Here is a 288,358-nt window from a genome sequence, read left to right as displayed (position 1 = left end):
TGTATATTTACTTTCTATGTGAGCGGGTTCAGGATACCGCTATGTCCATAACTCACTCGGTTCGAACCATCTAGTTCCTTATAGTAGAACATGCTGCTACTTTTCGAAAGAAGATGTATATGGCCAGTTTGTGCAGGAATACATTACGCGCGTCAGACGGACATGACATAAGGGCCCCAGTAACCCCTCCATTTAACTCTTGCTGTTATATTGCTTATTTAGAGCAGCCACGAGATCAGATGGGAGGTACTTGATGACTCCATGAGTTAGAATTGGTTTAATCACGGCCGTCTACATCCACTAGGCTATATTTGGGTTAAGGTCCCTAGGCCTAATACGAGGGCTGCTTCATCGATGCACTCTTGTCGCGATAATCTAGCGATAATCTACGTTGAAAGTTGTGAAAAATGTTCGCACGAAAATGTTCACGAGTTAATTCCATTTTTTGGCCGAGATGAATTTTTTAATTCCCTGTAAATAAAACAATTCGCGATTAAATGACAAAACGTTCTGAGTGATGTTATGCTAAAAAATGTCAAACTTTCCAATGGAAATGTCAGATTGCACCTGGCAGCACTTAGCGTTGCCTAGGCCAGAAATATATATAGCAGCCCTCGTAAAAGGAAATGTATTATTTGTGAATCAACTTGAAGGTTTCATTTAACAAAATTAAAATGAAAAACCCGAAACAATCGTCCGGAGTTGCTGGCGAGTCGCTATCGACGCTACCAATTTCTCTGCTATTGGCCAAAGTCGGGCGCTTTTGTGCGATTCAGGCCGTCCAATTGTTGTTGCTGTCAATCTCACCAAACACGTTGCCAAAGCTTACTGATCTTCAATCCTTGTTTGACCACCGGCTTATCGCGATTTGGCCTCGACCGCTGTCGTTTTGGATTTGTTCGAATTTAAATGATTCAGCACCGATTCGCAGATGGAAATTCTGTCCATCAGGTTTTTTGCGTTAACTCGTGTGGTATCCATACATCGAACTTCTTTTTAATAAGTGGAACCTATCGTGGTTGAATCAAGGTACAGTGATCCCCGCTTAAATGACACCCACCCCCCTTTAAGTGCCTTTCCCACTTAAATGACTGTTATATTTAAGCCACAAATACCAAATTGTTTGCAATTTTTCTCTTTTGAGAGCCTTTTAACATTTTTGACATTGAATGCGCTGAGTATTGTCAAAAGGAAACCATATATGTACACAGTTTTGTAATAGTTTTCCATATTCATTGTTATTAATAAGTAGTTTTGTTATTAGTAATAAATAAATGTGACTTTCATTCTAAAAGAAAAAATATTAGAGCGAAGTACCTCGAGGCCCTTAAGCGGGATTCATTTAAGTGCCTTTCCCGCTTAAGAGTCTCAAAATTTGTGTATGTTAAGAAGGTTCACTTAAGCGGGGATTACTGTGTAATCGAAAGGCTGCATTTGAGAGACCATTCTAATCCCTTGACTGCATCGGATTCTACGTGAGTTTTGCTAAAACCTTTCAATTTGTCGACTTGAGTTGGTTAGTTTTTGCTTCAGGTTTATTTCCAGCTATCGGTTAAGTAAGTATGCATTTTTACAAATCCTCATCAAAGTCATAACTTGAGACAAAGTCATTTATCTGACAGAAATGTCTATACGTAATATAATAAAAATTAGCAACGGCTGGAAAACATACCGATATTGCTGTGAGTAGAAGCACATTATCAACATTTTATGCCCACTGATTGATATTTTGTGTCCGAAGTGGATTAAGCTTCAAATGTCCGATGTGGATTCCAGAAAAGCAAAACTTCACTTTGTGGAAAAATTTAGAATACCAGTAGTGAGAGCATGCATTGCTGGAACTCATGCAGATCTGGTAAAACCCTTTGTGAACGAACATTTTCGTTTTACAGAAAAGCGTTTTCCAGCATAAATGCGATACACTAAACTAAACTTCTGCTTAAGTTTCGGAAACACGTAGGGTGTTTGCCGCTCTTGGGGTAACAAAGGCCTCTCTGCTTGTCTGTGTACGTTCTTTCTCCGATTCACTATCTTTCTGCTCCAAAACTTCGAGAATCTCGAATGCTCTCAACGGCCGCGAAAATTCCAGAAATCCTGGCAACACATTATTTCCTTCCATACCTCCCATATAATATTATACAATTTTGAGTTCCATCTGATTTGTTCACTTTACAATATATAAATATAGCACAAATGAAGAATTGAAAGTCAAAAAACGGACCATATCAAGGCCCCATATGCAAGTTGAGATCTTACATATTGACCGTTGTATAAAGTATAAACTTAATCCAAAGTTTGAGTATTGTAATCTATACATATAAAAATTTCATGTTACGTTGTTTGTCCACGGTTGGCGCCTAAACTACACACGTCTGCATTTTGGTCCAACTTAAAATAGTTTATATTGGAAATTTTAGTCACAATGTCCATCCGTCTGTCCATTCGGTCAAGCGATAGTTTGAATTGAAATCTAGATATCGTTACGTATCGTTCGTACATGTTACAGTTAGCAATATGAGATGGTATAGTATATAGGCAAAACCGGACAAATGCAAAAAATAAACAAGTAAGGAAGGGCTAAGTTCGGGTGTAACCGAACATTTTATACTCTCGAAATTTACTTATTTAACTTTATTTATATTATATAATACACAATTTGACCCACATATTCGTCATATATGTATATTGTATAAAGTCCATTGAAAGTTGGAAACCATAATATTAGGTTAGAAGCACCGAGGTCCTCGTGTTCGATATATGGGGTCTTAAAAACCTATGGTCCGATTTCGGGGATTTTTAGAATGGGGCTGCCACACTATTAACATAGTATTTGTGCAAAGTTCTGCACCGATTTCTTCACTAGTACTAACTTTATATATTGTAAAGTAAACGATTCAGATCGTCTTCAAAGTTCTGGTATATAGGAAGTAGGCGTGGTTGTGAAGAGATTTGGCCTATTTTCACAACATATCATTGGGATGTGAGGAAACTATTACAAACCAAGTTTCATTGAAATCGGTCGAGTAATTCCTGAGATATGGTTTTTGACCCACAAGTGGGCGAAGCCACGCCCATTTTCCATTTTGTAAAAAATCTGAGTTCAGCTTTCATCTGCCATTTCTTATGTGAAATTTAGTGTTTCTGCCGTTTGTCGTTAGTGAGTTAACCCAGTTTTAGTAATTTTCAATCTAACTTTTGTATGGGAGGTGGGCGTGGTTATGATCCGATTTCTTTCATTTTTGGACTGTATTAGGAAGTGGCTAAAAAAATGACTGCAGAAAGTTTGGTTTCTATAGCTCTATTGGTTTGCGAGATATGTACAAAAAACTTATTAGGGGGCGGAGCCACGCCCACTTCCCCCAAAAAATTACATCCAAATATGCCCCTTCATAGTGCGATCCTTCATACCAAATTTTATTTCCAAGCTATATTTATGGCTTAGTTATGGCACTTTATGTGTTTTCGGTTTTCGCCATTTTGTGGGCGTGCCAGTGGTCCGATTTTCATTTTCATTTTCGAAAGCAACCTTTCTATGGTGCCAAGAAATAAGTGTGCCAAGTTTCATCAAGATATCTTAATTTTTACTCAAGTTACAGCTTGCACAGACGGACGGACGGACGGACAGACAGACATTCGGATTTGAACTCCACTCTTCACCCTGATCACTTTGGTATATATAACCCTATATCTAACTCGTTTAGTTTTGGGTGTTACAAACAACCGTTATGTGAACAAAATTATAATACTCTCTTTAGCAACATTTGTTGGAGAGTATAAAAAAAGTTAAAACAAGTAAGGAAAGGCTAAGTTCGGGTGCAACCGAACATTTTATACTCTCTCAATTTATTTAGAGATTTACCTATATTTTCGGTGAAAAATTACCCATAGGCACTGAGTTCTTCATGTTTGATATCAGGGGCCTTGAAAAGTCATGATCCGATTTTGACAATTTTTCCACAAGTGATGTCACAGCTCAAATACAGTATTTGCGTAAAGTTTTATTTCGCTATCTTTATCGGTTCCTTATGTATACATTATAAAGTGAACGAATCAGAAGGATTCAAAATTGAGTTATATGGGAAGTTGGCGTAGTTGTGAACCGATTTCATCCATTTTCCACATGTGTCATCAGGGTGCCAAGAAAATATTATATACCGAATTTCATTCGAATCTGTCGAGTAGTTCCTGAGATATGGTTTTTGACCCATAAGTGGGCGACGCCACGCCCATTTTCCATTTTGTAAAAAAATCTGAGTTCAGCTTCCTTCTGCCATTTCTTATGTAAAATTTGGTATTTCTGACGTTTCTCGTTAGTGACTTAACGCACTTTTAGTCATTTTCAACCTAACCTTTGTATGGGAGGTAGGCGTGGTTATTATCCGATTTCTTTCATTTTTGGACTGTATAAGGAAACGGCTAAAAGAAACGACTGCAGAAAGTTTGGTTCATATAGCTTTAATGGTTTGCAAGATATATACAAAAAACCTATTTGGGGGCGGGGTCACGCCCACTTTTCCAAAAAAATTACATTCAAATGTGCCCCTCCCTAATGCGATCCTATGTTCCAAATTTTATTTTCATAACTTTATTTATGGCTTAGGTATAGCTCTTTATGTGTTTTTGATTATCGCCATTTTGTGGGCGTGACAGTGGTCCGATTCCGAACTTTTCGAACCTAACCTTCTTATGGTGCCAAGGAATACGTGTTCCAAGTTTCATTAAGATATCTCAAGTTTTACTCAAGTTACAGCTTGCACGGACGGACAGACGGACGGACAGACAGACATCCGGATTTGAACTTTACTCGTCACCCTGATCACTTTGGTATATATAACCCTATATCTAACTCGTTTAGTTTTAGGACTTACAAACAACCGTTATGTGGACAAAACTATAATACTCTCTTTAGCAACTTTTGTTGCGAGAGTATAAAAATTAAGACTTTTGCAACAGATTCACAAGACTGAAGGACATTAGGTCACAGCTCAACATCCGTCTCTCCTGTCGGTCATTTGGTCAAGCGATAATTTGATCTGGATATCCTAATATAACTAAGCTCAAACTTAAACCTTATACTATGAGAAGGTTGATATTATTGATGGCCAAAATCGCACTTATGCAACTACTAAAAAATATTATTTAACAAAAAGGAATGCAATAAAGCTACAATTTAAGTTATAAAAATCGGAACACATGAACTAGGTACGGAAAAAACCTAAGAGAGAGTTTTAGTATACTTATCGTAAACCACTAAAGCTGACGGAAAAAATGGAAAGTAGTTAAATAATTTCAATTTATCGAACATACATTATCCACAGCAATGCGTGGCCCGGCCACTAGTACTTTAATAAAGATAGTTATAATCAATGCGGCGCTCATTGTCGATATTTGGGTGTTTGAAATGATAAGTTCTATGCTTTGAAGGCACTAACTATGTAAAGTTGTATACATGCGTGTCATGTAATTTTTGATCAGTATTATTTGGAATTTCCTCTTAGAAAGACTTACGCCTGAAAAACGATTACAAATGGTCCATTCGCTTCGTTCTAAGAAGATCGACGTTTTCGAGCCAAATTCTCTTAAGCGACGAGGCCCATTTCTGGCTCGATGGGTATGTAAACAAGCCAAATGCCGCATTTGGGGCGAAGAGCAGCCTGAAGAGATTCAACAGCGCACTTATTTTATGTATAAGGCTATACATACTGCTTGATGCATCGGAGTTTCCAGTTAATATGTTTTAAAATTTCGGCGGAGTTAAAATCTAAAATCATGGGGAATATAACCTTTAACAACTTTTCTGTTCTTTGTGAAACGAAAAAATCCTTTTTATATCCTTTTTCCGATCTAAAATATGTAGAATGAAATCTCCGCGAATTTCAAATGCATCATAAAATAAATAATATATTAAATTGAAATTAAAAGCGTCAGGCAGTATTAATAGAACCAATGGATTGCTGAAACAGCGAAATGGAATGTGAAACGCACAATAGACTGTTGGTAGGACTTCAACCGGCAGCCCCACTACGAACTTTGGCAAGTAAATCGTTAATGACAATGTCGGCGGCACCAGCGGCAATTGCGCAGATAGGACGGAATCACGCGCAGACGACTGGGTCGGGGCGCAAATTAACCCTTGCTGTCACAACCGTTATGAATACATGTATACAAGCGCTTATGTAGACAGCCACGCACATAGACTACCACAAGAGAGCCGGTCGGTGCAATATGTTGCAATTGCATTCACCCATACTCGCGCATGCATATATATATATATTATAGATGGAAATGCAATCGCCAAATGCAACTCTCTGCCAAATGGAAACCGCTCCGCTGTCAGCACAACGGACGTCGGAGCAGCTGGATCTGCTGCGACTGCGGCAGAGGCTTCGGAGTCGCCATGCACATTGATAGCCATTGCAGTGCTGCCCAAAAGTAAACTGCACTTGTAACGCGCTGTCTGGCTGGCAACTGCGACAACTTGCCGTCACATTTGCAGGGTAGTTATTGCAGACGAATCAGACCCACTCACAGGTGACCCCATGTTTGCCTCCCGGCACTGCACACATGTGCATTGTCGCGTCTATGTGCTAAGCCAGTGGATGCAACGCAACACGTCTGCTATTGCAATTGCAACGCCAGCGGATGACTGCAGTGTTTACTGTCTCTCAAACGATGTGCATGTTCGGCAGGCTTCGCCTCGCCGTTTTGCATATTCGGATATGTTGCAGAAACACGATGTAATGCAACGAGTTGCTTCAGCCGGTGCATCAGAAATTGAGCAATTCAATGCTGGACGATTAAGACAACAACAAAGACACAACGAACTGAAATTTATGCCGACGTACATAAAGGGTGATCCATTTTGAGGCTCCCTACTTTATTAAAGAAAAAACACAGAAAACTCAAATTTAATTTCTCTTTGAAATGTTAGCCCGGCTAGGGCTCAGATGGTCCATCCGGTGAGTCCAATTTTGGATGACTCGTTCGAGCATTTCGACTGCTAATGGCGCATGACAAGCGTGTTGATTTGCTCCAAGGCTTGAATCAAAATGCGATTGTCCGCATAGACTTTACATATGCCCACAGGAAAAATTATAACGGTGTGATATCATACAAACTTGGTGGCCAATCGACCGGCTCAAAATTTGAAATTATCTGCTCACTGAAGTGTTCTCTCAACAAATCCATTGATTGAAGCGATGTGTGGGAAGCGGAACCGTCTTTTTGAAACCAAATGTCACCGAGATCACTTCTATTTCAGGAATCAAATAGTCGATTGTTCTACCGGCATCATTTTTAAAGAAATATGAACCGATGATTCCACCAGCCCACAACCACACCAACCCGTTGTTTTTTACTGGATGAAATGGCAACTCTTGAATCTCTTCGGGTTACTCTTCGTCCAAAATGTGCCAATTTTGCTTGTTTACATACCCATTGAGCCAGAAATTGGCCTCATCGCTAAACCGAATTTCATCGAAAACGTCGAATCTACTTGCAGCTCATAGAGAGAAACGACGTCACTTGAAAAAGTCGACCGGCTTCAGTTCTTGCACATATTGTATTTGTTACGCTTTCAATTTAAGTTTTCGACGTAAAATGCGCCAAGCCGTTCCATACGTCAGTCCAAGTTGCTGCGAACGACACTCTCAGCTACTGCTGCTGCGTGTGGACGTGGTCTATTCGGTCGAATATTATTCAATAAAAATGCTGGCCTTCAAACTGGGTGATGATGTTGCGAATAGTAGCTCAGCGGGCGAAACACATTCTTTACACAACACGAATTTCACGTTGTTCAGACGTAAGTCTCTCCATGAAGAAATGCCAAACGACCCTGAACAAAAATAACATGACAGGTTGACACAACTCACGTATGATCTGTCAAAGAAAGGACCAACCTTTAAAAATGTTCATATATGTAGAAATGTGTGGCTGAGCTGAAACATTTCATAAAATTGCAGACAGCGTGCAATATACGTATATATATATTTCAGACTTGCTAATCTCTAATTCCACTGTGTCTAAGCGCAGAAATTCAAATTGAGATACGGAAAGTACAAATCAAAAGGCATAAATAACTGAGAAGTCTTACGAAAGGCGAGACCGGAGATAGCGCAGCAAATTTCCAATAATCTTTCAAAACCCCTTTTGATATTTCGAATCAAATTGAGGAGTCTTACAGTCTTTTTTAATTTTTGACTTATTTTCGTTTAAGCAGTGCGTAAATTACCAAACCCGAATCACATTCTAGGGTACTGTATCACCTAGGCTAAGTCTGGCTTAAGAATTAAAACTTATTCTCTAGGGATATACATGACATATATAGATATAACCAACTTGCTAGCCACAAGTTGTATTTGCATTGGCTTTCGCTCAATGGTTGTTTCAATGGACCAGGGAGCTCAAATGTGATCTCCAAACGTCATTGCATCAATAATGTTTACAGAGTCAATGGGTCCGTCACGACGACTTGGACGACGAGCTGGAATGAAGCTGGTGCATAAGAGCACCAGATATGCACAGAACTGATGCACAGTATTGAAGCAAAGGCCCACTGCTATACAAACGCAGACTCCAAGCCATATACGACTGGCAGTGCAGTGCCAATACGGATGCCGGCGTCGCGACGCTGTTACGACAACTGCAGCTTTGGAGATATTGCTAATGCTGCTGCGGCGACGCTTTTCTGTAGCAAATGCCTTGCCGTTTGCGTTATTAACACCGCATTGGCGGTGAATTAGTTGCAGCGGCAGTGACGTGCGCACACGCTGTTGCCGATGCCGCCACCGCTGTCACCGTCGTCGCCATAACGCTGTCGCAGCTAGCGCTAATGCGATGTCGGCGTCACTGGCCAAGTTGGCTGTTTCGGACCGTTGGCAACCTTTTTGTTTATCACATGAAAATTTTTTAACTCATAATAAGCCAATTGCTGGGTTCTTCAACACACACAACATCATTTTTTCCGGCAACCGATTTTTCCTAATTATTTAACTTCAACCATACAACAACAATAAAAATTATTAAAAATAAAAGAAATGTATACTATAACTAAATGTAATAACATAAATAATACAAAATAAAAAATATTTATAAAATGGTTAATAATCTAATGTAACAATGCAATTAAGAATAACAACAAGCAGCAGCGACAAATATGGCAGCAACAACAATAGCAACAGCAAACTTATACCAACAACAACAACATAAACCAAAAATATCAAATCTGACCGAAAACACAAATTTTCCAAAACAAAAAAATAATAAATAAAAGCAAGAAAAACCATGCAACAATAGAACAGAGAAATAATGAAACCAACACTGGTGCATACAATAATGTCAATAAAAAACCCGTAATAACAAAACCACATAAAAGACAACAACAGTGTAATAACAAAAAAGCAGGCGAGGCCGAAATATACAAAATTTATAAAATTTTCTAAATGTACGCGGTAACAAACTATGAAAAGAACTCCAACACACAAAGGCGTGTACACTGTGGCAAAAACGAAAAAAGAAATGGCACGTCCTCTTAAGACGCTTAGACGCTTTACTTACAACAATTGCAACTCCTTGCATACCCAAACACCACACACGCATTTTTAATGTTCAAGCTGAAAGCTAAGTGCGCGCCAACTGCATTGCGCCCAAGTTCAGCACATGCAACTCGAAGCAAGAAAAACTTGCACCTCAGCAACCAGTGACGCTGTCGAAATAGCGAAAAAAGCGCATATAAAATTAAAAAATTAAAAAAAAAATAAAAATAGTGCCTTGTAATTTGAAAATAGTGCTTCAGTTATTATTTATTTACCCTTAAAAACCCCCTGCCACAGTGTACATAGTAGCGTAGTGTGTTTAGTTCAATACTATGGAAATGTGCAAAAAATCTTGAAAGAAAACAGAAAAAAATTAAACACAAAGAAACAACCCATAGGAAGCCATGAAGCATCAAACACTTATTTACGTCTATTTTTTGTGTAATTTATTAGCGCAACATGATTAATAAATGAAAAGACGGTTGTGTTACTCGCAAACTTTACGGAATTTCGGCAATCATTTTTCTCCAATAAAAATGCATTTCATACAAAAATTAATATTTTTTAATGATCACACATTTTTTTAAATTTCGCTCAAATGTTAGTACTTATTGAAATGCTGCATTTTACCACGCATCACCCCATTCGTCGGCTACTATAACACTGTACAACACTCGGCTGTGTATTGGACCAAACAAATTTTTTCCGAGAGATTGAGTCATAAGTAAAAAAAGTGTATTCTCCGATTTTCGAAGTTAGCCTCTAAAGTCGAAATATTTAGATTTGAAGTACGAAAAAAAGACTTAAAAAATTATTATAAATTACGGGATATAGCTAGTATAGTGTAATATATACACAGTATATATAAAGTGATTCGTTGTGCTTACCAAATACCATGCGACCTCAAAAAAGCCTCAGACCGATCCAGCCGAATTCACTAAACTGCTGCAGCATAGTGAAATTTTACCATAATGGTGATTTTTCAACTTGTCGTTCCTGGGAGTGTCAGTACTGGAACTATGTTGATTTCTATAAGAGGTCTCAGTCAAGTATCAATATCTAAAATTCTATGCATATTGTCGCTGGAAATACAGCTTGTACGCGAAACTCAAACAGATTTTTCTGACATGAGAAACGTTTTCTATCATTACAAAAACAAGAGTCATATATATATAGACGGCAAGATGCAGTACGTAAACATGTCGATCACCTTCCATAGCACGTTTACACCTCTCTCCTATCATGATATTACTTTTAGAAAGAATATATGTATATGAAATATGTGAACTCACTTAAGGGGATATACCTGTAGAACGGTTTTAATTAATCAATTTTAATGAAATATTTTTCAAGGTGATAAAAATATTTCTGCATTTCTTGATTCAGACACTTTTTTGTTACAGTACAGTAGCTAATAATCCGGAACAAGTAAAACCATCGGCATTCCGAATAATCGATTTCAAAGAAAATCTAACGATATCTGGAACAAGTAAAACCAACGGTATTCCGAATAGTCGAAAATCCGGATTCAAAAACTACGTCTTGAGTTAGGACTTGACAAAAATATATACAAGAGAAAAAAGTTTTACTTTTTTTTAATGATATATTAAAGGGAAGAAACCCCTATAAAATAAAAATATACATAACTCCATTTCAAAATTAAATTTTTTAATATTCCAAAAGGTTTGTTTGGGATGTCCAGCGATCCCGGAAATAAAAAATGCACATTTTTGAATTACGTTGGAGAAACACACAGTTATGAGAAAAACGCCTTCAAAGTTTCCAGCTGCCAACTCAGCGCTTCGAACAGCGCCTTCTTCTAGCTGCTGCTGTTTTAAAACCGATTACGATTTTTGAAAATTACCTTACTACCGTATGCTACATAGATATGCTAAGAAAGCATTTTATGATAAAAATCGATGTTTTGAGCCCATCATACGTATTACATATTTGGTTTAGTACCAAAAAACATTGAAACGTCGTCATCTTTGACGGACGATTAAGAGAGGCTCATTTGTTTTAAAAATTGAACTTGGTGTGTGGAAAAATGTCCGCTCTAGGAAGGAATCTTCCTAATAGAGGTGCCCGTTAGTAGAAGTTTCTCTGTGTAATATTCGTTTGTATTCTTTACTTTTTAAACAACTTATCTTCAATTGCACTGAGCTGAACTATGCCTTCATTGTTTTTTTTATATTATACAATAATCGTACAAAACTAACTGTGTTTTTGCTTTATGGCTTCCGTACACCGAGAAATTAAATTAGTTCCAGTAAAATCTAACAGTGGTGCGTTTTTCTTCTCTTGCAGGTCATCATAATTTAAACTAAATGCAATAGACCATCTAAAGTTTTAACAAAATTTTGCATAACCAGACAATAGAATAACTGTACATTCCAACCACTCTTAAGTTGCAGAACACAATAGAATGGACAAAAATAATTTTAGTTTCAAACAAAAGAGAGTAACGTGAAAATATATAAGAATTTACGAAAAAATATTTCGTACGCCGAAGACGTGAAGCGACGAAACAGCAAAAGTGTGAAAAGTGAAAAGAAACCGTGCAAAATTTGGCCTTAAAGAAACAAATTTTATGTTGAAACTGTATGAAACATACGTAGATTTAAATCAAACGAAAAACTTAGCTTGTAACAAATTAAAGAATTTCCAAATATAGAAAAATTACATATTTTAAGAAGACTACGCGCGAGCAGCACTAAATTTAAACACGAAATAATTCAAATCAAAAATTTCGCAGCGATTTAGAATAACGACAAAAACAAAAACAAGAAATCGAAACAAATAAATAAAAAACTTTGGTAACGAAAAGTACAAAAACAAAAAATAAATATTTCGCAACACACATACCGATTTGTGCAATTGACAGACAAAAACAAACAAAAAACAAAAAATCACATGCACTTCTAGGCAATAAAATTTTGGTACATTGGTGTACAGAGAGAAAACTGAGAATCTACCAAAAGAAGTGTGACAAACTCTATTTAGTAATTTTTTTTTTTAATATTTTGACGCATAATAGTAATGGCGTACAGTGCCGCAAAAACTTCGGCAGTTTAGGCGAATGTGACTTTGGTTTACGAGTTTTACGAATTCAAATCATTATGGCTGACAGTACTATAACATTTAACAAAAAATAATAATAATTCAAATAACCAAATAATAATACCGGACAAATGAGAGACTTTGAAAAGTCGTTGTTAAAAATTGCGGCGACTACACATGCAAAACCAACACGCTAGTGATGTGCAATCAGTCCACCAAAACATTTCATAACAGTGCACAACAAACACTTGTTTGGCAACAGTTTAAGATTTAATAAATGCAAACTGAAATAATGCCAATTCGAGCGTCATCATAAATACGACGACAAATTGCAATAAAAACGTAAGTTTTACGCAACAGTGTTGGCAGACGAGAAGATTTATCTACAAAATTATAAACGTATTTCAAAACAAGTAAGGAAGGGCTAAGTTCGGGTGTAACCGAACATTTTATACTCTCGCAATTTATTTATTTAACTTTATTTATATTATATAACTAGCTGTTACCCTGTGCGCTTCGCTACACCTAAATCGATTAAAACTCTTAAGGGTTTTTACTTTGTGTTTTATTTATTGTTGTAAAACTGTTACTTATTTATAAAACATTTATAAAACATATTGGTATACAACATTTTTGGTTTTTCCACCTGGCGCGTAAATGAATAAGCACCTTGGTGTTCCCACTCTCGAGCATGCGACGAACAATTGGCCGTGGGAGAAGCACGGTTCTTCCAAATTGACTCCGCACACTTGAAACGTTTGCCCTTGCGCTTTGTTGATGGTCATCGCAAAGGCAAGACGTACTGGGAACTGCAAGCTCTTAAATTCAAACGGCATGTCCGTTGGAATCATGGGAATGCGTGGTAAGAGTACAACTTCACCTGCTGCCTTGCCATTTAGTATTGTTGCTTCAATCAAATTTGGCCACAATTTTTTGACTGAAAGTATTGTGCCATTACACAAAGTCGGTGGCTTCAGATTTCGTAGAAGTATAATGGGTGAACCGACTTTCAGGACCAAACTATGCGGTGGCAGACCGGGGGTATCCAAAGAATTCAAGAATTCAGTTGGATAATTGACTATTTCATCTTGATTCAAAACGCTATCAGTCGATGTATATGTTTTAGCTTCTCCTGGCAGTTTTTCTTGAATGGCAAAATTGATTTCGTTGACGTGTACATTTTTCGGTGCCAATATTGCGTTCACTTAAATAGTGTTGAACAATATTCGGAAATACACTTCCAATCAATTCTTCTTTCGATTGTAAAAGTGTACAAAAGTTGTTCGGCAATGTGTTCAAACCGGTATCATCGATTGGTATTTTGCCTTCGCCAATGTCCAACAACTGCTTCGAAAACGCCGCTGCGGATCGATCGTTTTGTAATTGGACTCGCCTGTTGATGGTAAGAGTCAGCCTTTGAACATGTCTCCACAAAACTGACGATTTTAAACATGCGCTTATTTCGTCGGCAGGAGTTGATCGAGGAATGACTGGCAAAGTTTGTCGAAAATCGCCAGATAATAAGACTAATGCTCCGCCAAAAAGTTGTTGCTTTTGACGTAAATCTTGCATTGTTCTATTGAAAGCTTCTAATGACTTTTTGTTAGCCATTGGGCACTCATCCCATAGAACTATTCCAGCTCCTCGCAAAACTTTTGCCATTGCTGAATTCCTCGATATGCTGAATTGCTGAATGCAGCGATGCCTGACGAAACAATTGCCAGCGTAATTTTCTGCTGTGACCGTATAGTAGCAAGAAACAAGGAGATCAGAAACGTTTTCCCTGTACCACCGGGCGCATCCAGAAAGTAGAATCCACCGACGTTATTGTCAACCGCTCGTATAATCTTATCATAAGCATTTTTCTGCTGAATATTCAATTTGGTAATGTTAGCTTGTATGAAAGCACACAATTCATTGCAATCGTATTGTTGTTCACGCTGAAGCTCATGGTCAAGCATATCAATCGCTGAACGATTGGGCGCAGTTATGCCAAGTTGCGCTAATGCCTTATTCGCAATTGTAAGGCACAGATCTTCAACCAATATCAAAGCATCTGCGTCCGATGCTCGATTACGCGCCAAAATTAATAAGTCCTCGGTCATGCAGTCTTTGTACTTATTCCACAGTTCTTGCGGATTTGACTTTTGGAAGGCATGTAGATATTATTATGGCGGTGTCCCAATGCATATCATCTTCTAACAAATGCAATCGCTGACATGCTTCACGATACGTCGCACACAACTGACCGTAAACAGTTTTCAAATCATCAAATGATCTTGGTCCGCGGACGTTGACTAATAGCAGACGCAAATAGAAACATTCGGCGTTGTTCGGATGGATGGTTTAAATTCGTCCTATGGCATCGGTTTTACGGACCTTTGGCTAACCGTCAACACGCTCCCCTTGCTTTCGTCGTTGAAATGTATTCGATGATGCATTCCAAGTGAAATATTGTGGTATTTCGAAATATAGTAATGTTCTTGCAAATTCATTTTTTTTTTTTACAAAACGTGCAATGATACACATATTAAATTTCTTATGTGCACCCTCCACACAGACCCCAATCACCCCTGAAAATTTCATTGAAATCGGGTAAACCGTCTAGGAGGAGTATGCGAACAGGAAGTTTTGCCACTTAATTTTATATATATAGATACACAATTTTACCACATATTCGTCATATATATTGTATAAAGTCCATTGAAAGTTGGAAACCATAATATTAGGTTAGAAGCACCGAGGTCCTCATGTTCAATATATATGGGGCCTTACAAACCTATGGTCCGATTTCGGCGATTTTTAGAATGGGGCTGCCACACTATTAACATAGTATTTGTGCAAAGTTCTGCACCGATATCTTCACTAGTGCTTACCTTATATGTATATTGTAAAGTTAACGATTCAGATCGTCTTAAAAGTTCTGGTATATAGAAAGTAGGCGTGGTTGTAAAGCGATTTGGCTTATTTTCACAACATATCATTGGGATGTAAGGAAAATATTACAAACCAAGTTTCATTGAAATCGGTTGAGTAGTTCCAGAGATATGATTTTTGACCCATAAGTGGGCGACGCAACGCCCATTTTCCATTTTGTAAAAAAATCTGAGTGCAGCTTGCATCTGCCATTTCTTATGTGAAATTTAGTGTTTCTGGCGTTTTTCATTAGCGAGTTAATCCGATTTCTTCCATTTTTGGATTGTATTAAGAAGTGGCTAAAAAAACGACTGCAGAAAGTTTGCTTTATATAGCTTTATTGGTTTGCGAGATATTTGCAAAAAAAACCTATTTGAGGGCGGGGCCAGGCCCACTTCTCCAAAAATTACATCCAAATATGCCCCTTCATAGTGCGATCCTTCATACCAAATTTTATTTCCATAGCTTTATTTTTGGCTTAGTTGTGGCACTTTATGTGTTTTCGGTTTTCGCCATTTTGCCAACATTTGAAATACAAAATCCTTATAAAATAAATGCCAAAGAATATGCTTTCGAATGATTTCAAATTTAATTGGGAATGTTTATCATTTTCCTGTATTTCCTGTATTTTTTCCTTTACAAAAGCGGGGATCCTCGAAATGGGTAACCCTTTATAATATTTTTTGTAATAATTTAGTTAGTAGTTAGTATTTAAATATAATTTTGAGCGTACATATCAGCTGTTGGATGAGCACAGTTCATTTGAAATTTATTACAGTATATTTTAATTTTATTACTATTTTTATACTCTCGCAACAAAGTTGCTAAAGAGAGTATTATAGTTTTGTTCACATAACAGTTGTTTGTAACACTCTAAACTAAACGAGTTAGATATAGAGTTATATATACCAAAGTGATCAGGGTGAAGAGTGGAGTTCAAATCCGAATGTCTGTCTGTACGTCCGTCCGTCCGTCTGTGCAAGCTGTAACTTGAGTAAAAATTAAGATATATTTTTGAAACTTGGCACTCTTACCCCCCCACACTGACACTCTTCGCCCCCAAATAGGTTTTTTGTACATATCTCTCAAACCAATAGCGCTATATAAACCAAACTTTCTGCAGTCGTTTTTTTTTTAGCCACTACCTAATACAGTCCAAAAATGAAAGAAATCGGATAATAACCACGCCCACCTCCCATACAAAGGTTAGGTTGAAAATTACTAAAAGTGGATGACTCACTAACGAAAAACGTCAGAAACACAAAATTTCAAATAAGAAATAGCAGATGGAAGCTGCACTCAGATTTTTTACAAAATGGAAAATGGGCGTGACGTCGCCCAGTTATGGGTCAAAAAACATATCTCAGGAACTACTCAACCGATTTCAATGAAACTTGGTTTGTAATAGTTTACTTACATCCCAATGATATGTTGTGAAAATAGGCCAAATTGCTTCACAACCACGCCTACTTCCAATATACCAGAATTTTGAGGACGATCTGAATCGTTTACTTTACAATATATAAAGTAAGCCCTAGTGGAGATAACGATGCAGAATTTTGCACAAATACTACGTTAATAGTGTGGCAGCCCCATTCTAAAAATCGCCGAAATCGGACCATAGGTTTTCAAGGCCCTATATATCAAACATGAGTACCTCGGTGCTTCTAACCATATATTATGGTTTCCAACTTTCAATGGACTTTATACAATATATATGACGAATATGAGGGTCAAATTGTGTGTTGTGTTAATAAAATTTAATAAATAAATTGCGAGAGCATAAAATGTTCGGTTACACCCGAAGTTAGCCCTTCCTTACTTGTTAATATTAATTTTCAGTTTTCAATTACATTATGAGGTCAAGTATTTAGACCTCCACTAAATATAATATTATGTTCTGTAAATTTTATATAAACTTAAAATAGTAAAAAATATATCCTCCTTTCGTAATTATAACCGTTTGGAGGTGGTTCGGCATTGAGTCACTAAGGTTTGGGGCTTTAGGAAAATTTCATTACTTCCATCACTTTGTGTCCACTCTATTCGTTTACTCTTTTGTGCTGGTCAGATCATCGAGTATATTTCGCTTTATTAGCGCCCACACATTTTCAATAATATTTAAATCGGGACACTGTGGCGGCCAATATAATGTTTCCCCGCCAAAAATGTGTTAATCCTGGCCTTATGGCAAGCGGGCGTTGTGCTGTTGAAGAATAAATACTTCTCCGCTCAATCTATCGCCGTAGGGAAACGACAAATCGTGGAATCATAAAAATCAACCTTCTTGATAAGAAATTGACCACCACTATACCTCACTTTGTGACACAGAGGCCCATTTTTTAAGATAATTTTCGTTTCATCTTTCAAAAATTATTTTTTTGGTGATGAATGGAACTTCAAGCTCTCTCAACGGTCCATAGGACATTGAGTTAAAATGTGTACATCCTACATTTTTTGGGGTAATAAAAAGTATTGGTCTTGCAATATACGTGTTTACATCTGCTATGGTTCTCTCACTTATGGGGATGGCTGCAGTCTTATTCCACTCCAAAGCTACAGCTTTTGGTGTTTTAAGTGAGCCGTGTTTGAATTTGCATCAGCCTTTGTCTTTCGTTTTTTGCCTGTCCCCCGTAAATTTGTTAGTTCATTTATTTATTTTATATTTGTTGATCTGATAATAAATAGTTTGACGTTACAACCATCTAACACCGTCGGGTTAAGAAAGCTTAATAGTGTTTTAGGAATGTTGGACACTGTCGCTTTGGCGATACAGAGCATTCATTACCTGACGTCATTTCCTCGCGATCGCCGGGCGATCAAGGAGTAAGTGCTCAGGTGTCTCCGCTCCATTAACACAGCACCGGCACTGATCCGGCTAGTACATTCCTAGTTTGGGCAGAAGGCAGCTTAGTCTGCAGTGGACAGTGCCTTAGTTTGTTTCTAGGAAGCGCTATCAGTTGTTTAAATCTTTTCTGGTTACATCCCCCGTGAAACGGTTTGTAAACGTCTTCTAAACACATGCCGACCAACTGCAATGAAAGGCTCCGGCCTGAATTACTACAAGGATTTTCCATCCGATGACTCCAATTGTCGATGACGTGTTCGAGTATTTCGACTGGTAACTGGCGCATGACAGGCGTGTTGATTTGCTCCAAGTCCTGAATCGTAGCCAGATTGTCCGCATATACTTTACATATCCCCACAGGAAAAAGTCTAACGGTTTGGTAACACACACCGAAGTGTGCTCTCAATAAATCCATTGATTGATGCGACGTGTGGGAAGTGGCGCCATCTTGTTGTGAAACCAAATGTCGCCGAGATCACGAACCTCGATTTCAGGCATCAAATACTCGGTTATAGTGGCTCTTAAAGGCCTTCGTCGCAAATGCTGCAATTTTGCTTGTTTACATACCCATTGAGCAAGAAACGAGCCTCATCGCTGAACAGAAATTGGCTCGAAAACGTCGGATCAGAACGTCATTTTCACAATAAAGTTGAACAATTTGTAAACGTTGTTCAGGCGTAGGTCTTTCCATCAATGCCAAACAATACTGACCAAAAAAATTACAGCTTGATACTACTCACGTGCGGTCTGTCAAAAAAATGGCATTGGAAAAAAGTACCTCTACTTGGGTCATCCTATATATATATATATATATATGTATGTTTATCAATTTTTATTTTTTTGCCAGCTCATTACCCATCACCTATAATTACATATATATGTTATTTTATTTGGTTACTCATTACTTATTTTGTTATACACTTTTTGGTGATTTAATATGTTATGTATTTTATTATCAATTCCAAGTTCAGTTAAACTTCCCTAACTTGAATCGCCACAAATCACAAAAGAAAAAAGTTATGGCAGGTAATTTGTATGAAATTTGCTTTCTATTTGTCAATTCAAGAGTTCGTGTTATGGAGAATTTCGGGTCATAGAAGTTCGAGTTATGAAAGTTCAACTGTACCTAAACATACTTTCTTATTGCGAAATGAACTTATACCAAATCAAATTTGTATATTTTTCAGACCAACATACAATATAACTGGATCCAATAAATTTCTCAATAAATTAAAACCGATAACACACCGTCAGACGAATAATAAAAAAGCAGAAATAAATGCAATACTAACATAAGTCACATTTAAAGAATAAAACCAACATTGCAACCAATATAGCATTTATCTACCAAAGGTATTCGTTAACTCCGATTAGTGTATTATCGTTTCCTTCATAAGTCAAACCTTATAAATAGTAAGCATAAAACTTTTTTCACACTGTAAATAGTTATTTTTATAACAGATAAATCTAGCATATGAACTGCATTATAGCATTAAACTTACACTGACACAATTTCGGTTTGAACGCTAGTAGCTAGACCGCAAAAAATCCAAAAGAAAAAAATTCATAAATTCGGCGAATTGCAAGTGCATACCGTTAACGGACGATTTACAAGCGATACTAAAATTAGTGCCACAACCGGAATCTGTGAAATTTTCAAAATACCGCGTAATGTAATTGAGGACGAACACACTGACACCGGCACATACAGTTTTAAATACCATTTACCATACAGCTAGCATTTGCTAAAATTATTAAAACAGAAAATAACCAAAACACACAGCACACCATTACAACTACCAAACAACCAGCAAACATAGTTACAGGAAACAGCAAACAACACACCAAATCTACCAACCAACCAAGCAACCACTTAAGAATACACATTACCACGCAACAATTGTAACAATATTTATACTGATTTAACTAGAGTTTAATAGTTTAAAAATATAAAATTACACTAAGATTAAATGACATGTCAAAGTAATACAACAGATACATAATTGAAAGCGTAAAGTAATATATATAAACAAAAAGTAAATATATATATAACAATGAAAAGAAATACACAAGAAGGTCACATAAATGTAAAATAGCAGAGGATCCACACAAACGCAAACAAAAACGAAAAACTTAAGCGGCAAACTCGCCCAGCACCAACACACGCACACTTCAACGTTGCACAGAGGGCACCGAAAATCTCCAGAGAACAAGAAAAACAAAACTGTAGCATAGCATTAAGGATAGGCATATAAAACGAAACAATACGTACTACTCACATTTAATATAATATGAAATACTATAAGGCATAAAAAACAATGCAATAAAAATATAAAAAATAAAAATAAAAATAAATTTACTCACTGTGGAGCTGAGGAGCTGAGCACAGAATTGAACCAAATCGCAGCAACAACAGCAAAATATGTAAGAAGAAGACTGACACAATAACTAATTAACTCGAGAACACACAACAATTAAAACCTATAAGAATTATAAAAACAAAAACAAAAAAAAACATAAGAATTAAAACAGCAGAATAATAAGAATACGCTATAAATGCGCTCGTGTAGTGATATTTTTGTGTGATGTATGACATTCAAAGCACAGTTGAAGAAACATACGTAAATATAGAGAGACACAATGCGTTAATTGTGTAAAGATATATGAAAACAGCACAATAAGGGGAACGCATAAAAGAGAATATTAAGTAAAACCAAAGAAGAAAACAACAAATAATAACACAACAATTAAAAAAACTTACAAAAAAAAAAACAAAAATAAAGAAAATAAGAATTAACACACAGCAAATATATGCCACAGTTCCCTAATTTAAAAATAAAGCAAAAAATATTCCGAAATACCAAAAGTGAATTGTATGCTGAACGTAAAAAGCAAAGTAATAAGTAAATTGCAAGTAATAATCAAAGACAAGCAAGCATACTAAAAAGAGGAAATAAGCAGCAAAGTGCAACTAAATTACAGTTAAAACATTTTGTATTCCCAAATTGAAGACGAGGCTTCAACATTGAACTTGAAATTAATACGCGAATGGGAAACGTGGTGCCTTAGCTTCGCCTTTATTTAATGACACACAAAAAAACTCACATAGAAACACAGGAAGCGTGCAAAATTCAGAACAATTTAGGGGAAGCAGTCAGTTATTAAGCAAACGAATAACTAAAGTATTAAAGAAATAAAGCATTAAAGCAACAAAATAGTCTCAACGCCAGCATGAACAGAAACATAAACAGAAATAGCAACTGTGAAGACAATTACAATTACTTGCTCAACAAATCCAATGTAAGACAAAAATAACAACAAGTAACAAGCAATTTTTGCAATAAATAAGTGTACACATACAAACCAGGTATAAGTAATACCCTACTAGTAGATAAGCAGTGCAGACATTATGTTAAATTTAAGTACAAAAAATAAAAGTAAAAACGAAATACAGTTATAAAGCGACTCATACATTAGCATTAACGCGCAAGCAGCCGGCTCTTAACAAAACCACTTGGATAAAGGTAAATATAACAAATAATATTATTTCCATATAATTATTATTTATTAATTATTTCATTATTTAGCGAGTCATTCCTTGTGACCGCCTGATTTTCATATTTAAATGGTATTTTGTGATTTTTTATTTAAAAATCCCGAAAATTCAGCCGTTGGTAAGTTGAGTCTGAGGTCTTAAAAAATAAAAGCGCTTGCCGTAGACAGCATAACTAATTATTGGATCAGCCAAAATAAAAAATATATATATTTCCTTAGTAAATGATTAAATCTAGGTAATGAACGCTGGAAAAAGGAAAATATTAAAATTTGTATTTTTGAGAGAATTTTTAGCAAAAAAATCCCAAAACTTCAATTCGAGTTTTTATATCATCAGCATTCAGCTTATATTTTCTAACTTCAGCTAGCCCTCATACCGTATGCGAGCTTAGCTATTCATGGTCCGTGCAAACGGATTTATTAAGATATCTTGGAGCAACTTGGTAATTAACCCTCTCATGGTATATATTAGCTTTAATTCAAATATGAAGAGATACAAATTTCAAAGTCCTTTGTATCCTGGTTTATTAGTTACAGGGTGTTGCCTATAGGCAACAATTAAATTGTTATAAATAAATTAAACACTTTTCTCATGACTAATCTTTTTTAAATAACTCTCTTATCTATATTTATTTATATAGTTCTCTTTGTTTTAAAATAAAACAATTATTTTTATGTTTTTGAACACTTGTTGTATAACCACTTTGTATAACTTTTTTCGCGAAACCGATTTTGACAATTCCACTCTGCGGAGAACGCATACTGAATGAATACGTGCACAGCTCATAACAGAAAATACAACTGCAAGCTTGTGAGTACAATGTTGTCTATAGGCATGAAAGGGTTAAGATAAGTCATAACTTGATCCACGTATTCGACTTAAAGTCTACGAGAAATCATTGTTCATATATGTACAGTATGTGGAGACCGTTGTAATTCGTGGTCCCGCTTTCACACATTTTCGCGACCAACTATATTATATCACATACAGATAATTCTGTTAAGTTAACTTACGTATTGATATTTTTATTATATATGATATTAAATACATATACCGTATTGGATCACGCGGAAGTTTTGAAAGCTGCTCTGGCGATTTCATTAGATATCTCAGAGTTTGGTCGTTGTTTTTGGTAAAATGTCAGACATAAGTACTAAGATCACCATATACATATATCTGAGAGCTGTGTTATGGTTACAACGATTTTTAGTCGAACGACAGCGACATAACAACAGCTAAGTACTTAGTACTGCTTACCGATCCAAACAGGGTTAGATCGTCGAAAAAGCAGCCCTTGGCCGGATAAAAGTCGGCTCAATTCCGGTAGTGTAGAACCCGCTGCATTGGAATTTTAACTCAATGTGGATCTTATTGCCGTTCACTACTTTGTTCCATTGCTTTGAATTTGACTTTTATAGCTTAATTTTTGAATTAGTTGCAGCACTCTGATTTCACGCAGCTAAAACACCACCATCCACTGGATGACAAACATATAATATGTACTAAGTTTCATCATCATTTTATAATTTTGGCTTAAGTCAATATTCACTAATACAGTTCAAAAAATTCTGATACTGATTTGATACATTTATTTGTTTTTTATTTTAATTCAATTTTGTTAGAAATTATTCCTACTTTTAGAATTAATTAGTATAGCAAAATTAATGTTCTTTTAGCAAAATTAATGATCTTCGTCAATCGTAGAATCTCTACCAAGGTCTAAGCTCAATTATGAATGTATGATGTGATAACCGACATATATTTTCACAAGTTTAATTAATATCTGGTATTAACTATTTCTATGCTAACATACCAATCATGTAATTGGCTTTCAATTGCACTAATTTTTACCAAACATTTTCAGACATAAAACTATGTAAATTATAAGACAAGACTCTACAGCTAAAGAACGGATTAAGGCACTTTCAACGGATATAGGCAATCATACAACTCCAAGACGCATAAGCACAACTTTACAAAACTGTCCTAAGTCAAGTTATAGCAAGCAGCATTACCTACATATGAAACATGTACCGACTATACCGATGGCATGGTAGATATAACGATTTGCAACAATGTCAACTGCAATTTTTCTTTTTTAAAACAAACTATTCTTTTTTTGTAAATAATAATATTAGTTGCATGAATTTTGGGGAGACTGTATAGTGGTCAATTACACTCGGCTGGGTATTGGAGCAAACTTAGTTTTTCTGGGTATGAGTCATAAGTAAAGAACGTGTATTGACCGATTTTCGAAGTTAATCTTCAAAATCGAATTACAGTTGAACTTCCCTAACTCGGATCAACATAATCGACAAAAAAACTTCGAATTTAAGAAACTTCGAGATATGGCAGATATTTTGTGTGAAATTTGACTTTTATTGCCAATTCAAGAGTTCGATTTATGGAGCCCCTCGAGTTATAGCAGTTCGAGTTATGGAAGTTCAACTGTATTTGTCATCTAAGTTCGAAAATAGGATTATTAAAAGCATTAATGACAGTATATAGTTACTAAAAAATCAAAAATATACATATAAACTACTTTTTCCTGGTGTAGAACAATTATCGATCAAGCTTAGCTTATGTTAGAAGTGGTCAGAGACGGATGTTCTTGTTAGATCTTCTTCTAAGCTTCGCATTTTAGTTGTAGTATTAATTTTCCCTGTTAATTGCTCTAAATATTTGAACAAATATACTACTAAGAAGTGTTGATTTTTTTTAATTTATTTGATTTATTGAGTTGGATTATTGTTTAATTTGTTATTTAATTTTCTGAATTTCTATTATTTATTTCTTCAACATTCAGCCATAGCCATGCATAGTTTACGGCGCTACATTTCTTTCATGCGTGAAACTTTGCGTATTTCAAATAATTTTTTGTTCAATATAATAATTTTTTTTGTATATTTCAATTATAGAAGAATTGCAGAAAATAAGTAGTCCTACTCACTTCCTCGAATGCAGAGAGAGGACCGGGTGGTGGTGGTTACAGAAGAATTAATGTTATTAAGGGCGAAATCACATGCTATACTAGTGCATTTTATGGTATATTAAATATTATATTAATAAAATCATCTTGATAGAGTTCAAATATAGTTATTACCCGGGCCTCAATTCACCCAAAATAGTTATGAAGCACATCGTCTAGTTTCCACACTATTTGAGTTTACATTGCATATAACTGAATATATGACAATTTATTTTTATTCTAAGAATTTGAACACATATTATGGTGAATTTGAAGAGTATTTAATAATTTTCATTCATTTTTTATGGATGAACAGAAATGAGAAATCAAACAGATTTCGTTAAAAAAATATATGGATAATCTTGCATTTAATCGTAGAAATACGCTAAACTTTGTAAAACTTTGAGTCTCAAATCGATTCAGCCACATCCAAGAAATCTTGGCCAACGACTTTCATAACACATTTTTGCCATCTACCGGTCTACTACTTTCAAATGAGCAGAAGCGCGTAACTTCAAAAATGATCGTCGCATCGAATTGTAATTTTCAGTGTTTTTACTTGAATACATTTACATTACGAAAAAGAAATAAAAACGAAATCGATTTTTTTAAATGCTAACTAAATGTAACCGCTTACGCTGTAGTAATGAACTTAAGTAGCTTATAAACCCATAGCAGTAGTCTAAATATTATTGCAACCCAAACACAACCGTATAAATAGTTCCTTACCAATGCTAGCCCAAACATGACAACTGTATATGTTGAGTCCGCCACTAATTAGTTGAGGGAAATTTTCTCTTATAAACTGAACTTATGTTGTGCTGGTCTCTTGCTTGTAATGCCAACTTGAGGAATCAAGGCAAACACCATAAAGGCCTTAAAACTGTAGCATAAAGACACTGATAATGAGCGCTGCTAGTAACTGTTTACCCAACGCAACGCGGGCAACTGTTGTATACGGATTTATATGTATAAGCGGCCTTAATTAATATCAGCCGTTCTATGGTGACTATTATTTATGCTCTCATTTATGTTGCAAAGGCGCCAAGAGTGTGCCTAAACCGCGCTTTCCATTTGAACAAACGCACATAAGTACAAACAATTCAATTGCAGTGCAGGCATTTAAGAGAGTATCCAGTGTATTCGAAGACACCAGTATTCAATGGTGGGAAGAGCGTATGTTATTTGTGGGGCATGCGTGGGTACACTGTGCCTTCAGCGAAGACGACGACGACGCTGTAAGGGAATGCCTCGGCAACGGTCTTTGGAGACGACGACGACGACGACAACAGCGTGCTCAATTGAGAAGCTGTGTAACAACAATTCCATGGGCGCTGACTGCAAGACGTTTTTGGTGAGAATTCACGTCAGACAGTAAGGAAGTGCTGTGACGATGAAGCAAAAGTCGATAGTGCTTACGACGCCGACTGCTGTTAGGTAGACATTTCGTAAATTAGCGGGTGGGTGGGTGATGACTGTTGTACATACATACATATATTGCCAAGAAAGCTTTAGCGAGCGCTACTTACGTGTGGTGTATTTTGCTATGCTTCACGTGTGTTTGTTGCGTTTTTGGTGTATTTCGCCTGCTATATATGGTGAATGGTGGCTGGTATTGGCACACTGGCTGACGCTGTAGCGCTAGCACTGGACGTCTTGGGTAGGCGATAGGCAACGTCTTAAGGATATTTTGCGTTCTAAGACGCGCAAAATTAGAAGAAAATGTGGATATGAAAAAGAATATTTATAGTTGTGTAAGCGCAGCAACTAAATTAGTTTGTCGGCAACACTCGGGCCACCAGCAGTAGCGCGAATAGAAACACGGTAGTCGGTCAATTAGGTAACGCAATAAAGGACATAAAACGCGTGTCACACGATACATTTTTTTATAATAACCGTTAAACGTCTCGCAAGTTCAAATGCAAATACAGCTATAAAGATTTTGCATTGACCATAACAGCTTCGTTAGCTTCGTGTTAAGTGGGGTCTTTGGGGGTGGCATATACATTTTTATATCGGCACATTGGTCACTCAGTGCGTTAAAACACTAATGAAAACCAAACAGAATTTTACAAATACAACAACAGTAATGACATAAAAAGAGAAACAACAATAATAAATCGTGTCATCCCCAAACCCAACGCACTGCCCGCTTGACCGATGCTATATGTTGGTCGTTAACCGATGGGATATGCCAAAAATAAAAATAAAAGCACAACAAATAATATAAACAACAAAAATACTTTGCAACAAAAACAAATGCATACTTTAACAATGCATGCTTTCGTAAAACTGAGTGGTGATGGTGTGGTCACTTCGATTGGTCAACGGGCCCACACTGTACAACCGTTTACTTAACACATTAAGTCCGAATAGCTACCAAGTACATACATGCATACATAGTCCTTACACCTATTGCTGTGTGTTTGGCGCAAAACATGAGTGCATTTGAGAATGACATACTTATACAGTAACATCTATTGTTTTAGTTATCAGTTATACTTTCAAGACTTTTACGAAATCGAGTTGAATGAAGCTTAGCACTTAAAGTATAATAGGTAACTGTATTATGAGTTAGTACGTATAGCATGTGTATGGGCACTTTATTTTTTAATATATTTTCTTATTTATTTAATTGGTTCATGAAATTTAGTTATCTTTGATTCATAAAAAAAAAATATTTCGTTAACAAATGGATATTAAACTAGTTAATAGACGTAGGGAAAAAGAAAATATTAAAATTTGTATTTTTGAGAGAATTCTAACGAAAAAACTAATTTTTTTGCTCAAATTTTCGCCATATATTGGCAAGAAAAAATTAGTTGTCGTTAAAATAAAAAAAATCCTTATTTCAGTAAGTAAATAATGTTATTCCAAAGATTAGTGCAAAATTTGAACAAAATCGCTTCAAAATTTTTGAGAAATAGTGTGCACCGACTTGAAACATACAGTTTTGAGATAAACGTTCTTAAAGTTTTAAATTGGAACTGATGTGGCATGGTATGTGGCGCTTCTAATGCGTCGATCTCTTAGAATTTTACGCGGATTGATTTTATACTTTTATATAATATTTTAAACATGTTCAAACTATTTTGAAACTCACCTAACCTCTTAAGTTAACATGCCAAAAAGTGTATTTGCATTTTTTCAATTTCTTTTGAAATATGCTTTCAACAGCTTCTTTGTAAATTATTTGCTTGAAAACTTTGTATAATCAAAGTATTTATTTTGAAGAGCATAAATTGGTTAAGTGAGTTAGTTCACTATTATCTTTCTTTTATTTATTTTATTTTTCCATTGTTTGAGATGCTTATCGGTATTATCATTAACGTATTCGATTAGCTTAAGCAGGTATTAAACAATTGGAATATACAAAATAACTGTGCCCAATTGTTTATAAGTAGCTATAATAGTTGAGAACTAGACGGTAAAAAAACCGTACTAGTATATATATTTTCACACAGTTCTTAGTAGGAATATGGGGTACCCGTACCAGAAGCGTGTGAAGTAAAACGAAACTATTTGAATTTAGCAAAATCTAAATTTCCAAATTCGTGCTAATTTCAATAATTTTTTATATAAAAAATTAAAAATTCTGCTAAAACTGACTTAGGTTAGGTTAAGTGGTTGTCTGTCGACGCACCTAGGCCTTTGGGAGGCCCATTGTGACACCAACAGCACTAAAATTCGAGAAAAAGCTGCATTCGCGTTAAGAGCACAACTCCTAGAAGCATCAACTGCAGTGAAAATTAAAAAATCGTGTTTAATCAAGACTTTAAACTAAAACATGCACAATGGAAAATATTTAAAGAATATGAAAATAAAATGTGCGAAGCGGTTCTTGCGAAATATAAAAATAAATCAATTAAAAAATAAATATAAATAAAAATACAATTGAACTTCGATAACTCGAACTGCTACAACTCGAAGCACATCATAAATCGAACTCTTGAATTGGCAATAAAGGTCAAATTTCATACAAATTACCTGCCATAACTCGAAGTAGCTCTAACTCGTAGTTTTTTTGTGGATTATGGTGATTCGAGTTAGGGAAGTTCAACTGTACATAAATCCAAATTTTCGCGATTTTTTTTTATAAATAGTTATAGTTAAAAGCAAAATCCTTCATACAAGTCATTGTAAATGCGAATCTCGAAGAACTGTCTAAAATTTGAACAAGATTGTTTAAATAGTGCTCGAATAATCTTGAAAGCGGATACGCTTTGTGTATTTTATCTTAATGTGTGGTAGATGTGTTGATACATGATGGGATCAAAAATTTAAATAATAATAGCGGTCCCAACAGATTCCGCATGATATTTCAAGCTATTATGATAACAAACTAATTGGAATGTAGTTGGATTGAAGATTTGTTATATCTTTAGTAGCTACAACAAATTTTAAAACATTTCCCAAACAAATTTCAACGAAATCTTTTTATAATCCTTTAAGTGATTGATATAATTTTGTTATATTTGTTAGCCACAAAAAATATAATTTTAAAATTAATCGAAGACAGTATTTAAATTAGATAGTATGGTGACTACCATCATGATCGAAACCAACTGAAACACACACAAAAAATTTCATACAAATCGCTCCAGCCGTTTTGAAGGAGTTCAGTGACATAAACACTTCTGTACCTGTTTTTAATACAGATTTTTTAAATATAATTATTTTTAAATGTTATATATAAAATTATATCTATGTGTTAGTATGTATAGTGAATAATGTATTTTTGTTTAAAAGCCATCAGTGGTGATATTTATGTGATTAAATTATTTTATTTATTTTATGTCATTTATTTCAAGGAGGCCCTGTGTTTCAGCTTTTGCGAATATATATTATATATATATATATATATTATATAATTTATTTACATAATTCTACAGTTTATTTTTGTTTCATCCATATAAATGTAAGGACTTAATTAATTTAAAAATCAAATATCACGCCAGTTTCCCCAAATTTCCTAATTTTCTCAAATTATGCTTTCAATTTTCGCCAAAAACTTCAAAAGAAACGTATTTCTATTTGCTTGTCGTTCTTAAAAGTACTCTAGCTGAAATAAACAGTTGCACAACAGAAACAATGCAAATTCGTTAAAAATACCGTTAAATGGAAACAAACAGCAAATACCAATATGAATCGACCCACAAATATGGTGTATTAAACATAACCGGCGTAAATTGTATAGTTCATGTTCCAGCAACAACTCACATAGTGTAACCCACATAAAGACAAATGCTAGCCAGCAAAAAAGACAACAACTAACGATTATTAAATCAATTAGTTGCACATAAAACCGTATACAGCTAGAACCAAAAAACCAAAGTACCGTTATAACAAAGCGCAAAAATTGTGTGCCGAAATAAAACCGAACAAAACCCCCGAAAGTGTCAGATTTAACGAAAAATTCAAAGCCATAGCAAAAATCTTTTCAAATCACCAGTGTTTCTTTCCATTGTTCCATTGCTCAACATCTCCAACTGAGACGACTGCGTTCGCTTTTTGTACACGCTACAAGTGTATGCAACACGTTGACAGCCACACTGGGTCAAATAGCACAACAACAACTGCATGGCACGCACACACATAGTGTTGATCTGTGGCTGCTGCAGCAATTGAAGCCAGCAATAGAAAGCAACTTCGACTATCGTGCTACTGCAGACCACATAGCCGCCGAGGAACAAGTGTCGGCGGTGGCGGCGACGTTAGGCGCAACAACAGCACCGGTATTGGCAATAGCAAAAGATCAATTTAAAGCAACAAATACAAGTATAGACGCGCAACATCAGCATACACTTAATACGACAAAGACGGACGCGGACACGTTTAACGTGGCCACGTTTAGTGATAGCGCCGACACAGCGCCAGCAGCAGCGGCTACAGTAGATATAGCGGAGTCCAGCATATACTATAGCGGCTACAGCCGTGTACTGGGCAGCAGCTTTGATAAAATCGCAAGCGAAACGTCGCTAGCAGTGGCGGACGACAGCACCATTTCGCAGCTGCAGATACCGACACCGAGAATTCCAACGCTTGGGGAGGTCTTACTACCCAATGCACTCAATATACCGCCGGTTGCATCCACTTTGGCCGCTGCTCTGCATGCGCAAATGACATCGGCCGTACAACAGCAACAAAATCATCATCAACAACAACAGCAACAACACGACAAACAGCAACATCACCATCCGCACCAACTACATACCAACCACTCGCAACAACAACAAAACCACGCGCATCACACGCACCAGCACCAAGAAGCGTTCACGCAACATCACCAGCAACATCAACAAGAAACCGAACAACAACAACAACAGCAACTACTGCATCAGCAACGCTCGCAGCTATTCAAAATGGATGCAGAGTTCTGGCAACAAGCGCGCGGTCCATTCGGTCTGCATGCCGCCGCCGCACTTGCTACCAATCAACTGCATCACCATCATCATCATCATCACCAACAACAACAACCACAACATGCGCAACAACAACATCAGCAACAACAATCGCACACAGCACAGCAGCAACATATCCAGCCGTCGGCGCAAACACATCATACGCAGCAATCAACGCATTTGAGTAATGTGCCGCCAACAGCTGCAACGCATCAGGAGCAACAACACGAACAGCCGACTACAACGCTACCGGTGTTGCCAGTGTCACACGAACAACATCCGCAAAGCCATCACTTACTGTTCAATGCAGCTGCCGCTGCCGCTGCAGCCGTCCACCTAAGCGGCGTTGTTAAATCAAACGAATTGCAGAACGTGGCCAATAGCATGAATGTGGGCGGTGTTGCCACCAATAGTCCCACCACACAAGACGGCACAGCTGTAGGCAGCAATAACGCCAGCGGCAGCGGCAATGCGGCCGGCAACAAAGAACGGCTTAACATAAGCGTTAAACAAGAAATGAAAACGGTGGCGTCTGCTGCAAGTAATCAACACCAACAACAGCAACAGTCCAAATATCAACCGAATGTACACAACGCCATCGACGCGTTGCACCAACAACTACAGCAACAACTGCAACAGCAACAGCACGATTTAAGTACCAGCACTGTTGGCGGCGATGAAACCGATGGCTACAGCAATCAGCTGAAAGCACAACAAGTGAGCGGTCTTAGCAGCGCCAGTAGTGGTGCACATCAACAACAAACACGAGCCCACAATAGCACACATGCACACCAACAGCAGCACCAGCAACAGGAACAAGAACAGCAGCAGCAGCACCAACAACTGTCTACGCATGCGCAGCAGCCCAAGCAACACCAGCTTCATCAGTCGAATGGACAACAGCATGAGCCAGCAGGGGCAGGGTCGAGCAGTCCGTCGCTTATGCACAGCGGTGGCGGCGGCACCACGCTTGTACCGCTGCATTCGCCACAGCAATCGCTGACACCATCCGGCGGTAGCTCAACACCCGACATCAAGTACAACAGCGACAAGCTGGTCAATGAAATCCAGGTATGTACCCAGTTAGTATTAGTCTATATGTATATAATGCTTATACAATTGAAGTTGTCTAAGGGTGACAACTAGTTAGTTTCAAGCAAATAGTTAACGGTAATTGATGTTGGAAAAAGAATTTTAAGAAGGATAGACAATATTACGTCAGCGCTCAGTTCAACCATTTATAATTTATTTTCAAACACATTTTTTTACAACTCAAGCTCCAATATATATGTATTCACAGTAGTTTTCCGAAATAACGAATATTCGTTTTAACGAAAACCGCTTATAACGAACAAGCAAATTTGTTACATTGAGTACCTTAAATAACGAACATCGGGGATTTGTAAGTACTCGGTTTAACGAACAACATGAAGAAGACATATGAAGAAAGATAAAAAAGTAGAATAACATCGAACCAGAATTAAAAATAAAACCTGGAAAAATTCAAAAGAAATGTGCAAATTGAAAAAATTTTGAATTTTGTAAAAAAGCTAAAAACTATTGATCAGCACCAAATAGATGTTTAAGTGTCAGAATTGGTCCATTTTGGAAGAATTTAGCTTATTTGAAATGTTTTGTTATGGTTTTTCATTTTTTAACAAATAATTAATAAAGCAATTTATTAAACTGCAATTTACGGATATTTAACTGACAACAGGCCTGACAATTAATGTGTTCGTTATTTCGGAAAACTTCTGTATTTTCAAGCGTTTAAAAATACTGGTTTTAGTTGGACATTTAAAAAAACCCACTTTACCACCCTGTTATCAGTTAACAGTTTCGTCTGCTGCAAGAGTACGCAAAGATCTACAGTTAAGAGCTGCTGTTGGCTACATTTGTACATTAGCAGCATTAAGAGCCACGCCAACTGTTAGACAGTGGAACGTAAACAAACGAAACAACACATCATGGGGAAAGTAATAGCATCCACTGTAAAAAATTATGTTAATTAAGAGAGATAACAACAAGACGACTTGCGAATCGTCTATGCTTAAACTCACAGACACAGCTGCTTAATTGCAATTATGATAGATGCCTACTCTCCAGTGGAAATTGTCAAAAATTAATTAAAAATTATCAAAAAAAAATTAAAAAGAAGAAATGTTTGCCGTGTGATAAATGCAATAAAATAAGAATTTTCGGTCAGTAACAAAACATTTATGCAAACATCTGTAAAATTATTAAAACCTGTATATTTAATTTAAAAAATGCTTTTTGGATTAGTGACATATAATTAAAGGGAAGGTTAAACGCATAAATTAATAAAAAATTATAAAATAAATAAAAAGAGAAAATTATAAATTAAAAAATATATTATAAAAAACAGAGTTATTAATAACAAAAATTTATAAAAAGAAACTATAAAAACAAAAAAGTATTAATGAAAATAAATTAATAAAACAAATTTATAATAAAATATTAATAAAAATAAAAAAAAGCAACTATGTATGAACATTTGAACCTCCATAACTCCAAGTTCTGCATAACTCGAACACTTTAAATTAAATTACAATTTTTTTTGTGGTTATGATGATTCGAGTTAGGGAAGTTCAACTGGATGACTTATATAACATACATGATTTCCATTAGTTATACAAAAACCCCTTGTTTACGACTTTATACCATTTTTTTAAATAACTAATTTAGCCCAAGTACGATAGTTGTTTTTGAAGACTACGATACATATCACATGTTAGCGTGTTATAATCAAAATAATAATATAACCAAAAGCTGGTTCCGTTGAACTTGGGAAATGTTTGAAACTCTCATTTCAGTATTTCTTACAATATCTTAAGGGGTTAGGTGGGCTTCAGCGGTTGAAAACGAGTTTTATTTAATTTTTTTTGTAATTTGTAAACAAACACATATTTCATTTTAACAATTCAGCATATAAAAGTTACATATTTTAACGGAGTATTGTGAAAATTTGATTTAGAAATATCGAAAACTCAGCCGTTGGCACCTTATCTCCCATAATATCTCGAAAAATAAAAGCGCTTGCCGTAGACAGTATAACTCATTATTGCTTCAACTGAAATCAAAAACAAAAAATATTTCGTTCATAAATTGTTAAAACTGGTTCATGATCGTTGAAAAAAGATATTAAAATTTGTATTTTTGTGAAATTTTCACCATATTTTGGATGGGAAAAAATAGTTGCAATAAAAATTAAATAAAAGTCACTCGATCATTAACTAGCTAATGTTTTTACAAAGATGGTTGCAAGATTTGAACAAAATCGCTTTAAAACTTTTCTAAATTCACCGACTTAAAAAATTTAGTTTCATATTCTATTGACGGGTGACAGTTCCAAAGTGCCTATCTCTTAGAATTTTACTCGGTATGAATTTTGACACACATTTTTTTCCAAACTTTGAAATTTTGAAACCCACCCATAACCCATCATCTTAAAGCCACCTCCGAAGGTGCTACTATTGAGGAAAATAAGTGCATTCTGTTGGATTGATAGAAGGTTAGCGCTTTGCTATGCACGCTTTCTAAAAATGCCACTCTATATACTTGTTGACTGGTACCCTTGATTGCTTTCAATTTTGTGCGCCGAACTTTTCCGACATGCATACAATTGTTATATATACACATATAGCGTGTATGAATGCTACAGTTAATTTTGGTCGTTTAAGCGCATTTCTAGCGTATACGGCACATACACGGAGGCACGCTTTCGTTTCAAAAATGTACGAAATCCGCCCTGAATTGCGTTAGGTTAGTGTTTAAGCATGTTTGGATACAAACATGTCGGGACGACAACTGAATATTACGGATTTACAAACATATGTTTATAATAAATATGCTTAACTATGAATGCACGCTGTTTTAGAAAAAAAACATTTTTTTTTTTTCGATTAGTGTCAGAAAATTAATAAACAATTAAAAAAATGAATAAATAAAAATAGAATAATATAAAATAAAATATAAATTAATAAAAAATATTGATAAAATTTAACAAAAAATATAAAAAAATTAACAACAAATTAATTAAAAACTAAAAAAAAATTATAAAAAAAAGTATTAAAGAATAATAAAAATAATCAAAAATATTAACAACGAATTAACAAAAAATTAAAAAATAACAATAAAAAGTTAATAAATAATAATAAAAATATCAATAAAAATTATATTATCAACAAATTCATTAAAAAAAAAATAATAAGAAATTAAAAAGTAATAAAAAAAGATCCGAGTGTTTAAAATACCACATTTTTGTATATTTTTCAACAGTTTTGACGCCATAATACTATTTGTTAACACGGTAATAAATAGTATATCTGACTATATTGAAAGGACTCAACTATTTTAGTATAATCGACAAAGCAAGCACAAGCTAATGTTTTATACTTTTACATCAACAACAATAAAAATATGGCAATCAAATAAAAAATACTTAGAATTCGAAATTATTGTTGGCCGTCGGCTCAAACAAGCGCAAGGCATTGATTGCGTCGGTTAGCCAATTCAAAGTTTGAATGCCAAAATGCTTATTGAGCTTTAAGATAATACTAATTATTTAATAATATATAGTCTTGCCAGTCTTGAAGAAATTGTAGCATATATACATATAATGCTCACGCTCACCAACCAGTTGGACACAGTTTAAGTCATGCAGCGACTGTCCAAAGTTTAAGCCTTGCTCGCTCAGCGTAGTTAAAAACCGGTGAGTTCCTAAAATCGAATATTTAACTGATTGTCAAGCAGACAACTTAGGAACGTTGATATGCCGGTGACTTTGAGACCCTATGTTCCATCCAGGAACTATACATATATGTATATATATATATATATATATATATGGTGACTTATAAATTCTATAACTATATGCTTCCTTCCGACTTTGGGTGAGCGGTCGAAATTGAAAACTTGTACACTGTCATACAATGCTCAAATTGATACATAATTCTACACGATGGACTAGGTATCAACACAGTTTTTCTAATGCAGTTACGCGTAATTACTGCAAAGAAGTAATACAAGCCGCCGTACGTAGGTGCTATGTGTCGTCTATCGACTTTTAGTTCGTTTAGTGTCCGTTAGTTGAAGCTGAAGCTGAAAAAGGGCAAAGAAAACCCACCACAAAGCAATATGTTCCAACAGCGTACAAGTAAGCGGGATAACTAAACAACAGCAAGGGTGGGGGGTGATATAGTCAAATGTATATAATGTGGAAAATATAAAAGCAAATGTTAAAAACTCAAAGAGGGGAACGCCGAGCAGAAAACACCAACAAAAAAAAAACGAAAAAATCGCACACATAAAAAACGTAGAGCGAAGAAAAAGGAAAGCCTTAGTGCCGTATATGTCAATTGTTGTAACAGTAGTTGAAGTTGTAATGGTTGCGGTGGAAGTAATAGTGATGATGGTGGTGGTTTCGGCGTTGTTGAGAAGTTTAGGCAAAGCGCTCAAAGAAAAGGCATATAGCCACACACATACATACAACGTTATATGCAAAGTATATAGCTGAGTATATAACATAAAAAACAGAACTCCCTGTTAAAAGTACAAGAACGCAGTTACATATTTATAAGTATACAGAGACACAGAGGCACACACACACACTCACAGTTGCACACAAGTGCAAGTAACCGGTTTGTGGATAAAAATTGGAACTCACGGACACCGGCGCGCAGCGTTTGTCTTAGATACAACGAACACAAACGAAAATCGTCGGAGAAAAATGCTCAGCAGCGTAATGCACGTGACACACGGACAAAGTGTCTTCTTCTACTAGCATATTTGTGTGTTTGCGTTAGTAGTGGAGGAGTAGTGAGGAGTGGTTTGGCGTGTTGGCGTTAAGGCAACGCAGGCGTGCGGTGCAGCTTAGACTTCCCCTTTTATGGTTCGTCGTTTTTACGTGACTCCTTGAGCGCCTTGCCAGCGCTGCGCCGCACGCTCGCTCGGCTTGCTTCGTAGTATTTAGCAGTGTTTTTGAGAAATTTCCACTTTTTATGTACACGCACACACACACACTTGCATACGGATTAGCTGTGTTGTTGTTGCGCTGCGTAGAATTTATGCCATTAGAAGTAGGAAAAGGCAAAGGCAAAGGCAAAGACAAAGAAAACGAAAAGGAAAAAGCGGCGCATATCTTAGCATCAACGCAGCGACGGCGTCGACATTAGCAACGACGACGTTGGCGGCAGCAGCAAGACTATCGACATTCATATTAAGGCTGCCAACACTGAAGGGGTAACACGCACGCTTACTTCCCGCCATAAGCCGTAGTTTGGCCGCGTTGTGCCGCATGGTGGTGCATTTCTTGTTGTTTGAGCGTTCGCAAACCGACGACGGGCCGTCGAGCGTTTGCTGCTGCTGCTAATCGCCTAATAAAAATACAAATACCGGGAAAAAAGCACACAAGAAAAGCAGCAGTTAGCGCTTTGAGATGAGTACGAAAAAAGTGTGCGCGGAAACTGTTGCGGAAAGGGCGCTGTTAACGGCGCTAGCTGTAAAGCGTTGCAAAAGAGCGGCCAGCTGCGGCGGCTTGTGGGCTTGGGCCAACGGAGAGCGTAATAACTGCTATGTGTCATATTTTTCAACGTCTTGGCGTAGTATACGGCGTAGTATACGGCGTAGACGTAAACGGTAAGCAGCTGAGCGAGCATAAAATTTTTTTCCCGTAATAGTTGAAGGCGCGCTTATTGTGAAGACAAAGGTAGTTGTGGTGGTGGTGGTGTTAGCTGCAGCGTTGGCGTGTCTTTCGCTGTTTGTGGCGTTTGGCAGCAGTTGCTAAATAACCTTGTCCCGTATCAAGTCACTACAGTTTAGTTGAGTGCGACGCGCCACCAACACATTATACCCCCTACCCGGTAGAGTAGCGACCGCCGCCGCCAACGCCGCCAATACCAACATAAGTGTCGCCGCGGTCACCGCCACCAAGTTGTTGGCCGTCCAGTAGCGGAATACTTACAAAGCGTCCGTCCAAGTAATGTGCATGTAAATGAAAATTTTCATCAAAAAAAGGGAAAAAACAAAACGAAATTGCTTTATCGCATCTTTGCGCTGCGCCTTCTTGAGCGTTTTCTTTTTAGTCGCGCAGCGATTTCTTGGCCAAAACCAACGCCAAGGCCTTATTAGTGTCCGTGCATCTTCAGCCGCAAGTAAAACACAATTTACTTTCTTAGTTAATTTTCAAATTCGTGCCAACCATGCAACTTAAAGGACACGCGCGCGTTAACACACACACATATGCATATAAAGTGATAAATACAATAGAAAATAGCAGTTAAAAATTATTAAGAAGTACATGAAACCGAACAAAAAACTCGCTGAGCAATCACTCTAAGTGTGCAATGCAAATAAAAATATTAAAAAATGCATAAAAAAATATAAAATAAAATCACATTAAATTTAAATACTAATAATCAAAACAAAACCAAAAACAAGTTGAATTGCAATCAAATAATGTAAACAAATTGCTAATAAAATAAGGAAAAAGTATTCAATATAAAATATTGGAAGTAAAAAGTAATATCAATATTATTCACTTATAACACTACCAATGCTAGTTTTCAGTGAAATTTCGGCGTTATGCAAAAAATTTATGAAATAAAATTTGGTTGCTGCGAAAAAACGCTAAAAGAGCAGCGATACAAATAGTGTACAACGATAAAGTTAAAGTGCCTAAAACAAAAAAAAAAATTTAAGGCACGAAATTGTAAAAAATAAGAAATATAGCAATTGGAATAGCAAATACTTGTCGCAAAAAGGCGAAATAAAACAAGCAAGAATGCGAAAAATACGAAATTTCACTGATACTTACTGATTTCACTGTTGATGTGCTAAAATAAAGCAAGGATACTTGAAAACTTTGCTTCTGCATAAAGCCAAACTAGTTTTAGTTATTTACATAGTTTTTAAGCACGCTTCTGCTGCTGTATATTAAATATAATTTGCCACAGCAGCTGGAAGCAAATATAATATATTACATACTCAAACAACATAGATTTCAAAATTCTTAAAAAGTCATAATTTCAATTTTCGAATTCTCTTTTCAAACTGCTGTGCACCGTTTAATGACTTAATTACAGGATTAAACCAGTTGAACAACTTTTAAGCTACTATTACTGCTGCTCACGTGCGAAATACAGTAGAACTTTCATAACTCGAAGTTCTCCATAACTCGAACTCTTGAATTGGCAAATAGAAGTCAAATTTCATACAAATTGTCTACCATTTTTTTAATAAATTATGGTGCTTCGAGTTAGGGAAATTCAACTGAATGTGCAGCTTTTAAATATTGAAATGCCATAGACGCAGCATACTTTTAGGTGCGCATAAAACTTTTGGTGTTTAGGCTTGTCAACCCATGTGACGGCCTGTTTTTTAGTGATTTTTTAGAATTTTTTTCTACGACTAGTAAATAGTTAGCGCTTTAAGTTTATTAACATTTATTAACATATATAATATTTCGACAGTGTAAGTAGAAGTTGTAAGCTAAAAATCTTGTGTAGAACATGAGTTACACCATCGTCTCTAATAAATAGACACGCACTTCCTTCACGATGCCGGCTGATTGGCTTAACGGAAACAAAAAATGCGTCGTATTGAACAGTAAACTTAAAAAAAATTACAATTCCATGAAAAAATCGAATTGTAATTTTAGGAAATTTTGTTTGATAAAAGCGCATTCCATGCGTTTACCTGTGCTAAGTGTACGCTACGAATTTCAAGTTATTCGTTCAAACCGTTTTTGAGTTACATTGGAGGAAAGTTTGAAAAACACAGTTTTGAAAGAGACGTTAAGAATGTTACAGTATTGTAGACATGTTAAGCGAGCAATTTATGATAAAAAATATTTAATTTTTTAAACCCACCGCTTGTATTGGCTTTCTTAAGCGTTTTTTTTTTTTTTTTGTTTTTACCACGATCTCAGGTTTTTTTAATTTCTAATTAAGATTTGCTGTGTCTAATAAGGAATTATGTTAGCGGCTTAAAAAAAAACATTTATTATTTTAAAGTCAATTCAAATAACTCATACACATATATAAACACATAGTAGTGAATAAAAAGTGAGCAAGCCCGAGCACACGCTCCCAAAAATATATTAGCAGCATTAAGGTGTTAGATGGGTTTCAAAATATAAAAAAATGTGTCATATTAAATAGTAAAATATGTTTAAAATATTAACAAAAATGTGAAATCGATCGGAGTAAAATTCTAAGAGATATACGCTTTAAAAGTATCAATACTTGCGCTTAAAAAGTTATCATTGGTAACGTTATTAAGCGATTTTGTTCAAATTTTGCATACAACTTTCAAAGAACATTATCTAGTTAATGAACGCGTGATTTTTTATATTTTTATTACAACTAATTTTTTTGTGCCGATATATATATATACACTTGTTTTTAACCTCTGATACCCACCAAACCCCCCAACATTAAAGTGAAAAAGCAAAAATTAAAAAACTTGTTTCTTAATACTTCTTATGCTTTCCCACAAGTAGATACAATATAATACATATGTAGTATGTATGTATGAGGCAAAGTGGTAGAAAAAACGCAGTCAAAACAATGCAAATGCCGGTTGCTCGCTTCTTATATGTGCTTCGAACAAGCGAACATGTATGACCAGGCATTTTTGGTATGATGCACACCCGAACATGGTTGCTATACGCATTTAGGCAACCCAGCAATCTGCACACACACACACAGCTAGTGGCGCAGCAGCGGTTTTTATTTAACTACAGTACAGTTAAATGTTATAATATTAGTAAACCAATTGGTTACTTGTATTACGTAATGATTAGTACAATTTTATAATCGAATAATTGTGTAAAAATCAATTTTTCAACTAAAAAAAATTTATATATTTAATTTGCGATTAGCTTTGATCCTTACTAAAATTATATTTATTAATTTACTCGATTTCAGAATAAAGCAAAATACTAGTTTAATATTGCTAAAATTTATTACAAGCAGCAAAATAATGAAATTGTCAAAATAATTATCAAAAATATAGTTTTAGCGGTTAATCAATACAATATGAAAAAAATAAAAACTACAAAAATTATGAAGTTTCCAAAATAAATATCAGAAATTTAATTTTAGCGATAATCAATTAATAATCACTACTTGCACAATTAAAAACAATTTTGAAAATTACGATAAAGTTATACAGTTGAATTTCAATAACTCGAACTCTTGAATTGGCAAATATAAGTCAAATTTCATACAAATTACCTGCCATAACTCGGAATTCACTCGAACTCGAGGTTTTTTTGTGTTGAGGAAGTTCAACTGCACTTGATTTTTTTGCATTAATTTTGTATTATTTATGGCATTTAACAGCAAAAATATGATATTTTATTTATTATAAAGCGGTAATTCCACATCAAGTAAGCTTAAAAATATAATTTTTGGTAATCAATATAACTCGTCTTCAGTGTTCGTAACTAGCCACCAAAGCTAAAGACGCAGTCAATATAAGTCTTCTATTCGCCGCAGTAGCCACTCAAAATTTCATTCCCACTTGCATTACATTTTTTCATATAAAAGTGCTTAACGAAAATAGTACTTGGTTGCGTTACTAGTGACACAGTTACAATTGTACAATTGTCACTTGTGAGACTAGTGGGATGTGCGCTCACAACACCAAAGTACTCTGCGCTACAGTTGAAGTGTGTTTGTATGTGTGTGCATGTAAATGATTGCATGCACTCCTCCGCCGGATGTCGGACATTTAAAGGGTGGCGGCCTGCTATACGCGTATAACCACCCCTTGAGCGGAACACTACTCACAAACATATGCTAAAATATATATGTATGTATATATATATGTATCGGCTATAACCGCGTAAGCGGTGTCTACGCCAGTCAAGAAGAAGAAGATATATAGAATTTGAAGAATTTCACTGGACATTTACATGGTAAAGCAAAGATGTCGTGTATTCAAGACCTATCCATATGCCACTTTACAAAGATTAAATAACTCACGCAAATTATGAATGCATTAGCGCTTAGCCGTTGTATTAAACAAAGGCAATTTTTTTGCTGCTTCCAATGGCAGATGCCGGTCACACCGCTCCGTCTCTACTGTGCGTTACATACAATTCACATACGAAAGCGTCCGCTGTTTATTTTATTTATATGCATATCTTTATATGTATGTATATTTCCTCTGTGTGTCTCACTGAACTTCTCTAAATCGGCTGCAGAGGTTTTAATTAAATTGATTGGTTTAAGCGATTGTAACTAGTTAGGAGACCTAAAAAATTAGGGATTTCAAACATTATAGGAATAAACAGGAGTGAAAACTTCTAAATTTAATCTGCTAAGAATTTTTACACATATTATGGTAACTTTTTATGACAAATGGCGGTTTCTAAAAAAGTTGGCCTCAAATTGCGTATAAAAAAATTGTATCGGTAATAAAAAGGCTTCGCTAACTAGTTGTAACCACTTAAATGAGTAGCTCATAAATTGTCCGGTATGTCTAGTGGTCAAAAATCAGGCAAATTCGTGTAGGTAACGTCAGCCGACAGTACGCTATGGAGTTTAACCGGAATTTATTAAAACTATCGCACATAACAAAATGGTCTAAAAAAAATTCAATTCAAACGAAATTCATACGCATTGAGTATATTAGTTCTTTTTTTAAATTTTTTAAAGTAAAAAACCAATTATAAATTAGAAATACGTATAGTTACATAAAAAACGTGGTGATTAATGCGAAAGCGTGAACGCAATGTATTTATTTTCGAATTACAAAGTAAAATTACTAAATTTTCAATATTTCAGTGTTATCACAATAAAGCATAAACAAATTAAACTTAAACTACGTAGTGTAAAATGGCAATTGAACAATCCAGTCAAAAACATTAAAGTTTCATAAAATAAAAGAAATAAACTAAACCATATTATATTTGAATAACCAACCGTTAACCGGCGCTCTATATAAAACATACAAAGCAAAAGTTTTTCAACAAATCTAAGCAAAAGCACGACATCGCACGAAATCTGTAAAGAGAGTACAGTACTTTCGTACCTAAAGTCGGTAACGACAAAAAACGCAAAAAATTAAGTCTAAGAAAAATGACTCTTGAGTGTGAAGAGGAACATGATGTAATTTTTTTTTCACGATAATTATTACATTTTCCAACACAACCATAATAATTTGCTTTATGTTTCAAACTCTTACGTTTTATATATTTATTATTATGCTTTTAATAGTCTACTTTTTTTTCAATATTTGTTTATTTATTGAATCTGCTCTTTGGAGCCTAACAATAAGTTATAAAATCTTAATTCTAATTAAAACTAGACAAGCTCAACCAAGTGATTGAGTTGTTTTGGTGAAACGTTGCTCATCAGTGTGCTGGCATATCTTTTCTTTTTAGACGCGATTGATTGCAAGAATGTGCTAAAGCGTTAGCCAATGGGTTTGGATGATCTCGGAGTTTGGATAAATATTTGTGTCTGCTGTTCTCTACTTCTTTCTTTACCATGAGAATACCAAGATCTTTATGGATATTTTCATTACGCATGTACCATGGTGGGCACGTGATTGTTCTAAGCATTTTTGATTGAAACCTCTGAATTATATCGATATTGGTTGCACAGGTCGTACCCCACAGTTGAATGTCATACATCCAAATCGGCTTTATGACCGCATTGTATAAAAGCACTTTGTTGTCTAAGCTAAGTTTAGAGTTTTTATTTAAAAGCCAATTTAAATTTGCAGCTCTTATCTTCATGCACGTTATTTTACTAGATATATGTTTTCTCCACGTAAGCCTTCTGTCTAGGTGAATACCAAGATAGGTAACTTCATTCGCTTGAGGCACTAGAATATTGTTCATTTTTACTGCCGGGCACATTTTTGGTCTTAGGGAAAATGTAACATGCTTGCACTTTTGTTCATTTACTTTTATACGCCAGTTTGCTAGCCATTCTTCGACAAAAATCAAATGATCTTCTAATACTCTTGATGCTATAATTGGGCATTTGTTTCGGCTCACTAAAGCTGTGCCATCCGCAAAAGTTGATGTCAAAACATTACTAGCTGTTGGAAGGTCTGCTGTATATATTATGTATAGAGTTGGCCCTAAGACACTGCCCTGCGGTACACCAGCTCTTATTGGTTGTTCTTCAGATATGAAGTCTCCTACTTTAACAGTATATTTTCTATTTTTTAAATAAGACTGCAAGGTTTTATGCATTTCGAGTGGTAAGCTTTTTTTAATCTTATATAAAAGCCCGTCATGCCACACTTTATCGAACGCCTGAGCCACATCTAGAAATATAGCCGAACAGTACTCTCTATACTCCAACGCCCTTCTGATTTCGTTAGTAATTCTATTTACTTGTTCTACAGTGCCATGTTTTGCACGAAAACCGAATTGGTGCGTTGGTATTACATTATTTTCATGGAGGAAAGGAGACATCTTTGTAACACTTTTCAAATATATTAGAAAGACAGGGTAGAAGACTGATTGGTCTGTATGAAGACGGCTGTGTCAATTCTTTACCTGGTTTCTCTATCATGATTGTCTGCGACTTTTTCCATGAAATTGGGTAGTACCCGAAACTGAAAATAGCGTTAAAGAGCAAGGAGAGCACTGTTAAAGCAATATTTGGTAACTCAATTAGCATTTTTGGAGTAATTTTATCGTGTCCGGCCGACTTTTTTGGATTCACCTCTTTTATGATTTTAATAATTTCAGAAGATGACGCTTGAATAGACCCAAGCGACTCGTTAGCGCTATTGGAGATGATTGGCAGCTTAAAGCTGTTCTTTGGGCAATTAGGTTGAAATACCTTTTCTAGGTGATTTGCAATTTGCCTTATCCTCGTCACTTCGGGCCCAGTTTCCACCCAAGCCTCTTATAGGCAAGTTGGAGTCGACTGGAGGCTTCATTGACTTTTGGGCTTTCCAAAGAGAATTTCCTTTGCTTGAATTTGAACACAGTTTCTTTATATAATTGTGAGTGTGTTATTCTTCCTCACGTTTAAGCGCTGTTTTTAGTTTTCGTACAACATATTTTAGTTGCAGCTGAGTAGAAGGGGAGCGATTTAACTGCCATTCACGTCTAGCTCGCCTTTTTTCATTTACAAGCTTTTCTTTTTCATTCTTAGTGATTTTTCTGCGGATAATCGGTTTATTGCTTATCTTTGTTGTTGCTATGACAGCTGCATTTGATATTACATCATTAAATTCTCTTATACCTTCATCAATATCTTTTTCTGTATCTATTTTTAAATCAATATTAATGTGGCTACTCACATATTTTTTATATTTTAACCAGTTCGTTTTGTGAGATGTTAGACCCACTTTTGGCTCAACGAATATAATAGTCTACTGAATATGTAAGAAAGTACAAAAATTTAATATTTAATTTTGAGGTATCACTATACACAGTTCAAGCCCCTAAGTAACGACAGGTGAAGTACTTTATATAGAATAAACCAGTTCACTTGATTAGAGGCACTTTTTTTGGATTTTTTTGGAAGAAAATGTCTTATTTGGTTAGTGCCTCGAATCAAGTGACCTGAACTGTTTATGTTATACATATATACAATATAACTGCAATATATAAAACTAAATATAAAAATGTCTGTTAAATAGCTGGCAGAACAACGAATTTCATTAAATATAGTCTATGGAAGCTGAGGTAATTCCAAGATCAGGTTGACATTTTCGTTGAAAACTTTGCCACAAGCGCTGAGCTCTCCATGTTCGATATCCTTCTGCTCCAAAAGACTATAGTGCGATTTTTAAACGTGCGTAATTTAATGCGTAATACAAATCCCAAGTCTGAGATATGGCTTTTGAGCCAAAAGTCTAAAAATAATTAATTCAACATTCCAGTTAAAACGAATAATTATATACATATACAGTTAAACTTGCATAACTCGATCTTATATATAATAACTCAAAGTTCTCCATAACTCGAACTCATGAATTGACAAAAGAAGTCAAATTTCATACAAATTACTTTCCATAACTCGAAGTCTCTCTAACTATACTGTTTTTGTGGATTAATTTTGAGGAAAGTTCAAGTGTAAGTAAAAACTTAGTGGCCACCACGACGAATATTCTATTGGTATTCTACAGTTAGAGAGCATAAAACTTTCCATTAACGATATAAAAATGCCTGGTTTTATACCGATTACCATATCTCATCAAGCCTAGCCTAATTTTTCGAACCACTAACTTAGGTTAGAATAGAACATAGGGCTGATCCTGCGATAGGGCCACAAAAGATCCCACTTACACAGCATAAGTCGACAGTGCTTGCAGTGATACCATAGATCCTCCAGAGTCAACAAAGCGCTTTGAGCCTTTCTCAAAATTGTTGAAACGTCTAATATGAATGTAGGTCTTTGGCCCAGTACAACTGGTTCGCCGTAATACGAGCCCACCGAGATGTTTCAGTCTCTGTCTGACAAAAGCTGGACGGTGAATGTGAAAATGTCTAGACGTTTCAAACACGCCTTCTGCCTTTGGATACTGTCCAGTAAGGCTGCGTGCATGTCGGAGCTGCGATAAGCGATAAGAGCGTCGATAAGAGCAGCGACAAGAGCATAGCGTCGAGTTATAGTTTTGTGTGGTGTGCATAACGGAGCTGCGATAAGAGCGTAAATTGCATTTGCAATTTAAGTTTTGTATAGTGAACAGCTAAAAAAATTAGTGATTCTGAAGAAGAAAATATTTTGTTGTTGACATCTACTGCTGCATATTATCATATGCATAATACTGAGGGGACAAAACGCTCGTTTTCGGCGCATCCTATAAATCAAGAAAGGCCAAATTTGGGAGAATTTCATCATCTTTATTGTAGCTTGAGACAGGATCCAAAAAAGTTTTTCGAATACATGAAAATGACAAGCGATACATTCGATTACATTCTGTCTCAAATTTCGGATCGACTGCAGCAAGGCTGGCGAAATATAGTAATAATATAGTAATATAGAAATATAGTAATAAACCAAACAGTCGCAGGGCGACAGAATCAAACTGCTGAATATATTCGCAATGTATTCAAACTATACTTTTGTCATAATCCAATTTAATGAGTTTTTAAAATAAATGGCACAATAACACAAACTTAATCGTTTTAATAAGCATACGAGTATGCGACAAACGAAAAGAAACGGTACATTTTTGTTGTTCTGCTGCTCATAAGCATCAACAAATTACTATTGAAAAAAAAACAATAGAAAAAACAACACAAATGCACTGTAAGCTTAAATTCATATTAAAGTAACAATTTTACAATAAAACACATGAAAACATATTACTGCACTTACTTTTTGTATTAAAATGTGTGGATATTTCTAACCACAATTTATCCAAAACGAACCTGTTGTGGTGGTTTGGATCTTTTTGATCACAGATTGCTGGTTTCAAAAATACTGCACTTATTAAGTCTTCCGTGTCCATCATCGATAAGAGCGAAAAATTACTGACCTAAAATTTCTACGCTCTTATCGATGATAGCCAGCAAAGAGTGAGTTCGCGCGCTGCTCCGACATGCACACTTGTATTAAATTACATGTATCAATTTTCTACGCTTCGCTCTTATCGACGCTCTTATCGCTTATCGCAGCTCCGACATGCACGCAGCCTAAGGTCGCCTATCATTGCGGCGAACTGAATCTTACTAAGCGCAAATGGTTTGGTAGAAAGCCTGCGACCGCCTCTAGACCAGCAGGAGGTCTACGTCTTCGGGGCCCAATGAATCCAGTTCAAAACCTCCTACTTCAGTGACAGGAAACAATTAAGAAAGTTATGAACGTACATATGTATAACCCGTTTAGCATGAAGTAACGTTGAACCAAATAGTAACGAAATCGGTCTTTGTTGTTAGTTCCTCTTATATAACTTTTCGTTTGTGTTCTGTTTAATTTGTCGTATTTATTTGTTGTGTGAAGTTCATATTATTTATATGTAGAACGCGCAACACGTTTTTAACAATCAATTTACCAATCAATGCAAACTATACTAACAGTGCCATTTTTGCTTTTCATATATCTCGCTGCTGGAAACTGATGAACAACTGTGCCACACAAATCACATGCACTCATCAACTGCAATCAACAATCGGAAATATTTTGAACACCACTACACCCAAAAAGCTACAGTTATCCCGCTCGAACAGTGCAGCCGCCATCAGTGAACGTACTTTAGAAGAATGTTGGTCGACCCTGCAACGTGTGAGTTGGCATCTCTTCCGTTGTGTATAGTACTCTTCCACGTTAAAGACACGCACTCACATTGACACAAACACATGTACATATATCTACATATCATACAAGCACCTCCATGTATTTATTCAACAAACTCACACATAATTTCATTTCGTTTCATTTAGAAAAGTCAAATGACAAACAACAACAACAATACTAACATTCTTAAAGCAAATCACACCTTTCACATATTAGTAACAACCGGTGTTAATGAGATATCTCCTTTTAAAAAATCTATAATATAATATTTTCATTATAATATAATTTATAGTGCTTAAACAGTTTTAAATTTTAACAAAACAAAGTTACTGGAAAGTGTGTCGTTAATGCTTGGAAGGTTACATGCACACAAACTCAGGAAATTATTTACATATGTACATACTTGTTCATAAGTATATAAAGTAGATATATATACAGTTGAACTTCCATAACTCGAACGCTTGAGTTGACAAAAGAAGTAAAATTTCATACAAATTACCTGCCCTAACCCGTTTAGAATCTCTCAACTCAACTCGATTTTTTTTTTTGTGGATCATGATGATTTGAGTTAGGGAAGTTCAGCTGTATATGACAATTACTGTTAACTCTTAACCACTAAGCCAGGCTTTTTAAAGCTATTGTATCCTAAGTATATGTTATGCCGGTTATATCTACTGTATGCAATATATTGCAGATTTTATACATAAAGGGTGATTTTTTAAGAGCTTGATAACTTTTTAAAAAAAAAAAACGCATAAAATTTCTCATCGGTTCTTTATTTGAAACGTTAGATTGGTTCATGACATTTACTTTTTGAAGATAATTTCATTTAAATGTTGACCGCGGCTGCGTCTTAGGTGGTCCATTCGGAAAGTCCAATTTTGGGCAACTTTTTCGAGCATTTCGGCCGGAATAGCCCGAATTTCTTCGGAAATGTTGTCTTCCAAAGCTGGAATAGTTGCTGGCTTATTTCTGTAGACTTTAGACTTGACGTAGCCCCACAAAAAATAGTCTAAAGGCGTTAAATCGCATGATCTTGGTGGCCAACTTACGGGTCCATTTCTTGAGATGAATTGTTCTCCGAAGTTTTCCCTCAAAATGGCCATAGAATCGCGAGCTGTGTGGCATGTAGCGCCATCTTGTTGAAACCACATGTCAACCAAGTTCAGTTCTTCCATTTTTGGCAACAAAAAGTTTGTTAGCATCGAACGATAGCGATCGCCATTCACCGTAACGTTGCGTCCAACAGCATCTTTGAAAAAATACGGTCCAATGATTCCACCAGCGTACAAACCACACCAAACAGTGCATTTTTCGGGATGCATGGGCAGTTCTTGAACGGCTTCTGGTTGCTCTTCACCCCAAATGCGGCAATTTTGCTTATTTACGTAGCCATTCAACCAGAAATGAGCCTCATCGCTGAACAAAATTTGTCGATAAAAAAGCGGATTTTCTGCCAACTTTTCTAGGGCCCATTCACTGAAAATTCGACGTTGTGGCAGATCGTTCGGCTTCAGTTCTTGCACGAGCTGTATTTTATACGGTTTTACACCAAGATCTTTGCGTAAAATCTTCCATGTGGTCGAATAACACAAACCCAATTGCTGCGAACGGCGACGAATCGACATTTCACGGTCTTCAGCCACACTCTCAGAAACAGACGCAATATTCTCTTCTGTACGCACTGTACGCATTCGTGTGGTTGGTTTAATGTCCAATAAAGTAAACTGAGTGCGAAACTTGGTCACAATCGCATTAATTGTTTGCTCACTTGGTCGATTATGTAGACCATAAATCGGACGTAAAGCGCGAAACACATTTCGAACCGAACACTGATTTTGGTAATAAAATTCAATGATTTGCAAGCGTTGCTCGTTAGTAAGTCTATTCATGATGAAATGTCAAAGCATACTGAGCATCTTTCTCTTTGACACCATGTCTGAAATCCCACGTGATCTGTCAAATACTAATGCATGAAAATCCTAACCTCAAAAAAATCACCCGTTACATATGTTCATTTATGAGGGCTTATACTTGAATTGTTACGATAACTTAAGGCTCATGTGACGGCCTGTTTTTTATTAATTTTTTAGTGAATTTTTAGAATTTCTTTTCTACGACCAGTAAATCGTTAGCGCGCTGAGTTTATTAAAATAGCGTTGTTTTGAACTGTAAACTTAAATGCATGTCATCGACTATTACCGAATGAATATACCAAGAAATGGACTTTCATAGACATTAAAAAAAATCGAATTGTATGTGTTTTTTTTGTTTTTTTGCTATAAAAAAATCCAATCGAAATTTTCGGATTTTTGATTGATAATTGATTGTTTGAAATACACGGTTTTGAGAAAAACGCCTTCAAAGTTTCCAGCTGCCAACTCAGAGCTTCGAACAACGCCTCCTTCTAACTGCTGTAACTTTAAAACGACTTCGAATTTTAAAAAATCATGCTAGAAGCGCAATTTATGATAAAAGAAATAATGTTCTTGGGATAACCCCCTTAAAAACGTCTTTTTTACGATTTTCGTTTATGTATAATTTATAAAAATTCATCCCAAACCTCATTTTTAGTATTATTAGTTATTCGTTGTCCATGTACATACACTGAGCGTCAACAGGTTAAGCATGCTTGGTTGATGCGAAATATTATGCCAAAATATGCTGAGAAAGTACACAATACGATTCTTTATAATAGTTTGAAATTTTTGAAAATTTGATCAACAGAATAGCGCACCCTACGTTAACTTAATTTTTTCCGTTAATTTCATAATAAAAGACAAACTTAACATTTTTAACTTAAATTAGTAATGGGTGGTGCCACCTTTATTGACAAGAACTTCATAAATATTTATTAGGGAGAGCACCATATAACGGGTGATTTTTTTGAGGTTAGGATTTTCATGCATTAGTATTTGACAGATCACGTGGGATTTCAGACATGGTGTCAAAGAGAAAGATGCTCAGTATGCTTTGACATTTCATCATGAATAGACTTACTAACGAGCAACGCTTGCAAATCATTGAATTTTATTACCAAAATCAGTGTTCGGTTCGAAATGTGAAATCCGCTTTTTTATCGACAAATTTTGTTCAGCGATGAGGCTCATTTCTGGTTGAATGGCTACGTAAATAAGCAAAATTGCCGCATTTGGGGTGAAGAGCAACCAGAAGCCGTTCAAGAACTGCCCATGCATCCCGAAAAATGCACTGTTTGGTGTGGTTTGTACGCTGGTGGAATCATTGGACCGTATTTTTTCAAAGATGCTGTTGGACGCAACGTTACGGTGAATGGCGATCGCTAACATCGCAAATCATTGAATTTTATTACCAAAATCAGTGTTCGGTTCGAAATGTGTTTCGCGCTTTACGTCCGATTTATGGTCTACATAATCGACCAAGTGAGCAAACAATTAATGCGATTGTGACCAAGTTTCGCACTCAGTTTACTTTATTGGACATTAAACCAACCACACGAATGCGTACAGTGCGTACAGAAGAGAATATTGCGTCTGTTTCTGAGAGTGTGGCTGAAGACCGTGAAATGTCGATTCGTCGCCGTTCGCAGCAATTGGGTTTGTGTTATTCGACCACATGGAAGATTTTACGCAAAGATCTTGGTGTAAAACCGTATAAAATACAGCTCGTGCAAGAACTGAAGCCGAACGATCTGCCACAACGTCGAATTTTCAGTGAATGGGCCCTAGAAAAGTTGGCAGAAAATCCGCTTTTTTATCGACAAATTTTGTTCAGCGATGAGGCTCATTTCTGGTTGAATGGCTACGTAAATAAGCAAAATTGCCGCATTTGGGGTGAAGAGCAACCAGAAGCCGTTCAAGAACTGCCCATGCATCCCGAAAAATGCACTGTTTGGTGTGGTTTGTACGCTGGTGGAATCATTGGACCGTATTTTTTCAAAGATGCTGTTGGACGCAACGTTACGGTGAATGGCGATCGCTATCGTTCGATGCTAACAAACTTTTTGTTGCCAAAAATGGAAGAACTGAACTTGGTTGACATGTGGTTTCAACAAGATGGCGCTACATGCCACACAGCTCGCGATTCTATGGCCATTTTGAGGGAAAACTTCGGAGAACAATTCATCTCAAGAAATGGACCCGTAAGTTGGCCACCAAGATCATGCGATTTAACGCCTTTAGACTATTTTTTGTGGGGCTACGTCAAGTCTAAAGTCTACAGAAATAAGCCAGCAACTATTCCAGCTTTGGAAGACAACATTTCCGAAGAAATTCGGGCTATTCCGGCCGAAATGCTCGAAAAAGTTGCCCAAAATTGGACTTTCCGAATGGACCACCTAAGACGCAGCCGCGGTCAACATTTAAATGAAATTATCTTCAAAAAGTAAATGTCATGAACCAATCTAACGTTTCAAATAAAGAACCGATGAGATTTTGCAAATTTTATGCGTTTTTTTTTTAAAAAAAGTTATCAAGCTCTTAAAAAATCACCCTTTAGTTATTTTCAATAAAATCTAGTATAATGGTTGACCAAATGAGTCTTATGTCGTCGATGAGTACCGTTTTGCTGGTATATTGCTTACCACGCACTAACAGCTTTCTCATCAACCATCTCACAGACGTTATCTATAATATTTAGATAAACTTTGGGCATTATCGTGCTCTAAATACCATTCTAGATTGTGAATATAATAAAATAATAATAATTAAAAATTAGGCGTATACGAAAGGCGAGGTCGTTAATCTGATGACGCGGAGTGTACATGCTGCTTTGGGCTGTCTACTATAGTATAAATTGTAACCAGGTTTTCTCAAGATTATTCAAAGAGCATGTTATATATATTTTTGGCGTCGGAACCGCTTTTAGCGATTATAGCCGAATCCACCAGAGCGCGCCGCTCATTCCTCCTTTTTGCTTTTTGGCGCCAACTGGAAACACCAAGTGAAGCCAGGTCACTTTGCACTTGGTCTTTCCACCGGAGTGGAGGTCGTCCTCTTCCGCGGCTTCCTCCAGCGGGTACTGCATCGAATACTTTCAGAGCTGGGGTGTTTTCTTCCATCTCTACAACATGACCTAGCCAGCGTAGCCGCTGTCTTTTTATTCGCTGAACTATGTCAATGTCGTCGTATAAATCGTACAGCTCATCGTTCCATCGTCTGCGGTATTCGCCGTTGCCAATGTTTATATATATATATATTTGGCGTAGGAACCGCTTTAAGCGATTATAGCCGAATCCACCAGAGCGCGCCACTCATTCCTCCTTTTTGCTTTTTGGCGCCAACTGGAAACACCAAGTGAAGCCAGGTCACTTTGCACTTTGTCTTTCCACCGGAGTGGAGGTCGTCCTCTTCCGCGGCTTCCTCCAGCGGGTACTGCATCGAATACTTTCAGAGCTGGAGTGTTTTCTTCCATCCGTACAAAATGACCTAGCCAGCGTAGCCGTTGTCTTTTTATTCGCTGAACTATGTCAATGTCGTCGTATAAATCGTACAGCTCATCGTTCCATCGTCTGCGATATTCGCCGTTGCCAATGTTTAGAGGACCATAAATCTTGCGCAAAACCTTTCTCTCGAAAACCCCAAGAGTCGTCTCATCGGATGTTGTCATCGTCCACGCTTCAGCGCCATACATCAGGACGGGAATAATGAGCGACTTATAGAGTTTGATTTTGGTTCGTCGAGAGAGGACTTTACTTTTCAATTGCCTACTCAGTCCAAAGTAGAACCTGTTGGCAAGAGTGATTCTGCGTTGGATTTCAAGGCTGACATTGTTGGTGTTGTTAATGCTGGTTCCCAGATAAACGAAATTATCTACAACTTCAAAGTTATGACTGTCAACAGTGACGTGGGAGCCAAGACGCGAGTGCGCTGACTGTTTGTTTGATGACAGGAGATATTTCGTCTTGTCCTCATTCACCACCAGACCCATACGCTTCGCTTCTTTATCTAGTCTGGAAAACGCAGAACAAACGGCGCGGTTGTTGCTTCCGATGATATCAATATCATCGGCATACGCCAGGAGCTGTACACTCTTGTAGAAGATTGTACCCTCTCTATTTAGTTCTGCAGCTCGTATTATTTTTTCCAGCAATAGATTGAAGAAATCGCACGATAGTGAGTCACCCTGTCTGAAGCCTCGTTTGGTATCGAACGGCTCGGTGAGGTCCTTCCCGATCCTGACGGAGCTTTTGGTGTTGCTCAACGTCAGCTTACATAGCCGTATTAGTTTTGCAGGGATACCAAATTCAGACATCGCGGCATAAAGGCAGCTCCTTTTCGTGCTATCGAAGGCAGCTTTAAAATCGATAAAAAGATGGTGAGTATCGATTCTTCTCTCTCGGGTCTTTTCCAAGATTTGGCGCATGGTGAATATCTGGTCCATTGTAGGTTTTCCAGGTCTAAAGCCACACTGATAAGGTCCAATCAGTTCGTTGACGGTGGGCTTTAGTCTTTCACACAATACGCTCGACAAAACCTTATATGCGATATTGAGGAGACTTATACCACGGTAGTTGGCGCAGATTGTGGGGTCTCCCTTCTTATGGATTGGGCAGAGCACACTAAGATTCCAATCGTCAGGCATGCTTTCTTCCGACCATATTCTACAAAGAAGCTGATGAATGCACCTTATCAGTTCTTCGCCGCCGTATTTGAATAGCTCGGCCGGTAATCCATCGGCCCCCGGCGCTTTGTTGTAATGGAACATCTATTCCATCGTCATCGATTGGGGAATCGGGTTTGCCATCTCCTGGTGTTGTACTTTCACTGCCATTGAGCAGGTCGGAGAAGTGTTCCCTCCATAATCCCAGTGTGCTCTGGACATCCATTACCAGATTACCTCCTCGGTCCCTACATGATAATGCTCCGGTCTTGAAACCTTCTGTAAATCGCCTCATCCTTTCATAAAATTTTCGAGCATTACCCATGTCGGCCAGCTTTTCAAGCTTTTCATACTCACGCATTTCGGCCTCTTTCTTTTTACTTCTGCAAATGCGTCTCGCTTCCCTCTTCAGTTCTCGATATCTGTCCACCCCAAACGTGTTGTGGTCTTTCGCAACGTTGCGAGGTAGGCAGTCTGTTTTCTCTCCACTGCGGAACGAGAACTCTCATCGTACCAACTGGTTTTTTGGCGTTGCCGGAGACCAATTGTTTCGGCTGCAGCGGTATGCAATGAGTTTGAGATGTCGTTCCACAGCTCCCTTATATCGAGATGCTGATGAGTGCTCTCAGAGAGCAGGAGTGCAAGTCGAGCAGAAAATCGCTCGGCTGTCGGTTGTGATTGCAGCTTTTCGACGTCGAACCTTCCTTGTGTTTGTTGACGGGCGTTCTTTGCTGCACAGAGGCGAGTGCGTATCTTTGCTGCTACTAGATAATGGTCCGAGTCAATGTTTGGTCTTCGGAGCGTACGCACGTCTAAAACACTGGAGACATGTCTTCCGTCTATCACAACGTGATCGATTTGATTGCGCGTGTTTCGATCAGGGGACAGCCACGTTGCTTGATGAATTTTTTTATGCTGGAATCTGGTACTACAGACAACCATATTTCGGGCCCCAGCGAAGTCGATCAGCCTCAGGCCGTTTGGCGATGTTTCGTCATGGAGGCTGAATTTTCCGACTGTTGTGCGAAAGACACCTTCTTTACCCACCCTGGCGTTAAAATCGCCAAGCACGATTTTGACATCGTGGCGGGGGCAGCGCTCATAGGTGCATTCTAGGCGCTCATAGAAAGCGTCTTTGGTCACATGGTCCTTCTCTTCCGTTGGGGCGTGGGCGCAAATCTGCGATATGTTGAAGAACCTCGCTTTGATGCGGATTGTGGCAAGACGTTCATCCACCGGGGTGAATGCCAGGACTCGGCGACGTAGTCTCTCTCCCACCACAAATCCAACACCAAATTTGCGCTCCTTTATATGGCCGCTGTAGTAGATGTCACAAGGACCCACCTTCTTCCGTCCTTGTCCCGTCCAGCGCACTTCTTGGACGGCGGTGATGTCAGCCTTTAGTTGTATGAGGACATCAACCAGCTGGGCAGAGGCACCTTCCCAATTAAGGGTCCGGACATTCCAGGTGCATGCCCTTAAATCTTTATCCTTAAAACGTTTGCAGGGGTCGTCACCAAAAGGGCGGTGTCTCATCCGAGGCTCTGTGTTTGTTTTCATTGGGGAGATTTTTTTATGTGGTGGGTCCCAAGCCCTACGCACAACCGCAGAAGCGGTTCTCACATTAGCTCGCCTCCAAACGGATGTCTGTTAGCTACCCAGGGGATACTTGGTCTAAAACCGGAAGTCGTGAGCTGCTTGAATCATATGCAAAAGAATCGTTCCTGGCCACTCCCAAGTGAATGACAATCAGAAACTTTCCTCACTTGCATGAACTTCTACATATGACCCCATCCCCCAAAGAGCATGTTAACAGCGTTAAATACTCAGGAAACATTTTAAGTATATGGTAATGAGGATGCCATCTAGAGGTCCTAACTGAACTAAAGCAGACAGTGCGTAATGTTTTGGTTAGTCTACGATTCGCGCTTAGGTATTGCAAAATCTATGTATATATGTATATATGTAAAAATGTTATAAAATCGTACACATTTAACATTAGTAAAATATAGTTGTTTTATACAGTGCCTTTTCAGTTTACCTTACTTGTAAAACTAATTCAAATTTTAATAAAAAAACATTTGTTTAATTTTGTTGTTTTACTTTATTTTTGATTTTGGTAAGTTGAAGTTGAATTTTGATTTAGTACTATACTATTATTTTACTTTTCCACATTTTGATGACATTATATAGATATTATTAAATATACATTTTTTGCACACCATGATTTGAGAGAATAATATGAAGCGACATGTGATAAAGCATACAGCAAGAAGAGTAGTCTATTTGCCGTTAATTAGCAACAAAAGTTTCCTGGTTGGGACACCGTCTTATCGCAAAGGGTGCAGCTACCTATACACTCGCGAAAAAATCCAATCAGATACGCACTAAAACTTACCCCTGAAAAGAAACGGGGAGAAAAATCCATAAAAAACTGCAACTACTGTAGTTAGCTGACGGACAGTCGCCTTACGGGGCACCGCTATATGCTGGTTGATTGGTCGGCCGCCAGTGCAGGGACGGCAATCAGCACAACGTGCGCTGGCTGTATTTGCAACCCTCCAGCATAGTTTTTTTTTTTGCTTTAACGACTCGCTCTATCTCATTGTTTTTTCAATGCAGCAATTTTAAAATTTTTGTTGTTGTTACTATTTTTACTACCACTTTCATATTTATACGCTCGCTTTTTTTTTATGAACTGAATACACCCAACAGCATGGGTTTTGTTCATATACTGGTAAAAATGGCTCGCCTGCAAAATGCTGGCACGGCATCAACTATACAGTCATACGATTGCTTGCTTGCAAAAAAATAAACTAAAAGTATGTACAATAGTTTGAAAACGTCGTCCACCAGTAGTGGGACACTTAACCACCAAGCTGTGCTGCAGGCGAACGCTTTTTCTATTACAACTTCAACGTGTACTAAATGAATTTACTTGTAATAGCGTTTATATAGACGAGAATAGGTAGTATTTTAATACATACGGTCGGACTTATAGACGGTGTTGGTAGTTTTAAATATACATATATATGTATATCTACTCGAGTATATGAAACGCGCATCTTCTTACAGAAAATAGAAGACATATTAATACATATTTTTGGAATGCAATGGAATGGAATAGAGAAACCTTTCCTAACGGATATCTCCCTAGATGGTATATTTTTCCATACACCAAGTTTAAATTCTAGGACAAATGACCGTCTCTTAGACGGACACAAAACGCTCGACGGTGAGTGTCCATCCAAGCGAGGTTTCACAAAACCTTAATTTCATTTATTGCATTGCTTTACTTCATTCAATGGTTCCCATAATGGACTTTATGCTGAGTACACTGTTTTGGCACGAAGTTTCAACTCCAGCTTCAATTACTTTCCTCCTTGTGGACTCAGCATTAATTTTGAGCATGCTGGGCACATTTTAAAACGAAGAAAGTTCTCTCACGATATATGTATAGTGTTTATTATATTTTTCCACAATTAGGTTAGGTAGTGTAGTAAAATTAGTTGAAAGTCGACAAAGCTGCCTGAGACTATCACAAATCTGCAGGGATTTTTCACTTCTTTAACCGCTATTTCGAGTGTTTGTTCCACTAGAAAATGATAAACGATTACTCCTCGTCCTCCTCCAGGCAGGTACTACAGCTAGCAACCGGTGAGATTTTTATCCTTACAGTGTAGATCCCGTTGGGACAATTGTCAGTGAGCACGCCTACCAATAAGAAGAAGTTAACTTTACTGTGGCCGCAGAGCTCGGTAGACCTCCTGCGTTTTACCTGAAGCCAGTAGGATCTGGCGACTGCGCAATTGCTAGTGGCTAACCAGCGCTTGCCCAGCACAGCTGAGGTCCATCTTTCCAATAGTAAACCACAATAGCACAACGAAGCTTCTACATGTTGTCATGCTGCTAATAATGAGGCTGACGTTCCTCAACTTGCAAGCTCATCAGCCTTACAATCCTTTACGAAACCGAGACCGAGAACCAGACCAGTCTAAACGAACAGTTTCACGATACCACTGCTAGTGAAAATAAGCATTAACCATTATTGTGTAATAGTAGTAAATTTCTTTCTAAAAGATTCATAGGCCACATATGTAGATGCTTTGAGATAGCAAGATACCAGCTCAAGGAGATGTTTTCTGATAGAAGTATGCATTAGCAGACCCGGCCTAATTTGTATCTGTGTCTGCTCTCCTGTAACGAAATTCTAAATTGTCCCATTGACATCGACGACATCTTTGTTTTTTGCGACCAATATTGGTCGTTCACTCAGCCAATTATGGACATTATATTGTTGTTTTATGTCCGGAAAGAGACAGAAATCTGTTTGAAATGTTATTAATCCATCGAGGTGTCGACTGTGACCTTACCAATTCCAATATCTAGCAACTGCTTCTACAATCGCAGTTTGATCTTGTTGCAAAAACACTTGTGTGTATAAATAAGCAATTTTTGATGCGCCGTACTTCCCAAATTATCAACTTGCATATCTGGAGAATCTTCGCTATAGCGCTATTTTTGGCGATTTTGCAAACTGGTGTTTCGTTGATTTACAATTTAGGAGTAATATCAATGCCGAATGTACAGTTTGTGTGCCTACTAACAAGTTGCCCCTATTCCCGTTATGCTTTGATGGTGAAAATGAGTGAAATCGGTTCAGGAATTACCACGGTCCTCATATACAATATATGATGATTTTCGTTATTATATTCTTCTTTATGAATATATGGGCTAGTATTGTGTGTTCTCTTAATAAAATTACATCAATGAATTAAATTTGTTCGGTTGCACCCAAACATAGCCTTTCCTTATTTGTTACAAATTGTTTTGGGCTGTCGACACAACCTTAAACAATTGAACAATGACAAAAATATTTTAACAAAGCAACAATGACTACCTTCAAAATATTATTATTTTTTGTTTTCTATTTTTTTTTTTTTTTTTTAATTTTGTTGTCAACTCATGTAAAGTTCTGTTATTCCAATCTTCCGCGCAATTTTTCTATATCTACTTACTTTCTAAACCTTTAGCCAGATCGGTGTGGCAGTTCTCGACTTTTTGCGATACTAACGAACAGCAATTCGTTTTTATATCTATAGAATACAAATCGTATGTATGGGAGATTAGAAAAATTTAAATTTTTCTCTCCGTAAGAACCATCCTCAATCCCCCTGGATTACACACAAAAAATAATTAGTGAAATCGGTCCAGCCGTTTAGGAGGAGTTCATTGACTAACACATGTACAGAAGATTTATCTATATAAAGATTAAATGTATATATTTCAATCTTTCTGAGAGATTTTCTTAATATTGTTTTCTGTAAGAACCTTGTACAGAATATTAGAAAACATACCTCAACTTAATATTGTTTTCCGTAAGAACCTTGTACAGAATATTAGAAAACTACAAAAAAAAATCAGCCAAATCGGTCAAGCCGTTTTCATGCTATGTCGTGACAACGGAAAACAGGTTTCATTTATATACATATATATAATTTTGCTAGGATATCTCGCTTATTAACAGATATTAGGTATGTATGGTCTTCGATATCTAGGGCATGTTATAGTCCGATTTCGGTGATTTAAAACGCAATATTCGTGCCAAACGGGTGTTACAAACAACCGTTATGTGCGAGCGTATAAAAACAAGCTAAAGTCAGCAAACTCAAAGAAAAAAAACAAGTAAGAAAGTGCTAAATTCTATTGGAACCGCATATTTCGGACTCACGCAATATGCAATGCAAAAGGTCGGCGATAAATGTATTTCATTTCAACGAAAGTATTTTACCATTTGCAACATGTTGCGAGCATATAAAAATGTTGTAATGTCAGAAAACTAGTGTACATACATATGTATATGAAATGAATACGAAAAAGAATTTTAATTTTTTAAATTTACTTATTTTTATTTAAACTTTTATGTTGCTACAATGAACAGTTTTTAATTCAAATACGCTCAAAACGTTTATATTCTAAGCTACAGCTGGTTTTAAACGACTAATTGAAAATTAAGTGCGCTAAAACTATTTTAATACAAAACTATTGGCAATACAAATAAATTACGTTCTACTTTGACACTCAACCCAGGCAAGGTTATAAAACAAATTTTACGAAAATTAACTGCATTCTGCTTTAAAATTTAAAATACCTGCTGATGCATATTTCGTTTTACGCCACTAAATAATAACTAAACAACTGGTTTTCGTAATTAAATATATTAAATAGAGAAATTATGCACCTTTAAATTGAATGACGTTGGCAAGTAACACAGCACTAAGTGCGGGTGTAACCGTACGTTTTAGACTTCAGCAAATTGCAAAAAAGCTCTACGTTGCAATAATTATATAATCGATAATGATCTTTAAAATACTGAAACGTACTAAGAATACTATCACTTATTTATTAATTCATCAATTTAATCAAAAATAGATTTAAACAAGTAAGGAAGGGCTAAGTTCGGGTGTAACCGAACATTTTATACTCTCGCAATTTATTTATTTAACTTTATTTATATTATATAATACACAATTTTACCCACATATTCGTCATATATATTGTATAAAGTCCATTGAAAGTTGGAAACCATAATAATAGGTTAGAAGAACCGAGGTCCTCGTGTTCGATATATGGGGCCTTAAAAACCTATGGTCTGATTTCGGCGATTTTTAGAATGGGGCTGCCACACTACAAACGTAGTATTTGTGTAAAGTTGTGCACCGATATCTTCCCTAGTGCTTACTTTATGTATTGTAATGTAAACGATTCAGATCGTCTTCAAAGTTCTGGTATATAGGAAGTAGTCGTGGTTGTGAAGCGATTTGGCCTATTTTCACAACATATCATTGGGATGTAAGGAAACTATTACAAACCAAGTTTCATTGAAATCGGTCGAGTAGTTCCTGAGATATGGTTTTTGACCCATAAGTGGGCGACGCCACGCCCATTTTCCATTTTGTAAAAAAATCTGAGTGTAGCTTCTATTTGTCATTTCCTATGTGAAATTTAGTGTTTCTGATGTTTTCGGTTAGTGAGCTAACCCACTTTAAGTAATTTTCAACCTAACCTTTGTATGGGAGGTGGGCGTGGTTAATATCCGATTTCTGTAATTTTTGGACTGTATAAGGAAATGCAAAAAAAACGACTGCAGAAGTTTTGGTTTATATAGCTCTATTGGTTTGCGAGATATATACAAAATACCTATTTGGGGGCGGGGCCACGCCCACTTCCCCAAAAAAATTACATCCAAATATGCCTCTTCATAGTGCGATCCTTCATACCAAATTTTATTTTCATCACTTTATTTATGGCTTAGTTATGACACTTTATGTGTTTTCGGTTTTCGCCATTTTGTGGGCGTGGCAGTGGTCCGATTTTGCTGATTTTCGAACTTAATGGTGGCAAGGAACACGTGTTCCAAGTTTCATTAAGATATCTCAATTTTTACTCAAGTTACAGCTTGCACGGACGGACGGACTGACGGACGGACAGACAGGCATCCGGATTTGAACTTTTCTCGTCACCCTGATCATTTTGATATATATAACCCTATATCTAACTCGTTTAGTTTTAGGACTTACAACCAACCGTTATGTGGACAAAACTATAATACTCTCGTAGCAACTTTGTTGCGAGAGTATAAAAATATTGAAATTTTTTCAAAGTTGTAAGTATTTTTCTGGAGCGCCTGTAAATCGGTGCCGGTGATGGAGGTCGTGCGATGCATCTGAAACAGTCGAACCAAATTTTTAATTAATTTTTATAAGTTTATTTTCTTTATGAACTAAAAAAATACCGAAGAAGTATAAAATTCCAAATTTTTTCGAAGTTTGAAAAAAAAATCACTTTTTTAAGAAAAAAATATTGACTTAAGGTTGCAAAACAAGTAGTTTAAATAATACTTTTGTCCAACTGTTTTAGTTCAAATAGAAGATAATTTTATACTGAAGCTAGATCACTTTCGATCGGACATACATATATTATTTTTGCTATCGCCGTCACCGTTTTCTAAAACTGGTGAAAACTCGAGAAAACGCGCTTTAAAGTTTTCGGTCCAAACGACGCACCTGCTCGACGCTCGGCCACTAAAACTGCTCTAGCTTCGAAAATGTGTCGAATTGGCCTCTGGAATTTTAAAGACATATTCTTGGATAGTTTTGGAAGAGATTTAAAACAAAACAAAAAAATCGATTTTTTGAAGCCTGTAAAGCAGACTACTGCCTTAAGGGGGGGTATGGGATAACGGGCCAAAAAAAAAGCGTTTTTGAAGTTTTTTTTTTAGAAAACTACTGAATATTTTTGAATAGTTTTATTATCATATTATTCAGTGACATTTCAAATATGTTTTACAAAAATCAGTTTTACAAAATGTCGAAAATCAACGAAGTTGCAGCCACTTGAAGTAGGCACTCAACGGAATTCGGCACATTGCGGTGTCCCGGATATAAGATAGTAGAATCATCTGAAACACATGGGATAAAAAAAAATTAGTTCTTTAGAAGTATATCTCCCAGCCAACGGTGCCCTTTTAAAAGAAAAATTTTTTTTTTCATTTTTTCAACGGTCGGTGAAGGTAAAAAGTACGTTTTTAGCCCTAAAAATGCGCCATTTTGTGGCTGTAAAATCGAATAGAAGCAAAAAATAAATAAAATGGGACCGTTGGCTGGGAGTCAATTCTATGTTGCACAAGTGTGCAAAATTTCAATATGATCGGTGCATAACTTTTTGAGTTATCGTGGACACCGACTTCAAAAAAGGCGTTTCGAGAAAAACGCGTTCAAAGTTTTGGACAACTTGCCATCCTTAAACAAATTCTTACGCGCTTAACGGTTTTCGATGGGTCTATTTTTTCTCCGAATGAGCTGAAATTTTGAGACAACATTCTTCAATAGTTGTACATTCGATTTAACAAATAAAAAAAATGATTTTTTAAAAAATTGATTCCTCACCACAAATTTCATTATTGGGAGCGGTGAAATAGAACTATAACCAAATACAAAATATATTTATCTAATTTAGTAATTCCGATACTTTGGCAGCAAGAGATTTTAATGTTGACAACATTAACTTCAAGATGAAGCAATTGCTACAAAATGTTATCTATATTTTTAAATAATTAGTTACTCCCTAAATAATTTAACTTTATTAAATAGTTAACCAGAATATAATATAACACAGCAATGCGGCTCGGCCACTAGTATATGTATATAAATTTTAGTACTTGATACTGTACCGCAATTTTCGAATACAGATCTCCCATAACTTTTCTATGAGAAAGAGGTCAGAGCGATGCACTTATCAATCCAAAATCGTTATATATTTTATCATAAGCCAATATTTTTCGTGTTGGTTTTGGGTAGTTTGGCAATCAATTTAAACAAATGGTTTCTTAAACTGTCTAAATAGTCAAACGAGCAGTACATTTTCTACCAGAACTCTTTCTATTAATTTGTATTTCATCGATTCAAAAAAAATTCCAAAAGTTAAGACCCTAATCCTTATGTTCCCTCGCGTAATGTAGTCGATTTTGGATATTCCATATTGCAAGGTGTCGTTTTCTTCTAGTCAGACCCAAAGTTGCGCGCCATATTAAATTATTCCAACAGTCTTCCGTGAAATTCCGGCTAAATATACCCACATTATTCATTAATTTATTTAATCTTTTTGTGCTCCAGACTAAAACTGTTCGAATTGTTCTGTTTTCCGATTTTTCATCTTTCGCGGTTATTGTAGGTTTTCTATGTTTGTATTCAAATAGGCTTCGTCGGTGTTTATAAGTTTTAGGGCATTACAAACCATTTTCCGAGAAGAATACAGTAAAGAAGCAGTTTCTGAAATGGATTTTTTCATATTATTATTACTTTTATCTCTCCTAACGGACACCTTTATTAGACGGACACCTCCCTCCTCCCTTCAGCGTGCATTTTTTTCATGCAGGATGTTAGAATTGAAGAACAAATGACCCTCTGTTAGGCCAACACCACTCTTAGGCAGACGAAAAGCCAAGAGAGGTCTCACTATGTATATGCATAAATCCAGTTTTTATAATACCCTGCAATTGCAATAACCATTGCCACTCGTTTGTCGCCAGTTTTTTTTTTGTATTAGTGCTTAGTTTACATAACGGTTGCGTGTTCTGACATTCACCGACTAGCCCGCCCAGCCAGCCAGCCAACCATATATTCATTATATACAACATCGCATTGAATAACGCGAAAAAGAAATTGGAAGGTATTTGCCGTTACGCTTGTGTACGTGTAGACAAACGGCGTCGGTAGCCAACCAGCGCGCAGTACAAATACAACCAGCAATGTGCCACCAATAGTTTTTTTCCTATTCGGATGTGCTTGCCGAACAACCAAACAACCGACGAAACTTTGCAAGGACTCACATACTTACGGCCGATAAAAATGGTTTCAACACCTACACAGCGAAAGGTGCGAAACTGACGAAAAAACTACTAATGTCCGGTACCTCCTCGTGCTTAGTGGTAAGAAATGTAAGAGTGTTGCTAGCAGCCTGCTGGTTGCATTGCTAAGTTGCAAGTTGGCAAGTTGCCCGCCTTTCGCCAATTGTTGGATAACACAGCGAGAAACGACCGACCGCGCAGCGAACTAATTAATAAGCGAAGACACTAGAAAAACGACCGAACGAACTAACGACGAATAAGTGTACATGCTGCATAGGGTTGAGGTAGAGAATGGTGATTTGTTACTTGAAAATTTACCGGGTTTTGAACTGTAAGCTTAAGGGCATGGAATATACCCAAAATTGTACTTCTGGTAGACATTTGAAAAATTTGCAAAGCTTATATTTTTTTGTTTTTTTTTTTTTGCGTATGCTAGACATGTTTAGAAAGCAATTTGTCAAAAAATCAATTTTTTGAGCCCATCATATGGGATGACCCCTTTAAGTGGATATTTTTGGGCACAATTTGGTACATTTCAGCAAGAGAAGCACATTATTAGGAAATTTGAGGTTGTGGACTGTCATTAGGAAGTTAAGTGGTTTTAATTAAAAATATTTTTTTCTTGCCAATATATGACGCAAGTTTGACCACAAAAGTGAATTCTTTCGTTAAAAATCTGCCAAAAAATCACATTTTAATACAGTAGTTTACCGAAATAACGAACACATTAATTGTCAGGCCTGTTCGTTACATCGATTTTTTTGCTAATTCGAGAACTCACTTAGAGGTGAGTTTTTCAATAAAAATAAAAATTAGTTAAATATCCGTAAATTGTAATTTAATAAATTGTGGTAATTAAGGGATTATTAGAGGAATGCCTGAATTGTACGATTACGTAAAATGTTGGATTTTGAAATTAGTTTAGTTTATTCTCAGTTTCAAATTTTCCGTTATGCTACCAAATAGATTCTATGTTACTACATGCAACTACAGTGAAACTTCGCTTGGGTGGAGTGAGTGAGCGATTTTTGTACGCTCAAGTGAAGACCGCCTAAGAGTGAGTTTTTCGTTCGAAAAATTCAACATGAGCATGAAAAAAGACCTCTCAAAACATGTAACCATCTAATAGAGGTGTCCGTTAGCAGAGATTTCTCTTTACATATCTTTCGATTTTCGAAAAACGTATACAAATAGTGCTTTCAGCAATAGTTTCGCTGGCAAGCAACATATTCGACAGAGCAGCGCTAGATTTGTTTATATACAGTGGAATCACCATAATCCACAAAAAAACTTCGAGTTATAGAATTTTCATTAAAACTAAAATTTGTCAAAAAGCTATAAAATATAGATAATAAAATAGATACACATTTTTTTTTAATTTATTTCGATTCAAGTTTTGCGTAAATACGTTAAAAACATGTATTCTGCCTCGACAGTAAAATTTTAAATTTTGTATTATGTCCTGACCAAAAAGTTCGATTTATGGAATGAATTTTGTATCAAAGTTGCCTTCTATTGCCAATTCAAGAGTTCAAGTTATGGAGAACTTCGAGTTATAGAAGTTCCAGTTATGGAAGTTCCACTGTACATACAAATACATATGTACAACTTGTTGCTAGCCGCTGTTAAATGTATAGCAACACTTAGAACTAGTGGGGAAACTCTTTATAAGATCACCCAACCACAATGGCATAATAAAAGTCATATCCATTGATGTATGCTCCTAAAGACAAAAAGTCAATCTTTAACCGATAACCGGCCAAAATATTTGTTTATAGGGCTATTGTTAGTGTTGCAACTGCTGCTGCCCTTACTCAGAGCGCGCTGCTATTGCCATGAATTACAACATGAAGAGAAACTTCTTGGCCGTGTTGGTCGTCTACTGAGTGTGCACTAGATACTTTTGCGCTGAGCAGTTACATATATGAATGTATTTACTCGTTCATATTTTAGCACATTGTAGACATGAGGCTATAATCGATTATGCATCTACATACACACACACATGTACGCGTATCACTTTGCTTGCTTTCTTCTCATTATTTGATTGCTTAGCAATGCGTTCTGAGTGCATTTTGCACACATTGTATTGATATACCCATGCACATGTATGTATGTATGTATGTGCGCCTCAGCTCTGTCTTGCAGTGCGGCTGTTGCTGTAGATCGCCGGACAACCGGCAGGTGTCGGTTTGAGTATCACTAATGTTTGTTTCTGTGCTTAGTAAGGCCCGCTTGATCGCACGCACGAGACGTTAGCACATAGGTAGAGCGTATCACGGCGCGGCTACGTGACGGTGAACGCTTTCAAGCACAACTACGGAACGGAGTACCGTTAATGTGCAGTACTTAGGTCTTTGTAATGAGTAATTATTAACGGCTCCTAAAAATTAAGTTCGCTTGCTGCACACAAATTAACTTACAAACAAATCAAACAACAACATAAGACAGCAGGAGTAATAGCACCAAGTCTTGATCCTTAAAAGTGTACGGTAAACAAATACAACAATACGCATATAAACTGCGCAAGGCGCTTGGCAAGTACTGAAACATAAATTGCTACGATTATTTTTCCGTCAAAAAATATTTTAAATCAAGGCGTAAGCCAACAGGTTAGGTTAGCGGTCAGTTTGCCGGCTGAGCAGTAAATCAATGAAATCTTTCAAATATACTTTGTTAACATTGGTATATGTGTGATCTTGGCCAAAAATAAAAGGGCATACAAAACAAAAAACAACAAAAATAAAACCAAAGCAAAAATCATGCGTAAAATGCAAACCAAAATGTTTCAAGTACAGTAGTTTTCCGAAATAACGAACACATTAATTATCAGGCCTGTTCGTTACATCGGATTTTTCGTTTATTCGGGGACTCACATAAGGTATGTTTTTCAATCAAAATTAGTTAAATATCAGTATCAGTTGCAGTTTAATAAATTGTTTTATTAAATGATTTGTTAAAAAAGAAAAACCATAACTAATCCAAATGTTGTATTAAGAGAAGTAATGTGCTTAAAAAGCAAAAAAAAAAATTTTCTGGTATGTACTTATTTTTAAAAAATTTTGGCCTTAAATTTGTGTAAAAAAATAATTTTTATCGGCAATAAAAAAGCTTAGATTAAGTACTGGAAAATATAGTTCAGCAGCCTGTGTAAAACTTTGAGACTTAACGGTATAGCCGTTTCCGAGAAATCTTGGCCACCACCACTCAAAACACAGTTTTCGGTAAACCTACCACCACCAAAAGCTTACTACGATTAAACGCAACCACGGGCATGTTATGAGTTTACAAATCTCAAAAACATATTTTTAAAAATATGTTTTCACAGCACATTGTTGTGAGATGCTTCAAAACTAGGTCAGCTATTACAGTAGAACTTGCATAACTCGAACTGCTATAACTCGAAGTCTTGAATTGACAATAGCAGTCAAATCTCATGCAAACTACCTTCCATAACTCGAAGTCTCTCCAACTCGAAGTTTTTTTTTGTGGATTATTGTGATTCGAGTTAGGGAAGTTCAACTGTATAATTGTGACAACATTTGCGCTAAATATTCTAACACAAGGTCTTGGCGGTTTCAAATCACAGCCTCCAGGAAATGCTAGCGATATTGTGTGTGTGCGTGAGTAACGGGCATTCATACAAGTGTTTACAGATGTGTAGTGTCTCTTAATATACAAGTGCTTTAAGTTATTTTGTGCTCTTCCTACTAAACTGACATTGTACAAGTTTTGTATTAACGCAGTTGTATGATTTTTTATACACACACAACAAGTTGCACAGAGAGTATAATAGCTTTGTATACATACCGTTTTTGTTTGTTACACCTAAAACTAAGCGGTATACTTATTAGTGAGAGAGTTCTACATATTTCAAAATCAGCAGGAGACCAGGAGGTGAGCTCCCGCTGTCTGGCTATCTGTTTGTCTGTCCGGGCAAGCGATAACTTGCGTAGATGTTGAGATATTATTACGAAACATGTTTCCCGTCGAAATTCAATCTCAGGAATGATTTTGATTCAAATGAGAGAAATTTAATTTATGTATTTGTATACCGTGCTTTTCAAGCACCGATATACCGAATTTGAGCACCCCGTCATCTATGACTGGTTTTATACCGAAAATATCGGTCAAACTATAAAACATTTATATAAAAAATTTTAATGAACATATGTAATAAAAAAGTTAGTACTACCCCTAACCAAACCCCCCTTCCCCCATAAACCCGAAAATATTTCGCCGCCTTGGCGTATAAAACGTCGGTTTAAACCCGAACTTGGCGCTTCTCTACTTGTGTTTTTATTATTTTTTGTCGCTGACGGCTTTATTAGCACTGCCTCACCTGGACACTTACATGTATACTTTTGTAAAGACTCACACGTCTACAACTATATCAAGCACTGCACAAACATACTTGTCCCGCACACACCTACCTCTAAGCAATATAAACAGCGGATATACATTGCAAAAGCAGCCGTTTTCATCGGCTCGCCTCGAACAGAGGCGTCATTCCAAAGCACTTTACAGCAATAAAACAGTTATGAACACAAAGTACGCTTTGAAGCCGTGAAGTCGTTCAAAGGCTCAGAATGTGGAACTCATTCCCACTTGCAAATTTAAGAGGGTCATTTGATTTTTATATAAATATAATTTTTTTTAAATAGTTTTTTTATTTAATTTTTTTAATTAATATATGTAAATGCGCGGAAACGATTTGAAATTCGACAAAACTTAGTTGAAAGCATTTGTCTCCGCCTCTGTTTCGCAAACATTTGTTCATCAATTACAGTCTGGAAATACTATTATTGTTGTATTTGCTACAAAAAAAGTATAGTCTCATTCGCATTGGATGATAAGAAAACGACTTGAAACAGCATGTATATACATACATATATACAGAGAAACCTCTATTAGACGGGCACCTTTTTTTGTTCCATGAGTGGACATTTTTTATGCATCAAGTTAAATTTTTAGCACAAATAACGTTCTCTTGGGCGAACTAAAATCGCTCGACATTGAGTGTCCGGCCAAGCGAGGTTTCACTTTATATATATAATCTATAATAATGCTTATACAGATGAGTGTTAGCATGCTATCCAACCAATGACAATGTCACAAGCGCACACATCTCCAAAAAGAAACATTTCATAGTTGGTTAAAGATGCCGGGCAACATATTATTGCTTGAGGCTAGAACTTTAGACACCTTACAACAACCCAATCATATCGAAAATCAGCAGTCATCATTCATATGTTTTAAAAAATTTCCAGAAACAATTTTACAATACATAAATATTATGGAGGGCATGAATTGGATACAGCTTGGATCGAAAAACTACGTTCTATTACTATTTAGTAGTCACATTTACATAGACCCAGGCGTCAGATGGGTTTCAAAATTTGGACTTTTTGTTTTATTAAATTGTGCAATGTGTTTAGAATATTATTCTACAAATATCAAATCGATGCGCGTAAAATTCGAAGAGATTGACAATTTGGCAGTGCCGCCCCGCAGGCCAACTATTGCAACTATTTTTTTCGTGCCAATATATGGCGAATATTTCAGAAAAAAATGTGTTATTCGTTAATTAAGATATCTTGATGAAACTTGGCATACTTGTTTCTTGGCACCATAGGAAGGTTGCTTTCGAAGACGGGCAAAATCGGACCACTGTCACGCCCACGAAATGGCGAAAACCGAAAACACATAAAGTGCCATAACTAAGCCATAAACAAAGCTTTGGAAATAATATTTGGTATAAAGGATCGTACTATGAAGGGGCATATTTGTATGTAATTTTTTTGGAGAAGTGTGGATTGCCTCGCCCCCTACTAAGTTTTTTGTACATATCTCGTAAACTACTTGAGCTATATCAACCAAACTTTCTAGAATCGTTTCTTTTAGGTACTACCTTATACAGTGCAGTACATGGAGGAAATCGGATTATAACCACGCCCTCCTCCCATACAAAGGTTATGTTGAAAACTACTAAAAATGCTTAAATTCAGTAAGGAAAACCACCAAAATTTCATTATAAACATGGTACAGAATGGTATACAAAATTTTAAATGGGCGTGGTTCCACTATCTCCGAAACTACTCGACCAATTTCAATGAAATTTGGTTTGTAATATTTTCCTTGCATCCCAATGATATGTTGTGAAAATAGGCCAAATCGGTTCACACACAACCACGCCTACTTCCTATATACCAGAACTTTGAAGTCGATCTAATTAGTATACTTTACAATATGTAAAGTAAGCATTAGTGAAGATATCGGAGCAGAACTTTGAATGCTGCATTTAAGTGTGGCAGCCCCTTTCTAAAAATCGCCGAAATCTAACCTTAGGTTTTTAAGGCCCCTATATATCGTACATGAGGACCTCGGTGTTTCCAACCTAAAATTAGGGTTTCCCACTTTCAATGGACTTTATACCATATATATGACGAATATGTGGATCAAATTGTGTATTATATAATATTAATAAAATGAAACAAATAAATTGCGGGAGTATAAAATGTTCGGTCACAACCGAACTTAGCCCTTCCATACTTGTTTTTTTTTTATATTTTGGTTGAACCAATCATTAGTTATGCTCGCGGCAAGCGCTTTTATTTAACGAGGTATCAAGGGGAGTTGAGTTACCAACGGCTGACTTTACGGGATTTTTAAATAAAAATTTCACAAAATCATATTTAAATATATAGCTTTGTTATGCTGAAGTGTTTAATCGACGTACATATATGTTTGTATATATTAAATATTAAAATAAAAAAATCGCTATCCTTAAGCTGCCTTGCATAAAGACGCATAATGTCGTGTCATTTGTCAAAACACGTTATGTACATACATATGTATGTACATATATATATCTACAATTAAAACCCTATATTTCAACGTAGCATTTTGTTCGTCTGCTACAAATCGTAAAACCTTTATATTCTGCTTTTAATATTGTTAAACTGTTTTGAAGTGTGTTAGCGCCGTTATCAGCGCAGTTCTAGTACAATGTAATATTTTTTCAAGATTATCATTGTTGTTGTGCAATTGTTCACATATTAGTTGTTTTGTTTTTTCTTTACTTTGTTTGTTGTTAAAGATAGCGCGAAAATAAATAGTAACTAATAGGCGGTAAATAAAGTCTACGAAAAATTACAGTCAAGTGCAATATTTGGACACGATTTGCAAAAATGTAAAATTACAATATGGCAAACACACACATTTTTTATGAAAAACCTTAAACTTGCTATTACGCCTGTTAGCACAAAGGCCAACCTACTTACCTACATATTTATGTTTACTTACACCTGCCTAACACTATTAAGGGGTCACAACTAGTTAGGAGCACTAAAAGGTGCTGGTTTTCAAACATTTTTCTTGAGAAACCTTCTTAATTTATTATTCAAGAATTTGAAGAGTATTGAACTATTTTTAGCAAAATAAAAATAAAAGTTTTTGAACTGCTATCTCTAGGCGCCCCTACCAGAAAAGGCGTTTTGCGGTAACCACTATATCCCCGGTTCAACTGAAATGAAAAAATTAAACGGATTGCCGAGAAAAGTACGTAATAGTACGATATTGCTAACATTTAAATTTTTTTTTTCAAGTTCAATTTTACTCATTAAGCACCAATAATTACTACAATGCGATAACTACATATGTTTTACAACTTATCGCCGCTGCATAATTATTTCGTTTTTTTTTTTGCTTTGCTTTTTTATTATTGATTATTGTTACATATGTATGTATATATGTATGTATGTGACAGTTTACGTTGACCTGTTTACTTTAAAGCGTATAAATCGCAATGTACGCTAAATGTTGAAGCATTTTTTTCATAATATTTAAGACTCTATAATGCAGCAGAAATGGCAAGTAAAGTGCTTACAGCGTAAATACTAAAGCGTGTAATTTCCGAAATTAACGAGATGTCAGACTATACATACTTAGTAACTGTAATGAACTTTCCAGCACTACTTCTCCATATACCAAAATGCAAATGCCTGCTTATTGATTTGTCAATGATGCGCACTGTCAAGTTGATACTAAGCAGTGAACAAGTGTATTTTTAAATTTTTTTTTAAATATATACAATAACACATTTGATTTAAACAATTCAGCATATCAAAGCTACATATCGCTCATTTACTTGAATAGTTTCACAACTCAAAGATTTCAATTGTCTCTTATTTGGCAATTGTCTCTTAATTTGACAAATCTAGTGGGGTGTAATATATTAAATACAATGCGGGGCATAAATGGAGCAAATAAAGTGTTTTAATGCTTTTTCTTGGGCACAAACGTGACCCATTTTGAATTATGTCGTTATTTGTGAAAAATATAAATTAATTTCGCCGTCATAAGGCAAATGTGTCGTTTTTGCTGAAAAAACCAATATGAAAAATTTAATTAATTTTTAATTTTTCACCCATATCGTTGTAATACAAAATGTGTCGTTCTTTCTAAAAAGCCAAAACCAAATTCACCTTTTCACAATATGTGTTCTAACACAAAATATGTCGTTGTTTCGGAAAAAAAATTATAAATAATGTGGCTCAACTGAGATGTGTCGTTGCTGCGGTTAAAAAATAATGCAATTTAATAACGGCACATTCTTATTTCACGGTTTATTTTTCTACGCATGAAATTTTTATATATGAGTGATATTTAAATAGTGTTTGTAAAATTTTGATTTAAAAATTCCGAAAACTCAGCCGTTGGTAACTCAACTCCCCTTGATATCTCGTAAAATAAAAGCGTTTGCTGCGGACACCAGAACTCATCATCATATTTCGTTAGCAAATGGATATAAAACTAGTCAATGGACGTAGGGAAAAGGAAAATATTATTATTTGTATTTTTGACAGAATTTTAACGAAGGAAACAAAACTAGTGCCATCAATTTTCAGAAGCTGATCTTAAGACGCATTGATAACCATTAGCTCCCGGAGCTGCTGGCGTGTTACTATCGAACTGTTAACAGTATAATACCATAAGTAGGTCAGCAATAAAATCTCAATATCCGCAATGTCGGAAGTAGTAGAAGAACGACTCAAATTGCCAATCTAATGTTATATCGACCAAACTTACGGGAAACATTTTTATATGGAACCTGATGTTACTATTTGAAATCGTTTTAGAACCGAAATCGGAATACAATTTTTTAACGCTGATGACTTCAGTGCCTAAAGCAGACTTTTCCCCGGAAATATCAGTCAAGCAATATACATATGTATATGTACATATATAGATATGAGTTTATATTATGATTTCGTCGAATAAAGGATATTTAATTAATCTGCAATATTTTTATACAAACAGCTTTATAAGCATTATATTACTGTTATTAAATATTATTCTGTGCATATGCATGTACAATGGCACGCATATTTATTTGCACATACATATTTATATTAATTTCATACTCATATCTACAACACTGCAGTCCAATACATACAACATAGCTCATTCAGATCTAAACATGTTTACCTAAGATATATACGTGTTTCATAAGAAAAACTTTGCAAAATGAAGAAAAATGAATTAACTTGATGATGCATTTGTTTTGTGTCTTTTTTTGTTTTTTTTTTTTTTGCATATTTTCATGTACTCGCCCCCATAATTGATGTGTCGTGTCGCCGCCGTGCAACTGTGCGTGTGCGTGTTTGTGGGCTCCAGCTTTTCATGCACAAAAGCGCCATGCAACAAATACAGCAGATACCCCGCGTCGGTCTCGGTGCGCCTGGCAGTATGGGCGCCGAAAGTAAGCCACATCAATGCCAACAATGTATGAAAAGTTTCTCCAGCAATCATCAATTGGTGCAGCACATCCGCGTACACACCGGCGAAAAACCGTACAAATGCTCATATTGTGATCGTAGATTTAAGCAGCTTTCTCACGTGCAACAACACACGCGATTACACACCGGTGAGTACAAATACAAATATAAATGAAACAAATTCAAATTCAGTTTTTCACAATTTTCGAAAGTCCTACGCGCAATTTTTCGTCCATTAAATTCTTAAACTCTGCACACACCGAATTTCAATGCTATACTATGCACATACAACGTGCCTCACAACGCATACTGTTGAATTGGAGCTAACAACGTTTAAAAATGAAAAGTCGTGGAGTCTCCAATATCCGCGTACCTTTTTGTGCCGCCAACTATTTGTATATATAATATGTATGTATGATTGTATGAAATTGTGTCAAAGTGTCAAAGCACCAACAACTGAAAAGAATACTGTGTGGCTCACAGACAACTTCATTAACCCTTTTACGTAAATGCGCTATTTAAAGGAAACGGTACAGTGTTGGGAAAATAATATAACGCCTTGGACTTTTTCCCACAGTTTCTCCTTATTTCGTGGTTAAACGGATGCTGTCTTTTTTTTACAATCTTTTACTAATTATACTCTCGCAACAAAAGTTGCTAAAGAGAGTATTATAGTTTTGTTCACATAACGGTTGTTTGTATCACCCAAAACTAAACGAACCGTCCGTCCGTCCGTCTGTGCAAGCTGTAACTTGAGTAAAAATTAAGATACCTTGATGAAACTTGGCACACTTATTTCTTGGCACCATAGGAAGGTTGCTTTCGAAAATGAGCAAAATCGGACCACTGCCACGCCCACAAAATGGCGAAAATCGAAAACACCGGAAGTGCCATAAATTAAGCTATGTAAATAAAATTTGGTATGAAGGATCGCACTATGAAGGGGCATATTTGGATGTAATTTTTTTGGGGAAGTGGGCGTGGCCCCGCCCCAAATAGGTTTTATGTACGTATCTCGCAAATCAATAGAGCTATATAAACCAACTTTCTGAAAGGTTAGGTTGAAAATTACTAAAAGTGGGTTAACTCACTAACGAAAAACGTGAGAAACACTAAATTTCACATAAGAAATGGCAGATGGAAGCTGCACTCAGATTTTGGTTTGTAATAGTTTCCTTACATCCCAATGATATGTTGTGAAAATAGGCCAAATCGCTTCACAACCACGCCTACTTCCTATATACCAGATCTGAATCGTTTACATTACAATATATAAAGTAAGCACTAGTGAAGATGTCGATGCAGAACTTTGCACAAATACTACCTTTATAGTGAGGCAGCCCCAATCTAAAAATCGCCGTAATCGGACCATAGGTTTTCAAGGCCCCATTAATCGAACATGAGGACCTCGGTGCTTCTAACCTAATATTATGGTTTCCAACTTTCAATGGACTTTATACAATATATATGTCGAATATGTGGGTCAAATTGCATATTATATAATATAAATAAAGTTAAATAAATAAATTGCGAGAGTATAAAATGTTCGGTTACACCCGAACTTAGCCCTTCCTTACTTGTTTGGAATATTTTTATAACCAAAGCTGATCAAAGCCGAACAACTGCTCAAGCGGAAAAGCATTCCCATAACACAATATTATGATAAACATGTTTGACACTTTTATGTTGTATTTAGGAACGAAGTTCGGTATTTTTATGATATTAATTACAAGAAATAGCTACTAAAAATCCAAAATATAGATGTAATCTAAATTTTTTTCTATGATTTATACAACTTTTTTGTCAAGCTTCGATATGTTTCGGTATAACATTTTTTATATTTTTTTCGAATCTTAAACTTAGACCTTTCATAGAATTTGTCATGACCGAAACCTCCCCGAAAAAATTAGTTTGGTCCAATACCATGCCGAGTGTTGTATGAACGCCTACGAATTAAAAAAACACTTTATTCTAGACATGTTGAGGCCGAAATTTATGAAAGAAAATAAAAATATATTTTTTGATATACATATATTGGGTCCATACTCGTTACGTATTCTTACTGCCTGAAAACGATAACCGTAACGACCACGGACGGTCTAGTACAAAAACTGCAACATCCGACTCGCAAATTTTTTGTAACAACAACAATTGTTTTATAAAAGTGTGTGTATTTCTGTAGTCAACCGTTAGACAATATAACGCATATTAGAATTCGCTATGTACATACGAGACATACGAGTATCTAGTGTATCGTATATGCGAGCCTTTGTTTGTATGTCGTGATTCTGCAGTATTCCCCGGAGCAAAATCACTATTTTTCCTTTCCGCGACACTTACCTTGCGCTATGGATTTTCATTTGAATTCGGAGTGTTTAGTTTCTAGTTGTTAATATTTTTTATGTTCTTCCTCAGTTATTTTGAAAGTGAGTTTTTTCGCTGGTACAACTGTACGGTGGTGAGTGGTTCCTGCTTTTGTGCATATACATATGTATGTAATTGCGTCAGAATTCGGCAAATCGCCGATTTTTGCAAGCGTTTCAATTTGAATGTGATTATTGACGCCGAAAAATAACCCGTAATTCTGCTATTTTTTTGGTAAATGCTTGAAAATCCTGTTTCATTTTCTATTCATCCTGCAGATACAGCCACCTCCTGGCATGCTATCTACAATGCATTCTCGGTGATTTTTAAGCGCAAAAACACGAATTTGTCGTAAGTGCTGCCAGACAAAGAAATACAGCATAATAACACAGCACATTTTTGACGCGTCTATTGGTAGTGGTGGGAACCAGGCGCACAGGAAGTACGCGTTGCTGCGAAAAAAAGAACTTGAAGTTGATTTAATTACAAAAATTATTACTTGTATTATAATTACTTCGTTGGCATGTACACACAAGTGTGTGTGTGTGTGTGTTTGTGTATGTGGTTGTCAATCTACAGAAAGCTTCATATACATGTAAAACTACCCCAAAAAAAAAAAAACATAAATAAATTAAAAGTAGAAACAATTTACGCGTTCGCAGCTTTTGCCATGATATTATGAATATTTGTTAATACAGTGAAACCTCCCACAACCGCACACTAACGGTGCCACTGCTTATGAGTGGTGCCCGCTCATAGTGGTGGTGTACAAATAAAAATTTTTCAAAAATTGATTCACACACTTCTTTTATTTTAATAATTTAAAGTTCCTGAGCATTTAATTTACATACATAGAGTTGAACTTTCAGAACTCGAACTCTGGAATTGGCAAATAGAAGTCAAATTTCATACAAATTACCTTCCATAATTCGAAGTCTCTCTAACTCGAAGTTTTTTTGTGAATTATGGTGATTCGACTTAAGGAAGCTCAACTGTATTTATTTATGCTAGAGTTTTCAAAAAATATTCTGTTTTATAACACAGTTTTCACGATGGCTTTCCAAAGTTTTAGCGCACTGGTATCCAGTAAAGTCTGCACTATCCTTTTTCTTTTTCTTTTTTTAATTGTATTTAATTTGACAGATTATAAATACCTTAGTAACAATTTTGTCAATACTATTATTTTCCTCAGCCTCAGCGTCAAAGTCAGAAATTTCACACATACGATGTCCTATGAAGTCTTAATAAAATATACAGTGCCCTAAAGGTCAATTTTTTTTGAACGTTTTTGCAGTGAAATGTCTTCTACTCTGGTTAAAATATGACGGATAATATTATACGTATTACATCTTTAGTGACATATAAATGTCTGATATGAAACAACCATAGCTCGCAAATAACTCCCGACCGTTTTTCTTCTTGTGCTTTCGTTGCGAGCACAACCCAAGAATGATAGAAGACAAGATTACGACAGGCGTTTACAGTTAGCTTTTTTGGGTTTTGAGTTCCTGTTGAGTGACAACTTTCACGACCCCGAACACGGGAGCAAAACAAAATTGCACGGTGGTACAAAACAAGGAGCTGAAGTCAAGGCTAGTCCTTAATTATTATTTAAAATTCTAAGTGAAAAATGTATTAACTTGAAAAAGAAGTCCGCAATGGCGGAATTAAACAACAATAGTACAAAAAAGTCGTATATAAAGAATTTTTTTCACTTTTCCAACCAACAAAAAAGTTGGCAAAATGGCGAACTTTTTGTAACAAAACATATAATTTTAATTATAAATATGCATTATTATATTGGATCATTTTATAAATGAAGATTTTAAGAATTACGTTCATTGTGATATTTTATCTGCACATTATTCAATTTGGTTGTTTGGCGGAATTAAACAACAATAGTACAAAAAAGTAGTCTATAAAGATTTTTTTTCACTTTTCCAACCAACAAAAAAGTTGGCAAAATGGCGAACTTTTTGTAACAAAACATATAATTTTAATTATAAATATGCATTATTATATTGGATCATTTTATAAATGAAGATTTTAAGAATTACGTTCATTGTGATATTTTATCTGCACATTATTCAATTTGGTTGTTTGGCGGAATTAAATAACAATAGTACAAAAAAGTCGTCTATAAAGAATTTTTTTCACTTTTCCAACCAACAAAAAAGTTGGCAAAATGGCGAACTTTTTGTAACAAAACATATAATTTTAATTATAAATATGCATTATTATATTGGATCATTTTATAAATAAAGATTTTAAGAATTACATTCATTGTGATATTTTATCTGCACATTATTCAATTTGGTTCACTATGTTTCACATTTCCGTTTTCCATTTGACAACTCTTCTGTTGCCTATTGCCATTCGTGGGTCGTGAACGCTTCAGCCTGTCGTAATCTTGTCTTCTATCATTCTTGAGCACAACCGAAAAAGTTCTTACTCTCTCGCTCTCGCTCTGAGCAAGAGACTCTTGCTGTCTTCATTTATGTTTTCTGTTGAGCGCTTTTCGTTGAGCTCTTTGTATTTCACTCTTTCAATGAGCAGTGCGTAAAGATCGGAACGAAAAACGCCCGCACAAAGAGAGTCAGCAAAAGACCGATTGACCGAAAAACTCAACGCAAACGGTCTTTACATTTACTTTTGTTGTTGTAAAAAATAAATAATATAATTTGTTTAATAGAACAATTTAATTTTATTTTCAAATATTTTTGTTAACAAGTTTCATTTAGGTTCCATATTCCATATAACAAAACAAAACAGACGTTTAACGATTTGCTTGCCTATGCGTGTGAATGTATACCAATACATACGCAAAAGACTTTTTGCTTCACTGAACACGACAAAATGATCTTGAAACAACCAGAACAAAGCAGAATAGAAAAAAACGGGGCGAGCGCGAGCGAGCTCTTTCAAGAACCCATTAAATGGTTGCTCTCTGAGTCTTTTCGTAAAGAGTCAGAGAGAGACACTTATTTGCAGACAACGAGAAACGGTCGACAGTTATTTGCGAGCTCTGGAAACAACTGATCTGATTGGGACAGACGGACGTTTGACGTTTGTTATTTAGTTCAAAATCTAAATATTTTCATTTCTGAGCGCCCATTTTTTGACTAGCTTTAGTAGCCACTCACACATAATTCCACGAGACATCCAAGCTTTCCGAATTAGATACTCTACCTTTATTCAATTATTGTTCTTCATTGTATGCAAATTAGAGCTTCGCGTAACTCGGTTCCAAAATTTTTTGACAGTTGTTAATAGCAGGGTCCGCTTATTGATGATGTCTGCAAGCAGAGGTATCACTGTATACAAATGCACATTCACAGAAAACAGCACGAGATAGAAAGCCGAATGAAAAGTGTGGAAAAAGTTGTGATTGTTTTCCGAAGCCAAGTGCAATCAAAAATCAACAGAGCACTTAAATCGCACACAGCGCAGCCATCAACTGCTCCTGTCGCGGCTGACTGTTGGCATATTTTGTTTTTTCTGTTTTTTATGCTTAGTTTTCTAAGATCTCATCATCATCATTGGTTTCGGTGTGGTGTGGCCGGCATTTTATTAAAAACGAAAATCCCAAATGACACAAAAGGCCAATTTGACAAGCGGATAATTGTGCGCATTATGTAGACATACAAAAACAAATAGGATTCGAAAGCAGAGTGTCGAAACGCGAATGCGACTTTAGCAACTGAAATGAAGATTTGTGCTATTATTATTACTGCTTTCAATTTTGTTTTTAATTATTGTTACTTTTTTGACGGTACTTTTACTCGGTGTTTCTATGAACAATAAAATTTACACGACCCAAACACAAATCTTCCACAAAACTAAAACTTGCTGCTCAATCTGACAGTCCAAATAGGCAAACGGGTTGCAAGCAGCACACAAATATTTAAACCTCAATTCAAATATTTTATAATAACGCCTTGACAGACGGCGGCGTTCTTCTTCTTCTTGACTGGCGTAGACACCGCTTACGCGGTTATTGGCGCCAATTGGTTATACCAAGCGAAGCCAGGTCCCTCTCCACCTGGTCCTTCCATCGGAGCGGAGGTCTCCCTCTTCCTCGGCTTCCACCAGCGGGTACTTCAGAGCTAGAGCACTTTCATCCATTCGAACAACATGACCTAGCCAGCGTAGCCGCTGTTTTTTTATACGCTGGACTATGTCTATGACGTCGAATAACACATAGAGCTCATCGTTCCATCGTCTGCGGTATTCGCCGTTGCCAATGTTTAAGGGACCATAAATCTTTCGCAAAACCTTTCTCTCGAAAGCTCCTAGTGCCGTCTCATCGGATGTTGACATCGTCCACGCTTCTGCACTATAAAGGAGGACGGGAATGATGAGGGACTTGTAGAGTAGGCATATAACTTTTTACAATTTTTGCAAATACGAAAAACGGCATACCATAGTCGAATAGAGAATAAAAAAGTATGAACCCCTTTATCTTTTTTTTTTGCGAAATTGCAAAAAAGTTTCCGAGCAAAACGAAATTACTTTTTTATCAGAACTGCTGAAAAAAACAAAAAAAGTTTTGTACTCTGTACACGTTTTTCTTCATAATAATAGATATTTATTTAACTAATAATCTTCCTATTATTCCAAACGCCTTTTAATGGACCTAAGGGTAGTGCCCCACCCACCCCAAACTAATTTTTCTTCAGAAAATTCTGATTCAATATAATAACACAGCTGTGCGCTCGACAATGTCTTTTATTCTGACTTTTTTTAGAAATCCATTTTTGTGCGGAACGTTTTTGAACCGAAATCACCTAAAAAAGTGATATTCATTACTTGTACAATATTTGCCACCACGTGGTGGTATGCCAAATTTTTCGTCAAAATTTGTTATATACCTATTGTAGAGTTTAGTTTTTGTTCGTCGAGAGAAGACTTTACTTTTCAATTGCCTACTCAGTCCATAGTAGCACCTGTTAGCAAGAGTGATTCTGCGTTGGATTTCCAGGCTGACATTGTTATTGCTGTTAATGCTGGTTCCCAGGTAGATGAAATTATCTACAACTTCGAAGTTATGACTGTCAACAGTGACGTGGGGGCCAAAACGTGCGCTGACTGTTTTTTTGACGACAAGAGATATTTCGTCTTGTCCTCGTTCACCACCAGACCCATACGCTTCGCTTCCTTATCCAGTCTGGAAAAAGCAGAACTAACGGCGCGGGTGTTGTTTCCATTGATATCGATATCATCGGCGTACGCCAGTAGCTGTACACTCTTATAGAAGATTGTACCATCTCTATTTAGCTCTGTACGGCGGCGTTAATCCGGATTAATTCGGGAGATATCTCAATTAACTCCGTTTACTAACTCCCATTTAATCATCAAAATTTTGGAGAGTTAGTGGGAGTTAGTGACATTTTCGTTGGCAACATTGTTAAACATGGCCGCTTTTAACCTATTGTGAATGAAAATATGCAATACTGGCAGCTGTTTTTCAAATAAATGTTAACAAAAACATACACATGCAATGAAATAGCTAATTTTTTCTAAAATGGAAGTTCTAATAATAACGTATTTATGTATATTTTTTAGTAATTAGTGATTTTGTACTAATTGTGCGGCTAACAACCGCAATATTTGCATTCTATCCGATTTTATTTTACCAAAATGAAAATATTATTGCCAATGGTTTTAGGGATAATAAGAATACTGATGTTATATATACAGACTTTAGTAAAGCATTCAATAGAGTAAACCACTCAATTCTTTTGCAAAAACTGAATCTTCTTGGTTTTCAACCAAGACTTCTTGAATGGGTATCCTCATATATTACTAACAGAAAACAACAAGTTTTATTTAATAATACATTATCCGATTCAATTAGTGTCACTTCAGGGGTTCCACAGGGTAGTCATCTCGGCCCGATTCTGTTCTTGTTGTTCATCAATGATATACCTTCAGTAATTAAGTTTTAAGAAATTTTATTATCTGCGGATGATGTAAAACTTTTTAAACATATACTTCTCATAACGAAAGGACTGAGTTGCAATCGGATTTAAATAATTTAGTTACTTGGTGTCACAAAAATGAGATGCCACTGAATCTTAAAAAATGTAAAACGATGTGCTTTTCCCGTAGAACTGTTGATCTTTCCCTCTATGTAATAAATAACTTCAGTTTAGAGCAAGTTTTTAGCTTTGTTGATTTAGGAGTTAATATGGACCCTAAACTAAATTTTAATTCTCATGTAAATTCAATTGTCTTAAAAGCTAAAGGTGTTCTTAGCTTTGTTAAACGTTGGTCTAAAGAATTTAGTGATCCGTATATTACTAAAATTCTTTTTACAACATTGGTAAGGCCTATATTGGAGTATGGTTCTGTGGTATGGAATCCTAGCTATCAATCCCATTCTGATAAGCTTGAGTCCGTTCAAAAACAATTTTTACTTTTTGCTTTAGGCCACTTACATTGGGATTCAAGATTGAATCTTCCCCCGCATACTAGTCGTTTAAAACTTATAAATCTTCCCACACTCACTAGTCGCAGAGAAATGCTAGGTATAATTTTCCTAGTAAAACTTCTGAATGGTTTAGTTTGTAGTTCATTCCTTTTGTCTGATATTAAGTTTAATGTCCCATTGCGTTCATCCAGGCAGTTTAGACCATTATTTCTAAAATCTTCTAGAACAAATTTTGAGTTAAATGAACCATTCTGCCGAATACGTCATGATTTTAATTCGCATTCCAGCACATTTGATCCATCTGACTCAATATTTAGCATCAAAAAAACTATTTTGTCTTCTCTTAATAAGTAATATTCAGAAATTTTTAACTTTTTGTTTTTATAAATTTTTAATTCTCAGCTGTTGAAATGTTTGTTTCTGTAGCTGAGCAGTTTGAGAACCGGACGCTTAAAAATCTCTTGCCTTTCTAGACTCGGCAAATTCCGCTCGTATGAGGACTGCGCCCCACGCGTCGGTTGGGCGGGAGGAGGGTAATCGTTTGGGTTAATAATAATCAGCTGTTTATGGGAGTTTATAACTCGCTTTGCTGCCGTCTGTCACCTACAAATTTGGAACTAATTAGAAGCGCAGTTAATCGGGGTTAACTCTGCCGTCTGTTTATGCTATTATAGAGAAGCCAAAAGAACGTAACGTGTAATTCAAAAAAACAGGCTGCACTTACGGTGCAAGCCTGCGCTAAAATGTCCTCTTAATCATGCGCAATAGTGCTGAACCATTTTCTTAGGTGGAACTTACTTAAAACTGCACAAAACTATTTTTTAACCCTTTGTTTCAAGCTGCGTCTAAACCTTACGTTTTATTTAATCGGTTGAAATGTATTTCAAAGTAAAAACAACAAAAATATATATTTGCATTGTAATTTCTAAAATTTGTCGTTTGATTGATACACAATGTTTACATATGGACATTTCCGCCATGTCGAACGGGACCTTTCAACTAAAATAAAATATGAACTAAAATGTTTTTTAATTTTGACGGTAGGATTTTTTAATAGCTCTTCATTAGCTCTACATTTAGTGTTAACGTTCATTTTCAATATAATTGCAAAAAACCAAGGCATTCGCACGGGACAAAAAATGGAAGTCGTTTTTGGGGACAACGATTCAAACGGCGATTTCAGCGAATTGTGAGGCAATATTCAAATATTTGATTGCAAAATGTTGCGCATTGATGGCCTTTAAAGATGGTATGAATTTCATCCAAAAATAATTTATAGTTTTTTATTAATTAATTATTAATCACATTCGCACGGGACATGTCGCACGGGACATTTTTTCCCATCATAATATTTATGTTGATTTTGTTGTTATAATACGTAATTATTTAACAACAAGTCCAATAAAATGGCTTAAAAAATAGTAAATGTATTTATTTATTTATTTTAACCAACATCCAAAGAGAAACACAACAAAAATTCCATAGTATGAAATTAAAATAGTATTATGAATGTGAAATACAATTTTTTTTCAGAAAATGCTGTCCTCGGGTATACAAATTTTTGGATTTCGTTATCTGCTAGACTTTCCTTTTGATAACTGCTCCCAGTCCATCGGTTCCTTGCAAAAAAATTATAATCTAATGAAGAGTTAATTATTTTATAAAATCAACCAGGCTTGATAATATAAATTTGATTTTAAACTGAGAGCAGTTAACTTAAAAAAATATAAATATTTTAGAAAAGCAACTAAAGGATTTCTTAATTTTGGTTAAGAGATTTATCATGAAAATAATATGTCGTGCGTTAACTTGTCACTTTTAAAACCAAACGATTTTCTTCTCACAACATTGTTAAAATTAGCACTCTTATTTTGATTTGTAAGCCTATAATTTTCACCAAAATCTATTTAAATAGCTAGTTAGTGGAATTTAAAATGCGGTTTTTGCACATATGTAAATAATTAATGTAAATATATATATTTACATACTTAAGTCAATTTTAAAACAAAAAAAAATTTCAATTTTTAAATTCCACACCTACGATGTCGCACGGGACCAATTTTAAGTAGTTACCAAAACCACAAATCTTCTGATTTTTGAACAAGGTTTTTTTATTTTAATTGTATAAAAATTTACTGTTTATACCCAAAATTTGGCGAGCTTGCTGCTTTTATTTGCGATGCAGTGGGAATACATAAGTGTTGTTTTTTGATGTCGCACGGGACATTAAAATATAGGATAATATGAGAGCAAAAACTTACAGTTATTTTCAGTCGCATGCTTTCTTATGCATTTTATTTTGCTCTTTGTACCGTTATAAAGGTTTCACACAAAGCAAAAAATTATACATGATATGTTTCGTTAACAATTTTGACGAAAAAACAAATGCAGTAGAAAAATCGAAATGAGAAAAGTAGCTCCTATGCGACTTGGCTTTCGTATATCTCGTAATTGGTTATGAATTAATTTAAAATTAATTAAATATAAATAAATTTAAACATTTTCCTATGAAAATATGCAAAAACTTTGTAATTCTAATAATGTTTAATATTTTGTCTGTGGTGGACCTTCTGGCGGAAATGCCCATATATAAAACAAAATTGGGCAGCACTCAGCAAGCGGCGATAGAATTTTTAATGAGGTATCCACATACTCTCCTGCACGAATTCAACTAGATAACTTTGTTGTTGCTTTCACATGTAAAATTTTTGACATGCGAGCATTGCCCAAAGATAGCGAGCAGAGTAGTGACCAATCGATTACAGCTAATGTTATCTTTTTACGTATCTCAGACGCTGTCATACCTTTTATACGATTCCATAATTCTGAGACAGCAGCGTACACATTTTTCTGCCTTAATATATATTCAAAGTAAATAAAGTAGAGACTAGGTTAGGTTATGTTGTAAGTAGGGATGCAAACGATGTGTCGATGTTTTTGATGTTTTCGTCAAAAAGCATCGATATTAGCCATCGATGTCTTGAATCTAAAAACATCGATGCATCGATGTCACTTTCAACGATGTTTTATGTCGATGTTTTATATAAAAATTTGACTTTACACCTTCACACTCTTTCGGGTATTAACAAACCCTCTATTTGGATACGCTTTATTACATTGGAATTCGATTTTTGTAAAATACGGAGAATTCGATAAGGGAATGTGCGCTTGGACAATACTGCGGTTACTTTTATGATTTATTTATACAATTTATTATTCTGGCGTAGGCTACTGTGTTAGATCAGAGATTCAAATTACTGCATTTTAAAGATGCTATGGCTAAAAGAAATGAGTTTTTTGTTTCATAATAAATTCAAAGAATCGCGCTGATACAGCGGAATCTTCGGATGAGTGTGAAACAGAATACTCGTTTGATATTTGGAACCAGAATAAACATTTGATCCACCAAAAAGTGAAATGTAAGCTGTTAAATTTATCTACAATTACCGGGACGAAGGTTGAAGATAAAATGTATCTCGGCTGTTACCCCTACCAATCAGAAGCCAATAGAGTTTGGGTTGACATGAATACTGTGTTTCCGGTGTTGTATAAATAGGCTTATTAATATTTACACAGTGCCCACTTCAGTGCCAAGTAAATGGCCGTTTTCTAAACCCAGGGCAGCTATTACGCAGAAGTAAAATCGAAAAGAAATGACAGTGAAAAAACTTTCCATGTCGTTGTTTTGAAATTCTGTTTTTTATTGAGAAATGACATTAACAGATACAATGCTAAGTGAAATAAAATGTATCAACTTAAGACGTACTACATTTTATTTATTTATGCTTCTGCTTCTGTATCCCTTAGCTTTTCACACTTAATTTAAAATAAGTTAAACAAGTTCAAAAATACATACATCGATGTTTCGATGTATCGATGTTTTAATTGCCGATGTTTTTGATTTCGATGGGTTTTGAAGAAATATCGATACATCGAACCATCGATGTTTCATTTCACGATGTTTGCATCCCTAGTTGTAAGGCTGTTCCCTAGCATGAAAACCCCATGTGGACTATGAAAGACAGGTCGTTGTGAAGCCAGCATTTTCTCTTTGATTAGGTATTAGAATTCGACAAAGTGCACTGAACCTTCCACAAATTTGCAGGTTTGGCACTTCGAAAAAGTGAGATTTGCGATAAATGTTTCTTGATCTCGCAAAGGCGGGACATTGCAGAAGAAAGTAATGAGTTGATTCCATCTTGTGCTCCTCCAGGCACTACTGCTACTTTGGACTGAGTAGGCAATTGAAAAGTAAAGTCCTCTCTCGACGAACTAAACTCGCATTATTCCATTCGAGGTTTATGTTGCAGAAGCGTGGACGATGCGACGGTAATAAGGGTTTTCAAGAATAAGGTTTTGTTAAAGATTTATGGTCGTTTGAACATTTGCTACAACGTATAGACGATGGGACGATGAGCTGTATGAGCTATACGACGACATTGACATAGTTCAGCTAATAAATAGACAGCGGCTACGCTGGCTAGGTCATGTTGTTGGAATGGACGAAAACACTCCAACTTTCGCACCCGTGTTCGATGCAGTACCCATGGGTAGAATCAGAGGAAGAGGGAGACCTCCACTATGTTGGAAAAATCAGGTGGAGAACAGCTGGTTTCACAAGAGATTTCCAATTGACGTAGAATTGCGAGAAAGAGAGACCAATGGCGCGCTATTATTGACCGGTTTGTCTGGACATTTTGCATTCAAAACATTTTAATTGCAAATTAGACAGAAAACCAATTTTTTTAAAGAGATACATAAATGTTTAACATACGCTTCTGAAATCGATTATGCCGTGCTTTACTTTACTTTAAAATTTCTGTTGAAACCACCTCAAAGATGCTCAAGAGGTATGCTCAAGGTATGCACAATTAGTGCAACTTAAGCAACATTGCGACAAACAGCCGTTCACTTGGTGTGGCAAGGTGTACGCGTAAAGTATTTGTTTCGCAACGCATTACCCACAAAAAACTTCTCAATGTTTACAAACAAGCTGAGCAAGCGCCTTCATTTAAATTGGGTATATGGGAAGTGAATGTTTTGATAAGTAAGGTGCGGACGCGGACAGCCGTAGTGCGAAAGGCGATTCCTAACAGCGTTCACGTTGTGCCTAATTCCGTTATTTCCAAATAAATGCGCACTTAATGAACGGAGAAATGACTGTATACCAAATGTTAATAGTAAGCGGTCCCGGAAAGAAACCGACAGACGGCAAAAAACGACGTTGAACGCTGTCGCTTAAGTAGTGACAGATAAAAAAAGATTCGCGGATTGGCTAAATTTGATGTCACTTTACACTTAGGTGTATACGTATAAATGACGTAGTTAACTAGACAATCCACTAAAGATCCGATTTCATACAGTGACTCAACTAATTTAACAAATTTAAAAAAATAAATTTTAAATAAAACTATTCAAACGCATGTGTTACGGCAAATTAAAATAGTTATATACGACAATGGTCAACAAGGGAATCAAGATTTGAAACTTTCAATGGAAATTAATGTGAAGATCCGGATTTTTCGAAAGTGACGAGAAAAACCTACAGTTGAAGGAAACATTATTAAATATTATTATTAAAATGTATACGAATTGACGACAGTTGGTCTGGAAAGAGAGGAATAACAAACTATTTGACAGGAGCATAATGCGCACATTAAAAGTTGGTGGTTCGGTAGAGATTGGTATGTCCGTCTCTGGAAAGGTTAAGAAAACTTGTAAAAGTCGTTCAACATAGGAATACTGTCCGCCATGTCAACATATTGGCATACTCATTAAAAGCTTTAACTTAGATTTATGGCAAAAATGGCACCCAGTAGTTGTACTCCAGCACGTTAACGGCCCTAAGCATATATCGAAAATATAAAAAAAGCGGCTGTTCGCAAATATTTTTAATACGCTCGACTGTGCCCTGATCTTTATCCAATTCATAATCTCAAGATATTGTGTAGAGCATACCCAGTAGGCTCCAAACTGTGAAACCAAATAATTTGTGTTATATTTTTTACTAATAAAATAAATGAATATGATCAGTGAACAAAATTATGAAAATCAAAGAAATTTTTCTAAATTACTTAAAATCGGGTTCAATCACTTGAGTCACTGTATGTATACATATGTTTGCTATTTAAGGACGAACTGAGTATACAGTGTCCTTAAACGAGCATTTATAATTAATATCATTGCGTTGAGCAAAGCACGATGCACTTTCTTAGCAGTTAGGCAAAGTTATCTACATTTTTAAACCATGAGCGTAAACTGGATGTCGATTCAACTTAGTTTGGGAAATATTTTGAACGTTTGTAAATGGAACGAAACATTTGTAAGAATTACGAGTTTATTTGAGAGCTTTGTTAAGTGGTTTTGTGGGTTCCAAAATTTCAAAATTTGGAAACAAATTATTTTTGTGTTATTAAATAGTGCATATGTTTAAAATATCAAATTTGAATCGAGTAAAATTTTACGAGTTAGACCCTTTGGAAGTGCCGCCCATCAGGCCATGTCAGTTTGAATGTAAAACATTAAACTCAATTTTTCAAGTTGTTGTAGACGATATCTCGAAAATTTGTGAATTGCGAAAGTTTGACCAAAAAAGTGAGTTTTTTCGTTAAAATTCTGTCAAAAAATCAAATTTTTAAATAAAAATACTGTTTAAATATGTATCTTTGATGCGCTGAATTGTTTAAATGAAATATATGCTTGCATATATTTAAAAAAATGTAAAAACACACTTGTTTTCAGCCGCTGAAACCCACCTAACGCCTAAACCCGATCGTCATATGAGTGAATTCAAATTCAATTTTTTTCAAAACATGATTATATTTGTTTTGAAAATTTCTAAATTCTACGACTTGCATTTTACAAAGTAGTGAGCTCGCTGCTGCAAACAGCATTTTATACATACATATTTGTTGTTGCAACTACTTATCGAACAGCAAGCAGCGAGCCTTAATGTTGAGTCCTTTGCAGCGCTAAAGGAGCTGCATGAAGATGCTGTAATACATGCGCTCTTCTTTAAATTGGCGTCCATCTTGACACATTACGTACAATTTTTCTGCTTGCTGCTGTGAGTGAGGCCGTGTGCTACCCTTTGGCAACATGCAACCAGTCATTTGTGTCTTCCCTTCTAAAGTGTTGTTGGCTGGTTTTTGTAATTTTACACTTACTACGCTGCAGTCGCCTGGCATGGCAGCGGCGACTGGTATCCGTTGACAGGTATTAATGTCAACTTAAAAATTGTAATCCTGTTAAAATAAAGTCAATCACTCAATTATGCCAGATATTTAAAGCCAAACCGCAACTTCGACTTTCTCGCTTGCTGCAGTATTTTATACAGTTAACAAGTGCCGGTAGTGTCCCAACAGACGCAGCCACTTATTAACTTGTTGCTCTGCTTGCAGCTATCGCCTTGAGTATTTCTCATGCCAGGAGTGGGGCCTTCTTACGGATTTCGCACTTTAGCAATTGAAGCAGTAATCCAGTTTCAGTTAAAGGTTAACGGAATGTCGACTAAAAATTGGGTATATCTAAAGGATTTTAAGTGATTGGTAGACATCTTGTCTTTTTATAATTTGTATTAAATATTTGTTAAACATAAATATATTTAAGATAAGCATTATGTAACCCTGTACATACATACATATATTTTTTCTTCAAGAAAACGAACCGTGTAACCAAGCATTTTATGCTCACAAGGCTAGCAAGAATCAAAGGCCAAACTATATTTTGCGGTGTTGCAAACGATTTCAATATTCGTTACTGAACGAAACCGTGAATAATTATATTTACTATTTTAGTGCAATGAGAAAGTATTAATGAAAATGAATCAAATCGGTTCAGGAATTACCTCAGCCCTCATATACTATATATGCTGATTTTCGTTATTCTATTAAAATTTATGCCGAATTTATGGGTATATTTATATGTTATATTAATAAAATTTCTTCAATAAATTACGAGAGTATGAAATGTTCGGTTGCGCCCGAACTTAGCCTATCCTTACTTGTTTAAATAAACGTTATTTACAGTAAACGTTTTTCAATATTTTTCTGCGATAAGTGCGGCTGGTTTCGTGGTGTATGGGGTCTAAAATCGAGTGAGTGCAGGAAGTTCCTCACGGTTTTAGTGTAGGTGTTGTACTTTTGCAATGCGAGCTTTCTTCAACTCCATAGCGATAACCATGGGTGATATTTTAGGGTCTTTCTTGATCCTTTCTACTTGGGGCGTGAACATTTTTTTCGGACTTCAAACATTTTTAGCGGATATAGAAGTAAAAATCCTCTACAGATTTGTAGATTCTAGGCGCTTTGTCGATTCTTAAATTCAACTGAGGAGATTACATTTTTTTGACATCACAAAGGGCTGTCCATAATAGTCTAACTGTGTTTTTAGCCTTCGAACCTTCGACCCTGACCTAACCTAACCTTCGTTCTTTAAAGAATTTTGTATATGCTGATTCTTTTAAATATGTATCAACAGATGTAGATCAGCACTTTATTTGTTTGGCAATATTTAAATTCAATAATCCCTGGAAACATTGGCTTTTTCTATTGTTGAACCAAATATTACTAAAAACAACAATTGATTTCTTTATGTTCAGTTTTTTTTTTTATTCGTGAAAATGATTGCTAATTGCTTTTCGGGTTATAGCACGAGCGATTTTGAAAAAGCAGTTTCGAACTAATCTCGTTCAAAGTTTCGATACGGTATGCGGTATAATTTACTCTTTAAAGATGACCTGCTTAAAGACATTTGCTTTTGCACGCCTTCGACAAAAACGGCAAACCAATTTTTTAATCGTTATTATTAATTTCACTTTCTTGCTGAGCACACCATCGCTGCCACAGCACGAAAGTGTACGTGGCAGTGATTATCGCGCTCACGTGCCATTGCTAATGGCCACACTCATTTGCATGTTGCAACAACAACGCTTCGATTTGTTAGTGACGCTCCCGTCTTCTTCGCATCACAGCAAACCTCATGCACCCCGTGTTAAGCTAATTCCCAGGCGCGCTGTCGTGAATAGCCGGCGTAAATTTCAACTCTTTTTGTGTGCTCGCGTCAGCGATGGTACAGGACAGCAAAGCGTTGATGATGGCAGCTGCGTGACTTGGTTGTCGTCTCCTGCTCGTTAATATGATGAAGTGTGAAGGCTTTGCGTGAAATAAAAATAAAACAGCAGTGACCGTCATTCGCAGTCAATGAACAGTGTTGAAGTTGGACCAGGTGTTGTGGTTAATGCACGACAATTGTACTCTAGAGGCTGCATATACTGTACCGTGGACGGTTTCCATTAAAAGGGTTAGAATACAAATTACCTCTTACAGTTTTTAATTGTTATACTGCTGTTTTCAAATTACATTTAGACGACATTTTGAATAGTCACGGGAAATTGCACCACTCTCTTTATTACATCAATAATTACGCTGTTGTGCTGCATCAATAATGATTCACTTGCAATATTTAGTTAAAGTATAATTTCTATTTAATCGGTTGATACAACATTACAACAAGCGACCATATTGGGGATACTATCATAGCTGAAACTATACACATACATATGTATGTAGGAAATTATACATTTTTTTTGTTCAAATTTTCGTGACTTTGCCATTTTTTGTATGTCTTTGACTACCCCTAACCCCTTAAATAGGACTTCTCAATGCCTAGTTCTTCCGTTTGGAAGAAGCTGGCTGAGTTTGGTAGACGTATAGAGGGAGATGCATATGTCGAGATCCTCAAGTAAATATGTATTTAGTATATACTATTTGAACAATCTGCCGTCTATATCATAATACAACTTCGATTTCTTTCTTAATATAATAATAATATTGGTTATACTGACCTGCGCTGCATTAAAGCCGTTTATCGTGTGAAAATATAAAACAAATCGTGCCTGAAATCTTTAATAATTATACACATTTGCGGCGATATTTTAAACTGTGCATTCATTACGCCCACCTAATGCTTAATGAAAAACACATTTGTAAAGGACACAAGGCATGATGACACGACAACAACGTTGTACCAATCGAATTTCATTAACCAATTCTCACCGCTGCACACTTCAACTACCATACATAATAAAGGGCCACATAACTGTAATTGTATACAAGCAAAAAAAAAATTTAGAAAAACACAAAAAAAAACTAAAACAAGTAAGGAAGGGCTAAGTTCGGGTGTAACCGAACATTTAATACTCTCGCAATTTATTTATTTAACTTTTTTTATATTATATAATACACAATTTGACCCATATATTCGTCATATATATTGTATAAAGTCCATTGAAAGTTGGAAACCATAATATTAGGTTAGAAGCACCGAGGTCCTCGTGTTCGATATATGGGGCCTTAAAAACCTATGGTCCGATTTCGGCGATTTTTAGAATGAGGCTGCCACACTATTAACATAGTATTTGTGCAAAGTTCTGCACCGATATCTTTACTAGTACTTACTTTATATATTGTAAAGTAAACAAATCAGATCGTCTTCAAAGTTCTGGTATATAGCAAGTAGGCGTGGTTGTGAAGCGATTTGGCCTATTTTCACAACATATCATTGGGATGTAAGGAAAGTATTACAAACCAAGTTTCATTAAAATCGGTCGAGTAGTTCCTGAGATATGGTTATTGCCCCATAAGTGGGCGACGCCACGCCCATTTTCCATTTTGTAAAAAAATCTGAGTGCAGCTTTCATCTGCCATTTCTTATGTGAAATTTAGTGTTTCTGACGTTTTCCGTTAATGAGTTAACCCACTTTTAGTAATTTTCAACCTAACTTTTGTATGGGAGGTGGGCGTGGTTATGATCCGATTTCTTTCATTTTTGGACTGTATTAGGAAGTGGCTAAAAAAACGACTGCAGAAAGTTTGGTTTATATAGCTCTATTGGTTTGCGATATATGTACAAAAAACTTAGTAGGGGGCGGGGCCACGCCCACTTCCCCAAAAAAATTACATCCAAATATGGCCTTCGATCCTACGATCCTTCATACCAAATTTTATTTCCATAGCTTTATTTATGGCTTAGTTATGGCACTTTATGTGTTTTCGGTTTTCTCCATTTTGTGGGCGTGGCAGTGGTCCGATTTTGCTCGAAAGCAACCTTCCTATGGTGCCAAGAAATAAGTGCGCCAAGTTTCATCAAGATATCTTAATTTTTACTCAAGTTATAGCTTGCACAGACGGACGGACGGACAGACAGACATTCGGATTTGAACTCCACTCTTCACCCTGATCACTTTGGTATATATAACCCTATATCTAACTCGTTTAGTTTTGGGTGTTACAAACAACCGTTATGTGAACATAACTATAATACTCTCTTTAGCAACATTTGTTGCGAGAGTATAAAAAGAGAAAACCGTGATGAATAAACCGTGAAAGGGTTAAAAATAAATTGCAACACTCTGTTTGTGGCTGCTGGTCAATAATGTGCTAACGCTCGTAACAAATGTGAAAAAACAGCTGAAATCGTGAAAAAGGAGAAAAGGAGAAAGGATTTCGGACAACAAGGAGACAATGCGCAAAAATCTGAATAAATGAAATGCTGGTGCCGGGTAGAAATGTTATGGAGTGGCAGTATTGTCATTATTTAAACGTTATTGTTGCTGATGTTTCTTTATACTTTTTTGCAATGAAAACACAATTCTACCTTGAAATGTACAGTGTGAACAATCGTCATACAGCGAATTATATAATAAAAGCAATTCATTGCTGACCATGCTGCAAAAGGAAAAAGAAAGAGGACTTTAATAAACCCCCATTTTAATAGATACTTTGTATTGTACCAAAATCTCTCATGTATTATGTAGTCTACAAGAATTGTGGCCTATTTAATTAAGGTCAAGCGGTCCATGACTGCAAATAATCTCACTTCGACAGCTTCAACTATCTTTTGTGCCACCCAAGTACTCCTACTGTAAAATGGCATTTAGTGCCATGATTGGTGTTGTCCATAGTGATCCACAGATTCCAATTAGAGCCGCTCTCTGGAAACGTTCCAATTGCTTAGCGAGTGTGACACTCCGAGCGCAATCCACCAGACGACAACACCATAAAACATTATTGTCTTAACTATGATTTCATGGAGCCAGAAAATCAATTTTGCCAATACCTCCTGCAGAAGTATAATGAACAGTTCAGTTTCAATGGGATTAATGGCTAAGCCGCTGCTGTGCACCCAGCAGATTTAAGTAACCTTCGATCATCTCATAGACGCTATTTAAGAATTATCATTTTCGTTCGCGTATTCGAGATCCTCCAGTAGTTCATTCACGTGGATGTCCCTTAAGTGTCGAAGTCTTGAGCTTAGAATTTTCTACTTGGCTTGTAGACAATTCTTAGTCCCTTATATATATATATGAATTGTATATCTTATTTTAATATCCTCGTGCTGTGGGTAATTGTATGTTGAATAAATAAAATAAGGAAAATTTGAGTAGTATTCCAGAAAATCATTAAACTTAGAAAGAATTGCACATGTATCATTTATGTACCGTTTTTATTAAATAACAGTAATGTTAATGTTTTATCTCTCTCCTTCATTCCATTCAAGGTGAACGTCCATATAAATGCCACTTACCGGATTGCGGACGCGCTTTTATTCAATTATCAAATTTACAGCAACATTTACGAAATCATGACGCACAAGTGGAACGTGCAAAAAATCGCCCCTTCCATTGCAATATCTGCGGCAAAGGTTTTGCCACCGAGTCCAGTTTACGCACGCACACATCGAAGGTCAGTAAACTCAGTTGTAAACAACGGAGTGTAGAAGACACATTAACTTCACAATACTTACATATGCACTTGCGAAAGATAATGTGTATATCTATTTTTATAAACATTCATAATAAATAAATAGTAAGGTCCAAATGAAGCCCTTTAGTACCGAAATTGCGAAATATTAAAAGCTAAGCTATGTTTCCCTCATATAACATAATACTTCATTAACATTATTCCATTTCAAATTCGGAATGTAAAATATTTTACTTAAATATACATAAAAACTGTAAAATTTCTAATAATTCTGTAGGTAGTTTAAGTGCTGACCGTACCGTTCGTAAGATATATCAGAAAGTGTCAGTTGAAAGGACTAAAGAAGGTTCAATTTCAACCCAAATTGTTCGATCATTTATAAATACTATATTCAAACAATTCCTTTTCTAAACATAATTATAATTCAGCCTCTTTAATAATGCATTTTTTCCCGAATTTTTTGACAACGACTTATATTTTAGTTTCATTTTTAAATTTATTCTACGAAAAAATATACTACGTAGAATGCAAAATAGTGTGATTACCGCAAGATTCTTTCGCATTGATCTCGTTCACAATGTATTGGTAATTAATATTGAATACCTCTGGAATTGATATTGAACACATAGAGCAGCAGGGCAAAGAGATTTCAGTTGGAGTACGCAAAAGAATTCAAAATTAGCTTAGAAAGGAAATCTTATTGAGAAATTGTTGCTCTAGTGCCCACTACACTATCCAAAGAGAAATTAACAATTACAATTCAACGGGCAGTAACTTATATTTCTGTTGTGGTAACCTGTTCTGGTAACCCGCCATTGCTATCAGATCCCGAGCAGAAGACAATTATTAAGTCTATTCGGCTTAATCCAAGTATGACAGCTAACTCAGCACAGCTTCAAATCCAAGGGAGCTTTTCGAAATCCGTCGTGTCATAAAAAAGGCGGACTACCAAAGCAGAGTCGCCCGTAAAAAAAACATGATTACATAAGTCAATATGCAAAAGCGCCCATGTTTTGCTAATGAGTTCAACTCAAAGCCAACAGACCACCAAAATCACGTTATATTTATCAGACCAGTGTAAATTCTGTGTGTTTGGCAATAAGGGACAAGTTTTGGTATGGAACAATGGTGGATAATTTAAAAAGGAGTATCTAGTTGGCGCGGTAAAACATGGCATGTCATGAGCAGCAAGTGGTTTAGGAAATCTGACATTTATAGACGGAATATATACATTAACTTTTTAAAAAAACAATTCGGCTAAAAGTGATTAGAAAAAAATCTCGAGAAAGTAATTGTGGCAGAAAGGGACAAGATTAGAACGGAGGAAACAAAAACCTAGTTGATTCTATACGTTTTTAAAAATGCTGGAAGAAATATGAAGGGCATGTCTTATAATTATGTTTAAAAAACGAGTTATTTGAATATACATCCATATTAATATTATAAATTCGAAAGTAACTCTGTCTGTCTGTTACTCTTTCACGCCTAAAGACGGCTGAACGGATTTTGATGAAATTTGGTATGGTGATAGATGATAACCTAGAAATGGTCATAGGCTATAAATAATCACGCCATCGTTCTTGGTGGGTAGGCAGTAGGCAGATAACTAAATTGAGTTAGTGATTTTTAGACGGATATTGATGAAATTTAGTAAGGTAATTGATGGCTACCTAAAAACGGATATGAGATCAAAATGATCACGTCATCGTACTTAGGGTAGGAAGTAGGCAGAAAACTGAATTGAGTTAGTGATTTTTTTATGGTTTTTGCTGGGAGTTTTGCTCTATCATGCCTGAACGGATTTTGATGAAATTTATTTAGGAGATATTAATAATTAACATTTTGATTTACTTCTAATTTACAGTTACAAATGTAAATATAATATAAAATTTAATTGCTGTTCGTTAGTCTCGCAAAAAGTCGAGAACGGCCAAACCGATCTGGCTAATTTTAGTCTTGAAATATTCGTGGCTAGGAAAAGATTAGAGAGTGAGTAAATATGGAAAAAATGCGAAGAAGATAAAATAATTTTATTCGAGTTGACAAGAAAAATATAAAAAGAGAAAACAAAAAAATAATATTTTGAAGGTTGTCATTGTTGCTTTCTTAAAATATTTTTGTTATTGTTCAATTGTATAAGGTTGTGTCGATAGCCCAAAATAATTTGTAACAAATAAGGAAAGGCAAAGTTCGGGTCCAACCGAATATTTTATACTCTCGCAATTTATTGATGTAATTTTATTAAGATAACACACAATTTGACCTATATATTCGACATTAGTCCAATAGAAAATCATCATATATAGTATATGAGGGCTGATGTAATTCCAGAGCCAATTGCACTCATTTTCAAGAATAGGGGCATCTTGGCACCTGTTAGTAGGCAAACAAACGGCACATTCGGCCTTGAAATTACTCCTAAATTGCAAATGAACGAAACACCAGTCGGCAAAATCGCCAAAAATAGCGCTATAACGAAGATTTTCCAAATATTCAAGAAGTCGCTGGAGGTACTGCACAGGACTTTAAAATATCTTGATTGTCGATAAATGTTTTTGGTGGAGCCAGGATTCTGTTAGTAGGTGATTAACGCCAGACTCTTCCAATTATTCCTGGATCAACTGTTATTGACGGGCTAACATGCCTAAAATCATATAATTTGTGGTGACACATAAAGAATCGCCAATTAACAACTAACATATGAGTGTTTTTGCAAAAATATCAAATTGCGGTTGTAGAAGCAGTTGCAAATGGTAGGGTCGCTGTTGACACCTCGATGGATTAATAACATTTCCAACAGATTTCTGTCACTTCATTGACTCGAAAGAGAAGTTTTCCTGACTTGAAACCTCAATATGATAACCATAAATGACTGATTGAATGATTATATTGGTGGTAAAAAAAAAACAAAGATCTCGATGATCTTAATGCGACAATTTAGAACTTCGGTCCAGGAGAGTTGACACAGCTACAAACCGGGGTGGCGTAGTCAATTATACCAAACTATTTAAAATTGACCTACTATCACCACTCACTTTACAATTAAAAGTAGTGTGAGTTGTTATCCTGCTGCGTAACCTCGAGTAATCAATATCGTCGCCGAAGCCAAGCTAGTGTGTATATGCTAGTTTATATATAAATGATCATTTAAACATTTTTTTGGGCTGTGATTTTTTTAGTTATATACCATTGAGTGTATAGTATTATATAGGTTATACACACACATATATTTTCATCATACAAACCAAAGACAATATCATTGTTAAATCTCAGTGGTAATTTCGCTAAAACTCTGACATATGTATGTATAGGTGAGTTGCTCATATATGGTGTTTGCGGCCTTGAAAGGTTTTGCTTTATATGAGTTATTATTATACATAGAATACATGACTACTCATACACGGAGAACCGTGAAATGTTCAGTACGCAAATCGTTCATATCCTGCATATTCAAAAATTAAATTTTTTGTTTTTATTCAATTTCATTGCATCGACGCTGCCTGACATTCACAACAACTCACACCGACCTACACTCGAAACCCGTCCCATCCTTCTGCACATATAAACTTTAATGAATTATTATGCAAAAAACATAAATTGGAATTCCTGCACAAAACTACTCACCGTAACATTGCAACCAAATAAAAATAAAAAATAACACTAAAATGAATACACCAAATGAAAATCAAAACAGGAGCTACAGCTGCATCTTGGTGTCTTGCAGCAGCATGCGGCATTGATTGGCGGCCCTAACGCAACTTCCTGCCATGTATGCCACAAACTATTCTTGGGAGCCGATGCTTTAATGGAACATATGAAGCATGCGCACAAGGAGAAGCCGGCACCGAGCGTTGTCAGTAAGTAGAAATACCATATACAATTATTAGATGCTGTAATACAGGGTGATCAAATAGAAATTTCACAACGTAGGGAAACGTTGCTTTTAGTACGCAGGCATATCCCTTCTTTTTAGGCGTGTTTGATCGCAGGAATGTACTAAGGCATTAGCCAATGGGTTTGGGTGATCACGGAGTTTAGATATATATTTCAATCTGCTGTCCTCTACTGCTTTCTTCACCATAGGGATACCAAGATCTTTATGGATATTTTCATTGCGAATGTACCATGGTGAGCACGTGATTGATCTAATTTTGTATTTTCGATTGGAACCTTTGTATTATATCAATATTAGTTGCACAGGTCGTACCCCACAGTTGAATGCCATACATCCAAATCGGCTTTATGACCGCATTGTATAAAAGCACTTTGTTGTCTAGGCTAAGTTTAGAGTTTTTATTTAAAAGCCAATTTAAATTTGCAGCTCTTATCTTCATGCATGTTATTTTACTATTTTACCAAGATAGGTAACTTCATTCGCTTGAGGCACTAGAATATTGTTCATTTTTACTGCCGGGCACATTTTGGGTCTTAGCGAAAATGAAACGTGCTTACACTTTTGTTCATTCACATTTATACGCCAGTTGGCTAGCCATTCTTCGATAGATCTTAAGTGCTCCGATAATATTCTGGCCTTGTGATACACCAGCCATTTTTTGTCGTTCATCAGATATGAAGTCTCCCACTTTAACCATAAATTGTCTATTTTTTAAATAAGACTCCAATATTTTATACAATTCTAAAGGTAGAATGTTTTTAATCTTATATAAAATCCCTTCATGTCACACCTTATCAAATGCCTGAGCTACGTCTAGAAATATAGCTGAACAGTACTCTCTGTGCTCGAATGCTTTTCTTATTTCGTTAGTTATTCTATTTACTTGTTCTATTGTACTATGTTTTGCACGAAACCCGAATTGGTGCGTTGGTATTACATTATTTTCGTGGAGGAAAGGAGACATCTTTGATAGTAGCACCTTTTCAAATATTTTCGAAAGGCAGGGTAGAAGACTGATTGGTCTGTATGAAGACGGCTGTGTCAAGTCTTTCCCAGGTTTATCTATCAGGATAATCTGCGACTTTTTCCACGAAATTGGATAGTATCCGAAACTTAGAATTGCATTGAAGAGCAAAGAGAGTACCTCTACAGCAATATTTGGTAACTCAATTAGCAATTTTGAGGTGATATTATCATGTCCTGGCGACTTTTTTGGATTAAGTTCTTTTATGATGCCAATAATATCAGAAGGTGAAGACTTAAAGGACTCGGGCGACTCATTTGCTGTGTTAGGTAAGATTGACAATTTAAAGTTATTCTTTGGGCAATTTGGTTGAAATACCTTTTCTAGATAATTTGCAAAACAAGTAGCCTTTTCCTCGTCACTTCGAGCCCAATTCCCACACAAGTCTCGTGTAGGCATGTTGGAGTCGACTGGTGGCTTCATGGACTTTTGGGCTTTCCAAAGTGAATTTTGCTTGCTTGAGTTTGGACACAGCTTCTTTATAACGGGTGATTTTTTTGAGGTTAGGATTTTCATGCATTAGTATTTGACAGATCACGTGGGATTTCAGACATGGTGTCAAAGAGAAGGATGCTCAGTATGCTTTGACATTTCATCATGAATAGACTTACTAACGAGCAACGCTTGCAAATCATTGAATTTTATTACCAAAATCAGTGTTCGGTTCGAAATGTGAAATCCGCTTTTTTATCGACAAATTTTGTTCAGCGATGAGGCTCATTTCTGGTTGAATGGCTACGTAAATAAGCAAAATTGCCGCATTTGGGGTGAAGAGCAACCAGAAGCCGTTCAAGAACTGCCCATGCATCCCGAAAAATGCACTGTTTGGTGTGGTTTGTACGCTGGTGGAATCATTGGACCGTATTTTTTCAAAGATGCTGTTGGACGCAACGTTACGGTGAATGGCGATCGCTATCGTTCGATGCTAACAAACTTTTTGTTGCCAAAAATGGAAGAACTGAACTTGGTTGACATGTGGTTTCAACAAGATGGCGCTACATGCCACACAGCTCGCGATTCTATGGCCATTTTGAGGGAAAACTTCGGAGAACAATTCATCTCAAGAAATGGACCCGTAAGTTGGCCACCAAGATCATGCGATTTAACGCCTTTAGACTATTTTTTGTGGGGCTACGTCAAGTCTAAAGTCTACAGAAATAAGCCAGCAACTATTCCAGCTTTGGAAGACAACATTTCCGAAGAAATTCGGGCTATTCCGGCCGAAATGCTCGAAAAAGTTGCCCAAAATTGGACTTTCCGAATGGACCACCTAAGACGCAGCCGCGGTCAACATTTAAATGAAATTATCTTCAAAAAGTAAATGTCATGAACCAATCTAACGTTTCAAATAAAGAACCGATGAGATTTTGCAAATTTTATGCGTTTTTTTTTTTAAAAAGTTATCAAGCTCTTAAAAAATCACCCTTTATATATTTCATTGTTGAGTTCTTCCTCGCGTTTAAGCGCTTTTTTAATTTGCGTACATCAGATTTCAATTGAAGCTGAGTGGAAGGGGAGCGATTGATATGCCAAACTTTTTTCATTTACAAGCTGTTCTATTTCTCTATTACTGATTTTTCTGAGACCAAGTGGCTTATAGCTTTTCTTTGGTGTTGCTAAGACCGCTGCGTTAATAATTATATCATTAAAAATATTTAGCAATAGAGAAATAAAGAGTGATCCATTTCCTAGAGGTTCCAAACATTTTTAAAGAAAACAACGCTGTAAATTAATGGCGAATGTTTATTATCCTTCGAAAACGCATTCTTTGGCATTTAATTTTTAATTATCTCTTTCAAATGTTGGCCGCGGCCACGTCTCAGTTGGTCCATCCGTTGAAAAGATCTAAGGAAAAAGTCTAAAGGTGTGATATCACACGATCTTGGTGGCCAATCGACCGGCCCAAACGGTCGGTTACGTTCTCATCGGCATCACTTTTGAAGAAATATGATCCGATGATTCCACCGCCACACAAACCACACCAAACCGTTGTTCTTTCTGGTTGAAATGTCAGCTCTTGAATGTCTTTGGTTGCTCTTCTTCCCAAAAGCGGCAGTTTTGCTTGTTTACATACCCAGAGAGGGAGAAATGGGCTTCAACGAGGAACAGCATCTGGCTCGAAAACGCTGGATCTTTATTCTTTACAGAACGTGAATTTTCGTAATAAAGTTGAACAATTTGTAAACTGAACAAAAATAACATGACAGCTTGACACAACTCACGCTTGATCTGTCTAAAAACAGGCTAGTGAAAAAAGTGCCTTAAGTATTTGGTATTATCATACAACACTTTCTTCCCACCAATTGCCTTAGTATAAACATTAATGTTGATAACCTTTACTACAAATAATTATTCAACAGGTCCCTATGTAGATAATTCGGGATCCGGCTGTATGCAATCGTCGTCCAGCGACCCATATTTAGCTAAACGACGCACTGCCAATCACCCATGTCCGGTGTGCGGTAAGCACTATGTAAACGAGGGTTCACTGCGTAAGCACTTGGCTTGTCATCCGGAGACAACACAGCTAACAAATAGTTTGCGCATGTGGCCGTGTTCGGTATGCCAAGCGGTATTCACACATGAAAATGGTAAACAAAAACAGCAAACATACCACTAAACGATGATAATTATTTTTACAGATAACCCTAAATAATTTGAATGTGTCCTTATCAAAATCGTTTTAGGTCTTCTCACGCATATGGAGCACATGCGCATGGATCCTAAGCACCAATTCGCTGCACAGTATGTTTTATCCAGAGCAGCGGCGGAAAGACGCGAGCGTGATTCAATACTAGCTGCTACGTTAGCTGCCTCGGCAGGCGGCGGCTCCAGCGGGGGTGGCAATGGTGGCAGCGGCTTATTGCCACTGATAGGCGATGGCGGTGGCTCGAATTCCTTATGCCCTTCGCCGTCAGCCAACTCGGAATGCTCTTCCACCGGCCGCCTCTCATCGTCTGCCGCCTCCGAGCAGGGCAGTGGCATACACTTACTAGCAAGCAATAATAATAACAACAATAATTGCAATAGCAATAAATTGAATGAGCTATTGAGTCGTACAGGTAGTAATCCGCACTTAAGCCAGCAGTATGGGGTCGGTGTGGACACGGAAATACACGTGGCAAACCGTATGTCACTGATGGCTGCTGCATCAGCAGCTGCGGCGGCTGTGGCCGCTTCTGCTGGCGGCGCAGGTGTAAGCGGTGGCGGGAATGTGGCTGGTGTGTCTGGCGTGGGCATGGCTTCTCCCGTCGGCTGCGTCGAATCGACCAGATCAAGTGTGCAAGCGGCTGTTGTTAATTTGGCGGCAGCGATGCGCATTAATCAAGTCAACCAGCAACAAAGCGGCGCTAATGTTACCGTTGGCTGTGGGAGCAATAGTGCTGCAAACAGCGTTGGCAATGTTGCCAACAATACGTCCAGTCAGCAGCAATTGCACGCACAGCATCTGCAGCAACAACAGCAGCAGCAACAACAACAAGTAACAACGGGAGACAACAATCAAACATCGATATCAGCCCCATTGACACCGAGCGGCTTGCGTATGAGCGCCAACTCACCGAGCACGGTAATACCCAACATACAACCAGATGCATCCGCCGTCAACGCAGTGGTGACGATGACCGCTATGCGTGACTCGATGATGCGCACCACCATGGGTGTGGTGGACTCCTTAAGTGGCATGCATCAGCAACATGAACAACATGTGCACGGCCATCTACACCACCATACGACGAACAATTTGCAAACAGCGCACGCCGCTTACGGTCAGCACAGCGTGTCTGCCAGCGGCGGCGCCAACCACCAAGGCCAACACCAAGTGGCGTCAGCACTGCAAAACTCCACCATGCATCACCATCACCACCATCACTTAAATCAGATGCAACAGCAGCACTCACCCGAAACTGCATTGCGTATGCATCAGCATGCCGAGGCCATACTGCGTTCGCACACGGAAGTGGCTTTTCGCTTAGCCGCAACCGTAGCGGCATCCAACAGCGTCATTGGGGGGGGAAGCAGTGGCGCACATGTGGCGAATGACAGCAATAATGAGAATGTTGACGTCTCGCACAACAACAATGCAATACAAGTTAAAGCAGAAACGCATCAAACGCAACAACAACAACTGGGCGGTAGTAATGTACCGTTGCAGCAACAACAGCAGCAGCAGCATCATCACCAACATTCACTGTCACAACAACAAACACAAAAACTAAACACCAACGACAGCTTACAACAGCAATCCGCAAACTTGGCGTCACAGCAGCAGTCACAGCTCACGTCCGATCTTAGCGAAGCGATACGTCTACAAGAACATCGGCTGGAGCAAGCGCTGCGTTTGCACAATGACGCACGCGCACTCAACTTTCTCACAGCCGCCCAACAGACCGCCAATAATGCGGTCACAGCGGCCGCCAACAGTGCAGCGCTGCAACATCAGCAACAACAACAACAAACTTCCACAAGCCAACACCACAGTAACGCGTGAGAGCCGCTAATGAGCGATAACTTAAAGGTCGCCTTAGATGTAATTACACAGAGCGAAACGTATTAAGTGACGTGAAGTGAACGGCGATGTTAAACCGTAATATAGCAGCAGAACTAACTGGCTTCAAGCAAATACTTACCAAAGACATACAAGTATATGAGCGGCATCAACGATGCTTACGAATGAAGAATTCAAACATAAAACACTTAAGGAAAGGCAACGACATTCGTATGGATTCACACACATATATACATATATGTGGTGAACGATTATTAATCATATGTAGAAAAATCAAATAAGTTTAATATAATGCTAATTGCCCCACAAACAATTCTAAGCACTGTAAGATTCTACAACAAAGCGCATATTTTACAGAGCACCAGAGTTGTAATGCGACGTAAACATAATGAACTGGTAGCATTGGCGGGCGCGCAATGAGGAATGTATGAATTATTGCAAGTACTTCCAAAGCGAAATAAAACTACAAGTGTACAAGTTCCACACTTTTTTTGGTTTTATTTTTTTTATTTTTTATTATTCTCCTTATTTTTTCTTTAACCGACAAATATACAAATGTCTATACATTCTGATGTAGCTATGTATCCAAGGCTATACAGCGAAACCCCTCTTGGACGGACACTTACCGTCGAGCGATTTTTATCCGCCCAAGAGATATGTGCGCCTAAGGGACGGTCACTTTTTCTAAAAATGTAACTAACATTTTCATGCAAGACAAAGCTATAGTACCGAAATAACAGTACGTTGTCTATCTATAAAAGGTGATCAATTTCAAGGTTCCCTACTTTTTTTAAAGAAAAAAAAAAAACACAGAAAATTCAAATTTAATGGCGAATGTTTATTAACATTCGAAAACACATTGTTTGACATTTATTTTTCAAAGATTATCTCTTTCAAATGTTGGCCCCGGCTACATCTCAGTTGGTCCATGCGTTGAGTCCAAATTTCGATGACTCGTTCGAGTATTTCGACTGGTAACTGGGGAATGAATCGCATACCCAGAAAGGGCCAACAGTTTGTAATCGTTGTTCAGGCGTTACTCTTTCCTTGATGAAATGCCAAATAATACTGAACAAAAATAACATGAAAGGGCTATTGCAAAAAATACCTCTACTTGGATCACCCTTAACAATAATATATGTATGTATGTTCATATTCCATCAAGACTTGTCAAGCACAAACTTTGTTTTCATGCTAAACTTGTTTAAAATTTTAATCTGTTATTTGAACAATTTCCACTCGCCATATTTTCACTTTAAAATATTATGTATCAAGTTGCGAAAGTCATAAAATCTGCAGAAGAACATATACAGCAAAGAGTCCAAGTCGTGTCTAAAAAAATAAAATGGAAATACATGGAATCGATGACATGTGTTCGAAAGTGAACGCCTACCTTCTCGATCTTAGTCGCTACTTTACTGCTAGTAGCCTAACACACTCCTACCATATACAGCGACCATATTCACCACTTGGACGAAGGAGTACAGTCTAGACCTTAACATTTCTGTCGATGGCATTAAAAGGCCGAACGTGAATAACCCCAAAATTTGGGTGTTATCGTGGATAGCCTGTACTCTTTCACTCCCCATACGATCGCAATTGTTACTAAAGTACATACAGAGCCGCAACAAGATGCTCAAGTCGCTCTAGACCCTAGCCGGCAACGTAAGCGTAAAGACAAAGAAACGTTTTTGGTAACCTACGAGGCTATCCGCCGGCCGGTTATACACCGATAGCACCCACATATTGCCTGTTGATGTCTCCGGTCGAGCACCTACATAATAGGGCCCGTATGATAACTGTGCAGAGCATAACGAAATGCTCTCCAAACAGTTTCTGTTGAAATACAGAAACGATCTCTACAGTTTAGAGTACATTCCTTAAATATGTCGCGACCTACAGTACTCTACCGACCGGACTACGGATGCGACAGACTTTCGACAAGCTCTAAACGCCATTCGTAGACGAGCCATTAACACCTTCATTGACTGCCTCTCATCCATCTATCAGCCCTTTCCCTTTGGTCCGACCCTGTCGAAACAGCTCGTTTCCTGGGCCTCTCATTAAATGACTTCGAGAGAATTGATTTAGACTTGCCGGTTTGGATTACCGCTACTCGTTGGATATAATGATAATAATGGCAATGTAGCTACTTTAGCTCACTTAACGAATTTTTAAGCAATGATTTTATGACACTTTTAAATTTTGAGTTGAAGTGGTGTGCAAAGGCCAGAATTCTCTGAATTCTCGTGATCTACACGTTGCAAGTTTCAACACACTTCGTACTATGAAGTATTTTTTTTTATTTTGCATTAATTTTGTTATTCTTACATTTTAGCGTATTTCGTCGTGCTAGAGATCGCACTTTTAGTAATTTATTCAAATTTACTAATAAAATAAATTTACCGAGGAAACATTTACGATTACATATTGACACATGTAAATGAAATATACAGGCATGTTCTGCCAATCGTTTTCGGGCAATATTTTCGCTTTTTCCGTTTTCAAATTCTTTTACATGTTCTGTAAATCGTTCCGTTTTTGTTTTTTCGAATATCACCAAATCGTTTTGTCGCCATGTTCTGCAAATCGGAATCGTTACAATTTTTCGATTTCATATTCGGCAAGATAAACGATAGCGATTTTGAATCAAAATCAACGATCTGCTTAAGAAACATTTATTACAATGTATGTATGTATTAAAAAGCAAAAAAATATATATTATTAAATATTAATTAGCATATATTAACATGTTTTGCCTGGACTTGTGGAATTTTCGCAGCCGTTGAGGGCATTTAAGATTATCGAAGGACGTTCTACCCCCACCGACAAGCAGGGAAACCCACTACATGTTACCGAAACTCAAGAAGGTGTTTAGAAATAAAAAAAAGTATTCACTCATAGAATCATCGTATTTATGCTGAAAATACCTTGTATGTTAAAAAAATGTTCGTTTACAAATCGTTTTACCGTAGCTGCATGAGTGCCATCAATGCATCCTATCACTCTTGGTATTCTAAATTTTTGTACAAAATGAAGTTTTACTTTTCTGGAATCCACTTCCCACTTCGGTATCCTTTCCAACTGAACATTGATAGGAACCTTCAGCGAAAAACCTAAGACTTGCCGTCAATTTTATTAAATTAGGTGTGAACGTTTCTTTTCTTAAAGGTATAATTTCGTTAAGTATTTCTGAAAATGCATGCATACTTAACCGACATCTGGATACAAACCTGAAACAAAAAGAAATCATCTCAAGTCGACAAGTAGAAACGTTTTAGTAAAACTCACGTGGAATCCGGTGCAGACAGGGGATTAGAATAGTCTCTCAAATGTCGCCTTTCGATTTTACCTTAATAATATCGTTCACAACAAAAAAATGGCCATGAAAACATTGTTTCTTTTCATTTCATTCATGGTTTCTTTAATAAAAACTGTTTAATTTTGAATTATTTAAAATTTTGGACCAAAAAATTCTCTTTTAATTGTTTTGTCAAACTGTCACAAAGAAATCAGCTATTTCGAATTTCAATTCGAAATAAAAAAAATTGCAAGAATTGCAGAACAGCTCCTATGAAGAAAGCAAGATAAATGCTGAACGAACAAGTGACAACAACATTTCATGAAACAAAAACAACGGATATGATTTACATACAGACATGCATATATGAATGAGCGAATGCCCCAATGCGTAAAAATACAAAAAATTGCCGAAGTTAATTAAAAATGTATTTATTAAAAAAACGTTGGATAATTTTTATACTCTCGCAACCTGTTGCACAGAGTATTATAGTTTTGTTCACATAACGGTTGTTATGTCCGTCCGTCTGTCCGTCTGTCCGTGCAAGCGATAACTTGAGTAAAAATTAAGATATCTTGATGAAACTTGGAACACATGTTCCTTGGCACCCTGAGGAGGTTGCTTTAGAAAATGGGCAAAATCGCTCTACTGCCACGCCCACAAAATGGCGGAAACCGAAAACCTATACAGTGTCATAACTAAGCCATAAATAAAGTTATGAAAATAAAATTTGGAACATAGGGTCGCATTAGGGAGGAGCACATTTGGATGTAATTGTTTTTGAAAAGTGGGCGTGACCCCGCCCCCAAATAGGTTTTTTGTATATAACTCGCAAACCAATAGAGCTATATAAACCAAACTTTCTGCAGTCGTTTATTTTGGTCATTTCCTTATACAGTCCAAATATTAAAGAAATCGGATAATAACAACGCCCACCTCCCATACAAAGGTTAGGTTGAAAATTACTGAAAGTGGGTTAAGTCACTAACGAAAAACGTGAGAAACACTAAATTTCACATAAGAAATGGCAGATGGAAGCTGCAATCAGATTTTTTTACAAAATGGAAAATGGGCGTGGCGTCGCCCACTTATGGGTCAAAGACCATATCTCAGGAACTACTCGATCGATTTCAATGAAACTTGGTTTGTAATAGTTTCCTTACATCCCAATGATATGTTGTGAAAATAGGTCAAATCGACAACCACGCCTACTTCCTATATACCAGAACTTTGAAACGATCTGAATCGTTTACTTTACAATATATAAAGTAAGCACTAGTGAAGATATTGGTGCAGAACTTTGCACAAATACTATGTTTATAGTGTGGCAGCCCCATTCTAAAATTCGCCGAAATCGGACCATAGTTTTTTAAGGCCCCATATACCGAACACGAGGACCTCGGTGCTTATAACCTAATATTATGGTTTCCAACTTTCAATGGATTTTCTACAATATATATGACGAATATGTGGGTCAAATTGTGTATTATATAATATTAATTAAGTTAAATAAATAAATTGCGAGAGTATAAAATGTTCGGTTACACCCGAACTTAGACCTTCCTTACTTGTTTTTATTAAAAAAGCTTTTATTAAATTTTTTTTTATTAAAATTATAATAATTAAAAAAAAATTTAATCAGAGATTATTTGTTAAAAATTATATAAATCGTAAAGTTTTATTAAAAAATGAATATATTTATCATACTACACTTTTTAATAAAAATTAAACTTTTTAAACCAAAATTTATTAACAAAAAAATTTTAAAACATTTTTATTTTTAAGAATTGTTGTTAAATTTTGTTTAATAACATTTTATTAAAAACCAATATTAAACATATTAAAAAAACATAATAACAGTTTATTGATTACATATTAAAAAAGTTATAAATTTTTATTACATTTTTTGTAACAATGTAGAACTTCTAATAAATTTTTTTTTTTAAGTTTTTGTAATAATTGTTAATTAAGAAAATATTATTAAAAGTTTTTTTAATACTTTTTTTATTTATACATTTTTATTAAAAAAAATTTTAAATTTTTTGTTTATAATTTTTTGAAAATAATTTTAATTTATACATTTTTATTAAATTTGTTTAATATAATTATGAAAAAAATTGATGAAATTGTATAATTTGTATATAAAAAAAGTAATACAAATTTATTAATTCAAAATTATATTTTTTCCTATACTAAATATTAATTAATGAAAAAAATGTATAATTAAAAAATATAAATTTTTTCTAATTTTTTTTAAATAAAAAGTTGTTGATTGAGAATCCTAAGAATTATAGAATTTTATGTTTTTTTTTCACTTTATGTTTAAGTTTCCAAAAATCTTCTATTCAATAATGCATAATTTTACTGAACTTTGTCGCATTAATAAAATAAGTAAAAAATTAATGATAATAATTATGCCATGATGACCATACATTGGTATGAATAACTTTAGCAATATTTTGTTTGGTTTTGTTTTTGTTAAGTCTATTATATTCTATACTATGAACAGTTTTGAAATGAAATTTTGCCACGGCTATAACGTAATATATTCCAACTATTTTGTACTTCAAATCATCATTTCAAGTGCCTTGTTCTATTCGCTGCAAAGTCAATCAGGTGCAATGGTCAAATGACATCAATCAAGTCAATAATGGTCGCTTGATTTTTCCCCAAGCCACGCTCGGTGCCATTTAATACACATGCTTAGTTTGCCAAATGTAACTACTAAAAAAATATACAGTGGAACTTCCATAACTCGAACTTCTATAACTCGAAGATCTCCATAACTCGAACTTTTGAATCAGCAATAGCGTTTAGAATTCAAATTTCATACAAATTTCCTTCCATAACTCAAACTTCCTTAACTCGAAGTTCTCCATAACTCAAACTTTTGAATTGGCAATAGCGTTTAGAATTCAAATTTCATACAAATTTCCTTCCATAAATCGAACGTATAAATCTATATTTTCCAGCTTTTTGAAAAATTGTATGTTTTAATGAAAATTCTATAACTCGAAGTTTTTTTGTGGATTATGGTGATTCGAGTTAGAGAAGTTCCACTGTATATGTGTATTATATATATCAGCTTTCAAAGTTCTCATTTACGGTTAATTATGTATCTAGTAATATTAATTTATTTGTACAATGACGCTTGGAGCATTCATTTATATCAAATTGCCATTAGTCTTTAATGTCGTTTACGAAAAGAGTTATGTTATGTTAGGTTTAAGTTTCACTTTCATTGAGTATGTTCCACGAAATCTGTTTGATCCTACAACACATGTTATGTTATGTTATGTTGTTGATTATTTGCCAACAGCAACATAGTGTAACAACTGACAGTATAAATGCAGTTGAACTTCCCGCACTCGAAACACCATAGTCCACCAAAAAACTGCGCGATGAGTCAAATTTGACTCATATTGCCAATTCGAGTTATAGAGCAGTTCGAGTTATAGAAGTTCAACTGTTGTTTGAACAATGTGCTGTTTGTACTTCCGGCAACACTAAAATACATACCAGTTGATGACAAACCAACATTTAAATAAAATTTCATTTTTTAAATTAACTTACTTGGTGTATCTTACACGGACTTGGTGAAGTTCACCAGCGGACTACATGCTAATAACACAGGAAGGAGTGTTATGTAGTTAAAAGCTGCAAGGACAGTCTATACGAACAAATAATGAAAATGTATGGAAAAATAGTAGAGCTTAACAACAATAAAAGCAACAATTTCGTTTATAAATTAATACCATCATAAGCAAAAAATAAGCTGAAATATTAAACATATGACGATGGTGCATAGTGTGGAAGAATGCAATTTGAACAGTAATCAACGTTATTTATGTAGTAAATAAATAAGACGTTCATCAAGACAAACTACAAACAACAAACAACAACCCCAGTTCTGCTAATAAATAAATGTGCAATGTATTATTATATGATCAGTAATATAAATAAAACTATATATGTATATTATCAGTAATATGTACTAAAACAATGATTCAGCATAAACTACTTTTGAAAAATTTATCCGATAAATGTTTACCAACATTTAGTTGTCTCGTTGTTTCATTCATGCATTCTTATTATTATTGCTTTTTGCTGCCATTGCGTAGCAAAAATGCAATTTTTCGAATGTATTTATTATAAGTGTATATATACGTACGTACTTTGCTACCATCATTGTTTTCTATTGAATGAGAAAGTACTTTAACGTGGCCGTTTTCGTCAAATATAATTTGTTTTTACTATTAATATCATTTTAATATATATGCATTTATATATATATGCATATTTACACTCTGTTGTAACAAAATTTGCAATGAACTATTGCGTATTGAGCAAATAACATATTACTAATGTATAGTAAAAATTTTTAGATTTTACTATTCCTTAAGGCAAATTTGTATTAAGAAATTAAGCATAAGCACAAAGTTAGTCGTGAATAGATTTAAATAAGAAAAATTTAAATGAAATTGAGTAAAACATAAAAAATAACAAATATATATTTGCGCATAAATTTTGGCGTATTGCGTGACAGTGAAAGTGCATAAACTATTAATTACCACAAGAGCGAAATCAACAGCAGAAAGTATCTTACATAAAAAAATATAAATGAAACTGAAACTACAAAAAAGGCTATTTTATTTTACACATGACAAAGTGCAGTAATTACACACAGCCTTTCGATAGAAGCTCTATGCGCTCTACCCATAAAAACCATTTTTTGGCACAGACGCTCACTGTTAGAAGGAAAACATCTCGTTTGAATTTCTTTAGAATAACTGTGAGATTTACCGATATGTTAAAAAAAAAGTAGCCGCAAACTTCGATTTCCTTATGTTCGATATCTGGTGTCTTGAAAAATTATATTCCGATTTCGGTGATATTAGATGAGATATGACATAATCGAAATAGAGTATTTGTGCAAAGTTTTGTTCCGATATCTTCGCTGGTGCTTGATTTATATACTGTTAAGTGGACGAATGAGTTGGACTTCTAAAATGTGGCATAGGGAAGTAGGCGCTTCGTGCACCAAATTTCGTTGAAATTGGTCGATTGGTTCCTGAGATATGTTTTTTGACCCCATGAAATTAAAAGTTTCTGGTTTTCCTTACTGAATTTTTTTAGTAGTTTTCAACATAACCTTTGTATGGCAGGTGGGCATGGTTACAATCCGATTTCCTCTATTTTTATATTGTTTAAGGAAGTGCCTAAATGAAACGACTCTAGGGAGTTTGGTTGATATATGTTGCTTTAGTGGTTTACGAGATATGTACAAACAACTTAGTAGGGTCGGAGCCACGCCCACTTCCCAAAAAAAAATACATCCAAATATGTCAAGTAGTCACTTACACGGACGGACGGACAGACAGACATCCGGATTACGCATCTAGTCTTCACCGATCACTTTGGTGTATAAATATAACCCCATATCTAACTCTTTTAGTTTTAGGTATTACAAACAACCGTTATGTAAACAAAACTATTCTACTCAGAGAGATTCTAATACTATCTTCATCACACACTTCACCAATGTTAAGAATATTCATTGCTTCTGTTATTTTCCTAAAATCGTTGTGCGGTTAATTGAAACATCAGTTAAAGTTAATTTTCGTATTTCCTATTGTTTGACCGTCCTTCATGTTCTTTCCTTTCACTTCCTGAGCATAACCTTGAAACACTTCAGTTGCCTTTTACCTATTAAATCACAAAGTTAATTTTCAGGCTAGCAGTGTCCACAAAATTATATTTAAAAATTCCTGAAATTTCAAGATCTCAATTATTTCAAAACAAAAAAACCTGAGATCCAAGATGATGCTTTCACAAGCAAACAGTGGCGGCGTTTACTGTGCGTATGGTGGGTAGTTGTACCCACACGGAATTTTTCGAGAGGGTAATTACCCACTCGAAAAATAATCTACGAAAAAGAAATTAAATAAACTTAACTGAAAAAAAATATTTTTTTTTATTGAAGTTGGCAACACTTCTTCGAATTGTCAATTTCAAAATGAAAAAGACCAAAAGAAAGACATTATTTTGCCGTCTCTTGCAGCCTATTGTCCGACTAGGAACGTCAAAATAAATTTTTGTATCATTTTATTTTAATATATTTTATTTTTATACTCTCGCAACCTGTTGCACAGAGTATTATAGTTTTCTTCACATAACGGTTGTTTGTGTCACCAAGAAATAAAAGAGTTAGATATGGGGTTATATATATATAAATGATCAGGATGACGAGTGGAGCTGAAATCCGGATGTCTGTCCGTCCGTCCGTGCAAGCTGTAACTTGAGTAAAAATTGAGATATCTTAATGAAACTTAGAACACATGTTCCTTGGGACCATGAGAGGGTTGCTTTCGAAAATGAGCAAAATCGGTCCACTGCCACGCCCACAAAATGGCGAAAACCAAAAACACATAAGGTGTCATAACTAAGCATTAAATAAAGTTATAACAGTAAAATTTGGAATAAAGGATCGCACTAGGAAGGGGCAAATTTGGATGTCATTTTTTTGGGGAAGTGGGCGTGGTCCCGCCCCCAAATCGGTTATTTGTATATATCTCGCTAACCAATGAAGCTATATAAACCAATCTTTCTGCAGGCGATTCTCTTACGTACTCCACCACACACCATGAAAATAGTTGAAATCGGATAATAACCACGCCCACCTCCCATACAAAGGTTAGGTTGAAAATTACTAAACGTGGGTAACTCACTAACGAAAAACGTCAGAAACACTAAATTTCACATAAGAAATGGCAGATGGAAGCTGCACTCAGATTTTTTTACAAAATGGAAAATGGGCGTGACGTCGCCCACTTATGGGTCAAAAACCATATCTCAAGAACTATTCGACCGATTTCAATGAAACTTGGTTTATAATAGATTCCTTACCTCCCAATAATATGTTGTGAAAATTGGCCAAATCGCTTCACAACCACGCCTACTTCCTATATACCAGAACTTTGAAGACGATTGAATCGTTTACTTTACAATATATAAAGTAAGCACTAGGGAAGATATCGGTGCAGAACTTTGCACAAATACTACGTTTATAGTGTGGCAGCGCCATTCTAAAAATCGCTAAAATCGGACCGTATGTTTTCAAGGCCGCATATATCGAACATGAGGACCTCGGTGCTTCTAACCTAATATTAGGGTTTCCAACTTTTAATGGACTTTATATAACATATATAAGGAATATGTGGGTCAAATTGTGTATTATATAATATTAATTAAGTTAAATAAATAAATTGCGAGAGTATAAAATGTTCGGTTACACCCGAACTTAGCCCTTCCTTACTTGTTGCTATTTTCTTCATTACAGATGGGTGTTACATGTAAAATCCCTGAAGGCTGTTAGAGCGAATTACGCTGTATTGCTAAAAAATTTTCTTTGTCGATCTACGTATAAAGAAATGGACAGTTCTGTGTCAGCCAAAGCGTTAGGGTTTTTTGAGTTCATGGCATCGTTCGAATGCTTTTTTATGTTAACATTGATAAGCGAAATTTTTAATCGCATCGAAATATTGAACACCGAACTCCAAAAATCAAACCTTTCTGTTATTGACTCATACAAAAAAGTAAATGCTGTACGTGCAATTTTGGAAGCTTCTGGTGAAACCAAGTTTGAAGAAGCTTGGAAAAGGAATACGCAAGGCTCTGTCGAACTTGAACTTGATGACCCAATGCTTCCTCGTCAACGCAAAATAAGTAAATGGCTCGAGCAAGGCACAAGCGAAGCCCATATATTTAAATCGCCTCAAGAATATTATAGGAAACAGTTCTTTGAAGTGTACGACCGGCTGATTGAGTCCCTCAGAAGTCGATTCGAAAATGATTCTGCTCAATTTTTCAAATTATTGGAACAATTTACATTGTGCGCAACAGAAAATGTGGATGAAGTCCTTAAATATTATGAAAAAGATTTTGAAAAGGAACGACTTTTAAGCGACAGAGATATGTTTTGGCAATTGGTGAAACGGCAAAAAAGAAGTGTCAAAACGTTCCAAGAAATTTTAAATTTTTGCAAGGAGTTCGAATGGTGTCAGGGGCTTATACCTGATTTTATACGCTTTGCGCGAATGTTAATAACGCCGGGAATCGTCATCAAAATCTTATTTACGCTCAACCACGCTCCAGGACAGGTTAAATAATGTGACTATTTTGCACGTTTACGCAAATGAAGCATCAAAATTAGATTTAATTTTCTTAATGGATAAGTTTATAGCAAAATCGCCGAGAAGAAAAACTGTTTTTGCAATAAATACATATTTTTTTTTTTTGAATTTATTATCTTTTATTTATTCTACCCATCCGAAATTTACATGAACCGCCGCGACTGCAAGCACATACATATGTAGGTGATGATGCCAGAGGAAGCCTAGCCATAAGAAATCTGCAAACGAGCTTCTAAAGTTAGGATTCGTCATAGGCAAAAAAAGTAGTGCTGGGCATCGCAGCGGCAATAGGCGCAGGAATGCTTAACTGCCTTCCCTAAATAAAAGCGTCAGCGGCAAATGACTGTCAAAAAATCCTCATGCCCATACAATTTGTATGGCGCATACCGAAATAACGCGACGGCAACGCTGAGCGGTTGAAATTTTCTATTTTGACAGCGCGTTAAGAAGTAAAGTTGGCTGCGAAAACGAAATAATTGCCATTTCTCTTATTTCCTGCATTTCTTTTGCACAAAAAGCGGAAACATTTTATTTTTTTGAATTTCTGATTTTTATGGAATTTGTTTGTACAAAAAAGCTATAAATTAGTATTTTTTGAAAATTTAAACCCGTGGGAAGTTTATTTGTACAAAACAGCAAAAAGTTATAGATATATTCACATATCTCTATCTCTCACATCTACCTATTCACATATATATAATAGAAAACTTTAAAATTAGTTAACTTGCGAAGTTAATTGTGACAAATGGATGTAAGTATTATTAATAATTTAATTCGTCCGAGTGTAAACATTTAATTTTGTAACAATTTTAGAATTCATGTGAAAAAATTATTGAATTTGTTCACGGTAATCCTTGTCTTTTTGGCAAAAGAAACCCAAAATACAAGGATATAAAACACAAAGAGCGGATTTGGGAAGAAATTTCCAAAGAAATAAATATGTCAGGTAATGTATTTAAAAAATGTTTAGGAATCACTAATAAAATATTTCATTTATCTAAGGAATGGAAAATAAAGTGGAAAATTTTGAAAATCTTCCCTCCGGTTCTCAACAAAAGCTTGGACCTGCTTGGAAGTATGCGGCAAGCATGGAATTTTTAGCGGAATCTATGGAACCAGCCAGGTATTAAAAATCGTTATTAATGTTTCATATATTTCATAAATTATGTAAAAAATTTAAGAAAAATATTAACTCTTAATTTTTAGTACAACCAGCAACGTTTCCGCTGATTTTTACACAAGCATGGGATGGTCCGAAGACAGCAATAGCCAGTTGTTGAACACCACCCGCACCAACAAAAGTAGAAAACGGAGCAGCGATGGTCTCTTCACAGAAGTACTTCTGGTTATGAAGAGAAAATATGAAGAACCTACGACAACAACAACCAATAGATAAGTACCAACACTTTTTTGGTATGCTGAGGAGCAAATTCGATAGGTAGATGATGTAGAGATAGAAATTTTAAATTTAGTTAATAGGAAAATAAATAAAAATTAATATCTCCCTACTTATTAACTAGTCTACTCTGTAAATAGTTGTTAATTTTTTCTAAATATTAATTATAATTTTCCTACTTATTAAATACTAAATTTGTAAATACAGTATACTCTCGAAAAGTAAATTCTCAGAAAGTAAATAATCGCGGAAATGTTAATCACCTTTAAGATTACACATGCACCTTGAAAAACTAAATTTTTTAATTTACTTTTCAGAGAGTGTGATAAAAAATTCGAAACGAAGCAAGCAGCGTTTTTTACGATGTTGCAAAAACACTTACTCTCTTCTTTATCGCGTCTTTTTAGTAAATAAACTCTCCTACTTGATCCACTGGTTTAAAAATGAAAACGATGCAAATCAGGTGTCAGACTTTTTGAATTGTCGTACAAAAATGGTCAGAAAATATACTGCAAAAGAAAAAAAAACAAAAGAATATTCAAGATTTTTTCTCTTCATAGTAAATATATATGTATGTATGTAAATGTAAATATGTTTTTCATGTAAATCCATATGTTTTATTGAAGCAAATAAATGAATGAATTTTTTAAGTTTAAAATTGCATTTAATATTATAAAAACAGATAGGCTGACTTCCTAAATGTATTTTGCTTTGCAATCGAACAATGTATTACATTCCCAAACGCAGTTGCTAAAACTTTGACAAAGTATCGTATTCCTAATAGCAACCCTGCCCGATAAATGCGCAGAAAAAAGCAATTGGCGCATCACTAACATTGTTGATACATTTATTCTACAATTCTATTCTACAATGGCGACCGAAGAAGAAACGTAAGAAAATTTTACCTTTTTTACTATTTTTATAATATAACAGGTTTTATATTATGTTTATTAGGCAACTTATTCCATAATGATTCGAGCATACAATATAATTTCTAGAAAATGAAGTAATAATATATTTCAAATAACGCAATAACATTTCTTACCTCGAAAGTTGAGATTTGCATTCTGAAATGACTACGTGAACACGTCATTTGGCATCTCGATAATGGTTTCCAAAAATTTTTTGTTTTTTGGTATACTTCTCCTTGGCACATTTTTCTGCACTAATAATGCAGCTAATTTTTTACGTTTTTGTAAAAGTATTTTTGATATTACAACGAATTTGATTCTTGAATATCAATTAAATTAAAAATTTCTTCTAACAAAATATTTTGTTTGGCCATTTTTTGCGCATTAGAGATGTGCCTAAACGCAACAGTGTTACAAAGTTCATTTATACAAAGTTTAGAAGAAGCAACTTTGCAAAGTATTCGGCATAAAAACTTTGCATACGGACGTTTAGGAAGTCAGCCATAATTTATGTATATATTTGGAAAAGTAAATTATTCGAAAAAGTAAATTACACAAAATACCAATCGATTTACTTTTCGAGAGTATACTGTAGTTGTTAATTTTTTCTAAATATTAATTATAATTTTCCTACTTATTAAATACTAACTTTGTAAATAGTTGTTAATTTTTTCTAAATATATATATATATATAGTACGAACTCGGTAATCGCAACTAATAGAAATGTAGGTGGTTGTACTTATTGAGTTTGTTGCACCCAGCGAGGAAAAATATATAACAAGAAATATGACAAATGAAAATCGTTTTATGATATAGAAATCTTATTTTTTTATTCAAAATTTTATTTTTTAAATATATCGGGTTTTATTCCCTATTAAATGCTCCAAAAGACTTTTTTTGTAATAGACTTTTGTTAAGTTAATAACATTTTGGTGCTTTGGTTGGAGAATCCCGGTACAGTTAGGTGGAAGACACATAACGAATATCATTTCATCATCACTTTTCATCTCATTGTCTTTAGGATGACACGGGGAGTTATCCAAGACCAATAGGGCTTTTTTGGGAAGTCCCTTTGATTTTGAAATTCACGTACCTATAACAATCCAAAAAAATACACATAAATTTTAAACAAAAATTCAATACATTTCGTATTTCTCACATCAGGAACAAACGTATGATGAAACTAGTCTTCGAAAAACAAATAAGTCATCCAAGAGTTCTTGTTAGCCTTGTAGACAATGGGTATTTTTTGAAAATTTTTGAATGCTCTAGGGTTTTTTGCTTTTCCAATGATAAAGAGCTTAACTTGCGAGAAATGTTATTCTTTCCTTACTAACTACCAGGAGCAGATTCCTTGAAGCTCACCAACGTTTTATCTGGTATCTGCCTGAAAAACAATCCGGACTCGTCGGCATAATAAATTTGTTCTGCAGAAAGATCAAGCTCCTTGATTTTAATTCTAAAACGTATTACAAATGGGTCGACGGACGCTGTCTTATTGGAAAGGGGAAAGCTTCTTTTTTATGTGGCGGAGGCCATATCGCTTTTTGAAATTAGATACCCAACCATTACTTGCATGAAAACATCCTGTCTTTTCTTTTATTTTCTCATGAAGCTTGCGAGCTTTTGCTTTGACGATACCGACGGATATAGGCACATTTTCACTCCTTTGTTTCAAAAACCTCTTGTAGAGAGCCTTTTCCATTCTTGGGTATTCAAAAGATTTTAAGGTTTGCCGTTTTCCTGGCCCAGCTTCCATATTTGTGTCATATTTAAGTATACAAGCTTTTTTCTTCTTTATTCTCGTTATTGTCGACTTGTGAACTTTATAATCAATACAAAGAGCTTTGTCGATACACCACTTTCTAGTTTATCCAAAATTTCAGTTTTTTCTTTAATTGTGAGTTTTATTAATTTTTTTGTGACCACCATGACTTTTACACATAAAACACTACTGGCGCGTTGCAAAATAAACTGGTAATAAAAGTCATTTGTTGACAATTGCTCTTAACACACACACAAAAACAGTAAAGTCGACAGAGCAACGAATATATAACAAAATATATTGAATATATAACAAAAAAAATGCCATAAGAAGAAACCGACAAAAAAAGAACTGAAGCAAAACATATTTAGATGTAAAGTTGCAGTTATTGAGGACAATATTTTTGAGTAGTTGCACTTATAAAGGTTACAATGCTATGTTTTATAGTGTTGCATGAATCGAGGAGTTGCGTGTATCGAGGGTTGCGGTTACCGAGTTTATACTGTATTTTTAAATATAGATTTTTGTATTATGAAGAATTTAAATATTGACAAAGATCATTTCTTAAATTAAGAGCTGATTGAATCGATGTATTGGCTGTTAGTACAGCCAAAAAACCTGAAAATATAGAAACAAAATTGTATTATCTTTAATATAATAAAATTGTTAATATTAATACTTTTTTTTGCATTTTTCGGCGAAAAGGATATGAATGTTCTCAAAACTCTCCATCGAGAAGTTAATATACCTTAAAGGTAAAATTTTTTTTTAAATTATGCAATATACTTCCATTTCTGTAGAGAATAATTTTTTTTCACCAAAAGCAATCTCAATTCGTATTCTAGCACTACACAATCTTTTGTTGAACACTTCTTTACTGACATCAGTAACTTGCATATGGCTTCATTATGTTTTCTTTCAAAGGGAATGCGGCGTCAGCCACGAAGTAGTATGGAAATATTATTTCTGAGTTGGGCAAATTTGTTGCAACTGGGACATCTATAGATTTATTTAAAATCATTGTTCCAAACTGCGAAACACACCGCCATCGCTTTGACTGCCATATGCGCCAACGTCCACAAACGTAAAAAACCTATATGTGCAAAATTTTTATTTAGTTTCCTTTTTGATCATTCACTTATATACTTACGATGCTATTAAATTGTTTATAATTAAAATATTGTGATCCTGAATTAGGCATGCAATTTATTCGCATATGTTTACCATCTATTGCCCCTAAACAATGTGGTAATTTGGTTGCATTCCAAAATCCTCCGAAATTTGTTTCCATTCCGCATTAGTAGGTGGACTAACATTAATACTTGCCAATATTCTCCACAATACTTCACACGTTTCTAAAACCACGGACCTGGCTGTCTCTAGTCCAATTCGAAACTTCATAGATAACACATGAAGAGCGCTGCCATGAGCCAAGAAACTAGAAATAACATAAAACAAGTAAGGAAGGGCTAAGTTCGGGTGTAACCGAACATTTTATACTCTCGTAATTTATTTATTTAACTTTATTAATATTATATAATACACAATTTGACCCACATATTCGTCATATATATTGTATAAAGTCCATTGAAAGTTGGAAACCCTAATATTAGGTTACAAGTACCGAGGTCCTCATGTTCGATATATGGGGCCTTAACAACCTATGGTCCGATTTCGGTGATTTTTAGAATGAGGCTGCCACACTATAAACGTAGTATTTGTGCAAAGTTCTGCATCGATATCTTTACTAGTGCTTACTTTATATATTGTAAAGTAAACGATTCAGATTGTCTTAAAATTCTGGTATATAGGAAGTAGGCGTGATTGTGCAGCGATTTGGCCTATTTTCACAACATATCATTGGGATGTGAAGAAACTATTACAAACCAAGTTTCGTTGAAATCGGTCGAGTAGTTCCTGAGATATGGTTTTTGACTCATAAGTGGGCGATGCCACGCCCATTTTCCATTTTGTAAAAAAATCTGAGTGCAGCTTCCAGCTGTCATTTCTTATGTGAAATTTAGTGTTTCTGGCGTTTTTCGTTATTGAGTTAACACACTTTTTCAACATAATCTTTGTATGGGAGGTGGGCGTGGTTACAATCCGATTTCCTCCATTTTTGAAATGTATAAGGTAGTACCTAAAATAAACGACTCTAGAAAGTTTCCTTGATACAGCTTTAGTAGTTTGCGAGGTATGTACAAAAAAACTTAGTAAGAGGCGGGGCCACGCCCATTTCCCCAAAAAAATTACATCCACACATGCTCCTTCATAGTGCGATCCTTTATACCAAATTTTACTTCCATAGCGTTTCTTATAGCTTAGTTATGGCACTTTAAGTGTTTTCGGTTTTCGCCATTTTGTGGGCGTGGCAGTGGTCCGATTCCGCCCATTTTCGAACTTAACCTTTTTATGGTGCCAAGGAACAAGTGTTCCAAGTTTCATTAAGATATCTCAATTTTTACTCAAGTTACAGCTTGCACGGACGGACGGACAGACAGACATCCGGATTTGAACTTTTCTCGCCACCCTGTTCATTTTGATATATATAACCCTATATCTAACTCGTTTAGTTTTAGGACTTACAACCAACCGTTATGTGGACAAAACTATAATACTCTCGTAGCAACTTTGTTGCGAGAGTATAACTAGAAATAACATAAAATTAACAATAATTTAAACCATTTTTCTTAATCGTACTTACTTCAAGGTTATGTACAATCTCTGCTCTGACTCAATGGGACTCCTGCGCGAGTACTTTCGTAACCATGGTTCAACCAAAATTTAATAATACTTTGAACTGTTCATGCGTAAATCTTGTTGATTTTACAAATACCTCTGTGTTCTTTTTAATTAAAACATTAACACCGCTTGAGCAAAATCCATGATTTTTACGTGTTCTGAAAATCTCTTGATTTCCACAGCGTTGTCCACGTGCAATCATATTCAATAGAAATAAATCCTCCAGAACATCAATGTCATCCATAATATAAAATTATTCTTTTTAAATAACGTTTTTATAGTATACTTTGAAAAATGAAACTTTAAAATTGCAATTCAAGTAAATTATTGTTCTTTCTTCACACTTCTCTCTTTTCACAATAAGAAAATCACAACTGAAGCAACCAGTGTTGACATTTGACGTAAAGTTGCCGCTTTTATTTAGGGATGCCACGCGGGCGTTAACGCTGTGCGGTAAAAAACGTTCCACTCCACGCTTTTATTTAGGGACGGCAGTAACTCAATGTAAGTTAGAAACAAATTCCCCCTGTTCTTTTACTTCGTCCAAGTTCTAGTTCTTTGGCTTAACATTCAATTATTTTCATTTTTAATATGCTTTTATTAGCTTCACTTGTATGTATGTATGTTTGTAACTTTTTCCAGTGGTACTGACACTGCAAGAAGGCGATCAAAAGTGTGAACAGCTTAGCAAAAAGATGCGCTTAAAAGTATGCAACATATGTATATACTCAAATACATATCCTTAAAGAAAGTATACTTTTATAGAAAAGCTGTTCATACTTATATAGCAGGGAATTTAAAATTCAAAGACGCTTATAACAAATATGTCTGATAACATAAATCAGTGGTCGGCACTCCATACCACAATTGTGCCGACTCAATTCACACGTACGCTTACGCTCTATCATTGATGTGCTGAACACATAGAAGATGAAGTCGTCGTTTTTGTGTTCAGCACTTCATTCGTTGTCGAACCAGCAACGAGTAAACATCGCGCATGGCTATGGCACTTTTTATAAGTGCCCTGCGCGAAATGCCTACTTTTATGAATGTCGTTTTATGTTATGTATTATATTTATGGTTTTAAGCTATTTAAAGACAGAAAAGTTAATGCTTTTGTGTTCTAATATATTTGTTTAAATAATAAAATAACTAAAATGAATAAATTAGAACAAAAATGAAAAAATTAAAAACATTCATAAAATGTTAGGCTACGGAGTTCTCACTGGGTATTAATTATTTCGTGCTCACCTTTGCAGTCACAATTCCTCTCGTGCCGACCACTGACATAAATATAAAAACAAAAGCACACCAAGAGAAATGATATGAAATAATGCAAAACCATTGGGGGATGGGGTCATATGTGGAAGTTCACGTAAGTGAGGAAAGTTTCTATTCACTTGGGAGTGGCCAGGAACGATTATTTTGCATATGACTCAAGTAGCTCACGACTTCAGGTGTTAGGCCAAGTATCCCCTGGGTAGCCAACAGACATCCGTGTGGAGGCGAGCTAAAGTGAGCATATCGCTGATTTGCCCCCACGCCACAACGGAATAGAAGGACAAAGTGACCAAAGATGCTTTCTATGAGCGCCTAGAACGCATCTATGAGCGCTGCCCCCGCCACGATGTCAAAATCGTGCTTGGCGATTTTAACGCTAGGGTGGGTAAAGAGGTGTCTTTGGCACAACAGTCGGAAAATTCAGCCTCCATGTCGAAACATCGCCAAACGGCTTGAGGCTGATCGACTTCGCTGGGGCCCGAAATATGGTTGTCTCTAGTGTCAGATTCCAGCACAAGAAAATTCATCAGACAACGTGGCTGTCCCATGATCGAAACACGCGCAATCAAATCGATCATGTTGTGATAGATGGAAGACATGTCTCCTGTGTGCGTACGCTCCGAGGACCAAATATTGACTCGGACCATTATTTGGTAGCAGCGAAGATATGCACTCGCCTCTGTGCAGCAAAGAACGCCCGCCAACAAACACAAGGAATATTCGACATCGAAAAGATGCAATCGCAACAGACAGTCAAAAAATTTTCTACTCGACTTGCACTCTTGCTCTCTGAGAGCACTCACCAATATCTCGATATAAGGGAGCTGTGGAACGGCATCTCAAACTCATTGCATACCGCTGCAGCCGAAACAATTGGTCTACGGCATCGCCAAAAAACCAGTTGGTACGATGAGAATTATCGTTCCGCAGTGGCGAGAAAACAGACTGCCTACCTCGCAATGTTGCGATCGACCACAACACGTTCGGTGTGGGATAGGTATCGAGAGCTGAAGAGGCAAGAGAGACGCATTTGCAAACAGAAAAAGAAAGAGGCCGAAATGTGTGAGTATGAAAAGCTGGCCGATATGAGTAATGCTCGAAAATCTTATGAAAAGATGAGACGATTTACAGAAGGTTTCAAGTCCGGAGTATTATCATGTTGGGACCGAGGAGGTAATCTGGTAACGGCTGTTCAGAGCATACCGGGATTATGGAGGGAACACTTCTCGGAACTGCTGAATGGCAGTGAAAGTACAACACCAGGAGATTGCGAATCCGATTCCCCATTCCATTACCCGACCATGAAGAAATTCGAATAGCTATTTCCCGCTTGAAGAACAACAAAGCGGCGGGGGCCGATGGATTGCTGGCAGAGCTATTCAATTACGAAGAACTGATCAAGTGCATGCATCAGCTTCTTTGTAGAATATAGTTGGAACCTCAGTGTGCTCTGCCCAATCCATAAAAAGGGAAACCCCACAACATTGCATATAAGGTCCTATCGAGCATATTGTGTGAAAGACTAAAGCCCACCGTCAACGAACTAATTGGACCTTATCAAAGTGACTTTAGACCTGGAAAATCCACGGACCAGACATTCACCATGCACCAAATCTTGGAAAAGACCCGGGAGAGAAGAATCGATTTTCACCACCTTTTCACCGATTTTTAAGCTGCCTTCGATAGCACGAAAAGGAGCTGCCTATTTGCCGCTATCTATTGTGCGACTTCTTCAATATATTTCCCGAAAAATAGAGAAGGTACAATCTTCTTTACAATTACTGGCGTTGCCGACGATATTGATATGATCGGAAGCAACAACCGTTTGTTCTGCTTTTGCCAGACTGGATAAGGAAGCGAAGCGTATGGGTCTGGTGGAGACGAAATATCTCCTGTCATCAAACAAACAGTCAGCGCACTCGGGTCTTGGCTCCCACGTCACTGTTGAAAGTCATAACTTTGAAGTCGTAGATAGTTTCGTCTACTTGGAAACCAGCATAAACAACAGCAACAATGTCAGCCTCGAAATCCAAGGCAAAATCACACTAGCCAATAGGTGCTTCTTTGGACTGAGTAGACAATTGAAAAGTGAAGTCATCTCTCCGTTCGAAAGACCAAGAGGAAAGTGACCTGGCTTCACTTGGTGTTACCAGTTGGCGCCAAATATACGAGTATATATGTATATATATATATATATATATATATATATATATATAATAATAATTGCAAACCTAGGCTTATATTAGGAAGAACTTTTGGTTGTCATCAAAACAAGTCCTACATTTCCACTACACTTCTGGAAAGCAACTGCAATAGAAAACTTTTCCGCTTGTATCTTTAAATATGTGTAATTTTTTTTAGAGGTATTGAAACTTAAAATATTTGAGCGGCACTGCATGGAAGTGCCCTAAAAGTATGTAACGCCTACCTATAACTTACTAGAATAACATATGTTCACATGTTCCAAAACATCTCTATAAAAGCCAATTAGTAACTCGACTATTACTCCAGTAATTGCAAAATAATCGCAAACAGCATTTTGAAATTTAATACATTTTATGTTCATCTAAGTTAGCTACAAGGGTCGAAATTGCAAACGGTGTAAACATAGTTAAATTCTAATATGTCAACGTAGTTTAGTATCAACAAATGAATGTCTGGTAACACTGCATTTACAGTTAAGTCAAACGCATTTTACGTTCAGTTGTTTGAAGAGCAATGGCGCCAGTTAAAAGCGAAGTGTGGACATTTTTTTAATAAAATAAGCAATAACTACGTTAAATGTCAACTTTGCTGCAAAAATTTAAAATTTTCTAATAACACTTCAAATATGTTGCAGCATTTAAAATTAAAGCATGCAACTGTAGCGTGCAAATTGGTGGTAAGTCGGAGCAATCGGTATTACATTTTAAATTTCTTCTAGTTATGTATATATAAATATATGTGTACAAATTAGACTCTGCAATCTTGGAGTAAAGACAATGTTTCCCTAAGTGATGATGACACTGACACCATTTTGTGCACTCTAGTGCACACAAGAAGGAGGAAGGACAACGATTTTACATCTCCACAAGATGAATTGAGCTTTTATTTGAATTGTCAGGTATTAGAACTAAGTCGAAACACTATTTATGCTTGGGAAGAAATGAAAACCGTTTACCCAAACTGTACGGACTTTCAAAAAAGTATTGTCATCTACTTGGTACCTCAGTACCAGCTGAGCGGCTTTTCTCAAAAGCGGGTGCAACTGCGACCGAAAAACGCAATCGTTTGACAACAAAAATTTTATCGAAATTGCTTTTTCTTCAAACTTGGTTGAACAGACTTCTAAATTTTCTGAATATATTCAATGAATATATTTTCCTTTATGCTAAGACAAATGAATTTTTAATATGATATTTTAATTTTATTTCCGTTTTTGTTTTTGTGTATATACGAACACAATTTGAATGTTTGAAATAAGAATACAGTCTCCTATATTTTATTGGTTTTATTTTTACGCAAAGTTGCAAACATTGGAATTAATCGATTTTTTTACATTAATTGCAATTAATTGCAATTATTTTTTTAAATCTTGCAATTAATCATTTGATTATATAATCGATTAAAAAAATTTTTTTGCCATCCCTATGAGAGATGGACAGAACAAAAATCTTCTTGGGAAGAGAAAAAGCTCTCTCTCTCTCTCTGCCTAGAGCTTTTTAATTTCTGGAATGTTCTTTTATGCACATGCGTACCCTGCTTACTTTTTACTTTTTAATTACTTGCTTTGAGGCAACAAGAGTGTAAGGTTGTAGCTAATAAATTAATGAAAAACGATAAATATAGTGTTGTTTACTTTATGGCAAATTGGGCTAATATATATATAAACAAGTAAGGAAGGGCTAAGCTCGGGTATAACCGAACATTTTACACTCTCGCAATTTATTTATTTAACTTTATTAATATTATATAATACACAATTTTACCCACATATTCGTCATATATATTGTATAAAGTCCATTGAAAGTTGGAAACCCTAATATTAGGTTAGAAGCACCGAGGTCCTCATAGAGATATGGTTTTTGACCCATAAATGGGCGATGCCACGCACATTTTCCATTTTGTACAAAAATTTGAGTACAGCTTCCATCTGCCTTTTCTTATTTGAAATTTAGTGTTTCTGGCGTTTTTCGTTAGTGAGTTAACCCACTTTTAGTAATTTTCAACCTAACCTTTGTATGGGAGGTGGGCGTGGTTATTATCCGATTTCCGATATGTTTTTGGTTTTCGCCATTTTGTGGGCGTGGCAGTGGACCGATTTTGCCTATTTTCGAAAGTCCTAAGGAACATGTGTTCCAAGTTTCACTTAGATATCTTAATTTTTACTCAAGTTACAGCTTGCACAGACGGACGGACGGACAGACAGACATCCGGATCTGAACTCAACTCTTCACCCTGATCACTTCGGTATATATAATATATATCTATATCTAACTCGTTTAGTTTTGGGTGTTACAAACAACCGCTATGTGAACAAAACTATAATACTCTCTTAGCAACTTTGTTGCGAAAGTATAAAAAGGAAAACACTAAAACCGAAAGATATTCAGAATTGACCGTCGTAGAACTGTCGTTAAATCCCCTAGAGGAGAGCGTCGTTATCGCAAATGGATGAAATCGGACCATTGCCACGACAATAAATTGGCGATAACCGAACAGCTATAAAATGTTTGGCAAATATTTGGATGTAATTTTTTTTTCTAAAAGCGACGTGGCCTCGCCCTCAAATAGGTTTTTTGTATATAACTACTAAAGCTAAAGCCCATTAGTATCCCATCACAAACCATGGAATTGGGTGAAACCCAATAGTAAGCACGCCCCACCCACATTAACTCACTAAAGCAAACCGTCAAAAACACTAAAATTCATTAAGAACTACTAAAATATTTCGAAGAGATGTTAAATCGACGTGTAATGAACTAATAGAACGGCATCGTACATTAAAGTCTGCCATTTTATGTAATAAAGTTGATCAGTGGAGTACCTGTCTATCTCTAATAATCATTTTGCTGCTAGTGAAGGCGGAATAGAGGTCTTCTTATTTCTCTGCTTCCAACAGCGGGTACTGCACTTCGAACACTTTCAAAGCGGGCATGCTTTGCTGTACTATGTCAATGTCTTCGTATAACTCGAGGAACCTTTTGTTCCATCGTCTACGGTATACGCTGTTGCCAAATGTTTAAAGGACTATAAATCTTTCCCACAACCCCTCTTTCGAAAATTCAAATTGCTGTCTCATCAAATGTCGACATCGTCTACACTTCTGCAGCATAAAGCAAGAATGGAATAATGAGCGACTTGCAGAGTTTTCGAACGTCGAGAGAGGACTTTACTTTTCAATTGCCTACGCAGTCCAAAGTAGCAACTGTTGATGTTGGTAGACGAAATTATCTACAACTTCATGGACAAAAGTATTCGTCATTATGCTTACTTACCCTTTGAAGGTTCGCCACGCCCAGATATTAATCGAAATAAAATTTTTTAAATGTTTCACAGTTATTATAATTAATTTTTTCCTTTGTACCATAAAACAAATTTAATAAAATTTATTATGTACTAATTCATGTGTATTCAAATTATTCGTCACTTACAATTAATTAACAAAAATTATGTAAAATATCAGTTGTTCATAACTTTGATTTTCTTTTGACTTTATGACTACCTTCAAGCGCTTCAGCATCCAATAAATCAATTTTCAGGTATCAACAGCTCCGATTTTGTCCCATTTCTACCAGTGGCACGTCCTCAAATGTAGGTTTAGATGTTGCATGGTGATCTCCAATCTCTCGATCAATATCTTTCAGTCTTTTCCATAGGTGTTCTACTTGATTTAGTTCTGGTGTGAGGTCAGTTATATAAGATTCACAAGCGAACTATTTTGGCTTTTTGCTTGGGGTCGTTGTCCTGTTGGAAGTGGCTCGCAGTTTCGAACTGGTTACATTAAGTATATTGAAAAAATCCTTAGTATACACTGCACTAGACCGAGCATTGAAAAGGCGATTTATCGTAATTTATGCATATGTATGTATATATTTGTATCATAACAATATTAATACCTAAGACAAACATATGGTTTCCGTCCTACAATGTGTACGACAATAAAAGCTCAAGAAACCATGTACCAGCATAGTGACACACATGTAGTATTGTACTATGTTTACATCCATCAGCTGATACAAATAAATTCAAGGAAAATTGATCCTGACTTAGTTATAATTTCAAGCAATCTTAAAATATTATTTTCCATTATCATTAAAATTTTCACATCATTTTTCTCAAATTTTGTTTTTTGATTCCAGTTTATTTTGAATTTAATTTATTTTCTGTATGTCAAAATGTCAGAAAACATTCCGTATTGTAGTACGAAACACCATTTGCTTTCCAACAAAATTCGGAACACCGGTGATACACATATGGTTTCTGAAGCATACTACAATATGTACTACATGTATGTCTCAGGTATAACATAAGATCAAAACAATGAGGTTAAAAATAATGTAAGTAATAGATTAATTTGGTTTAAAACGAAGGCAAAGTGGGTCTGACCGCATGTGGACGCACTTGGGCCACAATTAGGTCCATTATGCGCTCCAGATGTACACTAATAAGCGTCACCTAAACAACTGGGTTTATTTGACTTCTAAGTTTTTTGTCCCAGCTGCACAAATTCCTCTTAGGTTAAAGTATTAGGAGCCGTGGCAAGTGTCCCTTCTTAAACGACTGAAGGCTGGGTATTCATATAGATAGTACTCTATCGTCTCATCATCCCCCGCGCACGCTCTGCATTCTGTCGATTCTACTATACCAAGTATCTGCAGGTGATCCCTTAGAGGTAAGTGCCCGTGATGACCACTATGACATTTCTTAATTCTCTTTGCTTAAAATATGAAGTTTTTTGGTCTATCCGGGCGGGCCAACTCATCCGCCTTTTCATTTCTTTATTTGCCTATATGACCAGGTGATACTAACTGAATTTTCTCCTGCTGGTCTATAATTGCCTCTTTGCATGATCTTGAGCAGTAAGACTTCGTCTTGGCCCACAAAAGAGTTGGTGGACCAGTTGGTTAGGGTGCAAGGACACCTACCGCCTTCCCTTAATCCGACAATCTATATGTGCGTTTTTACAGCAGAATACTCCTTCTGTCAATAAATTAATCTCACCAATTAAATCCTTCGTGCTTACAAATTACTCCTTGACTTCCTTCATACCTACTCACGCGACGTTCCTCCTCAAGCTAATGTGGGCAACTTACCGATATGATCTCACATCATTTATTATTTCCGGCGGGTAGACCTTCAGTTTCATCAAAAAACAATAGAAGACCAAAAAACAAATATTTTGAAAATAACACCCTATCTTGAATGTATACTAGACTGTGCTAAGCCGTGTTATGTATATTATCTAATACTACAAAGTGTCCTAAGTAGAGGTACTGCAACCCAACGTTTTCGAGCCAAATTTTGTTCAGCGATGAGGCCCATTTCTGGCTCAATGGGTATGTAAACAAGTATAGTAAAGTAGGCAAATATGGACCTCCCAGTTATCTGGAATACCAGCTGTTAAATCTTTCGTTATTGTCGTTTGATTTCTTCGTTTATTTTGTTGATTTGCTTTCGGTTGCTGACAATTATTTGTGCGTAAGTGAATTTTTCGTTTTTAATAAAAAAGTATTGTGTAATGAATAAATTGACAAATAACATGTGTTTAATCCAGTTATATCCCCATCACATGCCAGCGGGAACTTCATTGGCAAGAGCATAAGGTTTCATAAAATATTATGTGAATACCTTCTTTTGACACCCTTGAAATTGAAATGGACCATTTTAATTATTCAGCCAACAATGTTTTAACGTTCATGAAACAAATACATTGGAACTTCTCTAACTCGAATCACCATAATCCACAAAAAAAATTCGAGTTAGAGAGACTTCGAGTTATAGAATTTTCATTAAAACATACAATTTTTCAAAAATACAATTTTTCATTTAAACACATTTTATTTATTAATTTCGAATACAGTTTTATGTAAATACGTTAAAACATGTATACTGTAATATTGTTTGTGGCAGTGTGCTATGGTTTGGCTCTTGACGTCTGGTATCCCAAGCCTTTGTTACATGATTTATGCAATTCATAAGTGTAATTTCATATTTTTTGTTCGCCTCCATACGTTATAAAGGATTTCTTTTAAAATTCTGCCTCGATAGTACGATTTTAAATTTTATATCATGTCCAGTTCGAAAAGTTTCTGGAAGAAAATTTGTATGAAATTTTACTTCTATTGCCACTTCAAGAGTTCGTGTTATGGAAAACTTCGACGTAATGAAATTTGTATGAAATTTGATTTCTAAACGCTATTGCCAATTCTAAAGTTCGATCATTGAAGATCTTCGAGTTATAGAAGTTCCACTGTATTGTCAAGGAAGCGAAAAAGGCAGATTGTGATTCAAGAGCTGCCAATTCAACCATCAAAAACCAACTGGTAGGGTTTGTGGTCCGGTAGAATTATCGGTTCATATTTCTTTAAAAATGATCTCGATGAGAATGTAACCTTTAATGGCGACCGTTATCGCGTCATGATAACCGACTATTAGATGCCTGAAACTGAAGTTCGTGATATCGGCGACCACAAGACGGCGACACATCAATCAATAGATTTATTAATATTTTCACTTCGGTGAGCAAATAATTTTTCGAGAGGGAAAAACGAGTTTCTCAATTAAAATCTTAATTTGATCTTTTCAATTAATTTGGCTGTGCGAAAAGGCTCGATTAGGGAACACTGACAATGAGTACAAACTTGCTTCTATGCACTAATCACTTTTTTATTCTTCATCATATAACGTTTAGACTTAGGAGTAAACTAATGTTATTGGCAGCTGAACGAAATTCCATGTAAAAATATTGATGTACTAAAAAAGCACAGTGCTTGTACATATACATATATATGTATGTAGCTAATCAGCATAAAACACTTAATCGAGTCCTAAATTACAAAATAAACATATCTAAGTTAAAAAATATACACAATACATATACATTTGTTTATAATTCGTATGTTTATTAAGAGTTTTTGCACACTTACAATATGTTTAAAAAATATATATAGAAAGGACTGCTGATTCGAAATTACAAGTTATTTACATGTAAACATACAAACTATTTGTATAGGCATTATTTTCGATCATCATATAAAAGAGCTGTGGAGAACAACTTAAAAGTTACGAATTTCGGTTGTCATTGGCAAAAAACATGTACAAATATTTGAATTTGAATTTGAATTTCGTTTTACAATTACTAGATGCATGCAGTTTGCTTTTCATGTTATTGGTATTTCGGTTACAGTTATAAGTTGACATTATTATTTGTTAAGTACTTAGCTTCTGTTATTTCTTACTGTTTTATATTTAATTGCATTTATAATTATTGATTTTTATTTAATTTATTTGTTTTACATTAATATATATTATTATTATTATTATTTAATAAATTTAATTTAATTTTTTTTTTTGATTGAATTTTATTCTACCAGTATTTTTTTGTTTATATACTTATTACTTTTTATTAAATTTATTTTTATTCATTTATTGTGTATTTCTATTTAATTTGATTGCATTCTGGTGCATGCTTTCTGACTTTGGTTTACAAATAAATATCTGCGTATTAAGTTTAACTTAGAATTTAGTTGAAATTTTCATTATTTTTCCCACTTTTACTACAATTTTTCTTCTCCTTAAACACACTTACGCCTCCACGTAACACAATTTTGCTAACTCAGTTAAATTTATGTGCTGTTTAAATAACTATTAATATATAATATATGTATGTATGTATATTGCACTTGCCATGTTGTTCGCTATTATTGTTGTTGTTGTGCATTTGCTGTTGTTGTCGTTTTTTGGTGAACTCTCAGTGTTGCTGCATTCATTCATTCATTCAGATGTAGGTGTTGCAGTGTATGAGTTTTGGCTTGTCCTTCTTCTTGCTGTTGTTGTCCTTGTTGTTTGTTATTGTTGTTCTCTTAAACTGCTGTCTCTGTGTGACTGTGCGATGATAGACGCTCGACATCGATTTCAGGTATCGTCAACTCATCGGGTATATTATCGGCATACTCTATGGATGAAGTCTCTGATAGGCGTTTACTCAACGATGATTGTTTGCGCAAAACTTCGGCCAAGGAAGTGTTGGTGTGCTCACTGTAACGGCCATCGAGTCCTTGACGAAATGCGTTCACCACGCGTATCTAATTGTGTCAGACATACATAGAAAATGAAAATACAAAAGAATAGTTTTGCGAAAGAGTTGGAGAAAAAGAAACGGAAAAAAACGCAGGAAATCAAGAAATAGAAGTGGTGGTGTTGTATACAGTCGGTCGTATGGTTGTTGATTGGTTGTATTTAGGTGAGAGCCGTTGGTAGATGGGGTCAACAGTACGGGCGCGCACAATCAGCGATCGAAGTTAGACGCGTGCCACCATGTCCATGCATTGTTTCATTGTACGGTGCATGTGTGTGGTGGGTGTGTGGCCGCGCGGGTGTGAGCCGTTCATATTTATTCCAACAGTGGAATTGTTGGTCGTTTCAAAGGCGTATAGGGAGAGAAAAACAAATAAGATTCAAATAGAAATTGTATATGTGTAAAGAAAGTAATCAAGGTTTAACGTTGTCGGAGGTAGAGGTACTCGGAATATCAACGTATTGAATTATAAAACAAACACAAATGCACAAAAAACGCAAATAATGACACATTCAAAGCGCGACGCAAACGGTTAGTAGTGCGAAAAGAAGACATAAAAAAAGTTGTCAAATGTTATATACATATATATGCAAGTATATATATATTCACATTTAAATAATGATCGATTAAAATATATACAATTTGCAACGAATTCAATAAGGTTACTTTTTATTCACCAATATTACATTTTTATGAACGTTATCAATAATTTATTATATTTTTATTATTGAATTAATTTTTATTATATTAATTAATTTTTAAATTTTTCTGTTTGTAATTTATTTTTTTTAATTTTAAATTTCATATATTATTATTGCTTTTTGTTTAGTTTTATATAGTTAAAAGCATATAAAAATACAATAATTTTAAATTGTACAAACAATACACAAACAAAAACAATCACAAAACAATAACAGCGATATTTTAACAAATATGCATTGCATTATTAAATCTAATTTTTGGCAAAAAATTGTTTGTAGAGCAAACGGCGTACAACAAAACATTCTCCACATGCACACAATTGCAAACACCACAACGCACAGACGCATACACATGTTGATAACGGTTATTTTAACGGCTTTAATTTGTCCGCATGCGTTTAGAAATTCAGAAATGTAAGTACACGCATGCAACGCAACATTTTGCATTATGCAAGCGTGTATTTATGGATGTCAGTCATTTTGTACGGATGGCAAAATGCATGAATAGCAATAGGCTTTAAATGTAGCGGATCAAAAACCATACATTCATTATTATGTCAATATATATATGTGAATATACATAGGTATATGTATACATAATATGTAGCCCATGTATATATGCATATGCTTTTACAGCTACAATCATTTTAAATATACCTTTTTACAAACTCCTAATATTTTCTGTACATTTTAAAACGAAGTAGCTAACTGTTGTATTGACACAATGTAGTTGTGTATATTTGTATAATTACTTGCAACTAAACAAAAATCCTCTAATTTAAGTGGTTAGATAGGCTTCACAATTTTTGAAAATTTCTAACATTAATTTTTTGGTTTTTTTAAACAGCGCAACATGTTTAAAATATTAAAATTTAATATTTTTTCATAGTTATAATATCGAATATATTAAAAATATATTGTTGAAAGGAGAATATCGAAATAATGATCGTGCTGTACAGTGATATGCATTAAAATAAAGCAATTCAATCGCTGGCGATGTTACTTCATTTAAATGTTTTTGTGAATCCAATACTCTATGAGTTAACTTATTAGATTAGATTACGATTTGATGAAAGCACTGCGACCTAAGACCTATTATCACAATACACCATCTCCATACTCCGTTGCGTTAAGAAACCTTAATAGTATTCCAGGGCTGATGGACGCCATACTGTCTCTTTGGGGATACAGAGCCACCATTACCGGTCTTCTTTTCCATATTAATTTTCTACATTTGATTTAAATCGTGATGTTTCATATAAATCAGATATAAAACCGAAAACTGATAAAAATTATTCATTACAAAAATTGAAAACCAAACGGAAAGTGGGCGGAAATTGGTAGTTGGCTGCTCTATGAAATTTGTTTAGAATGCAATGCAAATGCAAAAAAAAATTCAAAAATAGGGGTAAAAGATCCAAAACCAGTGCGATTTTGTAAAAGCGAATAGCATCAGGTGAAAAAGGAAACGTTTGTGACCATCTCTACTCTTAAGAAGCAGTATTATTTGGACGTGTGATCAAAATCAAATTGAAAATAAAAGTTGCGCGGCAAGTCCAGTTTCGGACCAAAGTCAATGTAAAACAAGTGAGGAAAGGCTAAGTTCGGTTGCAACCGAACATTTTATACTCTCGCAATTTATTAAAAAAAGTTTTAATTGGATAACACACAAATTTATCCATAAATTCGGCATAAAGTTTAATAGAATAACGTAAATCAGCATATATAGTTTATGAGGGCTGAGGTAATTCCTGAACCGATTTCATTCATTTTCACCAGCACACTACACGCTCACTGAATTTTACTAAGATATCTCACATATTAACCAATACATATATGTGGAATAAAGCCCACCGTATTTAAAAAAAAAAAAAAACCTATAATTATGTATATGGGAACTGGGAGATGATATTTTTGAAAAACCTATAATTAGTAACATATGTGGCAGCTAGGAGATGTTGTAACCCGGTTTTAATAATTTTTGGAACAGAGACACACTATTAGAAGAAAACAATTTCCTCTGAATTACATTAAATTATCTGATAGATTTACCCATGTTTTCGTTTAAAATTTACCCTTAGGCGCTGAGTTCAACATGTTCGATATCTGGAGCCTTGAAAAATTATAGTCCGTTTTCGACAATTTTTTCACAAGTGACGCCAGAGATGATAAGCACTATTTGTGTAAAGTTTTATTCCGCTATCTTCATTGGTTCCTTAATTACATATACATTATAAAGTGAAGGAATCAGATGGAATTCAAAATTGAGTTATAAGGAAAGTAGTCGTGGTTGTGAACCGATTTCGCCAATTTTTTAGACGTGTTATCAGGGTGTCAAGAAAATATTATATACCGAATTTCATTAAAATCGGTTGAGTAGTTCCTGAGATATGGCTATCCATAAGTGGGCGATGCCACACCCATTTTTCATTTTGTAAAAAAATCTGAGTGCAGCTTCCTTCTGCTTTTATTTCTGTGAAATTAAGTGTTTCTGACGTTTTTCGTTAGTGAGTTTACCCACTTTTAGTAATTCTCAACCTAACCTTAGTATGGGAGGTGGTCGTGGTTATTATCCAATTTCAACTATTTTCATGATGTGTGGTGGGGTACGTAACAGAACCGAACAGAAAATTTGGTTTATATAGCTTCATTGGTATGTGAGATAAATAAATAACCGATTTGGGGACGGGGCCATGCCCACTTCCCAAAAAAAAATTAAATCCAAGTATGCCCCTTCCAAGTGCGATCCTTTATTCCAAATTTTACTTTTATAACTTTATTTATGGCTTAGTTACGACGGCTGCTATATATATTTCTGGCCTAGGCAACACTAAGTGTTGTCAGGTGCAATCTGACATTTCCATTGGAAAGTTTGACATTTTTAGCATAACATCACTCAGAACGTTTTGTTATTTAATCGTGAATTGTTTTATTTACAGGGAATTAAAAAATTCATCTAGGCCAAAAAATGGAATTAACTCGTGAACATTTTCGTGCGACAAGAGTGCATCGATGAACTAAAATCTTTGTATGGCTATGAAGCACCATCCTATAGCACTGTGAAAAACTGGTACAACGAATTCAATCGTGGCCGACGCTCGCTCAAAGACGAATTCCGTGAAGGTCGTCCAAAAGCAACCGTTGTGCCAGAAAACATCGATGCCGTACGTGAATTGATAATGCAGACCGTCATGTAACATACCTTCAGATAGAGGCATGCCTATGCATTTCTCCCACCAGCATACATTCGATATTGCATGAACAGCTGGCCGTAAAAAAAGGTTTGTTCTCGTTGGATCCCGCACAATTTGACAATCGCTCAAAAAAGTGCTTCGAAAATTGGTTTGAGCGCATGCAAAAGGGTATAAATCTTGATGGAGAATATTTTGAAAAACAATAAAACCATTTTCGTTGATAAATATTCCTATTTTCATTATTAGGCCAGAAATATATATAGCAGCCCACGTATAACACTTTATAGGTTTTTGGTTTTCGCCATTTTGTGGGCGTGGCAATGGTCCAATTTGCCCATCTTCGAAAGGAACCTCCTCAGGGTGCCAAGGAATACGTGTTCCAAGTTTCGTTAAGATATCTCAATTTTTACTCAAGTTATCCGTTGCCCGGACAGACGGACGAACGGACGGACAGACAGACATCAAATTTGCCGAAGATTGTTCAGATAGTAAGTGGCGAAAGAATGCTTTGGTCAAATCAAACCCATGTGATTTTGTTTAACTCTGTTCAAGGCAGGCGTACTGAGCGAAAACGGCCGAAAAAAATACCGAAAAAAAACTAATTTTATTGAAATTTATTGATTTAAAAAATTCCAAAAAAATGAAAAAAGTAAATTCTTGAAATTTATTAATTGAAAAAAATAAAAAAAAAACTGAGAAAATAACAAAATTTCTTGATATTTATTGATTAAAAAAATTCTACAGTGCTGGCTCTATTTCAACGCACATCACTCAAAAAATTATTCTCTTTATAGTACTAAAATTCTCTTCAACGGAAGGCTGTACTTAAAAGTTTAAAGATAACGGGTTAATACATAATTCTTGTTTGAGTCAAAACTGTTGAAAATATGCTAAATATGGACAGCCGTTATAAATTATAGTTTTTAACTTTTTCTTATTATTTTATATGTTTAATTTATCAAAAATTAAAAAAAATTTGTCGCTTTGAAAACAATTAATTGAAATTGTCAGCATATAACCGTTCTAGAGGTAACTCCCTACCCACTCCCTAACTCGCTACTGTTATTGCTTATTTCCTATGGTGCTAAGTAATTTTTTATGTATGTGTATTAGTAATGCTTAAGTCTACAAACAATATAGTGGCAGTAAGCGATATATATAGTAAATACATATGTACAAACAGAAAAGCTATACAGACATTTAAATAACACTTGTAAAATAAGATAAAAAGGAATGACAATCAACATAAGCCTTTTATTAGAGTGTACAACACACGGTGAAGCATTGGTTAGTTTAAACATCTGGAAACAGAAATGGGAACGGTAAAGTGATAAATCAATTGTTACTAATCATGTATGTATATTGTGTCTAATTCGCTAATGCACACTGTGAATAAATACGTACATAGATTTATGCCGTTACGAACACACATTATACCAGCATCTTATACCATATAAAGCAGTGTTCTACATGTGTCCATGAAACCCAAGCTGAAACGCCGTTGCTCACCACAAGGCACTAGTTACATTTCACTTATAAAACTTAATGTTTGCTATTTCGTGGCAGTAACAGCCAATTTTTTTTCTACAACCCAAAGTTAAATTCTTAAAGCACATACACTGCGCGTCATCAGGGGGTCACTAGATTAAATTTTAACTGCTCTGAACTATTTTTCTATGGCATGAAAGTTCGTTATTGTTGTTGCTTTTAAATCGACAGATTATCTATCTCTAACAGTAGTAGTACCCATAAATGCTTTTGCTGTGTTGTTAGGAAGAATTGTTTTTTCTGTCGAGGAAAAATCCAAAAGCGAAGACTGTTTTTGCATAAAATTACAGAAAAAACGTTAAGACATAGAAAAAGAATTTCCAATTTTCTACGGAATAAAGAAACTTATGAAGGGATCTTCAAAGGTGGCAATTATCATGTATTTACGGCAGCAGACTGGAGGTCAGCTTCCAACTCTCACGACTACTCCGTAAAAGTTAAAGAAAAACAAGTAAGGAAGTGCTAAGTGCAGGTGTAGTCGAAGATTTTATACTCTCGCAATTTATTTCTTTAATTTCATTAATATCACACACAATTTGACCCACATATTCGTCATATACATATATGGTATAAAATTAATTAAATGTTGGAAACCATAATATTAGGTAAATAGAAGTTAGGTGAAATTATGACTCGATTTCACGTATTTTAGGCACGGAGACATGTTATTAAAAGAAAGATATTCCCTATGACTTACCCATATTTTCGGTTAAAAAAATGAGAAGCACTGAGGCCCTCATGTTCGATATATGGGGCCTTGAAAACTTATGTCCGATTTTTAGAAGGGCGATGCCACACTATAAATGCAGTATTTATGCAAAGTTCTTTTCCGATATGTTCATTAGTACCTACTTTATATCATGTAAAGTAAACGATTCAGGTCGACTTCAAAAATATATAGGAAGTAGGCGCGGATGTGAACTGATTTGGCCTATTTTTACAGCATATCATCGGAATGCAAGGAAAATATCACAAACCAAATTTCATTGATATCGGTCGAATAGTTTCAGAGATATGGTTTTTGACTCATAAGTAGGCGGAGCCACACCCTTTTAAAATTTTATTTACCAATTTGAGGGCAGCTCTTCCGTACATTCTTTATAATGAAATTTAAGGTATCTAGTGTTTTCCCTTACTGAATGGAAGCATTTTTAGTAGTTTTCAACATAACTTTTGTATGGGAGGTCGTGCTTATAATCCGATTTCCTCCATTTATGGACTGTATAAGGTAGTACCTAGAAGAAACGACTCTAGAAAGTTTGGTTGACATAGCTTAAGTAGTTTACGAGATACTCTCTTAGCAACTTTGTTGAGAGAGTATAAAACATAGTGTTAAAACGAGCAAATCAACTATATAACAAGGGATGGTTAAGAATACTGAACGTTTAAAGGGCAGAAACTAAGAAAAAACCACCTCTTAATACGTTGCGTTAAGAAATACACCTAACTTTTGCTCGAACACGTTGAGCGTTCTACAGAGTGGCATTATCTCATATTTTCGGTTGAGAATAAATTTATTTACGAAAGCCCAGAGGCCCCATTAGGACCACATTCTGGTCAAATGACATGCACAACACAACAATGCATACATATCCAAAATGGCGGTGTTCTGGAGTGGCCGTCATACCCCACAGACCTAAATATTATAGATAACGTTTGGGCATGGTTGATTAGAAAGCTGTAGGAGCATGGTCGCAAATATACTACCAAAACGGAAATAATGGACTCATTTGGTCAACCATTACACTAGATTTTATTAAAAAAAATATATGGTGCTCTCCCCAATAAATTGTATGAAATTGTTGTCAACGAAGGTGGCACCACACATTACTATTTTATAGTAGAAACATGCAATTATGAATTAAAAATGTTAAGTCTGACTTTTCATAAGCGGGGTGCTATGCTAATTACTCAATTTTTATTAGAGAATTCTTGTATTGTTTTTGTTTTTAATTCATTAAAACATTAAAATGAATCGTATTGTGTACTTTCTTAGCTTATTAGGCAAATTGCTTAAAGAATTGTGTAGCTCTAACACAAATACTATGTATAATATTTGGTATCAACCAAGCATGCTTGAGAGGCGGGCGCTAACCTATTGACGCGCAGTGTACCTACAATGATAATATCCCAGTAGAAAATCAAACAAAATTAATGTGCGTTGAAATGCTAGTTTGAACGGCATATGTACATATATACATATATACAGTTGAACTTGCCTAACTCGAATCGCCATAATCCACAAAAACTGTAAAGTTGGAGAGACTTCGAGTTATGGAAGTTAATTTGTATGAATTTGGACTTCTATTGCCAATTCAAGAGTTCGAGTTATGGAAGTTCAACTGTAATTACAATAACAAAACTTTGTGTGGCTTAAAGCGCCGGAGAATTGTGAAATAAAGCTTAAAATCTGTTTTTTTAACAGTAAGCCATTTGAATTGACACTGTTTTACTGCGATCTGCGGCATGCGGCAGTATACTATAGTACTACAACTAACCGGGTTCAAAACGTTAACGATATGTAGAGTAGAGTTATATAATAATATTTATAATATTTGTAATTTTTTGTAATCTAATTATTTGCTAAGTGGTCACTTGTGTGTGGCTTTGCTTTTTTAATTTTGCAATGTAAATGTATGCTTTAGTTAAGTAGCGCTCGTTGTTGGGGGTTTATTTAGTGCATTCTTAAAGCTTTTTTCTGCAAAATCAATTATTTTTTTTTTTGCATTTTAAACATTTGAAACATATGAACAAACAAAAAACGAACGCATTTGTCTGCAACTTTTCATGGTGGCACATTTTGAAAAAAAAAAAACAAAAAAACAATTTTAGAAAACGTTTAGGTTAAAAAAGTGGTATGAAATTTTCAAACGCAAAATGTTAAACTGAACTGAGTTGCAACACAAACAGTAGTAAATTTAGTTACAGCAGAAGATAAAGAGGAAAGCTTACAGCTTGATCAGTGTTGCTCTTGCTGTAGGGTACCGGAATCAAGCGCTCTTGCAATTCACCGCCTATAACCTTCAAAAGGAAAAGAAAAGTAAGAAAGAAACATATTTGGAGAAACAGGTTCATTTAGGTTTAAACAGTTGCATTGTTGGTGTTGTGATAGTAAAAAGCTGTTGTTCAAATATTAGTTTAATTATTTACGCTCATTTTAGTTGTTTGTTGTTTAAATTGATTCGGTTTAGCTTTTTATATATTAATATTTTTAATAATTTTTAATAGTGAACATTTTTTTTGATTACCCATTATTTATGCGCTATAATTTATGCATTTTACTTGTTTACATTACATTTGTTACACACACAGCAGTTATAGTACATATAAAATGTGGGGATCAAGTAGAACAAAATGGACAAAAAATAAAAAAAAATAATAAAAAAATAAAAAACATTTAAATTTAAATTCATTCATTTGAAATCGTAATGATACAAGTACATATGTATGTGTGCGTGTGTGTGTTTGGTACATATATTTTGGCGCTATGTGTGTATGTAGGTAATAGAAAATAGTTAAAAAAAAATTTTTTAATTCAAAGAAAGGAGCGCAACAGTTTTTGAAATTCACTAAAATTACATAGATTGTATAGAAATGGTATTTGCATAAATATAAAAAAGCAGCACATTTTCGGTTAATTTGTTAATGTTAATGTTATGTAAACAGCATTTTTTTCTTGTTTTTTTTATGTAATCCAATTTTTTTTTTGGTCCTACATAATTTGAACTGTTTCTTTGTTGTCGCGTTACTCATCGTATGTTGTTGCTGTATGAAGGTTGAGGTGAGCTGACGATTTGCGCTAAGTGTGGAAGAGTGTATGTAATAGGCTATAAGACTGAGTATACTGCATACTGCTACACATGTTCGGAACTTAAAACCAGGGATAAATCTCTGCTTAAAACACTAAACACTAGAACACACACACGAGCTATGTATGAATAGTATGTATATAAGTGGTTTAGCTGGAAAAACATTGCACTTTGTTTGCGGAATTGCTTAATTTGCATTACGTGTTTACTTTTACAACAACAAAATCGTTTTTATAACCATATTATGTTCATGTAGATGAAACTTATGGCACGAAAAGGATATACAGCCGAACTTCGCTAACTCGAATCAGCATAATCCACAAAAAAAAATCGAGTTAGTGAGACTTCGAGTTATGACAGTTAATTTGTATGAAATTTGACAGCTATTGCCAATTCAAATGTATGAGTTGTAGAGCACCTCGTGTTATAGCAGTTCGAGTTATGGCAGTTCAACTATATATGCTTATTGTGATTTTTATGTTTTTATTTTTGAAGCGTTAAAGATACATAATTTTTTGCAATGTATAAGTTTCATGTTCAATGTCATCGAAATTGTTTTGATTTCAACATAAATTTCCAACTTCTTCCTATAACCCACACTACTTTGATTCGAACAACCAGAAATATTACATTAAAATAATATATCAATTCATTTGTTTGTGCATTAAAATTATTTTTTTTATTAGTGGATTTAGTAGGCTTAACAAATACATTATTTCTTTGGTTTCAAATGAAGTCTAATGTTTTTTTAGTTTACTACGCATATAAGAATTTTTAAGTATACAAACATACATATGTATATTTGCAGTTAACCAATACAACTATTTGTACAAATACATTGTGTAAATGCACAGATGTATGTGTATTTCGATTTGTTTTCGAGCAGCTCCTGCAACATTTGTGTTGTGTCTTCACCCGTATAATCTCAAATGTTATACCACCATATATACAACTCTATTCGAAATAATATCCAGTGGCCTATGAAAACTTAAATAAATGAAATTATTACATTTAGTTTTTTCTATGCAAGAACAAAGGCACAAACCGAAATATGATTAAAAAAGGAAAAATCTTTAAGTTTATAGAATATTTGGTCAGATGTGCTGTCGAAACCCATGATACTGCAAACCAAATCAAAACAAGACTTGGCAACCAAATCCTAAAATAAACGGACGAAATGTGGCTTTTTCGCGGCTACGATTGAGAACAATCTTGATTATTCCAATCAAAAATGCTTAGCATAATCACGTGCTCACCATGGTACATGCATAATGAAAATAACCTTAAAGACCTTTGTATTCTCTTGGTAAAGAAATTAGTAGAGGACAGCAGAAATAAATTTATATCTAAACTCCGTGATCACCCAAACCCATTGGCTAATGCTTTAATACATTCCCGTAATCAACGTTTGACCAAAACAACTCCATCCGAAAAACCGCTGAAAATGGTCTATCAACAAAACAACGACTCTAAGTATGCCAGCAAGTGGGCAAAATATGTATTTACTTTAGATGGAATTGAGGTTATGCGCTGGTCGGCGCAATGAACTGACCTTAAACAAAGTGAGTATTTTTAGGCAGAGAGCTAAGGAAGCTGCAACGAAAGAGAATCCACGAAACACGAAGCAGTTATGGAATGTTGTGAAGATAAATGCACGCATTTGGTGGACGCCATGCCTTGGCTATGTGCAGCGCAATTATCCAACAATTATTATTGTGGACAAAGTATTCATTATTAAAACTATATTTTGCTTTATTATAATGAATAAACTGTTTTTTAAAGTATAATACTGAATACTGATATTATTAAACGCAGCTGAAGCTAGGTTAGATTAGCAGGCATGTACTGGAAATCGCGCGATTTTAATTCGGTTCCGAAATTACAATTCGTGCGATTTCATTTGATTTCGAATTTCAGTTCGAAATAGCTGATTTCTTTGTGACAGTTTGACAAAACAAATAAAAGAGAATTTGTTGGTCCAAAATTTTAAATAATTTAAAATTAAACAGTTTTTATTAAAGAAACCATGAATGAAATAATGTTATCATGGCCATATTTTTGTTGTAAACGATATTATTAAAGTAAAATCGAAAGGCGACATTTGAGAGACCATTCTAATCCCCTATCTGCACCGGATTCCACGTGAGTTTTACTAAAACGTTTCTACTTGTCGACTTTAGATGATTTCTTTTTGTTTCAGGTTTGTTTCCAGATGTCGGTTAAGTATGCATGCATTTTCAGAAGCACTTAACGAAATTATACCTTTAAGAAGAGAAACGTTCACACCTAATTTAATAAAATTGACGGCAAGTCTTAGGTTTTTCGCTGAAGGTTCCTACCAATGTTCAGTTGGAAAGGATACCGATATTGCTATGGGTAGAAGCAAAATATCCAAAATGTTATCCGAAGTGATTAATGTTTTAGAAAATATAATATTTTGTGTTCGAACTTCTTATGTATGAAGTGGATTCCAGAAAAGTAAAACTTCATTTTGTACAAAAATTTAGAATACCATTGATGGCACTCATGCAGCTACGGTAAAACGATTTGTAAACGAAAATTTTTTTAACATACAAGGTATTTTCATAAATCATTTGCACATTTTTAGGCTAATAATACAGCTATACCTATGTAATTAAATACTGACGAGACATTTCTATGTCGTACATATGTATATATACAGCTGTTATCAAAATATTAGCATAAATACGATGATTCTATGAGTGAATACTTATTTTATTTCTAAACACCTTCTTGAGTTTTGGAAACATGTAGTGGGTTTCCCTGCTTGTCTGTGGACGTTCTACCCCTAAACTTCGATAATCTTAAATGCCCTCAACGGCTGCGAAAATTCCACAAGTCCAGGCAAAACATGTTAATATATGCCAATTAATATTTAATAATATATATTTTTTTGCTTTTTAATACATACATACATTGTAATAAATGTTTCTTAAGCAGATCGTTGATTTTGATTCAAAATCGCTATCGTTTATAGTGCCGAATATGAAATTGGAAAATTGTATCGATTCCGATTTGCAGAACAGGGCGACAAAACGATTTGGTGATATTCGAAAAAAAACAAAAACGGAACGATTTACAGAACATGTCAAACAATTTGAAAACGGAAAAAGCGAAAATATTGCCCGAAAACCATTTGCAGAACATGCCTGTAGGTTAGATTAGTAGACAGATCTCTGCATATGCAGGAAGATCTCACTTAGAATGTTTTGAGCGCTGTTCTTTGTGACACCACTAATTACCACCTGAAGCTAATTTCCACTCTTTTTTTGTTTATTTATATAAACTATTTGTGTTATATACTAAGGAAACCATATTTCTTGCAAGCTTGAATGTGGGCAAATGATATAAAATAACAATGAATTATAATAAAAATCAATTAAATTATTTTTCTTTTCACTGAATAAATATCTGGTTATACCACCGCTATTATTATGAACACAGTTGTAATTAAATTTATTCATATTAACGTACAAACTTGCGGCCAAAATGGTTGTGTGCGTACGTGAATACTATTTGTTTATTAAATCAGTAGTATTTATTTATAGTAGCTTTCACTGCCTTGTCGCCAATTTCTTGCTCTACGTTTTGTTTGTTCTTTCAACTCGTAGTATAAATCAAATGGACTTGTATATTTACATAGAGTTAGGTTATAAAGTGATTATACCAGCACACGCTCTAATTGTATTGCATACACATGAATAACGGTGCATGTTTTGACGAGAGTTCAGTGCTCAAACACTCCTCTTTACTGGAACTTATTTGTTTTATACGCTATTTTTCGCTAATATTTAGCGCATCGAGCGATTATATTCGTTGTATTTGTAAAGGATACATGCAAATCAGACAAGAAAACATAAATCTAATGAATTACATATATTTTTTGTATGCGATTTTCGCACATATCATATTTAGTTTATAATTAATTACTAAAAAAATATTTATGTATATATATACATATACGTTATTATTAGAACTTCCATTTTAAAAAAATTAGCTATTTCATTGCATGCGTGTGTTTTTGTTTACATTTAATTGAAAAACAGCTGTCAGTATTGCATATTTTCATAAACAATGTTGCCAACGAAAATGTCACTAACTCCCACTAACTCTCTAAAATTTTGAGGATTAAATGGAAGTTAACGAAGGTAGTTAATCCGGATTAACGTCGCCGTCTGTCAGGGGTATAGAATCATAAATCACAAAATTGGGTATCTTTACGAGCTGGTCTCTACAATACAGCCGGACTTGCTTGATTTTAATGAGTAATTTTACAATAATAAATATGTCACGTTGTCATAACGCTTTTCTTCTCTTCTCTTCATATATATATACATTTATTTTTTTTATAGTACAATACATACTGTGTTTTATTTTTAGTTTCTTACACCTACCTTGTTCAAGTTTTGTATGTCCTTTTAAAATATAGTTGTGTATAACTAAGTTTCGTCCACATGTTAGGAAGCAGACCAAAAGGATGTTATGAAAAATCCAACGAAAAATATTTAATATACATATGTATTTAATTATACGAAAATATTAATGAAACAGCATACAAACCTGCATAAAACTTATAATGTGCAAAATGTGTTATTGATAGCATACTAAAATTAGCTTAGCAGTTCAATATTGAAATTACTAGCATTAACTGTTATTGAGCGCATAGCAATTTCTTCATATAAAATCATTGCACATTTTTAGGCTAATAATAAAGCTACACCTATGTAATTAAATACTGACGAGACATTTCTATGTCGTACATATGTATAAATACAGCTGTTATCAAAATATTAGGAGCGCAAATTGACTTCATGGATAATGCAGAAAAAAATAGTGCAAATGTTAGTTGACTGTTTCGAATTTATTATTTTTTAAACTTACTAATGAATACTGAAAAAAAATATAAACAAAAGGGTAATTTCATGTTATGTGAAACAATAAAAAAATAATGAAAGTTGAAACAGAATCAGAAACGAAAACAGAAACTGAATAATAAAAAGAAATTAATAGTTTGTGGCACCACATTTGTTTCATAAAACTGCAGCACAACTCTTTGTCATGGATCCAACATCGGTTGACACCTTTGGGGTGATATGAGCTCCAAGATGCTTTTACCGTCTTCCAAATCAACGTAATATTTGTAATTAATTAGCGACTTCATTTTGTTTGCTTATCCACAAATTTTCGCTCGAATTATGAGTAGAAGACTGAGTGAAGTATTCACGCATTCATATGGTGTTATCAGCGAACAAATTCTTTGCCACTTCATTGGCCCCTTCATGATAACCTTTGCATTGACCCTACAACGTAGCCCAGTAAGTTTTGGGATGTAAAACGGTTTATTAACCATAAGAAAACGGAAGAGAGGAAGGAAAGTCGAAACCGACTTTTAAAACGGAAAGTGTCCGGGAGGGTCACTTCCGGCGGTGACGGAACCGTCTGCCGCGAAAGGCAGTGAAAAATCAAAACCTTCGCAGGTGCAGCCCCGTAAAGGGTAGCACTTTTAAAATGGACAGAGTGTTAGACAGGCGTCGGCGTCAAACGCCGGAGAAGAAGCGAGTTGAGGTCCAAACGGGCATGGACAAGAAATCATATTCAAACAAATTAAGTGAAAAAGAACTCACATAAAACTAATAATATAACTGCCACAACGAAAAGAGGTGCATATGCACATCTTATCCTATTATTTTGATAGCAGCTGTATATTAAGTGCTATCGTTAGCTTGTGAGCTAATATAAAAAAATGCTAACGGTTTATTGCACGGCGAAAATATATAATTAATCAGAACATTTGTCCAACAAATTAGTCCATAAAGCGAATTTTGAAAATTTTGAAAACATTGTGCTTCGAGAAATTTGCCACTGAAACTATTGAAAAATAAATACAAAGCAGTGTACACTAACTTCCTGTATGCGTTTGCAGCTTTGTATTACATTTTAATTTATAAGTAATGAAAATCAAACACAAAGCGTTACAAATATGCGTGTATGTATATATGTACATATATATTTTATAAATTAGTAATAAAAATAGTTTTGTCATCAGTTATTTATGTATTATATTCGTGCATTGTAGTTTATCTTGTATTGATTGTTTGTTACTTATTGTGTTATTTATATTATATATATATATTTTTTTTTTAATAATATATGTACATACAATATTTTATTAACTTAAAGAAAGCAAAAGGTAAGCATATATGTATAAAAAAATTTTAACTATAGTCAGAATTAATACAAAAATTTACACAACGATAATTTATATTTAAATAATTTAAAATAAGTTCTGTTAAACATTAAGCACTAATACAGTTGAAGAAGAAAAATCCAAAATTATATATAAAACCATTTTCAAGTCAAATGTTGCTGATGTTTCGTTTTCCTAACATATGTACATATAATAAATATACTGTTGTAAATGTGGGAATTTCACAAAAATATACGTTCCCAAATATTACTTCTTAAACTGGAATTTTTAGAACTTCAGTCAAAATCGTCAACGTCATCGTCAACCGTAAGCTCTGTACATTTGTAAATGCAATGCGCTATTCACTTGACCATATGTACTATTATAGTATATAGTATACATGCCAACACAACTTTGATTGGTGCTACTACCAAAGATGTTACCCCAACTGTAGTTAGCGTACACAAACCGTATTGAACAGCGTTTAAGAAATCGTGAATACTTTTAGTGACTAAATTATACGTTATATAAATAGTAAAGCCAATTATTTTTTTGCTAAATATGTAATTGCTTTTATTTGCTATTTTCCCATTTGTTATGTGTTCCAGCATATTTTTTGATTGATAGAAAAAAAAACTATTTATACTACTTACTATTACATTACTTTTTTACTCTGTGCAACATGTTGCGAGCGTATAAAAATGTGCCTGGGCAATATTTTAAAGAAAATAATTTACGGTTATAGAACCATGCTTTTAATCTTGCATAAATGAGTAGCAAAAGCATAACAAAATACAGTTATATATGTAGACTAACTAACTATGGAATTTAGCGCCTACAACAACAATGGATGGCAACGGCATTGCTTTTGATTATATTTTTTTTAAGTACTACGCTTTGTAGGAGCCATGTTAATGCCAAGTTTTACACTGAGTCTCATTTTATTTGAACTGAAAACTTTAATTTTTGCAAATAATTTATTATTTTTCAAAATTAAAAATTCATAAATGATTTTTATACACAGTCTGTTGTATTAGATACATTAAATAATCTTGATTTAACAATATTACTAAGATACACAGTCAGTTTGACTACAAGAACGGCACGAACACAGTATAGTATGATACTTTTTTTTAATAATATCTATAATGTATTATCCCAATGTAATACAAAGAAAACTGTGTACGAAATATCCTAGCACCTATTTATGGTTTTAAGCGGTTAGGTGCGTTTCAATACTTCAAATTTATCAGAATTTCAAAATATTAAAATTTTTCAAATTTGGAAACAATTGTCCTATTAAATAGTGCCACGTTCAAAATATACAAAAATATCAAAAAAAATTAAGCCGCTGGAACTCGAAAAGTTATTCAGCGATTTTGCGCAAATTTGGATGGAAACAAGTGAGGAAAGGCTAAGTTCGGGTGCAACCGAACCTTTTATACTTTCGCAATTTATTGCTATATTTTTTAAAGATAACACACAATTATATTCGGCATAAAGTCCAATAGAAAAACTAAAATCGTTATATAGTATATAGGCTGAGGTAGATCCTGAACCGACTTCCCTCATTTTCACCACCAACATACATTATATCTAAGATTATATGCTCATTTAATTTGGCTAAGATATTTCACATATTAACTGATTTATAAGCTACTAAGGCCAATGTATTTTTGAAATTCCAATAATTAGCTATATGAAAGCTAGGGGAAGTTATTACCTGATTTTAACCATTTCTGATGCAAAGACACACTATTAGAAGAAAAAGATTTCCTCTGAGTTAAATTGAGATATCTGAGAGATTTACCGAAATTTTCGGTGAAAATTACCATGGGACACCGAGTTCTTCATATTCGATATCCGGGGTATTGAAAAGTTATAGTCCAATTTCGACAATTTTCTCCCAAGTGATTGCACGGATCATATACAGTATTTGTGTAAAATTTTATTTCGCTATCTTCATTGGCTCCTTATGTATATATTACAAAGTGAAGGAATAAGATGGAATTCAAAATTGAGTTACATGGGAAGTTGTCGTGGTTGGGAACAGATTTCATCCATTTACACACGTGTCATCAGGGTGTGAAGAAAGTATTATATACCGAATTTCATTGAAATCGGTCGAGTAGTTCCTGTGATATGGTTTTTAACCCATAAGTGGGCGAAGCCACGCCCATTTTCCATTTTGTAAAAAAATCTGAGTGCAGCTCCTATCTGCCATTGCTTATGTGAAATTTAGTGTTTCTGGTGTTTTCCGTTAGTGAGTTAACGCACTTGAAGTAATTTTCAACATAACCTTTGTATGGGAGGTGGGCGTGGTTATTATCCGATTTCTTTCATTTTTGGACTGTATAAGGAAATGGCTAAAAGAAACAACTGCAGAAAGTTTGTTTAATTCAGTTTTTTTGGTTTGCAAGATATATACAAAAAATCTGTTTGGGGCGGTGCCACGCCCACTTAAAAAAATTACTTCCAAATGTGCGCCTCCCTAATGCGATCCTTTGTACCAAATTTTACTTTCATAACTTTTTTTATGGCTTAGTTATGACACTTAATGTGTTTTCGGTTTTCGCCATATTGTGGGCGTGGCAGTGGACCAATTTTGCCCATCTTCGAAGCAACCTCCTCAGGGTGCCAAGGAAGATGTGTTCCAAGTTTCATTAAGATATTTCAATTTTTACTCAAGTTATCGCTTGCACGGACAGACGGACAGACATCCGGATTTCAATTTCACTCGCCATCGTGGTCATTTATATATATATTAACCCCATATATAACTCTTTTATTTCTGGGTGATACAAACAACTGTTATGTGAACAAAACTATAATACTCTTTGCAACATGTTGCGAGAGTATAATGAATGAAAGAAACCCAGCTAACCGCTTAAGCAAAACTACGTCTCGTATATATTGTAAATTTTCAAATGCATTAAGTACAATTACCAAAACAAAAAACGCAAGCCAACATTTAAATTAATTTACACATATAAAATATATATTTCTGCTTATATCTCAATCAACCGTGTTCACATGGTATTACATATTGCAAATAATTATTGCATGACATATCAAGGGTTCACAACTAGTTTTCATTTATTTCATTTTCGTAATTTACATGCATTCAAGTGAACTCGCTGAAAATTTCAACTCAAACCGACGATTATTTTTGAAGTCATTTGAAAGTAGTAGGCCGGTAGATGGCGACTTGTTTTTCTCAAAACTGTGTTGTTAAAAGTCTGTGACTAAGATTCGATTAACCGCAAAGTTTTACACAGGTTTCTGAACTATATTTTCTAGTACCTAACCCTGTAACCGGCGAGCCTGCCTTTAGACGGTGTATAATTAATATGTTGCTATGCAGCTCTTATATTTCAAATCTCTGTTCTAACGGTAAACATCAGGAGACAACAACACAATTCTCTTATTAAAACAAATTGCAGTAAGCATTCGTCATTTGATTGCAAATCGTTGAGTGCTAAAGTCAATTTTTTGACAAAGTGTGTAAAATAATTATTTGTGTATCAAGTGGAGTTTTTAAAATAGTATAAAATCGTTAAAATACATGATTTGCGTGAACAAAAATTTTCTCATATAGGTAAATATATATTCTTTTATGTTTTGTGCTTTTTTGTTAAGTTTTTAGCAAAACTTTGTTTGTAGCCGATGATAATTGAACACCGTCTAAAGGCGGATCTGCCCATTAAAAGCAAATTTTGCATACACGAGCTGTAGTCCGTTTTCTTTATAATTTCATATTTATTTAAACATTTTTGGATTTTAAACATTCTGGGAAACAATTAGCAGTTTGAAAATGTTTTCACAAAGAAAAAAATTTAATTTCTCAAAATTAAATGATGAGGAAATTGAAGAACTCATGGCTGAATGGGAGGATGGTGCAGATAATCATAAGACGATTTCGACGACGATAATGATTATTTGGAAAACCCAGACTTTCAATTACCAAACGTAGACTTTGGTACATTTCAAGAAGAGTGGGATAATGCAGATAACAACGTTTCTGAAAATATCTTTAGAAACTCAGAAAAACATCAGGCAGAAGTGCATAACAATGTGGAGCAGTCTGACGAGTCTTTACCATCAAAACCTGGGAAAACAAAAACAAAAAGGGCACGATCCCCTCTACCAGAAACTGAAACTGGTGAAAGTCCAGTAGTATCCAATGCGGGAGGGTTTAGCGGAAATATAAAAGATATTTCCCTCCAAAATCCAGAGTTCAGAAAAATTTTATGGAAAAAAAAAATTTCTTGAACTTGAAAAAAAATTATGTAGTTTTTTAAGGAGACAAGGAATTGCCGCAACAATTCAAAGAATTAACCACACCATTCCGTTGCTTTAATTATTTTTTCAACGATGACTTGCAAAATGAAATTGTGTATCAGAGCAATTTGTATGCAAAACAGCAAGATGTTTCTACAAAATTTACTTTGACATCGTGTGATTTAAAAAAATATATCGGAATTTTGATTTATATGTCTGTGTACCGATATTCCAGTGTCGAGAGTTACTGGTCCAAACATTCTTTTGAGTCAGTTAGAAACGCAATGACTTTCAAACAGTTATTTTCAATCAGAAAATATCTTCACTTCAATGATACCAATAAAATGAAAAAACCACAGGAAGCAGGATTTGATGAACTGTATAAAATTCGTCCACTTATTGATAGATTGAATATGAAATTTGATTCTGTGCCAAAACCAGCTCGGTTGCAATGTGTTCAACAAAAATGTTGACAAAATTTCGACAATATATGCCCGCAAAGCCCCATAAATATGGCATGAAACTTTTTGTTCTTTGTGACTCGAATGGCTTTTCGTACAGATTTGAAGTATACAAAGGAGCTGGCGATAATAAAGTAATACCTAAAACTCCTGATTTAGGATCAAAAGCCAATGTAGTCATAAGGTTGTCAAGTACAATTCCAGATTTCAAAAACCACATATTGTACTTTGATAATTTTTATACCTCTCTGCCACTTTTTGTTTATTTACGAAGCAGAGGAATTTATGCATTAGGAACCGTCCGATCTAACAGAATACCCAAATGCAAGCTGACAAAGGAAGTGGAATTAAAAGATAAAGAACGTGGATACTCAGAGGAGTTTGTTGGCCGTGCTTTTGGAGTAGACATATCTTGTGTTCAATGGAAGGATACAAAATATGTACGACTGGTATCCACGTATGCTGGAATTAAGCCATTTAAAACACTAAACAGCAATTCACAACCCTTAAAAATATGCCCTTATGATCGGAAAAATAAATCCTACGTCGACGTAGACTGTCCTAATATAATTAAAGAATATAACCGCCATGGTCGCTATCACATCAGAGTTAAGACCAAAAAATGGACTTTGCGTTTATTTTATCACTTAATTGATATGTCGATAGTAAATTCATACCTCTTTCAGCGTATTCATGGAATTAACTGTAAAGATATTTATCATAAAAAATTACCAAATTTTCGTATTGAAGTGGCTGATGTACTTTGTCGTTATGAGGAGACTAACGCCAAAAGAGCTGTCGGTAGACCTCATAGCCTAAGTCCACAAGTACAAAAATTGAAAAAATCGTATGATCCACCCGATGACGTTCGTTTTGATGGAGTTGGACATATGCCTGACGTTTTGAGCCGCAGTGGCAAAAAAGTATGCAAACTTCCGGGATGTAAGTCCGAAACACAAATGTATTGTACTAAGTGTAAATTAAATATGTGCCTCTCAAACAATAACAAATGTTTTCAAATTTATCATCAAAACAATAAAAAGAACTGAATAAAATTTCAAGTAAAATCATCCTCTAATAAAAGTTTTTTATTACGTTACCAGGCAGGTCCGCCTTTTGGCGGTCAACATATTTTCTCACCTGGAAGGTAAGTTTAGATTTTTTTTACTTTTTAACATTAACGTATGTTTTACTTAGCCAAAAACTATGAAAAAAATAATTTTTTTTAATCGAAAAAAAATTGGCCGGTTAGAGCGTTAATCGAAGCTTTTTTATTACATAAAAATTACGTTAAACTTTTTTTTTATACAATTTAAGGCCAAAATTATGGCAAAAAATCGATTTTTTCTTTAAAGCCACCATTTTGTCGAAAAAAAATTGTCTTGCGTATTCCCTCGATTAAAATTACAAGTTTGTACATTACATTAACGAAATCCGTTTGAGTTTCTCATTTCAGTTCCTCCACTTCTGAGCTATAGTGGTCACAGCCTTTTTTGGCAGGAATGCCTGGTGAGCTTCAAAAAATCACCAAAAACATATTTACGCAAATCCAAGGCAACGCATAAGTGAAATCCTGTCTAAATATACAGATGAAATATCATGACTCGAAGCTCCACAATCTACTGAAAAACTACGAGTTTGTGAGACTTCGTGTTATGGCAGTTAATTTGTACGAAATTTTACTGCTATTGTCAATTCAAGAGTTCGATTTATGTAGATCTTCGAGTCATGGCAGTTCAACTGTATTATGCTAAGCTATGAGACGTTATATATTGAAAATTACTCCACTGTCTGGCATGTGTGTTGTTTAAACAAAAGAATAAGGTGTTTCGTAGTTGTTTCATTCGGAAATTTAATTTGGAAAATGGAAACGGGTACCCCGTATTAACAACTGTTTTTCATTTTTATTACGCCATTTTATTGCGCCACTGTAAAGAGTATTTGAAACTTTTTATTAAACGTAATACTGCAAGCCTAAAGCACATGATTTTAATATGTTAATTTATAGTAAATTGTTGCTAAAAATATATAATCTGGAAACATTGTCTGTTTTATATAGAAAATTGTTTTTAAAACATAATCTATAAACATTGTCTCTATGCTAAATAATACAATAATTAATGTGCGAAACTTTCACTATCGTAATTTCAACAAAAATAAACTACAACCTCCTGGTAGAGCGGTCAAGCAAAGTGTACGAAAAAAAATAATAAAAAACATGCAAATATCTATATATTTTGTGTACATTGTTCTTGGTGTTTTTTAGATTTTTAACTTATGTGAAACTTATAAATAGAAACATAGCATTAAACGAAGGAAGGAAAGCTGTATGGTTGATACAAGTCAAAAGCGTATACAAAAGTTGTTAATGTCAAATTTGTTTGCGGTTTACACTACCATTGGAATTGTGCCAAAAAGTATGCTATAAATAATTAGCTGAAAGTCTGAAATTCAACCATCAAGTATGTGAACAAAGTGGCACCCATTCTCAGGTGAGTACTAAGTGTGACCACACATTTCTTCTTCGTCGAAAGATCAACTTGGCTTGTATGACATATGTACATAAATGTACGTAAGGTATAAATATATATGTACGTAGTATTGCTAAGTACGTTTGTTTGTGTGTTAAGTTCAGCCGTTTGCTAATATGTTACGTCTGCACGAAAAATCAGTTGTCTTAACTTAACTACACATGCAGATATGGTATGTACGCAGTGTTGACGTATGTTCGTGGGTTTATATTGTATTGTAGCGTACTGTATGTCTGTGTGGCTGTCTTCTTTCTTTAAGATATTGTTTCTTTTTATAGCTGTTTAGTTTTTGTCAGTTGGTTGTTGTTGTTTTTTAGTATTAGTTAGTGAGTTAGCTTAAATTCGTGTCTCAGTTTGTTGCTGTTTCTGTTGTTGGTGTATTTGATAGGCCACATCGGAGAAACCGTTGGACGAGCGCTGTTGCCGACCATTATTGGTACCGCTCAAAGGATTTGCATGCTGTTGCTGCTGCGGTTCTTCATCGATGTACGTTATGTCAGAGTTCAATGCGGCTGCTGTACTGCCGCCGTAAGACTGATTGTTATTTTTCTGCTGCTGCTGTTGGGCGCTGTTGCTGCTGCGTTGCTGCTGCGCATAATTGGGATTAAGCAGGTTAGAATTGTAAAGCGGGTAGCCGGGTATCGTGCCGCGTGGACTGCGCAAGCTATGCAGACTGTGCATCGAACGGCGTTCGTTCAAGTCTTCCAATGTTGACCGGAATGCACGAATAACACGCAACTGAAACAAACAAAATTAGACAACAAAGAAACAAACGAACGAACGCACACCGACAAAAAACGGAAACGGAACGAAAATGAAAAGAAATAAAAATAAAACGAAAAAAGAGTACATATAGAACAAATTGATTAATAATTTTGGTAGACAATTGAAGGCAAAATTAAATAGGCATAAGCAAGAAAAACAGAACAAAACGTAAATAATAAAAAAAAACATTAAAAATTAAACTCGGTAAATTAAACATTGCTAATCATAAGCATATATATACGTACAATATATATATATATATATTAAGTATGCTGCATCCTTTATGTATGTGTATATATACATATATATATATATCTATATATATATATATTGAAAAACTTATAAAACATATTGCTTGCATATACATACATACATACACACATACATATATTGAAATATGCAAACAAAATTAAATTGAAATACATAACTCTTAGAACCATAAGCATAACATTTAATATATATGTGTATGTTTATGTTTATGTAATATAAAGTACGGCTGTTGCAGAAAAATAATTCAATAATTAGTTAATTAATATTAAATTAAGGTAAACAAAAAATATATAAAATGCATACAAACAAAATATATAAAAACATAAACAATAATTACAACTAAAAGAAATGAGCTCAATAAGTAGATATAGACAAAAAATAAACCACTTTTTAACATTAACATGCTGATACAAACGGCGAAACTTATGCAGAACTGTATTAAAAATACCATTTTTGAATATTGCAAATTTAATCGCATTATTGCAAATTGTACGCTAAGTAATACTGAGATATCGTTAGTGAGGCCTCATAAACTCTTAAAATTCGCAACACGCGCTGGCATCCGAAACGATGACTATTACCCGAAGGGCACTCCATCTGATATCGCTAAGGACAATAACTGGTCTATGCGGGGCCTCTGCGGACCCATCAGACTAATCTAATTGATCAGTAATTTCAACAACAGAATGAAAAATTAAATCCTTAGCATACTACACGGATTGCAATTTTCGTGGACTGTTATATGGACTAGGTATCGTCGATTCAAAAATATTTACGTTTTTCTAAGAAAAATTTAGTGTTATATGCTGAAAACATCTGCAATTTATACAATAAAGCGTTTTATACTTTTTAAATCATTGTTCTTTATTAAAAATTAGTCGCTTATGGCAAGCATAACATGCTTAAGTATACATATCTATTTCAACGGCTGTATTTCCAATACCTAACGGACACCTCGCTTGAGCGTACATTTTTTCATGCACAGAGTTTTAAATTCAATTTTTAGTATAAATGACCCGCACTTAGGCGAACACTTCCCTTGGGCGCACAAAACACGCTCGATTGGTGAGTGTGCGTCCAGGTGAGGTTTCACTGCAATTAAGTTAGAAATAATAAGAAAATAAATGTCTAAATAACGAAATAAGAAAATTTAGCCAATATTAATTCATAGATGATTTTAGGATGTGTACTACATTTATCCTGCACAAACAAAGGCATACAAAGAATGTGAGCGGTTGTGTATGTAGTTTGTATGTGTAGTAGGTACTTCATTTTTTCAGTTTCAGTTGCAATATGCAGATTTTGCGATGAAAACAATTTTTATAAATTAAAAAAAAAACATTTTTTCTAATTACCGACTTTTAGTAATTTTCAACCTGACTTTTGTATGGGAGGTGGGCGTGGTTATGATTTTTGGACTGTATTAGGAAGTGGTTAAAAAAACCGACTGCAGAAAATTTGGTTTATATAGCTCTATTGGTTTGCGAGATATATACAAAAAACTTAGTAGGGGCGGGGCCACGCCCACTGCCCCAAAAAAATTACATCCAAATATGCCCCTTCATAGTGCGATCCTTCATACCAAATTTTATTTCCATAGCTTTATTTATGGCTTAGTTATGGCACTTTTTGTGTTTTCGGTTTTCGCCATTTTGTGGGCGTGGCAGTGGTCCGATTTTGCTCATTTTCGAAAGCAACCTTCCTATGGTGCCAAGAAATAAGTGTGCCAAGTTTCATCAAGATATCTTAATTTTTACTCAAGTTACAGCCGGAGTTACGGACGGACGGACAGACAGACATTCGGATTTGAACTCCACTCTTCACCCTGATCACTTTGGTATATATAACCCTATATCTAACTCGTTTAGTTTTGGGTGTTACAAACAACCGTTATGTGAACAAAACTATAATACTCTCTTTAGCAACATTTGTTGCGAGAGTATTAGCCACTGCCAGAAAGCCTAGGCCTCGAAAAACTACTTTAGCAGAGGGCAGCATAATTTGTAGGGCGAGCAAAAGCTACCGGTTCATGATTTCGTGTGAAAAATAGGCTGAAGTTGTACATCAAATCAATGTAGAAAGCTCAGCACGAATGATAAGATAGTGTTTTACACTGTGGAAACAATAAATAGAGTTCATTCAATACAAAGTATAACGCGAAGACCGCACAATGTTGTTAAAAAAATTTAATTCTATCCAAAAAACATTTAACATTTAACATTTAACCAAAAAAAAAATTTTAATTGAAACCATTTTGTAAATTTTTTTATAAATATTCTCAATTATTTAGTAACGTTTCTAAATATATGACCAAACTAAATTTGGTGTTTTTTGTGTTCTTTAAATATTTATTAATTTTGTTGTTTTTTTTTTAAGTAAAACTCAAATAAAATTTGTTATTTTGTTAATACTAATTAATGGTTTTAATACAGTAATATACATTTTTAAAATAAATTAGGAAAATAATATGCTGCCAAGTCGTTTCTAATTATACGACCAGCACTGTATGTATATTTCTTCTATGGAATCAATAATGTTGGTGCTTGAAAAATCTTTCCATGACTTTCTTATAAGAGTTCTACTTTGTTGCATTTCTTTTATTACAGCAGTTATTAGCAGTTGACGTGCTTGGTGCAAAGAAAACACTTGCTTATATACAACTTGACTATATACAATATGTACTTAACGACCTTTAATGTTTGGCAACAAACAACGGGTTTGATTTAACATTGATTGACAGGGTGTGTACACCTAAATATTGGTTTTCATAGCATCTAAGGGATTATACCATGTTAACAATGCAAAAAAAAATCGATATCGTCTCGCAAAGTGGGTACATAATTTATAAAAAGCGTTGCACACTAATGCAATGCTTTTTGAACAGCACACTTACATTTGTTGTTTGAATTAAAACATAACAAAAACAATAGTAAAAAGTTTAGGATCGTAAGCAATTAAATAAAGACAGTTCGAATATTAAAAAATTATATAATAAATGAAGCACAAAAGTTACAAACATTAGATAAAAAAACAGGATATCACATAGCTACTATACGCATACTTATTTACACAGATCAGAGCAAGGAAAATGAAAAAAAAAATTAATAGATGTGCAGTGGCCTAAAAGAACCTGAAATAGAAGTTAGTACAAGGTGACAAATTGTCGTACATTTCTATGAGGAAGCAGTAGAAGAAAAATTGAGTTGAAAGAGCAGGTTACAATTAGTTAGAATTTTCAAAAAATTATTTTTTTTTCCTATTAAACTGTGTCGGTGAACAAGATTTAGTCTCAACGTTTTACACAGACCGCTGAACTATATTTTCTAGTATTTTTTATTACCGTAAATTTTTTCTTATACACAATTTAAGGCAAAATTATGGCAATAAATCGATTTTTTTAATTTTGTCAAAAAATAAAAAAAATGTTTGTGTATTCTATCGCTTCTTCATTATTTTAACGAAGTCCGTTTGATTTTTTCATTTCAGTTAAAGCACTTCAGCGATACAGAGCAAACGTCTCTTTTGGCAGAGATGCCTGGAGAGCTTCAATAACTATTATTTTTAAAAATAAGTTATACAATACTCTTTATAGTTACCATAATTTGTATACAAATTCTTGGAATAATAAATTTAGCAAACATTTTTTAGAGCTTCTAACTAGTTGTAACCGCTTAAGCTTTACTAACGTCTGTAGAAACCTGACAGCTAGCTTCGCAGCTAATTTTTGTTGATTTTGTTGCACACTACACTTTACCCAGTTATACGTATTTTCAGTTATATATGTAGGTATGTAGTATATAGTTAAGTACTGAGTTGTCGCAGCAGGCATACAAGCAGCAATACTATAAATCAGAAAATTGCAAACACTTTTTTACCTAAAGTACAGTTAGGACGTACAACAAATTAAATGCATAACACTTTTCAAACATTATTACTTTTTTTTTGATATTAAGTTCGCTAGAAAAGATACTACGAGCAAATTAAAACCAAAACTCAACTTGAAAGTAGTAAAGTGGAAAGAGTAACGGTACTTACCTTCATTTATTGTTTTTTGTGGTAACGCAATTAAAGCTAATGGCATATTTGCAAAATTTGTTTGCTTAACATTTTTAGTACTTTTTATTATATGTATAATCAACAAACAATCGGAAAGATCTATATAATAAAATTGTAGATAAAGTAAACAAAGGAAGAGACGTACAAGAAGAAGTACGTACGACGTGAGAGCTTTATTGCAGTTTGCTCTAGTTATATTGTATTTGATCGTTCATTGTCAGAGAGAAATGGTTTGTCGTTCATGCGCGTCAAAAGAAGATGCCAGATCAACAGTTCAGCATAAGTGTACCTACTTACAATCGCACAGTTAATAGTACGTACGCCTGCTCAAAATTATGTTTTCGAAGAACTGGAGATTTCAAATCAACAGAAAGTTCCGAATGAATAGTGTAACAGTGCATGCAATAATAAAAAAAATGTAAGCCGACGGCACTCCAACTTGCATCACAAAACACCAAAGCTGGTCTAAGTGTGGCTTTCCGGATTACTAGACTAACCTAACCTAACCTATGAAAAACCCCGAGTTACGTAGCGCAGCACCGAGAAAAGCAAAAACATTTATAAGGGAAATTTAAAAAAAATATAGCAAATGGTTATTTGAACATTCTTGAAAAGAAGCTGGTAAATATCCGCAAGCAAGTTTGGTCTTTATGGTGTCTGGTATTTCCAAAAGTATAATGACCCAAAGCACACTTCCCATATTGTGAAGATCTGGTTGCTTTATAATGTACTGAAACAACTACATTCGGTTCCACAATCACCGGATCTCAACTCGAGATATAAGATTCTGGTTTGGTGAAGGAAAAACAAAACAAACTCGCATTTCGTTGAACAGTCGGTTAATGTCGGTAGTACAGGCCCAGTCAGTCTGAACCAAATACTAACTTATTAATATAATAGGTGTAGACTTTTCTATATGTAATATAAATTTAGGTACGTACTATTATCTGTGTAACATAATGAATACAGTTTTGAGCTACCATTTCTTATGCATAGGAAAGAGACTAATGTACCAAGTGTAATTCTGAATACAAAAACAATCAATCACTAGCATGACATTAGATAAGAGTGCATAAATGCTTAGTACAATACTCGAATTAACAAAACAAGTTTTTTGCGAGCGAGCATTTTTATTCCTATATACTTGAAAGTTGTGAAGCTAACTACCGAATAACAAACACCAGCATTATAACTTTGATGAAAACTGTTTTGATCACAAGTCTTGAGAGACTCTTGAGTCTTGAGCACATATGCCCTGTATGCGTAAGATTATTTAAGTAGCATAAACTAGCATTTCATGTGAGACTTTTAACTACGTTCTGGAAATAGGAACGCAAGCGTTGTAGCAAGTGGTTGCTGCAGCTGTAATGTTACATTTGGGGAATAATAAAGCAATAACGGCGTCTACATCAAAATAATTTTCATACCAATTAGGAATTGCTCTTTTTTGATACACTTTGCAATAATTCGAACTAATTTTGGCACTGTCGAAACAGCAGCAGTGTAGTAATTTTAGTAATAGCCTTTTCGCACAGCAGTTAAATACGAAATTAACCAGCTTTTGCGCGATTAAAGCGTTGATTTAGTTCGATTTATCATATAAAATAAGAATCTCAATTTTCTACATTAAGTTTTAATCTAATACAATACAGGAGTTAATTAAGCAATTAACTGGTCTTTGCTCGATTATAGCGCTGATTTAGTTCGATTTACTATACAAAAGCAAAATCTCAATTTTCCACATTAATTTTTAATCGAATACAAATCGAGTTGAAAATGAAATGCGACTCTGCGGGTAGTTGTCCACATTGTAAAAATAGGTTTAGACTTGATTTTATTGATACCAAATTCTTATGAACAGCAAAACAAATATATTACATCTGTTCATTAATCGAGCAGCCGGCTGTGCGAAAGGCAAAAACTGATTTCTCAATTATAAACATAATGTATTCAATTAATTAGGCTGTGCGAAATGCAAAAACTGTTTCTCAATTTTAGACTTAATGTATTCAATTAATTTGATTGTGCGAAAAGGCTATAAAACTCACAAAGGGCGAGAGTGCTAAATCAAAGTTGAACACACATATTATACGTACATTCATCTGTCATCTACGCAGTGAGTTTATGGAATTTTGAAAATAGTTATGTTTTAGAAATATTTTTAAATTGTTGCTATATTGTATAAATTAATGAGTCATGACCACGTGATTAACGATTTGTAGTTTGCACATGATATTTGAAATAAAAAAAATTTGAATTTTTATACAATCAACTTACTTTTGCTTAACGACATAGTTACTGCAGTAGCACATATGTAGTGGTAAATAGAGTAGTAGTAGTAGTAACAGATGTAGTTGTAGCAGTAGTAATCAACATAGTAGTAGTAATAAATGTAGTAGTTGTAGTAGATGTAAGAACTTTTGAGGAAGTAGTGGATCAAGAATATAGTACTGTTGTAAGTGTAGTAGTAGTACAAGGACGAATGCAAGTAGTTGTCGTACAAGTAGTAGACGTAGCATATCGTGCAGTTAAAATAGATTTGTAGATTGCTCGAACAATACGAATATTTAAAACGTCGGTTTCAAAAGTAAACGTATTTAATGTGTCAATAAGGAGCGCCTATTGTTTATGATAAGTACATATTACATTCATACAGCCATGGGCAAATAAATAACACTCTTGGTCTTCAATAAGAGTTCACAAAAATGAAAAGAAAAGTTTATAAATGATTATTAATAAATGTGTGATAAATGTATGTATAAATGTAAGATACTTCACTATTTTTAGGTAATTTTTCACAACATTACTGTATACTTTCCAACAGATTTTGAGATCGCACCTTTAGGATTGTATACCAAGTTAGCTCAGCTCCAGGCCATAAATCAACCAAAGTTTTGAATATTTTTTATGCTATTTTTGCCTTGATATCATGCCATAACCGTTGCATGAAAAGGCGACCCAGACCATTATGCTTAAGAGCTTTATTGGTTCACCTAATATTAAATGCTCTAACTTGTGGTTGACAAACAATTATTTTTATAATTGAATTCTTTATATTTATCTTGTATATGACGTACTTCCACAATCCTGTTGGTTTGTTTCTTGTTGTCTTTGCAAATTCCAGAGAGTCGTCTTCAAATAACGATTTACTAAATTTTTATAGATAATAACCGATATTTTTGGGCTAATGAGCTTCATAACGCTAACATAAGTATACCATTTTTTCAGTGTTCTGTGTACAGCTAACGACGACTTCAAAAAGTATGTGTAATATTTGGTTTGTATTTACACTATTTATATGTCCATGGCTGTATTGGCAGATATACATATATGTATTTTTTGTATACAATTAATGTATGAAAGAATGAATATTATACTATTGCATAAATATTTATTGACTACGACACGGTTTGCCACCTTTTTTTTCTTCATTTTTTTTTTCTGAACCATCCACATCTCAAGAATATTGTGTGAAAGTTTTAGGTCATTCGGAGAAAAACTAACGAAGTTACAGCAGGTTGAATAAGGGTACCTCCAGCTACCTGCGCTGAGTGTACAAAACTTTGAATCGATTTTCCCAAATATGTCATTTTTAAAGTCGGTGACCAGCCTACAGAAAAAACTACTGCATCGATCGTTTTGAAATTTTGAACAAATATTCTACATGTATATAGCTCTCGAATGACGTCGAATGATTTTACAATAACAAATAGGTCGATTTTTTCGTCTAAAATCGTCATTTTGGCTTGAAAATGGTACCAAAAATTTAAAAATTGAAAAATTAAAAAAAAAACTCGACGTCAGTTGAAAGATAAACTAATAAACTTAAGACAGCATTTTGATTTTTTGGTTTCGGATGATCCAGTGATGCTGTAGGCTGGTCACCGCACAACAACTTTTTTTCGAGGTGCCTGCAGAGATCGACGATAAATCCGTTATTCCTCGCTATTTTCCGATAAAACTTTTTTTAAGTATGCTTCAAATGTTGTACTTTCATATAATAATAACTAAAATAAACCTAGAGCAATAATTTTTTCTAAAACAATTCATGAAAAAGGTCTTTTTTCGACGAAACAAACCTTACCCCGCCCCCCTCCCCCCTTTAAGTGGTTCAACAGATTGAAATATGTTCTTTAAGCGCAAGAAATATCCTTATGTTGCCAAACAAGAATGTGTAACAAATGCTAATGTTTGTTGGAGAACACCTGCAGGGGTTCCTGGAGATCTGCTTTAGCAGCTTCAAAAACTGTTATTTTTACAAATAAATAATTATTCAATACTCTTCAGAGTGACCATACCTTAATCCGCGGATTTAAATTCAATAGAAAATTTGTGGAATATAGTGAATTTCAATGGGAGGAAAGTAGCCAAGAAATTACGAGAATTCCTCTCTGAAAAAGTCTAGTTTATACTATGCCGAGGCGATATCATTAACTGCAGACCACTGTCCTTATTATTTTTCACATAACTGTATGTTTGGCATTACTAAATTTTCCCAAAAATCTATATTAACAAGTAAGGAAAGGCTAAGTTCGGGTGCAACCGATCATTTTATACTCTTAAAATTTATTTAGAGATTTACCTATATTTTCGGTGAAAAATTATCCTTAGGCACTGAGTTCTTCATGTTTGATATCAGGGGCCTTGAAAAGTCATGGTTAGATTTTGACAATTTTTCCACAAGTGATGTCACAGCTCAAATACAGTATTTCTGTAAAGTTTTATTTCGCTATCTTTATCGGTTCCTTATGTATACATTATAAAGTGAACGAATCAGAAGGATTCAAAATTGAGTTATATGGGAAGTAGACGTAGTTGTGAACCGATTTCGCCCATATTCCACGCGTGTCATCAGGGTGTCAAGAAAGTTCCTTCTGCCATTTCTTATGTAAAATTTGGTGTTTCTGACGTTTCTCGTTAGTGAGTTAACGTACTTTTAGTCATTTTCAACCTAACCTTTGTATGGGAGGTGGGCGTGGTTATCCGATTTCTTTCATTTTTGAACTGTATAAGGAAACGGCTAAAAGAAACGACTGCAGAAAGTTTGGTTTATATAGCTTTATTGGTTTGCAAGATATATAGAAAAAACCTATTTGGGGGCGGGGTCACGCCCACTTTTCAAAAACAATTACATCCAAATGTGCCCCTCCCTAATGCGATCCTATGTTCCAAATTTTATTTAACTTTATTTATGGCTTAGTTATAGCTCTTTATGTGTTTTTGGTTATCGCCATTTTGTGGGCGTGCCAGAGGTCCGATTCCGCCCATTTTCGAACTTAACCTCCTTATGGTGCCAAGGAACACGTGTTCCAAGTTTCATTAAGATATATCAATTTTTACTCAAGTTACAGCTTGCACGGACAGACAGACGGACAGACAGACATCCGGATTTGAACTTTACTTGTCACCCTGATCACTTTGGTATATATATCTAACTCGTTTAGTTTTAGGACTTACAAACAACCGTTATGTGTACAAAACTATAATAGCCTAGACAGACGGCGTCGTTAATTCGGAATAACTGCTTTAATCGGGTTTAATTCGAGAGTTATCTCAATTAACTCCGTTTGCTAACTCCCACTTAATCCTCAAAATTTTAGAGAGTTAGTGGGAGTTCGTGGCATTTTCGTTGGCAACATTGTTAAACATGGCCGCTTTTTATCTATTGTGAATGAAAATATGCAATATTGACAGCTGTTTTTCAATTAAATGTGAACAAAAACATACGCATGCTAATTTTTTCTAAAATGGAAGTTTTAATAATAACATATTTGTGTATATTTTTTTTAATAATTATTGATTTTGTACTAGTTGTGCGGCTAACAACCGCAATATTTCCTTTCTATCCAATTTTATTTCACCAAAATGCAAATATTATTGCCAATCAGCTGTTATGGGAGTTTATAACTCGCTTTGCTGCCGTCTGTCACCCACAAAATTGGAACTGATTAAAAGCGCAGTTAATCCGAGTTAACTCTTCCGTCTGTCTAGCGTATAATACTCTCTTAGCAACTTTTGTTGAGAGAGTATAAAAAGGCACATTTTCAAAGTAATATGGTTTACGTACTACACAAGTGATGCTATCGAAATATTTCATTAAGTAACTGACAGTAAAATACTCCAACTATTTCCCAGAATAACTATGTACTTTGGCTACAGTTGATAACGGGAATATTAGTAAATTGAAAAAAATATTTCCAACTTACTCTCCCTTTAGCACACCAGCGATACATTCTATTATATTGGGATATTAAGTGGGTTATGCTATGTTATGGGCTCGAAAAATCGATTTTTATTTATTTTTCATAAATTAATTGAATAATTAACTGAACAAATAACTAATTGAATAAATAATTAATTTCAAATTAATAAATTATTAAGTGAACAATTAATTGCTTGCTCGATTTGGAGAGCTTGGTAAACTAACAAAGTGCGAGTGGATATTAGCCACTAACACCTCAATTTCTTTGCTACATTGCCAACTAAATGTGTGTGTACCTCATGGAAATCAGTATATGTATGTCAACAGTCGGTGTACAACTTAGGTATTAATAAATAATTTTTTCATAATACTAATTAGGCAATTTGCCATGAAATAATAAGATAATCTTTGCGAAACCTTTCAGCAAGGATTTATAAATAAACAAAAAGAGATATGCTTTTTTAGATTGGTCAGACGTACGCCAATGGTTAGTCATTGAAATAATTACACAAAAAAAAACTTCGAGTTCGAGAGACTTCGAGTTATGGAAGGTTCGTATAAAATTTTAGTTTTATTGTCAATTGAAGAGTTCGAGTTATAGAGAACTTGGAGTTATAGTTCCTATTGAGTATATGTAAATATGTTATTTGTTTCTTAGGGGGTTAAGTAGGTTTCAAAATTTGGAAAATTATTATTTTTTATTTCTTAAATAGCGCAATATGTTTAATATATTAACCAAAAATATCAAATCAATATGAGTAAAATTCTAAGAGTTAGAGCCTTTGGAAGTGCCGCCCAACAAAAGTGTAAAAACTCGCTTGGTTTCAAACGCTGAAACCCACCTAACGCCTGAAATAAGTTTAAAAATATGTGTAATTTTTTTGATATTTGTTCTTCTTGTTTTGTTTATGAATACTCAATCATGAATACTCAAATAAAAATATATTTTAATTGTTACGCGGCAAATCACTTTGTTTAATGCACATACATATGCTTATTTCCATGGGGTATTTGCTTGATTTCATAACGTGCTTCGATAAAGTCTGGTTATGTGTGTATGTATATGTATGCAAGGAAAGTTATGCTTTCGCTGTTGTCCTCATGTAACGTGCGTGTATGTATTTTGCATTTCGAAATAGTTATGTACTCATCCTTGCTTGTATACTGTGTACTTCCAATGCTTTTTAGCTGGCGTTAACAACGTAACAACGTAAGTATGTTTCAAGCACAACGTTTCGCGTTAATTATTATTATTTTATTGGTTTATAACATTGTAGCTAATTATTGCAGTTTTGAACTAATTTTGCTATTGTTTTTTCATGGTACACGCTCATTTTTTTGCATTTTTCTATGTTTATTGCTAGGTATATATTTGTTGTTCTTGTTTGTATTTATTTTGTTTTTCGTATGATGCGCGTTTTTACGTTTTCCAATAAGTATTTTATTTTTCCAAATACAATTCTTATTGTTTTATGTGTACAGTGCTATGTAGCTTGCACTTCTTGCTATGCTCTTATGTTTTAAGCGTCCGTGTTTTAACTAGTTCTCCATTATATATGTACTTATTTGTCACACACCAAATCGTATAATGATCTTATATTGCAATATTTATAATAAATACAGTTTTTCTTTATATATATTGCCTGTATATGTACATATATATATACATTCAATAAATAAATATATATATGTGTTATAGTTTTTATTATATATTGCTTCATTAAATATTTATTTTCACTCTATTATATATTTATAAAGAACAGGTAAACGTTAAGTTTCCATTTTCTATAATGCATTTGTCAATTACACTTCAGTCTCTCGAATTGGTTCCGGCGGCTTAAAATTCAAAAATTAATAAACATTCAATAAATAGATTGAAAAAGAACGAAAAAACAAAACAAAACATAATTATTGAATTCGTATAGAGAAATCAAAGCGAACGAACTTAAAACTGTACGTTTGGGGGAGAGGATGTGCGCGTACGCATGACTGAGAAAAGTGCTCGGATATATTAGGTTTTTGGTTAAAAATCAGCTTTCACGCATGACAATCCGAAAGCAATGAGTGGTTGGTGGTACTACATGAACAAAAGTTATATAAACAAACAATAACTATTATTTATGCTTAGCTAATATATATGTATATAAGACTGTCTTACTTGCACGAAAAGTGTAAAGAAAGATATTAATGTTTTGTATGGCAAAGTATAGTTTAAAGTGTACTGAAGGAACTAAAAATATGGAAAACTAATAAACATCCCCTTAAATATTATGTTCTTACTAAGAATGTATGTATGTAGTTGATGTGTTTAACATTTAAAGCTAATGCACAAAACCACTATGAAAACACCTTCAAATTGCAGTGAAATCACTTTCAAATTGTATAATCGAACCTATTATAGTGGGGTTTCTCTACTAACATCAACTCTGTGTAACAACCATTTGGTTGGATAAATTGCCACTTAAGTGGTTACAACTAGTTAGAATACAAAAAAAAAATTATTTAATTTTCGTAATGTACAAGTATTCACGTGAACACGGCGGTTATTTTTGAAGTGACACGCATAATTTTAACGACGCGTCAGCACATTTGAAAGTAAGCTTTAACCTAGTTTTTCGAAAAACTGTGTTTTAAATGCAATTGTGGCAAAAAATCGATTTTTTAAAAGCCGCCATTTTGTAAAAAAAAAAGGTTTGCGTATTCCTTCAATAAATTACAAGTTTGTACATTACTTAAACGAAATCAATTTGATTTCTTCATTTCAGTTGAACCACTTCAGAGCTATAGTGGTCACCGCCTTTTTCGTCAGGGCTGTAGCAACTTCAAAAATTGTTAAATTTAGAATGGATGGATCAAAAACAAAAATGGCAAAGATAATTTATAGCTCAATGGTAAAGAAAAGGATTTAACGCAAACGATATTTTTAGAGAGACATAGAGAAGAAGAAAACCTGTTAACAACAAGGGTTTCAGCAGTGCAGTATTTAAAAGATATGGTTGTTTCACGAAATAGTATGACTTTATTTAGATTATACACAAAAATTTACTGCTTTGAGATAACGGTATTTTACTATATTTTTTTGTAATTAATCGTTTTAGAACTGAAAATATATACATACATATATATGTATGTAAATTGAATTCGCCTCATTATACATGGTTATGTACATATATTTTGGTTAAACTTAAAATACGCCGATCACAAAGAGAAAGTGAATCAATAGAGAGAAAAGTATGAACAGATCTCTTAACTGTACCCATTTTTAGGTAATAAAAAAAATTTTAGAATAAACAAGTAAGGAAGGGCTAAGTTCGGGTGTAACCGAACATTTTATACTCTCGCAATTTATTTATTTAACTTTATTTGTATTATATAATACACAATTTGACCCACATATTCGTCAAATATATTGTATAAAGTCCATTGAAAGTTAGTTGGAAACCATAATATTAGGTTAGAAGCACCGAGGTCCTCGTGTTCGATATATGAGGCCTTAAAAACCTATGGTCCGATTTCGTCGATTTTTAGAATGGGGCTGCCACACTATAAAGATAGTATTTGTGCAAAGTTCTGCACCGATATCTTCACTAGTGCTTACTTTATATATTGTAATGTAAACGATTCAGACCGTCTTCACAGTTCTGATATATAGGAAGTAGGCGTGGTTGTGAAGCGATTTGGCCTATTTTCACAACATATCATTGGGATGTAAGGAAACTATTACAAACCAAGTTTCATTGAAATCGGTCGAGTAGTTCCTGAGATATGGTTTTTGACCCATAAGTGGGAGACGCCACGCCCATTTTACATTTTGTAAAAAAATATGAGTGCAGCTTCCATCTGCCATTTCTTATGTGAAATTTAGTGTTTCTGACGTTTTTAGTTAGTGAGTTAACCCACTTTTAGTAATTTTCAACCTAACCTTTGTATGAGACGTGGGTGTGGTTATTATCCGATTTCTTTAAATTTTGGATTGTATTAAGAAGTGGCTAAAAAAACGACTGCATAAAGTTTGGTTTATATAGCTCTATTGATTTGCGAGATTTGTACAAAAAACCTATTTGGGGGCGGAGCCACGCCCACTTCCCCAAAAAAATTATATCCAAATATGCCCCTCCATAGTGCGATCCTTCATACCAAATTTTATTTCTTTAGCTTAATTTATGGTTTAGTTATGGCACTTTATGTGTTTTCGGTTTTCGCCATTTTGTGGGCGTGGTAGTGGTCCGATTTGGCTCATTTTCGAAAGCAACCTTCCTATGGTGCCAAGAAATAAGTGTGCCAAGTTTCATCAAGATATCTTAATTTTTACTCAAGTTACAGCTTGCACAGACGGACGGACGGACAGACAGACATTCGGATTTGAACACCACTCTTCACCCTGATCACTTTGGTATATATAACCCTATGCCTAACTCGTTTAGTTTTGGGTGTTACAAACAACCGTTATGTGAACAAAACTATAATACTCTCTTTAGCAACTTTTGTTGGGAGAGTATAAAAACTTTGTGTTATTTCGGGTCATCCGAGAAGAGGTACTTTTCTTAATATCATTTTTTGACAGCTCACGAGTAAGTCGTGTCAAACTGTTATGTTATTTTTGTTCAGTATTTTTTGGTATTTCATCCAGAAAAGACAAACGACGAAGTTTATAAATTGTTCAACTTTATTACGAAAATTTACGGTCCACGTAATCGGATCCACTGAGCGTACTATACGCAACACCATCACCCAGCTTGAGACCAAGCATTCCTTATTGGATAATATTCGACCGAATAGACCACGATCAGTACGTGAAGTGAAGAAAACATGCTGTAGCTGAGAGTGCACAAAGACCGTGGAGTGTCGATTCGGCGCTGTTCGCAGCAACTCTAACAGACTTATGAAACATTTTAATATTGGTTTATACGTACTACTCACCTGAAAGCGTACAAAATCGATATTTGTAGCACTCGGAGGAGAGTTTGCGGTATTGCGCAACCTAATGTAGTCTAGAACGGACCAACATTACCGCGAAATTACTATAACAGTTCAATGCAATTTGTGTAATTATGTGTTCCTAAATGATTGCATTGCACACTGCATCACGTGTCATGGTATATTAAGGCAACTGTGTCGTAGTAGGGAATTCAAGAAACAATTTCTTTATTCATGTAAATCTCATAATTATTATGGAACAAGTATGTTATTTATGTAAATTAGTATGTATTTTATACACATATAGAATTCACAAGAAGGCGTGGCATTTAGTTAGAAAGTAGTTATTTAAATTTTAAGTTTATGAATTCATTTTAAAGTTAGTTCTTACGCAAAATGTGAGTTTCCAAAATAAGAACCGCCAAACATACGATTGGTAAAAATGTCGGTGTATGGCAATCGAACGAAAAGTAATGTTTGAACGCAAATTAAGCATTGTTGTTATGCTGTTAACCCCAAATTTAACTACTAGAATATATATATAAAGTATAGCAACTGTACTGCAACATAATTGAGAGTGTACATGTGAATATATATGTATATATATACACACACATACATATTCATATGTATGTGTAGAAAAATGAGAGTACTTCAGTTTATGAACATTTATGTACTTCTGAGTACTGAATGTATACTATTCAGAAACATTTAAAAACATGCAGAAATAAAGTACATGAAACATATATACATGTGATGAAATTAAATTAAATAATTATGTATTGAAAATTTAAAAAAATTTTATATATCAACACACCATACCAAGAATACGAATGTCTTCACTAACTATATTAGGTTGCTGTAGTCATTTATTAATACTCACGTAAGGAAATATATATTAATATTGAAACAGTTATTATTTGGCACTATCACGGCGAGACTACTTTGTTAATTTTTTCAATAATTAATAATGTAAATGCGTTGGAACGTGAGTTGTGCATACTTGGAAAACTCGAATTGTTAAAAAAAGAATTTAAATTCTTTCGATTGGCTAATGCAAGTATACAATTGAATTTCCCCATGGAATTACGGAAGGTAATTTGCATGAAATTTTACTTCTATTGTCAATTGAAGAGTTCGATTTGTGGAAAACTTCGAGTTATGGAAGTTCAAGTAAATTTTTTAAAACACATTATTTAACCTCAATATTACCGCTTTGACCCTTTAACGACTAGTAACGTAATGAATGAATATAACAGTAAATTCTACAAAAGTAGAATTTTTATTATTGACTACAGCATAAATTTAGTATAATAGCTTTTTCCTGAAGTACACTTGCAACAATTAGATACAGTCATAATCTAACTGTTATTTATTTCTAACGTTAAATTGTATACACTGGAAATTTCCAATACAATATCACATGAGCTTTTTGTGTAAATTTGCATTTACGGCCAATTTAAGTAACAAATATAAAAGCCTTTTCGCATAGCAGATAATTGAACAATCCTTTGTACGATTAAAGCGGTGATTTAGTTCGATTTAGATACAAAATAAAAATTTAAATTTTACTACAGTAATTTTTAATGGAATAAAATGCAGGAGTTAATTGAATAATTAATCGGCTTCTGCTCGATTAAAACGCTGATTTAGTTCGATTTACCATACACAATAAATTTTAATCGACAACAAATCGGGTTGAAACTAAATTACAGCTCTATGCTGCAAAATTTGGCTGTGTTTATTGATAAAATATAATAGCAATCAGCTGCTGAATCTTACCAACTGCTTATTACCAAAAGCAAAAAAAATAAATGTTTAACAGCTTATCGTTAGCGTATAGTGATAACACGTAGCGAAAAACTGGTTTCTCAATTAAAATCTTAATATATTCAATTAATTTGGCTATCCGAAAAGGCTATAACGGCTTAATCGAGTAGCCGGCCGGTACGAAGGGAAAAGGCTATAACTGCTAATCGTTGTCGAGTAGACGGCTGTGCAAAAGGCAAATTAATTATAAACTTAATGTACTCAATTAAAGGCTCTATCAGCTGTTCGTTAGTCGAGTAGTAGAAACTTAATGTATTCAATTAATTTGGCTATGCGAAGGGCAAAAACTGGTTTCGGAATCAAAAAATATCTTTATTATTTTTTTCCGTTTCATTATTTAAATTGTACTCAATGAATTTGGGTGTGCGAACCGGCTATAAAACCATTTTTCTTGCAACTTTAGTGTACTGGTTCGTCTTTTTTTGAGACTTTGGAGAGTTTTAGTTGCACTGAAAGACTTCAAATATTTTAATTGATTACCTATAAACCTGCAGTGTGTGTGGGCATATTTCGAAACGAGTACAACTACAATAGTAGACCTAAACGTACATAATTATTGAGTACACAAGTCGCATTTAGCATTAGATTTAATTAGTTATAATTTTATTTTCCGTTCTATTGTGATAATGAATGTGTATACGCTAATTCGGCTATCCAAAAAGGCTATAACGGCTTAATCGAGTAGCCGGCAGTACGAAGGGAAAAGGCTATAACTGCTAATCGTTTATCGAGTAGACGGCTGTGCAAAAGGCAAATTATTTATAAACTTAATGTACTCAATTAAAGGCTCTAACAGCTGTTCGTTAGTCGAGTAGTAGAAACTTAATGTATTCAATTAATTTGGCTATGCGAAGGGCAAAAACTGGTTTCGGAATCAAAAAATATCTTTATTATTTTTTTCCGTTTCATTATTTAAATTGTACTCAATGAATTTGGGTGTGCGAACCGGCTATAAAACCATTTTTCTTGCAACTTTAGTGTACTGGTTCGTCTTTTTTTGAGACTTTGGAGAGTTTTAGTTGCACTGAAAGACTTCAAATATTTTAATTGATTACCTATAAACCTGCAGTGTGTGTGGGCATATTTCGAAACGAGTACAACTACAATAGTAGACCTAAACGTACATAATTATTGAGTACACAAGTCGCATTTAGCATTAGATTTAATTAGTTATAATTTTATTTTCCGTTCTATTGTGATAATGAATGTGAGATCATGAGAGAGAGCGCATATCTCACAAATTTTACTTGTCAAACAATAAAAATAATTTACAATTGTTGTAATATAACAAATAACACGACTTGTGGACGCCTTAGGCTCAGCCTACACCGGATTAGTCAAAAACGTCTTTACCTAATAAGACACAAAAACGTATTTTGCTCTAACCCAAGCCAAGCGAACATGCGTAGACAAAAACGTCCTGTTCGGTGTGGATTGTCGCATAAGTTGAAGCTATGGACTATTGTCATATCAGACACGTACGTACGTACGCCTTGACTAAACCGGTGTGGGCTGAGCCTTATACATATACATACGTATGTAATGATAAATTTGTAAATGACAATATTTGTGAAACACCCAAATTGTGTGCGTATACTTCGTCAAAATCCCACTTTTAGTACATATATATAGAAGTTTTATTTTTTTTTAACAAATCTATGAAAAATATATACGGCTCTAGCATAAGTTATAGACCCGTTACAATGAAATCACTACAGCTTTTGTGTATTCATTTAGCACATACAGTATATTTGACCGTAAATGAATTTGAATAAGTTGCTTAGGAACAGTCAGTTGCATGCATTCATGCAAAGAACTTAGAAAATACCAATTGTAACGGGCCTAGTATACATTTGTACTTGATTTTTGTGCACAATGAAGAGTGTGTAGTAAAAGTGACAAACACACACACACCTAAGTAGGGCGCATGCTAAAAATATGCAATTACTTGTGGCACATCCGAAAAACGTTAAAATAATCTATGCAGACATAGCACAGCATGTCAAAGTTACACGCACAAATTGCTTGTCCATAGGTACATATTCAACTTGTGTATAACACAATTATTAACAAATTTTGTAATATTCATCAGTTGAAAATATAAATGAATAAAAGTAATAATGACAAGAGTGGAACAATTAATAACGAAGCAAACGTGTTTGTATATTGACATCAAAAATAGAGAGAGTATAGTGGTGTAGCAGACTACAGCTTAGCACATAGGCGGCTGTTTACCTTGCTTTTAAGAGCAACGACAAGACGAGCAAAATGCGCAAAATGAAAAGAAAACAGTTCCAGCGTTTCAAATAAATTGTATAAAATTGCACTTAAGGGGCACACAAATGGAATCTTTAATTTGCATTTAAATTTTTTTTCGGCTATGTTGCGCCTGCGCCAACGTCTTTTTGTAGGTTTTTTTTTAATGTATGTGTGCATATGTTATGAACTTTTTTAATATTTATGTAATTCAATTCTTGTCCATCTTGCGCGTTTGTAATGTATTTTTGTTAGTGTTGGCATTAATAATCAGTATGAGTCACGTTTGATTAATAATATATTGTTTGTTTAATATTTTTTTGATTTATTTGCAAGTTAACGACTTTTTGGTAAAAAAAAAATAACTAAAAAGGGCAAAAAATTTGAAAATCGAACATAATTAGAAGACAATCAATGCCAAAAACACAATCGTCTAATGCCATACACAAATAAACACACTTCTTACCGGTACTGAAATCTGTTGAGAGAGAGTTGGAGTTAATTATTTTTTTTTTTTAATTCATTTTATATTTATTATTATTTTTATCATCAATATTTGGTTATTGCAAACGTTTAATATATATGAATATTTCATTATTATTATTATAGCAATTGTATATGTATTTAAATGGTTTATTCATTTTATAATCGTTGTATTTATGGCATGAAATGTTTCCGTCATTTTCAGTTTTCGTACGTTTTTTCACAGGTTTTGCGTCGATTAATAAGTTTTTGCATGATTTTTTCAATTTTTGTACAAATATATATGTATATATATATTTTTGTTACATATTTTCAAGGTGTTGATATTTTTTTGATATATTTTCAAGGTGTTGAACAAATCAACCATTCAATCAATCAATCAATCGGGGTGTAGTTTTAAAGCATTTAAAAAATGAGAAATGAAAGTTTTGTATTAGCGCCACTTAGCAATCATATATCGTAAATATTACAAATACAATAGATTTCGAAAATATAATAAAAATGGTGTTAATGATATACATATATAATGTTTCAATAGTTTAACGATATTTTCTAATTATTATTATTTGTTTTTGCTTTTTTTTTTTTGCTTTGCACTTGTATTTTTTTATTTTTTTTCTCTTAATAATGTTAGTTTAAGGCATAAATGCATCTACCAGGCTATGCCATATATCGGTGGAATTATAGGGCATAAAGAGATTGAACTTATAATTATACATTTATTAATGTCTTCAACGTAAAAAAAAGAGGCGTGGGAGTTATGGGGAAAGTGAACATACCCTAACATACATAACTACACAAATACAGGTCATATAGAAATGAATTAATGTGAAAGATGAGTCCAAAAAAAATAGTACAGCCTCTGGCCATCGAATTACGAACGCAGAGCATATTCAATATTTTTAATTTTTTTGACAATGTTTTTAATTTATGGTGAAAGTTACAAAATTACAACCTGGGTGGCATCCTTTGCCTATATTTCTACTGTATAATTAACGGTATAATATTCGAATAAGCTTGCCTACTTTATAGTTATCGGCTGTCAATTATTGTAACCGTAGTTTTTTTTTGTCACTAGTACATAAACGTGGACGCGTGTGAGTGAATATAAAGCGAATAAAATTTTAGATTTTGGTGAAAATTTTTGTTTTTTTGGGATATTTAAAGATTAAAGAAAGAGCGTAAGTAAAAAACAAGTTAAAAAAATCTTTATTAATTACTGAGTGTACCTAATCAATGTTTATTCAATAATTAATGTCCTTTTATAGAGAATGGGTAAAAAGCGCGACATACAAAAGGAGAAAAAAATGCAAACTGTAGCTTTTCTAAAAGCAGGAAATTCCAGTTATTCCACAATAGCCAAAATTCTTGGAATTTCTAAGACATCGGTGGCTGAATTGGCAAAAAAACTAAGCGCGGGGTGTGATGAAGCGGCTGTTTTCGGAAATAACAGGAACAACTGCAAGGGCCTCCGGAAGACTACAGACAGGGTAGACCGGTTGATTGTTCGAAAAGCTTTGCAAGTTAGTACCACAACTTCTGAAAGCATTTTAAAAGCAGTTAGGGACTGTGGTGTGGTAATTTCGAACCGTACTTTGCGTAGACGTTTTTACGAAAATGGACTGAAGTGCAGGAGGCCTGCTAAAAAGCCGAAATTAACACAGCTGATGCAAAAAAGACGTGTTTTATGGGCTAAGCTGCATAGAACCTATGACGCCACCTATTGGAGCAAGGTAATTCACATATTTTTATTATATTCTTAATTTTTCCATAATTAAGGCAGACATATTAAATTTTTTTATTTTTACGTTTTTTATAGGTCATCTTTAGCGATGAATGCCGTCTAGAGGCCGTCACTCAAGCGGAAAATTATGTGCGGAGGAGGAGAGGAGAACGATTTTCTGAAGCTTGCATTATTCCTAGAGTAAAGCATCCTCCTTCAGTGATGGTTTGGAGCTGCATTTCTGACGAAGGACCCGGCCCAATTCACTTCGTCGAAGGCACGATGCGCTCTGACCAATACATAAATGTTGTGGAAAATGTTTTTTTGCCATATTTGGAAAGGCTAAGGTATCCGGCAAGCGACTACACGTTTATGCAAGATGGTGCTCCTTGCCATACTTCCAGAGCGAGCATGAATTGCATTAATTCGTTGAACTTGGATGTGCTGCCATGGCCAGGGAATTCCCCCGACTTCAACCCAATTGAAAATTGTTGGGCATATCTGAAACGCAAGGTCTACCAACGAAAAAACACAACAATTGCAATTCTCAAAGAAAACATCAAGGACGTATGGGAAAATGATGTTGATTTGCATACAAAAATAAAAAATTGCATTCGTAGTATGCCTAATAGGATCGCAGCCGTATTAGCGAATAAGGGTAGTGTTACCAAATATTAAATATATTTGCAATTAGCGTCACGAAGACAAAAAAATATCATTGTTGCATCAATAAAGCCGAAATAAGTTAAATTACGAGCGATGGTTTAGTTTTTATTGCTGATCAAACTTGAAACTGTTCGTAAATATTGCCCGTTCGTAATTCGATGGCCAGAGGCTGTATATGTATTTTTTAGCTAAAAATCATTTAGTACAACAGACACCGTACAGTACGTAAAACCGATTTAGTGTGGTGGAATCATCGGTCCATATTTCTTAAAAAATGTTGCCGATGAGAATGTAACCGTCCATGATAACCGACTATTTGGTGCCTTAAATTGAAGCTCGTGATTTCGTCAACATTTGGTTTCAACAAGACGGCGCCACTTCCCACACAACGCATCCATCAATGGATTAGACAGAACACTTCGGTGAGCAGATAATTTCACGTTTTCGACCGGTCGATTAGCGACCAAGTTTGTGTGAGATCACAACGTTAGACTTTTTCCTGTGGCGATATGTAAAGTCTAAAGTCTATGCGAACAATCGCGCTACGTTTAAGGCCTTGGAGGAAATCGACACGCGTGTCATGCGCCAGTTATCAGTCGAAATGCTGGAACAGGATGGACCAGCTAATATGTAGCCGCGGCCAACATTTGAAAGTGATAATCTTTAAAAAATATATGCCAAAGGATGTGTTAATAAACATTCGCCATTAAATTTGAATTTTCTTTAAAAAAAAAAGTTGGGAATCTCGAAATGGATCACCTTTTAGAAAACTGTAAGCTCGGTAAACTGGTTGTGTACGAAAGTTTAAAATTATATATAAAACTTTAAAAACTAAATGCTTATTTTTCATCTCTTATGTATTTAAAACTTTTTTGTAATATCTAATATGGTTAGGAAATTTGCACTATGTAGGTTATTTTACCTATTCTCAAAAAATAAAAATAAATAAAAAAATTAGGCTTAGAGATTTTCAAATATACATCATGAAGCTAACTAACGAGCTAAAGCGCAAAAGTAAATGCGTGATGAATATATATTTATATATATTTGGCGTAGAAAGCGCTTTAAGCGATTATAGCCGAATCCACCAGAGCGCGCCACTTGTTTCTCCTTTTTGCTTTTTGGCGCCAACTGGAAACACCAAGTGAAGCGAGGTCACTTTGCACTTGGTCTTTCCACCGAAGAGTCGTCTCATCGGATGTTGTCATCGTCCACGCTTCGGCGCCATACATCAGAACGGGAATAAGGAGCGACTTGTAGAGTTTGATTTTTGTTCGTCGAGAGAGGACTTTACTTTGCAATTGCCTACTCAGCCCAAAGTAATACCTGTTGGCAAGAGTGATTCTGCGTTGGATTTCAAGGCTGAAATTGTTGGTGCTGTTAACGCTGGTTCCCAAGTATACGAAACTATCTACTACTTCAAAGGTATGACTGTCAACAGTGGCAGGTCGTCTTGACCTCATTCACCACCAGACCCATAAGCTGCACTTTTTCTAGTCTGGAAAAAGCAGAACAAACAGCGCGGTTATTGTTTCCGATGATATCAATATCATCGGCATACGCCAGCAGCTGTACACTCTTGTAGAAGATTGTACCTTCTCTATTTAGCTCTGCAGCTCGTATTATTTTTTCCAGTAATAGATTGAAGAAGTCGCACGATAGTGAGTCACCCTGCCTGAAGCCTCGTTTGGTATCGAACGGCTCGGAGAGGTCCTTCCCGATCCTGACGGAGCTTTTGGTGTTGCTCAACGTGAGTTTACATAGCCGTATTAGTTTTGCAGGGATACCAAATTCAGACATCGCGGCATAAAGGCAGCTCCTTTTCGTGCTATCGAAGGCAGCTTTAAAATCGATGACAAGATGGTGTGTATCGATTCTTCTCTCTCGGGTCTTTTCCAAGATTTGGCGCATGGTGAATATCTGGTCCATTGTCGATTTTCCAGGTCTAAAGCCACACTGATAAGGTCCAATCAGTTCGTTGACGGTGGGCTTTAGTCTTTCACACAATACGCTCGACAAAACCTTATTTGCGATATTGAGGAGACTTATACCACGATAATTGGCGCAGATTGTGGGATCTCCCTTTTTATGGTTTGGGCAGAGCACACTGAGATTTCAGTCGTCGGGCATGCTTTCTTCCGACCATATTCTACAAAGAAGCTGATGCATGCAACTTATCAGTTCTTCGCCGCCGTATTTGAATAGCTCGGCCGGTAGTCCATCGACCCCCGCCGCTTTGTTGTTCTTCAAGCGGGTAATTGCTATTCGAATTTCTGCATGGTCGGGTAATGAAATATCTATTCCATCGTCATCGATTGGGGAATCGGGTTCGCCATCTCCTGGTGTTGTACTTTCACTGCCATTCAGCAGGTCGGAGAAGTGTTTCTTCCATAATCCCAGTATGCTCTGGACATCCGTTACCTCCTCGGTCCCTACATGATAATGCTCCGGTCTTGAAACCTTCTGTAAATCCCCAAGCTTTTCATACTCACGCATTTCGGCCTCTTTCTTTTTACGTCTGCAAATGCGTCTCGCTTCCCTCTTCAGTTCTCGATATCTGTCCACCCCGAACGTGTTGTGGTCTTTCGCAACGTTGCGAGGTAGGCAGTCTGTTTTCTCTCCACTGCGGAACGAGAACTCTCATCGTACCAACTGGTTTTTTGGCGTTGCCGGAGACCAATTGTTTCGGCTGCAGCGGTATGCAATGAGTTTGAGATGCCGTTCCACAGCTCCCTTATATCGAGATGCTGATGAGTGCTCTCAGAGAGCAGGAGTGCAAGTCGAGTAGAAAATCGCTCGGCTGTCGGTTGTGATTGCAGCTTTTCGACGTCGAACCTTCCTTGTGTTTGTTGACGGGCGTTCTTTGCTGCACAGAGGCGAGTGCGTATCTTTGCTGCTACTAGATAATGGTCCGAGTCAATATTCGGTCCTCGGAACGTACGCACGTCTAAAACACAGGAGACATGTCTTCCATCTATCACAACGTGATCGATTTGATTGCGCTTGTTTCGATCCGGGGACAGCCATGTTGCTTGATGAATTTTCTTGTGCTGGAATCTGGTACTACAGACAACCATATTTCGGTCCCCAGCGAAGTCGACCAGCCTCAGGCAGTTTGGCGATGTTTCGTCATGGAGGCTGAATTTTCCGACTGTTGTGCCAAAGACACCTTCTTTACCCACCCTGGCGTTAAAATCACCAAGCACGATTTTGACATTCTAGGCGCTCATAGAAAGCATCTTTGGTCACATCGTTCTCTTCTTCCGTTGGGGCGTAGGCGCAAATCAGCGATATGTTGAAGAGCCTCGCTTTGATGCGGATTGTGGCTAGACGTTCATCCACCGGGGTGAATGCCAGGACTCGGCGACGGAGTCCCTCTCCCACCACAAATCCAACACCAAATTTACGCTCCTTTATATGGCCGCTGTAGTAGATGTCACAAGGACCCACCTTCGTTCGTCCTTGTCCCGTCCATCGCAATTCTTGGATGGCGGTGATGTCAGCCTTTAGTTGTATGAGGACATCAACCAGCTGGGCAGAGGCACCTTTCCAATTAAGGGTCCGTCCGGACATTCCAGGTGCAAGCCCTCAAATCATGTTCCTTAAATCGTTTGCAGGGGTCGTCATCAAAAGGGCGGTTTCTCTTCCGAGGCTCTGATTGTTTTTTCATTGGGGAGGTTTTTTTATGTGGTGGGTCCCAAACCCTACGCACAACCGCAGAAGCGGGCTTCGCCTTCTCATTTTAGCTCGCCTTCAAACGGATGTCTGTTGGCTACCCAGGGGATACATGATCTAAAACCGGAAGTCGTGAGCTGTTTGAGTCATATGTAAAAGAATCGTTCCTGGCCACTCCCAAGTGAATGGCAATCAGAAACTTTCCTCACTTGAGTGAACTTCTACATATGACCCCCACCCCCATGCGTGATGAATATGCAGATTTAATCCAGCTAAAAAAAGAACAGTCCCATATATGACAGAATTGTCTAGAGAAATTCTCCAACGATTCCCTAGTTAAAAGCCACAGTAGAGTAGTACGCTAAAACTTAGTTGGTGATTGGTGATATAAAACAAATGTCAAACAAGGAAGGAAGCGCTAAGTTCGGCTGTAACCGAACATATTATATTATCGCAATTTATTTATGAATTTAGTTTTATTATGATAACACATCTTCGCTTACATACGACATAAAGTCCACTCAAATAACGAAAATCTTTATAGTATATAGTATGTGGGGGTTGCAGTAATTCCTGTTCCGATTTTTCTCATTAAGTTTAATTTTAACTGGACGGCTTTATGAAAATTTGAATCCCACGAGAGGATTGCCATAGAAAGTGATTGGAGAACTCAAACTCAACCAAAGGATCGAAATATTAAATATTCGATATAAGACCGTTCAGACCGATTTCATCAGTGTATATTGGGTATATGGTGGAAGGTAAATATATAAATCTACTAGCATAACGCAAATATCATATTCGTGGACTCATTTCACCAACAGACTATAGTATATCCAAGATTAGTGATGAAAGATCTCACAATAATATCTCGGTATATATTATTTTAAAATCATTATATTAGTTATATGGAAGGTTAGGGTAAGTAATTGCCTGAATTTACTAACTTTACTAAATTTTTGTCCCCTAGAACATAAGGGAAAAAATTGCAACTGAAATGTAATTTCAGGATATCTGAGAGATTTACCGATTTTTTCGATACTAACCTGATACTAACGAACCTAAATAATTTTTTCTAATTTTTTTTTTTATTTCGTGTTATTGTATATATATTATTCTGTTTCTGAGCTTCAGGTTTTAGTGAAGCACGTAAATCACTTTCACAACTCTAACAGTCGACTGGATCGAGTATGTTTGACGTTTGACAATGGAGGATTGTTAATTTACGCTGTCATTATACGCAGCAACTGCTTATGTATACTAGACCAGAAATACATTACCACTGACTAACTGCTATACCTTGGTATAGTATAGATAATTGGTAAAATCAGACAACTGCTCAAGATCAGTTGCCAGTTTATCTTTATATTTTTGAAATTACGTTTCTTTCTAATCGAATAATTTACCAAAGAAATCGTTGTTCTTTAAGGGGTTACAATCAAGATACAATTTCCAAAAAATCGATTTTTTTTATTTAATTTGCGTAGTGAAAATAGAAGGTTCTTGAGTGCTTGAAAAACCATAATACATATGTGTACCACAGAGCAGCTTCGGGTATGTTCGAGTGTGTTCAATCACACTAGCTTAAATTCGGTACGAGTGTGTCGTAACACTCTTCAAACACGTGTTCGATCGAGTTTGGAACCCGAAGCGAAAATAACGCAAACGAACAATCACGACGGTCCTATGTTCGAGTGCAAGCAGCAAACTCGGATTTTATGTATATTATATTTTCGGGTGTGTCGTGCACGTATTGATTGTGATCGACACACTCGAGTGGCACTCGAAGACCAAAAAATAATAGATAAACATACGTACACACATATGTATGTATGTTGGCGTCGGGATGACGCGTTCTGTCTTAGCTTTTTTGGTTGAATAATTTGAATATTAGACGTACATAGTACATATTATAAAAGAATAATTCAATTTAAGAATAGAATTCACTCAAAACTTATTTTATTTATTAATTCATAAATCATAAATAAAAAACATTTCATTGCACTTAAATATTTTAATTTTTTTTAAATCACAAATTTCAGGTGTAGACCAGATAAGGTGTTTGTGCTATTGGAAATGTTCTCACAACCCGAATTTTCTATCGTTGTCATTATGAATTATAAAAAGTAAACAAAACGAACAAACCCAATAATCGTTGACAATCACTACGCAATAATAGCATGACTGCCAATTACATACATACATATTCTGAAATTTTGTGCACACTCGTGTGTGACTCGATCACATTCAATACGATCGGGTTAGAGTTCCAGCTCGTTCACAAACGAGTGTCAACTCGGCACTCTGTTAAAACAAGCATAGACCCCTTTCACACAGGCAATTTTTGTCGCGGCAATTCTTATTTTTATAGGAGAGGGGGCGACGAGGAGAGGAGAATCGCGCCGAGTCTGCTGTGTTCAGGCAACACGCTTTGTGTTCTTATTCGTAACAGTTCGCTGCTACGTAACAGTGTTGCATTTGCACATATTTTAAAATTACTGTTTACAATATATTTGAAAATTTTAATTTAATCATTTAATTTTGTATGTAATTTGCAAATACATATAGAAATATGCATAATATAATTAAAATGTGCTAGAAAATTGAGAATAACGATAAAAATTAGTTAATGAAATATATATTTTTTGCTTGGAAACGATGCGTACAAGAAGTTGAGAAAATAATATGAAAGAGAATGACAGAAAAACACGAACAGAGTTGTCGAACAAGAATTGCTCGTGTGAACGCAAGGGGCTACAGCAAAAGAGAATCGCCCGAGAATTAGCAACAGAAGTTGCCTGTGTGAAAGTGGACATATATGCTTGTGTTTCGAGTGTCGCGAAAGGCTCGTTCGTTTTGAACATGTCTCCAAGCGATCAATACGAGTATTCATACCGAAAAGTTTGATCAAACAAAATCAGAGTGGACATTCGAGTGTGCACGAAAATGATATACCCGTTGCAGCTCTCTGATGTGTACAAATTCTTGGAATAATAAACTTAGAAGTTTTCTCAGCAAAAATGTTTGAAAAACGCATTTTTAGCGCACCAACTAGTTGTAACCCCGGAATTACTTTATGAAATCGTATGCGACAAACGTATTATACAAATAAATTAATTCAAATATTTACCAAACATAACGATTTTCGAATTTCAATGAGCTTAACTGAGGCATTTGATATGATTTTTAGGGACATAGGTGGCATTTGCTGTGGGCCATAAAGTAAAGGTTTTACTGTCCATTGTAGTAGTATTTCGCTTAAATGTAGTAAAAATAAATAAAAAAATAAGCACGAAAAAGTTCTCACTGGGTTTCTTAGCTTTCGTGTTCACCTACCCACTCTCAGTTGCTCTCATGCCAACAATTTCTATAGCTGATCAGTAGTGACTAGCTACTCACACATCGTCTCATGAAAAACGCACATACAGAATTATATTAATTCCAGCAAAATTACTTATGTAAGTCACCGGTTGTCCAGGCATGAAATGTAAACTGGTTTAAATACGTAACTGATTTTCTTCAATAACAATATCATGCTGCGCCAGTACGCTACTTTTTTAAATTACGAAAATAAATTTGTGTCCAATTCTAATTTTCTAATTGCTAAAATGTATGTATGTGTATAAATATATGGAAAATCTAATTGAGGCATTTACTACAGTTAATCGTTATAGAATAATTGGTGAACACACAGAGATAGAGAGGAAGAAGGAAGAGCAGACGATAGAGAGACAAAAGTGGAGAGTTTTGAGAGTTGTGAGCGTAAATATACACAGAAAAAATTGATAAATGTTAATAATTTTTTATGATTTTCACTGTATGCGCTTTCATTTCATATTTCAATACTATATACATATGTATATGTGCATATTATAAGTAAGAAAAAAATTTGGGGAAAATTTCAAAGTCAAAGCCAACATTTCGTTACATAACAGTTATTCATCAAAACACGAGAAGAGTAGCAAAATATAAAAAGTAACATACAAACAAATTGTAAATATCAATTCTGAATAAATTTCAAAAAACAAAAAGTCAAAAAGAAAAATAATTATAAAATTTTAATACTCGAAATATTTTGAAAACGTATGCAAAAATTAAATTGGAAATTGAAAAAATTTGGTTAACAAAAGTAAAATTTACTACTACTAAACTACTAAAAAAATAATGCTAAACAGAAAATATAACATACAAACAATATGCATGTCTAGTGTGTTGCTCATATATTAGTGTATATTTGTCGCGAATTGAATGTGAATTTTAACGCTAAAGTTTTAGTTTTACAAATTAGCTGACATTATGCAAAAAATAACATTCACTATATAGTGAAGTGAAGACAGTGCACAAATTTACTAAAATTAAAAAAAAACTATCCAGCTTCATACACGTATCTACAAATGTCGTTTGAATTGCCGAACAACAAAACCTGCTGCGCCTTTACAACGCTTTACTGACCCAAACTTTAATTTTAAATATTTAATCGATTGATAATTTTAGGCTGTAGCTGATGCAGAATAATCATTCAAATATATTGCAGCATTTAATACTGCATTGAAGGTATATTGATAAGACTTGCTCTCATCACAGGCCACTAGGCGCAAATATCCATATTTCGAAGTATAGTGATGAACTCACACCTTCCTGTTTATAATAAACTTAAGCAATTTGTTATTTCTCAAATGCAGTTTTACTTGTTATATGTTTTGATATCATTTAAACAGACGCACGGACAGACAACACAGTTTATATGCATATTATCTAATAAGTCCGCATTTTTTGATTGAAGAATTGAAGAATTTATAAAAAATAATGCGCAAACTACCAGCCGGTTTCACGGAACAAACTCAAGCGAAATTTAATTAATTTCAGTTGCAGTCATATGCAACTATGTTTACGTTTTTCTATTAGCAGTTTTCTATATTTTATTTCCAATTTTTTGTTTACATAAATCAACAGTTATTCTTACTATTACTGTCAAATGTGAATAATGTTGAAAGGTAGTACAAAGTTAAATAAAACTTAAAATTAAATGGAACCAAATTTTCAATTTAAAAATTTCGTGAAATCGGCTGTAAGTGTAAGCGCAAGTCTTTTCTCTCTCTCTCTCTCTCTTATGTAATGTGTTTTTATGAATAGAGCAGAAAAATTTAATGAAGTACAAAAATGTGTGTATTTATTGAATGGAAATTTTTATATTTAACATTAGACAAATTACTAAATCATAATATACACAAATCAATAATTCTCAATATTTATATTTTGTTGTAGATGGTACTATTTTATTTTTTCGTTTTGCATTTTATTATGTTACTTGACTAGCACGAAACTAGTACCTACGGTCTCCCTGGAACATAGTCTGCCTTTAAAATAACAACAGTTAAGCAAGCGCTATTTTGTTTGCCAAAATATTAAATTTTAATTCATTCATTCAGACAGTATTTTTATATAATAAGTATTTTATGTATTAAATAAATAAAAAATAATTTGAAAATATTTGAAATTATTTTTATTGAATATTATACTGCTGACAAACTGCATAAAATTAAAAAAAAAAAACCTGTATATTTATGCAAGAATTTATTTATTTTTTTGTTTTGCTTTTCCTTTTTGAATGTAATTCATACAAAATCTAGCTTAATCAAAACCCGTTTGAAGGTTATAATCACTACTTATTAAAAATATATTTTTTATTGAAATAAAAGAAATATGTATTCAGTAAAAAACTGAAAATAATTAATGTTAACAGCTCGAAAGTTAATTCACAAAATATACAACTCCAACACCAACATTAAAACTCTGACATCTGACATAAATACAAATTAAGATTTTTGTATCAGCGGCAACGTACGGAATTTCATTGCCTCATAGGAGCTAGGAACACTATTGAATTTTATTTTTATTCGACGTGCATAAATGGAAGTATTGAAAAATCTAAACGGTTTTTTAGAGTTTTGACAGCATTGCACGCTTTACAAAAAACTTATCACCAAAAAGAATTTTATAATTTTTCATAATCATCCAAAGAAAAAAATATTACAGAGAATTTATAAGATGGTGTGTGTGAAAACATTATTTAACAAAGTTTTGTTAAGAAAGCAGCGAAAATTAATATTCAACCATCCCATATATGCATGTATGTAGGTCAACAATTTTCATTTTTGTGTAATGCAAATGAGCAATACTTTGTAATGATGCGGCATAAATGTATTTTTGCAAAGGACACATTTTGTTAAAATTAAACGTTTGACTACAGAGCACATTGTCCCCAAACAAAGCATGAACAGTTTAATTAATAAAACTCTGTAGTAATGAAGTGTGGATTTAACAACTGGAATGTAGGGAACTAATACAATTGCTGTTTGGTATTGCTAAATATGACCTTCATTAATTGACCACTGCTGCCTATGTACAATTTAAATCAGAAATATTTTACACGCTATTCAATTTGGTCACACGGTTAACAATAGTTATTACCAACCACCAACATTTTTACTAATAAACAGCATATACTGTCGTTGTGTTATAATCATACTTATTGGCTGAAAAGTAAAATTTATTACAAACAATTTGTAACTACAACATACTTGGTTTAATCACCGACGACGGTTTATAAAACAACCAAAATATTATATAGTGTGCCTCTGCACTGTTCAATGTTGCTACAATAGTTTTCATAGTTTTCCTATAACTCGAAAAACATGTATGCTTTTAACTTGTCAACATAACTGCCACGCCTGCTTTTTCAATACAAATTACTGTTTAAAGTGTTTGAAGCCAGAATATAAGCTACGTTAAAGAATGTATCTTGTTAAAATCACATTTTTGAAACATTATTTTTTACGTTGGTTAAACTTATGCAAATTACTAGAGTAAATGTATTCATAAAATCAACTTATAAGTGTACTAATTATTTTAAATATATATTTTAAAATAAGTTATTGGAAGAACCATCATTAAGAGTCAAAAAATATATGTATGAAGTAATAGTACCCCAAACCCGGAAGGTGAAACGTATACATGAAAGTAAATATGAGGTGAACATGCAGAAAAATTGATAAATATTGAAGTGTTGCGTACGCTTTGAAGTTGCTTTTACGTACGTATATATGTGTGTATGTATATTTGGAGTTTAGAATATTTCGAAAATTATAATTTTAAACTGTTTTGCGCAGTTTCAACTGCAAGCTTGTTAACAGTTCACATATTGCATGTTTCCAAGTAGAATTATTTAAATAGATGGTATTGCAAACACACCCCAAAAGCAAATCTAAAGTGTCTTATGTGCATACAAAACGAAATAGTAAGAATTCACTTTCCCTTCCGTTTCTATTTCATACCAAATAATATACGGCGGATATACAAACACAAATTAACAAAGAACCTTCTGGATATGGGGTATTTGATGGAGTTCGGAAATATTCATTGGGTTTTTAATATGCTCACTTTGGTTCCAACGAACCATCATATATCGTAACATAATTTTAATTTGCATTTTCTCCATTTAAACCATACGTAAGCATAGGTATTATTAGAATCCCAAATAGTTCAGGTTTTATTATTTACAAATAATTATTCTAACTTAATTAATTTAATTTAGATTTTTCATTACACGTCTTTAACCTTGTTTTTTCTTTTTTTAATTTCTTCATGTAAGACTAATGTGCATTTTAGAAATACTTGAAATCTTATATTTTCATTCTAAACAATATAACAAAATATATTTGGGAGTTCACAATAGGTTTGTTGAAAAAATATCGATATAGTATAGATATGCAACGATATTTGTTAGCGATATTTAAAATGTTGATATCGAAAAATGATTATTGTTTATTCATTTACAACAGTTGTAAACTTTTTGTTATTGTTTTTAAAAGTAAAATTTGAATAAGCTAATACAACACCGCAAGTTATGTTTAGTGTGCTAATTGTGGCTGTTCATCTATCAGCCGTTTTTTGTTTACATAAAATGAAAAATGAAATCAACTAAAACTAAGGTTCTAAGTTATATTTAATTAAAGACCAGTTAAAAAAAGGCGCTTATAGATTTGCTAAGTGAAAATTCCCAACATGAGGTTAATTTTTCGTTTAACGTTTCGTATAATAATATATATTTAGTTGCAACTTGAAAAAAAAAATCTATTTCTTTCTATGTCTCACCACCTGAATAATTACCGAAATAGTACATGCTATAGGCCGGTGTTTGGTCTAATGACTATGCTAATGCAATAGCACACTATTTCAATAAACCAATAGTAGGGCTTGTGAACTCCCTAATTATGAAATTAATTAAGTAAAATTAAATTTTATTAAGTAAAATAGTACAAATTCGTACGTTATGGCGTAATTGACTATTTCCGAACTCTTTGTTGTTAATTATGCAATTATAATTATAAATATGTACATAACATATATATTTATATAATTCTGTAAATATAGGTATATAATTTTTAAAATGTGTATTAATTTTCATATAAGTGTATATATATATATGGAATGTAGAATTGAACTTATAGAACGAAAAATTACTTGATTTACGAAAAGTTGAATAATGAGTAGTGTGAATATGCAAATAATAATATATTACTTAATGTGAGCTCTTTCGAATAACTGTATTTATGTATTTATATATGAATGAAACAAAAAACAACGTTTATGATGTGAAATAATACTTAAAAAATCGCCTAAACTCTATAGCTATAGTAAATAAAAATATATTTCGTTATGTAACTAATAAATATTTGTATGTATATATATATATATATATATTTCAGTTACTAAAACAAGATAAGGACCACTTACTTGAGTTTGTAAGCGTGTCAGTCCGCGTATCCAAAGTATTTGACCAGCACGTGGTTTCTTATCAGAGTCAATGGAATCGAAACGTTCTTCTCCCAAATGCATAGCATCAGTGTATTCTTCAGGGTGTCCACGACCCCAACTGTAAATAAATACGCGAAATTGCCACACAAAATGAGTATACGCACACATTTTTATTACACACATTTTCAAATATATGTATATACAATAATGTATTGACGGATGGAGTATGTATTTACAAAGTGAATTATGCAAATGGTAACTACACTGTAATTGTTATATATATTTTGATTTCTCAATATTAATTATATAATAGACACGTGTGTATTCTGCACTAGCATTGCAAGAGTTATAATACAAAAAGAAAACAAAAGCAATTTTTTAGGCAGAATTTACTGCGGCAACCACAGCTACAAGCGCTATTGCAACTCTCTGCACTTGCAACAACTTCACTTTATAGCGTACGACATAAGTACATATAAAACAAGTAAGGAAGGGCTAAGTTCGGATGTAACCGAACATTTTATACTCTCGCAATTTATTGAAAAAAATTTTGAAAAAATCTTGTTTACATAACACACAAATTTACCCATTAATTCGGCATAAAGTTTAATAGAATAACGAAAATCGTCATATATAGTATATGAGGGTTGAGCTAATTCCTGAACCGATTCCATCCATTTTCACCAGCAAGGTGCACTATATCCAAGCCTATACGCTCACTTAATTTTGCTAAGATATCTCACATATTAACCAATACATATAGTGGAATAAAGCTCACCGTATTTTTGAAAAACCTATAATTAGGTATATGGGAGCTAGGAGAAGTTATGACCCGATTTTAATAATTTTTGGAACAGAACACTATTAGAAGAAAACAATTTCCTCTGAATTACATTAAATTATCTAAGAGATTTACCCATATTTTCGGTTAAAATTTACCCTTAGGCGCTGAGTTCAACATGTTCGATATCTGGGGCCTTGAAAAGTTATAGTCCGTTTTTCACAAATGAAGCCAGAGATGATATACACTATTTGTGTAAAGTTTTATTCCGCTATATTCATTGGTAACTTATCCATATTAATATTATAAATGCGAAAGTAACTCTGTCTGTCTGTTACTCTTTCACGCCTAAACGGCTGAACGGAATTTGATGAAATTTGGTATGGTGATAGATGATAACCTAGAAATGGTCATGGGCTATTAATAATCACGCCATCGTTCTTAGGGGGAAGGCAGTAGGCAGATAATTAAATTGAGTTAGTGATTTTTTGCTGGGAGTTTTGCTCTATCATGCCTAAACGGCTGAATGGATTTTGATGAAATTTAGTTAGGAGATAGATAGTACTTAGTTACATTTTTATTATTAGGTAGTTAAGGTAGCTGTTAGATGTAGGTATTTTCTTAACCAATCATTCATATGTATCTCTATGTTTACTCAGATACGTATTATTCTTTATTTCTGCAGTCGCTTACATTTGTTAATTCTCAATTCATGTGCATGTTCATATGTATGCAGCATATTGTTTATGATATAAAATATATGTATATAAATAATAATATTTTGAAGGTTGTCAGTGTTGCTTTGTTAAAATATTGTTGCTTTGCTTTGTTAAAACATTGTTGCTTTGTCATTGTTCAATTGTATAAGGTTGTGTCGATAGCCCAAAACAATTTGTAACAAGTAAGGAAAGGCTAAGTTTGGGTCCAACCGAACATTTTATACTCCCGGAATTTATTGATGTAATTTTATTAAAATAACACACAATACTGACCCATATATTCATAAAGAAGAATAGAATAACGAAAATCATCATATATTGTATATGAGGACCGTGGTAATTCCTGAACCGATTTCACTCATTTTCACCATCAAAGCATAACGGGAATAGGGGCAACTTGGCAACCTGTTAGTAGGCACACAAACTGTACATTCGGCATTGAAATTACTCCTAAATTGCAAATCAACGAAACACCAGTTTGCAAAATCGCCAAAAATAGCGCTAAAGCGAAAATTTTCCAGATATGCAAGTTGATAATTTGGGAAGTACGGCGCATAAATGACGTAGCCAACAATCCCAAAGGATTTTTATAATCATTGGAGTTGCCTGGATGCCATGTCACCACTTAATTTTACATTTAAAAGTAGCATCAGTTGTCATCATGCTGTATAACATAAATCAACCTCGACTTTGTAATGAACTTTGTATAGTCATCGAAGCCAAGATTGATTGTATATCTTAGCCACAAAACGTGTGGCCGGGTCTGCTAGTGTATATATATAATAAAGTGAAGGAATAAGATGGAATTCAAAATTGAGTTATAAGTAATCGTGGTTGTAAACCGATTTCGCCCATTTTTTGTCCGTGTTATCAGGGTGTCAAGAAAATATTATATACCGAATTTCATTGAAATCTGTCGATTAGTTCCTGAGATATGGTTTTTGACCCATAAGTGGGTGATGCCACGCCCATTTTCCATTTTGTAAAAAAATCGGAGTGCAGCTTCGTTCCGCTATTTCTTCTGTAAAATTTAGTGTTTCTGACGTTTTTCGTTAGTGAGTTAACTCACTTTTAGTAATTTTCAACCTAACCTTTGTATGGGAGACACTTTGTGTTTTTGGTTTTCGCCATTTCGTGGGCGTGGCAGTGGTCCCATTTTGCCCATTTTCGAAAGCAACCCTCTCACGGTCCCAAGGAACATGTGTTCCAAGTTTCATTAATCTCAATTTTCACTCAAGTTATCGCTTGCACGGACAGACGGACGGACAGATATCCGGATTTCAACTCCACTCGACATCCTAATCATTTATATATATATAACCCCATATCTAACTCTTTTATTTCTTGGTGACACAAACAACCGTTATGTGAACAAAACTATAATACTCTCATAGCAACTTTTGTTGCGAGAGTATAAAAATACATAAAAATATGAAAATAAAATATAACAATACAATTTCTTTATAAAAATGTGGTAAAAGAAGTTTATTCTTAAATAAATTTTAAATCATTAAAGTTAGTTGACTACTACGCGTCAAAACTTATAAAAAAAATTAGTAAAGGCACGTAACATAAAATAACAATAAACATAAAACAAAACACGACGCTGACAACACACCATATAACTTTTTTGCAACAAAAAAGTAAATTAAACCTACGCAACATTTTTTTTTTAAACAATATCTAAACAACAAAACAACTTCATGAGAATATTGAATTAAATATTTCATATTTGTTATAGCAATATACATATTTATAACGAAAGTTTACTAGTAAATCAACAAATATTAGAATGCAATATATTAGTAAAAGGTAATTAATACAATAAAGTGTAAGTATTTTTTTTTTCTTTTACCAAGTCTGTTATTCTGAACACAATAAAAATTAAACTTTCTACAAAAATCAATGAACACAGCATTTGGTTAAAATACAAAAAAATTATATTTACAGTTGTTTTGCTTAATAAAGGGATTTGCAAATTTTCAAAATTTTCAACCAATTAATTTGGTAATGTTTATTAGTTTTTTCTTTTAAATGTTTAACAACTGCAGCCTAAGCATTATAAATAGTGTAGTTTATTTTTAGTAGCAAATTAAAATATGTAACGAAATTTTAAAAATTGATATACCTGGCAACACAATAATAAACGAAAAAGATAATTTAAATTTTGTCTGGAAACGAGATACATAGCTGTGATGAAACAAACCCACAAATATATAAATCTATCTTATGCACGCAACTAGTTCGAATATTGATTATTTTTTTTGTTTTTATTTCACATAGTTTGTTATACACTTTTAAAGACGTCTACTTAAAACATATTCGTGTACAAAGCCAAAAGCGAAGCAAAGTTTTACCTTTACTAATAATTCCGCAGCATTTAGACACAAGTCGCATTACGTTGTACGCGTCTAACAGCCGGTTTCACGAAACAAATTTAAGTAAAAAATAATTAATTTCAGTTTCAACATTTGTATAAAATTGTATGTAAATGGTTACGCTTTGCCCTTTAAATATTATTTAAATATTGTCATATTCAACTTTTTTTACGTTTTTATATCAGCTGTTTTCCAATTTTTTCCATTTTGGCAATTTATTTCTTTACATAAATCAGCTGTTATTATATCTGATCACTGCCTTTTAATTTTTCGGCTGCGAAATGTGAATAATGATCAGACGCATGAAAATTAAGTACAAAGTTAAATTAAAATTAATTTTCAATATTTTAAAAATTTAAAATTTAAAGTTAATTTTGAATGAAAATATTTCGTGAAACCGGCTGTAAATGTGGTAAATATATACTTAGAAAGGCCTCGCTTCAGTACATAAATTACGTTCATACTATATTTCATCTAGTTTATGCATTTTTATTTAACTACGCACGCTCGTTCCACATATAAAATATAATAATATGTATTACTTAATTTATAGTATACTGTTAAAGTGTATTATAAAGTCAACATACTGATTTTGCATATGGAATAAATAGAAATATAAACATTTGTGTGTGTATCTTAAAGCTATTTTTTTAATTCAATTAGATCGCGAATACGTTCACATGGAAGTTAAATTACATTCAAGTTGTTAAATATAATTCAATGTAAGTAGCACCCGGATTCCCGGTTTTACAGTTTTTGTACGCAGTTTTCCGTTAAATCAAAAATAATGCCTAAAAGTAATACTAACATACACATTTGTATAATATACCAACAACAATAAACGACTGCCAATGAAAAGTCGTCCGTCCCAATTAGTAACTTTAAGCAAAAAAAAAACTAGTAAATGATTGACTTGTGTGCATTTCCGTTTTTTAAATATTATATAATATATTTCTCAAAATGTGTTAAGCAATAATGCTATCAATATGCCAAAGCCCACGCGAGTATATATTTAATTCCATAACCCAACACCATTAACTCATATAACCTATATTTGGTCCCTAAAACCAGTTTCAATTTAGAAATATTGTATATTGCTTGTATATGTAGAATTGTGCTAAATTATATGTAGTAAGTGCAACAAAGTGTAATTATAGCGTGTGGCATAACTAAAAAGGCTTTCTATATATTATGTGCTAGCATCTGTATTTGATGTGTCTTGTATTGCCATGCGTGTAGTTTAAGGTGCAATTATGTGAAAGACTCGTAGTGCTTTTATTGAATCGAAAATATTTACTCACGATAAAATTTTAGGCAATTTTCTTGTAGGCACTGAAGTGATTAATTGTCCCCAGACTAACGTACCAATACCAAAGAATATGCACCATAACCATTGATCAAGAGATAGTGCCTTGGTGGAGAATGCCATTTTGCCATATTGTATTATAACAACCTAAAACACGAAAAAGACAGCAAAATAAAACCAATACTTATAAATAATTTATATATCGGTTAGGATAAAAACCATACCTGGGAAATCATTGTGAAAATCCATATTGTGTAAAATATGGGATTGGTGAACAAACCCTCTACTACATTTCGCTGTCCATGTATTTTTCGTGCATTTATCTCATTGAACAAAGTCATCATAACGAATGTATTGAAAATTATAGTAAAATGTTGCGTTGGACTAGCACCAAGATCTTGATGACGCCCATCTTCAATATCTAGTATCCTATTACCTAAAATAGCAACCAAATTAGGTAGATGTATATTTAGTTAGAGTACAGTTAATAATTGTACAAATATGCTTACCCACAAACAGTAATCCAAATATTATAAATAGCTGATATAAAGCTTGTCCCAAAATATTTTTCATCATTGTACGTGATATAAGTGGTTTAGTACGTCCGTATGGTTTACGTAATAGTAAATCTGGTGTTGGAAGTTCAGTAGCTAAGGCCAGTGATGCAAGCGTGTCCATAATAAGATTTACCCACAACATTTGTACAGCCTATTAAATTACGGTTTAGGTAAGTGTAGTACAAACATACACATACGCCGCATATACATACCTTCAGTGGCGAGTCTTGTACGGCACAGGCGCCAATAAATGCAACAATTACAGCAACGACATTTACAGTCAGTTGAAATTGCAAGAATTTAGCAATTGAATCGTACACATTACGCCCCCACATAACTGCTTTCACAATACTGCTGAAATTATCATCTGTCAATATAATATCGGAAGCTTCCTTAGCCACATCCGTGCCGGCGATACCCATTGCAAATCCAACGTCAGCCTTTTTCAACGCCGGACCATCATTCGTGCCATCACCAGTCACAGCGACTACTTCACGGTTCTCGCTTATTTTGCTGTCAATAATTCCTGTCAAAGATAGTTCAATGTTAGGAAAATATATTCATATTGCAATTGCTAAGGAAAACACCTTTAACAAGTGTGTATTTGTCAGTCGGTGAGGAACGCGCCAATACACGAAGCTTTGGCCACACCTTATCAAGTAAATGTTGTTGAACCTGCCATAAAATTATAACAAAAATTTAAATTTACAATTATATGTACAATAAATGCGTTGCACTCACGTCGCCATTACTGTCCCTAATTCGACGATTAAATTCTTTGCCTTCTAAAATGAGGAAGTCATCGTTCGGTCGCAATATGCCACATTTAGAAGCGATTGAGCGTGCAGTATTAATGTTATCACCAGTAACCATACGTACAGTTATGCCAGCGCGTTGGCACTTGCGTATGGCATCAGGAACTTCTGGACGGACGGGATCTTCAATTCCCACCACACACAGGCATGTCAAGTTAGTCATAATATTCTCTTCATCATCCCAGTTTGGTTCGCCATCAATATGTACTTCGTTAATTGCCGCTTTGCCAGGCACGAAATCGCGGTAAGCTACAGAAATAGTACGTAAGCCATCACAAGCCATAGGCTCAATGACTTCACGTATAAGGCGCTCTTGCATATCGCGTGTGAATTTTTCCAAAACTCCATCGTGGCCATAAATAAAAGAGCACCTACGTTATATGAAAGTATTATGCCTAAGTATATTTTCTAACTACAACTCAAATAATATTCATACTTTTTAAGCATTATTTCAGAAGCGCCTTTCGAAAACAGACGATATCCGCCATTTGGACGCGGAATTACTGTACCCATGCTCTTGCGCACTGAATTAAATGTATATACACGCGTAAATTTATCCTCAGTAATTTCATCACGAATCGACTGATATTTCACGCCTAAACCTTGTACGAAGCCCAAAAGCGCACACTCAGTTTTATTGCCTACCTGTATTGGTAGATCTCCAGGATTTTGTCCGGGCTAATAGGGGGATGCAATTTGTAACAGACTGTAAATACTTTTTGAACAGCACTTACCATTATATTGGATGTGTAAGCTGAATTGACTGAGATACCCATTGTTATCAAATTGCCGACATGTTGCGGTATATCATTTAATGTTGGAAGAACTTTGCATAATTTTTCACATATGTAAGATTGCACGACAGTCATGCGATTTGTTGTAAGTGTGCCAGTCTTGTCCGAGCAAATGGCAGTGGCATTACCCATGGTTTCACAAGCATCTAAATGTCTCACCAAGTTGTTGTCTTTCATCATTTTCTACAACAATTTTGAAGTATAATCCGTTTGGCACAAAAATAAGCTTAAGCATGCAGCTTACCTTTACGGAATAGGCTAATGACAGTGTAACAGCTAATGGCAAACCTTCTGGAACAGCTACAACTAATACGGTAACACCGATGATCAGGTGTTTCACTAAATTGTTCGCGTAAGTATTTTTCCATTGATTGTTTCCAAAGACAAAGGTTGTCATACAGAACTGTATAACTAGTATGATTACAGTTAAAACAGCTATTGTTGAACCGGCATAGCCAATTTGTATAGCCAACTTGGTCAATTTCGCTTGCAGTACGGACTTTTCCTTTTTATGACTAGCTTCGGCTGGGGATGAAGACTGTTGTACATGATTGCCATCGGATTCCGATTTGATGCCATCAGTTGGGGGTGGTGACATGTGCATGTTCTTCACGGGTGCACGGCCATCGTCAGCACCTACATACATACAATAAATCGTTAATAATACATCTTAATAGCATATATATGTACGGCATTACATTGACAGTAATTAAAAATAATTTCTGAAATAAGAGACAACTGAAAATCATACAAAGATACACAATATATATTGTATTAATGGTTGAAATCATAAACCAACACTGTTGTGTAGAATATAACACTACTTATTATTTGAAATTGTATATTAGCTTGCACACATGATTAAGTTTTCAGGTGTTATTATTGCAAATGACGAATACTAAGTTTGAGATATATATGTATTACGTGATATAGTGCAAACATACAATCGTCCACCCAATGGAAAAATATACAGTGATTTATAGTTACATAAATAGATTACAAAGAATTGTTTTCATTCAACTTGTTTTTTGGAATGAATAACATTGAAAATAGTAAAAAAAACGTAAAACAGCATCAGATTTATGCGATTTATTTGTTTACATAAATAAACTGTTATTCCCACTAACATCACTGCCTTTTCTTTTTTGTATGCCAAATAATGGAATGATTTCACCATTCGCAAGATACTTAAGTACAAATTTAAATAAAAAGAAAATTAAAATTAAAATTAAAGGGAACCTAATTGTCAATTAAAAAATTTCATGAAACAGGCTGTGAAATATTGAGTGGAAGCTCAGTTATTTGCAACGTTGATGCCTACATTTGTTGCAGGTAACTTGGTATAGTAGATAATGCTGGGATGGATAATGTAGGGATTGATTATAAGCTGTGGTGGATAATAATTGCCACCGAAATACGTATTAAATCCATATTAATTGAATAGATAAGTAAAAGCCTTGACAGACGGCAGCGCTAATTTGCATTAGCGTGCTTAATTAGATCAATTTAGTGCAAATTAGTTACGCACAAAAATTTCAATTTCGCGCATTTAGCTGAATTTAGCAAATTTGAGTGGGTAGCACTGTCCAATTTTTGCTATTGTGAATGGTGATTGATACAAAAAATCAGGATACAAAACGTAAACAAATGAATTACTTTCTTTTCTATTTTACTAATTAAATTATGTTCAAACAAATTTTAACATTTTTAGATGGCAGAAAATCAACCGCGCACAGTGTCGTCTATCTAAATGCACATATCTGCCGTAGTCACCATAAAATTTCAATGAGCGTTAGCATTTTTTAAGGCGCATTAATTTTGCGCGTCTGTCACTAATAGAATACATTTAAATTATAGTGCACCATACTTAGTTAGTTAGACAACTTATTTGACTAATATATCCACTTTGCTGTATGTCCTAAATTAAAGCGTCAAGCGTTACGTTCTCTAACAGATATACATATTTGCATATTTTTCAATATATTCTTAAGCCCATTATTGGTTTTCATTTTACATAAATAGTATACATGATAAATCTGAAAAATAAGCGACACAAATATCATTAAAAATATTTATAATCCTATAGACTTACAAATCTTGATAAGTTTCAGCTGAGCTGATTCCACGAAATACTGTCAAAGCTACAAACGCGTCATTGCTTTGACGACTTAAGATGATTTTATGAAGAGAATTTCAAATTATACACAGGCATATATTTTTTTAATAGACGGTACACACAAACTAGTTAAGGAAAACATTAATATTAATTAGTACGAAATATTTACCCGACTGCGTAAAAATTAATTAATAAATTTTAGAACACAACACATAAGTGCAACAAATATTAAACAATGTGCAGTGAAATAATATTGGAAAAGTGTTAAGTGTTCAAACCAATGGCGAACGCAGTGGTATTAAGTTAATCCAAAGATAAGTTATGCTGTATAACAGTTTCAATAACTTAATAAAAAGTGAGGGCGCTGAATTGGCTCTCATAAAAAGTATAGAGCATTACAGTAACAATAGTTTGTACTTTAACAGCAACTTATTAAGGCGAAAACGGTTGAACGCTAACAGTTTAACAAAGGATAGTTAAGTTTATTTCTTTTTTATATAAAAACATACGCGTTCGTCACTGATAGAAATAGTAATTGTATAAGTTATGTACAGTATAGTATTGCAGAATAATGAACTTGGTTAGTACAAATTGTTCCATATAGATATATGTTTATACACAAATGTCAAGTTCTTTACATAAAAATAAAAGTGCTGTTGCTCTACAAAAACCTCGAAAATATGTTGTATTGCATGTTACAGGATTTCAAATGAAAAAAAAATAATGTTTTAGTAGTATGTGGATAATTGTCTTCATAGTTCACCTGTTAAACTCTTGCTTTGCTTTCTCGCCTTTTTAGCTTCTGCTTAATTGTACATTAAACGGCGTTTCCATTTTGAAGCAAGTTTGGCATATTTTTGTTTTGCATTTTTACCCAATTGCATGTACAGTAGTAATGGTGGTGTTTGTAAAAGTAGTTTTTTTAATGTATTTTCACATTGTATTGCGCATTGTTTGTCCCGTTTATGGTACACATTTTAATATGTTTATTCATCCCAAAAAATTGACAATATATAGGGTTTAAATTATTATTATTTGATTAATATTTATCGGATAATTGTAGTGGTAGATGAGTAGATCAATGAGCAATCATTCAAACCACATCATGCAACAAGTATGAGCAGTATATGTAAAAAATACAAAAAAAAACATTAAAGTAATAAAAAAAGGGAACTATTGAAGGAGAGTCAAAGGTAGGTCAAAGGTAGTGGTGTTCTAAACAAAATTTCATAATGATTGGGTAAACATACATTTGGAAATTGAGCAACTTCAGCATTAACTCCTTCATACAAACAACTCATTAAAAATTACTATTTTACATACAACTATTCAAACCAATAAGTGATACATCTAAAAGCTTTGAATTAATCAATTTAAGAAATTTAGTAAATGGATAAAAAGTGTACTAATACACAGAGTTTTTGTTAGCTGTTGCTTAAAGCCATATGCTGCGGAAAATTTCATATTGTATATTCAATATTTTAGAAGCAGACATGAATTGGCCGCACGCATTTATCAGTTGTCAATAATATTATAGTGTGCATTAGTACTTAAAAAAATTGCTAAAAATCGTTCCACATAGAGCACATTTTGAAAGTATTACTATCTATATATATTTTAAAATTTTCCTTTGAACTGATGCTGTCTATTATGTGTATCATGCTTTTATTATTTATAAGGTCTAGTAAAAAGAAATGCATTATATTTAAATTTTTTGACTTTAGTAATTTGTAACTCGCGTAATGGTAATCGTCGAGTCGGTCTGTCAATTTTTCGATTACACAAGATCCAATCACTGTACAAAAAACATTTAAAGCCATTTAAATAAGGTTGGATACAAAACAAAGCTTGAGATCCACACCTCAACATAGAGGAGTTAACGGAAAAAATCTCATGTACCGAATTTTCATCTGCGAATCGCGACAACAATATCAAGTAAAAAAGTTGCTAATCTACAGCCTAACCCATGTTTCGGACCTGTACTGTGAAGAATTCGAACGTCTGAATGAAGTAGTGGCCCAGTAGCAGTCAGCTTTGTATATCATCCGGATAACACCAGGCCACGCACTACGATTGTGACTCCGGGAGCTTATTTAGAAGGTTATTACCTTATAGTCCAAACCTGGCAACAGATGATTACTATTTGTTCGTCACTATGGTGTATGATTACGCTGGTAAAAAATCGCAACAAGCAATCTTGTACAAAGCGACTGTCACAGTTTTTTTCCAAAACGTACAAGGGGTTCTTTGCGAATGACGTTATGAAAATCAATCTTAAAAAAAAATCAACGAGTTATCGTACAAAACAGTGGACGTTTGAGCTAAATCGCAACATTATGCTCCCCCAATTTTTCGCAAAAATAATGGCTTCTTTTTATTACAAGATTTAAATTAAATATTACATTTTTTGATTTTCGAAAGCTTAATGAGATTTGTAATAAGCACTGTAAAATAAGACTAAATGTTTCCTGCAAAGTTGCTCTAACAGTTTGCAATAAATCATATGCAGTATATTACCATTATAACGGGAAACCCTAACACGTATTTTGCACTTGCTTAGAAAATTACTTTTCTTATTATATCTCGAAAACACTGACCTTTTTTCCGTTTTTTCAGCTCAGCTTCCTGTTCATCAACAGCAGCACCCAACAGCGTGAATATTATACCCGCTTGAGAATTGACACCAACAGCAGTTACCACCATTTTACCGCTACCCTCCATAACGTGTGTACCCGATAGTACCACGGGATCGACATCGACACCTTTCTTAACGTGATCTGATTCACCTGTTAATGAAGATTCATCGACCTAAAATATAGAGCGCAGAGGGTTATAGATATATATGCTGATACATATTATGCACAAACGTGAACCAACTTATTACCTTTAGATCGTTACTTTGTATAAGTATACCGTCGGCTGGCAACAAGTCGCCATACTTGATCTGTGCAATATCGCCGACAACAATATCCCCAACAGATATTTGACAAACCTCTCCGCCACGAATAACCGAAAACTTATGTTCACCTTCAATACGATTTTGTAGCCCACGAAATTGTCGCTCTTTTGAATAATCATTAAATGCTGTAACAAATACGACAACAATGACTGATATCAAGATGGCTAAACCCTCAATCCAGCCATGGTGATCCTCTTCTTCTTGTAGTAAGGCTAAAACATAAAAACAAATTACATATTAGAACAACGCTTATAATTCAAACAAAAAAAGAAAAAAAAATAATGTGGATTCAAGTTCGATTCTAAAGAGAACTATAGCAAACAATTTCTAAACTATAAGCAAAATACTCACGTGCATCCTCGTCAGCGGGTTTGTAAAAAGATAAACCAAGTGAAACTAAAGCAGCTACTTCTAGAATAATGAGTGTGACATCCTGTAGCGCTTCCCAAACTAAAGTCAAAAATGTTTTTGGTGGCTTCGGTGGGATGACATTTGAGCCAAATGTTTCGCGTCTATGTTCAATATCAGATCTTGATCCTCGCAAACCTTAAAACAATGTATATTTAAGTTATGTTTGGCAATAATACGGAGCGAAAGCATTCCCATCAATTTACCATCGTTTGTGGATGTATATAATTTGTCACACAACTTATTGACACCACCAACTTCGCTTATTTTCACTACGCCTTCCCGACCACGATGCTCCATGAGCTCTCGTAGTTGTTTAAGAGAAATCCCATATTGCGTCGGTCTTCCATCTATTGTGGCCATTTGTTAAAAGCAAAACTGAAAAAAAAATTAACAAATTTAATTAATTCGTTACTCTATCGTAAAATAATTTAACAATTAAATTAAAATTATAATTTAGATAAAAATATATATTATATTAAAATTATAATATATATGACATTTAAATTATAATTTGATGGTTGTGAACCGTGTTAGACAAATTTTAATTGATCTTTCCAATTCCTGATTTTTTTATTTATTTTTATCAATACCTCTCTTCCGCCCAAAGCTCACGAAGTTAGTTCGGGGTATTTTGTACTGTGGCGACCTCAGCATTAAGGTTGATAACTTTAAAGCTTTGGGTACTAAGACATTTCTATGGAATTCTGTGCGTGTATTTGAGTTACGTTGGTTACGCGCACCAAATGCTTTTAACACCAAATAATGCTATTTTAAATATAAAGTTTTTCGGTAAACTAAATAATTAAATGAAGAGCTCATTGTGCTCATATCAAGCATTCAAAGAGGAAGTTGTTTTAGCCACCAACCCACATTATATCCAAGACTTTGCATTATCTTAATTTTGCAAAGATAGCGGTGGTATGAAGTCCACCGAACATTGGGGAGGCTAGTGGAAATATTGGCCTGATTTTACCCATTTTTGTCACAGAGTCACACTATTATAAGCAACACATCTCATTTATATATCTTTCGCATATCTGAGAGTTTTATCGATATTCTCTGTAAAAAAATTAGCCAAAAGCACTGAGCTCTTCATGTTCTATATTTGGGGCCTTGAAAATTTGTAGTCCTATTTCGGTTTTATTCTTATATCATGTTCCGACAGTAAATTTGAAATGACTTATAGTGAAAATCAGCTCTAATTAAACAAATGTAACCAACAGATGGCGCTTAATCAGAGTCGCACAGGGGGATTTCGAGTAGTTCAGCTTCAAATCACTTCGGTGATTATAAGGTGTTAGTTTTGTATGGCGAAATCTTGTTAAATCCAGCGGTTTAGTGAGTTAAACTACTCAATAGCCTAAACCTCGCGGATTAGTGTCTGTGGGAACATAATTTTAGATTTTTATACGGACAATGTCACACTAGAGTCGTTCCTGAGACTTGGTCCATAAGTGGGTGGTGTCACCGTCATTCTTCAAATCAGTCTTAGTGCAACTTTTCTGTAGCATATTTACCATAAAATTTATTTATTTAAATTTATTCTTTCCAGTGCTTGTTCTAACCGAATTAAACCACTTTTGTTAATCTTTGTATTGAAGGTAGGCGTAGTTATAATCCGATTTCATTCACTTTCACAGCATAATAAGAACAGTGTCTTAAGGGAGTTACGTCAAGCTATCATGTTATTTTCATTTCATCATGGAAAGACTTACGCCTGAACAACATTTACAAATTGTTCAACTTTATTACGAAAATTGACGTTCTGTAAAGCAAGTACTTCGCGACAAATTCTGTTCAGTGATGAGTCCCATTTCGGGTTAAATAGGTATGTAAGCAAGCAAAATGTCCGTATTTGATTCAAGAGCTGATATTTCAAAAAAAAACATCTGTTTGTGGGCCAGTGGAATCATCGGTCCATATTTCAAGCTTTTTCTCAAATACTTCGATCTGCTATTTTTTTCTTTTAGAACGAAAGTCACATTTATATCTTATTAATAACAATAAATCGGAAAAAAAACATTACAAAAATATGTATATGTTTTCCTATTATCAGCGAAGGCACTTAAAAGAGGAAAATTGCAAACAACATTTTTTATTTGTGATTTAAATATTACAGGCATTTAAGCGGGAAATGCACTTAAGCGGATGGTCTTATGCAGGGAAATGTATATGTAAATTTAGAGAAAAAACAACGATGCCGCAAAATATTGTCACTTAAGCGGGAAAGGCACTTAAACGTGTGAGCACTTAAGCGGGGATCACTGTATAGACTTTTGGATATGTAAGGTCTAAAGTCTTTGCGGACAATCCCGCTTCGATTCAGAACTTGGAGCGAACCTTCACTCATGTCAGGTGCCAATTACAAATCGAAATGCTAGGACAAGTCAACGAAAAATTTATTCAACGGATGAACCATCTGAGGTTTAGAACTAAACGCCAAAGAATATGCATTCGAATGATAATAAATCATTACACATTAAATTTTGAATTTTCGTAGACAGTCAAGCAGCAATCAAGGCAACAACCTCGGTTTGCATTTCGGCCAAAAGTGTTTTGAATACCAGGGTGGCAGTGGAGAGAGTTGCTAGGAACACGTGTCTTAACTTCTACTGGATGCCAGGACATAAAGGCATTGAAGGCAACGAGATTGTGGACGAAATTGCCAAGAACGGTGTAAAATTGTCCGGGAAACGCGACCGACATTGGCAAACTCATGCACTTTCTATACGATGATCTGGACAGGGTCATGACAAGAAAAATACTAACACGTTGGACAAATATACCGGGGTGTAAAACCGCTAAAGCCATGTGTAAAACGGTAGACCAGAAGTACACAAAACTCATACTGTCACTCGATAGAAGGGACTGTAGTAGTTTGGTGGGAATACTCACAGGCCATTGTCTGGTGGCGGCACATGCCTACAAAATGGGACTCACAGATCGAGATGACTGCAGGAAGTGCCAAGAGCAAGGTGCAATAAAAACAATGAAGCATCTCCTGTGCACCTGTCCCGCATTGTCAAGGCAATGACTTCGCTACTTGGGGGCCTCACAATATGAGAATCTGAAAGAAGTATCGAAAGTGAAGCCACAAAGACTTTTAAAATTAGCGTCAAGCGCAGGCATCCTAAAGGATGACTACTCCTCGTGGACAACGTCTGGTATCGCAAAGGACCTAAATGGTCTAGGTGTGGCGTATTGGCCTACCAGTATAACCTAACCAACCTAAGTTGGGAATTTCGAAATGAATCACCCTTTATATATATATATATATATATATAGATTGTAAGTTACAAAGAATTAAGTGTTAAAATAAGAAGCTTTAACCTTAAACATCCGCAATGGTGCACAAGAGTGTGCATGTGATTTGTGTACATATTGCTAATTTTTATACTCTCGCAACAAAAGTGGCTAAGAGAGTATTATAGTTTTGTCCACATAACGGTTGTTTGTAAGTCCTAAAACTAAACGAGTTAGATATAGGGTTATATATACCAAAGTGATCAGGGTGACGAGTAAAGTTTAAATCCGGATGTCTGTCTGTCCGTCCGTCCGTCTGTCCGTCCGTGCAAGCTGTAACTTGAGTAAAAATTGAGATATCTTAATGAAACTTGGAACACGTGTTCCTTGGCACCATAATAAGGTATTTTGTATATATCTTGCAAACCAATAAAGCTATATAAACCAAACTTTCTGCAGTCGTTTCTTTTAGCCGTTTCCTTATACAGACCAAAAATGAAAGAAATGGGATAATAACCACGCCCACCTCCCATACAAAGGTTAGGTTGAAAATGACTAAAAGTGCGTTAACTCACTAACGAGAAACGTCAGAAACAAATTTTACATAAGAAATGGCAGAAGGAAGCTGCACTGAGATTTTTTTACCAAATGGAAAATGGGCATGGCGTCGCCCACTTATGGGTCAAAAACCATATCTCAAGAACTATTCGACCGATTTAAATGAAATTCGGTATATAACACTTTCTTGGCACCCTGATGACACGCGTGGAATATGGGCGAAATCGGTTCACAACTACGTCTACTTCCCATATAACTCAATTTTGAATCCTTCTGATTCTTTCACTTTATAATGTATACATAAGGAACCGATAAAGATAGCGAAATAAAACTTTACAGAAATACTGTATTTGAGCTGTGACATCACTTGTGGAAAAATTGTCAAAATCGAACCATGACTTTTCAAGGCCCCTGATATCAAACATGAAGAACTCAGTGCCTAAGGATAATTTTTCACCGAAAATATAGGTAAATCTCTAAATAAATTGCGAGAATATAAAACGTTCTGTTGCACCCGAACTTAGCCTTTCCTTACTTGTTTTTGCTAAATTATTATTTTAAATGTTTGAATTTCATTCACTACCTTTTGTATTTACGAAGCCAAAGTTCACGACATACAAATATGCACCCTACTGTAGGTATGTGCCAGCAGGCAGTTAATCATCTGTGCACATACACACAAACGTAGCTGTTTCATGCACAGAAAATTTTAAATATTTTTGGTTTGAAGAATTTTTTATGTACGCTCGCAAAACACATACGCCGAAAAAATTCGTACCATCTGCACATATGCTTTTATATTAATCGCACCGAATATAGACAATACATATAGGAAAAATAAATACATACATACAGCTACCTATAGCACGGGAACATAAATTTATACTAAGTAAATTTGCATGTTTGAATAGACACAGGCTAAATAAACTGTCTGGTTTTTTAGATGGGCATCCGTACGCTTGCTTGTGTTGTGTACCATGAATATTAATAACTGTAAATCGCAAAGCAAAAATAAAATACTCATACGCACCGAGTTTACCATTAGGAAAAGATAATTTATATACAAACATTCTGTAAAAATATAAAAATAGACACACAATTTTTGCATATTTTAAATTTTTTCATATAACTTCTTAATTACATATACATACATATATACATACACATATGCTTGTTATAATTGTTTAACCAATTTTGCTATTGCTTAGAGATTTTGGTATTACAAATATGAAGATTTATGAAGTACTGATGATCAGTTGTTGTAGTCAATTCAATACAATTAAATAATAACCCATGTAAACATCATCACAGCAGTTCTTTAAGCTTCAAAGAACTGATTAAGGGATTGCAACTAGTTAGATTTTTTTTCACAAAAATCTATTTTATATAAATTTCATTTTCGTAGAGTAAATAAACACGTTGTTTATTTTAAGTCAATCCGGCTTAGTAGGCAGGTAGATGGCGCCTGGTTTTTCACAAAACAGTGTTTTGAAAGTCGGTGAACAAGATTTCAGGGAAATAGCTGAACCGTTTAGTCTCAAAGATTTACACAGTCTGCTAAACTATATGTTCTAGTACATAATCAAAGCATTTTTGTTACCAATAAAATTATTTTAAATTAAGTAAAAAAATTATAACAAAAATCTTTTTTTTTTAACCCGACACTTTGTAAAAAAATTGGTTTGCGGATTCCTCCGATAAATTACAAGTTTGTACATTACTTTAACGAAATCCAATTGATTTTTTTAATTTCAGTTGAACCACTTCAGAGTTAAAGTGGTCACCGCAAAACGCCTTATTTGGAAGCGGTGCTTGGAGAACAGCAGTAGCAGCTTCAAAAAAGCTATTTTTACAAATTAAAAAATATGCAATACTCTAAAAAGTTACCATAATATGTATACAAATTCTTAGAATAATAAATTTAGCAGTTTTCTCAGCAAAAATTTGGAAAAATCTCATTTTTAGGGCTCCTAACTAGATGTAACCGCTTCTGTTATTATGCATAAATAATGGGAAGTATAGTATTTATCGAATTTAATGGAAACAAACTAAAGCACAATGTTAAACTTATTACAAATCTCGAACTTGTATACAAGGTAACGAACTTGCAGACCAACTGACAAAAATGGCAGGTAGAGCCAGAGCCCTTGATTGCAGTTGGTCGACATATTGTTCTCAGAAATCGTCTCGGGGATATAATCATAAACGGTGTTAGCTGGTATATTGTGCTAATAGGGAGGGTACAGTGCGTTCCTCAATTATTAATTTAAACTAATTTAAGTTGTATAAAGTAAAACAATTAATTTTTATCTAACTCCGTATTTATTCGCATATCATTTCATCAACGGGCCGTACAGATCCATTGAAGTTTAAACGGACAGACAGTTCGATTCCAGTTAAACAGGAAGAAATACTTCTCAACGTCACAGTTGCTGACGACGAAAACCGTTCCCACGACAGTCGGTACTACGCAATCGGAAATGAATCAGAATTTTCCAGCGGCCATGGACTGTCAAATCGGCAGCATTCCACAAAATTATTTGGTTAATTGTTTTATGCCGCTGAATCGCTGGAATCGCTGGAAACTGCAAAATGGACCAGCTTGCAAGGGAGGGTATCCAGCAACATTGACGCCGGAGTGGAAGCGTGTAGGTAGTCCATGGTCCACTTGCGTTAGAGCGCTGAATACACTGACTTCGAGTGAGTTCTCCAAACCCTGGACAATAACCAGCACCTGTGCGGTATCGAAGTCTTTCTGGCCCATAGTGGATCGCAAACGGTCATTCCAAATGCTGTCGCTTAGTATGCATACACGCGGCGCGGTTAGGGACCAAGCCAGACGCTGGTTGCCAAAGTTGTTAGAAGCAAGACGAAGCGGACTCAGCCAAACACTTCCTTCTACAATGTTCAGCGTTAACCAGACTGAGGTTGAAACACATTGGAAGGCATGCCTACTTCAACCCAGTGAAGTAACTGTCATCTTCATTAGCCGACTTAAAACCTTTATAATATCGCTCCAAGCGCTTTGTTGAATCATAAGTGTTTTGGCAATCCGTCAGCATAATGTCACAAAGGACAGTCGAAACCTCGTCGAAACTGTCTAAGTGAGACTCTCTGCAGTTGCGGGGCTCTACCACTTAACCTAAACTAACCTGCGGTTGACGATGGATGCAACAGAATATTTTAATCGCCTTAAATAAAATACCTTGCCGATATACATACGTACATACATATAAACCTATAAGCAATTTTGTCTCGACAAAATTTCGACCAAAATATTCAAAACCTATTCATTTCGGGTTTTAGTCATTTCAGTCGTAATCAACGCGTGTGTCACATGCAATGATATCGTCACTGTTACAGCCAGACTTCGTCTAAAACGATTGATATTTTGTAATAGCTTTAAGAAATTCATTAATCATAAAATGAGCCATAACAGTTATGGTAAGTTAAATCCAAACTCGGTATACCGATGGGTGACGCCAGCGCTGAAATTATTACGATTGCTTGTCTCAGCAAACTCAGCAAGCATAGAATGTATGACGTCAGACATTTTTTACTTACACATGTACAGACGTTAAGATATGTGTTTATATATACCTAGATGTATATTTCTAATGGCACGGAGAAGCAATCTTGCCATTGTCTGGCAAAATACATATGTATATATCATATATACATATGTGCATAGATGACTGCTGTCGTGTGCAGACGATGATTTTGAGTTAAAAAACAACATTTAAGAAACCCTACCAGACTTAACCAGCATTCCAATATTATTTATAAATAAATAAAAATTAAATTACATAATATTCAGCACAAAATAATATTTGTATCTCCTAAGCAAATTGCTGAGCAGTTTACGCTATTTACTCTACTCAATACTTGCTTTGATGAAACACAGTCGTTATTTAAATATATGCATTTGAATTAGGAAAAAAGACTAATCTCGTTACAAAGGTTTCAGTAATACTGCTGACCACAGCTGATATATCTGATATACATACATGTATGTATGTACATACACAAATAAACATATTGCTTAAGATTATCTCCAGTAAGTATGTATATACATATGTGTACAAGAAATTACACACATATATTATATACATACATATATACAATATATCACTCAGTATGGGGTTGTATGATTCAACTACAGCGACTATCCCAATTGTTTTTCGAATCTTTGGCAGTGTACTGTTGGCAAACCGAAAACATGAGTATCTTTCTTACTGATATGGGTAGTGTAGGCAACAATGTTACCACCCACAATTAAGCGGCACAATGTATGGTATGTTTGTACAGCCGATTAACTTTGGAATTTTCAAACTCATATATTGTACATTCTGATTAAGTTTTGTATGTGCTGTAGCAATAATCTATAACAAAGGAAGGCTTAAACATTTCATTAGCGACAATCAACTAAATTTTGAAGCTTATAATGCACACTGCCTGTTAACTGCATTATTAGCAAGACTTTAATACGATAATAAGTGTGTGTCTTGGTTAGTAGTTTTGTTTTATAACTCAGACCCAGTTAGCAGCAGTAGCGCAATTTTGTTCTTCCTTGATATGCAGCTTGTTGGTAACAATTATAGGTTTAGCACTTGTTGCGTGTATGACGTACGTCTGTTATACAAAAGAGCGGGGTTTTTCATTACCTGCATATATGGTATAATCATCGGTCCACATTTCTTTAAAAATGATACCGGTTAAATGTAACCGTTAATGGCGACCGTTATAGCGCCATAATAAAACACTATTTAATGCCTGAAATAGAAGCTCGTGATCTCGGCGGCATTTGGTTTGCACAAGACGTCGCCACTTCACGCACAACGCATCAATCAATGGATTTATTGAGAGAACCCTTCGGTGAGCAGCTAATTTCCGTTTTGGGCCAGTTCGTTGTACCGTTAGACTTTTTCCTGTGGAGATGTGTAAAGTCTAAAGTCCATCCGTCCAATACCACTTCGATGCAGGTGTGTCATTCTCCAGTTACCATTCGAAATGGTCGAACGAGTCAACGAAAATTGGACTCAACGGTTCATTTTCTGTGTTTTTTTCTTTAAAAATTTGAGAATAGCGAAATGGTTCACTCGTTAGTTTCAATATATGTATGTACGTTTCATAGCTATAACACGGATTTCTTCAAAATTATCGCATTTAATTTTAAATATGCAATTTTCGGTTCATTTTATTTAAATGTGGAGAAGGTAACAGTTAAAATTTTTTGCAATGGGTAACTGAGAGTTGTTGTCCCATTATGGCATGATACCCTATAACAAAAGGACGGTCTTATAATGTACAATCCGTCTATGGTTGGGCGCTAGGTTGTTGGTACACACGCACATTTGGTATACAATTAAACAATAGCCACGAACTCAACTCAAGAAGGTCGTTGAAAAGAAAATTTTTACACATTATATATCTAGTTAGTAAATATATAATATACATATATACATAATAATATATATATATATATATATACATAATAATATATATACATATATAGATAGTAGAACATATCACATAAAAGTAATTGTTTCGAACTTAAAACAGTAATAATATGCTATATAAAATTTGAAATGAAATGTAACAGTGTTAATAAAAAGTTCTTTTGCTTGTTAGGATAATATATTGTTTATACTTATATATTATTGTGTCATGACTGCGCATGTGTTTGCCACAGCCAACTGTCCGAAACTTGCGACCTTTTAAAGGCGATTATAGCTTTGCTCAGCTTCTGGTTGGCCTAGTTTGCATGTAAGACATTGCATTTTCGCTATGTGTATACATGGTCAACTTTGTATAGTGATATATACGCTACACCAAATTATGTATATTCATTGTGCGAATTACAAACGACCTATCCTAAACCATGCAATTCATAAACCCTACAACCAATAGTCAATTGAAAATCTAATTTTCGTCTATATAAGTATTAGAGGAATAGATATAAATAGATATTAGTTGAGGTATACATCTTACGATCTTCGGTCTATTGTGCGCTCCAATGAAACCTACGACTCCATTAGTCCCAGCCCCCTAACCAAATCCAGTATAGTGCTGGATGTACGAGAGTGTATGAGCTTCTCAGTTGGACAACTGTTCTAGCTAGAAATATATTTATATACCGTTACAAATCGTTGTTGTTACGGTTACTCAAGCCTGTCAGAACCAAGAAGCCTAAACTAATTGTCCACGAAATCATTCGTTACAAATCGTCAAACTATTTGCTTATACAAATATCTTGGGCACTATTCACTTCACTTCACAATAAAATCTTTTTCTGCATATTTCAGTTGCCGGAATAATCAAACAAAAAATTTATACACAAAAGATAACGAATATACGCTCCAACGAATCCCTTGTGTTTCAGCCATTATTGCTCATACAGCAGTACAATATGTTTTTGGAAACTATTGCCTAGAGTTGTATGTTCTGCTTGAATGGAAAATATTACCGTATATGCTGCTGATTAGTACAACAAATTATAAATAAAATCAAAGGAGAAATTTCAAAACAAGACACACATATGCTGGCCCTTTGTAAGAAATGTGCGCTAATGTTTCCAATTTACTATGATCCAACAAATTTACGTTAATATGATGAAATATACACAATCAAACAAAAGGGAAGTCGAACATTATACATTTAACAAATTATACTGATTTGTACGTATGATGAATATTTGCAAATACGTGTTTGTACAATGATAAGTAAAATAATGTAGTTCTTAAAAAACAGTAAAATTACCAAAAACATCAAAACTCGAATAAACGTACACATTTCATGTGTAAACGATTTTCATTAATGTTTTCATACAATTACATATTAATTCCTATAACCTGCTGTAATAAATCGCAAAATTTGTTTGAACTGCGCAGAGGTGTAGTATGATTGTCGAACGAAATTGGTGATACTACTTTCAATACGAATTTAGATATGCATACCATATGTGCCGCAAAGAGTCAAGTTATTTTTCATTTTGGTCAAAAGTGCTGCTTTTCGTCCGTTCTCGAGCATTTTAACAGTTTTCTTTGCATGAACTTGCAGTTGGGTGGAAAAATAATAAAAAAAGCATGGATTACTCGACAAATCTTGACTGTAGTTAAAAAGGGAAATGCGATTTCAAAATCGAAACTTTTTGGTGTTTAGATAATGCAGCACATACAAGCCAAATTGACGTTACAAACATTAAAAATATTTTTTGCTCTAAACTTCTTCAAACTCTGTTTTCCTATCACTTGACAACGGTATAATTCAAAATTTTGAAGTTATTTTTGTTTCCAAAAATCAATCTACGCGTTCGGTTGGCAAAATCGATTAGAGTACTTTAAGCGTCATAATTTAACTTTGTTAAAGGCTTTGGGCATAAAGTTAAAGCTGTGGATCAACAAAAACAGGTTTCTTAAAGCTGGTCTCTATGAGTATTATGTACCACATATTTTACATAAATGTGAAAAATGAATTATTGTATCATTTCGAATAGATCACTAGATCCCTTAAAGAAATTGAAAATTGTATTATCTACTACTATTATCTAATGACTAACAAATCATTTGCTAGTTGCCTATAAATCTTTGGAAATTTGTGGAATGTCCGTTGAATTATAATATGCATAATACAAAAACATAATAAAACTGCTTGCATTTCTACGATTTTTCTTACTTATTTATATGAAACATAAAAATTAGTAAGTTGTTTATGGATCATATGGTATATTTCACCATTAGTAAAATAATAAAAAAATACTATATATATATTTAATAGTAAAAATGTCAGTATCTGTAATTTTTTCGAAAAACTGTAATCTATTAGACACAATAACTGTGTATTGCTATTTTCTTAGAAGTGGTCAGTGACATATTGTTTCTTATACAACGAACGTAAACGTATTTAGTTAAGGGAGTATATCTGGGAAAAAGTGTATGAATTATGAGTTTAAAAGAGAAGGTAAACGCTAAAAATAAATGAAACAACCCATTCGATATTTCGCATATTTCAGAAATTTACAAACCATAAGCAAAGTTCAGTATTTGCAAAACTAAAAGAACTCTTCAAAATTATACTTATATTAAACTTGAAAATGACACTGCATACATTCATTAATATGGTTAAGCAAAAATAAAATGATTTGTATCGTGTTTTAGGAACTTTTTGATTATTATCAAAGTTGCTTAAGATATGTCCATTTATACGTATGTAAATTTTAGTTAAATTACTTTCACATTTACTGGCTTTGATTAGTCCGTTTAATTTATTGGCTTATAAGAAATGTACTTTTTTATGGGAAAGGCAAAATTTCTATATAATTATAACTTCCAACACCCATTCCAACCTTCCTATTACAAATTTTTATATATGTATATACATATATTTTTATTCACAGTTGTGCACCAATATTGCTTTCTGCACATGTTTATTGTATCATTAAAAAGTTTTGGTCGACTGTAATTTTATTCAAATAATCAATTACAAATAGCTTTATATATTACCACTGTTGATGCAGCAAGAATTTACAGCAACAATAAATGAAAGTAAATGAAATCTCAAAACCAAATTGTTAACCGATTACGACGAACAACACGAGCAAGAGAACAAACGAACGAATGAGACAACACATCCACCGCGTAAAGACAACACCCGGGCAACGTGCACTATGAAATGTGGTTATTGCACAGTGTATTTCCAAAACAACAATCGGGATTCTATACTTTATATCGCGATACGATCTTACCCGTTTTCTTTCGCTTTAATACAACTATAAAAGGCGTAATTTTGTGGTATTTGTGTGCGTGCACACAAAAATTCCCACGGAGAATCCTCCAACGAATGTACTAATGCTTCAAAAATTTTGGTTCAACTGAGTCAAAAAATGTCTCCTTTGGCTGCATTGCTCCATATGTCATTCAAAAGCACAGAGCGACTAGTAAGAAAACTTTTTGTGGTAGGTTTCTCAGAGGTGAATAGCGACCTGCTTTCTTTAAATAGTAAGCTTATTTTATTTGACCCCCACAATAATAATAATAAATAAATCATGGACAAATAAAACACACTTAGCTTACTTCATATATTCGCTTATAGTGCTGAACACAAAGACGACGACACGACGTAGCGACGGTTGATCACAAATGTCGCTTTGAAGCCAGCGTCCTGAACATTTTGAAGACGGCAGCGACATATCAAACAGCAATTTCATTGTTGCCGTACTAACATCTTTCACTTCAATAAAATTTACATATTTAGTTTAAAGTGAATTTATTTACGCAAAAAATGTAAAAAATGGTCGATTTATTTGTTTTAAATAATCGATTGTTATTATAAATGATATATCAAAGCTATTTTACGTTTCTGCTGGTAAAATAACGTCATACTTGTGAGAACTTTGAATAATTTTACATTTCACATCTTAGTGGCCATTGTCGTCGGCAAAATTAGAAACATTTCTAATTTGGCGACAACGACAACTACAAGCCTGTTGTCGCGTAGTCGTGCTGTTGTCAAAAAATTTGTGCCCATAAGAACGCGTGTATTTTAATATTTGACAGATGTCGCTCGTCGCTTGTCGTCTTCTATGTGTTCAGCACATATAAATTAATTGTGTTGGCAATGCGGGCCAGAACTCTCAGCTGATATGTAATTTATTTAACAAAAAAACGGTTGAATTTATGAATAAAATGTTCCTTTCGTTTACCGCTTTTCTATAATATTGTGACCTTTCAAGGAATCTGCAATCATTATTAGATCCGGGATGGTCTAAATAAATATGGATAAAGTTTTTATTTGCCATTTTGCATATCGAATAGAATTTAAAATGTTGGTTTGTTTAGTACTTGTCACAATAAGGCGAAAATAATTATTTATGGTTATTTCACTGAAAGTAGCATTAAACGTCATGTGTGCGGATCAAAGAATTGGAAGTTGCAACATTCTGTACCAGCTGAATTGGAATATTATGCATAACAATAATCAATAGTGGTACTCATTTAACGTTGCAATGAAATAAGTATAGTAAATTTGCAATATGGCCACAAATGTTAAATGAGCGCTCTTTGGCAATATTGTGGTAATATCAGCTTATTGTGAATTAATTGTAAGCATCCCAGCATGTCTTGGGTACTGAAACTCCATCACATTCAAAGAAATTTTAATAACACCATTACATACACACATATGCAACAAAGGGCAAAATGGGCATACACATTTACCTCAACTCTTCTCTCGTACAGCACTCTGAATGATAGAAAGAAACAACCAAAGTTCTCGTATTTGATCAAGTTTTGTTTTGAGCTATATCATGGCTGCTTGTGAATTATTATTTTGCGTGGTTTATTTAAATCAGTGATCTGCAGCCTAATTAAAGTTTAAATTATTGAAGCACCCATTTTTAAATAAGTAAAACGTAAAATAAAAGTTTTCTAAAGCCAAAATATGGAATTGAAGAAGGTAATACAGTAATACTTCATTGCACTGTCAATTCGAAGCACGCAATAGAAGCTACGCCTACAATGGTCAACATCAATGGCGAAACCATTGAATATGTAAATAATTGTTGAATATAATAATATTATCTTGCCTTAAATTCTAATTAATTTTCCACACAGATATTTCAAACTTCATATTATTGTAACAGCGTAGAACTTTCGAAGCGATGGAATATGTACTGCAAGCAAATCCAGAACTATGGATGCAAACGCTGCTACATGGAATACAAATCATTTACACAACAGATATTAGGTTTAATGTCACTTTTTTACGTACAATTAAACCTTTTGGTCAACACAAGCACGAGAATTGGAAGGAAGCAAGGCACGAGGAATTGAGGTGATTTTGTAACCGTTTGTCATCGCGACGTGTGTCAACTGGGTTTTGTCAATGAGCTAGAGGGAAAAGCAAATGCAGTATTTTTGGACGTACCGGCACCTCAGTTGGCCGTGCCATTAGCAGCTAAAACACAGAAATTTAAGGGTAAATTTAAGTGAATGTGATCATAAACATTTAAAAACTTCTTGTATGTTTAATTAGGAAGTCTTTTTTGATTAATTGTCACCTTGTATTGAGAATCGTAACGTTGTTGTATCGCTTTACAAGGACATGGATTCACCGAAATTAGTTCAATGGAAATACTACGGCAAGAGCATGGATGTTATGCCTAGAACGTTGCCCGTGCTATATTTAGAATTACTGCAACATAGGGTAATTATTACCAACTTTTATGTTGTAAAAATACAAATTTTACTTTATATTTAATAGAAACCCTCCTCCCAGAAATTGGATGAAGTGAAATTAATGAAAGAACAGATCTTACAAAAACTCCTAAAGAAACCAAAATAGTTCTCACATAATGTGCGCAGCTTACACTTCCAGGCTGCTCGGGGTATTTGCCACTCTTCCTCCAGCCTTTGTCAGATAGCAAAAATTGTTCAACTATTCAATACGTTTTACATATGTATATGGTGTAGTACGATAATACATGTATAAATTAAATATAATAATAAACACCTGAATGGCTTGATATTTTCAATAAATATGAAATATAATTAAAGATTTTGTGATTAAATTCTCATTTGGGATTTTGGTAGAACTAACCGAAAATAGCGGGTATAGTTTCTGGGCTTTTGTGGGTCGCAGTACTGAAAGTGGACGTGGAGTTTTGGTTCGCAGTTTTGGGTCTTTCATCCGTAATAGTACTATTAACAGTACTGAAAGTGCACATGTAGTTTTGGTTCGCAGTTTTGGGTCTTTCATCCGTGATTGTGCGAAGATCATTCACAAAATTGTGCAAGAGGTGTATATAAATTGTTAAATGATGAATGTGATGTGCAAGAAAGGGATGAACGATCACACGTACACAATAGTTTCGGGTACTTTGTCAATTCGCCCTTAATTGAAACTGCTAGTACCGCTCCCTGGCATTTCACCGAAGAATTCGCCGGTACCTTTCTTGCAGGGATGCCATGAATGCCACTGAAAAAGGTCTCGCATATTTGCAAGATTGTCGTAAAATGAAATGCATGAAAAAATTAACAGCTGTTTTACGATATTGTAATTTTGCGATGTTGCCATACGTTTACGACGTTAAATGAGTACCACTAATATGTTATATCACAATAACAATGCGAAATTTTAAATAATTTTAAATAATAATAAACTTGAAAAAGAAGTCCGCAATGGCGGAATTTAACAACCATAGTACAAAAAAGTCGTATATAAAGAGTATTTTTCACTTTTCCAACCAACAAAAAACTTGGCAAAATGGCGAACTTTTTGAAAAAAAAACATATAATTTTAATTATAAATATGCCTTATTATATTGGATCATTTTATAGATGACGATTTTAGGAATCACGTTCATTGTGATATTTTATCTGCACATTTTCAATTTGGTTCACTATGTTTCACATTTCCGTTTTCCATTTGACAATTCTTCTGTTGCATATTCCCATTCGTGGGTCGTGAACGTGTCTTGGGCCGTGTCGTAATCTTGTCTTCTATCATTCTTGCATTGGTCACAGAATCTGATTGGATTTTCGTCTTTTCGAATATAAGCAAACCAATATCGAATCAGCTGTTCTGCTATTTATTCATGGGAAAAAATTAGCAAGACATTTTTTTTGGAATTGTGATCACATAATTAGTACAAAACATTCACTCAAAAAATATAATTAAAATGAGAAGTTATTTTCTCTTTTATTTTATTTGGCAATGAAAGTAGCGCAAACGAAAAATAAAAGTTTTAGGAAATCACAGTAATTCGCTTTATGCTCAAAACAAGTCAAAAACAGTAATTATTTGTGTGTGAAAATTCATATTTAAGTGTATGTATATATTGTTTAACTTTTATGTAAAAATTTATATATTTCCATGATCTAATCTGAATTACTTATTTTGTAAACTTCTTAGCATATTTTAATTTTTTCCGTGGAATTCAATAATTACGTCATTTAGCTTTCTTATCTTATTTTTTAATAATAATTATATTTTTTCCAAAGCGTTTTAACGGCAAATCAAAATAAATTTGAACAAAATATCTAAAATCTGTCAGCCCTGAAGCTGTTGGTTTGTTTCTGATAGTTAAACCGATAAAATTGGTTTCCATGACACCTGAAACCAGTAAAATTTCTAATTCGAACATCAGAATCAGGTTTGAATTCTGATTCCGACAACTGTCAGATTCCACAACAACCCTGAATATATTTTTCACTTAGAATTTTAAATAATAATTAAGCACTAGCCTTGACTTCAGGTCTTTCTTTTGGTTTTATTATTTTGTACTACTGTGCAATTTGTCAGTTTTTCTTTCGTATTTTGATTTCCTCGCGTGTTTGGGGTCTTGAGTGCGTCACTCAACAGGAAATTAAAACCCAAAAAAGCTAACTGTGTACGAATGGCGTAATCTTGTCTTCTATCATCCTTGTACTGCGCTGTAAACCCAGTTAGAATTGGGAAGGAGCTCTCCGAGCCGTTCGGTACCAAACCAGGTTTTAGAATCAGGTGATTTCTTTTATCTGTTGCTGGGAGTTTTCTAGAGAAAGTTTTTACGCCATTATGGTCCTTTGAATATTGACAACGGCGAATACCGCAGACGATGCAACGACGACATTGACATAATTCAGCGTATAAATAGACAGCGGCTACGCTGGTTAGGTCGTAAGCACTACAGCTTGGAAGGTGAGTGATGCAGTAACCGCTAGTAGAATCAGATGAAGAGAAAGATCTGCACTTCGTTGGAAAGATCAGGGGGAGAGCGACCTGGTTTTGCTTGGTATAACCAATTGGTGCCAAACAGCGAGAAGGCAGAACGAATGGCGCGCTGTTATAAACACGGCTATAACCGCGTAAGCGGTGTCTACGCCACTTAAGAGAAGACGAAACGCATAATGGAGAACCTTTCAAAAAATTCAAAGTTTCTCATTTCTATTTATCAGTTGGCAAAATTTTAATTAGATTTGAAAAATTGATACACGTTATTGTTATGCTGTGTAAGAAACAAAATATTAATTATGTGTATGTAATCATATCACAATTCAGATAAATATAAATAGTGTAATCACTTCAACAATACAGTTACGTACTAAGCATGACGTTTGTCCATTATTGACGTCAATTGTGATAACTTGACTGGTCAGTCATTACGTAAACAAATATATATTTACGATTTTGTATTAAGTATACATATTTGCTTATGGGTTGGCAACGATTTATTGTTTTATAAAAGATTTTAAGATAAGTGCACTTGTTGTTTAAAGGGAATTTGGAGAACAACAACAAATTCGCGGTTAGCCGTATAATTATGCCAATTTTTCAGATGATTATTTCATGAAATGACTTGTGGCGAAAATATCAGGAGCGGCTGCGATAACACAGGAGATTCAAAACAGTACAGATATAAGCAATTATAACCGGTTTAACTAAATGAACACATGAAATACATATGTTTTAGGTGCATATGTATGTATGTCTATGTGTATGTATATTTGCAAAGCTGCGTATTTTTATCGAACTTTCTTAAAGAACACTTACATATAGTACTTAACATGTCATACTTTAGCGTAAGACATACAAACATACACAGATATTTCATAAATATGCGAATGAAAAACAATATGCACCATTTAACAGCGTTCTGGATTAAACAATTCTTGCAGTTTATTTAAAAATAACGATTTCGGCTTTCTGCCGTCGGTTTGCTAACCATGAAATTTTCATAAAGTACAAAATTTGCGCTTAAATTAACCAGGTTTCATGTTTTAAAAATTAATTGCGAATTGTTCACCTTCCATAACTCGAACTCTTGAATTGGCAAAAGAGGTCAAGTTTCATCCAAATTTCCTTCCATAACTCGAAGTTAGTCTCTTAGAGAGTAACTCGAAGTTTTTTTTGTGGATAATAGTGCTTTGAGTCATGGAAGTTCAACTGTATATACTTAGAATACAGCGTTTTTTATATTTTTTTATAAATTTAAATCGTTGCAAACATTTATGCATATTTCAAATTACATATCAGTTGTTTTCAGCTAAGGGAGATGAAATTATATTTAAACAGGTTCGCTTTGGTTAATAATATTTTTTCGCAGAATTTCGGCAACTCGTGCCATGTATAATATTTACGATTCAATCACTTATACTCAACCCGTGCAGTTTATGATATTAATTAATATTTATAAACATATTATAAAGCACATAACGAATATTTATTCAAATTAGCAATCACAACTTGTATGCAATCACACAGCTCAATAACAATAAAAAATTTGAAATTTTGCTTCAAAGTGCATTGACACTTACATGTACTAACTACAGACAGATACGATATCGAAATCCGACGTTATATGCAATTTATTGCTTTCCGATTTGTTACTGTTATTAAAACCGAAATTGAGCAGCGTTTAAACAAGCAGCACGTAACGGTTACAGCGCATCCACCGTTCAACTAAAAGGAATTCGATTATACCCGGTCGTATAAGTACTAAATTTGTGTTGCTCTGATTTTAAATTATTTGATTTTTATTTTTGATTGCGGATTTTGACGTGTTTGTAATTTTACCTGCCCACTAAACACGATTTAAATTATCTCTATTATCTCGTCATATTATCAGTTTATTTGATCATATTACGCTACCACTGCAATGTTGTCTTCGATGACATGTATGTATACAGCAGAGTTGCCATCATATCTTTTATGCGACATTATAATGCGAATTTTCCAAGAGTTCAAAAACATTGTCTTAAATGAATACGTAATACAATACATATACATGTATGTTATAACTAAATAAGCCTCGTCAATAACCAATTCTCAACAGCAGGGCATCCCTAGAACTTAGGGGAAAAATAAGAAAATATTCATACAGTTATTTAAGTACATTTTCAAAAATACTATACGAGTACGTGTGTACGTATGCATGTACGTATGTCTGTATGTATGTCTCTTATTACTCCTTTACTGCAATGACATTATAAATACGGCGAAATAAAATTCTGTGGAGTCATATAAATTAAATTAAATATACAGTGGAACTTCCATAACTCGAAGATCGCCATAACTCGAACTTTTAAATTGACAATAGCGTTTAGAAATCAAATTTCATACAAATTTCCTTCCATAACTCGAACTTCTATAACACGAAGTTCTCCATAACTCGAACTTTTGAAATGGCAATAGAAGTAAAATTACATACAAAATTCATTCCATAAATCGAATTTTTCGACCAGGGGAAAATACAAAATTTTAAATTTTACTATCGAGTCTGTATTTTAAAAGTGTCTCTCTATATCGCATGGAGGCTAACAAAAAATATGATATTATACTTATGGGTTGCGTAAATCATGTAACAAAGGCATGGGATACAGACTTCAATAGCCAAACAATAGCAAAGTGCAACGAAAAAATTACAGGATACGTGTTTTAACGTATTTACATAAAACTTTATACGAAGTAAATAAATAAAACTGTGTATAAATCTATATTTTACAGTTTTTTTAAATTCATGTTTTAATGAAAATTCTGTAACTCGAAGTTTTTTTGTGAATTATGGTGATTTGAGTTAGAGAAATTTCACTGTATATAAATAAATATAAATATCTGGATGACCTATGTTCCACCTAGAAACTATGGTTTTGTCAGCAGCCAACAGTGCTGAAACTAGTGATTTTAATGAAAAGATATATTTTCCCAAAATTCCTATGTGTAACGCAGAGCCTCAGGCAAATTAATTTGTTCATAACACACTAGCTAAGTTTATTTATATACATTGTTATGTCTATGGTGGCAGTCGAATCCCTGTACCATTTACCAATAACCATGCTGGTATCCACTTCACTTACGGCCCACTTCAACACATTTAATCGCAAAATTTTAATTTTTAATGTATCTGTACCATATATACTTTTTGTTTATCATGACTTTCCAGAAATACTTTAATTCTGTAAGAAACTCACAGGTATGTGAAAGGCATTACATTATACAGGGTGATCCATTTCGAGGTTTACTAATTAAAAAAAAAGAGACAGAAAATTAAAATTTTATGTTGAATGTTTATTATCATTCGAAAGAACATTATTTGGCATTTATTTTTTAAAGGTTATCACTTTAAAATTTTGGCCGCGGCTACGTTGAGTCGAATTTTCGATGACTCGTTCGAGCATGTCGACTAGCGACGGACACGCGTGATGTTTTGCTCCAAGGACTGAAAACAGGAAAAATAATATAGACCAAAACGCTCACTGTTCTCTCGATAAATCCATTAATTGATGCAATATGTGAAAAGTCTTGTTGAAACCAAATGAATCGCTGAGATCACGAGCTTCGATTTCAGACAGCAAATAGTCGGTTATCATGCGCAATAACGGAACCATTGACAATAAACCGTTTTTGGCGTTGAAATGGCAGCCCTTGAATATTTTCAAGTTGCTCTTCGCCCCAAATGCGGCAATTTTGCTTGTTTACATACTCATTGAGCCACAAATGGGCCACAACGCTGAACAGAATTTGGCTCGAAAACATCGTATCTTCTTGGAACTTTTCAAGAACCCATAGAGCAAATCGTTGACGCCTTGGAAGGTCGAGTGGTTATTAACGCCCTCTGGTTATTAACCTCTCTCATCCACAAGATCTTTGGAGCCGTCCGCGTGCGCAAGGTTATCAAACCATGAACTACACGGTAACATAAAATTAAATATAGAAAAAATCATTGTTTGCGAGGAAATATTGCTCCACCTCAGCAAAAAAAAATACCACACAGATCCGGCGGCGCACATTTTGATAATTTTTTTTTTCTTTTGAGAAAGTTTGTTATATCTCCTAAATTACTAAAGTTATATAGGTACACTATGTCATAGAAAAGATGACAAAAAATATCTACACACAGATTGGTTAAAAAAATTGAAAATGCGAAATTTGGTCGTAAATTTTCTATCACCCTGATACCGAAAATGAGAGAATGCCTTTGGGCAATTTTTTATCAAAAATGTATGAAATCGGTACCGGAATTACCCCAGCCCCATATATTATGTATAGCGATAGTCTAGTGGACCGAATTTGACTCATATAAATTGTGTGTTATCTTAATATAAATAAATAAATAAATGGCGAGCGTATAAAATGTACGATTATACCCGCACTTATCTCTTGCCTGTTTGTTTTTGTTTTGTTTTATAGACCAAGTAATGGCGTGACTATGAAATGGTCCTCGACTTTGTTTAAAATATAGCCAACTATTGGCCATTATTGAGACATACTTTCATGATTTAAGTAGCCGTTGCTGTCTTCTTATCTTACACAAACTTTAATATGCTTAGTGCCCACGTTCATTGTGGAGTTTCAATTCACATTGTTGGCAGTTCTTAATCAGCGTGCTTCTTTGAAGACAATGTAGATAAAATACATATCTGAAAAAGTCGCATAATGACTGCAGTGTGATAAAAATGTTGTCCAATAACTTTTGTTTACACTTTATATAGAATACGAGCATATGAAAGCTGAAAGTATATGAGTATGAGAGCACTACAAATATGAGAATAACAATAGAGGAGGATTCAATATTTTACTCTTATGGCATATATTTGTAATCTTTATACATACATAAGTGCGTATAAAAATAAAGTCGGGGTAGTTAAACTACGAAGCGGAACTAAAGTCCGCTAGAATAACGAAAACCCTTATATATATAATAGTATATGAGGTTGAGGAAATTTCTGGACCAAATCACACATTATATCCAAGAGCTTACATAACATTTCTAAAATATCTCAAATATTAACCGATATAAAAGTTGGTGTGGTTGTTAACCGATTTACATCGGAAACATAAGGGTGTCAAGAAAATATTATGCACTTAATTTTAATGAGATCAGTCGAGCAGTTCCTGAGTTATGGTTTTTGACCTAAAAAAGGAGCAATTTTGTTTTTAAATCTATGTGCAGCTCAGTTGCGCACGAAATTACCATATCGACTCCATAATTTGTTTATATAGAACAAATTTCTTCTGTATGGACATGTTTGACCTTCGTCCAATTAGCTACTTCATTTTTTAAGATTTCAGGTTAAGTTCAAGCCTATTTGTGTTGTGTTTGTACCTAGAGTACAAAATATACGAAAATAGTCAACTTCTGTGTTTAACATCTGTTTCCTGTATCTGAAAAGCTTCCGTTCTTTTCATGTCCGCCCCTCTTGTGAGACTTCCGTTTCCTTTAGTATATTAGAATTGTTAGGTGGCTTGTTCCTGGTTCCGATCACATCAGAAACTCCATGATGATAGCCATTTCCGTTGATATACTCCGGTTATCAACATCCGGTTTAGGTTGTATGCTCTTTCCCACGTAGTCCAGCACCGATCTGCAGGTTTTTCGACGCATATGTTTGCGGTGTCATCAGAAAAAGTGGCAGTATAGAGAATATACAAAACTGGACCTAAGATACGTACTTGCTCGCCAGTCTCACTTACAGTGCAGTGGGAACAAGTAGGAGCAGCATCAGTTAACGCTATACACCACTTACCCCACTACCTTCCACTTTCTATTTTTCACTAATAATGTCATCTAGTTCATATCTTTTATCGTTTAATAATACAGAAAACAATTTTTATATGTTAATATTCCATTTTTATTTTTTATTTACATAATATTTGATTGAGTAACGTAACAGAGTTACATACATACATATGAATATATTGAAAAAATGTAAACAGTATTGAAATACTTACCCTAATAGGTGGAGTAAAAGTTCTCAAAACTTCTTCAAGATTTTTTTCCATAAACTGTATATGTATAATAATACTGGACAACAGGATCGCCAATCTCTCTTTAAGATGTTTAACCACTCCTGTCGAGTTAAAACGAGATTTCATAGTCTTTAAGTGAAAAGAAAAAAAATTATTTTAAAGAAGCCAATATTCAATTTGAGAATTACTTACATAGCATTCGTGATTGCCGTCATTTTTAAACTTTCTACTGCCTCCACACTTGATTTGGAAATTCTGCTATTAAAGACGTTTACTCTACAATGTGACGATTCTCCTTATTTATAACAACCTTCATATCGACTATTGCTGTCGTGCAAATTTGCAGTTGATCTAAAATAAGTAAATAAATATACTTATGTCTACAAAGTACAGATGATTCGAACTTGTTTCCTCCTAATAATTTTGGCTGCTCTAAATTAGTTGAAACTTTGATAGTATCTCCTATAATTTTCCTAAAAATATGTTGAAGAATTTCCGTCGGTTTTCGTACAATACGCTTAAGACTTTGTAAATAATTCTCCAAGGCGTAGCATGAACCTGCAATTGGATCACCCACGAGTTCTACAGTTCCTTTCACTTGCAAACATTATATGAAACTGTTTTCAACGTATATTAAAGAAAAATTTCTACAGAAAGAGTAAAAATATTATGGGAAATTTGCAGATTTACCTCACGAAGCCTTTGTAAAGACAATAGTCTATATGCGCAAGGAAAGCGAATAAATTCATAATACTGGCCCTCAGATATTTAATGATTAAAAGCAATAATTCCAGTGTACAGACAGAACATATTTGCTGGAATCTCGGAGTGATGGTTTACAGATTTTCTACTAAATCGTAATAGACCTTTTATTACAAAAGTTAAAACTCCATTGATTTTTTTTTTGACACTCTGGTCGGCGTATTGCGTAATGTCGTCTATGTATTGTAAGAGTGACCTTTTGATGCACCTGGAAGTCGGTTCCGTTTCCAGCATATGACTGATTTCTACGATAACACCCTAGTAGACATTGCTTGGTAAGCAATTAATTATGCTCCTTTTCAGGTAGCATATCGGCCTCATTATATAGGAGTGCTACAGGAGACATCAAGAGGCAGCCAGCAGTATTCTGGGACGTATGTATCTTCCTCTGATGCATTCCACTGCATCCATACGACCATACCGGTGCTGCGTAATTGACGACCGGATGGCTGGCCGATAGCCTTGTAAATTGTCAGCAACGTTTCAGGAGGATCTTCTTGCAGTTCTGTACTTTGGTCACTATTGCTGTCGTATGTGGAATGAAGGAGTACAGATTGTCAAAGATAACAACCAAAATTTGAGGATTATTAACGGTCGGTATTGATATATTATCGACGTGAATGTTGTGAATGGTTTAGTCTGTACTTCTTCGACCAATTGGTAAAAGGGGTCGCCGTGGATTCGCAAAAAGCGAGAAAATTCAAGGAGATGGTCGTTCACTTTTTGTATTAAGGTCGATACTCAATGATGGTGAAAAATGAAACACCTTAAATATCTTTATCAACTAGTTGCTCAAACCTAAATGGGTTATAACCATATCCTGCGGCAGTGGTTATAGTAGGCTACTCCACAGCATTAAATTTATAAAACGTGTTTACATTTAAGTTTTCTTCCTGTGGTATAATCATTAATCTTCCGCCACACATCGCAACTGCTGGAAGTGAGGTTATAAATATAATATAAATAGTAGTAGTACCTCCACTGTTTATTGTATATAAGTCTCCAGGCTACATTTCAGTCTTCTAGAGCAAAAACCACGACACAATTGCGCTGCTTCTATACATAATTTCATATGGCACCTCAGCCTCAGCATCGGAGCAATCTAAGAGTAAATTGGTTTATTATTTATACTGTTTAATACATTACCAATAGAATTTGATAGAAATAAGAAAAATAATGTAAAGAATTAAAATCAATAAATACAAATATATGTAAACACATATCTACATATATATGTATGTTTATATTTATATTACATATATATGAAGCTACCTGTCCTTCTGCCAGTGTTATTGTTTTCCTGTACCTTTAGCATTAAAGAAAAATTCTCCCCAATCAGCGTTGCTATATGATCTTATCGTTTCCGAGTGTTGACGAATCCAAATCTTCCAACTGTGTTTGCATTTTCATCGTCAATTTAATAGATGCAGGTAAGAAGACTTCAAATAAATAAAGACATTAACATTAATTGAGAAATCAGATTTTGCTATACACTTTCATGGCAGTTATACATTTTGGTTGTTAAGTTTCATCAGCTGATTGCTATTTTATCAATAACAATTTCCTGCAGCGACATCTACCGTAGTATTTAGCTATTTTATCACAGCCAAATTTACCTGCAGAGTTGTATTGCATTTTTAACTCAAGGTGTATTTAATTAAAAATTTATGTAGAAATTTGATATTTTTATTTTATATTGTAAATTGATCTAAATCATCGTTTTAATAGAGTAAAAGCCGGTTTCGTTAACTACTGTGGCGAAAAGTTTATATTACTCTTGTTCCAGCATCAGGAAGAGGCTGACTATTTCTCGTTTTTTACTATACGTCAGTGTAATCATCTTGCTCGCTCTCTCTCATTGTTTTAGCACAAACCCTGCAAATATTTTTCCGCTCGCATTTTTTCTATTATTGTGCAAAGCCTATGTCATTGTTTCGTTAGCAGTGCCCTCTGCAATAGTTTATTTGTTTAGTTAGCCAACTGTCAGTGGAGATTGTTGTTTCGTAATTTCCATGGTTTCCCATCAAAATTAGTCATTTGTTTCATTATTCTTGCGTTACTAAAATGTGGTTCATCGGTCACCTCGCAGCTACCTATAGGTCACCTGTTTCTGGTTTAGGTAGATATAGTGGATGTCAGATGACGCAACTATGCCTTTAGGAAGCCCATTGTGAATTCACCAGGACTAGAATTCTTTTACACTACATATGTCTCTCTAAACCACTCATGAAGTTGATCAACACAAAAAAAGTTTGGGTTAAAATAGAAATTTTTTACTTTGTTTTAATTTTCAATTTATTTTCATTAGGTATTTACATATTTATAAATTAATGTAATATTTTAGATAAAAAATAATAATTATAAAAATTAATAATATATAGATTTGTTTTTAAATTATTACACTTTTATTAGCTGTATTCGATTGGTCAATTCTCTGCTCGCTATCTTTGGGCGCTGCTCTCTTGTAAAAAAGTTTACATGTGAAAGCATGAATAAAGTTATTCAGTTGAATTCGTACAAGATAGAACGCGGCTACCTCATTAAAAATTCTATCGCCGCTTGCGTGAGTGCTACCAAATTTTGTTTTGCACATTTAGACCACTCATAGTGGTAAAAATTGCTCAAAAGACACGTATCATAAACATATTAAAAATGCTTCCAATAAAGTTAATGTAATGTAGCATATTTAATGAACTTGTTTATAAATTTTCATTTGGAACATTAGTTAGAACTATCCCTATAATCAGTTAAAATACCGGCTATAGTTTTGCGACTTATGTGGGGCGCTATACTGAAAGTGGATGTGTACTTTTGGTTCGTCGCGTTGGGTCTTTTAGCCACGAATGTACCGTGTTCATTGCCAAAATTGTGTAACAGGTATATATATATGGCTACATTAATGCTTTGTGTAAGAATGGGATGAACGATCACACCTACACAAGAGTCTCGGCGACATTCGCCAATTCGCCCTTAAGTAACTAATAGTATTATTAATATATTTTTCTAGTACCACGCTGTGGTCTTTCATCTGGGACTTCCCGGTACCTGACTTACAAGGTAATTCGCAGTTTGGATTTATTGTAGAACTATTAGATTTACACAGCAGAACTACGGATAATATTGGTTACAATTTCATATTTCGATATTGTGTTCGCCGCATAACAAAAAAATCTACATTACCTTGAGCTCTACTGCTTTTGAGCAAACAAACATAGCCATATGCTATTTGAATGGGAATCAAGCTCGATCCCAAGTAAATAAGTTTTGGTTAAATTTGTTGATTTGCTCATACAAATTAACAGAAATTTTAATTGAATTTCCGATATACATGTAAAGAAAGCCGAGGTTTTGTATAGTAGTTAGAGGTAGAAACTGTCGTAATATGTATTTTAAACGTTCATGGTAGAACTGAAGTTTATATATGCAATATTTTTGTTTATACATTATTTTTGCGCTACCAGTGTCACCCTGCATGAATTCGCTGTGTGTGTATGCATGGATGCAAGGCGAAATCATTTCAACTCGCCTTGCATGGACCTGTGGTTGTCAATTGTGAATGTGTGTAATTGTGTATGTTGTATGACATCGTAGAAACGATTTGTGACGGTCGGATTATTTCGGGGAGTAATTTGACGCTCTGTGCATATATCTGTTGCTACAAAATTTGGTTTCAATAGGACTGTTGAATTCGTTCATTTGCTAAAGATTATTTTTAATTGTCGGTTCTGTACCATTGCCATTTTTTTGTACAGAATGAGATCAGACAAAATGTAATATTTTTTAATAAAGTTATAAATAACTAATAACAGTATGCTAGTTTGCATTTGAGAAAGTGAATCACTGAAGTTCTGAAAATTTGTTTAAAAGAGTACATCTGAGTGGCCCTGGAAGGTGTGGGCTGACATGCATCGGTTTATTGCATTATGTTTTATTCTGTATCACAATAACTAAGAATCGTAAAAGCAAATAGAGGAAGTGGTTTAAATCTCAATACAGTGGTGTGCGCTTATCTCACTTTTGTTAATTGTAGTAAGTGTAGTCGAAGTGTGTACATTTAAAGTTATAATACAAGTTAAAAAGGATGTAATAATTGATTTCGTGTTGTAAAAACAAGTATAATAGAATGAAAAATTAAATTGATAGCGAGATAGTGTAATTAAAATAAACATTCTGGACTATAGTGTATACAACGCATCGTTTTGAAATTCGTAAGTAATGCATCAAATATGATTTATATGTTAAACAAATTTATTGTACAAATGTGTTAATTATTTATGCTTTCAAAACAAATTATACCGGGGCGGCAGCTGCAGGTATAGAAATATCGTATATTTGTTGTTTTCGCCCATTTCATTTGGGAGAGATCGTAAGAATCCAAATGACTACATATGAGAGCCATTCATCTCCTTAAACGAACGATTGGTAAAATATAAACTTATCTCTACATACACTTACTTTGACAGAAGTAATGAGTAAATTATATGCCTAGAAAATATTTCAAACAAAGATAATATTATATTATTATTTTTTTTAGAATTCACTAATTTCTAATATTAGTTTTTAGAATTGACTCATTTTAATAATAATTTTTCGTAGCTTGTGATATCTGAACGTATCCATATAATTGTGTATTCATAGTCAGCTGTCAACCCCGACGGAAAGAAAAAAATTGTATTGTAGAAGGGTCTTAATGGTCCTCCCCCTCTCTAACTCCCCTGTAATGTCATTGTCCGCCCAATGAGTTGATTACATGCTACCGTACTAGTTTGTATACGATTTTGCCTACATATATTTATGTGATATATTTTCAAAGCCTTTCATTTTCTAGTTATTGAAAATATTATTTCGGCTTATATAGCAATTTTCGAGATTCTTTTTTAGCTGTAAAAATATTTCACACATAATATTTTGCATTTTAATTATAATTATTTATTTCATAATAATGCGAAATTATTTCTAAAGCTGAGAAATAAATAAAATTCTGTGTCAAAACAAATACATATGTATGTAAATGTTTGAGTGTTTTCTCTAGATAAATATGCATATATTTATGAAATGAAGAGACTATAAATATTACTCCAGTTCATTGAATGACATTAAAAACATTTTTTAATTTATTTATTTATGCACTTTTCTTACTTATTTATTTTTATTGTTTTATTGTTATGTATTTATCTATGAGAGTTTTCGAGTCATATAGAGCTGTACGCGTCCAGTAATTTATAATTAAGGGCCTAATCCTCGCTTTGGTTCTAGTATTTCCTTATTTTCCACTCAATTTTCCCATTATACCCTATTTTGAGTTTTGAATACTACTTTCTTCGCTGAAATGCTTTGTAAGAGCACTCACCGAAATTTTTGGACTTTGATTAAGTTTTCGAATTATTACCATATGAAATATCTTCCTCGCTTTGGTTGGAATCTTTCCTTATTTTTCCCTCGATTTTTATACATTTTACAATCATTTGAATGTTGCAGACAATATTTCTGATAGGTTTTTACTCAAGAGGTGATTAGGTTGGGCCACCTCAAGCGATAACCGTTTGCCCACTATTTAAAAATACACTTTTGGTTATTGTGTATATGAAAATTGCAAAAATTAATCACCAATTAATTCACAAATTCGGTAAAGTACTGTTAATTGTGTAATACTTTCTAAGAAATAAACAAAATATATTTTTGAGAAGAGTTCTAGTGTCAAACTAATAAAATTTAATATACATGTTTTTTGTTGTTCTTGGTTGGTTTTTGCATTGCGTTAGCACTTTTATTTTGTATCAATTCCCTCTAAATAATATATGTAAACATCATTGAAAAAAACCGTTGAAATTTACAAAAAGGCAGTATATTTTTTGGAAAGAGAAAAAGTGTGTTTATTTGCAATGCGTAAATTAATTCTTGATATACTGTATATTCCGCATTGTGAAATTGTGCATTTATCTATTTTGCAAATTTGATGTCGGCAATAAAATTAGAATTTGGAAATTGCACAAGACAATAATAAAAATAAACTACATAAAAAATAACTACGGAATGTGAAGAATCGTGTCAAAATATTCTAAACTCATTTCTCCTGAATAGTGATTGTGTGCTTGTGTCTTATTTTCGTAATTACGTCCAGTAATTTTTGATTTAGAACTATCTATTTGGTTCTAGTCTTTCTTCATTTTCCGCTCGATTTTGCACATTATACAGTATTTTGAGTGTTACGGAAAACATTACTGATCAATAGATAGTATCGTTATGTTCCAAATGTTTACCCGATATATTATTCCTCTCTTTTTACATCTACTTTGTTGAAATTGAACAATGCCCACTCCACACAGAACCACATTTGTCCTTATTTAGATTTATTTGGGGCCATTCCGTATTCTTTATATGATGGGCCCAGTGATTAGACACGTAGCAATAATAGCACATGCTCCGGGCCCGAAATATATATAAAATTGTATTTATTGGATAGGAAATGAATTAATTAACAGATTTGACACCTTTTTAAGTATATCAATTAACACGTTCATGTAAAAATTAGTAATTTTTAATGATTATCGTTATTTTAAGAGCGTGTTAATCGACTGTTTATTTTTTAATTGAGTCACGATCTGTGGTTGCTTGATTTGTTATAAAAAATATATAGGCCAAGAACGTCTCAATCATCTCACTTTGATGAATGTGGAGTATGATTTTCTTAAATATTAAAGTATTGAAAATGTGATCTCTAAATTTGCGCATTTTACAAAAAAATTTATTTGTAACAGTTTTGTTTAATTTAATAACCTTAGCTTGAGAACCTATAGCAAACCAAGGGCCTCTTGACAGTATTTGCTACGGGCCAGAAAAAGCACTAAATCATTTTAATACGGATGTTATTAATGCTTGCGTTAATTTTGCCACTGATTATTCTATTTTTAAACTCTCGCAACAAAGTTGGAATAGAGAGTATAACAGTTTTGTTCACATAATGGTTGTTTGTAAGTCCTAAAACTAAATGAGTTAGATATAAGGTTATATATACCAAAGTGATCAGAGTGATAACCGAAAACCTATAAAGAGCTATAACTAAGCCATAAATTAAGCTATGAAATTTGGTACAAAGGATTGTCCTAGGAAGGGGTATATTTAGATGTCTCCTTATACAGTTCAAAAATAGAGGAAATAGTATTATAACCACGCCCACCTCCCAAACAAAACTTATGTTGAAAATCACCAGAAACCTTTAATTTCATTCTTTAATTTCATTATAAAGAAGGTACAGAAGAGCTGCACTCAAAATGGTATACAAAATTTTACATGGGCGTGGTTCCTCCCAAAACCATACCTTCGAAACTGCTCGACCCATTTCAATGAATTTCGGTTCATAATATCTGCTTGGCTTCCCAATGATATTTTATGAAAATAGTCCAAATCAGTTCACAACAATGCCTACTTCCCATACATAAGGACTTTGAAGTCAATCTGAATCGTTTACTATGCAATATATAAAGTAAGCACTAGTGAAGATATCGGAACAGAACTTTGGACAAATACTACCTTTATACTGTGGCATCGCCCTTCTAAAAATCGTCGAAATCGGACCATACATTTTTAAGGCCCCTCAGTGCTTCTAATAAATTTTTTCCGAGAATATACGTAAGTCTCTCAGATATTTTGAAGAAAATCAGAGGGAATATTTTTTCTTCTAATAATATGTCTTCGTGCCAAAAATGAGTGATATAGGGTCATAACTTCCCCTAGCTCCCATATATATGTATTACGATTTGAAACTTTGAATGGATTCTATACCATATATATGCCAAATACGTGAGTCAAATTTTGCGTTATAATAATAAAATTAAATAAATAAATTGCGAGAGTATAAAATGTTCCATTACACCCGAACTTAGCCCTTCCCTACAAGTTATTAATTAATCTAAAAAAAAATTGAAGTTTCTTCTTGTATAAGACCACTATAGAAATAAAGCTTCCGTGAGTTGATCCGTAAAAATAGTGCGCCTGGACTCACTGTGCGACCGTAGGTTAAAAAATTGTTAAAAATTGCGCATGTCAACTGAAATAGTATGTGGATGTTTTCTTTATCGAGATAAGTGTTCATTGATCTGATGAAGATGATGATGGTTATATTATTTAACAGACCATCGCTAGGGATGGTAATATCGGACGAGCAGAACCCAGCCGATCTGAGTGGCTGTTGAGTTTGGTTTCATGGCTACTGCTAGCGATTTGCCTTCCCGGCTCATTAAATCAAACATACTAGTGTTATGCTGTCTGGAGCAACGGAGAACTGTTGAGGTCCTTTATGGGCGTGGCAGTGCGCAAATTCAGTATTGATTATACTGGAGAGACGGTTGTTGGTTATTATTATGATTTCGTTAATAATCACAAATTGCTTATTAATAAAGAAAAATCACTTTAAACAGTAAATAATGTGTATAATATATATTTTATATTTTCTATGTTAATTGTTTCTTTGCAGGTTTTATGTTATGAATCATGCGGGTTATAATTTTGTTCCTTCTGGCATTCATGCTACATTACGTAACCTCTATAGGAAGCATCAATACCCAAAATAGCCAAATTAGAAGTATCGTTAGAATTAATGATAATAGACACATCAGCACAGATATTTTATATCCTCGCTCCTTACTAAATGCTGCACATATTCACAATACAGAACTTTTGAGCGATGAAGAAGAGATTGTCCAGAATAGCGACGGTATAATCGACGGCTTCACATCTGCTAGCTTGAAAACTGCGCTTACAGACAGCAATAGCGGAAGTTCTCCAGCTTCTTCTGCCTCAACACAGTTCGGCGGTGGAGATGACAGTGGGAAAGGTGGTACTGTAGATGTCAAAAACTATAGCAACATAATAACCAATGTTATTCACTTCGATACACCGTTGAATCATTTGGTTGTCGACACATTCACCGGACGAGTATTTGTGGGTGGTGTCAATTATTTATATCAACTTTCACCAGAGTTGGAATTACACGAAACAGTAAAAACCGGTCCAAAAAATGACTCGGTCGAGTGCACGGTCCTAGATTGCCCGGCGCATGCCGTACGCAAGCCTACAGATAATTATAACAAAGTGTTGCTGATCGATCGTGCGACCTCACGCCTAATTGCGTGTGGATCTTTATTTCAAGGAACGTGCACAGTACGTAATTTACAAAATGTCAGCATTGTGGAGCAGGATGTGCCCGATGCAGTTGTGGCGAATGATGCAAACTCTTCCACTGTGGCATTCATAGCGCCAGGCCCACCGCAACCGTCGATCACCAATGTCATGTATGTCGGTGTCACATACACAAATAACTCGCCATATCGAAGTGAAATACCGGCTGTAGCATCACGCTCACTGGAGAAGACTAAAATGTTTCAAATAGCGTCATCAGCAGTGACAACGGGCACAAGAACCTTTATAAATTCGTATGCCAGGGAGGGCTATTTAATTAATTACGTTTATGGATTTAGTTCGGAACGATTTTCATACTTTTTAACGACACAATTGAAACACAATTATCACTCTTCGCCCAAAGAGTATATAACAAAAATTGTACGCATTTGCCAGGAAGACTCGAACTATTATTCATATACAGAGATCCCAATTGACTGTATAACGGGTGGTACTAAGTATAATCTCGTGCAGGCCGGCTACTTGGGTAAGCCTAGTATGGATCTAGCCGCTAGTCTGGGTATAACAGTACAAGATGACGTGCTGTTCGGTGTATTTAGTGTTGGCGATGGAAATGTATCTACTGATAATTCAGCTTTGTGCATTTACTCTTTAAAATCGATTCGGCGGAAATTTATGCAGAACATTAAATCTTGCTTTAACGGCGTTGGGTCACGCGGCCTGGACTTTATATCACCAAATATGTTGTGCGTACCAACTGTAAGTATTATGCAAAAAGTGGTTGTTTTGTGAAATTAAATAAAATGAATAATAATTTAACGAATGTAAAGTAATAATTTTTATCAGCATGTCTCAGTATTAAGCTTCACACATTATATGTTTTAGTTGTAAATTTCACAAATTTGATTAAAAAGTTTTCCCAGTACTTAATAGGTGTGTTTTATTTGACCAGCAAATTAAGCTATTCACTTAGATGTGCAAAATGACAAATAGGGAAAATTGGTTAATAAATTCGACATTTTTTTTTTTCAAATAAATAACACTTCAGTTGAGAGTTACCGCCCGCATTGCCAACACAATTCATTTTTAGCGAATATATGAAATGCGCTAAATGCGTTTTAATGGACTAAACTATTAGCTTTTTATGGTCAAATAAAACGCGGCTATTATAAAAATACAATTCTATGCGATGACTTTAATCAAATTGCCTGTAGACATCATTTTTCCATATATTGTTTTGCATTTTCATTTTCAATAGAAATTACAAACGATTGGCGAGGATTTCTGTGGACTTGACGTGAACTCGCCATTAGGAGGCGAACAACCCATCGCCGTAATACCAGTTGCAAAGTTTGATACTCGGCTCACATCAGTTGCGGCTACAAGCACTAGTGGTTACACGGTGGTATTCATTGGCACAGCAAATGGACATTTGAAAAAAGTAGTCGTTGAATCGGTGGACTCGGCGAATGAGTACGCGGACATACCAATTAAAGTCGGCTCTCCTATCAATAACGATATGCACTTTGATAGCCGAAATCTTTTCATATATGTAATGTCGCAAAATGAAGTGGCCAAAGTAAAGGTTTATGATTGCTCCGACTACCGTACGTGTGGCGAGTGTTTGGGTGCACGCGATCCTTATTGCGGATGGTGTTCGCTGGAAAACAAGTGTAGTCCACGTGCTAGTTGTCAAGATGATGCAAACGATCCATTATACTGGGTTAGTTACAAAACAGGCAAATGCACTACAATTACTAGTGTTGTGCCTCATCAACTGCAGCGTACTACAGCAAGAACTTTAGAATTGATTATCGATCACTTGCCACAATTGAAGGAGAACCTTGTATGCGCATTTACCACTGAAGAAAAGGCACTCTTCACTAATGCTACAAAGAAGCGCAATGGTGTGAATTGTACAACGCCACGTACAGATATGCTGCCACAAATAGAACAAGGAAAACACCATTTTACCGCCAAATTATCCGTACGCACTAAGGATGGCCCAGATCTGGTCTCCACAGATTTTACATTCTTTGATTGTAGCACACATTCATCATGTACGCGCTGTGTATCTTCGGAATTTCCTTGTGATTGGTGTGTGGAAGCGCATCGTTGTACGCATGATACTGCTGAGAATTGTCGCAATGACATACTCGTTACTGGTGTGAGCCGCATCGGGCCTAGCTACCGCTCAGGTCCTGGATTTTGTCCAACTATAAATGCCACTGGGGAAGGTAGTGAGATGCTTGTAGCTGCTGGCACTAGTAAATCCATAAAAGTGAAAGTGCATATAATCGGGCAGTTCATAGTGCAAACACGTTTTGTATGCCAATTCAACATCGAAGGGCGTGTGACTAGTTTAAACGCACAACTATTGGGCGATACTATATACTGTGACAATATGGAGTTTCAATACACTTCACGCTCGCCCAATTTAACTGCAACTTTTGCAGTTATTTGGGGTGGCTCCAAACCTCTTGATAACCCACATGATATTCATGGTAAGTACTAAGTAATATGCATTTAATTAATAATACTGCTATCGATTGGCTAAGCGTTATAGAGAAGCCAATATAACACACTATCCAGTAATTCAAACGAACAGGCAGCATCTATGGTGCAGCCCTGCGCTAAAATGTACTCTCAAGCATGCACAATAGTTTTGCTTTAAAAATTGTTTAAATTTGGCTTCTAGTTGCGTCCATGCTTAACGTTTGATTTACACCTCAATTGTGTAAGACTACTGTAGAATAGTCGCTGGTGCAGTTGCCCTTGCTACTGAAACAAGATTTCATATTACGATAGGCTATTTGTCTCAGTAGCCTAGAATACGCAGATAACAGCCCTGAGCTTAAATTTTCGACAATCATTTTGAAAATACTTGGCAGCATTGTTCAAATGTGAGTGACAATTTGTGCAGTTAAAGATACAAATATGTGAACAAAAATAAGTTATTTGTATTAATAGGTTGGGTGGGTTTCAGAGGCTAAAAACAAGGGTATTTTTAATTTATTGCACTATTTAATAAGACAATAAATTTTATTAATTAATTTTGAAAATGTGAAACCCACCTAACCCCTTAAAATATAAATAAAACTATGTTAAGTAGTTATGAATTATGTTTCTTGAGTAGGGAGGAAAGCTTGAATGACGCATTCATTCGATGGCAAATTAGAGATCGTTACAATCTTTTGCGTCTTCCACTTGTGAAATACGCTAAAAATTAATATGTTATTTGTTATGTTTACTATAATAATAATGTTTACTATAATATCAAATAGATTTAAAATATATTTCGGTATATCAAAGAAAGCATTTTCATACTTATTGCCGTTACATTGTTCGCTATTTGTTACTTTAAATTTTATTTTAGAAACAACTCATTTAATTCATTTTTTATTTGTACTTACAATTTTTCCGCGATCTCATTATATATATAGCTTTACTCAATATATATTGAGGAACCTGATCTTCATCAGTAGCCTGTTTTTGACATATTTGGATATTAGAATGAGGATTGATAGTAATAGATAATGTGCAAAAAAAAAGCGACTGATCGCCAGTAGCCTCTCATAAAGTATTTTGTGGTCTGCGGTCGGCTTTGGGCGACTAGACTCAGGTTATTATAGATACATAATAGGGATGTTAATCAATTAAAATATATTTCAAGTTAAAAAATATTTGTATTTTTCTTTTTGAGAATACTTTTTTTGGTAAATTGTAATTTAATTCAACATATTTTCAATATATTTTCCGTTTAGTTGTAATATACAGATGTCGTGATATGGCTGATAGCTGTGGCATGTGTTTGGCTTTATCAGAAAAATATAATTGTGGTTGGTGTTCATCGACAAACACTTGTGAAGTAGAAGAACAATGTAATAAGAATAATGAGGGGAAAACCGATTGGTTGAATCGCATGGAAACTTGTCCCAACCCTGAAATTCATTTGTTCTACCCAAAAACTGGTCCTTGGGAAGGCGGCACTAACATTACTATACGCGGCATCAATTTAGGCAAGAATTTCTCCGACATATATTCGGGCGTACGCATAGCTGGCATAAGCTGCATGCCTTTCCAAGAGTACTATGTTGATACGAAGGAAATTGTTTGCAACGTGGATAGTCCCGGGGTGCAACTATATCGTAGTGGTCGCATTGTTGTACAAATCGGAGATTACAGAGGTGAATCAAAAGAAGATTATGAATTTGTTGATCCGAAAATTACAAATTTTTCGCCACAATATGGTCCAGTTTCTGGTGGTACACATTTACGTATAGTGGGGAAATACTTGAATGCCGGATCTCGTATACAAGCATTCATAAACGAGCATCTGCGTTGCGAGATAATAAGCGTAGATGTTACGGAAGCAATATGTCGCACTGCACCGTCGCCGGGTATCATAGAGGGTCGTCTGAAAATGTTATTTGACAATGGACCACGTGAGTTTAACGAATATAACTTTAAGTACGTGCTAGATCCCACTATCGAGCAGGTGTCATCAGGCCCTAGTAGCCAACTAAAAGTACCACGCGGCATACCAGCCGGAGGCATTGAAATTGCCGTAACCGGCACGCAGTTTAACTATATACAAAGTCCAAGAATGTACGTAAATTATAAGAGTAAAATATTTTATAGTCAATGTAAGGTGCGTTCGGCAACGGAGATGCTTTGCTATTCGCCTGTAATTGAAACTGACAATGAGGTATTCGATGCAGATAACCCGGAACTACTAGATTATGGCTTTATTATGGACAATGTATTGCGTGTACAAAATCTTTCCAGTAAGCATAATAATCATTTTGAGCTTTACCCAAATCCTCTATATTACAACTTCGAAGAGGATATCAAATATTATAAAAGCGAATACTTAACAATTAATGGGCGAAATTTGGATCGCGCTTGCAAGGAAACCGACGTTGTAGTGCGCATTGGCAAAGGCATTTGTAACATAACATCTTTGTCACGTCAACAATTGACATGCCGTCCACCACCAGAAGTAGCCACAGAATCAAGCAACGAATCGGGTCCGGAAGTAATTGTGCGCATAGGACACACTCTGGAATATCGTATTGGTGTTTTAAGCTATGCATCGCCAAATATAATGCATGATTTAAGCAAGAATGTTCAGCTAGGCATTGGCGCAGGTACAGTGGTGATTCTACTGATCTTTGTTGCATTTCTTGTAGCGTATAAAAAGAAGACTTCGGAATCCAATCGCGTATTGCGCAACATGCAAGAACAAATGGATATATTAGAGCTACGTGTTGCGGCCGAATGTAAAGAAGCTTTTGCTGAGCTTCAAACTGAAATGACAGATCTAACCGGTGATCTTACATCTGGTGGTATACCCTTTCTGGATTATCGTACATATGCAATGAAAATCCTGTTTCCCAATCACGAAGATCATATTGTGTTACAATGGGAGCGTCCGGAATTACTGCGTAAAGAAAAGGGCTTACGTCTTTTCGGCCAACTCATAATGAATAAAACATTTTTATTGCTTTTTATACGTACACTCGAATCGAATCGTTACTTTTCTATGCGTGAGCGTGTTAACGTCGCTTCTCTCATTATGGTAACACTGCAATCGAAATTGGAATATTGCACCGATATACTGAAAACCTTACTTGGCGATTTAATTGAAAAATGCATTGAAGGTAAGAGTCATCCAAAACTGCTGCTTCGTCGCACCGAAAGTGTAGCGGAAAAAATGCTTAGCGCGTGGTTCACCTTCTTGCTGTACAAGTTTTTGAAAGAATGCGCTGGCGAACCACTGTATATGCTGTTTAGAGCAGTCAAGGGGCAAGTAGACAAAGGACCAGTTGACGCGTGCACACACGAGGCACGCTATTCTTTAAGTGAAGAAAAACTTATACGTCAACTTATCGATTTTCGCCCAATGACCGTATACGCTAGTATTATACAGCAGCCAATATTCTGCAATAGTATTGATATGATGCCAACGCATACCGAAAATGTACCAGTGAAGGTACTAGACTGTGATACAATTGGACAAGTTAAGGAAAAGTGCTTGGACACAATATATCGTAACATTCCCTGGAGTCAGCGACCGCGTAGGGATGACTTAGACTTAGGTACGGGTGGTGATATCATTATTTTTATTTTTTTAATTTGCAACATGTTGTATTTGTATTTGCTTAGAATGGCGTACGGGAGCTTGTGGTCGTGTGATTTTATATGATGAAGATACTACTTCCAAAACCGAGAGTGAATGGAAGAAACTCAATACACTACAACACTATAATGTTCCTGACGGGGCCGGTCTGAGCTTAGTACCCAAACAAAGTTCGAACTATAACTTTTCAATACTTTCGGACAAAAATGAAAAGTGTCACAAGTGAGTTATATATTAACGATAATAACAGTTTGCTAACATTAATTGTTGAAGATAGATAAAAGAAAAGCTAAAGATACTTACGTAAGCATTTGTATTTAAATTTGCTCCTACCGTTTCGCCCACAGATATGAAACATTGAATTTATCGAAATATACATCTTCCTCACCAACGTTTAGCCGTGCTGGTAGCCCACTAAATAATGACTTACATGAGAATGGTATCAAATTTTGGCATTTGGTCAAACACCACGATAGCGATATACAAAAGGAAGGCGAACGTGTCAATAAGCTAGTGTCCGAGATATATTTGACACGTCTGTTAGCAACTAAAGGCACATTGCAGAAGTTTGTAGATGATCTGTTTGAAACCATATTTAGTACAGCTCATCGCGGCTCCGCGTTACCATTAGCAATCAAATATATGTTCGACTTTTTGGATGATCAAGCAATATTACATGGCATTACAGATCACGAAGTTGTGCACACCTGGAAGAGCAATAGTTTGCCTTTAAGGTAAGTATATCGAAAATCCACCTTTATTTTTGAGCGTTGTCTTAACTAAATAACTTAACTCGCTGTGTTTACACTAGGTTTTGGGTTAATTTGATTAAAAATCCGAATTTTGTTTTCGATATTCATAAGTCAAACATAGTTGACTCCTGCTTATCAGTAGTAGCGCAGACGTTTATGGACTCGTGCTCAACATCAGATCACCGCTTGGGTAAGTTTACTAAGTTTATTATTTTGCGCTAACACGTAAATATATGCAAAATTTTTTAGGTAAGGATTCACCGAGTTCCAAATTGTTATACGCAAAAGATATACCGGAGTATCGCAAATGGGTTGAAAGATATTATCGTGATATAAGAGAAATGCCATCGATATCCGATCAAGACATGAATGCTATGTTAGCCGAAGAATCGAGAGTATGTATATATATTCGTACTATTCTTCTTATTATTATTATTAATTTTAATTATTACTATTTTTATTACTATTATTATTATTATTATTATTATTATTATTATTATTATTATTATTATTATTCTTATTATTATTATTATTATTATTATTATTATTATTATTATTATTATTATTATTATTATGATTATTATTATTATTATTATTATAACTTTATTAGTACAAAATAAAAAAATACATTTACATTATTTCTAACGAATTCTATGCAATTTTGCTTAAACTCTACGTTTCTGGTTTTATTTTTTAATTTCATTGGTAAATTATTAAGCAGTTTTAAACCTGTGTATAAAACATAGGTATAGATATATTCAAATTATATATACACACCTGCTCAAAATAATAGTTACACCAAGCCCGTTCAAGTAAATCACATTAATAATTTGTTATATTCAAATTTGTAAGAAAAGTGAAAAGGTTAACGCCCCCAAGCATGCTTGGTTGATGCCAAATATTATCCATAATATTTTAGTTTGAGCTACAAAATATTTTTCTAACATACCTAAAACAATTTGCCTCAAAAAAGATATAAGAGGACACAATACGATTCGTAATAAAATGATAAAAGAATTAAAAACCAAGACAGTTCAAAAACATATGCAAACGAAATTTCAATGTTAAGTATTTCGCATAATTTGGAAACCACAAGCACGAAATTTTTTGTGGAGCTTAATTTATTAGTTTTTATACTCTCGCAACAAAAGTTGCAACGAGAGTATTACAGTTTTGTTTACATAACGGTTGTTTGTAACACCTAAAACTAAAAGAGTTAGATATGGAGTCATATATACCAAAGTGATCAAGGTGACGAGTAGATTTGAAATCCGGATGTCTGTCCGTCCGTTTGTCCGTCTGTGCAAGCTGTAACTTGTGGCGAAAACCACAAACGCATAAAGTGTCATAACTAAGCCATAAATGAAGTTATAAAATTAAAATTTCGAATAAAGGATCGCACTAGGAGCGGGCATATTTGTATGTAATTTTTTTGGGGAAGTGGGCGTGGCCCCGCTCCCAAATCGGTTATTTGTATATATCTCGCAAACCAATAAAGCTATATAAATCAAACTTTCCGCAGTCGGTTTTCTTATGTACCCCACCACACATCATGAAAATAGTTGAAATCGGATAATAGCCACGCCCACCTCCCATACAAAGGTTAGGTTGCAAATTACTAAAAGTGGGTTAACTCACTAACGAAAAACGTCAGAAACACTAAATTTTGCAGAAGAAATAGCAGAAGGGAGCTGTACTCAGATTTTTTTACAAAATGGAAAATGGGCGTGGCATCGCCCACTTATGGGTCAAAAACCATATCTCAGGAACTACTCGACCGATTCGAATGAAATTCGGTATATAATATTTTCTTGACACCCTGATGACACTGGTGGAATATGGCGAAATCGGTTCACAACCACGACTACATTCCTTATAACTCAATTTTGAATTCCATATTATTCCCTCACTTTATAATGTAAACATAAGGAACCAATGAAGATAGCGGAATAAAACTTTACACAAATAGTGCATATCATCTCTGGCTTCAGTTGTGAAAAAATTGTCGAAAACGCACTATAACTTTTCAAGGCCCCAGATATCGAACATGTTGAACTCAGCGCCTAAGGGTAAATTTTAACCGAAAATTTGGGTAAATCTCTCAGATAATTTAGTATAATTCATAGGAAATTGTTTTTTTTCTAATAGGGTTCTGTTAAAAAAATTATTAAAATTGGGTCATAACATCTCCACATACCTAATTATTGGTTTTTCAAAAATACGGTGGGCTTTATTCCGCATATATGTATTGGTTAATATTAGAATTACCTCAGCCCTTTTCGTTATTCTATGAAACTTTATGCCGATTCTATGGGTAAATTTTGTATGTTTGTAAGTTTCTTCAATAAATTGCGAGAGTATAAAATGTTCGGTTGCACCCGAACTTAGCCTTTCCTTACTTGTTTTTAATTGTTGTACAATTTGGGGAGAAGGATTGTTTTATCTGTGGAAGAAAAATACAAAATCGAAGCGATACATGAATTTGAGAAAAAACAATAGTAAAGTGATAAATAAACTACTAAAAGATTAATTAAGTAAGCTGAACGTTTAAACAAGCAGAAACTAAAGAAAAATCCACCTCTTAATAAGTTGCGAAATGAAATACGCCTAATTATTATTCGAACATGTTTAACTTTCTAAGTAGTGGCGTTATCTCTTATTTTGGAATGAGAATATATGTATTTATGAAAGCCGATATGAAAAATGTTTGTGTTTCCATTACGAGCGCCATGAAAGCGAGCGTCAAAAGTGTAACGGTGTAGGGATCCACATCATACTATACCCGCGAATTGCAGTTTTTAACGCCAAATAGAAATGCAAATAAATATAACCGAATTTGAAAAAGTGGATTTCACGTTAATAGAAATATTTGTGGCAATTTAGAATTGATACAGTGTCGAAATGTCGTTGTTCTAGAGTGGCCGCCATAGATCACGTCTGGGAATGGTTAGTTATAAAGGTGTATGAGAGTGGTAATCAATATACCACCAAAACGGAAATAATCACCGACATAAAAATTGTTTGGTCAACCATTACACTAGATTTTATGAAAAAACTATAGGGTTCTCTCCCCAATGAGACTTATGCAGTTATTATTAGCAAAGTTGCAACCGCCCATTAATAATTTAAGTTGAATATATATTTGAATTATAATTTAAAAATGTTAAACGGAAAAATTTAAGTTAGTGTAGGGGGCGCTATCCTGATGACGCATTTTCGGTTGCAAATTTTTTTGAATCGTTTTATAGCTAATTTCGAGGCTAATTGTTTAAAGTATGTTAGAAAGAAATTTTATAGCTCTAACCCAAATGCTATGAATAATATTTGGTATCAACTAAGAATGCTTAGGGGCGCTATCCTGATGACGCGCGGTGTATTATATATTTGTATATGTAACTGACTATTTTCATATTTCTCATTACAGTTACATACTACGGAGTTCAATACAAATTGTGCCCTCCACGAGCTATATACTTATGCTGTAAAATACAATGAACAATTAACGGTAACTTTAGAAGAAGATGAATTTTCACAGAAACAGCGACTTGCCTTTAAATTGGAGCAAGTGCATAATATGATGTCAGGAGAGTAAATATCTGGCCTTTTAGTAACTTATTTTATATGCGTTATAATTTTGCTAGTGTCTCAATTCTATCGAAAAGAATATATACATATATATAAATTTAGTATGGGTCAAAGAAGAATGCAGCATAAAATGAAGACACACTTACCAACTCTTTGCTAAACTTTTGCTGTATTCAGTAGCACAACGACAACCAATTATATATACTAAACATACTAAACGAGCAATAACTTGAAACTGCCGGTGCAAACATTGTAGTTTACAATGGACCGACACTGTAATTGTGCCAGCATGCTTATTGACAGTTTGACATAAAAAACAAAGCAGCATTTCAGTTTTATTTGTATGCTGCACAATATGTAAGGGCTTTCCAGAACTTTTGATGAAAGTAGTCTCCTGCATTTTGATGTACATATGCTATGGTATGAATTTTTAATTATCAGCAACATTACGTTGATTTCAAAATTATTATTATTATTTCTTTTATTTCGTCACGAACAAATCTAGTACTAAATGATATTTTTAAATCTCTATTAAAAGCGCATGGCCATCAACAAAAAAAATATTTTTTTTTATTATTTATCTAAAAGCCATTGATCATTCATGGAACTAATATAAGAGAAATAACATAAACACAGTGTAAAAGTAAATATTAAACGGGGAAAAATAAGTAATTTGCTGAAACTCGCAAATATTAAAGATTCTCACTAGTGATGCTGTTTAAGTATTTCGATAGTATATTTAGAATTTTCCATCCCTTTGCCCATCCGTTGTAGATGGTTGCATAATCACGAACACAGAAATTAATATAGCAGATATAAGCTCATATAAACATAAATAAGCGTAAAAACACAAAAACGACTGATTTTTATATAAAATATAAAGTAAAATAAATGTTTATATTATACAAATCATTTAGCTTAACAGTATTTAGGTAAAAATAAAACTAAAACATCCAGGAACTATAACAAAATATATAAGAGCTCGTTTTTATTTATTTTACATCTTTTTGTTTATTGTACTGCTACGGGTTTAAGAAATGTGTTATGTTATACTTGTAGTAATAACTGTCTGTAATAATTTATATAAAAAATTGTAAATGTGTAATGAATGTATGTCGTAAGCGTAACAATAAGAAACTATACATATAGAATATCGATTTGCTCCAAACATTTAACATAAGCTGACAGTTGCTTTGTAAAAAAATTGAAGTGACAGGGTGGGAGGTTCATTTATATATGCAAAGGAATAGGCTATTTTAGTGTACATAACTATGCTTGGATGACTGCGTATATATTATATATGTATCAAGGAATTTCCATTTATAACGACGCAAAGCTACAATGGATAAACGAATTTTGTAAGGCTCTTGTAATATAGTAGGTATGTAGCAACCTTGTACACTTTAACTTTCGACAATTTTGCAAAATTTTGCCATTAATGATTAGCAAACGAAACGTTGTGTTGCTTTTCGAATTTCGATAATTTTGATAATTGTCTAAAAATAACCTGAAACTATTAAACTTTAGCAACTACTGCAGAAAATAATTGAAAATTGTGAAAACATTTAAGTAGATTTCCATAAAATTATACGTAAAACTGCAGCAGGTTTTTGCCACACAAATCTTTTACTAATATACATATTTCCAGCGTAATTTGCAGTTTTGCGCATTTGTTTGTGACAAGTCGTCAGTCATGTTTACTATAAAATTTGCGCTACATATCACCATACAACCAATATTTATTGCCATTTCCGAACGTTGAGTGCACATTTCACAAGCTGCCGGAATACAGAATATAACCTATTTCTTTACAAAGAATTCACAAAAAAGATTATTTTCAATAAATTAGAGTACAGCGGGAATTTATAATCACAATCGTGGAGTAAGTTTGTAATAATATATTTTTTAAAGCGCGTTATATGTACATTAGTATTTTTTATATTTTTATTTGTTTGCACTACATTCTTTTAGGCACTTATAATTTTATTGCTTCATGTTTTCAATATTTTTGTGATTCTGTATTCAGCTGCTAAAGTAAAAATGTCACGAGAGTATTGTAATACTATTATTATACAATGGTATATATTATATTTATAAACAATTTAGCATAAGTTTTGATAAAGTGAATAAAACGCAAACAAAACGTGAAGTTAAACACAAGTTTTACATAAGCTATTTTAAACGTAATTATATTAATATTTTCATCATTTCATTTCGTTTAAAATGTTTATGTTCAATTGCTGCAGTTTAATGTTTGTGCTGTTTTCGTCAAGGTTTGGTTTAAAGGAACGTGAGGTTTGAATATTCGTTCAATATTGTTATGTGATAGAAGTCATTGTAATTAGTATTAGCGAACAACATGCAACATGCAGTGTGTTCGATTGTAACATAACATTTTAATTAACTAAGTATATTGCAAATTGTGTGCATTTAAAATTGCATTTTTTCCATTAAATTAAACGATTTTCAAGATAGTGGCGTATGTTGAAGTTTGTACACAACTTTGAACTTCATTCCATTGAAAAACAACGATAAAAATTGCGAGCGCATCATTTCCACTTTCTTTTTCTAACATAAACGATTTAATGGTTTAAATAATACAACATATTTATATATAGCTATATAGATTTATATATATATAACACATATGTGTTTGTTGGTACACACATAAACACTTAAAGTATGGAAGCTTGTAATTTTTAATTATAAGTTAGATATTAAAATTTTTGTAAAAAACCATTCGAACGAAAAACGTTTCATATAACTGCTCTGTGTAGCGTGCTTTTGTGCATATATATGTCAATTTGAATATTGTACGATATTTATCAACGTGAAAATAGTTAAAATATAGTTACAACTACGCGATATTATATACATACATGTTTATAATAATATTTTACAAAATTTCTTATTTTATGACTAATTATTTTTGACAATGAACATGCTAGTGATTTATGAGTCGGTTACTGGATTTTACTAGTAACTTTATTGAATTTAATTTCAAAGAAAGTTGAAATGTAACAGCTATATGACACTCTTATCGTTATCGATACACTAATCGACACATACATGTTTGCAAATAATGTTTCAAGTGTCATAATATTAAATACTATTGCAGCACAAACAATTATAATAATAGTAATCAGACTTGTAGACTTTAAACCCATCGGATTTTATGACCCCATTCAAAAGTTGCTGCACTTTTCGCGTATTTATATTCAGTTTAAACAATAATAAAACTGTATAAATATGTTCAATGCGCACAGATAACATAAAAGGTGTTCCCCGTTGAGTTGTGTGTAGTGACTTGTCTTACAGGAAAGGCAGTATATTCAATGTACAAGTGCAGGAATGATCGATATTAGATATTCTATCATTCTTGGTACAAGTGCGTACAAAATAATTGCTTGAACACTACTCGAATCATGCGGGGAATTGCTGCTGGAGTGTCCGTCCTGATTTTCTTTCTAGGCGAATTTTAAATTTTACATTGAATTCCATATTAGATTTGGTTAATATATTTTATAATATTGATTTACATGACCCATCACATAAAAATACGTAGTTAGAAATGTAAATGTATACAATGAGTTAAAAAAAGAAAAAACAATAAGAAAATAGCGTAATATTTGTGGTTGTGCGTAAATCCTGTACGAGTATGGTAAACTTATATGGAAAAAACCCTAACACTACTATAACTACATTATGAACAAGCAAATGTAAAGTTAATAAATAATGTGTAAACACCCACAAATGATTTTTAACAAATATGCCACTAACAATATATTAGTAAACTATATATAATATGCAAAAGGTTATGCGTTACTTGCGAAAAATTCGTGCAACTTTAGAGTAAACGTTTGAATGAATTTAATTAAGCAATCCAACATAAATTGAATATGTAAACAACATATGGTTAAACGTTCTACACAAACCAAGCATGAAAGAAGACAATAATCAGCTTCTCTGCTTATACAAAACGGTGTACGAACTGCTGAGTGTGTAAGCTTGGAGTTAAACTCCTACGAACATGTGCGTACTACACTTCTGCCAAAGCATTATGCAAGTTAGGAAGACACAAGTAACGTAAATGGCAACAAAATGTACTCATTCTATAATTTGACAAACGGCTATAGGTTTGTGTGACGAATTAGTAACAAAATCGCTTTAAGAAGTATCACAAAACAGGGCAATAACAAAAACAATGTATATTTGAACAAAAAACAATTTGTTTAAATGCAAAGCAAGCATACTATATTTGAACTTGAACAAAAGCATTCATACTAGTTCCAAACCCGCAGTATGTTATATACTGGGCGTCGTTATTATTTATACACATTTAAATTTAATTTTTAATTAATTAATGTTTAATATTTTTGTTTTAATTGAATTAATTATGAATTATGTGCTATACTAAAATAAATTTGGAAGCCAAATGGACTACTCTATATAAATTTAAATTAAAATAACTGCCAAAAAAACACATAAATATATGCGTTTGAAAATGATCAGTTTTAATGGTTTTTACACAACCAATAACAAAAACTTCCCGAAAAAGCGTTTGACTTTGTACTAGCTGGTGGTTGTATTTTAGTATTGTTTAAAAGATGTTTGAAACATAAATAAAATATAATTTTATCAACAGTTTAATTAGAAACAAGTAAGGAAGGGCTAAGTTCGGGTGTAACCGAACATTTTATACTCTCGCAATTTATTTATTTAACTTTATATTATGAGTATATAATTAATATTCGTCATATATATTGTATAAAGTCCATTGAAAGTTGGAAACCATAATATTAGGTTAGAAGCACCGAGGTCCTCGTGTTCGATATATGGGCCTTAAAAACCTATGGTCCGATTTCGGCGATTTTTAGAATGGGGCTGCCACACTATAAACATAGTATTTGTGCAAAGTTCTGCACCGATATCTTCACTAGTGCTTACTTTATATATTGTAAAGTAACCGATTCAGATCGTCTTCAAAGTTCTGGTATATGGGAAGTAGGCGTGGTTGTGAAGCGATTTGGCCTATTTTCAGAACATATAATTGGGATGCAAGGGAAATATTACAAACCGAATTTCATGGAAATTGGTTGAGTAGTTTCGGAGATATGGTTTTTGACCCATAAGTAGGCGGAACCACGCCCATTTTCCATTTTGTAAAAAAATCTGAGTGCAGCTTCCATCTGCCAATTCTTGTGTGAAATTTAGTGTTTCTGACGTTATTCGTTGGTGAGTTAACCCACTTTTAGTACTTTTCAACCGAACCTTTGTATGGGAGGTGGGCGTGGTTATGATCCGATTTCTTTCATTTTTGGACTGTATTAAGAATTGACTAAAAAAAAAGACTGCAGAAAGTTTGGTTTATATAGCTCTATTGGTTTCCGAGATATGTACAAAAAACCTATTTGGGGGCAGGGCCACGCCCACCTCCCCAAAAAAATTACATCCAAATATGCCCCATCATAGTGCGATCCTTCATACCAAATTTTATTTCCATAGCTTTATTTATGGCACTTTATGTGTTTTCGGTTTTCGCCATTTTGTGGGCGTGGCAGTGGTCCGATTTTGCTCTTATTTTTCGAAAGCAACCTTCCTATAGTGCCAAGAAATAAGTGTTCCAAGTTTCATTAAGATATCTTAATTTTTATTCAAGTTACAGCTTGCACAGACGGACGGACGGACAGACAGACATTCGGATTTGAACTCCACTCTTCACCCTGATCACGTTGGTATATATAACCGTATATCTAACTCGTTTAGTTTTGGGTGTTACAAACAACCGTTATGTGAACAAAACTATAATACTCTCTTAGCAACTTTGTTGCGTGAGTATAAAAATCAGTATTTTGAATTTATTTACATTTTATTATATTTAATATAATTTCAATTGAGTTTTTTTAAGGTTTAACATAAAATGAAAAGTAGTTTCTTGGCGTTTGAAAAGCTGCGCTGCAAATTCATGTAATACACAGTAATACTAGAATATGTGTTATATTCAATGATAAATGTGTCATTGCACTATGCCAATGAACACAACTAGATAGAATAATTTGAAATGTACACGCAGTTACACATACATGTATGTATGTATGCAGTATGCAGATAAAATGAAGCTTGTTTCAACATTCATTTCTCACTTAGTTGGCATATTGTACATACTTTACTTTACTATTTAGGGCATAGATAAATTAGTTTTATAAGATCGGGCATAAAATCCCACAACAGAAGTCAACAAACAACAGCAACATACTTATATAAGTTTCGATGTGTGTACTCTAAATGCTTGATTATAAGGGTTGCATTGGATAAAGTGGCTACATATTTTGTAGCTGTGCGGAAACTCTAGACCTTCGCAAAACTCGCATTTAACACGCACATACCTATATACATATACCAATAAAAAATCATATTTTAACCATTGATGACTTCTCTTTATCTGTTATATTTTGTGATTTACTTATTTGATTTTGTTTTGTTTGTGACATATAAAAGCGCAATTAAAAAAATTAAATTAAATCAAATTAGTTTATACAGCGGATAATATTTGTGTTTACCAAAGAAGTTAAGAAAATTAAAACAATTTTTTTTTTTCAAATAAAATCTGCTGACCTCAACAATTGTGAGTTTATTCAAATTTTATTTGTCTTACTCCACAACACACAATTCTCATTTGTGGTACTAGGGTCAATTTATAACTAACGCCAGTTAAGCTGGCACTAGATTTAAGCATAATAAAGTTAATAATAAAGAAAGTATTTTATTTTTTGTACACCAGCACATTTTTGCGTTTTTATAAAAATTTTTTGTAAGGGTTATGAAATCGATTCGTGCTTCCAACTTGAGTTTAGTTTTATTTCCTTATTATGTATTTCATATATATTTTATATGTATGTTGAAGAGTGAAGACTGATCATGAATAACAGGATATCATCAGCATCAGTACAGGTGCTACAAGTGTATGTTCAATTAAATCAGTTAAATCCCTATTTTTCTGTGTTTTTTGTGATTTTGTTTTTGCGATTTGTGACACGCAATATTGCATATTTTCTAAAAAATGAAATGTAATGAAAAATTGTCTTAAAACATATCCTAAAAGCATACAAATCTATTGCACGGTAACTACAAACGTTTACATAAAAAACTTGTAAAAAATTCGAATTCCGTTATTTGCGTGTAGTAATATTTTGTGAACAATCGCTTTACATTGTAGTAATGTTTAGTAGACAAAATGAAATGAAATTCGTTAATGATTTCTCTATGTAAATTGTATGTAGTGCAAAATATGTATGTAGTTCTACGTACACAAGTACATTAAATTATGAATCAATCAGTTCAATCGAATACAAAATCAAATAGCTGAAGTTCAAATCAGCCTTGGGTTATATAAAAATATCAGCTAAATACCAAAAAGGAGATTTCTTATGTATGTGGAAGGGTGGCATTGGCACACTCTTTGCAGAAGTGTTCACCAATAACTACAGTTGCAACAAAGCGTAGAACTAGGTCAGATGAAACAAAAACAAAAAAATAATAAAGGAAATTAAATACAAAACAAATTGTGTAATAAAAAGTCAAAAATGAATAAAAATGTGAGTACATATATCTAATTAATTCATAAAAACATAAAATATTATATAATGAATGTAATTGTATTTTATGTATATGTGTGTGTGTAAAATATTCTTTTAAAAGCTACAATAAAAGTGGAATAGAAATTTTCGTTATTATTATTACAGAGTAATGAATACGAATGCAGGTGCGCTGGTTCGTTGTTGTTGTTGTTGTAGCGGTTGACCAAACCTGTTGAATCGGTAAGCCTAAAGTACCTTAAAAGGGAACGAGTTGTTTCGACAGGGTCGGCCACGGGAATGGGGTGTTAGATGAGTGGAATTTAGGGGCATGAGGGGACTCTTTGTATGCAGGACATATATTGAGTATGTCGTGGTTCAGTCTGGATAAGTAGAAGTTTAACCTGCTACAGTATCCAGAACGAAGTTGCGCGAAAGTCACTATAATTTCACGAGGCAACTTGAGCTCTGTGTCTGCGATGGGTGATGTATCTCCAAGTACGCCATTCATATGGAGTGAGTCGATGGAGATGTCAATGGGTTCTATGAGAAATGCGTTCAGTGCTTGTCGAAAGTCTGTCGCATCCGTAGTCCGGTCGGTAGAGTACTGTAGGTCGTCAACGTATTTGCGGAAGGTACTCTTAATGTACTGTTCTGGGAGGCGCATCGGTTTCCAATAGATGATTGCAAGAATGATTTTTACGAAAGCTGCCCGGATAGTGGTATTCCGACAAGTCTGAAGCTTGCCCAGCTATATCTATATATATTATATTAGGTTGGCAAATATCTCCCTTCCGCCTTTTGGTCTTTTGAATTTGGCGGCTATGTATGAAGCGCTACAGAGCTCGTATCTGGCAATTCTATACATCTTTGAAATGTCTTGACATAACCTACAAAACGACGCTATGCATGATTAGTTCGGATATTACATTCTACAGTTATAGACGTGTAAACATGGAGCTCGCTAACGCCGAAATTCGCGCTATTTTCCTTCATTAAAGGCAAATCCTTTAGAGAAACATTCCATGAGATTAATGATGTTTTGGAGGACGGTACTCTATCACTTCGAACTGCGGAGGAATGGTTTCGACGATTCAGAGCAGGTGAAAACGACACCATGGATAAGCCAGCCCGCGGGATACACAAAAAGGTTTGATGTTTGGGTGCCGTATGATTTGACGCAAAAAAACCTTCTGGACCGAATCAACGCCTGCGATGAAACGGAACGAACTCGATCCATTTTTGAAGCGGATGGTAACTGGCCACGAAAAATTGATCACATACGACAGTGTCAAGCGAAAACGGTCGTGGTTGAAGGCCGTTGGATCTCAAACAATGGGCAGGTCGGGATTGACGGCCAAAAAAAAAACTGCCAAAAGTAGAGATGCGTGACGCGGTGCTATGGACTCGGATATAACCGCGTAAGCGCTGTCTACGCCACTCAAGAAGAAGAAGAAGAACATTCGAGAATTGCTAACTTAATTTCAATTTATTTGGCCAACTCACAAAGGGTTACGTCTGCAATGAAAATAAAGGTGAGTACGAAACTTTGAATAATAATTAGTACGTTAGTTTGGCAGGCCGCAAAGCCATGCATGTGACTTTAGCCTAGCGACTACGTTACACGTAGCCCTATTTCTACGTTGATACGGAGCTCGGGTGAGGCGATTAAATTTGTGTGAAGATTCACCTTGAGCACCCTCAAATCTCGGTTTTGTAACATCAGAGTTCTGAGTAGGTGCCTTCTTCGCCACCTATAGGACTAGTGAAGTCGCCACGATCTCTTCTGTACCGAAATGGAGAAGGATCTCCACCAATTTCCAACGTGTTCTCGTATAGGTTTCTAAGCGTCCACTAGATGAGGGCTTTCAATAGCTTTTTTCCACCACTCCATGGACATCTGTCACAGCGTATTACTGTGGTCATTCAGTGCCACGATCAAATACTGTTTCGCAATCTCACTGGCTGCCGCCGCTGCCATGGACGTTGTCAGTTGATCATCCGCAAGCATAACGTGGCCCTGCCCCCAAATAACACCTTGCAATCAAAAAAGCTTTCTGCAATCACTTCCCTTACGTACCCCATTACATACCATAAAAATAGGTGAAATCGGATAATAACCACGCCCACTCACTATACGAAGGTTATGTTGAAAATTACTAAAAGAGCGTTAACTCACTAACGGAAAACACCAGAAACACTAAAATGTACTGAAGAAATGGCAGAAAAAAGTTGCACTCAAATCTCAAGAACTACTTGACCGATTTCAATTAAATTCGTTATATATTTTCTGATCCTGATAACACGGATACAAAATGGGCGAAAGCGGTTCACAATCACGATAACTCAATAACTCATTTTTGAATTCCATTTCATTCCTCCACTTTATAATGTATACATAAGGAACCAATGAAGATATCGGAATAAAACTGTATACAAATAGTACATATGTATCATCTGTGGCATCAATTGTGAAAAGTCGAAAACGGACCATAACATTTCAAGACCCCAGATATCGAACATGTTGAACTCAGCGCCTAAGGGTAAATTTTAATCGAAAATATGGGTTAATCTCTCTGATAATTTAATGTAATTCAGAGGAAATTGTTTTCTTCAAATAGTGTGTCTCTGTTCCAAAAATTATTAAAATCGGGTTATAACATCCCTAGCTCCCATATACCTAATTATAGGTTTTATTCCGCATATATGTATTGGTTAATGTGTGAGATATCTTAGCAAAATTAAGTGAGCGTATATTGGATATAGTGTACCTTGCTGGTGAAAATTAATGAAATCGGTTCAGGAATCACCTCAGCCCTCATCTCTATACATGATGATTTTCGTTATTATACTCTCGCAACAAAGTAAAGAGCAAAGAGAGTATTATTGTTTTGTTCACATAACGGTTGTTTGTAACACCCAAAACTGAACGAGTTAGATATAACGTTATATATACCAAAGTGATCAGGGTGAAGAGTGGAGTTCAAATCCGGATGTCTGTCTGTCCGCCCGTCCGTCCGTCTGTGCTAGCTGTAACTTGAGTAAAAATCGGACCACTGCCACGTCCACAAAATGGCGAAAACCGAAAACACATAAAGTGCCATAAGTAAGCCATAAATAAAGCTATGGAAATAATATTTGGTCCAAAGGATTGTTCTAGGTAGGAGCATATTTGGATGAAATTTTTTTTGGGAAAGTGGGCATGGCCCCGCCCCCTACTAAGTTTTCAATGAAATTTGGTTTGTAATATTTTCCTTGCATCCCAATGACAATAGGCCAAATTGGTTCACAACCACGCCTACTTCCTATATATCTTCCTAAAAATCGCCGAAATCGGACCATAGGTTTTCAAGGCCCCATATATCGAACATGAGAACCTCGGTGCTTCTAACCTAATATTAGGGTTTCCAACTTTCAAAGGACTTTATACCATATATATGACGAAAATGTAGGTCAAATTGTCTATTATATAATATTAAATAAATATATTACGCGAGTATAAAATGTTCGGTCACAACCGTACTTAGCCCTTCCTTACTTGCTCTATTAAACTTTATGCCGAATTTATGGGTAAATTTGTGTGTTATGTAAATAAAATGTCTTCAATAAATTGCGAGAGTATAAAATGCAGAGAAGATAAATAAATAGCTTCAATATTTATGAAAAGGGGTTTGTCGGAGATTGTCAAGTGGGTTTTTTCATTTCTATAGCTACTTGGATAGGTTATTTGGACAATAGAGGATTTTGCAAAAATCTATTTTTAACTTACACTGCAATTTTAAACCTACAACTTATGTACAACAGGCTTAGAGTGAAATCTTTTTCAGTATTATGCATCTGTTTATTTGCTTTATACATAACACTGCCAAATTTATTTGATAATAAGCTTTTTATTTAAAAAAAAAGAATAATCTTAGGCCTTGACCTGAAGGGAGGCATCTTTGCTTTTTAACATAGACTTAGACTTCTATTTTAAGGAAAAGCTAAGCATTCTAGATAAAAGAGACATTGCTAACAAAAACAAGTAAGGGCAGGGCTACGCCCACTTCCCCCAAAAAATTACATCCAAATATGCCCCTTACTAGTGCGATCCTTTATTTGAAATTTTACTTTCATAACTTTATTTATGGCTTAGTTATGACACTTTATGTGTTTTCTGTTTTCGCCATTTTGTGGGCGTGGCAGTAGTCCGATTTTGCCCATCGGAAAGCAACCTTCCTATGGTGCCAAGAAACAAGTGTGCCAATTTTCATCAAGATATCTTAATTTTTACTCAAGATACAACTTGCACAGACGGACGGACAGACAGACATCCGGATTTCAAATCTCTCGTCATCCTGATCATTTTGATATACATATGTAACCTTATATCTAACTCGTTCAGTTTTATGATTTACAAACAACCGTTATGTGAACAAAACTATAATACTTAGCAACTTTTGTTGCGAGAGTATAAAAATATTGATTCTAATGTACAAAATAGCGTTGTAACTGTAAATCCAAATTTAGAGCTAAATAGAAAAGATTCGTCAATTCTCATTTCGTATAAACGCCATTATAAGGGCTAAGTTCGGGTGTCACCGAACATTTTATACTTTCGCAATATATTTATTTAATTTTATTAAAATAACACACAATTTGACCCACATATTCGTCATCGTTGGAAACTCTTATATTTATAGTATTTTAAGCACGGAGACATATTATTAAATGAAAGATATTCCCTCCGAATTTCTTCAAAATATATTTAAGGTAAAAAAAAATTAGAAGCCCTGAGGTCTACATGTTCGATATATGGGGCCTTAAAAATGTATGGTTCGATTTCGACGATTTTTAGAAGGGCGATGCCACGCTATAAATGTAGTATTTGTACAAAGTTCTGTTCCGATATCTTCAGTAGTGATTACTTTATATATTGTAAAGTAAACGATTCATATCGACTTCAAAGTTCTGGTATATAGGAGGTAGGCGTGGTTGTGAACCGATTTGGCCTATTTTCAGAACATATAATTGGGATGCAAGGGAAATATTACAAACCGAATTTCATTGAAATTGGTTGAGTAGTTTCGGAGATATGGTTTTTGACCCATAAGTAGGCGGAACCACGCCCATTTAAAATTTTGTATACCATTTTGAGTGCAGCTCTTCTGTACCTTATTTATAATGAAATTTAAGGTTTCTGTTGGTTTTGCTTACTGAATTAAAGCATTTTTAGTAGTTTCAACATAACCTTTGTATGGGAGGTGGGCGTGGTTATAATATGATTTCCTCCATTTTTGGACTATATTAGGAAATACCTGAAAAAAACGACTGCTGAAAATTTCGTTGACATAGCTTTAGTAGTTTACGAGATATGTACAAAAAACTTAGTAGGGGCGGGGCCACGCCCACTTTCCCAAAAAAATTACATCCAAATGTGCCCCTTCCTAGAATAATCATTTGTACCAAATTTTACCCTTATAGCCTAGGAACACGTGTTCCAAGTTTCATTAATACGCTAGACAGACGGCAGAGTTATCCCAGATTAACTGCGCTTTTAATCAGTTCCAATTTTGTGGGTGACAGCCGGCAGCAAAGCGAATTATAAACTCCCATAACAGCTGATTGGCAATAATATTTCCATTTCATTTGATTTCTGATTCATTTGATATTTCATTTGAAAAACATCTGTCAGTATTGCATATTTTCATTCACAATAGATAAAAAGCGCCCATGTTTAACAATGTTGCCAACGAAAATGCCACGAACTCCCACTAACTCTCTAAAATTTTGAGGATTAAATGGGAGTTAGCAAACGGAGTTAACTGAGATAACTCTCGAATTAACCCCGATTAAAGCAGTTATTCCGAGTTAACGCCGCCGTCTGTCAGGGGTATTAAGATATCTTAATTTTTACTCAAGTTATAGCTTGCACGGACGGACAGACAGACATCCGGATTTGAACTCCACTCTTCACCCTGATCACTTTGGTATACAACAACCGTTATGTGGACAAAACTATTATACTCTCTTTAGCAACTTTGTTGTGAGAGTATAAAAATTATTTGATCAGTGAAGTAGCTGCAGAATCAATAAACAATGTATAGCGGCGTTTGGACAAACTCGCCGTGCACAGTGCATTTTAAGTTTGACAGCATTGCGAGTAAAAGATTCGCGAAAATCACTAAAGAAAATGTGGGAAAATCTGGATAAGTTTTAACAGTACCTACAATACGTGAACCAAAATTAAATGGAGAGGGAGAAATTAGCTTTCACTGAAAAACAAGCAAGCGAACTTGCAGCAATAATCTCTATTGTAGCCGTGGCTTTATTTATAATCACCACTTACGACAAATTAGGTATATTAGCTTCTGTAGCGTTTTTTTCTAATGTAATTATTATATTACTAGCAGACCCGGCCACACGTTTTTGTGGCTAAGGTATACATTAAATTAAGTTGGTCCAATCTTGGCTTCGGCGACGATATTGATTACTCGAGGTTGATTTATGATTTTTATTTATACGCAGCATGATTACAACTCACACTACTTTTAATTCCAAAGTACAGGCAATTTTAAATAGTTTGGGATAATTGACTATGTCATCCTGGTTAGTAACTGTGTCAACTCTCTTGGACCGAAATTCTAAATTGTCGCATTAAGATCATCGATATCTTTTTTTTTACCACCAATATAGGTCATTCAATCAGTCATGTATGGTTATCATATTGAGGTCAGGAAAACTTCTCTTTCGAGTCAATGAAGTGAAAGAAATCTGTTGGAAATGCTATTAATACATCGAGGTGTCAACTGCCAACTATTTCTACAATCGCAATTTGGTATTGTTGCAGAAACACTCATATGTTAGTTGTTAATTGGCGATTCTTTATGTGTCGCCACAAATTAAATGATTTTAGGCATGCGATTAGCCCGTCAGTAACAGTTGATCCAGGAATAAATGGAAGAGTCTGGCGTAAATCACCTACTAACAGAATCCTGGCTCCACCAAAAACGTTCATCGACAATCAAGATCTTTTAAAGTCCTGTGCAGTACCTCCAACGACTTCTTGAATATTTGGAAAATTTTCGTTAAAGCGCTATTTTTGACGATTTTGCTGACTGGTGTTTCGTTCATTTGCAATTTAGGAGTAATTTCAAGGCCGAATGTGCCGTATGTTTGCCTACTAACAGGTGCCAAGTCGCCCCTATTCCCGTTAACCTTGGTGGTGAAAATGAGTGAAATTGGTTCTGGAATTACATCAGCCCTCATATACTATATATGATGATTTTCTTTTGGACTTTATGTCGAATATATAGGTAAAATTGTGTGTTATCTTAATAAAATTACATCAATAAATTGTGAGAGTATAAAATGTTCGGTTGGACCCGAACTTAGCCTTTCCTTATTTGTTACAAATTTTTTTGGGCTATCGACACAACCTTATACAATTGAACAATAACAAAAATATTTTAACAAAGCAACAATGACAACCTTCAAATTATAATTTTTTGTTTTCTCTTTTATATTTTTCTTGTCAACTCGAATAAAATTCAAGAAATTTCCTCGAAATTTTTTCATATTTACTCACTTTCTAATCTTTTTCTGGCCTTCCACGAATATTTCAAGACTAAAATTAGCCAGATCGGTTTGGCCGTTCTCGTTTTTTTGCGGCACAAACGAACAGCAATTCATTTTTATACTCTCGCAACAAATGTTGCTAAAGAGAGTATTATAGTTTTGTTCACATAACGGTTGTTTGTAACACCCAAAACTAAACGAGTTAGATATAGGGTTATATATATCAAAGTGATCAGGGTGAAGAGTGGAGTTCAAATCCGAATGTCTGTCTGTCCGTCCGTCCGTCTGTGCTGTAACTTGAGTAAAAATTAAGATATCTTGGTGAAACTTGGCACACTTATTTCTTGGCACCATAGGAAGGTTGCTTTCGAAAATGAGCAAAATCGGACCACTGCCACGCGCACAAAATGGCGAAAACCGAAAACACATAAAGTGCCATAACTAAGCCATAAATAAAGCTATGGAAATAATATTTGGTATGAAGGATCGCACTATGAAGGGCAGATTTGGATGTAATTTTTTTGGGGAAGTGGGCGTGGCCCCGCCCCTACTAAGGTTTTTGTACATATCTCGCAAACCAATAGAGCTATATAAACCAAACTTTCTGCAGTCGTTTTTTTTAGCAACTTCCTAATACAGTCCAAAAATGAAAGAAATCGGTTCATAACCACGGTCCCATACAAAAGTTGAAAATTATCTAAAAGTTGAAAATTACTAAAAGTGGGTTAACTCACTAACGAAAAACGTCAGAAACACTAAATTTCACATAAGAAATGGCAGATGAAATCTGCACTCAGATTTTTTTACAAAATGGAAAATGGGCGTGGCGTCGGCCACTTAAGGGTCAAAAACCATATCTCAGGAACTACTCGACCGATTTCAATGAAACTTGTTTTGTAATAGTCTCCTTACACCCCAATGATATGTTGTGAAAATAGGCCAAATCGCTTCACAACCACGCCTACTTCCTATATACCAGAACTTTTAAAACAATCTGAATCGTTTTCTTTACAATATATAAAGTAAGTACTAGTGAAGATATCGATGCAGAACTTTGCACAAATACTATGTTAATAGTGTGGCAGTCCCATTCTAAAAATCGCCGAAATTGGACCATAGGTTTTTAAGGCCCCATATATCGAACACGAGGACCTCGGTGCTTCTAACCTAATATTATGATTTCCAACTTTCAATGGACTTAATACAATATATATGACGAATAAGTGGGTCAAATTGTGTATTATATAATATAAATAAATAAATAAATTGCGAGAGTATAAAATGTTCGGTTACACCCGAAGTTAGCACTTCCTTACTTGTTATATCATATTATTATCAAGCGACAATTATTTTTAATTCCGCACAGGACCATTCAAAAATTTCAAAATTTTTAACTCGTGATATCTTTTGAATGGTATGTCAGAATCTAATAATTCAAAAAGTTATATAAAGGTTTTGAAGCGATCTTAAATAATAAATCATTTATTTCGATAATGATTAATACTAAGGTATAAATAAAGAGCCTTTTCAAGTAGTGGTATTTTAATTAATTTTTTTATATAAAATCGCTTATTGTAGATAATGATAAGTTCTACAAAATTGTAGTACATCACTTTGTTATTTCTTCAATCGTTTTCGCAGTATTCGCGATTAAAGAAAGTTTTTTTGGTATTTTCTTTACATTTTCGGAGTTTTGGTAAGGAACCCTATTTTTTTTTTGTTAAACTAAATATAGCCTATGTCACTCAGGGATAATATAGCTTTCCAACGGTGAAAGAATTTTTCAAATCGGTTCAGCAGTTTCGGAGCCTATTCGACACAAACAAACAAAAAAACAAACATTTCCTCTTTATAATATTAGTATAGATATTATAGATTATCAAGCGACAATTATTTTTAATTCCGCACAGGACCATTCAAAAATTTCAAAATTTTTAACTCGTGATATCTTTTGAATGGTATGTCAGAATCTAATAATTCCTCTTGCGATGGTAGCCACCTTGTCGTTGGTGCAGAGGCTTAGCCGGACATTCGCCCCGCCTTGGTGGAGCGGTGTCAGGTGACCAAGAGCTACCACCTCACAATCCAGGGTGTTATGCGTACCGTAAAGTTTTACCTTAGGTACCTTAGCAAAGACAAATCGCCCAGTGAAGCCAGGGCTCTCACTCTGGAGCGAGATAGAGGCGTTGTCTCGGACAGTGGGAAGTCCCACACCGACAGGGCTACCACCAATCAGGTCCCGGCACCCGCTGAAAAGCGGAGAAGCGGGCACATTACACCCAATGAGCCGGACAACAAAAGGTACAAGGCGCACTCAAAACTCCCTCCTACTGGATCGAGGAGTGGTCAGCCACACAAGGCAGGCGGTGTCCAAGTTGGGGATGGCGGCCGCTATTCCGATGCCCTTAAAAGCATCAGGATGGCGGTTCTTCCATCAAACTATCCGGCTGAGGCCATGGAAGCAGAAATGCTGACCACCCTGCAAGAGGTCATCATGGATGAGGTGCTTAAAGGGTGGAAACATCCTTTAACTTTCTCGGGCATCTTTTTCCGATCAGGGCTACTGCTGATTGACTGCAGGGACGAGCAAACGGCATCCTGGCTGGCGGAGACTGCTCCGCGCCTAGCAGGATGGAAAGGACCGGTACTATGCACCAGGCGAGGTGACGACATACCGAGCACGTATAACATGACGGTGTTTCTTCCGAGATGTGCTGTTAAAACCACAGACTATGTTTTTGGTCTGCTGAAAGCGCAGAACGAAGGTCTGAACCTCTCAGCTTGGAGAGTCATCAGTAGTACCGATGAGGAGGCGGGGCTCAGACTTAATATCGGCATCGATGATGAGTCCTATGCGAAAATCCGCCAACAAGGATATCGGCTGTACTTCAGGTATAGCACGGTTACGATAAGACCCTGGCTTAAGAAGGGTACGGAGTCTAAGGACGACAACACAAAAACGGTTGCCGAGGCTAGTACTCCGCCCGTTTTGTCTTCCGGTCTTAAGTCTACCGATACGCACAATCCGGTTGCCGAGGCTACTCCGCCCGTTTCGTCCTCTGACCGAGTGGACGACGTCGAGACCAACATGGAAGAGCAGTCCGATAGGGGGGAGCAATCCGCCCTACTAACCACCCAAGAGCTCTTGGAAGGACTTGCCCCTGAGGCCATGCAGGTTGACAAAACTTGCGAGGAGAAGGAACCACTCCAGGAGGAGCCGGTTCTATAGACGGATCCCACATGACAATAGCCCAAGTGAACCTGCATAGAGCTATGGCAGCCTCGGTTGTCATCTCGAACAGGTTCATATCGGATAACTTGGGTGCCCTCCTAATTCAGGAACCGTGGGCTTTCAGAGGTGAAAATCGCTTATTGTGACAAAACTATAATAGTTAGAGATATGATGTCACGACGTTTTTTGTAGATAATGATAAGTTCTACAAAATTGTAGTACATCACTTTGTTATATCTTCAATCGTTTTTGCAGTATTCGCGATTAAAGAAAGTTTTTTTGGTATTTTTTTTACATTATCGGAGTTTTGGTAAGGAACCCTATTTTTTTTGTTAAACTAAATATAGCCTATGTCACTCATGGATAGTATAGCTTTCCAACGGTGAAAGAATTTTTCAAATCGGTTCAGTAGTTTCGGAGCCTATTCGACACAAACAAACAAAAAAACAAACATTTCCTCTTTATAATATTGGTATAGATTAATTTTTTTATATAAAATCGCTTATTGTGACAAAACTATAATAGTTAGAGATATGATGTCGCGACGTTTTTTGTAGATAATGATAAGTTCTACAAAATTGTAGTACATCACTTTGTTATATCTACAATCGTTTTCGCAGTATTCGCGATTAAAGAAAGTTTTTTTGGTATTTTTTTTACATTATCGGAGTTTTGGTAAGGAACCCTATTTTTTTTTGTTAAACTAAATATAGCCTATGTCACTCAGGGATAGTATAGCTTTCCAACGGTGAAAGAATTTTTCAAATCGGTTCAGTAGTTTCGGAGCCTATTCGACACAAACAAACAAAAAAACAAACATTTCCTCTTTATAATATTAGTATAGATTAATTTTTTTATATAAAATCGCTTATTGTGACAAAACTATAATAGTTAGAGATATGATGTCGCGACGTTTTTTGTAGATAATGATAAGTTCTACAAAATTGTAGTCACTACAACTCTTTGTTATATCTTCAATCGTTTTCGCAGCATTCGCGATTAACGAAAGTTTTTTTGGTATTTTTTTACATTATCGGAGTTTTGGTAAGGAACCCTATTTTTTTTGTTAAACTAAATATAGCCTATGTCACTCAGGGATAGTATAGCTTTCCAACGGTGAAAGAATTTTTCAAATCGGTTCAGTAGTTTCGGAGCCTATTCGACACAAACAAACAAAAAAACAAACATTTCCTCTTTATAATATTAGTATAGATTAATTTTTTTATATAAAATCGCTTATTGTGACAAAACTATAATAGTTAGAGATATGATGTCACGACGTTTTTTGTAGATAATGATAAGTTCTACAAAATTGTAGTACATCACTTTGTTATATCTTCAATCGTTTTCGCAGCATTCGCGATTAAAGATAGTTTTATTGGTATTTTTTTTACATTATCGGAGTTTTGGTAAGGAACCCTATTTTTTTTGTTAAACTAAATATAGCCTATGTCACTCATGGATAGTATAGCTTTCCAACGGTGAAAGAATTTTTCAAATCGGTTCAGTAGTTTCGGAGCCTATTCGACACAAACAAACAAAAAAACAAACATTTCCTCTTTATAATATTGGTATAGATTAATTTTTTTATATAAAATCGCTTATTGTGACAAAACTATAATAGTTAGAGATATGATGTCGCGACGTTTTTTGTAGATAATGATAAGTTCTACAAAATTGTAGTACATCACTTTGTTATATCTACAATCGTTTTCGCAGTATTCGCGATTAAAGAAAGTTTTTTTGGTATTTTTTTTACATTATCGGAGTTTTGGTAAGGAACCCTATTTTTTTTTGTTAAATTAAATATAGCCTATGTCACTCAGGGATAGTATAGCTTTCCAACGGTGAAAGAATTTTTCAAATCGGTTCAGTAGTTTCGGAGCCTATTCGACACAAACAAACAAAAAAACAAACATTTCCTCTTTATAATATTAGTATAGATTAATTTTTTTATATAAAATCGCTTATTGTGACAAAACTATAATAGTTAGAGATATGATGTCGCGACGTTTTTTGTAGATAATGATAAGTTCTACAAAATTGTAGTCACTACAACTCTTTGTTATATCTTCAATCGTTTTCGCAGCATTCGCGATTAAAGAAAGTTTTTTTGGTATTTTTTTACATTATCGGAGTTTTGGTAAGGAACCCTATTTTTTTTGTTAAACTAAATATAGCCTATGTCACTCAGGGATAGTATAGCTTTCCAACGGTGAAAGAATTTTTCAAATCGGTTCAGTAGTTTCGGAGCCTATTCGACACAAACAAACAAAAAAACAAACATTTCCTCTTTATAATATTAGTATAGATTAATTTTTTTATATAAAATCGCTTATTGTGACAAAACTATAATAGTTAGAGATATGATGTCGCGACGTTTTTTGTAGATAATGATAAGTTCTACAAAATTGTAGTCACTACAACTCTTTGTTATATCTTCAATCGTTTTCGCAGCATTCGCGATTAAAGAAAGTTTTTTTTGGTATTTTTTTACATTATCGGAGTTTTGGTAAGGAACCCTATTTTTTTTGTTAAACTAAATATAGCCTATGTCACAGGGATAGTATAGCTTTCCAACGGTGAAAGAATTTTTGAAATCGGTTCAGTAGTTTCGGAGCCTATTCGACACAAACAAACAAAAAAACAAACATTTCCTCTTTATAATATTAGTATAGATTAATTTTTTTATATAAAATCGCTTATTGTGACAAAACTATAATAGTTAGAGATATGATGTCACGACGTTTTTTGTAGATAATGATAAGTTCTACAAAATTGTAGTACATCACTTTGTTATATCTTCAATCGTTTTTGCAGTATTCGCGATTAAAGAAAGTTTTTTTGGTATTTTTTTTACATTATCGGAGTTTTGGTAAGGAACCCTATTTTTTTTGTTAAACTAAATATAGCCTATGTCACTCATGGATAGTATAGCTTTCCAACGGTGAAAGAATTTTTCAAATCGGTTCAGTAGTTTCGGAGCCTATTCGACACAAACAAACAAAAAAACAAACATTTCCTCTTTATAATATTGGTATAGATTAATTTTTTTATATAAAATCGCTTATTGTGACAAAACTATAATAGTTAGAGATATGATGTCGCGACGTTTTTTGTAGATAATGATAAGTTCTACAAAATTGTAGTACATCACTTTGTTATATCTACAATCGTTTTCGCAGTATTCGCGATTAAAGAAAGTTTTTTTGGTATTTTTTTTACATTATCGGAGTTTTGGTAAGGAACCCTATTTTTTTTTGTTAAACTAAATATAGCCTATGTCACTCAGGGATAGTATAGCTTTCCAACGGTGAAAGAATTTTTCAAATCGGTTCAGTAGTTTCGGAGCCTATTCGACACAAACAAACAAAAAAACAAACATTTCCTCTTTATAATATTAGTATAGATTAATTTTTTTATATAAAATCGCTTATTGTGACAAAACTATAATAGTTAGAGATATGATGTCGCGACGTTTTTTGTAGATAATGATAAGTTCTACAAAATTGTAGTCACTACAACTCTTTGTTATATCTTCAATCGTTTTCGCAGCATTCGCGATTAACGAAAGTTTTTTTGGTATTTTTTTACATTATCGGAGTTTTGGTAAGGAACCCTATTTTTTTTGTTAAACTAAATATAGCCTATGTCACTCAGGGATAGTATAGCTTTCCAACGGTGAAAGAATTTTTCAAATCGGTTCAGTAGTTTCGGAGCCTATTCGACACAAACAAACAAAAAAACAAACATTTCCTCTTTATAATATTAGTATAGATTAATTTTTTTATATAAAATCGCTTATTGTGACAAAACTATAATAGTTAGAGATATGATGTCACGACGTTTTTTGTAGATAATGATAAGTTCTACAAAATTGTAGTACATCACTTTGTTATATCTTCAATCGTTTTCGCAGCATTCGCGATTAAAGATAGTTTTATTGGTATTTTTTTTACATTATCGGAGTTTTGGTAAGGAACCCTATTTTTTTTGTTAAACTAAATATAGCCTATGTCACTCATGGATAGTATAGCTTTCCAACGGTGAAAGAATTTTTCAAATCGGTTCAGTAGTTTCGGAGCCTATTCGACACAAACAAACAAAAAAACAAACATTTCCTCTTTATAATATTGGTATAGATTAATTTTTTTATATAAAATCGCTTATTGTGACAAAACTATAATAGTTAGAGATATGATGTCGCGACGTTTTTTGTAGATAATGATAAGTTCTACAAAATTGTAGTACATCACTTTGTTATATCTACAATCGTTTTCGCAGTATTCGCGATTAAAGAAAGTTTTTTTGGTATTTTTTTTACATTATCGGAGTTTTGGTAAGGAACCCTATTTTTTTTTGTTAAATTAAATATAGCCTATGTCACTCAGGGATAGTATAGCTTTCCAACGGTGAAAGAATTTTTCAAATCGGTTCAGTAGTTTCGGAGCCTATTCGACACAAACAAACAAAAAAACAAACATTTCCTCTTTATAATATTAGTATAGATTAATTTTTTTATATAAAATCGCTTATTGTGACAAAACTATAATAGTTAGAGATATGATGTCGCGACGTTTTTTGTAGATAATGATAAGTTCTACAAAATTGTAGTCACTACAACTCTTTGTTATATCTTCAATCGTTTTCGCAGCATTCGCGATTAAAGAAAGTTTTTTTGGTATTTTTTTACATTATCGGAGTTTTGGTAAGGAACCCTATTTTTTTTGTTAAACTAAATATAGCCTATGTCACTCAGGGATAGTATAGCTTTCCAACGGTGAAAGAATTTTTCAAATCGGTTCAGTAGTTTCGGAGCCTATTCGACACAAACAAACAAAAAAACAAACATTTCCTCTTTATAATATTAGTATAGATTAATTTTTTTATATAAAATCGCTTATTGTGACAAAACTATAATAGTTAGAGATATGATGTCGGGACGTTTTTTGTAGATAATGATAAGTTCTACAAAATTGTAGTACATCACTTTGTTATATCTTCAATCGTTTTCGCAGTATTCGCGATTAAAGAAAGTTTTTTTGGTATTTTTTTTACATTATCGGAGTTTTGGTAAGGAACCCTATTTTTTTTGTTAAACTAAATATAGCCTATGTCACTCAGGGATAGTATAGCTTTCCAACGGTGAAAGAATTTTTCAAATCGGTTCAGTAGTTTCGGAGCCTATTCGACACAAACAAACAAAAAAACAAACATTTCCTCTTTATAATATTAGTATAGATTAATTTTTTTATATAAAATCGCTTATTGTGACAAAACTATAATAGTTAGAGATATGATGTCACGACGTTTTTTGTAGATAATGATAAGTTCTACAAAATTGTAGTACATCACTTTGTTATATCTTCAATCGTTTTCGCAGCATTCGCGATTAAAGATAGTTTTATTGGTATTTTTTTTACATTATCGGAGTTTTGGTAAGGAACCCTATTTTTTTTGTTAAACTAAATATAGCCTATGTCACTCATGGATAGTATAGCTTTCCAACGGTGAAAGAATTTTTCAAATCGGTTCAGTAGTTTCGGAGCCTATTCGACACAAACAAACAAAAAAACAAACATTTCCTCTTTATAATATTGGTATAGATTAATTTTTTTATATAAAATCGCTTATTGTGACAAAACTATAATAGTTAGAGATATGATGTCGCGACGTTTTTTGTAGATAATGATAAGTTCTACAAAATTGTAGTACATCACTTTGTTATATCTTCAATCGTTTTCGCAGTATTCGCGATTAAAGAAAGTTTTTTTGGTATTTTTTTTACATTATCGGAGTTTTGGTAAGGAACCCTATTTTTTTTTGTTAAATTAAATATAGCCTATGTCACTCAGGGATAGTATAGCTTTCCAACGGTGAAAGAATTTTTCAAATCGGTTCAGTAGTTTCGGAGCCTATTCGACACAAACAAACAAAAAAACAAACATTTCCTCTTTATAATATTAGTATAGATTAATTTTTTTATATAAAATCGCTTATTGTGACAAAACTATAATAGTTAGAGATATGATGTCGGGACGTTTTTTGTAGATAATGATAAGTTCTACAAAATTGTAGTACATCACTTTGTTATATCTTCAATCGTTTTCGCAGTATTCGCGATTAAAGAAAGTTTTTTTGGTATTTTTTTTACATTATCGGAGTTTTGGTAAGGAACCCTATTTTTTTTGTTAAACTAAATATAGCCTATGTCACTCAGGGATAGTATAGCTTTCCAACGGTGAAAGAATTTTTCAAATCGGTTCAGTAGTTTCGGAGCCTATTCGACACAAACAAACAAAAAAACAAACATTTCCTCTTTATAATATTAGTATAGATTAATTTTTTTATATAAAATCGCTTATTGTGACAAAACTATAATAGTTAGAGATATGATGTCACGACGTTTTTTGTAGATAATGATAAGTTCTACAAAATTGTAGTACATCACTTTGTTATATCTTCAATCGTTTTCGCAGCATTCGCGATTAAAGATAGTTTTATTGGTATTTTTTTTACATTATCGGAGTTTTGGTAAGGAACCCTATTTTTTTTGTTAAACTAAATATAGCCTATGTCACTCATGGATAGTATAGCTTTCCAACGGTGAAAGAATTTTTCAAATCGGTTCAGTAGTTTCGGAGCCTATTCGACACAAACAAACAAAAAAACAAACATTTCCTCTTTATAATATTGGTATAGATTAATTTTTTTATATAAAATCGCTTATTGTGACAAAACTATAATAGTTAGAGATATGATGTCGCGACGTTTTTTGTAGATAATGATAAGTTCTACAAAATTGTAGTACATCACTTTGTTATATCTTCAATCGTTTTCGCAGTATTCGCGATTAAAGAAAGTTTTTTTGGTATTTTTTTTACATTATCGGAGTTTTGGTAAGGAACCCTATTTTTTTTTGTTAAATTAAATATAGCCTATGTCACTCAGGGATAGTATAGCTTTCCAACGGTGAAAGAATTTTTCAAATCGGTTCAGTAGTTTCGGAGCCTATTCGACACAAACAAACAAAAAAACAAACATTTCCTCTTTATAATATTAGTATAGATTAATTTTTTTATATAAAATCGCTTATTGTGACAAAACTATAATAGTTAGAGATATGATGTCGCGACGTTTTTTGTAGATAATGATAAGTTCTACAAAATTGTAGTCACTACAACTCTTTGTTATATCTTCAATCGTTTTCGCAGCATTCGCGATTAAAGAAAGTTTTTTTGGTATTTTTTTACATTATCGGAGTTTTGGTAAGGAACCCTATTTTTTTTGTTAAACTAAATATAGCCTATGTCACTCAGGGATAGTATAGCTTTCCAACGGTGAAAGAATTTTTCAAATCGGTTCAGTAGTTTCGGAGCCTATTCGACACAAACAAACAAAAAAACAAACATTTCCTCTTTATAATATTAGTATAGATTAATTTTTTTATATAAAATCGCTTATTGTGACAAAACTATAATAGTTAGAGATATGATGTCGCGACGTTTTTTGTAGATAATGATAAGTTCTACAAAATTGTAGTACATCACTTTGTTATATCTTCAATCGTTTTCGCAGTATTCGCGATTAAAGAAAGTTTTTTTGGTATTTTTTTTACATTATCGGAGTTTTGGTAAGGAACCCTATTTTTTTTTGTTAAACTAAATATAGCCTATGTCACTCAGGGATAGTATAGCTTTCCAACGGTGAAAGAATTTTTCAAATCGGTTCAGTAGTTTCGGAGCCTATTCGACACAAACAAACAAAAAAACAAACATTTCCTCTTTATAATATTAGTATAGATTAATTTTTTTATATAAAATCGCTTATTGTGACAAAACTATAATAGTTAGAGATATGATGTCGCGACGTTTTTTGTAGATAATGATAAGTTCTACAAAATTGTAGTACATCACTTTGTTATATCTTCAATCGTTTTCGCAGTATTCGCGATTAAAGAAAGTTTTTTTGGTATTTTTTTTACATTATCGGAGTTTTGGTAAGGAACCCTATTTTTTTTGTTAAACTAAATATAGCCTATGTCACTCAGGGATAGTATAGCTTTCCAACGGTGAAAGAATTTTTCAAATCGGTTCAGTAGTTTCGGAGCCTATTCGACACAAACAAACAAAAAAACAAACATTTCCTCTTTATAATATTAGTATAGATTAATTTTTTTTATATAAAATCGCTTATTGTGACAAAACTATAATAGTTAGAGATATGATGTCGCGACGTTTTTTGTAGATAATGATAAGTTCTACAAAATTGTAGTACATCACTTTGTTATATCTTCAATCGTTTTCGCAGTATTCGCGATTAAAGAAAGTTTTTTTGGTATTTTTTTTACATTATCGGAGTTTTGGTAAGGAACCCTATTTTTTTTTGTTAAACTAAATATAGCCTATGTCACTCAGGGATAGTATAGCTTTCCAACGGTGAAAGAATTTTTCAAATCGGTTCAGTAGTTTCGGAGCCTATTCGACACAAACAAACAAAAAAACAAACATTTCCTCTTTATAATATTAGTATAGATTAATTTTTTTATATAAAATCGCTTATTGTGACAAAACTATAATAGTTAGAGATATGATGTCGCGACGTTTTTTGTAGATAATGATAAGTTCTACAAAATTGTAGTCACTACAACTCTTTGTTATATCTTCAATCGTTTTCGCAGCATTCGCGATTAAAGAAAGTTTTTTTGGTATTTTTTTACATTATCGGAGTTTTGGTAAGGAACCCTATTTTTTTTGTTAAACTAAATATAGCCTATGTCACTCAGGGATAGTATAGCTTTCCAACGGTGAAAGAATTTTTCAAATCGGTTCAGTAGTTTCGGAGCCTATTCGACACAAACAAACAAAAAAACAAACATTTCCTCTTTATAATATTAGTATAGATTAATTTTTTTATATAAAATCGCTTATTGTGACAAAACTATAATAGTTAGAGATATGATGTCGGGACGTTTTTTGTAGATAATGATAAGTTCTACAAAATTGTAGTACATCACTTTGTTATATCTTCAATCGTTTTCGCAGTATTCGCGATTAAAGAAAGTTTTTTTGGTATTTTTTTTACATTATCGGAGTTTTGGTAAGGAACCCTATTTTTTTTGTTAAACTAAATATAGCCTATGTCACTCAGGGATAGTATAGCTTTCCAACGGTGAAAGAATTTTTCAAATCGGTTCAGTAGTTTCGGAGCCTATTCGACACAAACAAACAAAAAAACAAACATTTCCTCTTTATAATATTAGTATAGATTAATTTTTTTATATAAAATCGCTTATTGTGACAAAACTATAATAGTTAGAGATATGATGTCGCGACGTTTTTTGTAGATAATGATAAGTTCTACAAAATTGTAGTACATCACTTTGTTATATCTTCAATCGTTTTCGCAGTATTCGCGATTAAAGAAAGTTTTTTTGGTATTTTTTTTACATTATCGGAGTTTTGGTAAGGAACCCTATTTTTTTTTGTTAAACTAAATATAGCCTATGTCACTCAGGGATAGTATAGCTTTCCAACGGTGAAAGAATTTTTCAAATCGGTTCAGTAGTTTCGGAGCCTATTCGACACAAACAAACAAAAAAACAAACATTTCCTCTTTATAATATTGGTATAGATTAATTTTTTTATATAAAATCGCTTATTGTGACAAAACTATAATAGTTAGAGATATGATGTCGGGACGTTTTTTGTAGATAATGATAAGTTCTACAAAATTGTAGTAAATCACTTTGTTATATCTTCAATCGTTTTCGCAGCATTCGCGATTAAAGATAGTTTTATTGGTATTTTTTTTACATTATCGGAGTTTTGGTAAGGAACCCTATTTTTTTTGTTAAACTAAATATAGCCTATGTCACTCATGGATAGTATAGCTTTCCAACGGTGAAAGAATTTTTCAAATCGGTTCAGTAGTTTCGGAGCCTATTCGACACAAACAAACAAAAAAACAAACATTTCCTCTTTATAATATTGGTATAGATTAATTTTTTTATATAAAATCGCTTATTGTGACAAAACTATAATAGTTAGAGATATGATGTCGCGACGTTTTTTGTAGATAATGATAAGTTCTACAAAATTGTAGTACATCACTTTGTTATATCTTCAATCGTTTTCGCAGTATTCGCGATTAAAGAAAGTTTTTTTGGTATTTTTTTTACATTATCGGAGTTTTGGTAAGGAACCCTATTTTTTTTTGTTAAACTAAATATAGCCTATGTCACTCAGGGATAGTATAGCTTTCCAACGGTGAAAGAATTTTTCAAATCGGTTCAGTAGTTTCGGAGCCTATTCGACACAAACAAACAAAAAAACAAACATTTCCTCTTTATAATATTGGTATAGATTAATTTTTTTATATAAAATCGCTTATTGTGACAAAACTATAATAGTTAGAGATATGATGTCGCGACGTTTTTTGTAGATAATGATAAGTTCTACAAAATTGTAGTACATCACTTTGTTATATCTTCAATCGTTTTCGCAGCATTCGCGATTAAAGATAGTTTTATTGGTATTTTTTTTACATTATCGGAGTTTTGGTAAGGAACCCTATTTTTTTTGTTAAACTAAATATAGCCTATGTCACTCATGGATAGTATAGCTTTCCAACGGTGAAAGAATTTTTCAAATCGGTTCAGTAGTTTCGGAGCCTATTCGACACAAACAAACAAAAAAACAAACATTTCCTCTTTATAATATTGGTATAGATTAATTTTTTTATATAAAATCGCTTATTGTGACAAAACTATAATAGTTAGAGATATGATGTCGCGACGTTTTTTGTAGATAATGATAAGTTCTACAAAATTGTAGTACATCACTTTGTTATATCTTCAATCGTTTTCGCAGCATTCGCGATTAAAGAAAGTTTTTTGGTATTTTTTTTACATTATCGGAGTTTTGGTAAGGAACCCTATTTTTTTTGTTAAACTAAATATAGCCTATGTCACTCAGGGATAGTATAGCTTTTTAACGGTGAAAGAATTTTTCAAATCGGTTCAGTAGTTTCGGAGCCTATTCGACACAAACAAACAAAAAAACAAACATTTCCTCTTTATAATATTAGTATAGATTAATTTTTTTATATAAAATCGCTTATTGTGACAAAACTATAATAGTTAGAGATATGATGTCGCGACGTTTTTTGTAGATAATGATAAGTTCTACAAAATTGTAGTACATCACTTTGTTATATCTTCAATCGTTTTCGCAGCATTCGCGAGTAAAGAAAGTTTTTTTGGTATTTTTTTACATTATCGGAGTTTTGGTAAGGAACCCTATTTTTTTTGTTAAACTAAATATAGCCTATGTCACTCAGGGATAGTATAGCTTTCCAACGGTGAAAGAATTTTTCAAATCGGTTCAGTAGTTTCGGAGCCTATTCGACACAAACAAACAAAAAAACAAACATTTCCTCTTTATAATATTAGTATAGATTAATTTTTTTATATAAAATCGCTTATTGTGACAAAACTATAATAGTTAGAGATATGATGTCGCGACGTTTTTTGTAGATAATGATAAGTTCTACAAAATTGTAGTACATCACTTTGTTATATCTTCAATCGTTTTCGCAGTATTCGCGATTAAAGAAAGTTTTTTTGGTATTTTTTTTACATTATCGGAGTTTTGGTAAGGAACCCTATTTTTTTTTGTTAAACTAAATATAGCCTATGTCACTCAGGGATAGTATAGCTTTCCAACGGTGAAAGAATTTTTCAAATCGGTTCAGTAGTTTCGGAGCCTATTCGACACAAACAAACAAAAAAACAAACATTTCCTCTTTATAATATTGGTATAGATTAATTTTTTTATATAAAATCGCTTATTGTGACAAAACTATAATAGTTAGAGATATGATGTCACGACGTTTTTTGTAGATAATGATAAGTTCTACAAAATTGTAGTAAATCACTTTGTTATATCTTCAATCGTTTTCGCAGCATTCGCGATTAAAGATAGTTTTATTGGTATTTTTTTTACATTATCGGAGTTTTGGTAAGGAACCCTATTTTTTTTGTTAAACTAAATATAGCCTATGTCACTCATGGATAGTATAGCTTTCCAACGGTGAAAGAATTTTTCAAATCGGTTCAGTAGTTTCGGAGCCTATTCGACACAAACAAACAAAAAAACAAACATTTCCTCTTTATAATATTGGTATAGATTAATTTTTTTATATAAAATCGCTTATTGTGACAAAACTATAATAGTTAGAGATATGATGTCGCGACGTTTTTTGTAGATAATGATAAGTTCTACAAAATTGTAGTACATCACTTTGTTATATCTTCAATCGTTTTCGCAGTATTCGCGATTAAAGAAAGTTTTTTTGGTATTTTTTTTACATTATCGGAGTTTTGGTAAGGAACCCTATTTTTTTTTGTTAAACTAAATATAGCCTATGTCACTCAGGGATAGTATAGCTTTCCAACGGTGAAAGAATTTTTCAAATCGGTTCAGTAGTTTCGGAGCCTATTCGACACAAACAAACAAAAAAACAAACATTTCCTCTTTATAATATTGGTATAGATTAATTTTTTTATATAAAATCGCTTATTGTGACAAAACTATAATAGTTAGAGATATGATGTCGCGACGTTTTTTGTAGATAATGATAAGTTCTACAAAATTGTAGTACATCACTTTGTTATATCTTCAATCGTTTTCGCAGCATTCGCGATTAAAGATAGTTTTATTGGTATTTTTTTTACAATATCGGAGTTTTGGTAAGGAACCCTATTTTTTTTGTTAAACTAAATATAGCCTATGTCACTCATGGATAGTATAGCTTTCCAACGGTGAAAGAATTTTTCAAATCGGTTCAGTAGTTTCGGAGCCTATTCGACACAAACAAACAAAAAAACAAACATTTCCTCTTTATAATATTGGTATAGATTAATTTTTTTATATAAAATCGCTTATTGTGACAAAACTATAATAGTTAGAGATATGATGTCGCGACGTTTTTTGTAGATAATGATAAGTTCTACAAAATTGTAGTACATCACTTTGTTATATCTTCAATCGTTTTCGCAGCATTCGCGAGTGAAGAAAGTTTTTTTGGTATTTTTTTACATTATCGGAGTTTTGGTAAGGAACCCTATTTTTTTTGTTAAACTAAATATAGCCTATGTCACTCAGGGATAGTATAGCTTTTTAACGGTGAAAGAATTTTTCAAATCGGTTCAGTAGTTTCGGAGCCTATTCGACACAAACAAACAAAAAAACAAACATTTCCTCTTTATAATATTAGTATAGATTAATTTTTTTATATAAAATCGCTTATTGTGACAAAACTATAATAGTTAGAGATATGATGTCGCGACGTTTTTTGTAGATAATGATAAGTTCTACAAAATTGTAGTACATCACTTTGTTATATCTTCAATCGTTTTCGCAGCATTCGCGAGTAAAGAAAGTTTTTTTGGTATTTTTTTACATTATCGGAGTTTTGGTAAGGAACCCTATTTTTTTTGTTAAACTAAATATAGCCTATGTCACTCAGGGATAGTATAGCTTTCCAACGGTGAAAGAATTTTTCAAATCGGTTCAGTAGTTTCGGAGCCTATTCGACACAAACAAACAAAAAAACAAACATTTCCTCTTTATAATATTAGTATAGATTAATTTTTTTATATAAAATCGCTTATTGTGACAAAACTATAATAGTTAGAGATATGATGTCGCGACGTTTTTTGTAGATAATGATAAGTTCTACAAAATTGTAGTACATCACTTTGTTATATCTTCAATCGTTTTCGCAGTATTCGCGATTAAAGAAAGTTTTTTTGGTATTTTTTTTACATTATCGGAGTTTTGGTAAGGAACCCTATTTTTTTTTGTTAAACTAAATATAGCCTATGTCACTCAGGGATAGTATAGCTTTCCAACGGTGAAAGAATTTTTCAAATCGGTTCAGTAGTTTCGGAGCCTATTCGACACAAACAAACAAAAAAACAAACATTTCCTCTTTATAATATTGGTATAGATTAATTTTTTTATATAAAATCGCTTATTGTGACAAAACTATAATAGTTAGAGATATGATGTCACGACGTTTTTTGTAGATAATGATAAGTTCTACAAAATTGTAGTAAATCACTTTGTTATATCTTCAATCGTTTTCGCAGCATTCGCGATTAAAGATAGTTTTATTGGTATTTTTTTTACATTATCGGAGTTTTGGTAAGGAACCCTATTTTTTTTGTTAAACTAAATATAGCCTATGTCACTCATGGATAGTATAGCTTTCCAACGGTGAAAGAATTTTTCAAATCGGTTCAGTAGTTTCGGAGCCTATTCGACACAAACAAACAAAAAAACAAACATTTCCTCTTTATAATATTGGTATAGATTAATTTTTTTATATAAAATCGCTTATTGTGACAAAACTATAATAGTTAGAGATATGATGTCGCGACGTTTTTTGTAGATAATGATAAGTTCTACAAAATTGTAGTACATCACTTTGTTATATCTTCAATCGTTTTCGCAGTATTCGCGATTAAAGAAAGTTTTTTTGGTATTTTTTTTACATTATCGGAGTTTTGGTAAGGAACCCTATTTTTTTTTGTTAAACTAAATATAGCCTATGTCACTCAGGGATAGTATAGCTTTCCAACGGTGAAAGAATTTTTCAAATCGGTTCAGTAGTTTCGGAGCCTATTCGACACAAACAAACAAAAAAACAAACATTTCCTCTTTATAATATTGGTATAGATTAATTTTTTTATATAAAATCGCTTATTGTGACAAAACTATAATAGTTAGAGATATGATGTCGCGACGTTTTTTGTAGATAATGATAAGTTCTACAAAATTGTAGTACATCACTTTGTTATATCTTCAATCGTTTTCGCAGCATTCGCGATTAAAGATAGTTTTATTGGTATTTTTTTTACATTATCGGAGTTTTGGTAAGGAACCCTATTTTTTTTGTTAAACTAAATATAGCCTATGTCACTCATGGATAGTATAGCTTTCCAACGGTGAAAGAATTTTTCAAATCGGTTCAGTAGTTTCGGAGCCTATTCGACACAAACAAACAAAAAAACAAACATTTCCTCTTTATAATATTGGTATAGATTAATTTTTTTATATAAAATCGCTTATTGTGACAAAACTATAATAGTTAGAGATATGATGTCGCGACGTTTTTTGTAGATAATGATAAGTTCTACAAAATTGTAGTACATCACTTTGTTATATCTTCAATCGTTTTCGCAGCATTCGCGAGTGAAGAAAGTTTTTTTGGTATTTTTTTACATTATCGGAGTTTTGGTAAGGAACCCTATTTTTTTTGTTAAACTAAATATAGCCTATGTCACTCAGGGATAGTATAGCTTTCCAACGGTGAAAGAATTTTTCAAATCGGTTCAGTAGTTTCGGAGCCTATTCGACACAAACAAACAAAAAAACAAACATTTCCTCTTTATAATATTAGTATAGATATTATAGATTATCAAGCGACAATTATTTTTAATTCCGCACAGGACCATTCAAAAATTTCAAAATTTTTAACTCGTGATATCTTTTGAATGGTATGTCAGAATCTAATAATTCAAAAAGTTATATAAAGGTTTTGAAGCGATCTTAAATAATAAATCATTTATTTCGATAAGGGTTAATACTAAGGTATAAATAAAGAGCCTTTTCAAGTAGTGGTATTTTAATTAATTTTTTTATATAAAATCGCTTATTGTGACAAAACTATAATAGTTAGAGATATGATGTCGGAACGGTTTTTGTAGATAATGACAAGTTCTACAAAATTGTAGTACATCACTTTGTTATATCTTCAATCGTTTTCGCAGCATTCGCGAGTAAAGAAAGTTTTTTTGGTTTTTTTTTTACATTATCGGAGTTTTGGTAAGGAACCCTATTTTTTTTATTAAACTAAATATAGCCTATGTCACTCAGGGATAGTATAGCTTTCCAACGGCGAAAGAATTTTTCAAATCGGTTCAGTAGTTTCTGAGCCTATTCGACACAAACAAACAAAAAAACAAACATTTCCTCTTTATAATATTAGTATAGATAGTATAGATTATCAAGCGACAATTATTTTTAATTCCGCACAGGACCATTCAAAAATTTCAAAATTTTTAACTCGTGATATCTTTTGAATGGTATGCCAGAATCTAATAATAAATCATTTATTTCGATAAGGATTAATACTAAGGTATAAATAAAGAGCCTTTTCAAGTAGTGGTATTTTAATTAATTTTTTTATATAAAATCGCTTATTGTGACAAAACTATAATAGTTAGAGATATGATGTCGCGACGTTTTTTGTAGATAATGATAAGTTCTACAAAATTGTAGTCACTACAACTCTTTGTTATATCTTCAATCGTTTTCGCAGCATTCGCGATTAAAGAAAGTTTTTTTGGTATTTTTTTACATTATCGGAGTTTTGGTAAGGAACCCTATTTTTTTTGTTAAACTAAATATAGCCTATGTCACTCAGGGATAGTATAGCTTTCCAACGGTGAAAGAATTTTTCAAATCGGTTCAGTAGTTTCGGAGCCTATTCGACACAAACAAACAAAAAAACAAACATTTCCTCTTTATAATATTAGTATAGATTAATTTTTTTATATAAAATCGCTTATTGTGACAAAACTATAATAGTTAGAGATATGATGTCGCGACGTTTTTTGTAGATAATGATAAGTTCTACAAAATTGTAGTACATCACTTTGTTATATCTTCAATCGTTTTCGCAGTATTCGCGATTAAAGAAAGTTTTTTTGGTATTTTTTTTACATTATCGGAGTTTTGGTAAGGAACCCTATTTTTTTTGTTAAACTAAATATAGCCTATGTCACTCAGGGATAGTATAGCTTTCCAACGGTGAAAGAATTTTTCAAATCGGTTCAGTAGTTTCGGAGCCTATTCGACACAAACAAACAAAAAAACAAACATTTCCTCTTTATAATATTAGTATAGATTAATTTTTTTATATAAAATCGCTTATTGTGACAAAACTATAATAGTTAGAGATATGATGTCGCGACGTTTTTTGTAGATAATGATAAGTTCTACAAAATTGTAGTACATCACTTTGTTATATCTTCAATCGTTTTCGCAGTATTCGCGATTAAAGAAAGTTTTTTTGGTATTTTTTTTACATTATCGGAGTTTTGGTAAGGAACCCTATTTTTTTTTGTTAAACTAAATATAGCCTATGTCACTCAGGGATAGTATAGCTTTTCAACGGTGAAAGAATTTTTCAAATCGGTTCAGTAGTTTCGGAGCCTATTCGACACAAACAAACAAAAAAACAAACATTTCCTCTTTATAATATTAGTATAGATTAATTTTTTTATATAAAATCGCTTATTGTGACAAAACTATAATAGTTAGAGATATGATGTCACGACGTTTTTTGTAGATAATGATAAGTTCTACAAAATTGTAGTACATCACTTTGTTATATCTTCAATCGTTTTCGCAGCATTCGCGATTAAAGATAGTTTTATTGGTATTTTTTTTACATTATCGGAGTTTTGGTAAGGAACCCTATTTTTTTTGTTAAACTAAATATAGCCTATGTCACTCATGGATAGTATAGCTTTCCAACGGTGAAAGAATTTTTCAAATCGGTTCAGTAGTTTCGGAGCCTATTCGACACAAACAAACAAAAAAACAAACATTTCCTCTTTATAATATTGGTATAGATTAATTTTTTTATATAAAATCGCTTATTGTGACAAAACTATAATAGTTAGAGATATGATGTCGCGACGTTTTTTGTAGATAATGATAAGTTCTACAAAATTGTAGTACATCACTTTGTTATATCTTCAATCGTTTTCGCAGTATTCGCGATTAAAGAAAGTTTTTTTGGTATTTTTTTTACATTATCGGAGTTTTGGTAAGGAACCCTATTTTTTTTTGTTAAACTAAATATAGCCTATGTCACTCAGGGATAGTATAGCTTTCCAACGGTGAAAGAATTTTTCAAATCGGTTCAGTAGTTTCGGAGCCTATTCGACACAAACAAACAAAAAAACAAACATTTCCTCTTTATAATATTGGTATAGATTAATTTTTTTATATAAAATCGCTTATTGTGACAAAACTATAATAGTTAGAGATATGATGTCGCGACGTTTTTTGTAGATAATGATAAGTTCTACAAAATTGTAGTACATCACTTTGTTATATCTTCAATCGTTTTCGCAGCATTCGCGATTAAAGATAGTTTTATTGGTATTTTTTTTACATTATCGGAGTTTTGGTAAGGAACCCTATTTTTTTTGTTAAACTAAATATAGCCTATGTCACTCATGGATAGTATAGCTTTCCAACGGTGAAAGAATTTTTCAAATCGGTTCAGTAGTTTCGGAGCCTATTCGACACAAACAAACAAAAAAACAAGCATTTCCTCTTTATAATATTGGTATAGATTAATTTTTTTATATAAAATCGCTTATTGTGACAAAACTATAATAGTTAGAGATATGATGTCGCGACGTTTTTTGTAGATAATGATAAGTTCTACAAAATTGTAGTACATCACTTTGTTATATCTTCAATCGTTTTCGCAGCATTCGCGATTAAAGAAAGTTTTTTGGTATTTTTTTTACATTATCGGAGTTTTGGTAAGGAACCCTATTTTTTTTGTTAAACTAAATATAGCCTATGTCACTCAGGGATAGTATAGCTTTCCAACGGTGAAAGAATTT

At 34.3% G+C, this 288,358-nt stretch overlaps 3 protein-coding genes and 4 long non-coding RNA genes across 19 annotated transcripts; 4 read left to right on the top strand and 3 right to left on the bottom strand.

Moving 5' to 3' along the window:
• Positions 1-19,853: 19,853 nt before the first annotated feature.
• Positions 19,854-109,629, top strand: LOC105219007 (zinc finger protein 236). The gene is made up of 9 exons (XM_054235353.1): positions 19,854-21,881; positions 23,778-23,966; positions 29,936-32,353; positions 48,436-48,513; positions 75,191-75,440; positions 96,647-96,831; positions 100,544-100,706; positions 104,129-104,359; positions 104,456-109,629. Exons 3-9 carry the CDS (start codon positions 31,001-31,003, stop codon positions 106,255-106,257), a joined length of 4,062 nt encoding a protein of 1,353 aa, XP_054091328.1. The 5' UTR covers positions 19,854-21,881; positions 23,778-23,966; positions 29,936-31,000; the 3' UTR covers positions 106,258-109,629.
• A 9,917-nt stretch (positions 109,630-119,546) lies between these two features.
• Positions 119,547-125,270, bottom strand: LOC128922977 (uncharacterized). Its single transcript, XR_008472126.1, has 4 exons — positions 124,546-125,270; positions 122,521-123,279; positions 120,210-122,459; positions 119,547-119,673 (listed from the first exon to the last, which is right to left on the bottom strand). It is a non-coding gene; the product is annotated as an uncharacterized LOC128922977 (long non-coding RNA).
• Positions 125,271-134,943: 9,673 nt separating this feature from the next.
• Positions 134,944-226,658, bottom strand: LOC105219003 (plasma membrane calcium-transporting ATPase 2). Of its 9 annotated transcripts, none has more exons than XM_011194922.3 (19): positions 219,675-220,068; positions 207,576-207,747; positions 207,313-207,507; positions 206,887-207,173; positions 206,600-206,810; positions 204,766-204,804; positions 202,131-202,522; positions 201,827-202,069; positions 201,529-201,770; positions 201,019-201,463; positions 200,865-200,952; positions 200,490-200,803; positions 200,230-200,428; positions 199,945-200,156; positions 199,716-199,867; positions 194,516-194,654; positions 179,639-179,650; positions 144,539-144,607; positions 134,944-136,150 (listed from the first exon to the last, which is right to left on the bottom strand). In XM_011194922.3, exons 2-19 carry the CDS (start codon positions 207,730-207,732, stop codon positions 135,929-135,931), a joined length of 3,618 nt encoding a protein of 1,205 aa, XP_011193224.1. In that variant the 5' UTR covers positions 207,733-207,747; positions 219,675-220,068; the 3' UTR covers positions 134,944-135,928. The 9 variants fall into 9 exon arrangements, 4 of the variants coding, with proteins under 4 accessions (XP_011193224.1, XP_011193226.1, XP_011193229.1 ...); XR_008472117.1 differs by lacking the exon at positions 179,639-179,650 and adding an exon at positions 166,245-172,005 and having other exon boundaries at positions 136,031-136,150; positions 219,675-220,066; XR_008472114.1 differs by lacking the exons at positions 134,944-136,150; positions 179,639-179,650 and adding an exon at positions 149,811-159,614 and having other exon boundaries at positions 144,540-144,607; positions 219,675-219,836; positions 219,917-220,072.
• LOC128922952 (uncharacterized) lies at positions 187,274-194,655 on the top strand. 2 transcript variants are annotated; one of them, XR_008472120.1, is made up of 2 exons: positions 187,274-189,329; positions 189,394-194,655. It is a non-coding gene; the product is annotated as an uncharacterized LOC128922952 (long non-coding RNA). The 2 variants fall into 2 exon arrangements; XR_008472119.1 differs by having other exon boundaries at positions 189,381-194,655.
• Positions 220,889-222,686, top strand: LOC128922951 (uncharacterized). Its single transcript, XR_008472118.1, has 4 exons — positions 220,889-221,720; positions 221,784-222,147; positions 222,205-222,375; positions 222,433-222,686. It is a non-coding gene; the product is annotated as an uncharacterized LOC128922951 (long non-coding RNA).
• A 1,538-nt stretch (positions 226,659-228,196) lies between the features above and the next one.
• LOC105219004 (uncharacterized) lies at positions 228,197-233,258 on the bottom strand. 3 transcript variants are annotated; one of them, XR_003752950.2, is made up of 4 exons: positions 232,933-233,222; positions 232,637-232,762; positions 231,091-231,249; positions 228,197-231,027 (listed from the first exon to the last, which is right to left on the bottom strand). It is a non-coding gene; the product is annotated as an uncharacterized LOC105219004 (long non-coding RNA). The 3 variants fall into 3 exon arrangements; XR_852129.3 differs by having other exon boundaries at positions 228,198-231,027; positions 231,091-232,762; positions 232,933-233,099; positions 233,172-233,258; XR_003752949.2 differs by having other exon boundaries at positions 231,091-232,762; positions 232,933-233,220.
• Positions 233,259-235,229: 1,971 nt separating this feature from the next.
• Positions 235,230-263,976, top strand: LOC105219006 (plexin-A2). Of its 2 annotated transcripts, XR_008472190.1 has the most exons (10): positions 235,230-235,868; positions 240,134-241,557; positions 242,057-243,302; positions 244,563-246,899; positions 246,967-247,162; positions 247,288-247,674; positions 247,752-247,882; positions 247,942-248,087; positions 251,117-258,872; positions 259,020-263,976. XR_008472190.1 is itself a non-coding variant. In XM_054235663.1 (9 exons), exons 2-9 carry the CDS (start codon positions 240,151-240,153, stop codon positions 251,282-251,284), a joined length of 6,018 nt encoding a protein of 2,005 aa, XP_054091638.1. In that variant the 5' UTR covers positions 235,230-235,868; positions 240,134-240,150; the 3' UTR covers positions 251,285-263,976. The 2 variants fall into 2 exon arrangements, 1 of the variants encoding a protein (XP_054091638.1); XM_054235663.1 differs by having other exon boundaries at positions 251,117-263,976.
• Positions 263,977-288,358: the final 24,382 nt, after the last annotated feature.

Source organism: Zeugodacus cucurbitae, chromosome X (assembly GCF_028554725.1).
Source record: "Zeugodacus cucurbitae isolate PBARC_wt_2022May chromosome X, idZeuCucr1.2, whole genome shotgun sequence".
Lineage (NCBI taxonomy): Eukaryota > Metazoa > Arthropoda > Insecta > Diptera > Tephritidae > Zeugodacus > Zeugodacus cucurbitae.
Note: the sequence above shows the minus strand (reverse complement) of the source record. Positions and strands in the feature narration are given on the sequence as shown.

Bases quoted from the DNA above. Each gene is read 5' to 3' on its own strand.
- LOC105219007 (XM_054235353.1), top strand. From the start codon at position 31,001: ATGACATCGGCCGTACAACAGCAACAAAATCATCATCAACAACAACAG. The intron at 32,354-48,435 runs GTATGTACCCAG...ACACCCAAAAAG, and splicing joins AGCTGGTCAATGAAATCCAG to CTACAGTTATCCCGCTCGAA. The intron at 104,360-104,455 runs GTAAACAAAAAC...AAATCGTTTTAG, and splicing joins GGTATTCACACATGAAAATG to GTCTTCTCACGCATATGGAG.
- LOC105219003 (XM_011194922.3), bottom strand. From the start codon at position 207,732: ATGGCCACAATAGATGGAAGACCGACGCAATATGGGATTTCTCTTAAA. The intron at 202,070-202,130 runs GTAAGCTGCATG...AAATTGTTGTAG, and splicing joins CATTAGCCTATTCCGTAAAG to AAAATGATGAAAGACAACAA. The intron at 194,655-199,715 runs GTGAGTAAATAT...ATTTATTTACAG, and splicing joins AAATTGCCTAAAATTTTATC to TTGGGGTCGTGGACACCCTG.
- LOC105219006 (XM_054235663.1), top strand. From the start codon at position 240,151: ATGCGGGTTATAATTTTGTTCCTTCTGGCATTCATGCTACATTACGTA. The intron at 243,303-244,562 runs GTAAGTACTAAG...TTTTCCGTTTAG, and splicing joins TAACCCACATGATATTCATG to TTGTAATATACAGATGTCGT. The intron at 246,900-246,966 runs GTACGGGTGGTG...GTATTTGCTTAG, and splicing joins TAGGGATGACTTAGACTTAG to AATGGCGTACGGGAGCTTGT.